At 36.2% G+C, this 288,358-nt stretch overlaps 1 protein-coding gene across 2 annotated transcripts; it reads right to left on the bottom strand.

The window, feature by feature from the left end:
* Nucleotides 1-11,032: 11,032 nt before the first annotated feature.
* LOC121317404 (glutamate receptor ionotropic, kainate 2) lies at nt 11,033-227,832 on the bottom strand. Of its 2 annotated transcripts, XM_041253299.1 has the most exons (17): nt 227,775-227,832; nt 223,912-224,276; nt 165,279-165,446; nt 162,560-162,817; nt 158,031-158,212; nt 154,280-154,333; nt 148,166-148,339; nt 95,340-95,483; nt 92,946-93,053; nt 91,478-91,591; nt 79,646-79,855; nt 77,128-77,351; nt 61,394-61,512; nt 57,741-57,958; nt 32,223-32,448; nt 20,808-21,058; nt 11,033-12,365 (listed from the first exon to the last, which is right to left on the bottom strand). In XM_041253299.1, the coding sequence occupies exons 2-17, from the start codon at nt 224,012-224,014 to the stop codon at nt 12,201-12,203; spliced, it is 2,718 nt and encodes a 905-aa protein (XP_041109233.1). In that variant the 5' UTR covers nt 224,015-224,276; nt 227,775-227,832; the 3' UTR covers nt 11,033-12,200. The 2 variants fall into 2 exon arrangements, with proteins under 2 accessions (XP_041109233.1, XP_041109234.1); XM_041253300.1 differs by lacking the exon at nt 227,775-227,832 and having other exon boundaries at nt 223,912-224,374.
* Between the last annotated feature and the right edge of the window lie 60,526 nt (nt 227,833-288,358).

The raw sequence follows: 288,358 nt of genomic DNA on the forward strand, positions 1-288,358 counted from the left end.
TTGTTGAAAATGTAAGGGACAGTATTTTGCACCGTGAACTTATGCGAATAATAAGGCAGGATTCAGCCATCAGTTTTCTGAAGTTACGAGCAGAATCCATTCAGTGGGCAGAAGAAAGAGAGAGGGAGAATGCTACTGAGAGGGCTTTTCTGAGTCTTGCAGTATAAAGATTGCAATGCAGTAGCGGTAAATAATAGGAGTGACTCTGTGTTAGTTGAGTTGCTGGAGACTGTAAAAGCAAATGGTCCCAGCTTCTAGTTATCAAGCGGGGAAAGGTATGGAATATTCTGCTTTAGTAGAACCCTTGCGGTCTGGGGAACGGTACCTCCCTCCACATGCAATGGTGCCTAGTGTTTATAAATTGATCAGAGAGGGGCAGTTATATATCACTGTTTTAAATTTGGATGAGAGTGATGCATGGCTTAACACTAGCACTGCCATAGCCGCTTTTTGAATGGCTTTTGCACTTGAAATTTAAATATCTCTGCTTATGTGAATATCTCGTGCATGTCCGTTCTTAAGTGTTACTAAATATTTGAATTAAATACCCATACGGTGTTTCAACTGCAGAATTGCAAAAATTAATAAGCTATAAGCACTTGCTTCTGCAATCACCAGACCTGCAGTTTATGCATCATATTGAAATCAATACAATATAGCCGACAGTTTAGTCTGGGGTTTATAATAAAATCAAAGTCATTGTGAAAGAAAGCACTATATAATCGAGTTCTAAAACATTAGTGAAAGTCATTCTACACATCATATTATTATTATTATTATTATTATTATTATTATTATTATTATTATTATTATTATTAGCAGTTGTCACAAAATATATACATTGACTCACAATACAGTGAGATATAGCTACGGTACTTTTTTCTCATCTACCTATCCTCCAAATAGAGTTACCACCAACAGCTCAAACCGTGCGAGCCCCCCTGCACTCCACTACACTCCTCAGGCAGAACAACTGTGCCACCCTGAGTGTGTACAGGTGTAAAAAAAAAAAAAAAGTGCTTATTCTAAGCTCTGTGCACAAATCAGTGACCATTGGTAGTCAGGACTGATTCTAAGTGAAAGCTAGAGAGTGTTGCATTTTACAATGCAACAAAGTAAGGTGTGTATATACTGGATCAAATGGCACAGCTGTATTCTATCAAAGGTGGTACTCGCAGGTGGCCTGTGGCTGTTTTTTATAATGTTTTGGACCTGGCAACCATCAACGCTTTGGTTTTGTAGAAGAAGTGCACCGGCAATATAATCACTCGGAAGGACTTGTCCAGGCATGTATCAAGATATTGAAAACTGGTGTAAAGAGTGGAGCGATGCTGTGTGGCAAAGGACATTCAACCCAAGGTTAAGAAACTAATGGGCAACTTGCAGGCATCTAAGCCTTTAGCAGTGGTAGCTTTGGACTTTACTGTGCTTGAGCCATCCCAAGATGGAAAAGAAAATATCTTAATCCTCACTGACGTGTTCTCCAAATTTACAGTTGCAGTCCTGCCAGGGACCAGAACGCAGTAACCGTGACAAATGTATTGGTCAAGCAATCAATCAGTACTGAACCGGTATCGAAGTCACTGAAACAGTGTCGATCGGTTCCAAACCAGTACTGACCCACTGGTTATTACCCCAAACTGTGACTGCCGATCTATGACTGCCAACCTCCTCAGCCAGGAGCGGGGCATCTTATGGCAGTCCGACCAGTTGAGCCTGCAGGTCTGGGTCTGTGCCTTTGAACTGCTGCATTTGAGCCATTTGGTACTTTTCAACAGGGTTATTGACACTCTACAGAATGCCATGGCAGCAACCTCATTCCAAATATGGCTACAAATGGGGCCTCTTCTAGATGTGTTTGACCCCACGACTTGTCCCAGGGCTGTTATACTGCAATTTTTGCAGGACCTTTTTGACAAGGGTAAATCCCATTACATGTTAAAGGTCTATCTGGCAGCTATTTCAGCTTGCCATGTCAAGATTGACTGTCTCCCCAGGAGCTCATCTCCTGGTGGGGCACTTTTTTATAGGGGTTCTTCAGCTTTGCCCGCCTATGAAGGACATTATCCCTCGCTGGAGGCTAAACGTGGTTCTTAATGCACTGATGAAAACTACATTTGAATCCCTGCATTCAGCTGAGATGAAATTGCTATCTTTAAAGCGGCTTTCTTGCTTGCTATCACCTCTGCAAATTGGGTGAGTGAGATGCAGGCATTCTCTACCATGAAAGCCTGCTTATTTTTTACAGAGGCCAGGACAAAGGTCACGCTCTGTACCAATCCTCGGCTTTCCATGTCAACCAGTCTGTGAAATTGGAGGCTTCATCCACCTCCTTTCCAGTCTGACAGGGAGCGACATCTCCATATGCTCTTCCCAGTTCAGGCCCTGGCATATTATGTTGACAGGACAAAATGCTGGAGGCAGTTTGAAGAGTTTTTTTCTTTGTCTGCTATGGGGTCAAGCCCTTTTTAAGCAATGGCTGTCCAAGTGGATAGCAGACACGGTCAGGACTCTCTATGAGCTGGCCAACTTGCCCCCTGCAGAAAAGTTTCTTGCCCATTCCACCAGGCTCTAGCAACTTTGTGGGCATTATTCCAGGGTGCAGGGGTGAAGGACATATGAAATGTGGCAGTGTGGGCTACTCCCCATACCTTCAGTAGGTTCTACAGACTAAATGTTATGGATCCTCAAAACCCTGGTTTTGGAACTAGTGTTAAGGGTGGCTTCCCAGTGGACACTTACAACACAGACATAGAGGTGAAATTCTCCCTCAATTTTTCACCCTAGAAACTTGTTACTGGGGTACAGAATGGTGACACACAAGGAAGCTTCTCGGCTTAACCTTGTAGCATTGAGGTCATGCTACAATCATGCCCTTGTGACGACATGGGTATACTTACCCAGGTTATTATCAAAACCTTGGTTCTCTGAACTGAATGTAACCGTTAACCTTCAAGTTCACTGTGCCCGTTATTCACAGCAGGCTTGAAGGAAAAATGACACTGAGATCTGTGACTACAGTGTTTTTGATCTCTCAGGGGCGGGGTCACGACTGCTTAACAGACCCAAAGAGCAGCTTTGGTATAAAGTATTCAGGATCCAGGTCTTTAGGAAGTAAATACCCATTAAGTAATGGCTACATTTCTATCTCAGGGAACCAGGGTTATGATAATAACCTACAGTTTTGTATTATTAATTTAAGATTTATAATGGTGTTGTTTTTTCCATTCAAAAATAAATCATGCTAATGATAACAGAGTGAAAAACACAGAGAAACTTTCCATAGTTTTTAAGGAAGCTTTCTTGAGGTTGATTATCTGTCAGTGTGGTTTGTAATGATTGATAGTAACATGGGTTAGAATTAGTTATGGGCACCAATATCAATATTTTAATATAACATCAATATTGTTCAATATCGATAATAATTTCTGGATACCAATCGAGCACAACGTGGACCAACTATGCCAATCGAATTCCCAGTACATGTAAATGCGTGCCCCCTTGTTTCTTGATTTTAAATGCACATTGGTTGGTAATCACTTCTCTACATTTCTTTCTGAATGCATTCTTTTATCCAAACAATAAGTAGCATCTTTAAATAACAAAAAACACCTTGCCTTCAATGTCTTATATTATAATTTCTCATTGTCTACCTATTTCTCCCTATTTATTACATTACAGAAATACAGGTTACTGCTTTCATAAAAAGGTGAAAAAAATAAGTATATGTTAAATTCTATTCAGTAAACTGCCTTCAAGCAAACACTGAAGGATAAAACCTGATTAGCTTGGACAATAAGATTTAACCTATTGAGACTTTGTTAATAATTTCCATAAAATCTTTTGTTCATGGAGATAAAAGCTTACTGTGGGCTTATATTACGTGATTTGAATGAATTTTCTATAGCTGCTACAATCAACCACAAATACATAGTATTCGGTTCTTTGTATTCTTCTTTCCAAAGTTTATTTATTTATTTATTCTTTTATTTAAATGTATTTATTTTGGTTTGCTTCTTAAGGCTTTTAAAAAGATAAATTCATTGAATGTCTGATATCAGTATGACTCTAAGACAACTCATTGAAAAACCAAATCAGTATTTGGCCATGGAAACAAACACCCAGAAGCAATTCCTGATGACATAAGGGGACAATTATATTGTTTTCCCTATGTATTCATTTACACATCTTTGAAGACAGACGCTGGTCATGGTGCCCTTATACTGGTACCATATTTACAGGACATTGTAAGAGAGGCCAGGTTTTTCAACACACCTCTAAATACCAGATTAATTGATTTTAATCATAGTAAAATTAGTGCTTGTGAATTGCACAAACTGATGCTAAGTTTTTTTTTTTTTTTTTTTTTTTTTTTTTACTAGTAAAGCACACTTCTTACTGGGGAGGGATTACTTCATATGAAGGTTGTTTCAATAAATCAGACATATATGGCTTGCTAATTTGCTTTATTTATTTGATTCAGCAGAACTGTGTGAAGCAGGGAGAAATATTAATAAATAGAAGCTGGACTGCAACGTTAAACTAATAAAGTGCTGGTGATTGCAAAGTTCACTATAATGACAGTAGTGCACTATTTTTATAGATATTGTTTACCATATACAATTTCAAGCATACAATGTTAATTCATGTTTTTATGAGGCTCTCAGTATTGAATCACCACCCCCATCAAATAAACAATTGTATCCATTTAATCATCATTTTACTTGTTGATTAAAATCGAGCATTTGTGGTTTAAAATGATTGACCTGTCATGAAGTGTCCTGTAATTATGGGTACATGTAGCAACTCTACCTCTGTAATCACTGGACGCTAATAAAAGTTGCAGATCTTACTTTTACCTTAATATTGTGAATAGCATTACTTCAACAAGGGGGCTGGCAAGGGTTATCTATCCTGCTCGGCAGTATCCAGTTCTATGTTTTCAAAGGTAAACAGGAGGCTGGAGACACCCACCCAAGGCTTCTAAGAAATTAAAGAGAAAAATACCCCTGGAGTCTGCGAGAGTGGGGCGGAAGATGACTCAATGTTGGATAACACGATTAACGACTTAGGAATGGAAACTCCAGGTTTGTGTTTGTAGCTGGAGCAAGGCAACAACAGTCAAAGGTTTGAAGATTCATCAAGGGAGAATGAAATGTTTGAGGGAGAAGGGACAAGAGCCTCGCATTGATCAGTACTTCTTACAAAGTCAGTCAAGTCAGTCGAATGAAATCCAGCGACAGGAAGCAAACCACAGTTCGCAGGATATCAGCACCCCTGTCATAGATGTGAGGAGGACATGCATGGATACAACTAGTGAGGAACCTAATAATCCTTGCGAACCCGGTCAGACAAACCAGCGTAAGAGAGAAAAGAACCTCAGCAGACACAAGCCTGGAGTTAAATGGCCAAGAGTTTGTGAGAAAACTGCGTGGGACACAGTAAACACGGATCTCTGTTTCACTTTGGAAAGGTTAAGTGGAACAGTTAAAAAGAAGCTGGATAAATTTGGGGACATCATCTACGCATATGGAAGCGAAAGGTTTGGAGTTGAAAAAAGGAAGGAAAAAGTACAAACTATTCCTGGAAAATCTAGACGGCAGCAGGAGATTGAACTCTTAGTTAGAGAAAGGAGGCAGTTGAGGAAGCAATGGAGAAGAGCAGAACAAAGTCAGAAGGAGGAACTCTATCTGTTAAAAAGGGTCATAAAAGATAAGCTTGCAACACTGCGCAGAGCTGAGTGCCTACGGAAACGCTACCAAAAGAAAGAGCGTGCGAGAACTAACTTTTATAAAGATCCATTCAAATTTGTAAATAAGATATTCACCAGTGAGAAAAATGGCACACTAAAGTCATCTAAGTTTGAGCTGGAGAGATATTTGGAGGAAAAACATACAGATTCAAAAAGACAGGAGCCTATGTCAATTCCTTTAAACATCCCACCTATCAATCCACCTGAATGCCAAACGGAGGGCTTATTTTTCCACCTGAGATTGCCACCACTAACCTTTGATCAGACATTGTCTTGTGGTCTGAATCAGCACGTCTTGTTCATATAGTAGAGCTAACAGTGCCATAGGAGGATGCTGTGGATGAAGCATATGAGAGGAAAAAACTTTGGTATGCTCAACTAGCTCCTGAAGCGGAAGCGAGTTTACCCAGTGGAGGTGGGTTGTCGAGGATTTGTGGCGCACTCTACGACCCAGTTTCTCAGAGATGTCGGGTTCAGTAGCCAAGAGTTGCATCGCACAGTGAAGAACCTATCTGAAGCAGCAGAAAGGAGCAGCAACTGGCTGTAGTTGAGACGGAAAGATTCTTGCTGGGGATCTCAGGCACAATAGGAAGAAAGCAACGCTGATGTATGGGTAAGTAAACTGGGCTGAGTTGAGTGGGGGACGAAGGAGGGTGGTGCTGGGACGCCAGAATCACTGTTGAGCCCTCTTGAGGTGTCGTGGGCTAGTCAACAAAACACAGAGGATGGAAGGTGCCCCTTGAAGACCCCAGAGATGTACCCTACTTAGCTCAATCGAGACAGTAGTCTTGCTTATGCGCTAGGAAGACCACACTGGTTGATCTCCAGAGCCAACATCACAGCCACTATGTGTGCTGTGCGCTGGGGAGGCAAAATAAGCTGATTCCTTGAGGCAGCAATACACTTCAGCCATCAACACCAGACAGAAGGATCTCTACATCATCAGATGGAAAGCAACGCAAAGGACGGAGATGAAGATGGATCACATTAGTTTACTGTAAAGCTATGTCTTAGTTGGTGCTTATCTTGGCGAGAGACGAGTTCAAATCAGCATGAAGTTTTTAACATCTACTGTCATGTAATGGAAATCTTAAGTAGTCAAAACATAGAGTTTCTCACAAGTATTAAATATCTGCAAAGGGAAAATAACTCAGACCTCCCAGTGTTCTGAGAAAGAATGAAAACTCGAGCTTTGGAAATACCTTATAATCTATTGCTTTACTACAATTATAGGTAACACAGTAATTATCAGTAAAAATTATTGTTGTAACATATTATGGGGTCTATTTTATTAATGAAGTAAACAGTGACAGAGCCTACATGCGGTATATATTAACTTACAAATTAGACAAATATCTAATTGCTACAGTTTTTGTCCTTCAATTCTATTTTTTTTGTTTGTTTTTTTTTTGCTTTCTCTGCCAGTTTCTTTTGTATTATTTATTGCAAGTGGAAGCAGATTCTTTATGTAAAAGAAACTATGAACATAGTTCATGGTGACACACACTGTAGGTAATACTGTTGCAAATTAAAAACTAAACTAAAATGTAAGGTATGGTAAGGTAAAGTAGTCAAGAGCTGTGCTATTCACGGTATGTGAAAACAGTTAAACTAAAAGAATTACCCACCTCCAGACATTCTCAAAATCATTTGCTATTGCCAAACTTTTAAAAGGCAGTGTTTATTTATTAAAACACTGAACGATCCTCAACATAAACAGACAGTTCTCAACTACCCCCAACTCTCATAGTACAATACCCCTGAAGCCATCCCAGCTCTTCTGTTCATTGAAATGCTCAACTGATTTGTAACACTGATTCTATGGGTCAAAATAATAGTGCCCTTGAGTGTAGAGTCCACAGAGAAATAGTGAAGAAATGTGTGAAAAAGTTTGATATCTGAAAACAATTAATCATAACAAGAGATATGGGTCATTCTACAGTACAGGGTCACAGTTTTTGTGTTCTTGATATACCCTGGGGTCACTGCAAACCTGCATGTTTCTGTATGTGGTAAGGTTAAGTATAAATAGATATAAGAAAAATATATATATGTGCATGTGTTGACATACAATCAGTAAATGGAAAATTCATCAATCTTTTAAAACATTTTCTGGGCAGAACTTTTTAACCAAGATGAGCTTGCATAGTTGACACTTTACTGGAGAGTAGCACATAAGCAAATGCCAAATTTAAAAAAAAAGACAACAAAAAGTATGTGAAAACCTTTTAGAAATATATATATATCCTATATATATAGTATATATCCATATTATAATATATAGATATAATATATATATATATGATATATATATATATAGATATATCAATATACCTACATTGGAGACAATTCTGTTGTTTTCATTATTTAGAAAGTTGTTATATATATGAAGGATAATATATATATATATTATATATATATAATAATTATATATCTATATAATATATATATATATATATATATATAACTAACCTTGTCATGTCTAAGAATAAATACAGTACACTATGCAGACAGTCCTTTGTAATCTTTTGCCATTTTATATTCAAGATCAGTCTTGTCATAACATTTGAGAAGTTGAACAGCAACTTAAATATTTATTTCACCTGTTTCAAGTAGTTCAAAATTGATTTTTTTTGCAGAGAAAAATAATGACTCAGAGCTCATTTGATCAGTCTGACACATGATATGTCACAACAGTGTTATGAAAAATCACTGATACTTTGATGTTTTGGGGGAATGCAATTGTACTTATCTGCATAACACTCAAAGTAAAACAAAGTGTCATTAATATGAAAGGAATATTCTGATGGAATAAAACAAAAGCTATCTGATAATTGTGAGGCGGTCCCTTTTTCCCTTCTGTCACTTAAAGCTCTTCTTATGCTACTAATTTATGGCAACTTTGAAAGCAATTTAATTATAGACCATCAAGCAGAGTACCTCCTTAACTGCCATATGTGAGGTTTTTGTTTCAGGCAGATGTATACTGTCTACTGAGCTGTGTTAAGACCTGTAGCAAATGTCACTCTAATATTCATATACAGTAGCAGTTTAGTCTATCCTTTAAGGAGATACAATGTTATCTGTTAAAAAGATTACACTCTAGTGAAGGAATACACTTTTCCACCATTTTCTTTCCATCTGTAGTTTCTGTACTCTGACAGTTTAAATGTGATAGCAGATACCAGGGCTCATATTATACTGTTTATCTTTCACACTTTCTTATGCATTTTGCAGATTTTGAAATGTATTTTAAAGTCTTGATGCAGCATTTGTCATTATAATTAAGGCTCTAATTCAAGAGGCATTGGTGACAGTACAACGTCCCCGTTTTGCTTATGTGATTGCGTGGCCTGTATTTGATCAAACAATAATTCTACATTTTCACCATTTAAGCTTCTTCCATCACAGATAAGTCTTCTGTTTCACAAATGCATTTTGTATGAAAGTCATTATGTTGAATGATGTGCTATGTATGTGTAGTTAGCTTCTTGGATTAAATTACTGCACCATATGTGTCACCTAATCTAAATAATACATTATTGCTAGTAAGAAGAAACTTTTTAGCAGCAAAAACAATTCCACACACTTAAACAAATGACTATGAGTTATGTGCATTATGCCACCATGTGACAGTGATTCAATTGTAGTTGCTAGTTCAGGCAATGCAGAAAATGTAACTTACAGCCAGTCGCTTGATGCTGTGGCCTTAAGCAAAAAAGTTGCAACTGCACACATGCAAACCAGATAATCTGGACTTGTAACTTTCAGTTATGTTGATCTTATTCGAATTGGTAGTTCAGCATAACCATAGAAATGTTTTTTTTTTTTTTTACATTTAGTAAAGGCTTCGATAAATAAATATATTGTCATAAATTGTTAACATGTAAATAAATAAGAAGTATGAATATTTCACAAACGACTCAAAAGATAACTAGAATTGTTTCTGGAGTGATATAGAAACAAAGTAAGAGAACTAATACTTGATGCACTAGTGGCAGCCCTGCACCAGACACTTTTATGTAGTATCCTGTATTACAAGCAAAGGCAATTCCCTTGAGTCCAGTTTTCATTCAGTAAATCTAGGTAGAGGTTGTCATAGCAAAGATAATATCACCTAAAGCTAGTACAACGATAACCTGAATTAAGCAGGAGTAAAAATAGCAGTGCAGACTAGTGCCTCAACTAAAATGTGGTGGTAAGGTGTGTAAGCATGAAATTTGCATAAATATTCTGAATTCATACTGTATTTTAAAGTAACTGGGTAGTGATGCTATGTTACTTATTGTAAGCATTTTGTTTTGGAACTCTTAGTTCCATGAAGATTGCATTCTGATGTTGTGTCAGGCAATGTTTTGGGATAATCAGACACCAGTAAAGATTTGCCATTTACTGAACAGAGCATCTCTACCAAACACCAAATATTTATTTAGGGTTAAATCAGTAAATGTACGTCTCTGAGCTCACTGTTGCCTTTTGAAGAAGTGTGCGTCATAATCTCACCACATCACTAGAACAACAGTTCAAAACAAACAATTAAGCAACTCATCTGCACAATCAAAAAGTGACAGTCAAACAACAAATTGTGTTATAGATTTTTTTTTTTTTTTAATTAAATTGTTCTTAAAATTTGTGCATCAATTTCAAACAGTAAACTTATGCACTCCATTTATTTTCACGATGTGGTCAAAATTAGTTTTTGTATTTATTTCTGTGTGTGTGTGTGTGTGTGTGTGTACATATGTATATACACACACACACACACACACACACATACATACATATATACATATATATATATATATATATATATATATATATATATATATATATATATATATATATATATATATATATATATATATATATATATACCAGTTTACAGAAAATTGCTCAGCACTTTATACTATCAGCCTATTGGAACCAGGGGTGTAAAATGATAAGCAATGTTGGTAGTGCACCTGGCCCTTTTTTACCTTACGTAAAAATATTTATTTTGAAATAGTATTCCTTTAGCTGATAAAAAATAGGTTTCATCAAACTGGTGGTGCATAAATACTACCTGGCATGCTTGACATCCCACCCCACAAGGACACCCACAAACAAGTAGAGCCCATGTTTAGTTTTGCTGATAAAAATCATTACAAAATGTTTCTCATACAAAAACAATTTTCATAGAAATCTTGCATTTCCACAAATAAATATGAACATTTTGAAAAAGAAGTGAGAGAGAGAGAGAGATAGAGAGAGAGAGAAGAGAGAGAGAGAGAGAGAGAGAGAGAGAGAGAGAGAGAGAGAGAGAGAGTAAAAGAAACATCTTGCATTTTTTGTATTTGGATGTGGTGGTGATTGTATACAGGTGTGATGCAGTCAAAAATTATAAATAGATACATTAACGAACAAGAAAATAAATAAATAAATAGATAGCTCAATAAATAAATACAAGTCTCCAGTTAAAACTAACTTTGAATCATTTTAGGTGAGCAAGTCCTATGTGCACATTCAACCAGAGCTGCAAAGGCTTTAAAAGGTCAGGTTGTCAAATCACTCAGAATGAATTTGCTAGGAGTTGGGCAAATAGCTCTTTGGGTCAAACTCAAAGACTCCTATTGGGCAAAAAAAATCCCCAAAAAAACAAAACCTTGTCTTTCTATTGCAACTAAATGATTGGCAACTCACTTAACCGGAAACTTGAGTGAGCGACACCTTATACACTGGATAGATTTTTTTTTAGAAATTGTTTTTATTATTCTTAAGATGCAATAATATATTTTAGTCCAATCTACACAAACAAGTTTCTGAAATAACTTGTTATTGCCTTAGGCTTGATTATAATTGCATTTGTTTCTTGTCCATTACTGCTGTCCATTCAGTATGATGGACTAATTTGGACTGGTTGTTTTGTGCTACCAAAGCAAGGATCTGTGTTACCAGCTTCATCAGTCATTTCAAACAATAGACAGTATATTTCCACATGTGAAGTGCTTTTTTAGAACTTTATTTCATTTTAATCTGTCAACAGGGGGTTCCCTGTGAAAGTGTGTATTTTGCTTAATAGGTTGGCTTATCCAACAACACTCAGTGATAACTGATCAGGGAACAAATAGTTCAGTTGCCCATGAGAGCACTAGTAAGATTCACATGGAAACATTCAAAAAAAGGACAGGTTAACCCGAGACACATGGCATACCCGCATGCCTACGTTCATCCAAAATGTTTTTTTTCTTTATTAAGATTGATTGTTTAATTCTGAATTCGGGTCCAGTTTCTTTGACCCCCCCCCTCCCCACGTCAGATCCGTCGTCTTCCAGTTTCAGATGCATGAGGTAACTCACTTGGTTTTGCTCAGGTTGCATATTTCCACAGGAAACATTTTCTGGCAAATAGTTTTGAACAATGATGACAGTTTGTGTTCAGAGCAGCTTCCTTTTCTCCCCCCACCCAAGTTCTATGCCATGGTCTCCTTGCCTGGCAATCTTCTGTCATTAAATGTGTGCATGTTGATGACTTCTTCTGTTTTTACCATGACAGGGGCCTGGGGCTTGTGTTTGAGACGACGTTGACACTTCAGAGACACCCTGAGCTCATCCACCATGGCGCTACAGAAGGACTTCTGTGGAAGAAAAGAAAGGTTTGAAAAGAAACCCCTGAAATCAAGCTGTAGCTGCACTGTCAACCATTGCTGGATCCCATTGGCACTGGTTCCTTACCTAGAAGCAAAGACAAATCTGGCATGAGAAAGCTTACAGACTTCCAATGTGCCACTGCCTTGTGAATATGTGATGTATAATAGCCAACACATTTTCCAGTGAATTTCACTTTGTCTCCCAAATCTCTCATCTTCCAAGCAGAGTGGCGTGTTTATTGATGCTTATTACGTTTCCACAGACTCAAATCCCTTGTATGTGCGTTCCTAATTAAGTTAACCAAATCCTGACCAAGACAATGCTCAGCCACCATGTAAGCAGCTATTCTTAGGGTTCACGGCTTTCCAGATTATTCTGATGGACTTGTTTTAAATTTCAGTTCTCTGCATTACATAAAATGTGTTTGTTTGTCAATGTTTTTTGATTAGAGACCAATGTTCCTGCATTGAAGATAATACTTACTTTCACTGATACCACACACTTTGCTTTGGTGCTAATGTCTTCCTATGTAACCTTATTTTGGGAGATTCACTAAATAATATATAATAAATTCAACATAATTTAAAAATAAAACAGCTGCCATTGGGTCTTTCAAATCAGTAACAGAGTGCAAGGGAAAGACAATGGTTATATGCTGGTGTACCTATTTATGAAACTGAAAATGACAGTGACTAAACAAAGAATATTTTTGTTTAGATAAGTGTGATATTTCATACCTGTTTCTTCATCTTTTTTTGCCTTCCTCTCACTCCCTCTTTTTCTTTATCTTGATGTTTATCTCATAGTGCACAAACGCTTTTCAGATATCCAATTTATAGCCTGCTTTCAATGTTCCCCCTTTTTATTATCTAACTTAAATGGTTTATCGCTGGACATGAGTATACTTTGTGAAAAAAAAAGGATTGCAGCACCGACTTCATTACCCACAACCCCTTATGGTACTTGATGGCTTGCTAAAATTGCTTAAACCAGTAATGGCAATAATCCTGCAGCTCATAGCAGATGTCATGGGTCAATTTTCTGCCATCCATTATGACAAATCAATCAAACTTCTTTTAATCTTTTTTGAAGTTCACTCAGAGTGTTTGAAAGGCCCAGCCCTGAGCCTCCTTTCTAATCAGTTTTTGACTCCTTATGCCACTTCCCTGGGGTGTCTGATTGATGTACAGCAAAGAACTGTCAATCCGAGAGCTTAGACCCAGAGCAGGAAAATCACATCTCCAATGACAATACGCCAACATGGGAAATATGTAATCTCAGATGTGAGAATTAAAACAAACAAAAAAAAAAAGATGTTATATAAAAATAGCCCTCAAAAATGTTTTGTTCTTTTATCTGCACAGCAGTCATTCATGTTTTTTTAAAGTGTCTTATTTATGGTATTTTGTTAGTTAATGGAACAGAATGTCAGTTCTCTTTTAATTATTCTAAACATCATGCATATGTTTTTGTGGTTAGCTTATATAAACTTGAACACATGGAAGGATGCAAGTGCATTCTTAAATTGAGGTTGACCCACGAAGAACTTCATCCTAAACAGTGAACAGTATGTGGATTGCCCAAAAGCATAAATTGCAGAGATACTGCAACAATGCTACTGAGACATTGAAAGCAATACTAGAACATGGTAGCTATTTTAAACTGGTTCAAATTCTGTCCCACTGATATTGAGATTTATTTCAAATTTTCCTACAGGTCTGTGTTGCTTTACAATGTTTTTAGAAGTTGGTGGAGTGAAATTTGTTGAAAGGACATATTATCACCCAATTTCTCAATAACCAGAAACCAAAGATATAGCTAAATGGCAAGCCCCATCAGATATGGAAAGTACTTAACAAGGTATGGATTCAATGTAGTTTATTGTATGTAGACCACAATATTTTCATTACTGAAAAATATTTTTGTTTTGTCTACCATTTAACAAAAGCATTTTGGCAAACTACCTTATTTTGACGATGTGCTTTAGTTTTGCTTCAGACAGAGAATGTGAACGTTGTGGGTGAGACTGCAGTGCAGGGGAGTAGGTTTGTCATAGAAATATGTATGAAAACATTTTTATTATACATGATGATTTATAATAAATAAAGATTGTATTCAAATGCATTTTATATGCTACTACTGTACTTCTGAAGAGAAAAAAAAAACAATTAGGCTTGTTGTGGGCTAAGTATATGAAGGAATGTCTTTCTTACACACATCAAACAAAAGGGGAAATGGTGAAAGAAATTGAGAAACTGAGCCTGAAACCATTCAAAATGATTGCAAATATCATAAACAGTTCAGGCAGGGGTAAAAAGAGTATTTAAATGTAATGTGTTGCTCTAGGTCCTTTAAGTTTTTTGAGGAGCTTTGTTGATCTAAATGTATTCCAGTTCAACATCACTGTTTGGTGATCAGTACCAAATGGGGATGATGCTATATAGAATTTGAAAACTATTAGAGCAGAATGGGTGCCACAATCAAATTATATTTTTACAATGCAGTTTTTATGTCGTGGAGATCTGAATATGATCACCCTGTTTAGAAAATCTTCAGAAATAGTCATTATTTTTTAGATAATCACAACTACAACTTTTGAAAGCAAATGAAATGGATTTTACCATGAACAAATTATAAAACATGTATACAGTGCACCTCCAAAGAATGACATTGTTAGTTTTTAATGATGACAGGTGATTACAATACTTTTGGTAAATAATGCATGGGGTTTAGTGTTGTGGTTATCAGTATGTCAAGTCCATCATGCAAGAATATATACATACTGTAGCAACTCAAATTATATTAACAGAACTCAACTTAAAAAATTGGCATGGTAAATGTGTAGTCATCTTGCAGTTTACCATGCTTACTCAGTGCTTATACTATGCAGTTGCCATGTGTTGTCATGCTTCTCAATGAATTACCATGTTTTTCAACGCTCTTCCAAGATATGCATTTATTATGTATTCTGCAGTAAACTTTTATAAGGGTCCGTCGCATTCAAATTGTGTATGGGAAGGTCAAAACAGGGGGTGACAAATCTTGCTTTATTGTCTAATATGTCATAGTACTGTTATCATCGGAAATATTAGGGCTGGACTTTATGGATCAGATCATTGTTTTATTTAAAGCCCAGCACTGTGCTGATTCATGTAACACAATTGATACATTGATTAGTATTTCAATCATGTTATTTGTCTTAACAGTAGTTTGTATTTATACATGTGGATCTTCTGAACAGATATCAGTTTCTTGTTTAAAATTATGATTTAAAAAGGATCACAAAAAATAATTGGGTATTCGTCAAGGTGAGGTAAACATCCATGCATCTTTACCAATTCTTCCAAATATGAGACTGTGCTTCCTCATTGCTGTCACTCACTCACAAATATTGAATATATATTCAATATTCCATAATATCTTTAAGGAAAATTCAGATGATGAGGGATCACTGTAGCTTGAAATGTGTTTTCCAGTGATTTGTCTCACACTGCATCTCATCTTTTAAACACTAGATAAATACTTAGACAAAGGTCAACATTAAAAAAACTGGACCTGGGGGCACCCAAGTGATGCATCCGGTAAAGGCACTTCGCATATATGCCCTATAGCCTGGATGTCGCCACTTCGAGTCCAGGCTATTCCTTGGCCGACCGTGGACAGGAGTTCCCAGGGCGGGGCACAATTGGCCGAGCGCCGGGAAGGGGAGGGTTTAGGTCGGCCAGGGTATCCTCGGCCCACCATGTACCAGTGACCCCTGTAGTCTTGCTGGGTTCCTGCGGGTTTGCCTGCAAGCTACCCAGAGCTGCGTTGTCCTTCGACGCTGTAGCTCTGAGCTGGCTGCATGGTGAGTCTGCAGTATGTAAAGAAGTGCTCTGCTGACGGCACACACATCGGAGGACAGCGTGTGTTTGTCTTCGCCCTCCCGAGTCAGCACAGGGGTGGTAGCGGTGAGCTGAGCCTAAATAATAATTGGAAATTCTAAATTGGGAGAAAATAATTTAAAAAAATAATTAGTGACTACTAAATTATAAAAAAACAAAAAAAAACAAAAACAAACAAAAAAACTGTGGACCTTTAACTGCAAGCTTCAGTTGTAGAAGACACAGTAACAACAAGAAACATGTCTCCCAGAAGAAGTTGGCCAGTATTTTGTTTTATAAATTAGTATTTTAATTGCCTCTGTATACCCAATGGGAACTAAAGAGGGACCATTGCTCACAGGGAATCATTTTTGGTTTAGTAAACAATTTGTCTTTGGGGGTTTATCAATTGTTGTACATTTGCAAAGCCAAATGTCAATTAAAAGAGACACATTTTGTTAAAATATCTGGAAAATATCTGGAAAAGAACAGCCCATACACAGTATAACATACATGTTGTGTAACAATTGCACATCATGGATATTTTGTACAAAATATTGCATTCTTGTACATTTACAGTATGCAAGACACTACTGCATAACCAAGCAGTAAATAACATGTATGGATTAAAGCCAAGCGGGTGCCAACTAAATGTGTGAAAATGTAAACCAACAATCATGATTCAACTGTGCTGTACACCTGCCAACACCACCAATACAGAATGATAAACACTTCTGGGGTTAAATGTGTAGAAGTTGACTTCATCCTTTATTAAAATTGTTAACAAGGCATTTGACGTTATGGTCAAATAGAATTCACTGGTAATACAAATTAGAAAAAAGAAAGATAGAGTAAATAATCTACATTAAATATACGTTTTGTCAACATATAATTAGATCCTTTGAATTTATGAATAAAAAAACATTGCCTGCATGTTGAGGTTTATTGCTCACCACATTATATAAGCAACTGGCTTTTTTATACAAATGTAAGCAATTATAAAATGCAAAAAATGCTGGGTATTTAATATTAAGCATGACAAAGACAACAAAGGACTGCCTAATACCACATCTCTAAAGTTGGTACTTTGAACAAACCAGTGTGAAAATAACCCCCTTTGTTTGAGAGGATTCTAGTAAATGAGAAGCAAACAAGTGAACATATTTTTGTAATACTACAGTATGTGTGAGTATGATCTGTCAAATGGTCGCTATCATTTAGTGGTTTTGAACACATTTTTCAGGTTAAAGGTTTGTTAATGCTTTAAACCTGTGATGCTCAGATGAGATGCTGCTATCACCAAAAAACTTTTTCATTCTTTCTTTTTCTTTTTTTCTTGTTCAATTATAATATGCAACATAGTGTAGGTTACCCTTTATTAAAATCAACAGTTGAAAAGGGAGTTTACTGGAAATGATCACATGAAATCTGTGTTGCAGACTGACAATAATGTCCTATTCTAGAGTAAAGCGCCACAAACTTAAAAAAAAATAAATAAATAAAATTTAAATAAAGAATTAAAAAAATAGCCTCTTGGCAAAAGGAAACACAAAATAACAGGATTAAAAAGACTGATTGAACTGTTTTGACACCTAATTTTCCAGTTTAGAATGACGTAAAAAAAAAAGAAAGCCATCCATATGATGAGAAAATGTAAAACGCAGTAGTCTTATGTGTTTTGAATAGAATAAAAGACCCCACACCCATGACCCTTTACTGTAGAAAGATTCATATGATAATGACTGCATACATTTCACATCTCAAAGGCAGCTATTAATTAGTAGCCCAAATTATTGCTAGCTGCTTTATTTTTAGAGCCTGTTATTTTAGTGTACATAAAGGTAAAAACAGGCTCGCCTTTCACATTAATGTGCAGCACCATTGATCAGCATGTTAACAAACCTGAGACAAACACTAGAGTGATGTTGCTGGCAATTGCATTTCATTAGGAGGTAAGTGCTAGACTGCCCACTTTTGTGGTCTGTAATAGGCAAACTGAAATGTGAAAGTACGCATTGACTAGTTGGCACCTAGTCTACATTTAAAATGATCACAGACAGATTTTCAATTAGAAGATTTACATTTAAATAACAGGAAACAACTTTCTGTTGTTGCTTTTATCAAATAAGACTTGATAGTAGACTGCATCCAAAACAGAAAGTGGCGCATTTCTCTGGAAGACTTTAAAAACAAGTTTCTGGTGTATAACAAGTATCTCACGAATACAGTAATCATCAAGAAATTGACATTCTGTGTAAAAATCAATAATGAAATGAGATTTCTCTCTTGACATGAAGATAAATGTGTTTTGATACAGATTTAACTGCCCACTCTAGGAAAAAATAAAATAAAACTTGGGTTGCTTTAAACTTTAAAATGTTGGCCTTTCGTGTTCTGTTCCAGGGGTGTTCAAACAGTGCGCATAGCAGTGAAAAGTGTTGTTTTCATAAATAAATAAACAATTAAAGGAGAATACCACATTGCCTGAAACAGTCAATCCTATAACATCATCCTGACATGCTTTCTGTCTTCACACAACTAAGGTTTCTATATGAATTCTGAATGTGCATGTAACCACACTGGATGGTGGCCTTTTATAGGTTTGTCCTCACTCTATCAGATCTCAAATCTTATCTTTAAATACAAAGATTCTTTTCCCTTACATTTTAAGATGTCAGATATTTAATACTTAATGCATACCAAATTTGGCACAGATATACTTCAGCTTTGTGTTCTTGAAATGATGTTTGTTTTTCACATACTGTTGCTAATACTAAACATTCCATAGTTTTACCATGATAGCCTTCTTAAATATCTAATAGGGTTTATATTAACCAATTCCATGTGTTCTGAAACAAAATAATGTATGAATTAGACAAACAATGAGTAATTAAGATTCAGGCTATGTGAAAAAGTAAGTGAACCCCTGGTTTTGTCAGCTCAATTAAGGGGATAATTAGAATCAGGTGTTTAAATAACTGGATAGATCTTCAGGGGTACGTTTGGGAGGCCCCACCATATATAAAAATCTGAAACTTTGTGAGTTTGGTCTTCACCTTACAGGTGTGTGGAAACACATCATGCCACGATCAAAATAAATCTCTGAGGACCGCCGAAACACGGTTATTGATGGAGAAAGTTCAAGACCACAGTCACTCTACTCAGGAGCCTTCGTCCTACCAAAATCTCTCCAAGAACAGACCAGAAAATCATCAAGGAAGTCACAAAGAACCCCAGAGTAACATCCAAGAATCTGCAGGCCACTCTCGCCTTGGCTAATGTGAGTCCTCATGACTCAACTATCAGAAAAAGACTGAACAAGAATGGTGTTCATGGAAGGATAGCCAAGAGGAAACCACTGCTCTCTAAAAAAAACATTGCTGCCCGTCTGAAGTTCGCCAAAGAGCACATAGATGATCCACAAGACTTCTGGAACAATGTTCTCTGGACAGACGAGTCAAAGGTAGGACTTTTTGGCCTCAATGAAAAAATTTATGTTTGGTGAAAACCAAACACTGCGTTCAAACAGAAGAACCTCATCCCAACCGTCAAGCATGGTGGTGGGAGTGTGATGGTTTGGGGCTGCTTTGCTTCCTTGGGACCTGGACGGCTTGCCATCATTGACACAACCATGAATTCTGCATTGTATCAAAAGATTCTAGAGGAGAATGTCAGGTCATCCGTCCGTGAGCTGAACCTGAACCGAAAGTCGGTCATGCAGCAAGACAATTATTCTAAACATACAAGCAGATCGACAAAATAGTGGCTGCAGAAGAAGAAATTTCACGTTTTAGAATGGCCTAGTCAAAGTCCGGACCTAAACCCCATCGAAATGTTGTGGCAGGACCTGAAGCGTGCTGTCCATGCAAGGAAGCCCTCAAATGTCACCAAGTTGAAGCAGTTCTGTAAGGAGGAATGTGCCAAAATTCCTCAAAACCGATGTGAGAGACTGACCAACAGTTACAGGAAATGCTTAGTTGAAGTCATTGCTGCTCAAGGGGGTGCCACCAGTTACTGAATCTAAAGGTTCACATGCTTTTTCACACATGGATATTGAATGTTAAATCATTTGTGGATAAATAAATGTTGAAAAACTATTATGTTTTTGTGTTATTTGTTTAATCAGGTTATCTGTATCTATTATTAGGACTTAGATTAATATCTAATAACATTTTAGGTATGAAATATGTGAAAGATGTTAAAATCCTAAGGGGTTCACAAACTTTTTTTTCCTGGCACTGTAACTGTTAATAAAACCAGCTTTTAATGAGGCATGATCAAGTTAGAAATACAGAGAAAATGTTTTGCATTTTACTTTGAAAGCTATTTCACCTTAAGTCATTTGGTGGGATGCTGATAAGGGGTAGATATGTTTTTGACACATTTCCATTAAATGAAAAGTAATACAAGCCAGATCTAGCATTTTATGTTTGTCTCAGGTTACATGCTTATGAAAAACGTAGTATACTGTAATTAATTCTAAATGGAAACTGTTTTGATAAAAAAAAAAGATACATATTTCTTCTGTTTTCAGTGCAACTCAGAGAGTAAAAAATGTTTTTTTACCTTTTCAAGCTGTGCATTTTGTTTAGATTTATACAAGACTTCTCCAACTGCCACAAACACTGATAGGACAAGGCCTGCTGCCAGCACGATAAAGATTCCACCGATGTTCTGCACCCCCAGGGCGCTGGCTTCTTTGCTCTCCTCTTCGGGGCAGCCATTTCCCCTCCACCATTTCTCCTTCATCATGTGGAGCTTCCCTTCCTCCTGCAGCTGGAGAATTGCTATGGTGATCTTATCCCGGTAAGGAGAGCCTGCAGGAAGACAATAAAGATATGATTTTGTGAACTACTGTACTCACAAAAACATTCTTTGAAATGCAGAACAAAATGGCGTGGTTTGAAAGCGAGGTAGGCAAACATACAGAATGTGGAACTGTTTACCTGTACTGGAAAGTGAAAAAAGTACCTGAGGATCTGGAGAGGTACCGATAAGTTATCATGTAGTGTTGAATGCATCCAATTGTTTGCTACTTAATTTTTAACTGCCTCTTAGTAAGCTCATTGGAAACTATGAGATGATTAATTTAGTAGGGGAGTATTATAATGATACACAGATGACAGTACAATACATACTATATCACAACACATGACATTGACCTAATATGCTACTTTGTATGAAGTATGACAGATAACATAATGCAAACGTATTGTGGTTTGTTCTTTTTTTCTGCTATGTATTGTACAGTGCTTTGCGATAGTTTTGTATAAAAAGCACTATATAAATACAGTAAATAAATAAATAAATAATATAAAGCTTGCAAGGTTCAAAGGCAGAAATCTTTAGTATCATATCACACATTATATATGTATATATATATATATATATATAGATATATATTATATATATATATATATATATATATATAATAGATATATTATATAATATATATATATAATCCTCCATCCACACCTTGATTGACCTGGCTATGTGGCATGGAGCATTGTCCTGCTGGAAAAACCAATCCTCAGAGTTGGGGAACATTGTCAGAGCAGAAGGAAGCAAGTTTTCTTCCAGGACAACCTTGTACTTGGCTTGATTCATGCGTCCTTCACAAAGACAAATCTGCCCAATTCCAGCCTTGCTGAAGCACCCCCAGATGAGTCCAATTTTCAGCTTTGCCCAACACCTGGTCGTCTAATGGTTAGACGGAGACCTGGAGAGGCCTACAAGCCACAGTGTCTCGCACCCACTGTGAAATGTGGTGGAGGATCGGTGATGATCTGGGGGTGCTTCAGCAAGGCTGGAATCGGGCAGCTTTGGCATGAATCAAGCCAAGTACAAGGTTGTCCTGGAAGAAAACTTGCTTCCTTCTGCTCTGACAATGTTCCCCAACTCTGAGGATTGTTTTTTTCCAGCAGGACAATGCTCCATGCCACACAGCCAGGTCAATCAAGGTGTGGATGGAGGACCACCAGATCAAGACCCTGTCATGGCCAGCCCAATCTCCAGACCTGAACCCCATTGAAAACCTCTGGAATGTGATCAAGAGGAAGATGGATGGTCACAAGCCATCAAACAAAGCCGAGCTGCTTGAATTTTTGCGCCAGGAGTGGCATAAAGTCACCCAACATCAATGTGAAAGACTGGTGGAGAGCATGCCAAGACGCATGAAAGCTGTGCTTGAAAATCAGGGTTATTCCACCAAATATTGATTTCTGAACTCTTCCTAAGTTAAAACATTAGTATTGTGTTGTTTAAAAATGAATCTGAACTTATTTTCTTTGCATTATTCGAGGTCTGACAACACTGCATCTTTTTTGTTATTTTGACCAGTTGTCATTTTCTGCAAATAAATGCTCTAAATGACAATATTTTTATTTGGAATTTGGGAGAAATGTTGTCAGTAGTTTATAGAATAAAACAAAAATGTTCATTTTACCCAAACACATACCTATAAATAGTAAAACCAGAGAAACTGATAATTTTGCAGTGGTCTCTTAATTTTTTCCAGAGCTGTATATATATATATATATATATATATATATATATATATATATATATATATATATATATATATATATATATATATTTCAAACACCGTCTTGCCGTTTTATCGAATTACTACCTCCTCCCCAACCACCACCACCTCACTCCCAGCCTCGTCCTGAGGGGGGGGTGGGAAGTATTGATGTTCCTCTGCCTAATCATTTATGTTCACCCGGATGAACAAGTCATACAGATTTATAATCCAAGATGCTCCAAGGGACAAGGTTGTGCTCCAGCTATTTTTTATTTTTATTTACTCATTGTTTGGGTTCAATGTTTTTAGAAATCTGTAAGATTTTATATTATAATAAAGGTGGTAATTTAACGCAAGATTGTCCTGACTGAATGAGGTATTATTTTGTTAAAAGACAAAACTCCATGGTGAAACACATACCATGTAGTTGTTTAGTACTACATACTTTATCATGTCACACAACAACTCTATCACAATGTTGTAATATAAGGGTGTATCACAATTCACCAATACAGAATTAAGTTTTAAAAGCTCATAGTAATTATGAATACTATTCTTTAAATATTAAGATAAGGATATACTGCCACAGAAATATAAATACAGAAAGGTGGGTCTGGTATAAAAGGTTGATAATTGATAACTGGAAAAAGAGATGAAGGATGGATTTGAGTACTTTTACAATGTGCACTTTCAGCAAGCTGCAATGCTCTTTCCCTGGATGACCAAGTCAAGAGGAAAATGCCTTTCATTAAGTGTAAATATCATTTTTTTTGTTTTGTTTTTTGTGTACAATGAAATGGAACTATTTTAATAATTCCCAGAATATGGTAACTATGCATTTTCTGACTTGAAAGAATTCCAGAACTTTTTTTTTTGTTTTGTTTTTATAGGTAACTACACATACTTACTATGATTCAATGAATAATTTCTGTTTGGTTTCCACTGAGTGCAGTCTTATATTGCAATGAATTGCATTGACTCACTCACCTTTTTAGGCTTCAATGAATCTTTGGCTGTATTTATAAAACTGTACATTCGGGGGATTGCTCTCAGTAGGACTGGTTCCTCTTATATTTAAATGCTTTTTAACTGGTTTCAGTCTGGATTTCAGGCTCAATTTGCACAGCATCCTACTGTAATGTTGTTTTACACATACACTTTGAAGCGTATTCCTTGTATAAATCACTGTGCTGATCCTTTTTTTTTCTAAACTGGATTCATTTTGCAACATGTATCATGTGCAACCAAGTGAAAAGCATCAGTGATTCCATTGCTGTGAAGTAGAGTGGAACTAGATCTCCACACTTTTATATAGTCTCCCGATCAACTCATGCCAAAAACATTTTTTTTCTTTTTCATTAAATGCTAAGTTTATATAATCTTGTCTCCTGTCTACCATGAAGGATAAAACAGTGATCACACACTAGAAGCTTGTCCATGTACAACAGGGCAAATTTTATTGAATGGTGTCCTGCTAATAAACAACAACCACCCTTGTCAGTAAATGGAGAAGCTACCGAGCAGGGAGAACAAAATCCTTTTGGGTTAGTCAAGCCCTAAAGGACACATTTTTTCGATGACTGACAAAGATAAGGTTCTATACACTTACAATAAGCTCACAGCAAACATCATTAACCTCATACATCATATTATCTCATTAGTTATTTTATCTTGTTTCTAGAACAAACAGCATATATTGGCGGGCAATGAAAACAAGCATTACTTTTAGAGTTTAATATCCTTGCTGTCCTGAATACTAAAATGGCAATCACATTTAGTGATTCCTATCAGTTTAGTCTTTCGCGCACATATGCATGGCCTCTTTTTAACTTATAGGGTGTTCTGATCTGTTATGTTTCAGACAGTCAATGTTATTGGACACTGGCACAGATAACAAAGTAAGTCAGCCAAATTTGTTTCAATGGGTATGTCTTGTTTCTAGATGCTTTCATCTGCTCATATAGTTGCAAAGATTTGACTAACGCTATGCTTGATTAGAGCACACTCTTAAAGCCTCTACACACCGGACATGATGCGAAAAGCAAATGCTTTATACGACACGCCGCACCACAACAAAAAAAAAAATTAAAAGTGTTTTTTTGATACGAGCCATTCACACTGTTTGCAATATGAAGGGCAACACTGAAGCGATGCAAAAAAAAAAAAAAAATGGATCGGTGTCTTTATTATTGCGATTTTGACACACGGCAGCTAGGGAACTGACCAGTGAGGAACAGCTTCCCTTGCGCGCCTTCAGCAAACAATGTTGCAAGAAAAGATCATTCTTGCAGTATCAAAATACCCCGACCTGTACAATAAAGGACACAAATATTATAGAGATGGCAATGAGGGAGAACATCTGGCAGTCCATTTCCAGGGAACTGGATATAGCTAGTGTGTATGATTCATTTACCTTTACTGAAATAAGTGTTCTGAAAAGCTATTATGTGTCCTACATTTTTATTAGCTGTATAACATGACTATCATGTGTGATTTTTTTCCAGCTGATGACACAATCAGAGGACAGTTATATCACATCACTTGTGCCTATCGCCACTGGTGTGAAAGGTAGTGTCACAGCGAAAGTACCAATTTATCGCAGGACAAATCGCATCGTGTCCAGTGTGTGGAGACCTTTACTCTCAAATTCACTCATTATAAAATGAATATTAGAGTCAACATTTGTATGTGTGAGGCTTTGTGGAGGAGCTAATATAGTTCATGATTGTGGATGGATTTATAGACTTTCAAAAGTAAGTTCCAACTCAGGAACAGCAAAACCTACTGATAATGGGGGAGGGGTTAATACAAACTATGGAAACACATACAGTGATTCCAAATAAAACCAATAAAACTTCTATGGATATAATTTATTTTCTTGACTTTAAAAATCATCTTTCTATTTATTGTTCAGCTTTATACAAAATACATTTTAATAAGTAGAGGCTTACTTTACAGTAAGCTCTACAGTCGTACCTATAACCTCCAAACTCCAGCAGCAATATTTGCTTAAATATGTGAAGCGGAAGCAGCACTTGCAGCATCTCTGGTATTCGTTGAATGAAAGTCCTGTGTGAGTATGTAATACACATATGGTCGATGGTTGCAGAATTTGCAATTTTAAATGATGGCACTGTTCCAGTTGTTGGCTGTAAAACAAATCCTCATGAGGGAATAATAATGCCAGTGTGCTGAAATTCCTTTTAATACCACCTGTTGGCTATGTACATTGTTTGTGTCCTGAACAACAATAATAATTAGTTTATCAACCCTGTGCAAATGCATTCTATAACTTTTACTTTATATACATATATAAAAAAAGTTTTTGCTTTCTAAGTTTTATGTTTCTAAAAGAGTTATTTAAGAAATATGTACAAACATGTACCACACACAATACACACTTTTGTGTAATTGTGCTGTTCCTCAGATGACTCATTCATTTGTAATACTAGTGTCATCTATGAAATTCTCATTCTGTTTTCTACGCTCCATCTACATCTTATGCCATACTTTAACGTCCAAGGTCATATCACATCAGCAGTGTTTTTAAAAGAATGCCACTTGCTGCAAAGCATGTCAGTCATTTGGTGAAAAAAGCAGATTGATAAATGACATGGGAGAAGGTGTTCACCCTCATTCTATTCATCATTATGTGTTCAGTTTTGCTGGTCCCACCTGCTGTACTGTACACATAATCACATAAATAGGGGCGTGAGCTCATATTTGGGTATATGTTGTTTTCTGTGAAAGATAGCCCTTTGGTTTCGTATATAAGTGGCCCCATGGAGAAGATGACAGCAAATGCAAGATATAGGAGCAAAAATGCTGCTAAATTCAGTGCCTGAAACCAGCCAAGAAGTGACAATATCTAGCATAACCCATGCTCTCAAGTGCCTTATTGCTTTTATAAAATGGATTTATAAAAGTTTCATAAAAAAAAAGAAAAAGAAATGTACATAATTTCTAAAGATTTAACATTTTGAGGTATAACCTTCCACAACAGAAAATAGTCCTATAATATTCAGGTAAAACATATTCTTTTTTTTTTTTGGTTTTGTTCATGTTTCAGAAAATGCAATAATTATTATTATTATTATTATTATTATTATTATTATTATTATTATTATTATTATTATTTATTATTTATTTATTTATTTTATTTATTTATTTATTTATTTTTTTTAATAAAGACTTTTAATAACTACACAAACCTTGCTTAGATGTGTTTCAGTTCATTTTTCTGACTTTAAATAACTGAATAAAACCTTGCTTAGTTGTCTTTCAATTAATTTGTCTTTACAGACTCTGGCAGGGCAGGGCCCTGTCTGTAAATAATAATATTGTTGTGTGGTGATTTGGTGGGGGTTGGCAGGGATAGGAAATTAACCCCATCCCTACCAACCACCACTAAATCACCACACAGCAATATTATTATTTACAGACAGGGCTCTGCCCTGCCACAAAGACATTAATTTGAATGTTGCCGCTAATTGTAGAATTATTAAAGTAACTGTCAATTGCTGCAGAAGGAGGCAATAAAGTGCAGGTAGAGGTTTTGCTGTCATCTAATCGATGCTGTGGAGTGCTCCCCTGACAAGATGTTGCTCCAGCGCTTTCTATTTTCTAGCGAGGGAGCCCAGTAACTCTGCAGGGAGGTTTCGGATCTGTGATCGCTGATGGACATAATTTCTCTCGCTTCCAATCCAGCGTTGGACAGTTTATGTATTAAAGTATTGTGGATGCTATGATTAGTGTATATCTGTGAAGTGCCTGCCTTCTAAGGTAACATTGTTGCTAGGTAATTCACTCCCATTGGGTCTAGCGTATACCAACAGTTCAAGAGTTTAATGTGTATTGTTTTGCTTTGTTGGGATGAAGATAAAAGGCAGACGAATTTTCTGGAAGTTGTAATAAGTACTTCTCCAGTGAAGCTACTGGGAACAAGAGGTTTCCTTCAGACATGAATCCGCAGTGATATTCTTTGTTCCGTTCGTAGGGATTGTTATGATTTTTTGTACTTTCATTAAAGGTCATGGTGGCATACTTAGCTCTACTTTCATCTGTTTTTATAATAAACTAGAACTTTTAGTTGTCTGTTTCTTTCCTTTAATCTGCACCTGAAATGTAATTGGACATCGAACAAAACTTTACTAACAAGACCAGTAGCTGTGTCAGGGTTTAGGGCATCACAATGTCTAATAATTTGAATGTCTCTTTCCGTTACTGCGAGGTGATTTATCCCTGCCGTCTTGTCTCAGTTTTTTAATTGTACCCACTATCACATTATTTGAAGTTGTGAATTATGTGTCACTCATTAAACTCCAGGATAAAGTTAGCAGGGGGTCATTTATATGTCTGTTCAGAGCAAAACATAGCTGCTTATTCCATATTGCTCGCCTTTACAATTTCTGACTGTGCCATGTAAATCTTTGAGGGTCGAATGCACCAACGTGGTCTAAATAAAAATCAGTTTACTGCTAATTTAGGGTTAGTTCATCTGGAGTTATGTTTTAATCACAGTTACATTGCACCACAACAATTTCATCCAGGATTAGTAAATCTTGGAATAAGCAGGTAATCCTAGATTTCTGATTAGCAATCAGTCATTATTTGTATACTTCATATTTAGCAAATTTAAATGTCAAAGCGAATGTTAACAAAAAAGAGTTCAAGAATAAGAAAACATTACATTCTATTAATTGTACTCATTATATAATATTTCTCTGCTCAGATGTTTTAAATTAATTATCAAAAAGCGACATAGGCCCCACAGCCTGCGGCTTTCCTACAACCGTTAACCCAATCTCTGGTTATGCCGATCGTGTTGTCCTGCATTAATTCTGAATATCAGTTCACTATATGAATACCTTTGTTTTACTTTGCGTAAACTTTTAAATACTTATTTTACTACGAAAGTGTTTATAGGCAAACTAAAATGGCAAATTCTATATTTATTTTATTATCCTTGATTGACTTATAGAAGACGATACATTTGGAAATCTGTACAAGCAGGAGTTAAATCTCTGAACAAAAAGGTACTAATTCTTATAATTAAGGAACGGATAGCGTTTCTTCTATATTCCACTGACTGTGATTTCCAGTAGCTTCTATACATGCGCTTCAAGATCTCATCTGCTTGTGGGTTTCATGCATTGGTGTCGGTAGCTGCATGCTGACCTTTGCCTAGCTCTGTTTTAACATAATCTTCAGGTCTGAACAATGTCAATAACAGGCGCAACAAGTACTAGTTCTTTTGTGTTTCGTTGTTTGGGCTGTGAAAAAAAAAAAAAAAAAACTAGTAATTCTTAAAAAAAACTAGTAATTTTCAAATATATATATATATATATATATATATATATATATATATATATATATAATATAATTGGATCATTGCAAGTAGGTAGCAGGTATTTTGACAGGTGTTTCCTTTGATTTTGTGTGGCACAGTGATATGTGTTTAGCACAGGTACAGTGATTTGCCTTTGTTCCTAAGTAGTTCCTATTCATGACATTGTGCTGGATATTGTAACGGCTTGGAACACTGATGGACAAATCAGCATGCAGCACTCTGTTTTATAAATATCCAGAATCACCTGGTACAAAAATTCAAATATGCAGGAAAACCATTATGTGTACCTATTGAAAAAAAGGATTGTGGTAGGGATTAGAGATTCATATTTATATTTATGGAATGTATGGTGACATTTGGAGTTGACATTTGATGTCATGTTTGAATAACGACTTGAATTACATTATCTTTTTTTCTGAAAATGTATGAATTATAGTACTAACGCATCAATCTGTTAGCACAACTACTTGGATTTAAGGCTATAATTAGTTTTAAAGCATACTGTAGGGGGAGATTAACATTAGGGGTGTTGAAATATGGTGATAAAAAGATAATTGCGATATACATGCTAACGATTATTCTATTGTCAATAGTTTTCATTATTGTGGTAATGTATTTATGTTTATGATTTTGCACACCCAGAGACGCATCACCTGGACAGAATGCAGAAAAAAATATAATAGGAACATCCAGTAGATTGTGATAATGAAACTTTCACTGGGTTTCATATAGCCACAAAAATCAACAGCAGCAGCACACAACAAATATACAGGATAGTGAGAATGGCATAAACAAACTCTTTCCTCCTAAAAAACAGACATAATCAGTTATCTGGGATCATTTTGGTTTTAAAAAATGATGATGGTTAGGTTATTGAAGAGGGAGGGCCAATTTGTAAATTATGTAGAGCTGTTCTTTCAAAGAGCAGCAACACAACAAATATGTTCACACGTTTAGATCACCACCAATCACTTTATAAAGAAGCACCATCGTTAAGGAAAAAACTATTGTGTGTATAATAATAATAATAATAATAATAATAATAATAATAATAATAATAATATTTAAATATGAAGTTTTACAAAATTCATTTAATGATTAAACAAATACTAAAAAAAAAAAATATATTATATATATATATATATATATATATATATATATATATATATATATATATATATATATATATATATATATATATATATATATATTTTTAGCTACATAGCTTAAAGAGGACACACATTTTAACACTATATAAAACAGACACAAGGATATAGTCAGTATGGTGTGTCCTCGAACAGGAACGTCATTGTATTTGGCTAACGTTACTCTGTATATCCTTGCGGCTGTTTTTTATTTATTTATTTTCAACTAAGTGTTTGCATTTTCAAACATTAATTTAATTAATGTTTAACATTTTGTTGATGTACATGTCAGCAGTAAAGTCATAAAAACCCCTGCGCTCTGACTCCTAGCGTCGTTGTTTTTGTGGTCTGAAAATCTGTTGTCTTAACAATCTTAACAGCCTATTTTATATTTTATACCGCGTCACAGTCAAAATAATGTAAAGGATTATGTGGTACATGAATATCTCTGAAAAACCTATTCAGAATTTTGGACATCTGTAATGATGTTTTTTCACCTGGGACTAAGTGGCATTTATTAAATGGGAACCAGCGTTATAGTGCAATTTGGATATAATATTTATGTGTACTGTAAATGGTACGGTATGGCATTTCAATCTCGTCTCCATGTCGCATACATTACATGCACCAAACTAAAGAACATGCTGTCACAACCAACCCATTGAAGAGTATTGAGAGCTGAAGCAAGCATTTTCATCAAACCCATTTCTCACATAAAGGGATAATCAACAATGTTTCACAGGATTAAGCATTCTCAATTTTCTGTAGCCACATACAAATGCCACACAGCAATAATTCAAACTTTTTTTAGGTGCTATCAAATATATAACCATAATCCATGTCGCATGCATTATTTAACCACAACATAAAGAAATATAAGAGGCTAGTTATTGTATGCTGGTTACACAAACTGTTGCCTATGAATTGATCTGAACTGAAGAGTCAAAATAATTGCAGTAACCCTCCCGAATGGATGCACACAGAGGGTACTTTATCTCTATGTTTTTCCTTTAATGACTACCTGCAATTAACAATTATCCAAAACAACCAAAGGCATATTGTATACAGTGGTAAAACACATGTAAAGGTGCCGTAATGAATCAAAACTAAAACATGTGTACATTATTCCTAATATTCATCCAAAGATTAAAAAAAAATAAAAAAAAGGAAAATAATGTTTTAGAACGTCTTGAAACAAACCCTATTGTAGCTGGATTCTTCTGACCCCAAATAAATGGCATGTAGAAACCATTTCCATGTCTGGCTTTGCCTGAGGCTGTGCTGATTTAATCAAGTGCAATGAAAAATAATTAGAAATAAAAAAAAAAAAAAAAAAAAGTTGTAGGGAGTTTAATTGACTGCAGGTATCTACAAATATAAATATAACAATTCCTTTGGCAGTATTAACTACTTCCAGCTGATGTATGTGTTTTAAAACATATTTACATGGGCATATTAATACTTAAAAATAAAGAGGTCTTGTTTAATTTAATTAAAAAAAAAATATATATATATATACTGTATGTACTGTATGTACATACTGTATATAAAAGAAGTAGCATATTCCCAACCCAGACATGAACCCCATTACACACAGTGGAAGTCCAGGACGCTACCCCTGTGCCTTTCAGAGGCTTACAACAATAACAACGCAGCAATCCAAAGCTTATAATTATGTGTAAATACTCCAGGTCACGTGTTTTCCCAGAGCCTTTTTCAGTGTATAAATCGATAGCCTGCAGAATAATGACCTTCTGGGTTGCATTTGAGGCAGGTAATACATGTGGTGGCTTAACTATACAGGACATTCCAAGGTTTGTGATGCAAAATTATGGACTGGTGCATACATGGAATTAAACAGTTAAGTTTCTGTGCAAATAACCAATGGCATGTTGTTGCCAACATTCCTTTTTTATACAGTGATTAATGTAGAAAGTTAAAAAGTCTGACATATGACATACCCATGGGAGTGCCGACTCCATATGCCTTGGAATCTATAAGGCCACCAATCTGTGTGAGGTTACAGTTCCGCTGTGTAACAAACTCAATGGTCGTTGACTCCATTAAGAAGGCATAATCAGAGGTGAGCACACGCTGGATTCCTTCTTCATTGCTCTTCACAAGCACAGAATGTCTTCGGCTGCTCATAAATTCCCACATCTTGTCATATGTTGAGATTTTGGATTTCTGGAAGAAAAAAAACATTATTACAGTTTATTTAAACTAATATGAAGTTGTGTAAAGCCCTCATTTATTGAAAAGTTTAGAGCAACTTCAATCAACAACAAATAGTCATAATACAAAGACATTTGAAAGGTTTGCAAAAAATAAATAATAATGATGATGATGATGATGATAATACTACATTATAGAAATGCTGTAAGTATCAATCTGATGTATTTTTGTAATGACAAATACCAAAGTGAATCAATGGAATTTCTGTTTTGGGAAGATTGTTGACAAAAGGTATCTAATACATATTGCGTTATTCAGGTTTCCTGTTTATGCCATGGACTCAGATCACACATAACTGGGCACTCATTTACTCCACTGGACCATAGCCTGATGACACAATCTTAATTAGCTTCCTTTTTACACTTGGCATACTGCAGTAACTCAGGCATTAGCTCCCTTCATCAGATGACATTATTGCATCCACAACCATTTCAAATATAAACCTTCTCCACCACCATCTTCGTGTAGGTGTGTGTGTGTGTTTTTGAAATTTTATAATATATATATAGATAAATATATATATTATATATATATCCCGTTATATATGCTGATAGTTAGATAGTATCTATCTATCTATCTATCTATCTATATATCTATATATATATATATATATATATATAATATATATATATATATATATATATATATATAAGGCTAGTGCGCCAAGAGTATGAAAATTAAAAAGTCTGTGAACAAGGATGATGATGCAGCGATCAAGAATAACTTGCTTTGTTAATGTATTTTATACATATCATTTTGTTTTAAACCAGTCCCAAAATAGAACACAAAATAGACAGTTTTTACCTTGAAGAATGAATTTCACGGTCCGTATCACGTTTTTTAAGGCTGTGAAATAGGTAGGGCCTTAGTAATGTACTGTACAAGTGTAAGCAAATCCACGTGGGCGAAATGCTTCTCTGAACGCTCCAGTATGTGACGCATTTTTGGTTGCAACGTGGTATGTAGATTGATTAGGCCTATACATGTCTGAAAGAAATATTCTACATATCCATACTTGTCAACATTTGGAAACTGTTCAGTGGGATGCTCTTCTCTGGTGGGGAGGGGGTGTTATATCCATAATACACATGGGAGGAGTCATATCCAAAAAAACACTTATTATCATATAATAGACATATCCCCCCAACGCAACATGACACGACCATCATGGCAGTAAAAATAGATATAATGAAGCGTTCTTACATTTGTATAAGTTAGTGATCAGCAGATGTGTCAGCCACACGAAGAGCACAACGTGTGGTTTTCACTAACTACTGTGCAGAATTAATTTTTTTTCTATTGGTAAATATTGTGACTTTATTCCTATGCATTGGGACGCAGGGCATTTGCTAGGAAATCTGGACTGTCCCGACCATACAGGGACCGTTGGCATGTATGAATATCTTGATTGCGATGTGGGCAGCAAGTCAATTAATAATAAATCCACATACATGTATGAAAGAGATATGCTACATATTCAAGTATGGAGACGCAAAGTAAAATTTAAATTGTTGCTGTTGAAAATTCCATTGCAGGAAAGCGTAGGCTACCTGTACTGTTTGGGAAAATTACGATACAGTTATATTTACTGAAGATAATGCAAATCTAAGTGGCTATGCAAAGCCATGTAAAGTTTTGATTAAAATATCACAGCAAAAAGTGAACTGCATCTGTGTAGCTGCGGCACACTGGAAGGGCCTGCTGCTTTTGCTAGTAGAAGTTGGGCCATGTAATTCATAAATTGTAACCAACAGCAAATTAAAAAAGAATGAGAGAATAATTTAATTATATCCATGTGAATAGGTCATAATGTTAATGTAGTTTTCAAGCCTTGTTTTTTTTGTCTCCTTTGGACAGTGGGGTTAATTTTTTTCTTCTTTTTTTTTCTTAATTTACCGTTATGTGTACACTGGAAATTTGTCAGATTTTACAGAAAACAAGGCAAAGGCTAGTGCGCCAAGAGTATGAAAATTAAAAAGTGGGTTTTTTTAATTACCAATATATTTATCAAATTTGTCTTAAAACACTGGGATTTTTTTTAATGATTTTTTTTATACCATGCTCTATAAAAAGAGGACTTATTGTTCGTTTAACACTAGAACCGCCACGGTAGTCAGTTTTACGTTTTCACTTTTCAAATTTAAATTTCTCGCGGTGTTAAAGATCCATGGTTGCCTGTTCTTGACTTTTACTAAATACATGTATTAAATACCCTGACAGTGTTTGTAAGTCCAAATCGCAAAAAAATAAATAAATAAATAAATAAAGCACTTCTACCTAGAACAGTCAAATTACAATACACGCTTTTATTGTTAATATAACCTACAATACACTATTTTATATGTATATACAAGCCAGTTTGTTCTCTACCTCCACTGAGTTTACAGCAGGATGTATTTTAATAGAATATCGCTCTTGAAGTCTAGATATGTGTTATCCAAAAACAATTTTATGTGTTTTTTGTAAAAGCGGCTGCAATCAGTGGTACAGTGGTAACTTACACAATACCAGGAAAAATGAACAGCAAATAAAAAAGATCATTGCGATGGCCGTGCTCTATCGGATAAAGAAAAAAAAAAGGAAGTTCACTGTGGATCCATGACATCCTCAAGAAAAGAAAAAGGTGTGGCGAATATCATCAGCTGATACAGGAGCTCCGGTTTGAAGGCAGATTTCAAACCTACTTAATGTTGTATTATACAAATCTGAAATCAGATTTATACAAATTATTCCTCGCAAAGGAGCTTCCTACTTTCCCCTGATTGGCTGCTAGTAGTTTACGTCATGGTGTGGCGCGTCGAAAGTTGAAAATATTTGATCTCTTGCATGCTGCTCTTCTGTGCTACTGCACATAACCGCCTTCATTGAGAACAGTTGCTTTCACCACGCTGTGTCCGGTGTGAACGCCCCTTAAAACCGACGGCGTCAAAATAAGACCTTGTCCTATATTTCTGTGCACGTCGGGCGTAAATTTGTCACTCTAACCAGTCACACTCCAATTCTCACCCCCTCATCGGCATGACAACAAACACCAACACGTAGTCCCGACGGTATTTCATTAACACAAACAGCGATCGTCCTAATGAAAATGAGCGATTTATAACAGATATTGCCGAAATGAAGTTTCCTTAAAGACAATGGAAATTAAAATAGACGCAGTAAAGAAAACAAGAACACTTTAGTGGATTTTTAACAGCAACACAAAATGAGACCTGACCTGTTCAAAAAATACCTCCGCCTGACTTAAATGAATACATGTTTATTTTAAGGAACAGTGCTCCATCACCCATGACAGAGTAGTAATTAATAAGTATTAATAAGTATACTATTAAATAATAATAAATTTCGACTTCTTGTGCATCGCACCTTTGCTTTCTGGCGTTCTAATTATTTGAACTTCTTTGGTGTGAAAGCAACTCGACGACGTCAAAATACACTAGATGCTGACGATTTTACAGGACGCTCTCAGTGTGAAAAGACCTTTATTTGGAAATATAACTAACCTGTCAAAGTTGTTTATAGCCTTCTTGTTAAAGACAGAAAAGTAGGACAGTCTCCCATGACTCTTTTTATCAGACATTACTATGTGTCATGGTAAATAAAAGTCTGTTTGAGTTGAACAGATAGATTGAACACATAAACATGAACATATGGATTGCTATTGCCCACCCACCATTATTGTCCTTTCTAATGAGCACACAGAGAGGTTGACGTGAGTCTGTGACCACATTCAGACAGCGTGAGTTTGCTGTCTCAACGTCCAGAACGAAGCAACGGCAATAGTCTGATAAATTTTCACATGTGTGTGGTCAAATTTGAACATAGTTTGTTGGAAAAAATTCTATTGATTTTCAATAGAAAATCAGAGCTCGGTTACCAAAAAAACAGGTGCTTTCCATAGTATATTTCCGTGTTGACAAAACAAGTTAACTGTCATTAAACTCGGATGTCCTGTAATGTACACATGTGTGGATAAAAGTGTCTGGGGTCTGCAAAAAAATTGTAAAAAAACAGGAGGAAGAATGATATCTTTACCTTACTTTGGCAACTTATTTTTCTTACTGTATGACAGGTATTGACTTTTTTCTACATTTCATGTAAGAGTGTTGGGAACTGCAAATTAAAAGTGAAATGGTGCTTTTGGCTGACTTACTTTTGATGTGAAAACACATAAACTATCCTTGCTGTATAGAGAGTTAGGTAGTTCTGGCACGAGGAACACGAGGAACTACTGTTCCTCTCAATAACAATAATGTGTTTGTACACATTACATTATGAAAAAATATAGATCTGTACAATAGGCTTAAATGGTGCAATAGCAAAATCAGATGACTACCTAGCAGACTTTTTGTTTTGTTTTTGTCAGTCCCACAAGTAATATAGTACAATTGTGTATCAATATTCAAACTCAGCATGCATTCTCAAGTGTCAAAAGATAATCATTTCTCAGAAAGCATGCTCTAAAGATTACCTGAGCTTTCACAACATCAACATCACAACATAATAAGAACCTGAACATTATCCTGGACCATTTTTCTAGCTCCACTTGGTGTAATGCAAGGCCTAAAATCCTGCTCTGATCCTGTGCCAACATTAACACAATGCAGCCAATCACTATAACTGTGTGGGAGAAATCAGGAGTCTCTTTTTGAAAATACATTTCTGAAGGCTAAATTGTTCACAATTAAAAAGTTGATGGTTTATATGGTAAATGTTAGTCAAAGCAAAACTGAACCGTATGCTGCTGGGGAAAAACAATTAGTTGTTTGATGTATTTCCACAAAAAGTCATCACCCCAGCTGGTGGCCTGTAAAGCCAAAAATGACCCTGCCCAGTTCATCTTTGTAGCATAAGCACAAAAACTATAAAACTTGCTCACATGGCAGAGCTCTTTCCTTTGTGACAGCAGTTTTCATGGCCCATAGAACGCAATTACAAAACTCAGGAAAGACATTCCTGTCAAGAAAGGGCTGAGCAGAGAGGAAATAGAAATGCATTGATGGGAGTAAAGCATTTATAGTTTTTATTACACACGTGCTTTTGGATCATTATGATTATGTGTAAGACCACATTGGGGTTTATTGAATTAATCACAACTGTGGTGGATCTAAACACTGATGTTGTTTAAAAAGGGAACTGTGAAAAACAACATCTCTAAAATTGTGATTGAGTCTCAAGTGTTTAGAGTAATTCAATAGTCAATTTTAATTTTAACAGTTATTTGCAAACCTAAAAAAAAAAAAACTCTTTCATCTCTCAAATATGTTCTTGAATACAAATGAACCAAAAAAAGACAATGCTCTTGTTGAAGGTACAATTCATAATAATCTGAAACAAATTAATCTCTGGAGCTGAAAGACAGTGCCTCTGTTTGATAATAAACAACGGGCTAGAAAATAAAAATAGTTCAGGCACATCTCTAAAGGAATACATGTTTAATATATTGCGCTATATTGGACAATATGAATTTAAGCAGATTCCATTCTTTTCTAACCATTTTAACTATCGCATCTTGAAACTCTAAGGCAATTCAATATTTATGTTTAATATGTTTGTTTTTGTTCACAAGCATACACATATACATATCTCCTTTATACAGTATAATATGGGAGACAAATAGAAGAAAACTTCATCTGGGCCTAAAAAAACAGCTGCCATATGAAGCACACACTTTTATGTATTGTGGTAGGTAGTTTGTGTTTGCTGATATTTCACTACTAATAGTTTTAATGTTTTCTGCAGATGTCTAACCTCCCTAAAGGCAAAGACAAAACATCTTTTGGTCAATTCATTTTCATAATCACTAAGATTAGTAAATGTAATGCAAACACTATTTTAGTTTAGCTGTAAAAATACAGATTAGAAAGTTGTGGACCAGCATCTTGGGCAATGCCAAAGGGTAGTTGCGTTTTCTGTTTGAAGGGTGAGTACCCCCTCCTCCTTGCTCGATAGATGGGGTGAGACAGTTGTCCAGGTGAGTACAGTAATGCAACAGCAATATGAATGAATGTGATGGATGGGAGATTAAAAGTAGGGGTCTGAGGTCTTGTTACTTTTGCATTTCAGAAATGTACTCTATTGCTGTATTTTCCTGTGTATTTAACACATACTTTTACCTAAGTCTGAGAAAGTCATTATCTATACATGCCACCCATACTTTCAGTATGCTTAAATCTAGTCTAGCTACTGAATGTGGATTATTTATTATGGTCTGAAAAAAACCTTCAGTTTCTGTATATTGGCATTTACGTCAAACTTCTCCAGCTATACACGCCTAATATGTATGTTTGTGCTGTGTGGTGTACAAAATGAGATATCTGTGTAATTATGCACAACAAATTGTCGCAATCCATAGCACAGACACAGTAGATACTGCTTATTAGCAACCTCTCAGTTCCCAGCCAAAAGTTGTTATTAACCTAACGTTGTTATTAAGCAAAAAGCCACATTTTCAAGTGTATGTATATGGAAAAACAATGTATAGGCCTGCTCCATAGTTGTAGAAACAGCACACTGAAATACAGGTCTTCATTCATTAAAAAATAAACACGAAAAACACCAAATAACTGTTTACTGAGACTACACAGATGTGCAAAACAAAAACGTATACCCAGTACTGTATTGTACACATAGTACTACAACAACATACTATCAACAGCCATAGAAATTGTAAGAAAAAGTTGCCATTAAGTGGCAGACAGTTGCTAATAGCTGAAATCCATTAACATTAAAGTCTGTGGGATGGAACTGGCTTCCGTGAAAATGTTGTTAATAACAAAAAGTTGTCTGTATTAGGGTTGCTAATAACCGGCGTCTACTATATTTGAAAAAAAAAAACATCTAACATATACTTCATAATTCTCTTTGATTTATCTGTTTTTTTTCTCTCTGTCTCTTGCTGTTGATTCAAACTGAAGTTATCTCAATATATCTGAACTAAGCAGAGGTCTTAAAAAGTTCTTCAGAAAATTCATTAAAACCTGTCTCCACTGTCTCAAGAACGCAAATCAGATTGTATGACCTTCATGTCTTCCTTTGAAAATGTAATCTGTTTCAAGTACCTAACTTTTTTTTTTGCAATATGAAGAAAACAAAAAAAAGATTCCCATTTGACTCCAGTAGTGTTGCACCCCATCTAAAACCTATCAAGCAAATCCTGTGGGCATTTTTTAAATATATTGCTAAATATCTGCTGTTAACATTGAAAGTGTTCATTTTTAGAAATCGGAACCAACATAACATTATATCTATAAACATATCTCAATAAATTTGTTTCTGTGAGCAAAACCAAAGCATATCCAATAGCAAAGGAAATCGTTTTGTTAACTGTTTTGACACTAATATATATATTATATATATATATATATATATATATATATATATATATATATATATATATATATATATATATTAATTAATATAAATTTCAAGGGACCCACAAAAATTATCTTATCAGTAATTCTTACTACACTGTCAGTTTTTACTGAAGTTACAGTGACACTAAAATCTAATTTCAGTTACAGTACAATGACATGTATTATAGATTTAAAAGTACTGTAAAAATACAGTTGCAAGTAAACTTTTAAACATTGCAATGAACTGGATTTGAAATCTGCATGCCCCGTTCTGATCACTGACATTTTTAAATCACAAAAGCAAGGCGTCTTTAATATCAGGGTATTAAGCAAATTGCTGTTCATAGGAGTGTGTTATGGAATCCAGGATTTTCCGAATGATTGAGAACAGGGGTGACATTTTCAAGAAAAAAGTGCAGGTACTCATATGCATAGCTGGGTGTAAACATTTAAAAAATCTGAGTGACAATGAATAAATACTTTTAAAATATATACATATCAATACAAAATACATTTATGAATATTAAATAAGCCTTAAGTTGCTGATAAAATATAACCAATTCACCATAAACATACCTCTGCATGTATTACTCATGTGCTTTATCACTTAAACCTTAAATGATAAGTATTAAGTAAGCAATAAGGCATGACGGGGTGTGGGATATACTCTAATATCCACATGCCCCAGGAGCGAATGCATCACAAGGCATGGGTCAACTAACTAAATTAAATAAATAAATAAATAAATAAATAAAACTTGTAATCAATATGTTTTAATTAACAAAAAAGTATTTTTTTATTTAATAGCCTTCCGTCTCTGACTTAAAAAATAGTCCCTTAAAACTTAAAAATAAAACAAAAAATGCATTATATTTAATTATTATTATTATTATTATTATTATTATTATTATTATTATTATTATTATTATTATTATTATTATTTATAACATTGAACTGATTAAAAACAAGAAGCACTATTTTTTTAAATGTTCATTCAGCACACGATTTCGAGCAACATGGTGTTTGATTATTGCTGTCCTTGTCTTTGTCTGAGGAAGTGAAGGTTCTACCGCTTGTTATCAATTGAAGACGGTGCCCGGTAATTTTAAAGCTTCCCTCACACTTGTGACCAGTGACAGACATTATTTTCCATGTTTCAAGCCTTGCTTCGCTAAGGACGTCAGGATGCAAATAAAAACTTGGGGCACCGGCTTCAGGGATTTTACCAATATATATTTTCAAACTTAGTAAGGGGCAGAGAGGACTTCCGGGGATGGAGTAAATCAAACCTCTGAGTTTTAATTTATTTGATTCATTATAATTCTTGTGATTCTTGGTTTGTTCATTCAGTTTTAAAGTGAAATATTCTTGGCCGTTTTCATTGTGGCAAAGCACAAACGAGTCTGCTTTTAAATCATACAGGCCTTCTTTGCCACATCTGGCCATATTTAGTTGCACATCAAATCAAACCTTCCTCACAAGACCTGTGGCAGTGTCAGGGGAGTTTTTTATTTATATATATTTTTTTAATCATCCTTTGTGATCAAGGGGTAGTGACAGGAGGTATCTATGCCAGATTTGCAGTACCACTTCACAGTGGCAACAGAGATAATGTTTGCATTTTGAAATACTCAGTCACTTATCAAATTAACTTTGTGGTTTATTGTTGTACTGCTTAAAAAATGGTCAATATAGGCTCGTAGGGTCATATAGCTTGAGATTGAATATTCACGTTCCTCTGAGCTACGGACAGTGGCATAAAACTAAAAACATAAATATTACGTAAAATATATTAGGGTTTTTAGTTATAGGAGAGATTAATTTTATATATTAGGGGGGGGATTATATAGGTTTTTTTTTAGGGGGTTTTATTTTTTAGTATAGTTATTAGATATTAGGGGTTTATTAGATTTTAGAGTATTCTGAATAGGGCGAATTATAAGGGTGTTTAACATATTTTTTTATATTTTTATAGGGTTTAGTTTTAGGATAAATTATTATAAGTTTTTTTATTAGTTAATTTTATAGTTCTTTTTTTCGTAAAAATAAAAAAAAAAAAAAATAATAAAGTTAAAATATGACAATTAGAAGAAGCTTTTGCATGTTTATCCCATTTAAGGATTTTCTTTTTTTTTTTTTCAAAGAATGCAATGCTTGTGTCGTCTTTACTTGGATCACCATTTATTATAGGCAAAATCATAGGCAAATCTCAAAGGGAAATCTGCCACTAGAGTATCAACATTCATTACAGTAACACCCAACAGGGGAATCGATTGTAGCTTCAACCTTTCCTGAAACCAGCAGATTTAAATCCTCACCGACGGCTTCAAAAGTGACTATCTTGTTCCACAGGGCACGATTAACAATCCCACAGCAGGAGGACACTCTAAAAGAGTAAGAATAGAGGTGGAGGCTTGTATATGCAACCTCCCCTGCAGAGAGAGTATGTCAACTCTTGCTCCTACTGTAGATCACATAAACATACAGTATGGTGGAAAGTAAATATCATTTACTCCTCAGATGCTGTTGAAATGGTGGAGCAGAGAGATAGTGAAATTAAACCGAATACCTCCCCTGGCAGTTTGTTCATATCAATTGGCCCTTGTAGGCCACAAGTGACTGACTTCCTGAATATGACAAAGCAAAACTGAGCCTTTTATGGCATACATTTACCCTAAGCACACAACGTATCTTACAGAATGCAAAGGCAGAGACTTGTGTAACTTGTGTAGCTGTTGTCTCTATTAAGTAGTATCCCATGGCATAAGCAGATATGTTGTTCTTGGCATTTTCGTGTTCACAATTCCCTTAATGCTCCTTGATCAGCAGTGGGACAATATCAAACAATATGGCTAGTTGACGTAGAGGGATATATTTTGGTACTAGCATAGAACCAGCCATGGGAAATAAAAATGATAATAAAAAACAAACAAACCAAAAAAAAAATACAAGTGTTTAAATTGAAGGTCTACCAATGTCAAGTGGCAAACATATAGACATGATCTTTGCAGCTGTATGTCATGTTCTCTCTTGCCAGTATAATGTTGTTGGACTGAAAGACAGACTGTTCTATATAGATTTAATTGTGTTTCTTTATTCTCCATGGTATGTGCCAAATTCATCACTGTGTAGAGTTACCCTTTGGGAAGAGAGTCAAATGCATTGTAACAGCTAGTTCTCTCCTAGTCCAGAAAATGCTTCCATTAATGCATCAGATAAAAATTATACATTGTTTTCCTAAATGATTGTATTGGAAATATTACAATTCTGAATCCAAATTCAGGTTCAGGCTATACCAATTGGTCAATCAGAGACTAATTGAACTAATTAATCGGTGCCTGTAATGTTTTAGTCATTGATGCATCAATGCACTTATAAACAAATGAGAAATGCAACACTCCTCTCATGAATGGAAATGCAGGCTAAAGATACCTACCACAGCATCATACTTCATCAGTAGTGCTATAATTGTATTCTTCCTTAAGATCCACAATGCTGTTACTGAGAAATCCAACAGAGTGGGTGTTTTTCCTTACAATGTAAAATGCTTTGAAACAATATTTATTTCTGTGTCAAGTACATGGATTAGGAGTTCACTTGGGTGAGAACATCCTTGCTGTCTATTCCTTTGTTTTTAAGATGGCTTTTACAGTATTTGCGATATTGGCAACACATACTGGTATTTCTACCGTCAATCTAAATATACAAGAAATTACATGACAAACCTCATTTTCACAATGGAAATGAAACATCAACAAATATGGGTTGCCAAGACAATAAAATGACCCACTGCTGATTATAAACTGTACTTCAACGTAAGAACAGTGTCCTAAATCTAACAGTGTTTATTAATTTGACCAAAAAGACAACAACTGGATTGCAAACTTTACAAGTCAATTTTCACCAATGTTTAAAAGGTAAAAAAGTTTTGTTTTTTTTTTATATACAGTTTTCAACATCATTAAGAGTAAGGCATTATACAACACTGCCCCAGTACTGTCTAGTTTTTGCTAGTTTTTTTTCCTATTTTGAGCAAAAAGAAAGCTGAGGGTTTCTACTGTCTCGGATAATTCACCTGCTAAATCACTGAAAAAATTAAACAGTAAAGCAATAGCGGCTGCAGGATTTAATTCCTGGCTGGGCCCCAAATTTTCACGGACGGGCCATTTCTGACTTAATGACGTAAACGTAGTGACATAATTATTAATATGTGTACTGAGGACACTCTACCAGTGGTCGTCAAAGTGGTGCCTGCGGGCAAATTTGTGCCCGCGAAGCCAGGCCATCATGCCCATGGCAGCTGTTCTTGAATTATGGGTCGTGAACACATTTCTGGTGAGTCGTAGCAAGGGAAAATAAAGAAAGCTTTAAACACATTTTCCAACAAAAGCGTCACAGCATTCTGTTGACAGTGCTGCTCGCTTATGCTGTGCTTGTATGTACGCGGCATATTTTTTTATTTCCTGAAGGGCCGCTGTTTTACGATCAACCAATTGAATACCTGCATTTTTTCTGCTGTAGCCCAATCATAAGTTAGCTGGGTGGGACATAAACTGTGTCTGTTTCAGTTGCAGGCACTGACAATAAGTTTTAACCAATAGGAGAGTCAAATTTCTGCCAAGTTTTACGCAGCTGTCCAATCATAAGCACGCAGAGGCTGTTCAAGAAAATTAAAGGAAATTGAGTAGCCAATGGGAAAGAGACAGATCTGACAGCTGTCCAATCATTCGTGAGTAGAGGTGTTAATATGCCGGATAAGCACTGAATTTCACCGACTGTTATTGAGAAAAATAATACATTTCAGTATTTAGAACTTAATTTTCTCTCTATATATTTTTTATTTCACTAGAGAAGGGAAACACCATAGTATATTTAGTTACCAGTCCACTTTCTCTGAATAACTGTACTGGAGATGTGCGATCTTTAAAACAGAGTAGTGCTGACAAATTCACCAAACTGAAACAAAAGCGAGACACTATCTATTTAGTTTATTCATGGTTATCTATGTAAACATGCTATTTAAAAATATTTGCATTGCATATTTTATATAAATTATTTAAAGAATAAGCACAGCACGCACAATTACTAGGAATACTAGGAACCGCATAAACTTAGATGGGCCGAATGGCCTCCTTTCATTCGTCAATTTCCTTTTATTCTTATATGTTCTTATGTTTTTATACACCTCTGGCAATTTATTTATTCATAAAAAAAAAAAAAAATTGCACCTGTTTCAATTTTATGACACTATTACACATCCGTAAAGTAGCAAAAGGGTGAACAACTTACCATTCTCTAAGGCTAAACCCTTCATTTTAATCACCTACATACAGGGACACTGGACAGTTTGGTTAAATATCATCATATAAAAGCTGTATTATTTTAGGCTAAGCTGCCACCAACGCACTGACTCAGGAGAGGTGAAGACGAACACACACGGTCCTCCAAAACAAGTGCAGTCAGTCGAACACTTTTCTTTCACTCTGCAGGCCCGCCATGCAGCCACCTCAGAGCTACAGTCCCTCCGGCAATGTAGTTCTGGGCAGCTTACAAGTAAGCCTGCAGCCGTCCGGCCAATCTACAGGGATCGCTGCTGCACGGTGAGTTGAGAACACCCTGGCCGACCTAAGCCAAATGGCGAGGCTCGGCCAATTTTGCACCACCCCTTGGGAGCTCTCGTCCACGGTGGGCAGTGGAATAGCCTGAACTCGAACTGGCGACCTCCAGGCTATAGCACGAATCCTGCGCTCCATGTGGAGCACCTTTACCAGATGCACCACTCAGGAGCCAAAAGCTGTATTTTTTAATTTAATCTTTTCTCTCCTCCATACCACCTTTGTTAATGCACATTCTCATGTATATTGATGAATACAATGTTTGGAATATTCATGTTGCCATGAGATGACACAAACTGCAACTGCATCTAATAATTAAAAATGACCTATAAACATGTAATTTTTTTAACTCACATGAAAAAAATGTGATCATCTGTATTTCTTTTGCAACTTTGATAACACATTTTGATATTTGTTGTTTAAATGTAATAAACCAACTGGTTCTAAGGCTGCACATAGTTTCTATAATGTTTCTTGTCAAGTGTTATTTAATTTGGAAGACTATTTTGTATTCCTGACCTAACAAATGATATGTTTAGTAATTATTTCATCTTCTTTCTTACAGTGATTTAAGCATGTTCTGGGGGGTTTTCCTTTTTTCTGTGAAGGCAATGAATTAAAGAAAACTGTAAGCAGCTCACTTAAAAAAAAAAAAAAAAAAAATTGAGCCTTAATTAGATGTAATTACATTAGCTGGTACGTGAGACTCAGTAGTAGTGATATGCAGCATTATTATTGTAAGTCTCTATGGACACAATAGAAAAATAAAAGGAAACATAACTCCCAAGTCAGTATTTACATATGGTAATTAGCCATCATGAAGTGTATTTTTCAAAATAAAATTTGTGTCAGTATTTAAATAAATTGCAGAGAGACTTTTCCATGTGTAAACATAGAAATAATATCAGTAGATTCATTAAGCAAAGTTTACAATAGATTTTTAAATGTAAACATAAAAATGTAATTAGTAATTTTGTAATTTATTTATGGACATACTAACTTGTTTAAATTGTCATTTTTGTTGTTGTGGCAAAGTAATAAATCTGGATCAAACATTTCAATGAAACCAATTTTGCTGAGTGAATCAAATACATTGTATGTTTTGGGCACATGGTCATATGGACACAGCTTTAAGGGGTCAATAAACAACATTTAATGTCAATTATTTGGCAGCGATCTACTCTACACACAAAGAACAAATCTTGATAGGCAAAGTCATTTTGCCACTTTGTAATTTTTCAGCACAGTGCTTTCAAACACCACCAAACTCATCAGCACATCACACGCCTACAGAGCCATTGTAACCCCCACAGCTGTAGTGATATTTCAGCATATCACAACACCCTGTCTTACCAGAAATGTTAGCATTTGTGTGAGATTCAGAGGGCGAGAGTTGGGGCTGCTTAATTAATGTCTATCATTATATATCAGTATATCTAAACTTTGTTGCCTCACTCCTTTCACTGCAGGTCACTTCTATGCCAAGATATTATCAATCATTTTCCTACCTGCTCCGGTTATTCTTCTCATCATTCAGCTTCTCTATTTGGACGCAGGAGCGCCAATGTTATTCCTTCCTGCTCCATCCAGTCTCCAGCCAAGCAACAGCACCATTCAAAGCGCAGCTCCATTACTCGACTTTCTCTACATCTTCATTAGAAAAAACTGGCCATCCGCTAAACTTACAAAGCTCCGCCGACAAGACATTGTCTTTCCCTAGTCAGTGGTTGCCTTGCCTTAATTTAAATCTACCACAAAGCTTTGTCTGCTGAATCTCTCTTTACTCCTCACCTGTAATCAGTACCGTCTACAGAGATAAAAACTTCACCGCCAGCAGGCTCAGCCTCAGGATCAGCTATTTTATAAGGATTGGCCACTCACCTAAGTTATAAAAACCCTGCACGACAACAATATCGTCATCCAGGCTGGAAGCGATAGTATGGCATTCTTCAATATTTTATTGTGCCTCTATAACTGCTTCAACATGCTGCCTGTTCCTCAAGAATGCTTCCGCAAACTCTCTCACTCAGCCTCAGGACAGGCCGGCAGCACCACCCCCTTACCAGCAAAACAGGTCCTGCCCTTCAGCTTCATAGACAACATTTTACAAGACATGAAGTCTCTCATTCACCCCATCGCCGTCTCAATCACTTCAATTAATACATTGCTCAATGATATGGACAAACAGGTCACTTCCAACACTGCAGAAATCTTTATCAAGCCCAGTATTCGCCCCTCAAGTCATGGCTTTATTTTCTGAAAGACAACATTTTCAAGTACAGTTCTAATTTAAGACTGCTTGCAAGTACTAAAAGAAATGGCTAAGTCATTGTTTTGTCAAGTTTATTTTCAGAAACAGACTTTACATTGCTATTTGTACTGGACTTTCCCATCCTGTACACTTCCAGTTTTCACTGTTACTGAATTAAAGATGTTATCATAATCTATCATCGCACATTCGCAGTAACTTACACTCGGCAACCTCGGACCCTTCATTTCAATTAAAAAAGGGACTTGCTATCCTTACTGGGCCATTTCAATTACGCAATTCGCTTCATCGCTCAGGGCAGAACCTTCATCTCATCAAGTCAGGAAGCACAGAAAAGTATATCCACGCAATCCATGAAGGTCATCAAAGGTTGCATTTATTAATTCAAGACTGGAACGGGCTCTCTCTGTTCTATGAAGACTACATCTCAGCCCCCGAGTCAGTCCTCTTATCACATTTTCAGCAGTTTGCAAGCCAATGCCTTCTTTCACAGCCCATTCTATCTCCCTCTGCCAAATATAATCAGATACACCATCAGAGCATTTAGTAAAAGAGAGTTCTTAATCACAGTAATCAAATATTCTACCCTGCATCACTTTCTAAAGTCAATGGTTTTATTCTATCAATCAATCAATCAATCTTTATTTTATATAGCGACTTTCATAGTGTACCACCACCATAACCTCCAGATGGCAGTATAACACCTTAAGTTCTATATATTTTAGCGGGTCCTCTTTCACTCGCGGAAGTCATGTATTTTCAAATCAGGACCAATTTACTTCAGAAGTTAAAATTTAATTCAATATGGAAACCATGTCCTACAATTATCAACGTTTCAGTCAAGACACCCGCCTACCCAGCAATGGACAGTATACTCATAGACTGCTCCTGGTCAACTCAATAGGTTTCACAGCAGCCTCAGAGCAATGTATTCTTTATCCTTTCAGGTTCTACAGCGGCCTCAGATCTATGCATTCTTTATCTCTGCCCAAAGGCAGTCCCATCTTCAGCTCAATATAAGCTGCCATAACACTCAAAGACCAATATCACTACCTATGGCAGTCCACTAGTGCTTCAATGATTATTCGAATTCATCATTTAATCGCACATTTTCCGTCTTTATGCAGTTAATGATTTAACATAACAGCATGACCGTTCTGCCTGAACACCTAAGACAGCTCCCCTTCACATTAATAAATAAGCTGAAACGTTAGTAATACTTCCTTATGAAAATAAAAAAAAATGAATTTGTGATTTATGTTCATCTGGTCATTTATTATTATTATTATTATTATTATTATTATTATTATTATTATTATTATTATTATTTAAAAATCAGACTTTGAATCTGCATCACTAAATATAAAAAAGTAAAATGACCAGATGAAAGGAAGGCCAATTATGTAATTTATACATTAAGTTGTGTCAGTTCAGCCAACATTGTGTCAGTTAAAGGCCTGATATTACAAAAATATAAAGTGCATTTCTTACTTATCAGGCTCCCCACTTGTGTTCTGTGCCTCGTTATTTTGAAATGTTTATATAACTATACCGATGTGTCCGTCTCAAAACTCTTGGTGACTCTTGGTGATTTATATTTTTGTAACAAAGCCCTTTCGTTGAATAATAATCATAATAATAATGTAAGGATTATATTTTGTGTATTTCTAATAATACTTATTTAGTGTTTAGCATTCACTGTTGAGTGGTAGAGTTAAAAGAAATGAAACAGAAAGAAATACACAAAATATTATCCTTACGTTATTATAATTATTATTCAACAAAGGGGCTTTGTATCAAATACAACAAGTGTAAAACATTAAGTAAAAATAATCATTTTGATATTTTATAAACTGTACATTTCTCATTTTGATTATATTGCAGCTCTTTTACAAAAGCAAAATAATTATTAAAAGAACCATTAAGATTTGAAAACAAACAGGTTATTTGTTTTAAATACATCCCGCTGTGCAATGTAATAGAAAAGTTAGACCATTTTTGTTTTGTTTTACCAGTAAATTACATTTTTTTTTCATACCACTCCATTGTTAGAAAAACATTTATAAAAAAATCAACAATTAACCCATAGTTGCTTTTTGTCTTATGAAGTGGTCAACTTAAATAAATAATTTCTGCTTGTAAAATTATAAAGTTTGTTTGTGGTATGTTTCAATTGTCTCAATGCATTAGTTAGCTGCTATCATTTGACTTCGGCAGCTTTTATCAGAAGGATACTACGCAGATTATTCCTTATTTAATACTTTATTTTAGATACTTTAGAAATTGTATTTTGTGTTGCTAAAATAGAAAAGCAAGGGAAGAGCAATCATCTCGAGACATTTATATCACATTGGTATATAAAAATCTGAAAAAATGGTTCAACTTGCTAGCTGTTGAGTGATATGTTGGTATCTATCCGAATAATCGATTACATTAATAATCGTTTCATGCAGCACTACAGTCCACCATTCACTATTACAGACAACTGCTTCAGCAGATCTCTGCTCTCTACAGCTGGGCTTCTGCACCCTACTGACAGTACTCCATTGTTTACTTCCTTAGATCTCTGCACTGTTCAGCAGATCCCACTCTGTACTCTTAGTCACTTCTCACTACATCAGATCTCGGCTCCCTCTTCAGATCTGCTTACTGTTGCAGTACAAAGAAGTTGCTTTAGTTTACCATTTCAAATCTGCAATTGCCCTCCTCCAGACCGTCCAATGCTCCAGATTGACTTCCTTAGCAATCTAATCATATGTCTTTACGCTCTTAGTGCCGAGTCCCGGACTAACCCATCTCTCTTTGTTGCAGGTTCCCTGCGGGATGCCTCTCTGCTCCCGGCTTCGGAGGCCTGTGCCTCATCCGAAGGCAGTACCAGATCAGTCAGGGAACCCTTTTTTATCTCTCCTTTCAGGTCCTGATTCCTCAGACTTTCCTTTGCCCCAAGAAGTGCCTCTGCGGAGTCAGAGCCCTTTTATGTGTTTTCAGATCCTCGAGGCTTCAGCCTGGTCCTACATAAAAGCGGCTCATTGGTCAGGGATCTCTTCCTATCCTAACTTCAAGTCCGGGCCCCTCCAAGCCCGCCTCTAAGTCTGGGCCATCGGCTCGCCTTCTATCCTAAGTCCGGGCTCTCTTAGTCCGCTTCTACCCAACTAACAAGCTTGTTTCTGCTTCCTCTATTATATTCTTACAGCCTCAACAGATGCCCTGTGAATTCTTAATTAACAGTGATATTGTACATACTATGGATGGTAAAAGTTATCTGGTAAATCTTAAATTTTACAGGTGACTGTCAACATTTACCAAGGTTGTAAATGTCAGGAATTATATATGAAGAAATATATTGCATTTTGGACACTTACCAGAGCTTATTGGTAGGCACTTGGTTATTCTTGAGATTTACAGGTAAATGTCTGAAGTAAAGCTATTATCATGTTTTTTTTGGACATTTTACCGCTTAACTTGGTAAATGACGACATTTGCTAGTAAATCTTGAGATTTTGCCAATATTTTGATTTTTACTATAACATATACATATTTTACATTTATTGAATAGAAACCTTGGTTTACATTATAAACACTATTCAACTTCAGGATAGTGGCATCTCCACACTGTCTACCAATCTATTTCCTTGCTTCCTCACAATTCCCATTTCTTCCCTTCCCCTAAGTTGGCTTATTGCTGGTTTTCCTAGTACTCCTCTATGTTCATAGCCCTCCTGTCAGTCTTGTAGGCATGCCTGTCGGCACTGTGCCACAGGGATCACTGTGTAGGGAACCATTCAGCTGCTACTTACTATTCTAATGCTAATTCTCTTCCTGTCTATACATTACACATCCTGCCATTATCATAGATAAATCATAAATACTCAATTTGTGCAAGTTGCAAATATACTTGTTATGTATGCACCAACAAGTTACCATGCCACCTGTCGTGAAATGAATACCGGACAAGTCCTGACTGTGTGCCCAGACTGAGAGCAATCAAATGCTTGCAGTTTTCTACCACATACAATATATCTATTAATTGAGTTCCAAGCCTGTTGTATATAACTTTTTTGTGAACATGATTGTGCATCATTCTTTTCCTTAGTGTTTTGTAAGTTTTCTTCCTTAGAAATGTATAATGCTGCATCTCACAAAATATGTATCAAAAACAGCCAATAACATTATATAATGAATGCTAAAAATAAAACTTTATTAAATAATTGGAAAAAAATTATAGCATGGATTGGTAATCGTCATATATTTGAATTTATAAAGTGGAATATTAGGATGCTGCATGCTGATTGGCTGTTGAACTTTTAACTATGCAGATCAATAGCACAATGCATGGAGGAACTTATTTTTGCCTAAGCATGTTCGATTAATAAATTACCACTGCGCAGTATTTTAAAGTGGCAATAAATATACACATTGTTGTGAGAGGTCTTTTAAAGTTTTTCAAATAAGTGACATTCCTTTTGTATTTTTGTTGAAAATTAAAAGATACAAAAAAGAAGGCAAAGACACCGCGGCTCACCACCCACACATTGTTACCGCTGACGAGAATAAACTATTAAACTTTGCAGCTCTTTCCAGCAACACACCTTCTGATCTGGTGCCTGAAGTCTGAGAAGGGCAGTGTCTATTTAAGCCAGACAGCTTTGTTATGAAGATGAAAATGTACTAGAATTCATATCCTTAAATTACAAAGAAGAGTAAAAAAAATCACAAAGCTTTTAAAGAAAGAAAGAAAGCCACAGTGGATGTAGACAGGCTAAAAGAATTGAATCTGTTCAGTCATGAACAAAGAAGACTACGTGGCGACCTAATTCAAGCATTCAAAATTCTAAAAGGTACTGACAGTGTCGACCCAAGGGACTTTTTCAGCCTGAAAAAAGAAACAAGGACCAGGGGTCACAAATGGAGTTTAGACAAAGGGGCATTCAGAACAGAAAATAGGAGACACTTTTTTACACAGAGAATTGTGAGGGTCTGGAATCAACTCCCCAGTAATGTTGTTGAAGCTGACACCCTGGGATCCGTCAAGAAGCTGCTTGATGAGATTTTGGGATCAATAAGCTACTAACAACCAAACGAGCAAGATGGGCCGAATGGCCTCCTCTCGTTTGTAAACTTTCTTATGTTCTTATGTTCTTATATGTGCCATGCCTGGTAATCCCCTTGTGCCCTGTTTTGAGTTTTAAAAAATACATCACTGACAAAGAGCGAATGAATCTGACTCAACAATCTCCCTCTCGAGCTGTGAGAGCACTGTACAGCAGGAATTGCATGCCCCATACTGATTGGTTGGGCAGTTCATTCCGGGGGCAGTTGGAAGCCGGCCATTCTGGAAAGGGATAGCGTCACAGTACCATGAGTCATAGCCCTAGTACGGTGAGCGAAGTTTCATTCATCGGAGGAGACGTGATTGAACTAGCTATCGGAGGGGGCGGGGCTGAGGGTACTTTAGGGGGACGTGACGCCTTGATCGGTTTCTTTGTTCTGGTTGATGGAAGGAAATGAGGACTGTTTCGGGAAACGGAGTTAAGTGTGTGTTTACGTAGGCAGACTGATCAAGCATGGAGCTGGGAGCTGTAGCCTTGGGCCAACGATTCACCCAGGCTTAACCAGCATCACTGTTCCAGCACCTAACTTAAACTAAGAACACTCACTGTCCAGAGACGTGTATGTTTTGTGTAGTGTCTGTTATTTTTATATTTATTATTTCACGACTGTAACCCCTCGTTTTGGCTCTAGTGATACCCATTGTCAGGTAAAGCCAGCTTTATTATTTTGATCAGTGAAAGCAGTTAAGAAGAATTAAAGTAACAAACTTGAACCGTGAATTTTGTGTTTGTCCTTGTTTGGAGAACCTGCATCACCCTTTCAGTACGCACAGTAACCCACACGTTCACAATCACGTAAAATACCCCATAATTCCGGCAGTTTTTTTTCTTTCACCATCACCAAATTCCCTTATGCCACTTAAACGATATACTCTTAAAACCAATGGGAGTAAATCACCTCGCTTCAAATGATGCCTTGTGTATCGCTGGAATAAACACATGGAAACGTTGAAAACCTCTAGTTTAATGTTTACAACAAATAGAACATTGGTGATATATCCTTCAAAGTGGAAGGATATATAATAAAATTGTTAGCTAAAAAAAAAAAAAAAAAAAAACTTAAAAAAAAATAAATGAATAAATTGTGTCCATTTTATAAGCGAGATAACACACTCTAGGGCTTGTGCGTTGTGATGCATACAGCTTTATTCAGCTTCGCTTCGTGCCTCCAACCCAACTACAACCATATGTTAATGCAAAACAACGCATGTCTCATTGTGTTTTATCGTGTTGTATAGGATACTAGTACAGTATCTGTTTGTCAAGCTCAGTTTTGTGCTTTAGGTATTTTGTTATCAGAATATTGCTACGCAGCACATTCTTTACTCTTTTATAGTTCGTCCCAGCAATCAATGCTTTAAATATTTTTGGGGGTATGGTACAATAACCACACAAAACAGATTAGAAATTGGGTATTTCTGTGAAAAAAATAATAAGGGGCATAATAAAAGGGAAATGGCATCACTGAATGTTTGTAAAATGGGTATGTAAAAAAAAAAAAAAAAAGTAGTCGTTGTAGTGGAAGACATTTAAAGTATGCATCATTAATGTTTTCTAACATATGAGAGGAGTGTAGGGAAAATAATTCAACAAATGATTTTTGATCAAAAATACTTTCCATGCATAAAAGAAATACTGTTAATAAACATTGGATACAAGCAAGCAAAGATGCGCAGGTCACAGCATGAACCAATGTATACACTTGCATCACAACACAGACATTATGTGGAGTCAATTCAAGGAAGTGACTGATGAATCAAACAAAAACATTACATTAAGAACTGTGAATATTAGCATTTCCACCCCATTTCTTTCAATGATTATGGATCCACCCTACTATCACACACCTTCAGCACATCTGGTAAAGGGAGGAAACTCGCCCAAATCTATAACATTCTATAGTGCGTCACATTTAAGAACTTTAAAGACTGTCTTAACCTAATCTGTTCTTCGTTTGTGGTGTTCTGTTTTCATACTGTGCCCACAAATCTTGATTACATGTTTTAACCTATATCAACATATGAAAATAACACTTAAGTAAAGAAACTTATAATCAAATACATAATTAATACTTTATGCAGAATGTCATCTCCTACAGGAGGTTAAAACAAATGAGATTGCATCCATAGGGTCTCAATGCTAAAAGTATAGCATAGATTAAGCAGTATTGAATACTGTTTTAGAAGACTCATAACTGCGATCACTGAGTGACGTACCCAGTATTTGGTTAAGGTACAGCTATTAAGCATTACATTACCTTCACATAAATGATGTTACATGACATAATCAGTAAACAAAACCAGTCTATATTTTATTTAATTAAAGAAAAACAGTTTTAGTAAATCTATCATGCAACTTATAATTAGAACACAAGTCCAGAATGCTGACAAACAATACATTTTGAATATGGTTTAGAAGCTTGAGAGAACAATATGATTGATAATGACTCCACCCCTATATTTGGCAATCTATACCATTTATTTTAGTTTACATCTAACCCCAGACTGTTGTTTTTTACAAAGAAAAATCAAGGGTGGATTTGTATGACTAGACATTTCAGAATAGCAGACAAGAGCTGCACTGCTTTATATTGTATAATGCATTACTTATAAAGCTTATAGAAATACACTCTGATATCATCTTAAGTATATTATTAATAGAAGTGTATTTCCAGTAAATTAGTTCATTTAATGATCTATTATAAACAGTTTATATATATTGTGAGATAGCAGGGAGGGGGTTAAAATCCTTCCCTGCTAAAAACCTTGTGAGAATGCACATTTGGGTGTTATGGGGTTTAATTGGGTAATTGTTTTATTGTTTAGTAATCCCCTGCACCTGGTGGTAATTGTAAATTAGAGCCAGGTGCAGGGTATTTAAGAGAGGCAGCCAGTCTGTTCCAGGCTGCTGCTGAGAGAAGAGCCCGACTGTGTGAGTGAGCAGTCGTATTGAGGTATTGTGTAAGGGTGTTTTTGAATGTTTGGGGCAGGTAAACGGTTTAGCCGTCCTGCGTGATAGTTAGGTTCCTGTTTGTTTAGTGAGTGCTCCAAATAGGAGCTAGGTGTTTGTTTTGTGTTTATTTCATTTTGTGTTTATTAAAAGTGAGCGCTGTTTCAGTAGAATCCTGTGTGTGTTGGGTCGTGATTCAGAAGGGAGAAGAACCCGTGAGAGCCTGTGTGGCAAGCAAAAAGGTGACTATATATATATATATATATATATATATATATATATATATATATATATATATATATATATATATATATATAGACAATGTTACTATCAGTAACACCATGTTCTCGCAATACATTGCTTCAATAAACGCATTTGTAGGATACAGTCCATTGACTACCCACAAGATTAGAGTGGCTTTGTGTGCAGTCCATCGTTCTACTTTTAGTAGAGAACCTTTTAGTATTTGTTTGTTTTGCACTGTTTCTCATCATTCTCCCCCTCAGGTATGTTGATAATGGTTCAGAATTGCTTTTACGCCAAGCAATCCAAAACAGAGGTGGGCAGGCTTTTTTTATCCACTCTGAATGTGCTCAATGTCTGGCCAGTAGGGTACACTATTGCATGATAAGGAGGAGGAATTCCTACTGGTTTCCTTTCCCCCACTGCGGGAGCATCAGAGGCAATGTGACGCCCCCTTCGGAGTTTGGTCCCTTTGCACAGTCCGGACGTGAACTGGCGCCGTCTAAGCTGTATAACTCAACCTGCGCACCCAGTGGCAGACCTTTAACTAGATGAGCCACTCGGGGGCCTCTTGATCAGTCATTCTAAGCATGTTTAAAATGGTACCTGTGCTTTCTTGATTTTGATCAGGCTTCTCTGAAAGAAATCAGATGTCTTCCAAATGCACATAGGCTACAACAGGGCGGTGACTTATCACTTTTATAACCTACATGACATTATTGATATGTCATTACAATGTTGTTATAACACATCCCTTGTTAATAATCACCAACACCTTTAATAACACATGTATATTTGCTTTATGTCACAGTGTGGTGTAAAGTGTATTTGTAGAAATAAGAGCCAGTGCCATCCAATGATCTGCTACGTTGGATCAGGATTCCATTAGTTTTTCTGGCAATACACTCCAGTACAAAAGATGATGCTAGTGCTAGAGTCCTGCATCGGGTCGGGTACCCGCAAGGCAGGCTAGGTTCGGGTCGGAATGTGAACTTTTTCACTGTTTGCGGTTCGAGTGCAGGTCAGAAAATGTCATTTGAAAAACATTTTCTGTCCTTTCAACATACCGGTCTGTACACCTTTCCCAGATAACGTATTAGAAGGTAAATGTATTTCCTGCACCAAAGCAGGAGGCGATTATGTAGGAGTCAGCTGACTAAGTAGTGTTCCCGGTTTGTTTTGCCATTTGTTTGATACGTCACAAAATCCTTTATCACGGCTGCTTGGTGAGATTAAAAATGTCTACGGGTGAAGTGAAACAAAAGATAGCGCAGGGTTTATATCATATAGTGAATAATAATTTGAGAGGTAACTCAGAAGTGTGGAATTCTTTTGGAATCATAATGAATGAAAATAACGTACATGACTGGGTCGGTTGCTTGTAAAACCTGTCATCATATTTTTCTGTACGACAGGCATACAACTGGTACATTAGCTCTGCAAAAGCACAAGTTTAGCTTCCTTTCAACTGGCTGCATGAAAGGAAGAAACAGGTATTTTATAGTAAAGTAAGAGAAAGTTAATATGTTCCTATGTTAAAATATAATGGCAATAATAATATAAAAACATTTTTGCTGATCTAACCTACATTACATATTCAAATGGCAGGCAACCAAAACTCAAGAGTAGCTCCTGAACTCATTGTCAGAGCAATTAAATGATTGGTTACCGTTCAAGAAGAGATAAAATAAAGGTCACCTACCTTAAAAAATGTCATTGTGGCACCATCTTCCACTACACCATATTCTATTTTCGTTTGTTTAGCCAAATCATCTGCTGAATCTATGGGCGATTCCATGCGTTCCACTGTTAGAAAGGCGGCTAGGTTAGCAGTGTATGAAGAAATGATGATCAGTGTGAAAAACCACCAGATACCCCCAACAATTCTGGTGGAAAGGGCTTTGGGCATGAGCTCAGAACCTAGCAGAGAAGAGGAAAGGATGTTAACTACAAGGCTTCAAAGTTTTACATGCTCGCATTTGTAGTTGTAGGCCATTTGGTATAATCACATTATAGCAGGAAAGGACCAGACTTTGTAGAAAAACAGCTGACTAGAGTGGACAGATAAGAACCAAACTGGTTCTGGTCTGTGTAGCCCTGCAGAATTTAAAAGGCTGGTCCTTTCAAAGAGGTGAATGGCCTTGGTGCTTCTGCATTATTTTCAATTCAGTATTTGTGTCTTTTAAATTAAGGACATATCAAGTCTAATTGAAGAGTGCCATTGAATTGAAAAATAAATTAAATAAAATTAAATGAAGGTTTATGGGGCCACCATATAGCTATACTTTTTAATTGTTATGATGCCACCATATTTTTAATTTACGTCAAAGTGAAGCCGGCCAATATCATGTCGAGAACGCCATGGAAACATGTGGCTCATTAAATATGTTCTGACTGGATGGTTCCATATAATTTTGAAAACTTTTGTCACAAGACGTTGTTAATGGGTCAGAATGCTATGGATTGCCAGAATGTTCAGTGACAGATGCTTACAGTTTCTATTAAACTGGCATGTCAGTGTATACTGATTTAGCCTATTCCAAATTCAGTCCAGGACCATCTTAGGCCAATCTGGTATGTTACTGTTACCCCGACACAGGGAATGGGCAAATACCAAGTGGAACACATTTGTCATTTAATTAATAATACATGGCAAAGTAGATAAAAGGGGTACATTATATCACGTCAAGACTACAGGCAAGGCTGGCCTTTTTTCTTGGGGAAAAGAAAACATGCATCAACACCCTCCATGAATTGCTTCTCCATAATGTAATTTCCACTGTAGCAGTGAGGTTTAAACCATGCTGGAAAGAGCGATGCTGTGTAATTCGTATTAATTAGACAGTCATCTCTGTCTCCATGTTCAAGGCCTGGTACTCTCCTGCCATCTATCTGAATTAAATTTCTAAATAAAAATGAATTTAAATCACTGTTTTATACCTGACCTCTGAATTGACATTCTTTATTGTCCTACAATGTTTTACATTCTACCCTATGGTAACGTACACTAGTGTAACCTGGTGTAACCTTAATAGCTAATTGTTTGGTTCTGGTATGAGGTGAGTTGGTAAGTACATACCTATTACTTCCACATACCACAGCCCAGTAACAAACACACACACACACACACACACACACACATATATATATATATCATTTTGTAATTATTCGTACTAGACTTCTAGCATTGACATCAGCACACAGAAAACACATTTTACACAAATTACTTCTGTACTTCTCAGTAGTTGCTGGAGTTGCCTGCTGAGAGTTAATCAAACAGTGAGTTCTCCAGTTAATACTACAATCACATTTAAACTACAACCAATTAATAAATGATTTAATTGTTTTAATGTGGGTGACCAGTGAGGAATGATATGGCAAGATTTAGTGTTCCCAAAAATGTAGGAATCTAAACATTGTAAAATAATTATAATGATAAATAACAATAATAATTTTTCAGGATCAGGATTTTAATAAATGTAATTGTGGATATGTAATCTTTAGTTACATGCAGTAAAAAGAAAAGAGTAGTTGCGTCTCTGTTTGTGTGGTCTGGGGCAAATTTAATGGGGTTTCTAGTCAGTTTATGAAAACCAACTTTAAGTTGCATTCTGGTAAATTCATACTTGAAGAAACAGGTAATGTGGAGCATGGGAAAGGCAGAAAACATAGCATTTCTGTACATTTTGATGCAGTCATTTCTGTAAGTTTGGGTCCTGGCATGAATGACTACAATAACAACTTCCCCACGGTCCATATTACCACATGTTGTTCAAGAAGAACACTTGGACATGACAGCCAACTCCAGCTCCAGACGTCTGCCTAGAATGCTGTAAGGAAAAAGAGAAATATACCTTGCTCCTTATGCTCCCTCAGCCCTGTCAGGCACACAGTTAGACATGATAGAACAATAAGAACATTACCCAGGATGCTCAGCAGTTCAGACTGCTCTTAGAAAAACAACACAGTGCAAAACCAGAGACTGGGGAAGAAAGAACAGTGGGAATTTCTGATACCGAGGTCACATTACCACAAGTTCGTATCTTACCCATGTACCTGAGAGATGGTACCACCTACTGTAGGCCACTGAAACAGAGCCTGGTTGGGGCTGACTGTCATGTACCCAAGGTAACGTCATGTCCAACACTACATCCCACAGTTTTCTGGGGGCTAGCAAGCCATGGACAGGGGGGCCTCTCTACTATGTAGTCCTGTGCAATGATAGGGGCATGCCAAAAGAAACAGTATTCTTACTTAGCCAGTCTGTTTTTTTTACAACCACATCTTCTCAACACAATTAAGTTTGCACCCCTACCCGCAAAACTGTCTTTGTCTTTTAGATCCACTAGATCAAAATCTAGTACAATTTAACAAAAACGTACTGCTGATGAATCCATTGCTGATTATTAAAGAATAAGAAATACTGTTTTATTGTTCAAATTGTGTTTAGAAAACTATCTTGAAAATATTGGAAAGAGTTCATTTATCCCCAAGTATAACTCTCCTTTCTACACCTAAGGGTGGTTGCACCTTCAGGATGGTTTGGAGAACCCCCTCCTCAATGTTCCCAGACAAATTAGAGTAATTTCTAATCTGGTCTTGCCCCTTTGTGGCGATAAATGTCACTCTATAGTATGTTGTATGACAATTCTTGTTACCATGCGAAATTGCATCATACGGCATGCATACAAGTGACATAAATCTCTGTTTGCAACCACATACAGAAGAGTAAAATAGCCTAATGAGTCATGAAAGGTAATATGTCTGCAAGTGACTGTTAAATCCTATGTGTGCTCCATGCCATTCAGGGAGTAGCAAGTTAAATGCCACAGTGAACATGCTAAGTTGTCTGTTAATCAAAAAAAGAATTTTATTTTATACAAGGGTGCTCAAACAAATTCAATATGTTGCACTAGGCAGGAGGAAATGCAAATTTTTTTAGCATGCAGGTGAAATATCTGCAGTTTCATCACAGGAGTGTCATTTTATTTAATTATTCGGGACTCAAACTAGCTGAGAAGATGTGATTCCTAATTACAGAAAACTGAAGGCTAAGAAACAGGGTATTGTTCCTTTTGGTTGATAGAATACTCACCTTTACTTCTCAAAAGGAATAGATGACATTGCATGCATGAGTGACAAATGATTACCTACCCTTGACTACAAATACCCTGCATATGATATTGCTTGCATCTAAAGTTCCCTTTATGCAAGAAAAAAAAAACAAAAACAAGAACTGCTACTGGCTACATGCACAGAGGCACCCATGCAAGCATTGTGCGCCTGATAGAGCAGTTACCCCCAGCAAAAAAGTGGGACATGTGCCCAAAGGGAGGAGCAGGCTGAATCGTGTACCTTGCTGCATGAGAGCTCCAACTCCAAACCAGAAACTATTTAGCAAGGTGAAATTGTTTTCCACCACGTCCGAGTCGGGATTGCATGGGTGGGGATTATACCACTCATAGGGGCTAAACCTGTAGTAATTGACAAAGAAGAACAGATTTTAAGCAGATGAAGAAAGTGTGAGAACAAAATCCATTAGCCTGTAGAAACAGAGAAAGACCAACAGGTTAAATGTAAAACAAACAGAATAAACAGAAGCAGTAGTAACAGTAATACTAATAATAATATTAATGATCATCATAATAATAACTATTCAAGTCAAAGAAGTATCTTAAAATTGTGAAAAATAAACATTTCTCTCAATGAGCAATGGCAAGCTATCATTAATATATAAATATATATATATATATATATATATATATATATATATATATATATATATATATATATATATATATATATATATATTTTTTTTTTTTTTTTTAAATTGTGCAAAATGAGATGTACATTCCTTTGTGCATATTTATGTATCATTGTACTTTTGAATATAAAAATATTTTATTAAAAGAAAGAATTGCCAATCCTGGGTTTGCCTGGATCTAATAAATGTATTATTTTGGCTGGGTTTTAGATATACACTGTATAGAAATGCCCACCAGACTTGACATACCAGTACTATTTATCTTAAAATAATGCTTTCCCAAGCAATGGGGAATTAGAGGGAGAAAGCATACAAGTATATGTAAGAAATAATATTACGGGGGCCTGAATCTGGTAAAATTTCGAAAAAAGGAGAGAAAGCACTTTTGGAAAACAATAAACTGTGGTTACAGTGCTACTATATATTCAGTCAATTAGGGATACAATAAATTATTTACAGCAAGACTAAGGGGTGGGGATTGTATTGCCCATTTTTCCTCACTCAGACCCTTTACTGATTAAATAGTACAACTGGGGATGGGGAGTTTATTAAAGGATAACTTCACTCAGACTACCTGCTCACTAAATATCTTGGTATCCCTGAATAGATCATCGTCTGATAAGACGCTGTTGTCCAATACACCATCAAATAAAATAAATATTTATCACATGCATTGTCATTTGTAAAACACAAAATAGTTATGGGAAAAAAAAAAATATTAGTGTGTCATTAGTATATAAATCCCATTAAATATGCCATATATATATATACTTGTATAATGTAATCTAACACTTCCATGCATGCCAATCATTCCAGCTATTAATTATTCAACAAATTTTAACAAAATTATAGTTTTAAAAATACAAATCTGTAAAGAAAACCTCAAATCATTAAAGCCACTCTGTCAAAGAGAATGCAAATCATAGATATGTTTGAATTAAAACGTCTCTGTCACTTCAAGAAAAGTAATCCCAATAATCTTTCCAGCATATTAAAATTCAGTAGATCAAACACTCCATTTTCATCATAATCTTATCACAACATTAGAGTACCCTCCATTCGTTAAAGCATGCCCTTTACGTGCCAAGAGATTTTTCATTTATTTCTCTAAAGTAAAAGTGACATTACATTAGTGAAGGTTGATTGGTTTACAATTAAATATCATGACCTGGTTGCTTTTCTGTTGGAGTGGTAGGATTAGGACATTTTGAAGGTTTCCAGTGCACAGTATTCTACAACAGGTCCTTTTTGCTGTAATAGTACTTTACAGGTTAGCTAATGTAATGCATGAACATAGTGAATTATCTGTTCTTACATTAAGATGACGAATGTGAGTTCCTGTTTACAGTAACCTTGCATGGAAAGTACTCCCCAAGTGCCTTGGAGCTATGTGTTATAAGAGTATTATAATTACAACAGGCAAAGAAATTTTCTGTCTTGCTCCACAGTAGGGAGTCATCATCTTGCCCAGTTTGAGCAGATTTGGGAAACAAGAATGGGGTTATGCATACAAAAAAGATCCCTTCTTATGGTGCATGGTGGACCTATTTTGGATGTAACATGCTGTGCTTAGTTGTCAGTATAATCTGGAAGAAATAACCTTTTTTATCTCGGGTTTTCAGTGTCGCTGAAGCAATAGGCTGTGCAAGGTCAATATCAAGATGACATGTAACATAATCAGTAATCTATCCACCATAGATGAGAACCGACTGCAGAATTTTTAAATCAGGATGGTTCTGCCACAGGACCAGAAGATTATTTTCATGAAACAAAAAAAAAACGTTCCAGCATCATAGGAATTCTGCGTTTTTCCATGTTATAATAGAAAATCAAACTGGTAATGTTAGGCCAGCCCTCGTCACGGATTGGAGGCACTGTGCCGCATCGAAACAGTGTCCTAAATCTAGGCTGGCCCAGGGCTCGCATTTCTTTTTTGGAGCATTCACATATGAGAAAAGGTGGCCCAGAGCCGACAGTGTGAATGGGGTCTTAGACACCTATAAAGCTGATATCAAATACCTTTGCATGAGATTGGATTTAAATGTCTTCTATTAAAGACTACCATACAGCAGATTCCACAGGTAAACACATCTTGAATTCCATGAGTCAATTGTTAATTTCAAAAGCATTCAAAATAGGCTAAAGTGAAACACTTTGCAAAATGTTGAGCAGAAAAAAAGGAATTATGGGTTATAGACATGTTTCTAGTGATATCTAAGATATGTTGGTTAACAACTTTTGAGCTGTATCAATCAATATTTGGGATTGATGAAGCAGCGCAAGTAGTCAAAAGCCCAACATGCAATGTATTTCAATGGAATCCCTCTGCAATTTTAGTAGGACTTAGTTAAAAGAAGGTGTGTTCAGCAAAACAAAAAATGTTTTACATTTTTGAAGCAATAAATATTTTTGCTGCAGCATCGGAGATCTGGTAAACCTCAAGGTACATGTGCAAGTACACAACAGGACTTCAAAAATGTAAAAAAATAAAACAAAATAATGGATAACAATTCGATTAACTGAACACCTTCAGGAAACTTACATTACAGTGATACATTAGCTTAATATGTATCTAGATTCATTGACAATCCTGACTGACAGTGTCAATGGTTTGCAGAACGGTGGAAAAAAAACCAATGTAAATCCAGAGAGAAAACTATTTAATTTCATAGTTAGAATCTGAGAAATATAAAATGTATGTTTTTATTTAATATCCCTGTTGTTTTATTCTAAGAAATACTTTTGGTAAATTTAAGGTAAAATAGTATTTATTAAATTTTTACTTTCGACATCAGCTACTAAAATACTTTGTGAACATTATTGTGCCATACTAAAACATACACTTTACACTTCAATCAGACACTTCGATCCAAACTTTTGAGAACACTGACCTTACTCCCTACACGTTTATGTTTTCAGTCTTAAATCCATTTTAAGCCCTCTTAGCTTTTGTAAGAAGAAAAACTGAAAGAGTCAGCTAAATAATCAATTGCCCACAGATTCTCCTGAGATACAGATAAGCAGCAGATATGGCATCTTCCAGTACAAAGACTAGCCATTTAAACTCCAGTGAGAATACCATATGAAATGAATAACACATCCAGGTTTAAAAAATATCGCTTTTATAAGACTATTTCATAAAAACAAATGATGCACTTAGCTAAATTAATAATTAAATGTGGCAGCTGAACATTACATTAGAAATATAGGAAACATTATGCACATGTCTAATAAAATATGCTGCAGAACAAGAAATTACTATTATAAAATTCTTCCTCCATCAGACCAGTTTGATTCAAACACCAGCTCACAATTAGGAAACACTTTGTCATTGAGAGATAATCTGAAGTCTAATCATACTGTTGTACTGTAATCTCTAAATTAAGATCTGTCTTGGCTGTTTGGAACTCAAAATCATAAGCAAACATATTAAAGACCTAAAACTATGATTAATGTACACAAGGCAGCACAAACGACTTACGCAAAACTGCTCTCAAAGGTTGACTGGGTATTGAGAGCGAGATACTGATGAATAACAACCCTAAGGCTGGTGGGATGTAAGAGGCTGGCTTTGGGAGTGCAGGTCATGAATCAAGTTAATGTAGATGTTTGTGGAAGTGGCATGTGTAATAACAACAACAACAACAACAATAATAGTGCTCCTTTACTATGGGGAACTGTGTGGACCTAGGTGTACAGCACTTGCCTATTGTGCGAAATATAAGGACCAACTGGCAGCCCACGGTCTTTTTGAACCATTAATTACAGAGGCTACATATGTCTGTGTTTAATTATTAAGACTTCTCCTTGTACACTACTCTTACTGTACAGTATGAGAACCAAAGTGGTGTGGATACTGGAGACATCTAAATGTATATGTTATTTTTTATAAAAGCATTAATATTATTTTCCCTGCTAAACCTAGGCTGGAATCTGCATTGAAGGCACTTAACAAGTTTCCCAGTGCAATGTGTTAAAAGTTTGTGGTTGTTCTTTTTAATTAAGGATTTTAAATAAGCCACATTATGTTGAGGTATGCAATTACATGGAAACTTAAGATCAAATCTTTCCAAAGCATTCATTCTGTCTGTAACAGGGGAGATCTGTGCTGACTGTCTGACATATGCATAGTGTTGCAGGAAGAGGGAAGCAACCTCGGAAGATCCTCCTGTCAGTCATGGCAGTGACACAGAGAGGAGGGGAAGAGGGTGTGTTAACTTTCCCTCTCTTTGAGTGGCTGAGAGCCGAGCCTTGGGGGATTGCTGGCCCTATAAAATAACACTTTGTTGTTCCCTCAGATCTGCCCCTATAGGATGTAAACAAGCCTGCGGAAGCTTTGCAGCCAGACAAAGAACCAAAAGGAGACCACCCCCAAATGAAATAAAGCAAAACTAAATAAGAAAAGAAATCTAGCAGTAGCAGGGAAACCTTGAAAGTCTATTTTTTAACCTATCCAGTTGAGGGAACTGGAGAGCGTAGGTCTGAGTCTCAGGCCGTGTGGGTAGTGACGGTCGGAGAAATGCTGCAGAGTGCAACAACTTTATTTTTTAGTTTTATTAACAGTGTTTTATTTTCTATTGCTGCACCAATAATGATTTCCTCCATTAGTGGAACATGCGGCAGTAATGATCACGTGCTGCTTAAAAAGTTTTCAGACAATGTTTCCTGCTAATGTTTCCTAGCAATTTTTAAGAAATGTGTTTCCTCATGGGTTTTTCTACACTGGATGTAATACTTCAGAATCAGATAAATAATGACTGAAATTATATACACTATTATGATACAATGTAAATTACACTGATACCACTGATAACCTGTACATGTCTATAGAATTGTTATTGCTGTTGTTTGATCTCAGGTTTGTAATACTTCAAATGTAAGAAATTCTTCTAGGGTATAGGCATTATTGTAAAAAATAATAAAATGCCTGTTGTGTATTCACAGCACACTCATACATTTTTACTAATACAACCATATTATTTTTACTTTGGACAGATTATATTTTATATATTGGTATACTGTAGGATACATACAGTACATGAAATAGAAATCAAGTGGTAAGGTGTGTAATTTAGGTTGATCTAAACACATTCTTCTCGTTTTATCATTTACAAACAAATGGAGAAGATTATATTTTGTATTATAATAAAAAAATATATTTCCAGAAACCGTGCATCAACTTTTATATAAAACAGAGTGGCTTTAAGACTGAGAGAAAGAGAACAAAGGTTATTCAAAAAAAGAAGAAGAAAAAAAGATTAGTACACAAAGAAACCATCGAGAAGCACTAACATTTACTGTTTGTGTTTGCCCTTGAAACCTTTGTGAAAAGTTTTCCTTTTTATTTGTTAGGTAGTAACTGAAATCCCAGGCATTTAAGCAACACATCTACAGCTTGAGCCTTTGTGATCTGGCAGAAAGAGTTTTGGGGTGACCCTGCTTGTAAAGGATTTAAAAACCAATATGAAAGGAATTAAATGCTCCACTAGAGCTTTACAAATCAATTAGTTTGTGGACTGGCCAGTGTAACAATTACTGCAGAGGTTTTGGGGTTTTTTTGTTGTTTTTTTTTTTTTTACTTTCTGTTGTGATCATCAACTTACAATAATTTTTTAAAAAGTCTCACAAAAACATATTCATATTAATTCTGGGACAAATAACGCTATGCTGTCTCTGCCTGCGTTCAGAGCACTATAATGGCATTTATTACTTTTTGAAAAACAAACGAATATCCGAATGGATATTTAAATTATGAGTGACCATCCGAACACGTGTTCATCCCAGCATTAATATCGATAGATAGACAGATACATAGATATTTGTAACTTGCTGATGGATCTTGATCTGTCCAAATTGACTTGTCTTGTTTATTTGTGTTATTTCTTCAAACAACAAGTTGGGTTCTTAGGACTTTCCTTGGACATATTAGACCCTATTCACCAAGCCTTAACTTAGGAGTGATTTAAAAAAAATAAAAACTTCCTTCAATGTCTGTTTAGATGTATTCATTAAATTATTCTAAACTAATAGTGGCCTATTTATAACAGTCTAGAAGTGTTTACTTTATACTGCATCACACTTTTAAATTGATAAAACATTTTGTGAATGCTATCTTTAAAGAACCGTTATTTTACCCAAAGCACATGGTTGTTCAAATACATTTTATCAACTTATGCCAATCGAATAGAGTTCCACCTATTTCAATTGTCAAATCTATCAAAGCATTTAACACTTAGGGGTATGTGTACTAAGATGAGCATTTCTGTTGGGACACTTAGCAAAGTAAACATTCTGTCGTATGTACAAAGAGAAAATTTGTTCATGAAAATAGCCGCAATATACTATTTTAAATATGTGTTGCATCTTTATTGCGAAAATTGTTCAAATAAATAGCGAGAGTTGAGTTGTGGTTTGCTGCATCAAAGAAGGATAAAGTCTACACATGCAAGGGTGCACGATTCAAACTAATACAGGTGATCCTCTACTTACGACGCCCGGCACTTACGACTCTTTTGCATTATTACCCTACTTTGACTTTACAATATCGATATGGCAAGAACAACACATCGAGAAACGGGTCATGCGTCATGTGCGCATGTTCGGTGTCCGAACAGTAGTACCTGTCGTGGTCGCTCTGACTCAGTCTAGTGTTTTTTTTTTTTAAGAATTTATTTGCCCTTAACAATGTCTTATAAGAGCAATACTCAAAACAAAACCTAAGCTGTGAACTCTGTCACATGATGAGGGGCTTAACTTCAGGCAATCGTTCCGGCTAGAAGTACAGCATACACAGACAATACGTCATTGGAAAGCCCTTAGTCTGTACTTTTAAACAACCCCTACAGGGTAGAGCTTAAGTGCATGTCTGAGTAATATGCGCGTACCCACCGGGCTAAGTGTAGAGTTGTATAAATATTTGCATGAGTACAATTCAACGGGCCTTCAGGAACGTAACCCCAATTTATAACATTGTTCCTATGGGAAAATGTGCTTCGACTTACAACGCAGTTTTCAGGGACCAATTTTGTTGAGGACTGCCTGTATTGCCTTTGTTAAATGTAAATTTCACCCGTACAGTGCATTCGGCTCCATCTTTATTGTAGCTATTTTAATACTGTTAAATGTAGCTATTTTAATACTGTTGTATGTTATATAAATAAAAGGCAGTTTAATCCCACCAGATTCTACAGTGGGGCCCCCACCTTCACCCCAAAATAAAAAATATGTTTCTATCAAAAAGCTTTTCATAATTATACAGTAGCCTCACTAAACTGGACATGTTTGTCTGACATAAGGAGTTGTCAGGTTTAAAAAAAAATACAACAAAATCTCACACAAATACATTTATAGTGCTCGATGTATTTTAAATGTATAAATCATTGAAACAACACTAATGTGTTTTGGGTAGGCTACACATTACATTATGAAAAAAATATAAACCTGTACAGTACACCTATACAGTATGTAGTAAAATCAAATGAACACCTAGCGCACTTTCTTTTCACTTTAGCTGAAAGCTACAGGTATAGCGACACAAAATAAATCATGCTGCTGCATGGTACACATTGATGTACAATGCAAATAAAGTATTATTTTAAATTGAAACTAAATTTTATTATTATTATTATTATTATTATTATTATTATTATTATTATTATTATTATTATTATTATTATTATTATTAACTGTGCAGCCTAGACAACGAACACAAAATAAACCATGGTGCCGAATTGACAAGTTATGATACTTACAGGAGAACAGTGAATTCTCGTTAATACGGATTTTAAAAGGACCAATAACACATTTTGCATTATACAATTAACTCATATTATCATTAGTAGTCTATAAGCCCAATGTATACTGTTTTTATTTTAATTAGTCAAGGGTGCAATGCTAAATTGTGCACGTCTATTGTTCCCAACACATTGGGGAAACAAGAAATGTCATAGCATTTTTTTTTTCAAGGTTTGTAAGTACACAGTGCTTTTAGGGTAAAATAGATATCTGGCTGTTCACCTCAAAAATGCATTAAGCACAACTGGCAACACATGAGAAAAAACAGACTGGGAAATGCCAGCAACATTTGCACTGTTTAAAACATGCTTCTTAACAAATTGATGCAATTGTAAGTGTCACAATTGCCTGCAGCTTTTGTACTTCTCATTAGAACTCTCATGCGCACTATCTCCATCCCCTTTTTGCTAATTTATGTAGGAATGCCCATAATTACATTTTTTATCTACACTTGAACTGCAAACAGACACTGCTGCCTGCAAGCATTCCTTAAAAAGTCACAAATAGCATTGTGCTTGACTAGCACATTTCACCCAAGACTTCCGACTCGTTTGCAATTGGTTTGTGAATATTGTGACAGGCACAACACTTTAGTAAACTTACCCCTAAGACTTTTTTTTTTCCTCTGTAGCAGCAGTGTGATCTGTTTTGTATAATATGTACTGCTTTTCAAATAGGAGAAACAGAGCACAACAGCTTTACGTGGGTAATGCAGCTGGTTGATTATTTTGGAGTGACCCACTGCCTTGTATCCTCAGTGTACTGAACATCAGCTGTTTCTTTATTATAGTCTACAGTATATAAATACAATTATGGGTTACATAACATTATACTTTCTCTATGGAACCCCTAAAGCTTCAAATAGTTGTATTTAAAACCATTTCAACCACACCTGGAAAGTGCTTAGAACGTGTGATTTTACAGCACCATAACATAAAATTTTACATGGTGAACAGTTCAAGAAAAAATTAAGTAACCTTGTTTCTATAGAGAACACCTAGGAACTCATTTTAGTCTGTATGGGGACATTTCTCATGCTTTATCTATATTCTGTTTTGTGTGTTTTCATAGGTTAGAAGACAAACTATTATTAGTTTTTTTTTTTCATAGAACATACAATATCTGCATTTGCACTCATCTGCTACATCACAACATGCATTGCTCAACAGTCTTCCAATGTTAATTAAGATAATTCATGTAATGTAGAATGTTTCATTGCATGCCAGGTTAGACCATTTTATGTGCTTAGCCTCTATTTTATGACAGTTATAAAAAAAGAAAAAAGAAAAAAAAAACAATTGAAGGGGAAATATTCATGAACTTACCCAATTCTTTCTTTAAAAAAGATTTACAAACAGATAGGTGCATATTCTGAACCAACTTAGATGACAGTTGCTGCTTTTCTCTTTGGTATGATCATATCGCCAGTAACATCGGACAAGGCCTTAACTCTAGAACTCTCAGGCTTCAGATGTATTGTTAGGATGGCCTCAAAGTTCCAGGGTTAATAAAATGTTTTTTTTTTTTTTTTTTTTTTTTTTTCACCATGCTTCAAAAGCTAACCAGGGACTATCAGTCCTCTACAACTCCAGGGTGAATTTCACTGCCACACAACAAATCCCTAATTGAATACTATTGGTTAAAGTAACAGGCTGGGATGGGAGTTCAAGAAGCCTCTGTGGAAGTACACAAAACATCTATAGCTAGCTAGCTCTTCCCCCTCCATCATAATTAGGGCTGTATTTTTTCACCTGTAACAATGTGTTTATTTCATTGCATTTCACACTCTAAAAATAGATATCTTAAGATATTTCACAATTAAACATAATGTTACTCAAAGCAAAAAATTTGCATTGTCACATTCAAAATAGTCAATTTTCTCTAGTTCTGAAATATTTTTCCTAAATATTTAAATACCTGAAAAACAGTAAATGCTAAATTGTAGAATATTTATTTGTATATCCACCTTTTAAAGACATTCTAATTTGACCAGAAGTGAATTATTAAATAAAATATCTTCTGCGATTAATGTGTTACTTTTTTGGGATATTAATTTTTTTAACGCATGTTAATCACTCTTCTCTGTCTTAGCATACCATAATTAATTTACTGCTGTGCCATTTTAATACATTTAAGTGCATGCCAGGATTGAATGAGTCTAGTCATTGTTTGCATATACAATTAGTCACGCAACCTCAATATGTAGCAAAGCACTCAAACTGAAGGACTTGTGAATGGGAAGTTTATTTAAAACAAAAAAAACTATCATATTTCATTGGCTAGAAAGAGGGTTACTTGTATCTCCTGTCAAAGTGAGTTCCAGTGTCACAGAAGTACATCTAATCTGTTGTACCAACAGTGCGGTAAACATGCTTTCACTTCTCAAAATACACTTTCTAGTCGTTCTTCTGCTACAGACAACAGCAATACAACAACAAATCCATCAGTTTTGATAGAGTACTCTTAGAAATTCAGGATCTCTGCAAACCCATGAATCAAGCTAAGTAAGACACTATAACCAGAGCTGTTGCAAAGTAGATAGCTACCGACTGCAGACCTGTTAACACTGTAGCTTTGTTTTATTTCAGTATCCACATTTATATGAAATAATATTATTTCCAATTATGGATGGACATAATGTTATTCAGTGAATGTTTGGTTTTATTTAGGCACAGTTCAAGTTATTCATAAAATATTTTAAAATTATTATTATTATTATTATTATTATTATTATTATTATTATTATTATTATTATTTATTATTATTATTATTAAACTGATTAACTGATCCTTTAAAATGCAGTAAGTTGAGTAATAAACTGACTCCATTGTGATTTAGCATTTGGTTCAAACAATTTAACAACAAATGCTGGGTTGTAAATAAATATAAAACTATAAAGGAGGGACCAACAAATAGGATCCAGAATCCATAAATAGGAAAACAAGGTTTTTAAGCTGGGTTGTTCTTTGGATAATAATAATAATAATAATAATAATAATAATAATAATAATAATAATAATAATAATAATAATAATTAGAAGTTGCAAGTAACTTTACAGCTTCCAAGGAGTTATTGTTAAATTTAAGCATTTTGATTGGTTGCCATCCATTGTTCACTCACTTTCCATAGTTTTTTTTTTACAAACTTGACATTAATAGTAACAACACGGTGTAAACTATACGTACAGCAATGACCGTGTTTTCCCTGTGGCACAGCATCCCACTGGCCTCCAATAGTCTTTGAATTTTGAAGACTGTACTATATTCTACCATAGATTAATAGTACAATATATGCTGAAATGTGATTTGCTTGTGGCCTCCATGTTTATTGACGCAGCAGCATTACGTTTAACAAACTTCATAGGTCAAAGGTCAATATAAAGGTATTCTTTGGATAGAGCCCATATGGTTTCCTATATGTGTTTCATAGTCATCATGGCCATATCTGCACTCTCTAAGAATTATAAGTCAGTTTTGCATTTCATCTTAAGGAGAGGTAAAAGGTCACCGTCGAGGACCTTTTTGCATAGCATATATATAGGTTCATATCTATGTTCCATAGTAACCATGACCCTATCTGCACTCTCTAAGTAGTTATAAGCTGGTTTTACACTTGACCTTAAGCAGAGATCAAGGTTTTTTTTTTTTTTTAATAGAGCATACATTAATTCCCATAGGCGTCCACTTCTCTGAAGGTTCATCAGTCTACAACAATCTACCTTAGATAAATACTGCAATAGATGCAAATTGACCATAGCTGAAATTTGATTGGCTTGTGGCGGCCATGTTTATTTTTTATTTAGCTACTTGCTTTGAATAAATTTGATGGACAACCTTGCCAAGGCTATGTAGTGATTGAGATTAAAACCAAGATTAATTGAGATTAATTTTATAATCGCTTGACAGCCCTAATAAAAACATAAATAAATCTAAAAAATAACAACAGAAAACACAACATCTTTAGCAGAAATACAAATATTTAGCAGTGTCTTTTTAATTGAAGACATCTTAAATAAATTGTGCAGTGTAACAGATAGTGTGTTAATCAGGCAATGTTTGGTATTATAAGCAAATGTTATTTTTAAGTGATACAAAATGTGTATATTTATTCTTAATACATGGGAATTTTCACAGAGAACTACATATTACACAGCAATGGGTACATTTCATGAAACCGCAAAATCATTGATAACGGTAAAAAAAAAAATCTAATTTATCCAAGCCATTTTATAATTTTGTTCACTAAACTGAGGGTTAATCCTTAATTTCCATATAACAGATTCTGTAGTACTGCAACTTTATCATAAACAACAGTCTGATTTAAAGTTGTTTATTAAAATTACTTTTTGCCAATACTAAATGCTGAGCTAGAAATACATTTTACAGATGGCATAAATGTCATTGTATTGATCCTTTCTTATAATTGTATATTGTGTTTTAACTATACATACCCAGTTCCAGAACCTAGCTGGCAGTTCCAGACCACATACAAATTTAACCCAACAGACTGGCTTGTTATTATACTTTGAGCAAACACAGAGCAACAGAAAAGGCTTCTTCACCCTGTGACTCACTTAAGCAACACATGGCATAGGTAAATACATTAAATTGTATTGAATTCAAATGTGTATTCTTGTTTGTTCGATATTGGATTTGACTGACAAATTTCAATTAATTCTAGGATGCAATACGGCATCGTTCAAGTATAGCATGCAATAGTGATCATGCATTATTTTAAGTGACACTTTTTTGTTGTGGTTTGTTAACTAATAACAAATAATGCAGTAGCACATTGTATATTTGTTGGTTAATGGTACCCCTGTCCACTGAGCTGCTAGGTTTTTAGACGTAATAAATAAAGCACAGCACTGATGTCCAAACATCCCTGTAAGAGATGCCCAACATTATTCTAATGAAAACAACTTTTTTTGCAGAAAGAAAGAAAGTCAAAACCTTCCAATTTGAATGGCTAAAATTGCTTTTTCACTACAGTCTCTTAAAAAATCATTTTTGCTGTGAATCCCTAACCTGTAATTAGCCAGGCAAAATATTGCACTATTATGAAGAGGGTAATTTATACAAAAGAAGGGAGTTTATCTTTATGGAATCATTGTTAATTTGTAAAAGGTGGAGTGAGGTTTACACAGAAGCTGACATTTAATTTTCACATGACAACAGCCTTCTTGACAGCAGACTAGACTCGCATTGAACATCACAGCGAAACAGTTATCCATTTTAGAGTGCATAATAATTCGTTCTTGCCCTTCAACGTACATTAAATGTCACCCCTTATAGTGATGGGAATTGAAAGATATTTGCGTTAAAAGTCAGAAGCAAAGTTCTAAGTTATTAAAAGGAGAAGTTGATTGTTTAATTTAAGTCAATTTAACTCAAACTGCATATATATATATATATATATCTACATATATATATATGTGATACGTGCATCGTGTGTGTTATGTATATATCTATATATATAGTATATACACACATAGATGATATTATATATATATATATAATTATATATATATATTATATATATATATATATTATTTTATTAACTAAAAAATAGACGACTGTTTAATCACATTATGACTATATTGGTGTACAGTGTAATTAATGTCACTACTTTTATGTACTTATTACTTTTTAAATGTACACAGCGCAGATTTAGTGAATGCATATTTATTTAAGGAAAACTAGATTTTTTTAAAGTTTTATGAGAAATTTTTCAAGAGTTGAACATTTCAAAGAAATGCAATTGAGAAATGTTTATAGGTTTTTGTATCATTTTGAGCAACGTCTGAAAAATAATGGCGAGGGCGATCTGTCTTTCAGAGAAAAATGGAAACATTCAGAACATCAAATCCAGCGGCTTTTGTGTCTGCACTAGCTTAATCTATCAATAGCCCTATTATGCTGTTATTGCCTGTCAACAACTTTTTGTATACTGTACAGTCAGGTAACAATGCTGGTTTTCAGGATGCAAATATGCATGACATTACAATGTGACTTCCACTGCTATCTTGTAATCCCATCAACCACTTCTTTCTCATGAGGAGGGGATAAAAGGTTAACTTCATAGTTACCCCATAACTGCTAGGTTTACCTTGTGTACCCTATTATGTAAGGGGTAAGGGTTAATGTAAGGCACACTGTTAAAAAAAACATGTAACAAATGTTGTCCACTGTGACTTTGTATTTGAAGCAAGGTGAAGAAAAAAAAAAACATTCCTTATACAAATTGGGGAAGGGCAGCCAAGTCACCCTGGCTGTAAATCAGGACATGATAAACTACTTCCTTAGCACAGCTGTGACTGTTTCTATACACAGTCCCTAATATGACTAATTTAATGCTTCTCTTCAGATGTTTTCTGTTACTCCACATTATCTCTTCTAGAGCTGCGTGCGGTGAGACATGCAATGTGTAAAATTTGGTTAACTGCTTCAATATTCTCTGAGAAAAGATTCATCACTTACGTCATGTCAGCCTGCACAGCAGGAAACATTTTGGAAGGAACTCTTTGAGAAACTGTTTTCGTCATCTACGTACTGTTTTTACATCATACTTTACAAACAAATTAAAAAAAAAAAGCCTTTCAGATTTTAAATGTTAGACTTGCATTATGCCTCCTGTCTTTAAGGCAATGTACAGTAAACAGGCTTATTCTACACCACTCTCTTGCACGACTTGACACACGTCCATGGAAAGAATACTGCATTTGCAATTTGTGCAGCTGCATGCAACCATGTTGTTTCTGCCTACTGAGCAGCTACCATATATATATATATATATATATATATATATATATATATATATATATATATATATATATATATATATATATATATAGTTCAGCACATTTTACATGTAAATAAGTAAGTTTGTCTTGACTGACTATATGTAGCATAAATTAATAGCTTGTGCTTATCCTCAATACATACTGCATCTCCTTACTGCTCATGGGGAGATGAGGTCCATTTCTGAGGTACTGTATGTATAACTGGAATTCTGGCAGTTATAAATAAAGGAAAAATATATAAGCAGCTGAAGAAAGGTAAAAGATCAAAGCTAAGATTATCTGTTAGATTTTCAGGGTAACATGAACAGCTTGTCTTAAAAGCTGCTAGCTAGGCTTTGCTTTTTAACTGCTTTCTTATATCAAGCAGGGCAGCAATGATACAGAGGTATTTAAATATGCATTTCTTATTCACCATTATGGTCTTTTGTTCTAAAACCCACAGTTCTCAAGTCACACTCATATTGTTTCAATCTTAAAGATATGAAATACCTACACAAATACTTGCTGTATACTATAATTTTCCCAGTTTATTTCAAGGGAACTAGCAGGCCCCCCTAGGGAATTATTACTGACATCACTAGTACACTTAAGTCCCATTCTAGATAGTGCAGTTTCGATTATTCTATACTAGAGAGAGATACAATTGTTAATCCAGAAAACAACCCAAAAATGGTATGTGTTGATAGTTATTCATTAAACAATTGCTAAAAAATATCACTAAATGTTACCTGGCTATGACAAACAGCACACAACTGACACCCAAGTAAGCCAGCAGAATATACATCCAGATATCAGGAGAGAGTGGATTCAGGAAGGAGAAAACACCAGGGTTTGTACCATTGGGCTTGCGGTACAAAATACTTATTCCCAGCGTCATGAAGGGCTTGGAGAAGTCAATGACTTTCTCCCGGGCATAGGTGATAGCCAGAGGAGCAACTGCAAGATCAGCTTTCTGTCAACAGAAACATAAAGAGAAGACAAATAGGCTTTAAGTCAAGAATGGAATATGGGAAGAGGCAATCAAATTTGTAAAACAGGCCTTTACACATGAGAAGGTCTGTCTTATAACAGTTAAGTGGAAATTCAAAGCCTTTTTTGTGTAAAGCAGTTGATTTACCAGCTTTTGTTTCAGCAGCTCTTTCAGTTGTAATACTTTTAATCATCTGCAAGAAGCCCCTACAGCTAAGCACTATGGGACTGTGAGCACTGGACCAAAAAAAGTGCTTCTTCTAGCAAGATGGATGAATACCAACTCCAAACTAGCATCCTTGCTAAAAATAAATAAATAAATAAATAAAATATGACTTCTAAGTTTGATCCACTTGAGATGTAGCACAGCACTTGACATCTATTATTAGACAGCTAGACTCCCAGCATAGCTGATAGAAAATAGATACAAATAAAACCAAGCATTCTCCCTGGAATAATCAGGTGGTTTTAATAAACACACCATGTGGCTGACATTGTTTCATGCTTTAGGCTTTCATAATTAATTAGAGTTCAGAAGGTATTAGCACACCTTTTTTTTAAATTTGTATATATATATATATTTCCTTACTGTATATCTATTGTACGAAATTGATGTTAATGTAAATAATAAGAATAAGAACAGTTACCATGAAACCTACAGCGATCTAAGCATGATCAATTAATAAAGAAAAAAAAAACTATGCTGTACATATGTATTTTTAATATATATTGTTATGAGACACTAGTGCAGAGTTATTAATACATTATCCATCTTGCTACAAGAATCACATATATATGTCACTATATGTATAAATATAATGGCAGATGTAAGCACTTCCCTATAGCTTTGACTATGTAAAAAAATGGTGAGAAATTGCCCTCTGTAATGTAGCTCAAATCTAACGCTTAATGGCCCAGTAATAGGGAAATTATTGGGTGTTTTCAGAATAAGCACAGATGTGAGAGGCATGTGGCCTTTGAGGTTAAATCTAAGTTGCAGCATTGTGTAAAATATGTAACTGTAACTAACAAATATTTTATGACGATTAGTCAACATATAGACTGTAGTTCCAGAGACAGAGAACAGGTGTAGCGTAAAGTTCTGGGATGAATGAACTCAAAGGCTTATCAATTTTAGACATGTTGTATTTATTTATTTATTTATTTTAGACACTGTTAAAACATAATTTGTTTAAAATGCTCCTGTAATGGTATTGACATACAGTATATTAAATACCAAGACCGCTCTAGTTATGAGCTGAGCTTGTCATTTCTTGCCCTGTTACTAACCAGCAGACTTGCCATTCCGGCATTTTGCATAGGCTATCTATTTTATTTATTTATTTTATTTTACAGTAATGTTACTGTAATAACAGAAACAAGATTTACAAGCACTCATTTAAATTATTAAAATATCAGCCAACTGTGAAATACATCCATATGTTTGTATATTGTGGCAGTAAGAAATAAAACAGAACAGCATTTCACTTTTCATTTTTCCTTGTAAAAGTTTTCTTCTTCTTCTTCTTCTTCTTACATTAAACTGGTCTTGAAAACGTATATCTTAATCAATATTTTGTAAATGTTTATAACATATATTTCGAAGAATGTCTATCATTGCTAGTAATTTTACAAAAAAGCTGACCTGAGTGTCCTCTGACAAATTGGCAGTATTTTAATATCAGTACTTCCATTGCGGTGAGTGGGTAAATCTTGATTATTTTGAAAACAAGTCAGTGTTTTTTTAAGTTGCACTTTGATATCTGGAATTTAATTTCAGGGATATAAATTAAAAATATAGATAGGTAACCGAACAAGGATGCAGGCCTCTCTCCAGTATGGGAAAAACAGAGAACGTGAAAACATAGCATGAAAACTAAGGTAAAATTGTTTATAATTGCATGTACAACACTATGAAGGGTAAAGTATGATACTTGATCTTTAACCCTCTCCACTTGCAACATCCCCTAATTGTATTAGGGTCAGTTTTAGAAACTCCACATTCCTTTCCTGGTAATTTTTGAGAAGTCACTGATAAGTCAAGTTTATTTGCTTGCAATGGAGTTACCCTTATACAAGTTTACCATTGTAAAAGATACAAAGGTGTAATAAAGCATAGTGAATTCTGCAAATGTACCAGCAGAGAGGTTGTAGGGCTTGTGACCCTGCAGAATCCTAGCAATGCCACTGGTGTGAACTTCTGCCTGGCTAGCAAACCCTAGCCTTTAGAGATGAAAGGCTAATTCAACAGCACACAAGCTTCCCTTTGTAACTTACATGGTCCATGAGTTCCTTGACCATGCCGTTCCACTGGCCGTTATTCGTGTCCTCTTGGGCTCCATATTTCCCATCCTCCACCAATCTTATCTCATACGTGAATCCTAGGATATTGGCCAGCTCCCTGAGGAGGTCGATGCAGTATCCTTCAAACCGATCATTTCCATAAAGAGGTTTATCAGACTTCTTAAATATCACATATGGGTCTTCCTGTAGAAATTGATAACAGCAGCAGTTCAGTCATACAGCTTACACACCTATCAAAGACATTTTTTTATTTTTTATTATCTGCCCTTGGCGATCAGATAATGGACCACCAAGGTCTTCAAGAAATCCCTCTTAAGAATAAAAGCAGAACCATATATTAATGTACAAATAGAATACTCTTAATTAAATATAATAAACCTTACAAAATAAAACAAAGTAACACTATTAGTTTAGTTCAATAAATAAATAAATAAATAAATAAATAAGAAATTAAAGAAAAAGAAAATGTCAGTGATACATGATAAATCTGCCCATTATTCTATAGCCAATTGTCTCTTAGACACTATCTTATTGATCACAACACAATAATAAATTATACTTTTTAAAATACTAAAAGTAGACCTACTAAATATACAAAGGTCAAGGGACTGTAACAGAAATGTTCTGATTATGTTTACACTGTTTGTAAAAACCATTGTCACCATCTGTATGTGTATTTAACTACATATTTTATGAAAAGTCAGCAAAAGCTGGAGAGCAAAAAAATAACAAAACCATAAAATATTCATACATTGAAATTAATAAAGACAAATGTCTATATGAAACAGTCTCCAAGCCGGCAGTCTAGTTTATGACTGTCGCATAAACTGTTATTGCACCTCTATAGGTACTTACAGTGACAGCCATGTTTTCAAAATGTTGATAATGCATCCTTGGGATTATCCACAGCAGACTGTAGCAAATCCATCTGGATTACAATATTTTTTATGGTAAACTACATAGTGCTGCATGATTTGCATGTTTGTTGGTTTCCAGTTGTAAAGCATCCAGGCTAGTCTGTTTGGCATATTTGTGACATAGACTTAGTGGAAAGACCATACTCTTCTCTTCATTTGTCTGCTGTTGCTACCTACCATGTTTAATTTCTCATTACAGTGCACAGTCATTCCTTGGCATGAACTGTCAAATGACTTTTGACCAATCCTTTAATTGCTTAAAGGGCAATGAATGTTTCTTTTAGTCTGCTATGGAAGATGAGACTCCTATGAGATGAACAGAGGCGAGGGGATTCACATTTGCCTTTTCTGTTAGGTATAGAGGGCAGAGTATTTCAAAACAGCGCTTGAGATCAGTTAGAATGCACGCAATAGTATACTGTATGTGCAGCTTTAGCTTTATCCAAGTAGTGCAATTTTAAAGAAAATAACTGAACAAAGCCATTTATAAAAACTATCTATTGGGTCATTTTTTTAGCAGGAGGAAATACAGTGCCTATAATACACTTTAAACAATAATTGCATTTAAAAGGAGAAAACAAGGCCATGCAAATGCATGCATAACTGCTGTTCTGTAAACAATGCATGTCAGAACAACCACAAGTGAGTTCAGAGGAATCTGTTAGTCTGATAAGGCAATAATACACATTTGTAAAAGGCAACAAAGTATTACAATACAACCAATACATACATGTGTTTTAGAAGTCTGACACTACATGTATTTTGATTATACACCTTGCCACTGAAGTTCATCTGTCTTTGTTTGTCAACCACTAAGGGTTTAAAGTGATGTACTATGTGTTTGAGGTACTCAATTGATTAAACAGGTGCTATTCCATACAGCAGGACACTAATGAGGAATATTTTTTTTGTATTAAAATAAAATTTGACATCTGGCAGCTAAAGGGTTAACTGAATTAGCAGGCTCTATTGGAGATAACAGTTACTGTAAGACGGTGAACTATATATCTACCTTTTACAAAACAATTCCTTCTGGGCAAGGTTGAAGCACATTGACAACAATGTGAGGAAATTCACACTGCAGCTGCTTGATCTGTATCTTTTGGCTCAGTTTGACATAAATATAGTATGTCACATTAAAAAAAAAAAAAAGTAATTTTCCAACAAAAAATATTTTCTAAAGTCTGTAACCCAAGCGACACAATGTTTTTGTGTTATAATTTTCACCATGACCCAGTTTTTAGAGAAACCTGTAAACCAATAGGGACGAAGAAAAGACAGCAGACCTCCAAGGACAAGTGTGCTTGTCTGCAGTTCCTCAGTGATAAATTTAAAGGGCAAGTAAATTTGTCCTCAGCAGTATAGACTTTAATATAAAACTGGGCAAACTGCAGGCAGTATCCAGTTTGTTTAAGGTGTGTGCATATGTTGGTACTCTTTCTTTTGAATCTTACCAAAAAATGCAGTAGAATGCAATGGTTTGGTATTAAGGGATCGAAAGACTGATACATTGGTATGAGCCATTGATAGCCCACAATTTGTATAATTTGCAAGGATCATGCTAGGATCAAACAAGACAACCAAAACCACTAAATATAAGCATAAAGCAAGACTTATTCAAGGGTCATATATGGATAAGGAAAGATTTTATGCATGCCTTTAACAAAATAATTGCAAATAAAAATAAAAAAAATCAAAGTTCAAATCTTGCAAATTCCTTTTGTATTTCATGCATCATTCAAGCATAACACTTGCATTGTTTGTGCAAACCATGTATGGAATCCTTCCTTATCCTTGTAGCATACTTTTGTAATTCTTTCATTAAACTTGCATTTATGGTCTTGGATGTTTTTCTTGATCCTTATGTTATATCTTATCAAAACCATTGATAGAAATCTAGTGCCTTATCATTGCTACCTTTTCTGCTAATGCTTCTGACACATTTTCTTTTGGGTAACACACTGATGTTTTCCCAACTTTTCTCAAAGTGTACACAATCTGTATCTCCTAGTGATGAAAAATGCACACTATCACTGTGTCGTTATCCCACACTGCAATACGGTAATTGCCGGGGAGTTTATGCTGACACTCAAAATAAAGCCATATGCCGCTCTGGGACAAACTATGAGGAACTCATTTTGTGAATGTACGGTGATTCTACATATTTCCTCTAATGCTCAATTAACCTAACCGTTGCCCTGATCTGTTTTAATCTTCTTATCACACAAGCTCAGCTTGGACAGTCCTTCACTGGCATACGTGTTTGCTTTTAACTACTGTGCAATATATAAAATCATCTGTTCTTCATGCCAGTTGACCTCAAATGTGACATTGTTACAGTATCTAAACCTATGGACTTAAAATGTAAAAAAAAAAAAAATAATAATCTTTAAAATAATTGCAACTAAAAAGAGGTAATACTAAATTTACCCTACTTATTATGGTGTACATACTTCTAGGTCTTCTCATACTTCTAGTACTTCTATGATTGTGTATATACTGTATGTTCAATGCTTAGCCATTTAACTATTTAAGATAATTTAAACTGTATTATGCAAATCCAGCTTGGAGCTGGTCTCAACTTCTAGTTAAGGTAGACAGCAGATTATATTACATAAAAGACACAAAATCTAGCACTTGTGGAAAGAGATTAAGACCACAACTGAAATAAAGGGATGCTACAGTACTGTAGGTATGCAGGTGTACATTGCACCCACACCACACCGATACGCCTTCTATAACTGGATATATTTATGTCATAATAATATAAAACAAATCTAAATATAGATAACTGAAGGATATAGATAGAGGGGTGATTTAAGGTCGTATACTAAATAAATAGCCTTTTTCAGTTGAACAGAATTGCTCAGTGCCAAACAATGGCCTTCAATGGTCTTCAGCTGAGCCCTAAGTACTGTTTAAGTAAAAAAAATAAATAAAAAAAAAAAACAGCCTACATCGATGGAGATCTGAGAGGTATCTATTGTATGTGATCCTTTGCTTGTAGTACCATTTACATACTGTATTTTGGTTTTATGTTACAGTATCTTCCACTCATCTACAAATAATCCTATTTAAATTTTTTTTTAACCAGGTGAGGGTTTTAAATGAAATATAAGATATTTATGGAATGTAAGCTTTCCATTTTGTCATGTTTAACCTTCAGGCTGCAAATTTAGTTTTGTTAAATTGATTGAACTCATCAATCATGTCTAAGACATACACAAGCTGAAGATCAGCAGTGACACAAGCACCAAGACATACCGCATTTGTAATGCCTGAACCTAAACAGTATTGTTGCGTATTTTATTATCCTGGCTTCTTCCTGTCACTGTACCTATTTAGTGTTGTACAACAGTCGGAATCATGCTATTGGTGCTTGTGGCAGATAAAGAATGATTCTTGGTGTTAGATCTCCCTCCTGACCTTGGAGGGTGCTGTGTAAAAGGAACAGAGTACCCTGGACTGGATGGCCCGACAATTCATTCCAGTGTTCGGCAGAAGTTGGCCACCTAGAAAGGGGGCAGAGCTACGGTACACTAAATCATTGATCCGGAATGGAAACGGTGTGGCAACTGTGGACTGGAGAAGCGGTTGCACACGTTAATCAAGGGGTCATGGTTAACGGTATACAATGGGACGCAGTGATGTGATCTGTTCCTTTGTATGGTTATGCTAAACCCGGAAGGACCAGTATAAGAAAAAAAAAAACGTGAATGTTTTGTTTGTTTGTTCAGTCTGTCTAAAAGCTGCTTGTTTGTTTGTTTGAGACTAGATATGGCTAACACGTTCCGGAGCTGTCACTTAGGGTCAGCACCATTGTTTCCTGTAATAAACTGTACTTCACCACAAGCACTGCAGCACCCACTGCAACCCTTTATTATTACTGAACAATATGCATTACTGTGTATTTATTGCTAGCCCTCTATTATTTACTGTTTGGTCAGCAGACCATTGGATTATAAATAAAATACACCATTTCACCCGTACTTTTTGTTGTCGGTCTGTATGATTGGATTACTGCACCTGCGCACTAACTACCACTTTGCCATAGTGCTAAATAATTATTCATTTTGCACAACTAGCCAGTGGGGGAGAATCAATGAGTCACATATTAAAAGGAAATGTGAGTTTTAGAAGGGCAGCTGCTGGGACCTTTCTCCTCAATTCTGCCTTGAGAAAAAAGTTATGCCTGAGTGGATTTTTTATTTATTTATTTTTTTTGAGTCAACACCTCTTTGTCAAGAAGGATTTTACGATAATTATGCAAGTCCGTTCACACCATGTGAAATTATATATATATATATATATATATATATATATATATATATATATATATATATATATATATATATATATATAGCTCTGGAAAACATTAAGAGACCACTGAAAATTTTTCTTAAATCAGCATCTCTACATGTATGGCAGCCATTCCATTCCAGTGTCTGTTGAATTGCAACACAGGCACACCTCATTCTACTGAATGAGGTACTAATTAGGGGATCACCTGAACCAAATGTTATTTAATGGGGAAAAGTATAAAAAACACTCCTGTGGTCATCACTATCCTCTTGCAATAGGATCAGCTGGATGGCAAAACAGTGCTAGTAGTACCTCAAAAGTAATTGGAATCAAAAAATTACTATTGACCATGCCCAAAGAGTTGAAAAGGAAAGTTTTGAGTGAGGAAAAGAAGGGTTCAATTCTGGCTTTACTGGCAGAGGGATACAGTGAGCGTCGGGTTGCTCCATCCTTAACATTTCAAAGACGGCGGTTCATAAAAACAAGGTCAAGCAGCACACATTGGGGACAACAAAGCTACAGACCGGCAGAGGGCGAAAACGACTCTCCACTGACCGGGATGACCGCCAACTCATTCAAATGTCACTCAGCAACCGTAGGATGACATCAAGTGACCTACAAAAAGAATGGCAAAAGGCAGCTGGGGTGAAGTGCACGGCGAGGACAGTTCGAAACAGGCTCCTAGGGGCAGGGCTGAAGTCGTGCAAAGCTAGAAAAAAGCCCTTCATCAATGAGAAGCAAAGAAGAGCCAGGCTGAGGTTTGCAAAAGACTATAAGGATTGGACCGTAGAGGACTAGAGTAAGGTTATCTTCTCTGATGAGTCCAATTTTCAGCTTTGCCCAACACCTGGTCGTCTAATGGTTAGACGGAGACCTGGAGAGGCCTACAAGCCACAGTGTCTCGCACCCACTGTGAAATGTGGTGGAGGATTGGTGATGATCTGGGGGTGCTTCAGCAAGGCTGGAATCGGGCAGATTTGTCTTTGTGAAAGACACATGAATCAAGCCAAGTACAAGGTTGTCCTGGAAGAAAACTTGCTTCCTTCTGCTCTGACAATGTTCCCCAACTCTGAGGATTGGTTTTTCCAGCAGGACAATGCTCCATGCCACACAGCCAGGTCAATCAAGGTGTGGATGGAGGACCACCAGATCAAGACCCTGTCATGGCCAGCCCAATCTCCAGACCTGAACCCCATTGAAAACCTCTGGAATGTGATCAAGAGGAAGATGGATGGTCATCAAACAAAGCCAAGCTGCTTGAATTTTTCATGCATTTAAATGATTTTTTGGAAATTTTTTTCCACTTATCTACTCACCATACTCCATACTGTTAAGGGGAAGAAAGTTTTTATTGAAAAAAAAAAATATATATATATTAAATACAAAACTGAAAGATCATAATTGGATAAGTCTTCACCCCCCTGAGTTAATATTTGGTGGAAGCACCTTTTGGTAGCAATTACAGCTGTGATGATAGGTCTCTACCAAGTTTGCTCACCTAGATTTGGCAATATTTGACCAATCTTCTTTACAAAACTGTTCAAGCTCTGTCAAGATCCTTGGAGAGCATTGATAGACAGCCATCTTCAAGTCATGCAACAAATTTTTGATTTAATTTAGGTCGGGGGTCTGACTGGGCCACTCAAGGACATTTACCTTTTTGTTCCTTAGCCACTCTAATGTATCTCTGGCAGTGTGCTTTGGGCCATTGTCATGCTGAAAGGTGAACTTCCGTCCCAGTTTCAGCTTTCTTGCAGAGGGCAGCAGGTTTTCCTCAAGGACTTCTCTATACTTTGCTCCATTCATTTTCCCTTCTATCCTAACAAGTGCCCCAGTCCCTGCCGATGAGAAACATCCCCATAACATGTTGCTGCCACCACCATGCTTCACAGTAGGAGTGGTGTTCTTTGGCTGATGCGCTATGTTGGGTTTGAGCCAAACATAACGCTTTGCACTTAGGCCAAAAAGTTCCATTTTAGTTTCGTCAGACTACAAACTTTTTGCCACATGGCTACAAAAGTTCCTGAGTGTTTTTTTTTTTGCATTCCTCCAACGGGATTCAAGGTGGGCTTCCTTGAGTAATGGCTTCCTTCTTGCCACCCTACCATACAGGCCGGATTTGTGGAGTGCTTGGGATATTGTTGTCACATGCACACTTTGACCAGTCTTATCCATAAAAGCCTGTAGCTCTTGCAAAGTTGCCATTGGCCTCTTGGTAGCCTCTCTGATCATTCTCCTTCTTGCACGGTCATCCAGTTTGGAGGAACGGCCTGATCTAGGCAGGGTCTTGGTGGTGCTATACACCTTCTACTTCTTAATAATTGCCTTGACCGTGCTCCAAGGGATATTCAAGGCCTTTGATATTTTTATACCTATCCCCTGATCTGTGCCTTTTAACAACTTTGTCCCAGAGTTCTTTTGAAAGCACCTTGGTGCTCATGGTTGAGTCCTTGCTTTGAAATGCACTACCAGCAGAGGGAACCTACAGGAACTGCTGAATGTATCCTGAAATCATGTGTCACTTAACTTGGTATGTGATTTTGAAGGCAATTGTTTACACCTGAGCTAATTTAGGATTGCTATTACAAGGGGGGTGGACACCAAGCTATTTCCGTTTTTATTTTTAATTAATTTACTACAAATGTCTAGAATATTTTTTCTACTTGGAAATTGTGGGGTAGACTGTGTAGATACATTTAGAAAAAACTATTTTAATGCATTTTAATTCCAGGCTATTAGGTAACAAAAGGTGAAAAATTTGAAAGGGCATGTAGACTTTCTATAGGCACTGTATACAAAATAAACACATGAATTGTTTGGAACATTCTTTCTATGTTAAAGAGATCTGCTCTGAGGTAGGTTGTCCGCCAGTGGATTTGACAGATTTTCTTACCTGAGAAGTTTCTTTGAAAATCATAATATCTTTTTTGATATCATCTACATCCCATGGAACAGTGTGATGGAAAAATGTAATTCTCTTTCTGACTGTAGAAAGAGACACTGTTTTTCTATCACTCAGCCAGAATGTGGTTCTTTGTCTACAGTAGTTTTGAAAACTGATTAACTTTCTTTTTATAAATGGACAGATAAAACTACCCCATAAATGAATGTTTATTCGATCTGTGTGTATCTGCTTGTCAGGAATCAGGGAATGGCATAGGAATGAAATCTGTACTTTAATAGATGTTGTTTTTTCGAGTGCGATGTATCATTTTGGGTAGCGGGGTGCACACTGCTGGTAAAGTGAACTTGTATCTTTTAAGTATTCTTTGCTAATGAAAATGCTTCTCCTTAAATGGGTTGTGAGTTTTAAGATTGTTATCGGTTATAGACATGGTGCTTACCATTGGATTTAAGGAGCGCAGGTAATGCACTCCTGCTTGTTCTCTGTGGCAGGCTGTTGACTGTGGGAGGGGGAGCACGCCTGAGGCTTGTACTTGGTATGCACTGTTCTTTTGGGGCCACGCTTACCTTTTCAATAAAGGGGATGTTTAATCTTGCTTAACCCTATTATTTTAATATTGGTAAATTTAATAAGGGTAAGATGGAGTTTATACTAAAATTAATATGAAGTGAAGAATTATTGTTGAGTAAATATAAATAAGAATAATCTGGATTCATGTATTTTAATATTATGGGTATTTGCCCAGTAATGGTTTTGTTGGGGGAGGGATCTACCTGAGATAAGGTATAAATGACGTTGGTATGAGGAAGTTAGTACCTGATGTCTGTGGTAGCCTAGGTATAGAAGGATTGTGTTATCTGGCCAATACTTCTTTCTTTTGATCCAGGATCAGTGTAGATAGTTATTTGTTGACAAATAAATTATTTGTTTCTTTTAACTGTATTTTTGGTTGTGTGTCCTCCCTGTTTAACATCAGACATTTGCTACCTCCTCACAAACTGCTTAGACAACATTATATTATCTGGGGAGTGGGTGGAAATGGACGAAGACAAAACTGTCCGGATTGGGCACTAAAACAGTGTAACATGTCTTGAAAACTATACAACTATATATAAGCTGAAGATTTACCAAAACCAACACAAAAAGAGCTAAGTGAAAAATGTAAAATCGCAGGGTGATCCGTATTAGATGTGCAAACATGTGAAAGTCTTTCTATGGGCATGGTTGAAACAGGCTTCTGCAAATAACAGGTAATGATTTTGTTGAGGCATTGCTGTGTTTAAAGTTTGCTGATAAAGTGTATGTGCAGTGTAACTTTATTGTAAATGTATCTGTATTTCAAAGTGTATCTAAATAATCTTTTACAGTACACCAGTATGATGACATATTTTTCAGTAAAAGCCTTAGCTGGAGTGAAAACTTCAACAGCTTATTTTATTTCTGTGCATAGCCCATCAAAATGTATTTCATCAAGGATACTGACACAATAAAAAATGTAAAGTAAACCCAAATACATCATTTCTGTATTTAGTATTTTGCTCCTTGTATGAAACCTTTGATCCCCAACCAACTGTGAGAGTGTATATGTGTATTGGTTATGTCAGCAAGGTTAAAGTCAGGAGGAGTGGGCCATGGGCTAATCAATGAAACACTAAGTTCCCGGTATTTCATTGTTTCAAAATTGATATCAGTAAATTATTACAACCGTATTGACTCAGATTTAAGTTACGCCTTTGATCAAAATAAAAGTTCACATTTTGGGTGAGTGCCTTGTAATCAGGGTTTTTCAGTTTGGAGACCAATTTACATTTGCACATGTCAATTATTCTGGCGTTTTTGAGCAAGAGCTACTATACAAAACGATGCCCACTACAGTCATCACTCTCGAGTATCAGCACATTAAGATGGCTAGACGGTGAACGTCACACAAATTTTATGACACAGATTTTAAAAGAAGTCATTTAGTTTGCTAATAAAAGGAGAAACTGCAGCAGAACATGTATTTGGGGTATCTGAGATACAAATGACTGAAATAAAGTTTAAGGTAATTTACCCTTTTCCAACTATCGTAAACTACAAGGACTACCGTTCAATACTATAATTACCGTGCTATACATATTTTAATATCCCATTTGTAATACAGCTGTTGACTTTCTCTGATGTTTTAATGTACAGTAATGCAGTTTTGCCTGATGACACCTAGAAATCAAAAGGTAATGTAACTGTTAATTATTGTGTTTTATTCATTAAGAGTTAAATGTGACTTGCATTTATTTGTTTTTGGTCTTTGAATTTGGGGTTGCGACTTGAATTCAGGAGCGACTTAAATTTGAGTAAATACGGTATATCTCTGGGACAGATTTAGAGATTATAGACTAATTCATTTGGGGTTATTCTACATTCTTGTTTCCTTTGGGGTGGAATTTGGAAAATTCCACTGTTTAGTTTCCATAAAGTACCATTCTTATACTCTGAAATTCAGAGGGGTATCTAGAATTGATTCAATGTGAAACAAACTGGCTCTAAGAAGAACTCTAGTGGTTACTGTGGCAGGATGAAAGCCCTAAAATGTAATTAATGTGTGTGGGAATGTAAGGTTGGCAGGGATGGGGTTAATTCTGTCCCTGCCGACAATCACGTGTGTGGCCATTCCCCAATTAGGCAATTGAGTGCTAATTGATGAGTAGCCACATTATAAAGGAAGAGCGAAATCCTTTTTTGAGAATTAGAGGAGTGTTTTTTTTTTTTTTTTTTTTCAAAACTGTAGTCCTGCTCTGAGTTTCCCACTTGTGACAACAAATGTGACAGGATAACGTCATGGCCCAAGATATTACCAGCAGGAAGACAGAGAGAGACAAGAAAGCTGCAGTGAATCGCTTTTGCACATGTGTATTAACAAACAAACACAGGATCAAATCAACTGGCATGAGGGCCAAAATAAACAGTATAAACAAAACAATATACTCTTGCAGGCTGGGCATTCGCCTTCACTACAAACATCCAAGAAAACATACAGATCAAAAACACTCGCTTATCTCCACCGTCTCAAAAAAGATTTTGTTCTTCCTTTATACATGTGGCCACTCCCCAATTAGTACTCAATTACCTAATTGGGAAATGGCTTGTGATTGTTGGCAGGGACCAAATTAACCCCATCTCTGCCAACCTTACTTTCCCACACACATTATTTACATTTTAGGGGTTTCGCCCTACCACAGGTATAATTAGCACTGGTTTAATAATGAAGCTGTAATACTAAACCCTCTGTTTTTGATGATATATACCTGCACAAATTAAGGGTTCCAGAAAAATCCTTACTTTTGTGCAGTGGAGGCCTGCATAATTAGCAGAATAGTCAAGGTCAGTTTAGTACAGTGATCCCCCTTTATAAGGAGGCCTTTTCTACTGCGGAACAGGTTATAATGCGGTAAGGTCATGGCTCCCATTTGCCTCATAATGCTAGTAGACTAGCAAAAGTGTGTCTTGTAACAATGGTTCCCAACTACAGCGCTATAAAAGGGGAGCACTGTACTTTTCTGAATAGCCATTTCTACCACATAATTTTTTAGAGGGGTTTGACACAAGCAACATTAGTCCAATGCATACTCTGTAAACAAAAAAAAAAATATTCAAAGACATAAATAAATATAAATACAACACACTGCAGTTTTTAATATTTACCAAGATGGTGGAAACAACCAAGGATCGGTTGGATAGGGAGTCAGTGATGTTGGTTGTCTTTCCCTTTTGGTTTTCTGTCATGTTCAAGCCACTTGGCGGATCCCAAGTTCCAATCTACAAAACACAAATAACATGATATACAGGAAATCAATGTAGTCAATTATTTAAATGTTCTTAAAGGGATATTTTATATCCACTACATTTCCTTAATGTTCTGCATCTTACCTGTTTAACATCCTAGTATATGCTCTATGAGTCGTTGTTGTTGTCACTGCTTAGATCATTTTTTGTCATGCTTCCTTACTTATTTAAAAGAAAAAAAACTTCCATAAAGACTCCTCAAGAATGATTGAATGGAAGCATATCAGTTTTGCACAGGCTCCAGTGCACAGCTATGAGCTTCAGTGCACACCACACTACTAACATGTTTCCCTACCTCACTATACCACTATTAGACTTGAGGAGTCTTTTCAGAGGCTGAAATAGTTAGCGATCATTGCAAATAATGATCCAAGACAAAATACAAATAAAGAGTGGCACATTTAAGATGATATTAAGTAAGAAATGACAGTAAATAATGTAGCAGATATTACATTCTCAGAAACTGCTAAAGTAGTGATGGGTCTGTATTTAGAAACCAGGTTTAAATTAATAAAATTATCATGTAAGCTAGGTGTTTAATATCTCAATAGAATTACCATATTAATGATGTTTGCAGATAAATTCTGCCGACTGAGTAAAATACTAAAGTAACCGAAATCGTGAATTTAAATACGGCTGACTGACACAACAATAATAATGGTAAGAATAATAATAAAGATTTAATGGATTAAACACTTATTGTGTGATGAAGATATTCTCTTATTTTCAAAATGATGTTTTCTAAATGTGACTTTTTTTTTTATATCCATTAACCATAATGTCTTGATCTCTTTGCTAATTTACATTTTATAATTAAAAGACTATGTTGTATGCCAGTTTTCTATAATTGATCAGGGAGTTGTACACCTGACCTCTCCTTGCTTTACAATAGCTTATTGTAGAGTCACAGTTTGTGTGCTCAGTAGGCTTGCAGCCAAAATAAAAGATATTTGACAAAGAATAAAAGTAACTTCTAATTACAATGCAAATTAATTTATGAATCTTGTCAACACTGGCTACCCGCTTAAATAATTTGCTAGAACTTTGCACAAAATGAAATACTTTAGTTGCCTCTAGGAATGCTTAAACTGTACTTCATAATTGCATGCCAGCTGTTTAAATCAGCAATATTGAGTCTAAAGGGTTCTTGTGGGGTTATTTGTTAATCTTTAAATTATTCATAGAGGGGTAAACACTCACACGTGCTCGATGGGGTCATATTCTGCCACGTAGCATAAAACATCTTAATCTGAGTTGAGAATATTTTCATCACATCACATTTGCTATTAAGTAAACTCTTCAAGCGAGCACCACAGGCTCCAGGTACCTTCTCAAGGCCCTCCTCCTTCAGGCTGATCACATCTAAATCAAAATCAGTCCTCAAGCCATTGGTTTTGTTGAAAGTTATCCGGCCTGTTAATCCTTCCCAGTGGGCCTAAAGTGGAAGAATAAATAGTTTTCATAACTAAGGAGTAGGAAAAGAAAAAAAAAAACTGAACAAATTAATTTCTGGCAAAATGGAAAAATGAATCATTCAATATGATTAAATTATTTACCTCCAAGCTATTGGCTTAACCTTTTTTTTTTCTCTAATCTGCTTGCCTTGGCATTAGTGATGTTATGAGGGTTCAGTTAATTAAACACGCTTTCTATAACCTATTTTTTCCCCCATTAACTTTTCTTTTTAAGCCACTTAGATTATTATTATTTTTTTTAGATTGTGCAATAAGTCATACATTCTTTATTAACCCTATGTCACATACACTACACCCAGGGCTAGTTTTTTTAATAGCTACTCTAATGCTTTTCTGTGTGTTTATTTCTATGTTTCTGGGTTTAACTTCCAGCTTGAAGACATTGATGTCTTCTGCATTCTTTGTAAATGAGTAAAACCTACTGTATGCGTGTGTTTTCTTTTTTTTTTTTTGAGTGTGATTTGAAATTATGCTTAAAATGGTACAAAGTAAGCCTCTACTCACTAATTTGTTATTCATACTTGAAGTAGGCTTAGCAGATGTGCAATGGTGTTTGCAGCCCAAGCTGCAAGGGATTACCAACTGCAGTAGACAATACAAACAAATACACTGAGTGAACAATTAATGTGTTTAAATTAACTATGATATATTCTAAATATACAAAATACAAAAAAATCTATATGCCTGCAGACATAATCATTTACAGTCCAGAACTAAATTTTCTAAGGAACTGATATTGAAGAATACAACGATCAGTTAACTGTTTGATGTCACAATATAGGGCAAAGGCAATTTGTTCCAGTTTGCTATGCATTTTTCCTTCCTTTCATCAAAATAGGGCCCATGAACACTACATCCAGTTGGAAATGGCACTTATAAATGGTTAAATAAACTGTGAGGGAAAACACAAACATGTCATTATCAAGATCAAAGTATATGAGATCAGTGGGAAATGTAAACTGTGAAAATATTTTGTAAACAGAAGAAACATTAAATTAATCTGACATGGGCAGAAATGGGTAAATAAGTAGAAAAACACAGATTCTTATGCAAACATGCATTTGTGAAGGTGGACAATAGAAGTAGTGTATTTCAAACAGACAACCCCTGAAAACAATTGAGCTACAGTAGTTTAAATAGCGTGGTCTGCTGGAATCATTACTTCTTCACAATAGTCACTGCTAGCAGGTGTTGGAGAAGGGCCAAACATTGCTGCAATTTAGAATGCTGAGCATTGTATGCCCAAGTACTAGATCCAGCAGTTTAATCTAAAAATGGCTACATCTCCAAAACCAGAAATATTTCATAATTAGAGTTTCTCGAGTTTCTCCTACTTTTGTTTAAGTACAGTATTCATGTGCGTACTGTGCAAGGAACATGTCATTTTTGTTAAGTTAGTGCTAAGGTGCTTTCACCTGAGTTTAGGTACTTCTCTTTGGTTCTAGTAGCCTTCCATAGATACACAGTGAGCATCATAGTCTAGATCAGTCAAAGTGTCTTTATAGAAAAGACCCAATGCCATCTAGCCTTTTTTCTCATATAAACCACTGCACTGTTCATTATTCACTATCCCGGTTCCACTGCACTATAAAGCCATAGTATTTAACATATTGATTGGGTCTAGGTAAGCATAAATGGTTTTGGTTATGACAGTTCAATAATGAACTGATCAGGCTTCAAGAGTAGTGCTGTAGCCAACTTGCAGTCTCAAAACATCAGTGGTAGAGAGACCCACATTCCAACAAGTGCTGGAAATCAGACCTTTAGAAGTAAGACGAATCAAGATTTAAGATTATTACCTCTGTGGGTATGGTAGCACAATGCACTGAAGCACTGAGCTTTAATGTGTCAAAAGCTTCCGCACTGAAGTGCCCTGAGTTCAAGTCTCAGCAGGGGACTTCAGCTGTGGATATGAATGCTGAGAGATGTCAGATCTTCAACGCACAGTTGTGCTGTTGGAGGGACTGGGGGGGAATACACTGCATAGTGATTTCTGCTAAATAATGAACAAGCATAGACCTATAGCAACTGCAACAATTCTTACCTATTCCAGCAATGCACACTTTAATCTTAATAGGATCATATATATATATATATATATATATATATATATATATATATATATATATATATATATATATATATATATGAGATATATATATAGGCCAATGCCAGTGCCGTGTTTACGGGCCGTGTTAGGCCTGATTATTTTCCAAGTAAATACATTATTATTCCTGACAGTGTACCTCTTTAATGAGACCCATGAACCGGTTCCCGAAGCGCCAGGGCTTGTGCCGGTTGCACTGTAATGAGCTGACAGTTATCTGCTGGGACTGCTGGACAGCCACCGCCACCACATGAACTGCGTCATACATTAAAGCTGCATCAGTCTGAAATTAAAAAGAAATGACCTGAGTACATCCCAAATCACAACCCCATGAGAGTCAGGGTGCACACAACGCTCCTGTGTACAGAAAAAAAAAAAAAAAAAACAACCACACCACACACTGTCAAAAAGAAACCCTGGCAACCAGGATTGGAAGGCACAGCTTGTTCACTTCTAAGATCCGATTAATGTGAATCTAGTCAGTGGTAGTCATTGTGCAAGCTGCTCCCAAGTGTAAAATATCTTGGAGTGCCACAGCAGTCGAGGAAATATATACATGTGTAAAATATATGCAACACTAAGATAATCAACTTGATTGTCTACATTTTTTTATTAGGTATGTCTCAAAACCAAGTTAAGAGAAATGCAATATGAATGATGAAAGGAAAGTATAAAAAGGGATAATTAGAGAAAGTGTCATTCCACAATGTAATATGTTTCCTTACTAAATTAATTAAGAAATGTCTTCTCACTGCAGTACAATGAAAATATGGGGTGGTTTGTATTTTGTTATATTCTGATGCAAATATTAAAAGTTTTTTACCCAGGTAAATAGTCATAGTCTACCAATGTGTTTCTCATTGTTGTTGGTAATCAGGAATACTGAATTACCCTGGACTGTCCCCTTAATAGGTACCATGGTATACAGCACTCAAAGTGAACACAAAGGAAAGAACTGTCCAGATATGGTTTTAGTCTTTAAAATGTAGGCTGGTTGTTAGAAAGAGATTACATGCAGGTGAATGTATTGGTGCATTACATTTACCAGAGTGCTAATGCTACTTGGATACTGGTTGTGATGTTTACAGATCAAACAAATTATATATATATATAACCGGTACCACCTAACAATAACAGGTGTTGCATAAAGGCAATGTCACTTTGCTGGCTCCTTTGAAGAGGAGATAAAAGTGCACATTGATAATGGGGTAGAAAAATATCCTGAGAGAAAAGGGTTTATGCGATTTTAGATTTCAGTACTGTTTCGAGTCACATTCTTTTTAGTGGGTTCCTGCAAAAATCCTTCCCTGCAGATGCTCTTCACTGGGAGAGATAATCCAGTAATGAAAGTCATTAATTACTCCTCCAAACTGAAAGAGCCACTATTACGCTGAAGACTAACAGCTTTGGACACCTTTTCTTTACTACCATCTAGCAACGCACAGCATCAGAATGACAGCATATCGTCAATGAAATTGAAAGCTAGGGCTCAAAATGAATAGTCTACGTAAAAAAAAAAAAAAACATACAGCCAAAGGGAAAATGGCAAGCCATTTAACCTTAAATAGAAAAGAGCAAGCAAACAAAAGAACCATTACATATCAGTTTGGGGATTTTGGGGGAAAGGTGAGTCCACTGTGGAACATTCAGGCACCTTTAACCTGTCTGCATCAGTAAATGTGCTGCGAGCCATGTTTACACAACGTTATCCCTGTCATCATTCCACAGCCCAGGAACAATGCTGTTAATCACTTCTGCAAAACTCTGGCCTGTCATTCTAGTTACATAATTGAAAATGCCAGCCAAAGGCTGGAATGACAGGAGCAGTGTGTTAAAAAAAATGCCTTTGGCAGAAGGTGGTTGCTCATTGGCTATAGCCAGTAAATTGCAAGGAAAAGGAAATCCTATCTACTTACAAACACATTTGCATTCTGTTTAATGTAACAAGCATGAACGGCACAACAGAGCTTAGGAGTCTAAATGATTTTATATCTACTTATTCATTCACAAACCCATATGGATACCCTGATCAGTGATTTTACAGATGAACTTGTACTTTGTGGGAATTACACATAGCAGAAATTGAAGCTTTAGCAAAGATTCCAGAAACTCGGTTGGTATCTGCTGTAACTGGTTGGATTTCACCTGGTAACTAAAACAGATACAGATTTATGACTTATTTCCTCTTTTCTATGGCGCTGCAGGTACTTTGAGTAAAAGCACAAAAATGTGTTACAAATGAGGGCAGCAACAGGTGAACCCAGTACATTTTTAGGCAACAGAGCACATGGGTACAGTAAAAACAAATATATAAACTATTTTTTGACCCATGGTTGCACTCACTCATACGCACAAATGTAAGGGGTGGGCAAGGTAACTATGAAATGTATACTGTAACAATAAATACATCTGAAGTAGCACTGTTTCCAGTACAGCCCAATTAGTTTAACCTTTTAGCATTTAGGGAAATTATAAACACAACATTCTGGATTAGAATTTACACTTCTTTACACTTGAACCCATATATGGCATGCTGTGTTACAATGTACATAGCTTTTCTGTATGCACTCTGTAGTGTGCAAGGTATATTTGTATTTGGACTAGTTTAAACTGTAATAATAAAATACCTTGTTTTGAATTCAAATAATGTAAAACCTGACCCTTATTGAAATAATCAGACTAGACCACGTTTCTACTAAGTATAAAGTAACAGCTTTATTAGAAATAAAACAAAATAAAGGAAAAATTAAAGGTGCAACAACTAAACTAAGATAATACAGAAAGGAAGAATTAACTCAACAGTACAGAAAATAAGGTTCAAACAACAACACCCCCACTCCCGCTGGTTGATTAGCAGAGATTCAACGTAACCTATGGGAGATTCCCTTAAGGTTACAACTGCATTCCTGACAGCTGTTTAAGACGAAGGTTAGTCTTAACAGGGGTATCGTTAGTAACACAAATATTCACTTTCGTTAATATTTGATAATCAAAGCATCGTTAAATCGGTCTCATATATATATATATATATATATATATATATATATATATATATATATATATATATATATATATATATATATAGTTTTGGTTCATTAGGCAATTCTCACTCTTGCAAGGTAAAGAAGCTCTTTGCGTCTAGACAACCTATCAAGAATGACCTATTATCAAGACAGCTAAATTTGGATTCTAGCTTCTAAACGCAGAATGATCATTGCCTTATGAAACTCACATCAATTTGTATAAACCACATACAAACAAATACTATAGTGTTCATTAACTCAAATCATGAACTGAAAGCAATAATACTTTTCTTACATTCCACTTAAAACAAAACATTAATTTTCAAGTTCATAAGAGGATTACAAACACTACTCGTCGAATACTTAACGGATTTGCGCTGCTTCCTCCAGCTGTTCCATGTCTTCAACAATACTGGCTCCCGCCGGCAAGGTCAGGTAGTTTTCCGGGGTCTGCCTTCCTCGCGTCTCGTCAGGGTACGAAATAAATGTCTTTGCAAAGAACTAAGAGTCATTAACTATTTAGATATTCCACTGAAACAGCAATTCCTTCACCAATATGTGCACTCTTGTCCGGTTATGTCTGGGATATTCCACCGCAAACTCCGACACTGCTAGCTCAGTAAATTGAATATACTTCAGTTTATGTCGATTTCAAATATTTATCCAACTCTTTCTCTGATGATCAGTCGGGGCTAAGTTAGACAAGTACTTTAGGATTTTAGACGTCTCACGCAGCGTGCTCCCACACCAAGGCAAACACTACAATAGTTATCTCGTATTAGAGTGTCCGAAAACGGTATCTCTGTCCCAGCTGGTCGCAGGCTGGATCTCCAGGTTATCACAGTTCAAAGACTGGTTTATGTGTTGGAACCTTGGATTTCGTGTCAAGAGCGTCGTTTCAATAATCGCGCTCATACTTTTGTAGGTCTCTCTCTACCCCTGTGATTGGATAGTTAGGTTAATTTGGGCAGTGCCTGAGCCCACGTGAAGTGTTTTTCATTGGTTGTTCTCATCTTGACGCTACTCCTTGTTCTCCATTGGTCCGCTATTCTGCCCCCTGTCGGCTGGATTTATGACATAGACTGGTTCTCACCTTAAGTGTGAAGGCACCTAGAATTGTTTGGCTTGTGGCGCTGAATGGGTCATTCAGGGATCGTAAAGATAAGCCATGTGTCCACAATTTGGTTTACGACTCTTTCTAAAAGCATTCTTTGTCAGTGGGGGAGTTGGTGACCAGAAACCAAGAAGACACAGAGAATGGATTAAGATTCCCCCCTGTATATGCCAATTATGTTACCTTCATGCACAGAATGATATGATGCCCCTCCCCCTTGACACTATAACTAATAGTAGCATAATTCCGTTTATATGTACATCCACCGCTTTGTTGTCCAGTACTGTTAGAGGTAAAGAGAGGGCTGGTAAGAGGATGATGTAGATTGGATGCTCGCTTTTTTTATTTATGTATTTTTTATTATGTCTTCAGACGCTGTATTACATTATGTAAGTTTATTAGAGTTAAGTGGAAGACTCGAACTGACGATGTGTGATCTTGGACTCCAGCTTAATGAATAAACCCAGCTTGACTGCCACAAGCGTTTTTGTGTTTTTACTTCATAAGAACATAAGAAAATTTACAAACGAGAGGAGGCCATTCGGCCCATCTTGCTCGTTTGGTTGTTAGTAGCTTATTGATCCCAAAATCTCATCAAGCAGCTTCTTGAAGAATCCCAGGGTGTCAGCTTCAACAACATTACTGGGGAGTTGATTCCAGACCCTCACAATTCTCTGTGTAAAAAAGTGTCTCCTATTTTCTGTTCTGAATGCCCCTTTTTCTAAACTCCATTTGTGACCCCTGGTCCTTGTTTCTTTTTTCAGGCTGAAAAAGTCCCTTGGGTCGACACTGTCAATACCTTTTAGAATTTTGAATGCTTGAATTAGGTCGCCACGTAGTCTTCTTTGTTCATGACTGAACAGATTCAATTCTTTTAGCCTGTCTGCATATGACATGCCTTTTAAGCCCGGAATAATTCTGGTCGCTCTTCTTTGCACTCTTCTAGAGCAGCCATATCTTTTTTATAGCGAGGTGACCAGAACTGAACACAATATTCAAGATGAGGTCTTACTAGTGCATTGTACAGTTTTAACATTACTTCCCTTGATTTAAATTCAACACTTTTCACAATGTATCCGAGCATCTTGTTAGCCTTTTTTATAGCTTCCCCACATTGTCTAGATGAAGACATTTCTGAGTCAACAAAAACTCCTAGGTCTTTTTCATAGATTCCTTCTCCAATTTCAATATCTCCCATATGATATTTATAATGCACATTTTTATTTCCTGCGTGCAGTACCTTACACTTTTCTCTATTAAATGTCATTTGCCATGTGTCTGCCCAGTTCTGAATCTTGTCTAGATCATTTTGAATGACCTTTGCTGCTGCAACAGTGTTTGCCACTCCTCCTACTTTTGTGTCGTCTGCAAATTTAACAAGTTTGCTTACTATACCAGAATCTAAATCATTAATGTAGATCAGGAATAGCAGAGGACCTAATACTGATCCCTGTGGTACACCGCTGGTTACCACACTCCATTCTGAGGTTTTTCCTCTAATCAGTACTTTCTGTTTTCTACATGTTAACCACTCCCTAATCCATGTACATGTGTTTCCTTGAATCCCAACTGCGTTCAGTTTGAGAATTAATCTTTTGTGCGGGACTTTGTCAAAAGCTTTCTGGAAATCTAAATAAACCATGTCATATGCTTTGCAATTGTCCATTATGGATGTTGCATCCTCAAAAAAATCAAGCAAGTTAGTTAGGCACGATCTCCCTTTCCTAAAACCATGCTGACTGTCTCCCAGTACCCTGTTACCATATAGGTAATTTTCCATTTTGGATCTTATTATAGTTTCCATAAGTTTGCATATAATAGAAGTCAGGCTTACTGGTCTGTAGTTACCTGGTTCAGTTTTGTTTCCCTTTTTGTGGATCGGTATTACGTTTGCAATTTTCCAGTCTGTCGGTACCACCCCTGTGTCAAGAGACTGCTGCATGATCTTTTAACTCCTCACATCAGGGACGTCGCTAGGCCTATTTACGGGGGCTTTAGCCCCTCTAAAATATTTATTAGCCCTCCCCCCCTAAATAAATCAATACATCAGTCGATATATTTTCTCTGTGATTTCTTTTTTTTTTCGTCAACCGTTCCATCGCATCTTAAACGTCCTACCGGGCTGGCACTAGGACCTGGGGGAGGCGCTAGTGACCGTTAGGCCTACTTGTAGCTAACATTTTGGTTAACCTCAGCTACTGTGGCTTGAGACTGCTAGCTAACGGTAAACGGACAGGAAAAGGCTCTGATAGGACGGATTCATGCAGGTAGGCTACGATGTGAATTTGTGGTAAGTTAGAACAGAGAGAGAGAGAGAGAGAGAGAGAGAGAGAGAGAGAGAATATGCACTACTGTAGACTTTGGTCATAATCAAAGCTTTGTTAACCAATACGTTTTTATGTGAGGCTGCCTGTAATTTACAGTGTAACAGACGTTGCGAGCTAGCAAACGGTAACGTTAACGGTGTCTTTTATATTCGACATAAGTTATGTGGCGATTATATCTAATTAACGTTGTATTTAATGAAGTTTTGCTATCTGTGCCAGGCTGTAAATGAGACAGATGACGTGACATCATGCACATATCTTTTCATACTCAATTGCTTTCATTCAGTAGGCCATTGCAAAACAATCAGTAGGTCATGTGTAGTACTTTTGATTTTACACTCGTTGTTACTCTAAAAATACATGATGAAAAAACGTTTGGGGGCTTTAAAAAAAATCCTGGGGGACTATGCCCAGACCCCCCTAAAACAGGCTTATGATCCATGCATCTCTAGTAACGTCCCTGCCTCACATTATGGAACCCAGAACTCCGTATTCTAATCAAACAATGTGTAAATAAGATATTTCATACAAAGGTATTTTACAAGTTACTGCAGTAAGGCAAACGATCAACATATACACATGATTAGACAAGGTGAACATTTCAATAAGAAATATTTCTGAATGTCTTCTGTTATAATAATTTTATTGGAAGTTTCCTTTTAGTACTCAAACAAGTTGAATTTCCTTGCTCATCTCTGCAATTATATCGTTCCTTCTTCAACAAGGAGATCAGGATAAACAAGATGTAGCCTCTTTTTGATTGCTTATTTCTCCGATTCTATCCATAGATAGTAACATTTAGTTCTGCATGTGGTGTTACAGTCTCTACTTTACCCCCGGAGAGTAGTTACTCTGGCCACTTCGCAGGAATATTAAAAGGTATGACTATAATGCAAAATGTGCCTGATATTAAACAATAATAATAGTACAGGTGCAGTCCACTTAAAACTCATCCTGTTAGAATGGAATTCCGTTTACAACGTGTAGAGGAGGCATGTCCCTGTCAAACAACATGGGTTTTAATAGGAAATCACTGGTTAAAACAGACTCGTTTATAACATATATACCGTTTAATACGTAGTTTTCCTGTTCTGTGAACATGACTTTTGTGTTTAATATGTGCAGTTATAATATATACAGTAGTTTGTTTATTAGGTAGTTTGCCTGCTCCACAGGCAGATGTTTTGCATTTATACGTATAGTTTTCATGTTCCACATGAAGGTCCTTTGTGTTTAAACATACAATTTAATACACAGTACCATTTTATTAGGTGCGGTTTTCCTGTTCCACAGGTAGATGTTTCGAGCAAATAAGGTACATCAAGGACAGTGAATGACAGTCACGCCGAGATTTGTGACGTTAGACGTATGTTTTTGTTGGCACAGCCGTTGTACAGTTTAAAACGTATACAATTTTAATTACATTTAGCGAAGATATACATTCGTACGACCCGAAGGAGCGTGTTTTGTATAAATAATAAACTCCCATTCTTTTTCAGTTAAGCTTTCTTGTATTTATATTAAAGGTACTTATGTTCACAGTTACATACAGCATTTTGTATTTTGTATACAACGTACTTTGTTTACAAGGCACTTACTTCCATTGTCCCTTGGAGTCGGTTATAAGTGGAGTGGATCTGTACAATGTAAAGATTAGGTTACTGCTATTGATAATGCTAAAACCTGTTTAAATTCTCCATGTACATCACTGTTAATACTGTGAAGTATTTTAGTGAAGATGCAGTCAGGAATAACAATGGTTCAGTTGTTCGGGACAAACGCCAATTACGAAATGTTTTAGTACAACTATTTACTGTGGAGAATGTGGAATATGCAGTTTTACAGAGAATTATGTTGTATATACGCTATCATTTGGCATAAAACCTAACTTAGTTTGAGGGCTCGCTGCCTGGCCGAATGGACGAGGTAGAGACCCCCATTGATAAAATATATAAATTGTTTTTAAGAAAGGTGGAGATGGGGAGGTGGTGGGTTACGAAACGCAACTGAGAGGAAAATGAAGAGGGTATTTATAGTACTAACAATCTTAATTAGCTTATGTGTAAATTGAATGATTCAATTTGGTGACGCAGAGATTGGTGTCTGACCCTCCTCCCGAACTTTAATTAGAAATATCAACTTGTATGTTGAGCATGAGCAGAAACAGAAATCTGTTTATTGGTGTTCTCAAGTAAAGCCCAGATAAAGAGAATCACATGATCTCTGCTCCCACAAATCAATGTTCTATTTTTATCAAACAGACCTTCTAGCCATAGTGAATAAAGGGATTTAAACACTTAATGGAGATCTTCCATTTCAAACTGTTAACTCCTGACGACTTGGTTTTCATTGTGTGTTTCTAGTGTTTGATAACTTACTTTTACAGATGTAGTACTATATCAAATATCACATTACATTTGATTGTTTCTACTTATATAATTGCTAAGGACTGTCCAGTTTTGGAGACAGGTTTGGCTGTAAATGCCCAGTAGGCAGCACTGGTGTACATGCTTTATTAGTGTCAGTTGAGGCCTAAACCACTGTATGTATGTAATATGGCAAAACCTTATCCCCCCCCCCCCCCCCCCCCCCCCCCCCTACAATATTTAATTAATTCTGAGTCTAGCCCCTTTGAGTTTTTACCACAACATTTGTGATATGATAGCGGCTCACTCTTTCTTAAGAGGTCTCTCAGATATTAATTAGAAAATCAACTAGATTAATATACAATTTTCCAACATGTCAGTTTTTCCCTGTAAACTTCTCATTAAAGACAATTATGTCCCTGAACGAAATTAAAGCAAATGGTTTAAAAGCTGCTTCTTCCCTATGTAGGATAAATACATTATCCTGAAACCATTCTGCCTTAATTCGCAGGCGTTTTCACATCCAACACCCAATTTTGCAAAAAAAAGATTTAATAAATCTCCCTGACTGGGATTACATTTCACTGTTTTATGAACTGTAAAATTGCATTGTGTGCTTATTAAAGTTAGTGTTCTCTTACTTCTAGACAATCAACTCTCGAAAATCAACTCTGGAGTAAAATTAAACAAAGTGTCGGCATTATTTATATCCCAATTCTAAAATACAATCTGACATTCTTTGACATACTTGTTTTGAAATAAGATGTTTTCAGTAGCGTTATTAATATTTCACAAACTCTTGTAAATACTTTAGCTTGCATGGGGGAAGACAGCAGCATGGCTGGTAGGTGATGTAATCACACAGAGACATAAGCCTGATATACGCTCCTTGCAAAGAAGAAGCTCCTTGCTCTAGTGCGAGAGGTCCCGGGTTCTTGCCCGCCCTCCGCCAGTTTATGGATTGCCCTCCACCAGTGTGTGGATTGCCTCGCCTTTTGTGGTGTGCCTACCTGCATTAACAGAGGTTTGCTACATCGGTGTCAGAAGTGGACGCAGATACCCCGACATGCACTCGTCACACTGTAGCTTGGTGAGCAAGTCCAGGACGGACTTGAGGCTGGCAGGGGAGAGTGTGGCATGCACGGGAGAAGACAGCAGCAGGGCTGGTAGGTGACTTAATCCCACACAGAGACATAAGCCCGATATACGTTCCTTGCAAAGGAGCTGGCTCTTTTGTACAGTGGTATCAGCGCTATGCTTTAGTGTGAGAGGTCCCGGGTTTGCGCCCGCCCTCCGCCTGTGTGTGGATTGCCTCGCCCTGTGTGATGGACCTGCTAGTGTTAACCGAGATTGCTACAATACATTAATGCAGATACGTAATAATCAAAAGCAACCAATGAAAACTACTAAAAGAAACCCACAAACCAATTGTGAGTGAGAAGATCCTTATATAATCAGCAGAAAAGATACATGTTTACATACTTTTAACTGTTCATACATACAATACTGTATGCAGTTATGTACATGTTGCACATTTAGAAAAACACGTCTCGCCACCCAAACAAGCACTGTGCTGGTGCTTCCAGCACGTATAGCAATTATTTAGTTTTCGTACTACTTTTGTTTTTCCTTCTCTGTGCTCTCGTTCCTCCAAACACCCACCCCGACCAGCAAAAGCTGCAGGTTTTTATGTATGTGACCATGTCCAGATTACCAATAAATTAATAAAGCTGGAGATGGTCACATTCTACATGACAGTTTTTACTCTGCGTAGCCGACAGCCAATGTATCAATAATTACCAGTTGCTGACAACACATTTTCACGAGATATCTGGCAGAGATGAGCTGCTAACAATCACCCCTGCCAGACCACGTTTAACAACAATAATACCATAACCCGTTCTTAAATACACCAAACAATACATTTAAATCACACAATACACCACATTTATCAGCAGAGCTTTGCTCTGCCCCCTGTTTACACACAGGGCTTTCTTCTGCCTTGCCACAATGACATACAAATATATAAGACGAGGATATTAAAGAGTAAGTAGCAGGTTTTCAAAAAATATAACGTTATGCATCCCCACGTGTTGCTACAACTGTTTAAATAACATACCTATAATTTTTCTTTTCATTGTTAACATCCTGACAACTTTTTACATTTATAACTTTTCAAAGTCTGTTTCAAAGCTCTTTTCAAAATGTCTGCTCTATTGCTCTGATGGTGTAAGGATTATTGCTGACATTGTCAAACACGTAACCCCGCAAAAATGAACCATGATGTGGTATGAAACTGAAAAGCCAGAGCACTTGTTGCAATGTTTTATTTATTTTATTATTATGTATCTATTTTTTTTATTTATTTATTTTTTTAAATCGCTCTTCTTACAGTGACTTAGAGCACAAACATTGCAACAAGTGCTCTGGCTTTTCAGTTCTGTACTACATCATGGATCATTATTGCGGTGTTACGTGTTTGACAATGTGAGCAATAATCCTTACACCATCAGTGCACTAGAGCAGACTTTAAAAAGTTATACATGTAAAAAGATGAATTACAGTTACGTTATTTAAACAGTTGTAGCAACACATGGGGATGCATAAAGCTATATTTTTCATCGCCCCGCTGCAACTTTTTAAATCTTAGTTCTAGGTTTTTATATACGAGTAGGAAATGTTTACATGTAACTGAACCGTTTGTGAATAACTTCTCGTAAAATAAAGTGCCTGTGCACCCCTGAAAATCTAGCAGCAATCTGTCACTGACATAAACACTATGACCTACAAGACCTTCACATTTCAACATGAATATTCTTCTCTAATGAAACATTTGGCAAAAAAAGGAAACCTTAACTCATTCACTTAAAACCCCTGCTGTTAAAGGCAAATTTGGAGCAGCTGCTGGTTGGTTAATGACTGGAAAAAAGCCATTGAAGGGGTGGGAGAATGGCCAAGGAACTGCAACACCATCTGACATCAAGGCTTGCAATCAGATATTTCTCTAATTGGTGTACTACAGGAATATTTATGGAATCGTTTTGTAAAGATGACTACCAAGCAACTTTACAGTAAAAAGATAAAGGGGAGTGGGCAGATGCTAAACTTCCTTTGATCTGATGAGTTTCAGAGGGAGGACTATTTGCAATAAACGATAACTGTTTATCCTATTAATTGCTTTCAACAGAATAAAATGTTACTTGAACAAATTCAGCTGTGTTGGCTAATACAGTTGAGCACCTTCTAATTAGGCAAAAGCTGGCTCAAAGTTAATTCTGTCTTTCCCAGCCTGCTACAGCTAAAGCCCACACACTATTCATTTAGGAGATACTCTTCAATGCTCTGAGTCGCTCTCTTAAAAACTACAAGATCACATATCTCTGTGATCATGACAGTGGTAGTGTCCTGGTACACTTGCCTCAGGAGGCCATGCAGACCACACAAGAGAGTGAGGTAGGGAGGTTGACGTTGTTACGCGGACACAAGCGCACAGATTTAATTAATCAACACAAACAAAAAGTAAACAATAATGTCAAGTGACAGAGGACGATACAAGACTGTACAAACACTAAAAATAAAACACAGTACAACAAACTATAAATCAAAGGTGCCGTCACATGGTTGGGATTTGCACCTGTGACCTTACCATGCAAATGGTTAGTATACAATTTTACTGGGTTGTTTAGCATTTGCATTGCTTTCTTCTGCAGAGCTGGTGATTATCAAACAAATAGATTTTTTTATAAACTCCCTTTTAATCCTGCAGAAGATTCCCCAATGTCAACCCACACAGAACCCCAAGTTCAGGTGGTTTTAAATTAAATTCCAAGTTCTTGTTTCTCATTGGTCTAATATGATAACTTTTATTAGTTATGAGGTATTGATTGTAATCTTAACATTATAACACCTTTAACAATAAGGGATGTTTGTGTTTAATGCAGGTTGGGAAGACTGGAAGGACCAAGGTTGTATTTGGTCAAGACTGAATTGGGTTTTGCTGGTTCTGCTATGTCTTCAATGTAATATAGGTAGGCATTAACATGTTTTGTTGAATGCTGCACTCTCAAAAAGCAGCAATAAACTACATTGTCAGCATATGACTGGTGAATTATTAAAAACCACCAAAATGCTTAACATTTCAACAGTTCAAACCATTACCAGCCACGTGTCTAATTAAAATCCATATTTATGAATGCAGATGTATGCTTTAATGTTAAACAGTCTGTTTTAATTGGCCATTCAAAATGAAACAGTTGCCAGCATTTAGAAATTTGCAGTCCACGAAAAGCTAGGCAGGTGTGGTAACCAGGCTAGCAGATTCTGAACACATTCCTCCTTGCAACAATGATCAGTACACCTTCCTTCTAATTATGCCAAATACACCATCAATCATAAAGTATACACCAGTTTGTTTTCAAGAAATATTTCCTCAGCAGCAAAACTACTGTCCTTCACAAAGCAAATACATGACTTCAGAATATTAATTAATAATACCACGATTTTCAATCACTGCAATATTTTATTACATAACTTATGACATTTTAGAAGTATTGCGGTTGTTTATTTTCTGCAATACGGTAGCCAACCTGTATGTAGCAGTGTGTGTGGCTAACATACTTTGACTACAGTACATTTATCGGTGACAGTTACCAAGAGCCTATTACATGGGAGTTGGAAGTTCAGTGGAGTACTGTATCAGCGAATCAGGAGTGTGTATTAGTTGTTATGGGGCGGGACAATGCTGATGTGGCAGTTAAGTCCAACAGTAGATGTTTTTCTGCACCAAAAAATGAACTCAGGCGATCAGTTTGATTTCTGTAAAACCTACAATATCTCCTACTCGTTTTTTTTTTTTTTTTCTCACTGTAACTTATCTTGTTTGTAATTTCTCTGCAAGAGAAACTGAAACAAAATCTTCTCATAGATAGTAAGCACATTGTTTTTATTTGTATGGGATTGAGTATGGGAATTACAATTGAACTAAAAACAAAACAACACCACCACCTATAAGAACTTCAGAAGGACTGCTGTTCTGTACGTAGTTTATCTTGCATTTTCTTTCAGAACTGTACTACCATAAAATACCTATGTGCTTACTATGACTGAGGCTGCCGTCTCTTCGGGGGCGTTATGTGTACATAGTCAGTGTTGCGCGTTTATTTGTTTACTCTGTGTGTGTTTTTTTAGTAGAGAGAGAAAGAAATACCTTTATGTTTCTTCATTTGTAGCTGAGTTTATTCGAAGATGGCCTCTATTATAAAGCTGCTATATTGCGCGTAAATCTTTAATTCGAGGGCCAAATTGAAGTAATATGGTACTAGACATTGCAATACAGTGTAACTTAAATGGACCTCCGGGGGTGTTCTGACTTTTCAATATGATCGTTGACTAGGTTTCTCTCTTATTCGTATTGATGTTTGCTGTAACAGGCACCATGATCTCTTTTTTAATGTAATACCCAAATACTAATAGTAATCTGCACATAACCTATTTATTATACATCCATGCTTAAGAATGTCAAATAGAGCAGTGTAATTGCTTCAAAATATGTTGTGATAGTGTACACTGGTGGGTGTAACATAACTAGTTTACATAACAGAAGTAATAAAAAGCACAAATCTGGGTCTTGGTATTTGCTTCTTTAGTGTGATTGATCCTTTTTTAAATACAAATAAATAATAACTGAACATACCATGATTAATTTGGTTTAGTTACACACCTACGCAGAACATCATGAAAAAGGTCCATGAGCTGGTTATGTAAATATCTTAACAGAAAAGGGGGCAGAAAAATATTACTTCAAAGAAGAATTTTAGAAAAGTTTCTCTCTTCAGATGCCATTTTGACCAACACGTGTCTAGTGGCAAACTAACATGTGAGGAAGGTACCTGCTATATCCCAGTTAAAATTTAATATCTGGTGTAAAATATCACTTGAAAGAACATTCAACAAACATGAATTTGTGTGATTCTGTAGTTGCAATAAACCGCAAAGAGACCATAAAGATTGTGTGATCCTCACCACCATACAGCTAGTATTCTCCCCCTCCAAAGTCAGTGCACTTATCAGCCAGAAGCGTGGGTTAGTATTATAGTTGAGGCTTGTGAAATTCAATAGATCTATAAGTAACGCAAGTAGACGGCGAATACATAATCGTACAACTCACTAGAGAAATTAAATACTGTAGGTCTGGGGTTCATTGTTCTTAAGTACACCACACAGGGGTGTAAGTGCATTTGTATTATGGAAAAACATAGAAAGAAAAATGTACATAATTGTAAATTGCCTGGACCATTTTCCACTCCCCAAAGTTATGTATTAATGATGTATGTGGATGCAGTAGAACATTTGATTTACAAGCACCCCCAGAGATTATATTACATTAATGTTGCATTATTATTATTTGTTTATTTAGCAGACGCCTTTAACCAAGGTGACTTACAGAGACTAGGGTGTATGAACTATGCATCAGCTGCAAAGTCACTTACAACAACGTCTCATCCAAAAGACGGAGCACAAGGAGGTTAAGTTACTTGCTCAGAGTAACACAGTAAGTCAGTGAGTGAGCCGGGATTTTAAACAGGGACCTCCTGGTTACAAGCCCTTTTCTTCAACCACCGGACCACGCAGTCTCCTGTGTAACAGATTTGATCTCTCCATTGTGTCTGATGTTACCCGCCGATGACATTAACAGTAACACAGATGAAGCAGCAATAGAAGTGACAGGGGATCATGTCATCAGAACAAAGTGAGGCTCTGATTTGCTGTTTCATGCACATAAATCTGCCCAGTATTTATTTTTACAATTTCCCAAATATACATTACACTTTTATGCATGAGAAGCAGGGGTTCAAAATACTGGTTCTGTTGAGCACTTTAATAAATGCAATGTCCTATCTTACATGAAGTATCATTACTGGATAAAAATGTTTTTATTTAGCGGGTCTAATATCATTGTGGAATTCTTGATGCCATAAGGACCAAGGTCATCATATCAGTATGAGTCTAAAAGGAATAATTTGCAATCCTAGATAATAGTTTTTCCTGACAAAAATAAGTTTTTATTTTTTATTTTTTTTATCTGCTTATACTGTAAGTCAAATTTCCCTAATTTCACAACTTGGAAACTCACCTAAAAATGTCATGTTACATTTTCTTAAATTTTTCGGGCAACTTCAAAAGTTAAACAATGAGCATTATGACCACTTTAGTTTGTTTAAGTCCGTAATCTTTTTAAAGAGAAATATTTTGAAATTTCCTTTATTAAGTCCCTAGTTTGTCAGTTTCATCTGGCATCAAATCGCTAACTTGCTTTGGTTTTGCCAACAACTTTCCTATGGACCTCATTACCTGCAGTCAAACATGATGCCTTGGAATAGCAACATCTAAATGCGCAACATCTATTTAAATTTGGCTAATTAATGTATGATTTACCAGGTTATTTGCAGACACATATCTTTAAAATCTTTACTGTAGGCATCAATTGAACAAACTGACCAATACAGTATATGCAGATGAATCTGTTCATATATCACTGTGGCAGAGCAAAGCTCTGCCCTTTTTAAACTGTCAGGGATGGGGTTAATTTCCCCTACCTGCCTGGGTTTATTATGTTCAGATGGCTGGGGTTGATTAGTTGATTAGGTTAATTAATGCTCAATCAGCACCCAGCCACCTGACATAAAAGGAGGCCTCTGCTTCTCATTTGAGAGGAGGGAGCTGAGGAAGCAGGTTGGTGTTTGTTTATTTGGTGTAACCTTTATTTTTGTGAGTTTTGTTGTTTTTTCTTTATTTGTGCTGGAATACCGTTATTTTTGGCCTTGTGCACTTTATTTTTGTGTTTATTTATAATAAAATCAGGATTTTTTTGAACTGCAGTCTGTCTCTGGGCCTCTATCCACTCACCAGCCTGCCACAATCACATTTGTAAATAGTGCATGCATTTTACTATTTCAAAGAATCACAATAAAAAGTCAACACATAGCCATGCATGAAACCCCCTAATGTTTAGCCACTCAGTCATCTTGCACAAATAAATGTGTTACATGTATTTTATAAGTGACTAGTTATCATATGCATGTTTGCCAATAGAAATGTAGCCATAGACATCATATTGATTACATTTTCTTATTTGTGAATTTGAGGGGAAATGCCACTGGCTGCAAGATTGGAGACCGGTGTCTTGAGAGCTTCCCTTTTGCCGTTTTACTAGCACATCTCATTCACGAACTGAATACCTATCTTATTAATTATTGGGCTTCTCGGACAGTTATGTCACGTTGTGGTGTGGACTACATTGTTTTTAACTCAAGCAGTCGTACATATATACTACTTTTCTTTGTAAACCGCTAAAGAAGGGCTTTTGCCCGAAACGTCCTGAAAATAAGATTGTTTAATCTTTTAAACTTTTTGTGTACATTTCTTAATTTTCTTTCATATGCCTTCAATTTTTTACACTGCAGTTTTATATGGTGTGCATATCTTTCTCAAGGGTTTGGAGGTATTTATAGGTACAACTACTAGTTATTGTTTATATTCAATTCCATGATCTATTCTTACATGATGCAATGGTGTTCTACATATTGTGACATCATTTTTACTTATATGTTTAAATCTATATTAATTCTAATTAAAATTATTTTATATACACTTATAATTATAATGCAACTTTTGAATTAATTTAATTTATTTATTTAAATGTTGTATATTTATTGTAGTTAATTACTTCATTATTTTCTGTTGAGTCCTGCTCGCATAATCGTGTTCAGTCTATTTATCCATTTACTTTCTTTTATTCTTATAATGTTACTGTGGCAAAGTGGGTAGTGAGTAGGGAACAGGTGATGCGGTGCAGGAGTGAAAGGCAGACAATCGTAATCCTTTGAAAAAGTGCTTTATTTGTATTCCAGGTCTTGTGACCGTTTAAATAATAAATCCCCGGCAATACACAAGCATGTGTAAAGCACGGGGATAACAAAACGGCACATTCCCGAACAAAAACGAACACACGGTCACCAGTCCTGGGTGAGTGCAGATGTGCTTGTGGTGAGTGACGACACGGGTATTTCGTGATGGTTTTGTGCAGTGCTGATCCAGATCGTGCTGACCCTCGGCGACAGCTACGGATTTATGGGTTAGCTGTCTAGTGGTGCCTTTACGCAAACGAAGGAAAAGATCAGCGTTACCCTGGCCCCTATATGCAATCCCGCATGACATCTTGGTAAACGGTTGCAGCTGCCTTATTGCTTGCAGCTGCCCCTCGTTTACCTTTCAGGTCAATATGGTCTTACAGCAGAGTCTCACTTCTTTCCAGACTGACCGACTTCCCGGCCCCAGAAATGAACTGTCAGGCCAGCCCTTACAGACACTTCTCCTCCCGTTTGTTAGCGCCCTCACGGGTCGGGAGGGAGATTTACCACCAGAACTCATTATCTTTCTGTCACGGTCGCATTGTCTAATTTTAGCTGTTCTAATACTACAAACTTTACATCATTTATCTCAAGGGTCGGCAACCTCAACGTAACCAGGGGCCGCCGTAGTGGCCCACAAAACGGCTTGTGAGCCGCCGCCAACAAAACTGAACTATTTTTTAACTCAATTTTCAGGTTATAATACCTACACAATACCAAGGTACTTACAGAAACACATTGGACAAATAATAGAGTACAATTATACTGTATTTATTTTAAAAAATTAAAATCTTTGAACTAAGACATTACTGCTATACCGCTGCTATCATCTTTTCAGTAAACAATCATAAACCACATAGAATTCAAACAGTGCTTATCTGTGCAACAGAAAAGATAAATAACTATTTAAATGGGTTTCATTTACATTTACTAGCTGCCCTTTACTTCTGTGTTTATTAAATTGAACATTTTGCTCCCAGCAAGGGGAAAAAAAATAAAACATTTCTGTTAAATTAAAACAATTTATTTAATTTGTCCAACTTCACCTCTGTCGTTCCGCTGGCTCAGCACTTCGCGTACAGTTACTGCATAAGCATTGATTACGTACTTCCACGTGACGTTGGCTGCGTGCCTTGGAACTGTTGCCTAACAACCACTGACAGACTGCGTGCGGTATGAGAAAATCACTCCAGCAACAACAACACAGACGCTGGCTGCGCAAGTGCCAATGCGGCGTATCTAATTAAATGTTTATTTTTAAAATGTAATATGTTGATAAAGAAACTCAGAGGTGAACTAAAATATCGCCTAAATTAGCTTCTCTTTTGAGTGCTACAACTGGGGCCTTAAGAAATACGTTTTAAAATCTTTCAGAATTATGTAGAATCTGCAAGTGTTTACAAACTATCTTAGAAATATTAGGCAGAAGTTTAGAGTAAGTCATTACTAATGGGACTCTTATGACCTTTTTCACCTCTATTTTTTATAATCTCGTATATCATCTCTTTTTAGTTTATCCACTTAACTCTGTCTCTGTAGTTCTTTCTTTGTATCCTCTTTTTTAAGATTTGTTTGTTTTACATAGTCACTTTCTTTTGAGCATATTCTTTGTATCCTTATTCCTAGATCCTTTGGGGTTGGCTATGTAGAGGACATGTGTAAATACTGGTCAGTCTCAGTTGAACCTTCTTCAAATTATACTATGGTATCAAAAAATGTCTTTCTTTTCTTGTCCATCTAGGGTCCACCTTAATATTACTGTGTATTAAATTTGCCATTTTATGAAACTGGAAAAGAGATTCTTCTCCATGTGTCCAAATCCCAAAAATATAATCTACAAACTGAATGTATTCTAAAGGTTCTCTTTCTGATTTTCAAAGTAATTGTTCTACCCATTTCCCCATGTATGTACTGGCAAAATGCATTCATAATTTAGATCATATTGCTGTACCATCATTTTGTTTGTAATTCTTACTAACAAATGTAAAAAGCTATTTTCTAAAACTATGTTGATCATATTCAGCACCTCTGCTGTTGGTATTGATTTATCTAGTCTATCATCGAATGCTTTTTGACAAGCTTCTAAAGTTTCAATACGAGGGACACTTGGGGATAAAGATTTTTCATCCATGCAATATAAAATTGTATTCTGTAAAAGGTTGTGCTTTAGTGATTCAGGTCTTTAAAAATTGTGTTGTATCCCTAACATAGCTTGGTAATTTCTCAACGTGTGACCTAAGTTGTTTTTCTGCTATTTCAGCTATTATGTGTGATTATCAATCATGCTGACTATCATTCACATAGGGTGATTCTCTTTGTGCATTTTAGGATTTCCTCTTGCTAGGCCTGTTCTTGCATTATGTGGCTGCATGTATTTTTTTAATTATTTTGATATAATGCTTTTATTGTATAATCTCTGCAATTTCCTTAACCTCTTTTACCGATTTATTGATCTTACTGCTTTTAACTTCTTCATATATATCTGTATTATTTAATTCACATTCTACAGATTTCATGTAGTCATCTGTGTTCATTATAACTATTCACAAACCTTTATTTGCTGGTCTTATACTTATATCATCATTCAACTCAGTCATATCTTGTTCTTCAAAATTGGTTAAATTAAGATTACATTTGTTCTTCAGTCCTAGTATAATTTCTTGTTTAACTAATTCAATATACATATCTAACCATTTATCTTGCTTGCTTGCTTGTACTATTAACCTTAATCCCATGCTCATAATTACCTTGTAAATCCGAGATATTTTCATTGAAAAAATATTCTGCTAATCTCATGCGTCTCTCCCACTCCTTTAATTTGGTGGCCTTTATCAATGTATTTTTTAGTCGGTATAAACTTAAGTTCTTTACTCAATACTGCATTTTGGGATGTGGTTAAAGTTTTGCTTCATAAATTAAATACAATGTCTTTTGTCTTATCTTTAGTGTATTTTCCATTATGGAAAAAAATAATATATATATATATATATATATATATATATATATATATATATATATATATATATATATATATGGTGCCTTGCAAAAGTATTCAGACCCCTGACCAATTCTCTCATATTACTGAATTACAAATGGTACATTGCAATTTTGTTCTGTTCGATATTTTATTTTAAAACACTGAAAGTCAAAATCAATTATTGTAAGGTGACATTGGTTTTATGTTGGGAAATATTTTTAAGAAAAATAAAAAACTGAAATATCTTGCTTGCGTAAGTATTCAACCCCCACACATTAATATTTTTTAGAGCCACCTTTCACTGCAATAACAGCTTTAAGTCTTTTGGGGTAAGTATGTACCAGCTTTGCACACAGTGTCGGAGTGATTTTGGCCCATTCTTCTTGGCAGATTTGCTCCGGGTTGTTCAGGTTGTTTGGACGACGCTTGTGGACCGTAATTTTCAAATAGTGCCACAGATTCTCAATGGGATTGCGATCAGGACTTTGACTAGGCCACTGTAGGATAGTCACCTTTTTGTTCTTGAGCCACTCCAATGTTGCTTTGGCCTTATGCTTGGGATCATTGTCCTGCTGAAAGGTGAATTTCCTCCCAAGCTTCAGTTTTTTAGCAGACTGAAGCAGATGCTCTTGCAGTATTTTCCTGTATTTTGCTAGATCCATTCTTCCTTCAATTGTAACAAGATGCCCAGTCACTGCTGATGAGAAGCATCCCCACAGCATGATGCTGCCACCACCATACGTCACTGTAGGGGTGGTGTGTCTTGAGGCATGGGCAATGTTAGGTTTGCGCCACACATAGCGGTTTGAGTTTTGGCCAAAAAATGGTTCACAAGTGGAGACCAATGGTAAGGTAATTGTGTCCTCGTTAGGGCAATTTCTTTCATCGGTGCAAACTGGGAGCTTCCACAGCACAGGGGTTGAATACTTACGCAAGCACGATATTTCAGTTTTTTATTTTTCTTAAAAATATTTCCCAACATAAAACCAATGCAACCTTACAATAATTGATTCTGAGTTTGTGTTTAAAAATAAAATATCAAACAGAATGAAATTTCAATGTACCATTTGTAATTTGGTAATATGAGAGAATTGGTCAGGGGTCTGAATACTTTTGCAAGGCACCGTGTGTGTATATATATATATATATATATATATATATATATGTGTCTGTAATCCATATATATAAACAGAACGTAAAGAAACGGGTAACGCACAGAGGACACGTACAGTGGCGCTCAAAATTATTCACCCCCTTGGATTTTTCTACATTTTTGCCACTGATCAGCACAAAAGTCCATAATGTCAAAGTGAAAAATATAATCTACAAATTGGTCTAAATTAATTACAAATAGAAAACAGAAAATAATTGATTGCATAAGTATTCACCCCCTTGAGTCAATATTTGGTAGAGGCACCTTTGGCAGCAATTACAGCCATGAGTTTATTTGGATAAGTCTCTACCAGCTTTGCACATCTGGACACTGCAATTTTTGTCCATTCTTTTTTGCAAAATTACTCAAGCTTGGTCAAGTTGGATGGGTACCTTTGGTGAACAGCAATTTTAAACTCTTTCCACATATTCTCAATTGGATTGAGGTCCGGGCTTTGACTGGGTCACTCCAGGACATTGACCTTTTTGTTTTTAAGCCACTCCTGTGTGGCTTTGGCTATATGTTTGGGGTCATTAACTCCTTTAGAGTTGCCATAGGCTTCTTGGTGGCCTCCCAGACTAGTGCCCTTTTGGCCGGGTACTCAGTTTTTGAGGACGGCCTGTTTTAGACAGATTCACAGTTGTGCCATATTCTCTCCATTTCTTAATAATATACTTTACTGTGCTCCAGGGGATATTCAATGCCTTGGAAATGTTCATATATCCTACCCCTAATTGGTGCTTTTGAAGAACCTTATTCCGGATTTGCTTTGAATGTTCCTTCGTTTTCATGATGTAGTTTTTGTTAGGAAATGTACTAACCAACTGTGGGACCTCCCAGAGACAGTTGTATTTAACCTGAAATCATGTGAAACACCTTAATTGCACACATGTGGACTCCATTCAACTAATTATGTGACTTCTAAAGACAATTGGTTGCACCAGAGCTTATTTAGGTGTGTCATAGCAAAGGGGGTGAATACTTATGCAATCAATAATGTTCTGTTTTATATTTGTAATTAATTTAGAACAATTTGTAGATTTTATTTTTCACTTTGACATTATGGACTTTTTTGTGTTGATCAGTGGCAAAAACTCCTAATTAAATCCAGTTTGATTCCATGTTGTAACACAATAAAATGTGGACAAGTCCAAGAGGGGTGAATACCTTTGACAGCCACTGTACAAGACAGGCAGGCAGCAAGTTTCAATCGAGTGCCGGTCTGTAAACAATCATTTTATCCAAAATAACAACTCCAAAAAGCACACAAAACAAACCCGTTTCCACATATAAATTACACCAACACTAATTCCCCCTGTGATATGTTTAAAAGAAAACAGTAAAGAAATGAAAAAGGAAATTAATGCAGTAATTATATGTCCTTTCTCTTGAAAAAACTATCCAGCATAGATTGCTCCTCACATCCATTGCGTGGTTGCAGTTTGTGTGAAGATGACTGACAGACAATGATTGCCTTCGTCATGCATGATTCGTACTACAATAGGTCATCTTTGAATTAACGTTATCTTTGAATTAGTCAACCATGGTCTTTGTTTTCACTGAGAGAATAATACACTTGACACTGGAGAAAGTTCAATGTCAGTCAGTACTGAGATCGCTGTATCCAGGAAAAATTGGTTCTTGCTGTTGGGATTGTTAAAAATGGGTGTACGTTATAAGAAGGCTTTGTTATAATGAAGTTAGCATATATATGTGTGTTCTTTTGATCGTTGTCATGCTGAAAGGTGAACTTATGTCCAAGTTTCGGCTTTCTTGCAGAGGGCAGAAGGTTTTCCTCAAGGACTTCTCTGTACTTTGCTCCATTCATTTTCCCTTCTATCCTGACAAGTGCCCCAGTCCCTGCCGTTGAGAAACATCCCCATAACATGATGCTGCCACCACCATGCTTCACAGTAGGAATGGTGTTCTTTGGGTGATGTGCTGTGTTGGGTTTGTGTCAAACATAACGCTTTGCATTTAGGCCAAAAAATTCCATTTTAGTTTCGTCAGACTACAACACTTTTTGCCACATGGCTACAGAATCTCCTGAACGTTTTTTTTTTGCATACTTCAAAACAGGATTCAAGGTGGGTTTTCTTGAGTAATGGCTTCCTTCTTGCGACCCTACCATACAGGCCAGATTTGTGGAGTGCTTGGGATATTGTTATCACATGCACACTTTGACCAGTCTTGGCCATAAAAGTCTGTAGCTCTTGCAAAGTTGCCATTGGCCTCTTTTTAGCCTCTCTGATCAGTCTCTTTCTTGCTCGGTCATCCAGTTTGGAGTCTTAGTGGTGCCATACACCTTCCACTTATTAATAATCATCTTGACTGTGCTCCAATGGATATTCAAGGCCTTTGATATTTTTTATACCATCACCTGATCTGTGCCTTTGAACAACTTTGTCCCGGAGTTCTTTTGAAAGCGCCTTGGTGCTCATGGTTGAGTCTTTACTTTTGAAATGCACTGCCCGGCAGAGGGAACCTATAGGAACTGCTGAATTTATCCTGAAATCATTATTGTTGATGTGTGAACACGGGCTCCCATCTCAGACACAGAACTCTGCAGATCTCTCAAGGTCATTGTTGGCTTCAGAGTGACATCCCGAACCAGTTTCCTGCTTGCCTAGCTGCTCAGTTTGGGAGGGTAACCTGATCTGGGTAGTGTCTGGGTGGTATGATGCATCTTGTACTTCTTAATGATGGACTTCACTGTGCTGACAGGGATAGATAATCAGCGCCTTTTAAATTTTCTTGTACCCTTCTCCTGCTCTGTGCCTTTCTATCACGTTATCCCTGACTTGGTTGCTTTGTTGGATCACTATATGAGTTCGAGCTTGAAAGTCTTTATCTACCTGAAGGAAATTATCTACTAGTTAAACCACTTTGAGTACACACAGGCTGAAACCATTTCACTAATTTTGTGACCTTTCAAACAACTAATTTGCACCTGAGCTGATTTAGGGCTGCAGTAGCAAAGGGGTTGAGTACTTATGCAACTGAGATTACTCTGTTTTTCTCTGTAAATCTTACTTATTTATATTCTATATGAAGTAAAATTTTGAGAAAGAGCAGTCTACAAATCCTAAAACCTCAGCTTGAATCAGTGACAGCAAACTTAATGTATTGGCATATCTCAAGAAACGTATGCCTTAGGGAAATTAAACAATGAAAATAAAAATAAAAAAAAACAAAAAAAAACAACATTAAACATTATATATTAAGTTTCCAGAAAACCAATCAATAGTTTTATTTTTTGTATTTTGATTTTTCCAAGTTGATTTCATCAATTGAGTTTTGAGAACATTGATCATTAAGCTGAATTTTGCAGCTGTGTGTGTGTGTGTGTGTGTGTGTGTGTTTAAGGTGGTATGCGTATCTTAGTTGTTTTTTCTACAACAGAGATGTTTTAATTAATTCAATTTACATGAAAAAAGCGAGTGGTACTGATCTGTGGTGTGCCAGATTTGAGGTGAACAATGAGGTCAGTTACAATGAAAAAAAGTGAACAGTCATTATTGCAAACCAGAAAGTTAATATTCAGCCTCATCTTTGTAAATACATTTAGGGGTAAGTATACTAAGGTGGGCCAGTCACAGCGCAAACATACCGCAATTAGCAAAGTAAACATTTTGTCGTACAAAGAGAAAATATGTAAGAGAGCTGCAATGTAATAATTTAATTATCTGTGGCTCTTTTTAGCAAGATCTCTAGCATTGTACATTGTGATAGTCGTGTGACATTGTTCAAATAAATAGCAGGAGTTGACTGAAGGATAACGTCTATACATGCAAGGGTGCAAGAATCAAAATAACATTGTTTTTGTTAAATGTAAACATCATCTATACAATGCATTCTGTTCCATTTTCATTTTACCTGTTTTAATACTGTTATGAAAGACAGTTTCAGTTTCTGTAGTGGTGCCCCCACCTTCACCCCCAAAAAGCTTCATAATTACAGCCCTGTGTTTTTGAAATAGCATGAAATGCAACATATATAACTATAGAATTACATTTTTTAATTGGGAGGTTTATACAAAAAATACTTTAAATAAATACTTGCAATCGTAGTTGTCAAGGCTTAGCCGTTACCATAGACACGATCTGAAGGGAAACAGAAGCTCTGACTAGCACTTGCGCATATATATATATATATATATATATATATATATATATATATATATATATATATAGTATTACTAATAATGTACTTTTATAGAGGGCAAATGTTTAATAACAAAAATGTATGTAGGTTAAACATGATGTGTATACTTTACTATTATTGATATACATCTATTTCAGTTGTTTTACTGATGTGTATCTGTAATAAAGAAATGTGTGAAATACAGTAGCCCCTTGCTAAACTGGACATGTTTGTCCGACGTAAGGAGGTATCGGGTTTAAAAACAATACAATAAAACCACACAAACATACATCTACAGTGCTCAATGCATTTTAAATGTAAATCATTGCGCTGAAATAACACTAATGTGTTTTGGGTAGGCTACACATTATGTTATGTAAAAATGTATATGTACAGAAGGCCCATACAGTACAGTAGTAAAATGAAATTAATACCTAGCACCCTTTCTTTTTACTTTAACCTACTGTAACACAAAATAAATCGTGCTGTTGCATTGTACACATTTATGTACAATGTGAATAAAATATTATTTTAAATTGAAACTAAAAGAGTTTTTGGATTATTATTATTTTTTACTTGGCATACTTAGTAGCCTAGCCAATTGACACAAAATAGATCATGGTCCGATGCTCAGAATGAGCTGGAGGGGTTTTGTGGCACATGTGTGCAGTCTGTTGCTCCCAACATGTTGGGGAAACCAGAAATGTCTTTTCAAGGCTTGTAAGTATACCCTGCCTTTCATGAAAATTAGGTACTTGGGTCTTTGCCTGAAAAATGCATTGAGCACAAATGGCAGAAAAAAGTGGACTGGGAAATGCCAGCAACAATTGTGACTGTTTAAAACATGCTTTCAAAGGTTCTTAACAAATTGATGCAATTATAAGTGTCACGATTTCCGGCAGCTTTCGCACATAGCAATATAATATTTGAGAAACCTCATTTCCACTATCTCCGCCCCCTTTTTGCGAATGTATGTAGGAGTGCCCATAAATGTTCTAAGGTTGAACCGCAAAGAAACTGCTGATGCAAATCATTCCCTAAAAATTCACAAAATAGCATTGTACTTGTTTAGTACATTTCACCCAAGACTTCCGACTCATTTGTGACTATTGCAACCTGTGAATGTTGTGCATTCATATACTCTTAAAGAAACCATAAGAGCAACTCAATTAAGGCTTCCTTATAAAAAGTATACAATAAAAGCTGTGTATACAATAAAAGCTGTAGGCACATAGGGCTAGATATTCAAAGCGTTTTACTGTAGATCATAAACATTATTTTGGTCTGATGGGGGAAAAAACACTATACTAAAATGAATAAGAAACAACTCAAGACTACTCACAAGCTCCAATATGTCTGAGTTGTTTTTTTCTTTTGGTTTGGTAACTTTATTAGGTGTGTTTTTACAGTGGCTCTCAAAAGTATTCACCCCTCTTGGACTTGTCCACATTTTATTGTGTTACAACATGGAATCAAACTGGATTTAATTAGGAGTTTTTGCCACTGATCAACACAAAAAAGTCCATAATGTCAAAGTGAAAAATAAAATCTTCAAATTGTTCTAAATTAATTACAAATATAAAACAGAAACTAATTGTTTGCATAAGTATTCACCCCTTTGCTATGACACACCTAAATAAGCTCTGGTGCAACCAATTGTCTTTAGAAGTCAAATAATTAGTTGAATGGAGTCCACCTGTGTGCAATTAAGGTGTTTCACATGACTTCAGGTTAAATACACCTGTCTCTGGAAGGTCCCACAGTTGGTTAGAAATGGAGAGAATATGGCACAGCTGTGACTCTGTCTAGAACAGACCGTCCTCAAAAACTGAGTATCCTGGCGAGAAGGGCACTAGTTAGGAAGGCTACCAAGAAGCCTATGGCAACTCTAAAGGAGTTACAGTCTTCCACGGCTGAGCTGGGAGATACTGTGCATACGGCAACAATAGCCCAGGTGCTTCACAAAACTGGCCTCTATGGGAGAGTGGTAAAAAGAAAGCAATTGTCGATAAAAACCCACATCAAATCTCAGCTAGAGTTTGCCAGAAGGCTTGTGGGAGACTCTGAGACCAAGTGGAAGAAGAGTCGTCTATGGTCTGATGAGACCAGAATAGAGCGTTTGACAAGCCTCAATGCTAAGCACTTTGTTTGGCGCAAGCCTAACACTGCACATCATCCTGAGAACAACATCCCTACCGTGAAGCACGGTGGTGGCAGCATCATGCTATCGGGATGCTTCTCTGCGTCAGGGCCTGGACAGCTTGTGAAGATAGAGGGCAAACTGGATGCAGCAAAGTACAGAGAAATCCTGAAGGAAAACCTGCTGAAGTCTGCAAGAGACCTGGGACTTGGGAGAAGATTCATCTTCCAGCAGAACAATGACCCCAAACATACAGCCAAAGCCACACTGGAGTGGCTTAGAACAAAAAGGTCAATGTCCTGGAGTGGCCCAGTCAAAGCCTGGACCTCAATCCAATTGAGAATATGTGGAAAGAGTTGAAAATTGGTGTTCACCAAAGGTCCCCATCCAACTTGACGGAGCTTTAGCAATTTTGCCAAAAAGAATGGGCAAAAATTGCAGTGTCCAGATGTACAAAGCTGGTAGAGACTTATCCAAATAGACTCATGGCTGTAAATGCTGCCAAAGGTGCCTCTACCAAATATTGACTCAAGGGGGTGAATACTTATGCAGTCAATTATTTTCTGTTTTCTACTTGTAATTAATTTAGACCAATTTGTAGATTTTATTTTTCACTTTGACATTATGAACTTTTTCTGTGTTGATCAGTGGCAACAAATCCTAATTAAATCCAGCTTGATTCCATGTTGTAACACAATAAAATGTGGAAAAGTCCAAGGGGGGGGGGGGGGGGGTACTTTTGAGAGCCACTGTACTTTGCGAAAATATCATACTAATTAAATTTTGGAGTAAATATCTTTGAGAATCTTGCCTATACTGTAGTAAAATCTATGTTATATTATATCAGTTCACATACTTGAATCACATGAGGTCATCTTTATTTATCTTTATTAATTGTGCCTTCTGATAACATTATTCTAGAAGTTTCCTGTTTCTGCCATGCAGTTATGCTGGCAAAAGACTACAGCTATGGTCAAAAGATTAGCATCACCCTATAGAATTAATACATTTTGCTTCATAAAATCAAATGCAACCTGCTGAATAATGTTACGTTAACATATTGAATTAGATATCGCTTTTTTGTTTTCCATATACTTAACAAAACGTGACAAAAATTAAAATTTTCCTCGAAAAGGAACAACTATAAATACTATTGTAGAAATCGACCATTTATTTTGTCTTTACATCTGTTTAAATCATCAAGGATTACATCAATGAAAACATTAAACATTTAAAATAGTGGAAATGTCTTTAATTTGTAGAAAATAAAGGATTTCTGCCAGGCTGGTCGTTTTAGGTCAGCGGTAATGATAATGAAAAGAAAAAGAATGCTGACAATAATCACCATATCTAGTTCTACTATTAAATCAATTTATCTGAGAAAAAAAAAAATTTGAAAATGGTCTCCAAGGCCCACACATTCTTAGAGAGATTGTTTTAGAAATGAAGTGAAAACTAAACTGGTTCACAATGGAAGTTTCTTTTTTTTTTTTTTTTTGTTAAGCTCATACAATATGTCAGCACAGATGTCCGAACCAAAATATTGTACATATACAGTTGGGGTACATTAACTTTCACAATTTGTATATATATATATATATATATATATATATATATATATATATATATATACTACTACATTTTTTTAGTGCCTCCTAACTTGACCAGGATAGCACTCTCCTGATGAGTATGGTTACGGGCATGGCAGCTCCTGTCTTCACTGTTATCAAAAGCTTGTCCTGTCATTATTACCAAGATCACATGTTTTCACTTTCCACTTGCATCTCAACAAACAGCACGTGTGCGAGTTACGTTCCACAAGTCCACTTTGTGTTAAACCAGTATTGAAATATACACACGCAGACTTGCTAATGATAAAACACAAGTCCAGAGGTGAAGGTAAAATAAGCAGCAAAAATATGCAAATGTTTGTGAAATCCAAACACTGTAACTTTGCAAATTTCACATGGAGATTAATTTGACCTACTTCAACACAGAAGTATTGACAGCTTGAGATTTCAAAAACTCAGTTACCAGACTATATACTTTTAATGGCTTAACTCTAAATAACAATTCACTTTTTCTACTGTTAGTCAAACATGAAAATGAACAATATATATATATATATATATATATAGTAAAGAAAATTCTTGATCATGACTAAATATCCATTCGGTGTAACTATCCATATTTATGATTTTGTATGATCTTCTTTGGATATCTTATATGGATTATGGACTAAGGCTTGTGAAATTCAAAATCAACATGTATTGCTACACAAGGGAATTATATTGTAATTATTAGAGGGTGTCAAAACTTACTGTACAGGCACCAGTGCACCACTGTATGCATATCTTAGCTGTGATGTTACGCAATAATATTTAACATTGAAGAGATAGGAACAACTGGGCTATGTATGGATTCAAACTTTTTTAAAAAAACCTAAAGACCTCAAACAACTAACTTATAACAGGCACTAAAAACATAGCTGGGGCTCAGTCCAAATGGCATTAAACCTCAATGTAACCTTTTTCCAAAAGGCACCAGTGAAAGGAAATAAACAGCATGAGTTTGAGTGTGAATGAAAATAAAGAGCATTTTCTATCACTGTGGCGGCATGATGACTAGAACAAAAGGCAATTAACTATTAAATAGGAACTCATCTGTTTTCAGATTTACTTTAATACTATTACTTTTCTCCAGTGGGCCGTTATCTAGTACGGGTTCTTAATCTACTTATTTTGTGGTGGAACATTTCGATGTGTTTAGAAAAGCTCTTCATATCATAATGTGCAATCATCCCCTCACAAGAAATTCCAGCAGCGAGAATGTTTCCCAGCGTGGTTCCTCCGTTAGCACTGCTAACTGCACAATGAACTTCAGATGCTTAATGTTCCATTTCATTTTACTGTAGGTCTTGTTTAATTATGAGTGCAGTGCAGCTTACAATCGGAGGGCTTAAAAACAGAAATCAAAGCCCAGAGGTTGCATTTAAGTTAGAGGCCCTTTGTAACTTTGGCAATAAACTGTCCCAATAAGTATACCATATACACATTTGTCAACAACAACAGTGCATTAAATTGGATTTTGGGCAAATAATCTAGAATACATATACTGCACATATGTTGATTTAATTATAGTGGAGTACATGCTACAGGGTGGCCGTGAACCAGTGTCCATTACACCAAAAGGGGTGGACTCATTTGTACAAGCAGTTCCCTTTCAATTCAAAAACGACCAACAGCCAATACTTTTGAGATATGCCTGCCACAGGTCAGGTATTCACTGAGCATTTTATATCAAAGCTGCTGATAGGCCCCTCCGGGGAGTGACATCCTCAGTCCCACCTACCGAGGAAATAAGTAGTCACTCCAAGGAGCTCAAATCCTATTTTGCCTCTCTCAACCAGCTAGTAAGGTATGTATAACTAACCTCTTTCCAATTGTGTGACTTTTTTTAAGAGAGAGATTTTTCTGCAGTTTCCCTGCCACTTTCCTGGAATCAGAAACTCGACAGCTGAAGCCTGAGCTTAAACACTGCACAAGATAAGAGTAATCCTCCAGTGAGACCCAGCTCTGTTGAGGACTTTGGGCTAGCTCAGCACGCCCACTCCCTGCTTGCATCCCCTGCAGCTTGTTGTATACCTAATACTGCCTTCGCAGTTAAAAAATAAATAAATTAAAAAAAACCCTGCCCCCAGCTTTGCTGTTGAGTGGCTGTGGGTGTTACTGCTTTGCAGTTTATAAAAAAAAATAAAAAATATAACCGTGTGCTTCCTCCATTATGCCTGGTTCTACCTTGCCCTACTCTAGAGTAGAGTCTTTTTTGTCACTTGTCTCTTTTTTGTCTCTCTTTTTCCATGTCTGTAGGCTGTGCCACCCCACTGCAACCTACGCACTGTACTGGTTGTGTACCGCACAAGATCCACACGGCACCATCTGAGGATTGCTCCACTCCGTTGTAAGCTTTGCACTGCACCGGTTGTGTGACTGCACACAGACCAGACTGCAACTGTCTGTAAGCTATGCACCACACTGTAGGCAAGCTACGTGCTATTCTTGGTTGTGTGACTGCAAACAGCCCAGACTAGACACACAGCTCAGTATCCTTGGTGCTTGAAGCCCTTGGTGCTTGGTGCTCTCGGTGCTTCTGCGCCCCAGTATCTCGGTCTCGACAGAGCCCCGGTGCCTTGAGGCCTTGTCTCTTTGACGCCTTTGGCACTTTTACGTGCCTCTGTGCTCCATAGCCTCGACGCCTCTGCGATTCTGCACCTTCGGTGCTCACACGCTGTGTGCCTCGGTGCTTCGACACCTGCGGGGCTTTAAACACTCCCTGCAACTATTGCATTGGTGCACTTGGAGCACTCTGTGCCTCGGTGCGCTAGAGCCTCGGTGCCGAAGTGAGCCAGTGCTCCCACGCCCTCGATATCCAGCCGTTTGTCACTTGGTGCCTCGACCATCGTCACGCCTGTAATGTCGGGTTTTCACCCTTTCACGTCCGGTGCTTGGGCAGGCAGCATGCCTCCGCCTTGGAGGATAGGACGTTCTGCCCGATCTGCGCCAACTCCAGGGAGAGAACCCTGTGCAGGAGATTAGGAGAGTTCACTGGAGAGATCTCTAGGGTCAGTTCAGATGAACTGCCTGAGGCCTCCTCCTCTAACTGCCTTCGAGCACTTCAAAGAGCATATCATGCAAGCTCGGTGCTTCTCAAGCTCTCCTCCAAGGACCAGTAAGCTTTTGAAGAAGTATAAGCAGGCCAAGGACATTTCAGACTTAAAGAGCCAGATGGCTCAGGTCCTGGAGTACCTGGTTAGGCAGCAGGCCATTGACCCTGCTCTTGCCCCAGCTCCACCTCTTGCACTTGCCCCTGAACCGACCCTGCCTTCACTGGCGGTCGCCCCAGTCGTCTCAAAACGAGATGAGGCCATGATTATGGAAGAAAATGATGCAATCTCCATCAAGACGTTCTGGGATGGGGACTCGATAAGGCTTCTAGAGCCAGAGGGTCCAGGAGATGACCGAGGAGGCGTTCCTCAGCTCTGAGGAACGAGACTGACATTGACCCTCCCTCGAACTCAGTTCAGGCACTCATGGAGCGAGCCTCTAGGTTCCCTGGAAGGCAACGCCTGAACAATGCCAAACTGTGTTCAGACCAGTCTCGGTCTCGATGCTGAGTGTCTCCAAGAGCGCAGCCCCACTGCACTCCTTGGAAGGTGCAGGGATGCTGGGGCTAGCACAGTTTCCGCCGATGGATTCCACCATAGCAGGGGCCCTGAAGGCTTGCTGCTCAAGGGATCGGGGTGTTGAACTATCTGGATGACTGGTTGACCTGCTCACAGTCACAGGAAGGAGCAATGGTCCAGATGGTGAAAGTGACACAGCAACTGGTGTGACTAGGTCTAACCCTCAGCGATGCCAAAAGCCAATTAATACCAATTAATTCTGGTCTACTTGGGTCTCTGGCTGGATTCCCTTATGATGCGAGCATACCTGTACAACGCCATTCACAACTGTCTAGTACTATTTCAGCAGGGGTCCACACTACAAATTGGTGTTGTGTCACAAACTATTGGGTGTGATGGCCGCAGCTTCATCAGCCATCCAACTGGGCTTACTCCACATGTGCCCGATCCAAGCGTGGCTCAATGCCTTTTGGGTACACCTCAAACACGACAGACACCGTGTCTCGCTCATGCTAGGAAACCCTACACTGGTGGAGTTAAGCCTCTCACCTGCGCAAAAGGCATAAGGATGGGAATGCTCCACAACCAGGTGGTGACGACAGACGCATCCAACTTGGGTTGGGGTGCGATCTGGGCAGGCAGAGCAGTCCACGGGCCCCGGTCGGGTCGATGGACATCCCTGCATATAAATGCACTGGAGCTGCAAGTGGTCCACCTCGCTCTCTTGAATTTTGTTCCTGAGCTCCAGAACAGACATGTCCTTGTCTACACAGACAGTATGTCAGTATTAACGTACGTGAACCACCAGGGAGGGCTTTGGTCCCCGGAGTTACAACACAAAGCTTTTCAATGAATACCTGACCTGTGGCATGCATATCCCAAAAGTATTGGTTGGTGGTCATTTTCTCTTTCAGGGAACCAGGGTTACATCTGTAACCTAAAGTTATAGAATCCATCATGAGCATGCATCACTCAACACTACCCACTGAAGATACTGTTTTTTCCACTATATAAGTCAGACTAAAGACTAGAGAGAGATTTTAACACGTTATATGTAAAAGGTTTCAAGCTTATTTATAAACATGCAACAGTATATGGTAATGTTTTGCACTCACAGGGTTGAATGTCACAACAAGTTGACCAGTGGGTAATTAAATTCCCTGCCTTAACATCAAAGCTGACACTCAGGAGTACTGTAGAACAGACCCTGTCTCCTCTTTGTAGTACAAATGGCTTCAGATTGTTAGCATGTGAAATAGCCTGCAGCTTTAAAGGTCCTTTTCATGTCAACAAAATATTGACAGTAAATCAAAAATAAGTTTTTGAGCAGCAATGTATATACATAATATAATACCAAATCTAGTGTTCGTGTGTCATTGTATGTGATATTAATTACCAATTCATCATTTTTTTTAATGGATTACAACTCCAGTATTCTCTGGCCTTTTTATATACTCCTAACAAGGATGTGCATAGCAATGTATTAAGCTGTTCAACCATCTATGAACACAGCAAACAATCATGGGAGGTTGTTACAGGGGTGTACTGTTACTATGTGGGTATCCACTGAGAAACGAGAGAGACACAGCGTTTGACTTTGAAACGCCACTCAAGCATCTAGGTTTTATTTGTTTTACACACCATTGCAGGCAGGTGCAGTGTTGGTGGCTGTCATTAGAGTACCAGCAATGGCAGCCCTAGTGCGGGCCCTCCCAATAGGTTAGTTACAATGCATGTACCTTTTTTTGGAAAAAAACAAGTATAAACACTGTATACTATATATATATATATATATATATATATATATATATATATATATATATATATATATATATATATATATATATATATATATAAAGGTGGTCAAGTGATCAAGCTAAGGCCAAGCACTACTCCCACTGAAAGGTAGGCCCTGCATCAGGAACCTTCTTCCTGCATAGACAAAATAGACTTTGGTAGGATTAGTAAATCCCCTAAGTTCTAACAATTATCCTGGTTCCACATGCGTTGATAATACTTAGCTCACCCTGGTTCCACACTCAGGCGTGAGTGTTCTCTTCTTTCACCTCCAGGCTTTAAGAAAACAAAAGCACAGCACCAACCAACAAACAAAGAAGAAACTAGAAACTGGCTTTTCAGTTGCTTTAAAAAAGTATGTAACCAGGGTTAATTGATTGTCAATTATTCAATTGTCACCTGGCCACCTGCTGCACATTCATTTCAATTAGGCAAGGAGGGAAGTTTAACCTCCCGGCCCTGCAATCCAAAATTAAGCAAAATTACAGACATTACACATTTTTATTTAGAAACCAAACCAAACTGTATTTCATTTTATAAACCAGACACCAATATCTTATTTACAGGGGCAGGCCTCCACCCTGCACAGAGGTATACAAGTATTGTGGTTAGCACAGACAAAACCATTTCTAATGCATGTCCACAACACAAGAATTGTGCCATGAATGTGTTATTGACTGTCCCCAGTTCTTTATCCACAAATAGCCCCATTCTAATAAATTGTATTATTATTATTATTATTATTATTATTATTATTATTATTATTATTATTATTAGTAGTAGTAGTAGCAGTAGTATTATTAGTATTATTATTAGTAGTCGTAGTAGTATTATAATTATTTTAATTGTTTATCTAGTAAAAAAACTATTTTGCTTTTTCTACCAACTCCATCATTCAGCACAGTTTGTTCATCTGGTACAGTTAACAGTGCCATGGGAAGATACTGTGGATGAGGCATACGAGAGGAAGAAACTTCAGTATGCTCAACTAGCTGCCGAAGCAGAACAGTGAGGATGGAGATTCTGAGTTTACCCAGTGGAGGTGGGTTGTTGAGGATTTGTGGCACACTCTACAACCCGGTTTCACAGAGACGTCGGGTTCAGTGGCCAAGAGTTGCGTCGCACAGTGAAGAACTTATCTGAAGCAACAGAAAGGAGCGGCAACTGGCTGTAGTTGAGACGGAAAGATTCTGGCTGGGGATCTCAAGCACAATAGAAGCAAAGCAACGCTGATGTACAGGTAAGTAAGCTGGGCTGAGCTGAGTGGGGGATGGAGGGGGGTGATGCTGGGACGCCAGAATCACTGTTGAGCCCTCTTGAGGTGGCGTGGGCTAGTCAATGAAACACTGAGGATGGAAGGTGCCCACTTGAAGACTCCAGAGATGTACCCTACTTAGCTGGTGAGACCGCACTGGGTTGATCCCCGGAGCCAGCATCGCAGCCGTTGTGTGTGCTGATGCGCTGGGGAGGCAAAATGAGCTGATCACTGGACCCAGCATTACACTTCAGCAATCAACACCAGACAGAAGGATCTTTACATCATCAGATGGAAAGCAACGCAAAGAATGGAGATGCAGATGGATCACATTAGTTTACTGTAAAGCTATGTCTTAGTTGGTGCTTATCTTGGCGAGAGCCGAGTTCACATCAGCATGAAGTTTTAACATCTACTCTCATATAATGGAAATCATTATATGCTACTGTGTGCACCTTTGACATATATCACAAAATTGTAAGATTTTGAACTGTAATTTCTATTCATGATGCTTGGAACAATGCTGTGTATGGGTAAGGCAGTCAATGTTATGCACAATGTAGGGTCTACTGTATTTAAATGATAAATAAATAAATAAATTGGACAGCCAGGAGGTACTAAAATAGTTGAGTTATCAAACAGTTTAGTTTTGCTACAATTCTATAAAACCCAAATGGAAATAAAAAGACATCCAGCAGAGTATTTAAATATTAACCAAAAGGAAACACTTATCTTTAGGAGATGAGCTCCCTGTGTCTATGTTTCCATTGATCCATTACTACTTTCATGGTCATCAAGTAGATAAAAAATATACCCCTGCTTTTAATTTAAATAAAACCATAACGCAGAAAAAGGAAACTCCAGGGGAGGATTATCATGAGCCTAGTTACTCACTATGCCCAATGTATGGGGTTATCGCATGATAACACATCCCTTATCATGCTTTAATGCTTACTGAAACATATCCCTTATGTCTAAAGCTTCTGTTTGTTATGTTGTGAGCCTAAAGACAAGTTCACTATGGATGCTTTAGCTCAGTTCTACACAAATCCAGTCCCCAAGGTCCAGAGTCCACCAAATAGTTTAAATATTCATATTTGGTTTAAATAAGTAATTTTGGATAAACTGGAACACAGAGGACAGGAATTGTACACTCTTCCAGTCGTCGCCCCTCCCCCCATCATCCTGGAAAAGTTTAATCATGGAGAAAATGTTCTATATGCAAAGTAGAGTCATTTAAATAACTTATGGATATATGATGGGGGACTAGGCAGATTGCTTTTATGGAAATACAAAATAATCCACAGAGACTGTAAAGAATGCTTCCTTACAGCATGTACTACTTTGTAACTGAATTGTTACTGTTTAAAACAAATGAACCATATAAAATGCATTTTTTTTAAACTGTATTTGATATGTCATATGTTTTACATAGCAAAAATATTTTCTGCCTTTATGTTGTTGCCTACCAGTATACATCAGCATGTTTTTTGGCATCCTGGGAGCAGTGCTTAGCCAACAAACTATACGGTATAATGACATAGTTTAGTTTCAGTCCTTGAATGCATGTTTCAAGGGAGCGAACTACGTACTAAAGTGCTGACACTATGGTGGTGTTCAAAAAACAGGACGTTTTTTCGGTTGTTCCCGCTCCGGTTGTTGCTGTCTTTAATTTTTTTGTTCTCCGTCCGAAATTTTTTCACAGCACTGCACCAGTGTTCTGTGAAATCCATGCTTGGCAAGAACTCTGACTATATTTTTTTCATATACACTGATATTTTGTACCGCACCCATTAGCTGCTTCTGTATGTCAACTTCAGTCCATGCTGCTAATAAAACCTTAATTTCTTCATGATCCCACACAACACCTGACATTCTATCTTCCGACATAGCTGATGTGTGTTTCTATTTCCTGTCGGTCCTCAAATTCAAGCACATGCCTCCAAAGCTGAAAATGACATGTTTCCTTTGTGGACAGGTTGGCCGGGTCTAGTAGCAAATAGCAAAGCGAGCAGATAAACTGGACGCATTCGATCGAGCCGTCAGTGGAAGCACCCAATTTTAAGGGCCAGGCTGGCTGCAGCCGCCAGTGGAAATGAAGCATATGATTGCCATTATTTAAATATGCCCTTTTTTAAAGAACACATTTTTGGATACTACATTTTACACACCATCCTTCTCGAATCTGTAAGATATAGCTAAGGGAACATAACATTAACTGTCACAGCAAATCCAAGAGGAATGAGGCATGACTGCCTTCAGATATGCAGCTTCCACCAAGTCGCTAAAATATAGCCTTAAGACAGTTCACTGTCTGAGACACAGACAGCACCATGCAGAAAGCGCTGGTTACTCATATCCTTGAAGCTTCCAGAGTCAAGGATGAATAAAGACTAACTAGTGTAATACCAAAACAGTTCAAATGAATAGCTTTTTAAAAAAGCAGTAAAAGAGTCTATTTACAAAAAAAAAAAAAAAAAAAAAAAAACTTCCAAAAAAACAAACATCGTAGGACAGATCTGCTTTTCATGATTGGGGCAAATACAGATAATGTATTTTTTATATAAAGTTATTTTAGGACAATACTTATATAGCTGGGGTAGGGAGAGCTTCCAGTTCACATTTTATAATCTGCGACTACATTGAAAACGAATGAAGATTCCCTATTCCTGTAAGGTTCGTTCTTTATTTGACATGGTATGGAAACGCTCTTTTAAATTTACACTTTGGCAAGACTCATTAATCAGGCAGGTTTTACCAGCCAGGTACACCAGATAATCCAGATAGTGCAAGGTCTGTGAAAATGCTCATCGCTTTCATTAAAACTCAGAAAAATGCAACTGTGCACAGATTTAGAGGAAAAAAGGGCATCAATGTGCTTTATAAGAAGCTCAAATGTGTAAGAAAGGTACATTTTCAGAGATTAAAAAAGTGTTTGTGTCATATGTGTCTACGGGTTACATTTTTAAAAATCTAATTCAATTAAAAATGTCTTGAGAGTTTTTTGAAAATGTGGTGTTTTTGTGATGAAACCGCCCGGCAGCACTGCCAGATTGTTAAGAGCTTCCTACTTATCTGCATGCCATTTAAAAAATAAAAAAATAAAAAAATTGATATCCCTGTTTAAGTAATAAAAATAGCATTAATGGAAGTAAATTAGAGATTACCTGGTGTCAAATGTCCTTTCTTTCTTTTCTAGGTAATGTTTTAAAATATGTTAAATAGTTTAAACTATAAATATGCTAAGTCCAATGACGAACTTTCCAATTAAAACTGTACTCCATCAAGCACACACATTCAAGAGATTAAAATTGTCTACAGAGGCATTTAGAGTTTATTTCACCACCCTGTGACTCAAATGGCACATTTTAATAGCGCTTAACTAGCAAAACCTGCAACCATAAGTAAGATCGATGCTGAGAAAGACTAATAGTCTTAAAATAACAACAGAACCAGCTGATTTCAAAAACCTTGAAAAGAAACTTCTTGCAGAACACAAAACTTGCAGTAATGCACACTAACAAGCATAGGTCTCGGCAGAACAAATAGCTATATCCAAGGTAAATGCTAAAACCTTTTAAATATTTAATATCTGGTCGAAAAAAATTAATAAATTTACTTTGAGATAGCATTGGATAATAGAAAACATTCAAATTTGCCAAAAACTAACGATTATCTACACTTAGGTATAAAAAACACATTAAAAAAATAAATAAATAAAAATAAACCATTCTCAGAACTGTAGGTATAGATCAAATTTGTACAAAAGCCTCCACAATTCAAGAGAATTATGGACTACCTTGGGCTAGAAACCCTCATTGATATAAGTATGCGCATTGTATATGAGTTGCCCACTTATTTCAGTAGACAAGTTTTCAGACTGTCACTAACTTGATTTCTCCTGATACTGTTCAACAGCTTTACATTTAAATCAATACAGGCCTCTGGGTGCAGCTTCAAATTGTACTGCTTGGCATTGCAGTGTGGATTTTCTCCAAGATAAATGGGTCTACAGAAAGTTAAGCATATAATATAAAATCATAAACCAGTTACTGCCAAGAATAGATTTAAAAAAAACAACACACATTTTCTTTTTTTTATCAAAGCATTTTTGCATTGCGTTGTCTTTTAATATCAATATATAATGCATTATCAATAATACACAATCACTCAGATAGGGGCTACTGATGACACAGACTGACCATAGTTTGCAGATAGAGATCATGTCGAGTCTAACTAAAATACTAGTAATTAATCAAGAATCTGTAAAAAGGATCAATTTGAAATGTTAATTACAGAAAAGACAATGCACCAGCTTTGGTGTTGTTTTCAAGGTAAAGGCACAGCTTAATAACCTCTTCCCTTGGAGGTTTCAAATTGACATTGGTGAAATAACCTTGGGTTGTACTGTTCCATATAAATTCATTATATAATCTCAAGAGCAGGTATCAGAGGAAGCAAAACTGATGATAGTAAAAAAAATCTTACATATCTTTAAAACATAAAGAAAACATAACAGCTTCTGTTTTATAACCCCAATCAGCTACTGGTAGGTTTACTTTATAATAAGCATAAGATGTATTCTTTTTTTCTGTTCTTAATTAGCTTTAAAGATAATTGTGCTAACATTTAGCTTACATGTTCTTGGTATTTAGGACTGCAGTATGTTCTCCATGATCTTTGCTTTATTGTTTTTTTTTGAAGATAATTAATGCACATACTCCTGCTTAACTCACAAGCAGTTCCATATAGAATATAAAACAAAGCGTTTTAAAAGAAAGACTTTTAGCCATGCATCTGTAAATTTACCATTGAACACAGAAGAAAAACATAGATCATTCTACAAATCTGATATAGTACATGTGTGTATTTTCAGGGATGACTACATCAGCAGTCAGTTTGTTGGTTGATTAGGTCGGACATGTCATATAATGTTGCTGCCTAATTCTTTGGTAACAGGTTATGGACTGTCAATTGGCCTTTCCTTCTGTTCTAAGCATTGTTTTAAAATAATTTAAAATAGTTTCAACTATAAATATGTTAAGTCTAAAGACAAACTATCCGATTCAAACTGTACTCCATCAGGCATACACATTGAAGAGATGTAAATAGTCTACGGAGGCGTTTTGAGTGTATTTCATCAGGCAGTGACCCGAATGGCACATTTTTGTCAATGAGTCATTCTTCTCATATGAAAACAAGAGCTGAATGCCATGGTTTCCAGGACTGGTATATTTCCTATTAGCACCATTTTATTTCAGGATTCCTTTGGTATTGTAATCATTTGTTATCCAGGTTTGTGAAATACAAGCTCGTAACACCATTTTAAAAATACACGAGGAGTTCACACTTGATAGTGTAGTACTTATTGTAAAATCATTTGTAGAATGGAATTCATCCATCATTTCAGTCATTCTAGGAAACACCCATACATCATATTGAATATCATATCTTCTCAGGAATTCCATTTCACAGTAAAACTACATTACCATATAGAAAACTAAATGATTCATGCAATGACTTCTAGATTTTTATGGAACATTTTACAGCACCAGGAATTTAACTTGGATTGCAAAAGACCCCTATCTATGATCATCCAGAGATTACCTCTTCAGATGCAAATTTAAATCAACCTGGAAATCAAGTCAAATGTAAAAATAAAAGAAAAAAAAGAAAAGGCAATATACAGAACAACTAGACTGAGATGAATTAAAACTTAATACTGCAACTAAAATATACAAGATGACCTAAAAATAACATAACTGATTTGCACATGCATTCCACCAAATCCAGTTGGCCCTTATATGGAAAGGCCTTGGTACTGTAGATAGGGATTTGCCTCCAAATACAGTCAATACAAAATCAAAACTGTAAAATGAACCACAAATTAAACATTAATCTCAATGCATTTTGGCCTTTAGATGCCTTCAATATAATAATCTATTCATGCTATGTATATATTTAAATTGTCTACTGTATAAATGTAATATCATAATGCTGAGATCAAATCTAAATTGGGTATACATGCACTTATAACAGTTGCTTGGTAGAATTATTACAGAATACAACGTCAAGTAAGGTTTTCAAAAGATAATAAGGTAGTGCAATTTTAAAGAGCCAGTATCACATTAAAACAGTACTGTAAGATGTGTTGGACCTTGCTATGCTTTTTCTGTTCTTCCCTGACCCCTTGAAATAACCTGGCAATGCCGATCTATCCCAAAGTTTGGTGGTACAGTTAACATCTTTGTCTGCAGTCCTGGAATTAGTGTCTTAATTCTTTTTGAGGTATGTTGAAAGATGTTTGTGCTTCTTTATTAAGAATATATACCGGACTGTTTAGTATATTAATTAACATGCTACTAATTAAATCTTATTTAATTAAGCAATGTTTCTGGCAGGGAACTCACTTTAACAGATCAAATCACGTAAATATCAAGCATATATTAGGTGTATCCAATACCAGACTAAATCATCAATCAAATAGCTAGTTCTTATTCATCCCTCGATAAACAAAATGCCCAGTCATCAGCATGGAAAAGATTTATATCTTCCCTCAATCAACTGTCCCCGCTACGTGGCAGAGTGATCAACTCAGGGAATGATTTAACTCAGAGGGGGTGCCACTGCAAATGCTGCCTAGAGTGCTAGTTAACCTAGTGCCAGCCCTGATCACATGCAGCAGTTCAATGTGTTGATGTATAGATGCGGTATTCACTCACAGATCTCAGTGTCATTTTTTACTCAAACCTGCAACAATCATGGACACAGCAACCTTGAAGGTTAATGGTTACATTTCTATTTCAGTGAACCAAGGCTAGGAATGAAAGGAACAACATCCAGGACCCTATTAACAATGGTGGCCAGACAGCAAAAAGAAGGGAGGTCATGATTGTTGGGAACTCCATATTGAGAAACACAGCAAGTTCAGTTTGCAGTTTGGACCCCCTTACTAGAACAGTGTGCTGCCTTCCAGGAGCCTTTGTCACGCACATCACCGAGAACGTGGACAGGATCCTAGAACTAACAGGAGACAACCCGGTAGTAGTTGTCCACATTGGTACAAACAACATTGGAAGAGACGGACCAAAATCCCTGCAAAACAAATTCATAGACCTAGGAAGAAAATGTTAGAACTTGAAGCTACTGCACTAACAAGTAACTATGATGTGATAGGTGTTAAAGAAACTTGGTTGCCTGAGAGTGATGGAGACAAATATAATATTTGTGGGTATGCACTGTATAGGAAAGACCCCTGTGGACCCCTTGAGAGGATATCCGCCACTCAGTTTGTCACCTCGGGCAAATGCATTGCCCGCAGTGAGAGGAGGTGGTTCTCGTGCGCCCACAGCAAAAGCTTGTGGGTACACGATGGAGTCTGGGGGAACAGAGGCCACGCTGGTGGTTGATGTAGGCCACCACTATTGTGCTGTCTGTACAGACAAGTACATATCTGCCAAAAATTCTGCAAGGCCAGGTAAACTGCCTGCAGCTCTAAAACATTGATATGGAGACCTTACCATGAGGGGTTCCACACACCTTGCACACCCCAGAAATTCCACACAGTGTCCCAGCCCAGGCTAGACTCGTCCGTGGTAACAACCTCCTTTCTGGCGAAACTGCCCAGCACTACGCCTAGGTGTAGATGGGCCAGCTGTTTCCACCAAGAGAGTGCTTTTAGACAGTGGTGGGACACTGTCCATAGCCGGCCTCCGTTCAGCGAGGGCTGAAAAACACTGCTGTTTCTCAACAAAAAAAAAGTATTTAAACAATTACATAAATAATATAAAATGTCTTGTATAGTGCTAAATAGCAAAAACGAGAAATAAAATAAGCTCCAGCTGGAGCTACACACCCTAGGGGGTGAGCACAAAGTCAGCTGGCACAAGGCCGCAGTGGGACATAACTAGCAACAGGCTGTAGTGCCCACAATATGTGTAATAGAAAATTACTACAGCGATTAGTTTAAATATCACATATAAATTTGTGCAAAACATAAAAAATACTAAATATATACAGATAGAAGCAACACAGTATTTATCCGAACAAGCCTTTTAGATCAGGTCAGTCATGGAAGGAAAAATGGCACAGAGATCTGTGAGCACAGTCCTTTTGAAACCTCGAGGGAGGAGTAATGACTGCATCACAGGCTCGGTGAGCAGCTTTGGTATAAAATTTTTAGGATTCGGGTAAATACCCATTCAGTAATGGTTGTAGTTTGTACTTGAAAGTTATCGGAAGTTTATTAGAGACACCATTATTTTTTATACTTTCTGAATAAAATGGCCACAATGGAGTACAGTACTTGGTGTCATATGTAACACCCTGCACACTATTCTGGCCAATAGAGCTTGCTTGATACTTGCATTTACTATGGATGGGCAGACACACCATCACTATAAGTGGACACTGCTAATCCAGAAGTGCCTTATAATGTGTTTCTGGCACTGATTTCCATTCAGGCAGTGATCAGACTGCTTTCGTATTATCTTCTGAGGCATTTACCATTCTCAGAAAGCCAATTTAGTAACAGCAAACTGCTCTAGCTCTTATACTGCATTTTATGTGGTTTAGAGGCCAAGCAGCACTTCGCTGGCAATGTCCAAAGGACCTACATGGTAGATGTTGCCTTTATTGTAATTCCACAGGAAATAATGTGCTAAAATAACTGCTCCTTTTTTCTCCACTGAATTTAGTTCAGATTAGTAGCTAAACTAAGCAAATCTAAACAAAGCCTACCCATGGCAGATCAAATTAGATGTATGTACTGCATGTACTCATGCATATTCTGTAGGTATCAAGCCACTACAGGATGTGAGATTACATGAAATCCTGACTTGCTACTCTGGATACCCAGGGAACCTAAGCTAAGAACTCTAGCTGACAATGACAAAGATGAGATAAAATTGGCAGGACAGGTTATAGGTATCTGCCCGTTTCCTCTCCCCAGGGACAGTCTATGCCAGACAGAATAAGTATCATAAAAAATCAGCTATCAATCAAAAGCGAAATACAACAAATATAAATGGCTTTTCCATTTTCCAAAAGCCTCCCTGTATTTATACCACAATGAAGTAAGAGGCATACTGTATATTTTATTGAACCACAGATCCATTAACAAATATATAATTATAGTGTGCTTTCTATTAATTACCTTTAACATGCTGTAGATGTTACAATCCCTTATAATAAAGAGCAAAGATTTCCTGGTGTTACATAAAAGACAATATCCTTTACAAAGTACTTGCTCCTAAATTTGCCACCCAGTGCTGGAATGAACGCCTTCAGCATTTGTAGTGTGAAAAACATGCATCTGAAGTTAATTTATATGTACAGATAAAATGACTAGGGCAGAAGAACTGCCCAATTCTAAATGCATGATTACACTTCAGAAATTAATACACTTTAGCACTTTAGCACCACAAAGCACTTTCCTTATTATTACTGACCTTGAATACTAAGAAAATGCTTCACTGTTCATGTTTTAACTAACTGCTAAAATAAGTACTAAACACAGATTTAGGGCTCAAAACAGTCAAGATGGAGCATAATCTGCTAAAGATTAAAGTGTTGAAATTAATCTGAAGGTGAAGCAATCAGAAAGAAAATAAATTATGTTAATGACGCTGCAGAGCTTGTTAGGTTATTTTCATTATATATGTTAAGCTTTGGCGTGGGGCAGAATATTCCAAGGAAGATTAAGATGCACAAGGGCAAAGGTGAAAATGAAACTAAATGATTAATAAGGAAACCAAACTACCAGTTTCTATGGATTTTAATTGTCATTGTGACAGTATGCTAGAAAGACTATACTGTACTTGCATCCTTGCAAATGTGTACTGTATATCAGTATTTTTTTTTTTGTTCAACCCCAAATATATACAATTCGTTATATACTTTAGTAAAAAAAAAAATGTCATAGCCCCCTACCAGTTTGGATTAAAGCCCAGTTTATCGCTTCAGGGACAAGTGGATCCAGTTCTTATTTTACAAAGTAACTGTCTGATGGCTTTATGTGCACCATGAAAGAGTCTGTAAAACACAATTTCATCTTGTTCTGTCGGTTTCATCTGCAGTCTACAATCTACAATACAATCTGAAATCAGACATTTCACAAAGGTCAATGTAAATGAACAAATCTGATTCAAGTTTCAGGTCAGTCCCAGTGGCAGATGAAAACATGGCTTTAGTAGCTAATATCTTCTTGGCCTGCTACTAACATTTCTTAATTAGCAGAGGTAACATTGTTACTTAGAGCATATACAATTAATTCCTACATACGAGTTTATTTATACTGCATAAAATAGTTTCCAATGAATCCCATTTAAGCCTCTGCCCTTGCAATCTGACTGAGTTGCTTTGGTAATTTTAATTGAAATCTTCTTAAATGTTGCAGCTTCAACTCCTTTGACTTGGACGGCTGTGAAAATTAAGTAGAAGTCGTCATAAAAAATAATCCAGGTGATCTCTATAAAATATTTCTTTCTCTCAGGCTGTCAGATACTGAGTCTCAAATACCTTGCAGGTCATCAAACAATATACAGTCGATTAGAAGATAAAATGATTATACAGAATATATTTTAAATTCAGAAATGCAGTCCATAACTGAAATACTCCAGTTCTGAGATCTTGGTAATACAATAAATAAATAAATAAATATTAAAAAGAAAAGTAATATAGGAGAGAAATACATTACTTGTTTGGAGTGATTTTGAAAAGGCAAGGGCTCCTCCCTTTGACATTTTTAAATGAATGTGTCACAATGATTTACATTAAAAATGCATCCATCCATTTCTCTTGTAGCACTTGTGGCGATGCGTAAATACTTTAAATGACAAGGTAAATCAGCACTATGTAATTTTTTTTAAACATGTCTGCACCATATAGCTGCACCATGTGGTGCTTTAATGGAGAAATACATGTCTATATTTTGATTTGCACTGTGTAATCTTTATGTGATCTCACAATTAAAATACATGTATTATAAACACCAGTGTATTCAATACCCTTGTATGTCCACCTGAAAACAGTAAGTTAGAATTTGTTTGCATTTTAAGGAAATCTTTCTAGGTATTTACTAAGTGTGTCTAAAATGTGTATTATATAGGCTTATAGGTTTTAGCAGTGCATTTCTTGAAAAGGTTATGCAAAAATGTACATTTTTGAAAATTATCAATTATTTACATTGAAAAATCAAATTTATGAAATAACAGTATGAAATACAAATTGTTACTAGAAATGTCCAAATGAAACTCCAGAATCAAGCCTCTATAGTTTATTAATCTCGCTGAAGTTCAGCAGTAGTATGTCATTTGTGCAACATATACAATTGTTTTGCCAGATCCTGATTTGGATTTATTTATGTATTCATAATTTTTTTGTACTGCGCTTTTGTACACATGTAAAGAAAGTCTATTGGTAAAATAATGAAGTGCATTTTGGGAATTGAAGCCAGCAAGGTACTGGGGGACGAGAGTTGTTTCTCTCTTTGAAAATGGCTTCTCTCTGGTATGTAGTGCTTCTTTTCATAAGAAAATAAGAACATAAGAAAGTTTACAAACGAGAGGAGGTTCATTTGGCCCATCTTGCTCGTTTGGTTGTTAGTAGCTTATTGATCCCAGAATCTCATCAAGCAGCTTCTTGAAGGATCCCAGGGTGTCAGCTTCAACAACATTACTGGGGAGTTGATTCCAGACCCTCACAATTCTCTGTGTAAAAAGTACCTCCTATTTTCTGTTCTGAATGCCCCTTTGTCTAATCTCCATTTGTGACCCCTGGTCCTTGTTTCTTTTTTCAGGTCGAAAAAGTCCCTTGGGTCAACACTGTCAATACCTTTTAAAATTTGTAATGCTTGAATTAGGTTGCCGCGTAGTCTTCTTTGTTCAAGACTGAAGAGTAACAATTCTTTTAGCCTGTCTGCATATGACATGCCTTTTAAACTCGTAATAATTCTGGTAGCTCTTCTTTGCACTCTTTCTAGAGCAGCAATATCCTTTTTGTAGCGAGGTGACCAGAACTGAGCACAATATTCAAGATGAGATCTTACTAATGCAATGTACAGTTTTAACATTACTTCCCTTGATTTAAATTCAACACTTTTCACAATGTATCCAAGCATCTTGTTGGCCTTTTTTATTGCTTCCCCACATTGTCTAGATGAAGACATTTCTAAGTCAACAAAAACTCCTAGGTCTATTTCATAGAGTCCTTCTTTAATTTCAGTATCTCCCATATGATATTTGTAATGCACATGTTTATTTCCTGCCTGCAGTACCTTACACTTTTCTCTATTAAATGTCATTTGCCATGTGTTTGCCCAGTTCTGAATTTTGTCTAGATCATTTTGAATGACCTTTGCTGCTGCAACAGTGTTTGCCACTCCTATTTTTGTGTCATCTGTGAGTTTAACAAGTGTGCTTATTATACCAGAATAAATCATTAATGTAGATTAGGAATAGCAGAGGACCTAATACTGATCCCTGTGGTACTCCACTGGTTACCACACTCCATTCTGAGGTTTCTCCTCTAATCAGTACTTTCTGTTTTCTACATGTTAACCACTCCCTAATCCATGTACGTGTGTTTCCATGAATCCCTACTGCGTTCAGTTTGAGAATTATTCATTTATGTGGGACTTTGTCAAAATCTTTCTGGAAATCGAAATAAATCATGTCATATGCGTTGCAATTAACCATTATCGATGTTGCATCCTCAAAAAAATCAAGCAGGTTAGTTAGACATGATCTCCCTTTTCTAAAACCATGTTGACTGTCTCCCAGGACACTTTTACCATATAGGTAATTTTCCATTTTGGATCTTATTATAGTTTCCATAAGTTTGCAGTCAGGAGTAGATAGAAGTAGAAGTCAGGCTTATTGGTCTGTAGTTACCTGGTTCAGTTTTTTTTCCCTTTTTGTGGATCGTATTACGCTTGCAATTTTCCAGTCTGTCGGTACAACGCCTGTGTCAAAAGACTGTTGTGTGATCTTGGTTAGTGGTTTGTAAATAACTTCTTTCATTTCTTTCAGTACTATTGGATGGATCTCATCTGGCCCAGGGGATTTGTTTATTTTAAGAGCTCCTAGTCCCTTTAGCACTTCTATGATTTTGCCATTTGTATCTCTTAGACATTTAACCTCCTCTTTGAATGTTCTCTTGTTGTTGTAATATTGGAAAAACATTTTGGAATTGGTTTTAGCGCCCTTAGCAATGTTCATTTCTATTTCTCTCTTGGCCTTTCTGACTTCCTTTTTGACTTGCGTTTGCAGTTCCGTGTACTCCTTCTGTGTACTTTGTTTTTGGTCCCTTTTTAACGCTCTGTAAAGTGCCTTTTTTTGCTGAATATATTTTTTAATTGATCTATTAAACCACTTTGGCAATTTAGTTTTTCTGTTCTTATCAATTTATTTTGTTTTAATAAATCTGACTGGTTATAATCCTGTGATTTTTACTATGTTACAAAATTTAGCTACTATCTTCATCCCGAAAACCAGTTAAATTTTTACCAATGACACCTTAGAATTTCTCATGCGGCCCATTGTGTCACCCGCTGTTTTTCTCAATACAAGAATAACACAAATTTATAAGAAAAAGATTTCTGAGCCCATAGACAATGTTAATTGTACAAGCTTTTCTGTGCTCTTACCGGTGATATTCAAAAGCGCATAATCGTGTGTAGTGACATTGAATTAACCGAGAATGAGCCCAAATCGTTTACCTGTTCGTCAGAAATCCTTAGATCAACTGGGCAATCATTCAAGATGCAGAAGAGAACCGGAACAGATCATTGTAACTAGAAATTCCGTGTACTCCTTCTGTGTACTTTGTTTTTGGTCCCTATTAAACACTCTGTAAAGTGCCTTTTTTTGCTGAATATATTTTTTAATTGATCTATTATAAACCACTTTGGCAATTTAGTTTTTTCTGTTGATATATGTTAAAATTATTTTAGTACTATAAAAATGAAATGTTTTTTGACTGGTTATATTAAGAATATTTTTGCTGGGGTTTGTGTGAATTTTTATATTACAGTCAGCACTCACTTATCCGACCCTCTAAAATCTTGACTTCAGTGACGGTTAAACATGTGCGACGAATATCTGATTGTTTCATTGTGTCCAACCCTCTGTTTTTCTGGGAAACAAAAAAGATATCAAAAATACATAATTGAAAAGACTGTGTGTCCAACTTTTTATGTTACCAATAACCTGTACAAAATAATGCTCTTACCGGGTTTTAGCATGGATAAGCAGTTATCTGAATCTAGTGATCCTTTAGTATTTCAAGATTCAATCATTCACAAATTTGTCACATTGATTAATCTCTATATAGTACCCCCCCCCCCCCCCCCCCCCCCCCCCCCCCCCCCCCCCCCCCCCCCCCCCCCCCCCCCCCCCCCCCCCCCCCCCCCCCCCCCCCCCCCCCCCCCCCCCCATTGCAGGAGATGATGTGCAACAAGGGATGATTCTTGATAGGCCAAATGGCCTTTTCTCATTCTCTCGTGTTCTTATGAATTGTATTACAAAACAGTATATTAGAATACTGCACACTGATTGGTTAATCAGCGTTCAAAGCCATGAAAATATCCAGCACAATGTCACGATTGGGAACTACTTAGGAACAACAGCAAATCCCTTTACCTGTGATAAACACTTATCACTGCACCACACAACATCAAAGAAAACCCCTGTCAAAAAAAAAAAATGCTTTGCTGTCATGGATAATACAGAAGACATCACTTCTATAAAAGAAACTCTCCCGAAACTAAAGAAAATAAAATATTAACTCGTCATGTTGAGGCACAAAAATGTAACATTGACACTCTAGAAAAAAAAAAAAACTTGAAAGGAACGAATACCATTAAACAAACCACTTGGGCAGTTCAAATCTTTAACGACTGGCTTTCTGAAAAAAAAAATAAATAAAAAAAAATAACTTGACTTAATTACAAACAGAGTTGAATGATATCCTTAGAGATTTCTATGGAAATACGGAACAAGCAGCAGTGTGGGGCTCTTTACTGGAATAAACAGACTCTTATGAAAACTTGTGTAAATTTCATCTGCCTTTTATCTTTATCCCAACAAAGCAAAATAAAGTACCTTAAACTCTTGAGCTATATGGTAGAGCCAATGGGAGTGAATTACCTGGCAACAATGTTACCCAGAATATGCAGGAACGCAGGCATCTCAGAAACATACCCTAACCATAGCATCAGCAGTGCCTTAATATAGAAGCAGTCCAACGCTGGATTCCAAGCAAGACAAATGATGTCCGTCAGTGGTCACTGATCTGAGACCTACCTGCAGAGTTACTGGGCTCCCTCGCTAGAAAATAGAAAGCGCTGGAGCAACATCTTGTGAGGGGCCACGCCATTGCCAAATAAACAAACAAGGTTGGATTACAGTAAAACCTCTGCAGCAATTGACAGTTGCTACAATAAGAGTTCAGTTGGCAACAACACGTTCATCTCTATAAAAAATGAACTGAAATACAACTAAGCAAAGTTTTTATGGTTATTTTCAAGTCTTTATTTTTAAAAACAATTGCATATATTGAAATAAAAAATGCAAATGTTTTATCTGAATATTATTTATGTTAGTTAATGGGGAATATTTTCAAAATGTTAATACATCTTTAGAAACTATATACACTTACTCCTTTAAAAAAAACAAAAAAACATTTATAAATCAATTTTATTAAAACAATATGGTACTTGAGGGCAGGTTTGTGCTGGATAGTGTAATTGTTTTGTTGGTTGTAATGCACCAAGAAGCGACAATGTCCAGCACAACCCATGCCTTCTTCATGCAAGCTGTTCCTATTTTTTTTTTTTTTTTTACGGTTAACAATATATTTTTATGGACAGTTCCACAATATACCACTGGTAATCAATGGATAACAATTGGTTTCAGAAGCTTGCAAATGACTGAGATCATTGGCTCACTTTAGAGCATGCAAAGCAAGATCATTGCCTGCCAAACTCAAACTGGAATCAGACCAGTGCAGTGAAAAGCAATTTTATCAACTACACAGTTGTTTTGGCAGGTGGCCTAAAATGGGATGATAATTTTAGCCTTCGTTTGAATACTAACTAGTTCATATTTGGCTGCATTCTCAGTGAAAGTGAGCCTTAAATGAATGGTCCGCTATTACTGCCCACATTTCCACCAGAGAACATTTAAACACAAAAGTCCACTCTTGTTAAGAATTCCTCCTCCAGCAAACTGTTGCCATTGTCAGTGTTTGAACCCTTAGTTTCATCCAGTTATAAAATAAACACATAAATAAGCAAACCTGCCACAGATGCACCTCAATCAAAACAGCAATCCCTTGCATTCAACATACTTTATTATTGGACTATTCTAACAACAATGAAGTATCTCTCTCATGTGTTTACATAGCCACATTTTTTTGTACTTTTTGTAATTTTGTAACCAGCCATGCATTAATGAGACACAAAGTTCCCTGTGTTAGTATATATGTGTGTAATACTGTGTATATTGCTTAATATAAAGCAGCATCAATTAAAAAAACAGAAGCAAATACATGCAGTGGTTTTCCAAGTCTGTACTCATACCGTCATAAATCCATCCAGCAAACCTGAGTCTGGTTTGGGAGGCGCTTGGAGCCGCTCCATCGACCACTTCTCAATTATTGAAGCTACTTGGGTGTTTTCTGTGTTTAAGATTCGGAATCCTGTCATGTTAACACCACTGTAGCGGTAAGGCTCCACATCAAGGGCAAAGAGGTCCTGCAAGAGATTTGCTGGTGTAAAGGAAAGTTGTGTGTGTTGATTCTTAATTAAGTGCTGGAAATACCCTGGGGACACAATTGAAACTCAAGAAACTATATCTGAAATGCTGCAAATAAGTATTAGCTGATGGCAGATAAACATTTCAGTGCTACATTATCCTTTCATTAGTCTTTAATGTGACATTTCCTAATGCCAGTCTGCCCATTATATAAAGAGATAATCCATGCACTCAAGGATGATACTGTTCACAGCTTTCAGGGATATATATATATATATATATATATATATATATATATATATATATATATATATATATATATATATATATATATAGAATAGACTCTTCAGTGAGTTACAGGAAAATTATTTCATCTAGGGTTTCTGTGACGTCAAAAATCAAGAGACCGAAGGTTGAGTAGAGTAATTTATAAACTGTCACAGAAACCGAGATGGAATTGTTTTCTGGTAACTCACTGAAGAGTGCCATCTATTATTTTTTATAATACATGGCTACCCTTGTGATGCTAATATTAAAGAAGATGAGGTTCAGCAACATATTTTTTTTAATGTATTCTCATTGCATTGATCGTTAATGAATATTTCTGTACTGTGGGTGTTGTCTAGTGACTGAAAACGAGACATTTTGTGTTTGAATTGAAAGTGATGGTCTCGAGGAGTTGAATGGTTCAAAGTTCAAGGATATTTTCATCTAGAGGAGTTACCAGATTATATATATACACTGAGTGTACAAAACATTAGGAACACCGGCTCTTTCCATGAAATAGACTGACGAGGTGAGTCCAGGTGAAAGCTATGATCCCTTATTGATGTAACCTATTAAATCCACTTGAAGGGGAGAGTGGTTAAAGAAGGATTTTTAAGCCTTGACACAATTGAGACATGGACTGTTTCTGTGTGGCATTCAGAGGGTAAATGGGCAAGACAAAAGATGTAAGTGCCTTTGAACAAGGTATTGCAGTAGGTGCCAGGTGCGCCGGTTTGAGTGTGTCAAGAACTGCAATGCTGCTGGGTTTTTCACGCTCAGCAGTTTCCCGTGTGTATCAAGGATGGTCCCCACCACCCAAAGGACATCTAGCCAACGGCAGGCCAGTGGTCAAAAACGGTTCATTGATGAAAAAGGCTGACACGAATTGTGCAGAGCAACAGACGGGCTACAGTTAGTCAACTGACAGTCCAGTACAACATTGGTGCCGAAAGACCCATAAAAGAATGCACAACTCGTTGTACCTTGACACGAATGTGGTATGGCAGCCGACGACCTAGCAGAGTTCCACTTCTTTCAGCAAAACACAAGAAACTGCAGTTGCAGTGGGCTAAGGAACGAAAACACTGGACACTGGAGGATTGGAAAAACATTGCCTAGTCTGATGAATCCCGGTTCCTGCTGTTTCATGCTGATGGGAGGACTAGGGTATGGAGAAAACCACATGAGTACATGCATCCATCGTGCCGCATGTCAACATTGCAGGCTGGTGGTGATTGTGTGATGGTGTGGGGTGTGTTTTCATGACACACACTGGGCACCTTGATAAAAGTGGAGCAACATTTAAAAGCCACTGGATATCTGAATATCATTGCCAATCAGGTGCAGCCCTTCATGGCAGTAAGTATGGTGGTAAGTTTACCACATCAACGCACCATATCTCATGTGGTAAACTTACTTTATAATCATATACACCATCTCAGTCACTGAACTCTGTAGCTCTTTTAAAGTTGTTGTTGGCCTCACAGTGGCATCCCTCACCAGTTTCCTCCTTGCTCGGCTGCTCAATTTGGAGGGATGGTCTGATCTAGGCAGTGTCTGGGTGGTACAATGCACCTTTTATTTCTTGATGATTGAGTAGACTGTGCTCACAGGGATATTCAGAGTCTGCGATATTTTTTTGTACTCTTCTCCTGATCTGTGCTTTTCAATGACTTTATCCTGACTTGTTTTGAAAGCTCCTTGGTCTTCATGGTTTAGTCTTTGCTTGAAATTCACTATCTGACCAAGGAACCTCAGAGAGACAGGTGTTTTTTTTACTTTTTATTCTTTATCATAAGAACCACTAATATTGCACACAGACAAAGGCCATTAAACTAATTGTGTGGCTTGTTAAGGCCATTTTGTGCACATTAATTAATTTAGGTTTGCCACAGCAAAGGGTTTGAATACTTATGCAATCATGACTTTTCCATTTTTATTTCATATTAATTATCTATTTACTTCTTTCTTTTTGTTTTTGCTTTGAATGTGTGGAGTATGTTGTAACACATATTAATTCTTACTTCAAAGTGTCATGACTGCAAGCTTTAAAGCAACAAAATGTAAAAACAGGGTCTGAATACTTTTGCAAGGCACTGTGTGTGTGTGTGTGTGTGTGTGTGTGTGTGTGTGTGTGTGTGTGTGTGTGTGTATATGTATATATATATATATATATATATATATATATATTATATATATATATATATATATATGGCGAGGTCCATTATAAACTCCTATCTGATATTAACCACAGTACTAGAAGTAGCACGTGATTTGAGTACATGTTTTTATTGGAAGAGTCCAGAGAGTTTTTTGTTTTCACCAGACAAGCCTCTATTACAATCTTGCATGCTATAGCCACACACAGTACAGTGCTAACAATAGCTGATGATGTAGTCTGATCCCTGGTTTTAACTGGAGGAGCAAATCAAACCCCCTGCCCCCTACTGAAGCACGGGAGTTGTAGTTTTCCTCTGCATTTCTGCTGATTGGAAACACCTTTCAGCGTATACCAGATAAACTACTATTCCCAGAAGACACTGTTTACCTGAATACCCATATTTTCCAGCTCGCAGGCAAACTCATTCACTCTTTTTCGCCTATACGGCCGGCATATAATTATTTTGTTGGTCATTTATTTAGATTTAGCAAATTAAGTCGATAGGATGTGCTTGATTTTTTGTCTGCCTTAACAACTTTGTTTGGAAAATATTGTGTGCAAAGTATGTTAGTGAGGTGATCTTAAAATCGAAATGCTATATTACAGAGCATTTTTAAAAATATGTTGGCAGTGTCTAACATTTAAGTTTATTAGAATAAACTATAATGGCTAGTGGAGAAAATGCATTTAACAGCTGAACTGGGGTAAAACCTTTTTAGACTGCAAATGGAGAAAGTTTGGGACAGTACTGAATCTTCCCAGGAGTGGCTGTCCTGCCAAAATCTCTCCAAGAGCAAGGCGTAAAATCGTCCAGGAAGTCACAAAGAACCCTGGAACAACATCCAGGGATCTGCAGGCCTCTCTCGCCTCGGCTAAGGTCAGTGTTCATGACACCACCATCAGAAAGACACTGGGCAAAAATGGGATTCATGGCAGAGTAGCAAGGCGGAAACCACTGCTCACTAAGAAGAACATGAATGCTCGTCTCAAGTTTGCCAAAAAGCACATGGATGGTCCTGAAGAATTCTGGAACAATGTTGTATGGACAGATGAGTCAAAAGTGGAACTTTTTGGACAACATCAGCCCTGTTATGCCTGGCGAAAACCACGCTGCAGTAATAACCTCATACCAGTGGTCAAGCATGGTGGTGGTAGTGTCATGATTAGGGGATGCTTTGCTGCATCAGGACCTGGACTACTTGCCGTCATTGAAGGAACCATGAATTCTGTTCTGCATCAGAGAATTCTACAGGAGAATGTCAGGCCATCCGTCCGTGAGCTGAAGCTGAAGCGCAGCTGGGTCATGCAGCAAGATGCAACAAGTGATCCGAAACACATAAGCAAGTCTACATCAGAATGGTTGTAGAACAAGAAATTTAAAGTTTTGGAATGGCTTAGTCAAAGTCCAGACCTAAACCCCATTGAGATGTTGTGGCAGGACCTGAAACAAGCAGTTTATGCTCGAAAACCCACAAATGTCATTGAGTTGAAGCAGTTCTGCATGAAGGAGTGGGCCAAAATTCCTCCACGACGCTGTGAGAGACTGATCAATAACTACAGGAAGCGTTTGGTTGCAGTTATTGCTGCTAAATGTGGTGTAACCAGTTATTGAGTCTAAGGGGGCGATTACTTTTTCACACGGGGGCATTGGGTGTTGCATAACTTTCTTTAATAAATAAATAAGTATCAAAATGTTGTGCTATTTGTTCACTCGGCCCCTTTTATCTAATATTAGATTTTGGTTGACGATCTGATAACATTCAGTGTCAAAAATATGCAAAAGTGCAGAAAATCAGATGGGGCAAATATTTTTCATGGCACTGTAAATAAACCTCATTTTTTAAAAAACAAATATCACTCAACAATACAATATGTTGAAATAATGTATACTATATTGTAAATATTTATGAAGTGTATTGTGCTTTACAGAAAATTGGAAAGAAATGAAGATTAGAATAATTAGGTTCATAGTTTGCAATTATAAATATAACCACTATTTGGACAATCATTCCATCAGTCTTCCATCATTTGAAAAATAAAACATGTATTTCTAGGATTGGATTGTTCATTGGAGCTTGACACTCACCCCAATGCGCTGGCCGAACCTTGATGTAAATGTATATTGATGTAAATGTATATTGATTGAATGATAGCTAATGCCAGTGGGCAGGACAAGTGGCACTCTGGGTCATCTTCCCCCTAGACAAGGCATGCTGAAAGTAGGAGGCAGAGGAGGAGACGGACCAAACAAAGAAATGGCAAGGAGGTGTAGACGAGAGGGCTATTTAAAGGAGCAGTTTGATTACATATGCAATTAGTGGGTGGATTTCCGTTTCAGAAACACAACACAGTTTCCAAGGTAACAGGAATTCAAGAACGAAGAGGCATTTCATTTAAAAATAATTTTCACTCCTATTTCACTTTAAAATGTGTGAAATATAATTTGTCTCACCTATCTTGTATTTCTTAGAGGAGAAGACAACACCCTGTAAAGAGTTTGTAACAAAATGGAACCTGTTAGCAGAAGAGGTTTTACACCATAGTATCAGTTTGTTTCCTTTATATATTTGTAGTGAGTGCTGGCTGCAGAGAATAACAAAAAATAGGGATAGTTGTAATAGTTGCTTTTCTTTTTTTTAAAAAAAAAGAGCTGTCTAAAAGAGTTAGACATAAAAGTCTCTTTGGTAAGGTGGTTATGACAGCATCTCACAATATGGGGACTAATTGACGTTCCACTGTACACTCACATACTGCATATGTCAACTGTCATATGACAGCTGAGATCATCTTGTGTTTTATCCACATTTTCTAACTGCACCACATATCTACAGTTATTACACAAGTCTCAAAAGGTTTATTTTGATGGTTTAGGGAAGCTAGTGGAATGATATTTTGGAGTCAAAAGCGGTCTGTAAATCATTTTGTGAAGGTTGTTTTTTCAGATAAGAATGTGGTTAAATTACATAATGCTATTCTTAATACATATTTTATCCATTCGTTTATGCTCTATCTGTCTAGTATACTTGTTATCAATAGTTAATTATTCTACATGGAAGAACACAAGGCCCCACAGTGTACAATGGGTTTGTGTTCACTTAATAAAGCAAATATTTCATGCTGCAATTTTAACAGAACTAAAATCAAGAACCGGGGGGGGGAGGGGCATGTTGAAATATTGGTTGTTCCCAGTTTAGTGCGTTGAAGTACACTACTCACTCACAGCACTGACTATATGTGAAGGAGAAATAGGGAGCTAGTGCAGGAATAAGCCATATGATGCTCCTTGCAGTTTGTTAGTAACCTAATGAAAATCAAATGAAAGTGTTTTCATGATTATGGCATTGACATGCCATAATATTGACAATTGGAACCCAGCATCATTTTTTTTAGGTTCATGCCGTACAGCATGAAACTTTTTTTTGTTTATAAACAGAAGAGGAATAGTTTCAGTCAAAGATTAACTTCATCAATTTATGGAAATCTAAGTAATATCATTTTATAAATCACTTACCAGTGTGGTGAAAATATAATGGTAATATTCTGTCATCATTCCCATAGCTAATGCCTAAGATAAATAAAAGAAAAAAGATAGACCGATAAGCTTTTAGCAATTTATCTCAACCCCACATAACACCTAACAAAGGAAAGCACAGCAGAACAGTAATAAGGCAATGGCATTAAGATGAGTCTCAAATGAATCAGAATAAATTAAATTACAGCAGTTTAAATTGCATTGAATTTTATGAGTCAGATACAAGGATGTGTTTGGCAAGAACGTTCATTCTTATATGTTTAAATGCATTGAAGCTTCGTGGCTACAAATATATACTATACAGTCCATGGAGCAACCCACAGTACCTGAAAACCTACACAAAATGCCATCATCAGCAAAGTCAAATGTAGAAAAAACTTTGTACATGCTCTAGTTAACCGGAAAGCTAACACTAATGTTATTAATGTCTAAACAAATATATTTAAAAAGCATTTTGAGAAGTTCTTGGCTCCAAGATTTCTATCTGCTCTCTTCAGTGTTTTCTAACGCTTTTATCATTTCCCAAAGCATTACTCGGTGAAACAGTGATAATGCCACAAAGCTCCAAGCAACCTCACCATGGTTCAAACCCAAACATATCTGAATCAGTTCTAAAAATCAAAATATGTTAAAAAAAAATTTAAAAAGTTACATATTATAGCTTTTCCATTCATATTTTTGTACATTCAATGTTTTAGGATTTGTTGATACTTACCTTTTTTTTTGTTACAATATATAAATTATCATTAACCTGCGAGGAGGTCAATTTTCTCACCGACATACTAACGAACTGTTGCCGGACGATATTAACATTAACTGTTCACTAGCTAAAATGGATATTAATAAACAAGGCATTCTAACTCTATGTACCTTCTAGTCTGCTCCAATATTTTTAAAATACTGTTTCCTTAAAAAAAAAAAAAAAAGATAGAAACCACTGTAAAATGTCTTGTTTTCCCAGGTTTCTCACTCTGTTTACAACAATCTGTAATGGTCTTCTGAGTTAGTTTACCTTCCTGTCCAAGCTGACAATCCACACTCATTTATCTATAGACCGCGAGCCAAGGGATTTTATTATTACATCAACGGCCAAGGCCATCAATCTCAATACCATCTAGTGTAAAAACAGTTTGGTAAAACTATCATTTCTACGAGGAACAGTCCAAATGATTAAAAATAGATATTTTAAATTAAATTATTTAATTTTCTATAACCAAACACAAAATACAGGAACAGATTAGTTATACATGAGAAAGGAATGTTTATTTGAAGATTGAGTTAATGTTGAGAAAAAGTCAAACCTGACTGGCAAATAAAACCTTCCTTAAAAAAGCTGACAGTGACTCATCTATTGCCTGAACGCTAAAATCTCATCTTTAATTCTGAGCAGAAAGTCGGGTTCTGCCTTTGAATAATAATAATACACTGAACCCTTTGGTTATTTCATTTTATTTGAAGAAATGTGAATCCTACTATCAAATACTTTTTGGATGTTGAGTTTCAATTAGGCCGAAAAAAAAAAAAAAAACTGATATTGTATTTTACAATGTTTAATTAAATTAATTAATTTTAATTTACTTAATTAAAAGCATTCACATTTCCTGCCCAAAGGCATGTTTAAATATTAAAAATAACATGATTCAACCAAGCAGTTATGTGTCTTTCATCAACTGCAAAAAAGCAAGTTAAATAATGAAGGTCACCTATCATCAATGGCTAGCTGAATACTTTTCCTAATAGAACTTCATAAAAAAGACAGTGTAATCCATTGTAGTACGAAGGTGCATATGTACCTTATTTCTTTGCTTTTAAGATGCCCTCAAATTTAAGACGCAGCTCTGCTCAATGTTGCAAGCTTATCTTTTATGACCCTTTGTAATAGATTGACTGCCTTCTTCTGACTTTGTTCTGCTCTCCTCCATTGCTTCTTCAGGTGCCATCTTTCCCTAACTAAGCGTTCAGTCTCCTGCTGCGACTAGACTTTGCCGGATTAGTTTGTACTTTTCTCATTTCTTTTAAAACTCCAAACATCTCACTTCCTTATGCGTAGATGGTATCCCCAAATTTATCCAGCTTCATTTTGACTGTTCCACCTACTCTTTTCAAGTGGAAAACACAGATCCGTGTTTACTGTGTCCCACTCTGTTTTCTCAGAAGCTCTTGGCCATTTAACACCAGCTTTGTGCCTGTTGAGGTTATTGTCTCTCTTACACTGGTTCTTCTGACCTGGTTCACAAGGATCATTAGGTTCATCACTAGTTGTGTGTACGCAAGTCCTCCTCTCATCTATGGGGATGTTGATATCCTGCGAACTGCCTGTTTGCTTCCTGTTGCTGGATTTCATTTGACTGACTTGACTGACTTTGTAAAATGTACTGATCAATGCAAGGTCCTTGTCCCTTCTACCTCAAGTATTTCATTCTCCCTTGATGAATCTTCAAACCCTTAAGTATTGTCACTTTGCTCCAGCCACAGACACAAATCTGGGGCTCCATATCTTTGCTAACTGCAGATCTTGAGCTAATCCTTTGCAAAGTATTGTCTGTTCTCGTATCCTTTTCCTTACCTAAGTCATTAACCATGTTGTCAAACTTTGAAAGTACTGCAAGGTATTGACATGTGGAATTAGGGAAGATATGGATTTAGAGAAGAAAATTACTGTAACCCTAAAGTTATCAGTTGATAGTTTTAACCTGTGATTGAATAAAGAATGAACTTACTTGCCACCTATGTCTCTCTGTGATTTCTATCTCCAAGTTCTGACCCTGGATAAAGAAGGTACTGTATGATGTAATACCTCTAGATTCCCCTAAATAGAAGCAGCAGGACTATAGGCCAGTTCTTACAAGAACATATATTATTATAAAATAGCATGATAATACCTGGGTAATTACCAGTGTTTTCTTACATGGTAAACACTTGTGGAATAAGGGTATAATTACATATTAATTACATGTACAATGCTGATACTGTGTAATTACAACAGATAACAACATGTTTCTCTTTTCCATATACTTGCACAAATGTTATCAGGTAAAAGCAGGTAATTACCCTGTCATTATTTCTATCAATGTATTCCTAATCAGATTGTGTGGTGCGTTTATTTCTAACCAATGGGAAGGAAGCAGTAAATTGTTAATAGTCATATCTGCACAAATAATGTTTGCTACCAAAATAACCAGCAAAAGTTTTTTTTTTTTTTTTTTTTTTTTTTTTTTTTTTTTTTTTTTTATCTGAAGTACAGACAAATTACAAGTATGGAAGCTTCTGCTTGAAAGGGAGATGAGAGCTGTAAAAAATGCTCTGACTGACCACAATGAATAGAAATACATTTTTCATGTTTTATATCGTTTTGAACTGAAGATTACAAATTTAACCTCACCTTTTTTTCTGGAAATAAATGTGAACTTTATACCTGATGAAGAAATCTCAAATGCTTCTTAAATCCCACTTTAAGGTATAATATCAGATGCGTTTCGTTTTCAGCAAAGCAAAAATAAAACTTTTTTACGTATATATATATATATATATATATATATATATATATATATATATATATATATGTATATATAATATATATATACATATGCCAATGGTCCAGAACGTGTCATCTAAGGATTAAGTCAGGTAGCTTTTGTTCACATCCAAATCTAATGAAGGTTTTATTCCAAAGCAATAAGCATAAAAGTAAAAATAAACAAACATCATAAACACAATATCAGATAATCACCTGCTTTAATATACCAGCTGCCATTTCATGACCACAATCAAATATTACATGGAATTCTTTTCCTCTTTTCATTTCCTTCAGCAAAGGCTTGGCATCCTTTGTGTCCATTGGTAACTGCCGAATTTTCAATCGAATGTTGTAACGCGAAGGGGCCTTGATGAGCTCTTGCAATCGAATGAGACCTTGTGAGATTAAAAAAAGAAAGATAAGCAAATGTAAAAAAACAAAAAAAAAAATATATATATATAATATATATATATATATATATATATATATATTATATAATATGATACATAGCTCCCTGTACCTTCAGAGCTGTGGTGACAATTTGCAGTCTCTAAGGAAGGTGGAGTTTTCTGCCAGTTTACACAGCCATGGTTGGGGTTCAACCCTCAATTTCTCACAACCATCTCTAAAAACCTACAGGACTTTTGTTTTTCTTAAATCATTTCATGTGATTCCATTTGAATAATAAAGCTATGAATACACAATTAGATTATTTGAAAAATAAGCCATTGATTTGAATGCCTTGATTAGAAATTGGTGCGAATTAGCATTAGAACTGGTAATAATATTACTCGTTTAATCTTGTGCTTTTCACTAGTACATATAAACAAGTTTTAATAATGTTTGTTGTTATTATAGGGACACATCTACTCAACCCTGTCTAACTAATGTATCCAATTAGCCAATGACAGTGTTATTCCATTTTTAGATGTTTGAGAATCATTCCTTTATCTCTGTATTATTCCTGCTGGTGTATTCTTCCCAGGAGTGATTAATGACATCATTGACATCACTACAATAAAAATAAGGTGAAAATAGGTCTTTATTAACCTATTTAAAGCGATTGTAGCTAACTTAATAATTACATACATCTAGCCTGTTGTGCACTTCAATTAATTATACAGTTACATATTTATAGATGACTTACAATCATGTCACTTTTACTTGTAATCCTGCCTCCAAAGGACATTAATTATATGTAAGAATTGTTTATGATGAAAAGACCCCCAAGGAATAGATTGAAGTAAAGTAATAGCAAATTACCTACATATGTAGCTCTAGCAGCTCACTAATAAACAGTACACTATGAATACAAAAGTTGGTGAAGAGAGCTTTTATAGAATCTAAGTGGGTGTCTGTTCCCAGTGTGCAGTTATACGTTTTAAACGCAATTGCAGTATGAGAAACATAATTGTCAGCTCAGTGAGTCATGCATCTTTTATTTTGTAATCTAAAAAATTGTCACACCGATTCAAAACCTTTTTCTGTTTAGCCATGTGGATAATGATATGCAAAAGCATCTGAAACACGCTCACAAAATTTGGTACGCTCAACTCACAGAAAAAAATATGACTTACAACCTATAGTAGATTCACTGAACAGGAGTAGTGTCTGTGGTGGAATAGATTGGTTTACATTTTTGGCTGGGGACTCCACTCTGGCTCGCTGGGAACAGTCCTTGCAGAGGTGAGGCCAGCGCTGCCAGGCCTTCAAGGCTGGGAAGCTTGTTTTCCCTGCCACCCAGAGGGAGATGTAGTTACAGAGGTGGCAGAGGGGAGGATGGAGGAGCAAAACTTGAACTAGTGTATAACTAGCAAGCTGATTGCCTGGCCCCTGAACCATCCACTTTGTTTCAATAAAAGCAACCAGCTGTAACATGATTCCACTCACAAATCACCTTAAAGTGCAAACATATACTGTCTTTCAATGCACATTCTGTTTTTATTTGGCATGTTAAATGGAGGGAGTCAAAAAATAATCCTGGGGGGGGGGACGGACGGACGGACGGACACTGATCTGTAGTTTCAACTTTTTACTGCCATCTTACCTATTTTAATGATATTTGCAATCTCTCAGAGAGATTCTTGTTGCAATTTTTCAAATTCTGTGTTTTAACAAACATATGTGTTACGTCTAGCCTATGTTAAGTTGCGTTTACCTGAGTTTAGGAGTTGCTCTTCAACAACAATTGTTATCAACTGTGTAAGGTTAATTAAATAACAGTCAAATGACTGTAGGTACTAAAGGGTTAAGACTGTTAGTTCAAAGTATGGACTGTGAAGTTACTGTATAGTGGTGTTTTGTTGTTCTGTATAGTAGTGTTCTGTTCTGTTCTCCTCTCAAAGGCAACTGAGCTTATGAATAGCACAATGCAATACAGAAAAAGCTCAGACTGCACAAGTGTGACCTGGATTTAAAAAAAAAAAAAGAAAAAAAAGATAAACTGCGGCTTTATGTAATGGACCATAATAGCTTACAGGTGGCACAATCCTAGCAGGAATCAATCATTCCTGGAACAAACCCTTATGGTTTGGGAGACATTGAGAATGAGTATAGAAATGCTAGTTTTTGCATGTCCAAGATATCCACTGTTTTACACTAAGTAACATTGAAAACATTTCATTCACTGTTTTCAGTTTGATGTGACTGAAGACATTTAAGAGTGTACAATCATATCCAATTGTTGCATGTTTTGCAGCATGGTAAGATTACTTTGTTTTAGTAAACTTACAAACTACTGAATTAATTTCTATTCAATTTTGGCAGCAGACAGAAAGTTGTCTCTGTTGACTAATACAGCATCTGCTAAAAATAGCTAAATAAATGAATACAATTAAAAAAAAAAGAAATTTATATTACTTGCAGTTTCTATATAAAAAAAAAAGTGTGTACAATTCTTCAGCTGTCTGGGTGCTGAGTGAATGCCAGGCAACTGAAAGCAAATTATAGTGTTTCTTCTCTCCGACTTAAACATCACATTAGCCAAAATTACTGATATGCTTTTGAGATGCAGTTTGCTAGATAATATAGTATAATGTAAAGTCAAAATACTGATTAAGATATTAGCTTAAACATTTGTCTACTTTACAAAGTAAAAGTTCTGCAGTAACTGGAGTTCTAGATGATAACTATAGCAACATTGTTCAGTAGTGTATGATGTCAGATGCAAAATAGTGACTTGAAAACACACACACACTATATATATATATATTTTCAATGCCTTGCAAAAGTATTCAAAGTATAACAGCTTTAAGTCTTTTGGGGTAAGTATGTACCAGCTTTGCACATAGTGTCTGAGTAATTTTGGTCCATTCTTCTTGGCAGATTTGCTCCAGGTTGTTTAAGTTGGTTGGATGACGCTTGTGGACCGCAATTTTCAAATAATGCCACAGATTCTCAATGGGATTGAGATCAGGACTTTGACTGGGCCACTGTAGGACATTCACCTTTTTGTTCTTGAGCCACTCCAATGTTGCTCTGGCTTTGTGCTTGGGATCATTGTCCTGCTGAAAGGGAAATTTCCTCCCAAGCTTCAGTTTTTTAGCGGACTGAAGCAGATTCTCTTGCAGTATTTTCTTGTATTTTGCTCCATCCATTCTTCCTTCAATTGTAACAAGATGCCCAATCCCTGCTGATGAGAAGCATCTGCCACCACCATACTTCACTGTAGCGATGGTATGTCTTGAGGCATGGGTAATGTTAGGTTTGCGCCACACACAGCGATTTGAGTTTTGGTCAAAAAGCTCTATCTTGGTCTCATCTGACCACAAAACCTTTTCCCACATCGCAGCTGGGTCACTCTAATGCTTTCTGGCAAACTCCAGATGTGCTTTCAGATGGTACTTTTTGAGTAACGGCTTCTTTCTTGCCACCCTCCTATACAGGCCAGTGTTATGCAGAGCACTTGATATAGTTGACTGGTGCACCATTACTCCACTCCCAGCTATTGAACTCTGTAGCTCCTTCAAAGTGATTGTTGACCTCTCTGTGGCTTCTATCACAAGTCTCCTTCTTGTTTGAGCACTGAGTTTTGAGGGACAGCCTTTTCTTGGCAGTGCCTGGGTGGTGTGATGCAGCTTCCACTTCCTGATTATTGATCCAACTGTGCTCACTGGGATATCCAAACACTTGGATATTATTTTGTACCCTTTCTCTAATCTATGCATTTGTATTACTTTATCTCTAACTTCTGTAGAATGCTCTTTGGTCTTCATTTTCCTTCAGATTCACAGCCTTACCAATGATCCTTCAACAGTGGGGTTTTTATCCAGAAAATGTGACAGCAACTTTAATGGTTCACAGGTGGAGGCCAATGGTAAGGTAGTTGTGTCCTTGTTAGGGCAATTTCTTTCATTGGTGCAAACTGGGAGCTTCCACAGCACAGGGGTTGAATACTTATGCAAGCAAGATATTTCAGTTTTTTTATTTTTCTTAAAAATATTTCCCAACATAAAACCAATGTCACCTTACAATAATTGATTTTGAGTTTAAGTGTTTTAAAATAAAATATCAAACAGAACGAAATTTCAATGTACCATTTGGAATTCAGTAATATGAGAGAATTGGTCAGGGGTCTGAATACTTTTGCAAGGACGTACATAATATATTATAGATCTATTTGTAATAATCATTATGAGAAGATATCTATATATATATATATATATATATATATATTTCTAGGATGTGATCATCCTTTAAAACATCTAGCCCTGATATATTTGATAGTTTGAAAAGTTTTTTACCTGTGCTGTCATCGTATACAACCGTGACAGTTTTCCATTTGAAGAAGTGGACCAAGTCCAGTATTGCTCGACTGAGTGAAGAGAAATCGGGATAAAGACTGACATAGAAAGAGTCCCTGTTGTCCGAGACTTGGTGCTTCCATTTTGTCTGTATGTGAGGAACTCCCAGTGCATTGCAGATGGACTGTACAGCATTGGCTGAAGAACTGTGTGAAGGACCAAAGATGGCTGCCACCCCCAGAGAGAGCTGATCACAGGCTGAAGAGGAGATAGAAGTCTGTCAATGATGAGAGAAGAGAAAGCAAATGTGCTAGCAGGTACTATTCAGAACAATTACCTCAATTGCCTGTATTTCTGTTTACCTTCTGGACACTTTTAGGAAACGGTGTTCCTTTAGAAAAGATCATTCCTAGGCATTATATATATATAAATCTATATACCCTTGTTGTGTTTAGGTTCATTGTAAAACAGAATCTTTCAAATAAAGGGTTCTAAATAGAACCATACGATCCCATACAATCACAATTTGGGGTTCCAAAATTGGATACTTCATAAATAAATCTTTAGATACTTCATGGCAAAAACCTTTTTATATAGTTGTAAACACAAGGGTGTCTAATGAAAGACCAACGAAATGTATGAACTGTATGGTTGATCTGGGCTTTCTCTAGGACACACAGTAAAATGGTTCTATAGAGTGGTTTCAGTGCTTTATATTTGTCTGAATACTTTACACAATCCCTATGTTGTTGAGATTATACAAGCAATACCGAATACCATTTCTGCTGTATCTCTAAATCCATACAACACATGTTCTAAAAACATTAGAACATTTGAAATTCATTCTATAAACACATTTAAAAAAACAGTCCACATCATATCCTTGTTTGTTAATAGGGCACAGTGTTCAAACAATATTGGATGAAATGTATCTTTCTGCTAGAGAACTGTACCCTTACCAGATAAGCAAGATAACTGAAAGTACATTCACAAAAACGCAGTAATGCTTTTCACAGTTGACCTTGGAGACGTGAATAAAAAAACGGGTATGGTGGCCCTACACTATTTATCAATTTGCTTTTAATAATAATCATTAAGTATCTGTAACTTATTCACTGCTTCAATTGCATTTTTTTCCCCACTTACTGACAACTTATTGATATTTAAATGTGTAATTATGCCAGAATTCATTTAAAAGGTACTATAGCCCATAGTGACGGAGTAATTATCTGTAATTGACATGTAAATGCATAATTATTTCAGAATTGTAACCATCAGGTAACCAACACATCATACCTCCATTTTTACCCAGAATGCCTTTTCCAGACACACCCTTAGCTTTAATGATAACATTGTATCAGTTAATACCTCTTTCTGAAATGTAGCAAATGCGATTGCAAGAAACAAATAAATCATAATGTAACTAATAAAAATGTGACCGTATGGCTTTGGAATATCTGTAGCCAACTAGAATACAGGACATTCCCAGGCCATTTTATAATTATTGTATCATAGTAGTATTCAGATATTCACTGAAAAAAATGACTGCCAGCAGAATGTGATCTGTCTACATTGACCATCACTTAGCACATGCATTAATTTAACAAAACATTAGAAAGACACTGTCAAAAGGGTGTAGGGTCATAATTGGCAGCCAGTACTGAACTGACGTAATTAGTGTGCAAGGTGGTTAAATTGAGGGGTTCCTAAATGTAACCCTTCGCAAGTCTATTCTTCTTGAAACATGAGCAATTTGTACAGGATACAAAAGTACCGGACAATTTAGAACTTACTCTTCGTCCTCTATTAAAGTCTATGTATAGGTGTAAAAACAACAAAAGACGTTAAGCTGGTTTCAACAAGTAAACTCTGGGCATTGAAATTCAATTCATGAAAATAGAAGTAAATGAAATAAAAATAAAATCTACACATATTGGATTCAACAGTAAAACAAACAGTACATTCAGCAATCAGGAAAGAGGTTTTACAGAGTTACTAAAACATTAGTTTAGTGCTATGTTAAAAGTGGTTGTACTGTAAAATATATAACTTTTTATTAGAATGGCATTCCACTTTTGAATATTTTTATTTTACTATAACATATTAAAATAATGTTATAATAGAGGGGTAGGTGTTCCAACCCTCTTCTCAGTGTCTTACGTGAATGAATTAAGCCTCCACCTAGATCCTAATGCAGGTTATTATTATTTAATTTGACCAGTTACACCTGGACTGGAATGACTCGAAGGACTGTGATTGGACTTCCCTGTTATAATATACATTATTACATGATGTATATGCTATATATTGTCATGTATTGTCAAGTTTCACCATTATTTGGAAGTAGATATGTAACAAATATGTTTAAGTGCTTCTTTAAAATACCAGTCATAATCAAGTTAAATACAAGTATGGTATGTACTGTATAAGAACATAGTAGATGGCAATAATACCTTTTGAACTGTCTTACTGCCATACCACTTTAATCTATCAAATAATTCTCAGATACAATGCCAAACTATGTAACAGTGCAGCATACAAGTATGCAACAATAATAACAAAAGCTGAAAGCACTTGCTTTGTCATTCTTAAAATATATAATTACTCTTGGCATGACAACTTTCTAAATTGTGTTTGATGTTTATATTAGCAGAAAAAAATAGATTGGAGAGTGCAGTGAGTTTTGGCAGTGAGTATACATACAAATGAAACATTATACCTTTTCTAGAAGCTTCAAAACTGTCATAGATGTTTATCCTTTGGATGTCATATGTTAGCGTTGTGTTTGGCAGGAGTGTCCTGTTTCTGTTGATTGTATTTAAAGCAAATTTGAAGGCTAATTCCTCTGCTCCTGAAGGACCAGATTCTACAGATTCAAAAATCCCCCCTGAAAAAAAAAAAACAGAAATGGAAAAATGTTAGTTGGACCATCTACTTCAGCTAGCAATATAAACATACTTTGAAACATGTTGTCTTGAAGGAATAATTAAAATAAAGTAAATAAGAAAGTACTTTTTATTTATTATTTAGTAGTTTCTTGCACTATAATTTTATAGTTTTTACATATTTTTTTCCATGGCAACACTATGTATTTTCCAGAGATTGCTATGATTTTTACAAAGCTTAAGCATATATCTCTGTTGGAAATAAACACATGACCCCTCCCATGCATTCCTATTGGACATACTAGAGATGGGCTGGCCCATTACAAAACAACTCCATTGTAAAATAAATGTTGGACTTGTAAAATCTGTAGATCAGAGTTATTGAACATCCCTATATATCCAACAGTTTAATTGCAATTCTATATTACTAGTAATTGTACAGTTGTACTCATAGTATTTTGTTTTCTTTTCTTCATGGTACCAGTCGTAGTAGTCTGATTTGAAGCCCAGTACATCTCCAGCTGTCAGTCGTATCCTTACTTATCACTCAACATTTACATGGCATTGACTTAGTAATCTGAATAGTATGGTCTCCAATGTAGCACTATCCCTATTACAAGTTTAACATACAGGTTGGAGCTACTGCTAGCTAGAAAAAAGGCTCAGACACAGCAACACTGAGCCATGGCAAATCAACATCACCACTGGAACTGAGTGAGCCTATAAGCCATGAGTTAATTGAGGTGCTGTGAATTCAATCTGTCTGAATCATACATCAAACTAGTTTGTGCATACATTGTCTTTTTGGTCATTGGTGCATCACATGTGCAAGGCAAATTGTAATAGCTATTCTGAATACCCTAATCCTGTAACATGATGCAATATATATCTAGGTTTTCCTTTTTGAAAAAGTATTTGGAATGCAAAATGGATATTTTTGTTACGTTTTTATTTTAAACGTTACATATAATGGTATGAACATGTTCCTGTTGGCATAAATGTATCACGGCTACAGTGTAAAGTTCACACAGCACATACATATGATGTTATTTTAAATGCAGTGACTGGCAGGAGCCTGTTGTGGGTTAACCAAGAGAATGATCCATGCCCCACTTCCACAGCAGGGATCACTAAGACACAGCATTTAAGGAAACTTAAAATAGTGAAGGGTGAAATGCAGGGAAAACTACACCCAACTAACAAAAAACAAAACATTCAGTATACAAACAAACAAACAAAATAGCTGAAATAAATAATTCTAGACTTCTGCAGCTGTTGCTTTTGCAGCTGTTGCTAGCCAGTCATGAAACAGCTTCCAGGAGCATGGCATCGGCAAAGTTTGAATGTGTGAACTGAAATAAAATAATGTATATAGCAAGTGTTAAAAGAAGTAATCCAGACTTGGGTAACATCTAAATTAGAAAGGTATTTTAACGTTCTGATGAATATAAAGACATACTAAATGTTAAGCACAACAACGCAGTGACTAATAAGAAAAGGCAAGATAGGAGTTGGAAAGGAGTTATTTTTTTAACTCTGGACTGCAGTTCAATGTAAAACATCTACTGTTGACTTTCTGTGAATGGATGGAGTAACGTCAACATTTGCACTGACCATTAAAAGTACAACCAAGTATCCTTGTTTTGAATTATTTACAGGTTATTGAATAAACAAAGTAACTTGACTTCAATTCATTTGATGTCAGTACTTCATGGTTAGTTGTAATTAGTAATGTTAAACTATTGTAATGTTGGAATGTATTTTCCATTGTTTTGGCCAGGTTACAATATTTATGCTATTAATATTATTTTAAAAATATTATTTGTTAGCATTAAACAGATGTAGAATATTTAGGTTAGTATATGATAGGTGTTACTTTATTCTGAATACACTACAGCAAAAAATTATTATTTGGTGGTTTGCACAATGTTATGTTACTGTTGCGTTAATTGGAAGAGATACGCACTGTGAGGTTTCCGCTCATTGAGTTCTGTATTTTATATAAATTCAGTAAACAAAAGGAAAAACTTGTGCCTAAGCAAATAGGGTATTTAATGAAGAAATCTCATCATGGATATTGTTTGTACACTTTGTGAACCCGGCTGAACTTTACTGGCTTACACTGTTATGCTGTCTGCTTGTGCACACGCATTTGCCTTTTATTCTTGGTAGCGTAAGGGACCATAACACAGAAAAATGTTGGACTCTGTGTATTCAAATAGGAAACTATTCAAAATACCCATCCCTAATCCTAATAATAAACACTATTAAAACAATATTCATAATACAAAATAATAACAATCCTTCTCAGAGCATTGTCGCTTGTGTAGCCTCTCAAGTCAGCGCCAATCTTGCTGAGTGATACCAGCGAGTCCTGGAAAGATTGTGAATGGCATTTTAGACCTAAACACATCGGATCCAAATAAAAAATTTAGGCAATTCAATCACGTATCTGGGTATCCACTGGGACACCTTACTGTGAGACTGGATATGACGTAAACGAAATGTTGAATTCACAACAAATAAAGTTGCTGCTTTATCTGCAAGTCTGGGAAACTGATGCCAAACAAGGCAGAACATTACCTTTTTGTCACTGTCATAATGAAGCCTCCACTCTAAATATTTGTCTTCATGTTTTAGCATAATTACTTGCTTTATGATTTATTGATTTCAGCGCTTTCTTTTTGTCTTATTAGCTGCTTAGTTTTAGAAAACCTGATTTGTAAAAGATGTGCCATGTCGCGGGAATGAGTACCACCAACATAGAACTTCGATACGCAGTCTCAGATTCTGACTGTACAACAAATATGACGTGGGGTGGGAAAGATAGGATTAGTTTGTATTTATGTTTTTAAAAAATGGTTTGTGAATTAATGTTCAGCTTTTTGCCACACTGGCCCATTATCCTGGATTCATGAAATGGAACCAAGTGCACTATATACACTGAGTGTACAAAACATTAGGAACACCTGCTCTTTCCATGAAATAGATTGACAAGGAGAATCCAGGTGAAAGCTATGATCCCTTGTTGATGTAACCTGTTAGATCCACTTCAATCAGTGTAGATGAAGGGGAGACAGGTTAAAGCAGGACTTTTAAGCCTTGACACAATTGAGACATGGATTATGTATGTATGCCATTCAGAGTGTAAATGGGCAAGACAAAAGATGATTGAAAATGGCTCATTGATGAAAGAGGCCAAAGAAGACTGACACGAATTGTGCAGAGCAACAGACGGGCTACAGTTAGTCAACTGACAGTCCAGTACAACATTGGTGCCGAAAGACCTTTACACAAATGGGGTATGGCAGCCGACAACCTAACAGAGTTCCACTTTCAGCAAAACACAAGAAACTGCAGTTGCAGTGGGCTAAGGAACTAAAACACTGGACACTGGAGGATTGGAAAAACATTGCCTGGTCTGATGAATCCCAGTTCCTGCTGTTTCACGCAGATGGGAGGACTAGGGTATGGAGAAAACCACATGAGTACATGCATCCATCATGCTGCGTGTCACCATTGCAGGCTGGTGGTGGTTGTGGTGTGATGGTGTGGATGGTGTGTTTTTATGGCACACATTGGGCTCCTTGATAAAAGTGGAGCAACGTTTGAATGCTACAGGATATCTGAACATCATTGCCAATCAGGTTCATCCATTCATGGCAACAGTGTATCCATCTGCTAACAGATGTTTTCAGCAGGATAATGCCCTATGCCACAAGGCTAGGATTGTCCAGGAATGGTTCCACGAACATGACAGTGAATTCAGCTTACTGCAGTGGCCTGTCCAGTCACCAGATCTCAATCCAATTGAGCATCTGTGGGATGAGATGGAACGAGCTATTCGGAGTAGCGATCCACTACCAGCCAACTTGACACAACTGTGGGAAGCATTGGAGTCAACATGGGCCAGCATCCCTGTGGAACGCTTTCGACACCTTGTAGTCCATGCCCCGACTAATTGAGGCTGTACTGAGGGCAAAAGGGGGTGCAACTCAATATTAGGAAGTTGTTCCTAATATTTTGTACACTCAGTGTATATTATACTAGTTAAATGTAACCAGCCCAGTCGAGCCTGTGGTGCTTCATAACTACCGGCCCAACTGCGATCTCTACCGGCCCCGGGCCGCGTGGCCATTGGTTAATGTCAAACATTGGAAATGAAGGCGAGGGGGAGAGGGGTCAGATTTAAATTAGCCATGCTAATGTCCCACTTAGATTCTCGTGCTGTTTACCGTGAAAGTCCCCAAAATACATGAGCAGAGAAGTTTCACAAGAGAGAATCCATATCATTTTGTTTGACGTAAATGGTTATAAAGATCTGATTTGCTGATGGATTATGCCTGCTTTTTTATTACTATGTTTTAGTGTTGTACCCACACAGCTTTTCACACATCATCTGTGTGACACCACCATTCCCGACCACACACCCACAACTGTTCACCCCGATCCCCCAGTCCTGACTCCCGTCCGGAAAGAAAAACTTTTACGTGTGTAAATGACTGAAGTTACTACTTCCACGAACGAACGTTTTCAAAACAAAACCCTGGACTTGTTTGAAACACTTCTGACACAAACTTGTTTGTTTGGCTGTGCAACCGGTTTTATTTACAACAAAGTGGTTTCACCAAACCCAGTATCGTGTTTGTCATAGCACACACACAGGAGAGCGTGCTCATCTTTTAAACAATAGAAAATTGAAAATTTATAGAGGAGAGGTGTAGGCAAGAGGATGTGAATGCTTGATGACTGAAAACATTTGCTGCTTTTATGCAGCTGTACCGAGACTCGATTACCAAACAGTCATTCAACTGGAGTCTCGGTACAACTGCACGTGAATTAAGTACAATTTTCCGTGCTCACATATTATTATATTTTACCTGCACGTGAAGTGCTGTGCAATCCTTGTGCCTAAATGCAAATATACATTTAAAATCTCTCATGTTACACAGACCCATTTTTATCCTGTGTACCAATGACGATACATAAACACCAACATTAACACACTACATTTAACATAAAACACTAATAAACACAAAGGGGTGGGACACTCCGCCACAGTGTGTGTGTGTGTGTGTGTGTGTGCCTGTGCATGTGTAACCCGATGGTGTACTTTTATTTTGTATCACATTTTTGTTTCATTAGCTTGTTTTGTATCTCTACACCAAATATAGCATTTGCGCTGAACATGTACGACTGCTTCTGCTTAAAAATGAATTTGAATATTGAGTAGTATTGTTGATTTCCAAGAAATAAGTTGCGAAAATTCCATGCCACACTTTATTTTGAGAGTGGATTAAACAATGTTTGTGTTGTGCATTGCATCAAGCTGCCTCATCATATCCTCTTCCCTTATAGATATTAACACCAGAGTCCCTTCATCTCTCCAATGGACGTAAGTGGAGGATGGACACAGGTTTTACTCAGACATAAGCAACTAGGATAAATTGCATTGGAGTACAGTTATACACATTTAAACATAGTTCTTAGTAGTACTTTACAATAAAGACGTTTTGACAGTTGTTTAAAGCTATTTGCAAATGTATTCTGAAGTACTGTACAGTAGCTGTAACCACCTGAATTCACAAGCTCACGATGCATTTTATCAAACATTTTTAGTAATAGTTTTAGAAACTTGGTAAATACAATCTGTATTATACTTTACAAACATATTTAGGTCCGTGTATGATTACCATTATGCAATGTTCTAGGGAAGCTGGAGAAAAAAGTGGGGTTATCTGCAACATCAATCTGATCAAGAAAATACTGCAAACAAAACATTCATTTTCCTGCTACCATCTTTGGACCACGGGAACTTACATATTCCCATGTGACTTTTATAGCAGCTAGGAAAGGGCTTGAATGAGCTAATTAACATTTTCACGAGAAACTTGCATTTACATGTGTAAGTGGGCGTTGATTTCACAAGCTTTTCCTGGAATCTCACAAGAAATTGACACTTTCACGGTAAAATACCGAGACCGTTTTTTGGGACACGTTCACAAGCTTTCCCTGCCAAGTTTCATGTGTATTGTCGATTCACATGAAATAATCACACATGTAAACTGGCCTATCGATGGATTTAAAGAGGACGACCTACAATAGCACATTCAGTAGACAACTGTAGTTAACTCTCCTTTTGTATTAGGTGCCAGCCATGTTGATCGATACTCAAAATGAGAGTGTAAGAACTAACTTGTATTCTGCATCAGTTTCAGAAAAAAGCAAGAAAGGAAGCCTACTGTCATTGCCTTCAATTGAAAAATAGAATTGTCACTATTTAAACAGCCATCCTTTGAAAAAAAAAAATATGCTGGTTAATTATAGTGAAAACTAACATAACGGTTTGGATGGTAAAAAAAGAATTCCACAGCTGGCATTTCTTTATTTCTTATTTGTCTGCTAACCTAGCTTGTTAAGGCCGGAACCCTTAAACACAAATAAATGAGTCAGATGCTTCCCGGGGCAATTACTATCTCTGCAAACATATTGTTCTGCAAAAATCAGCCCTGACTGTTCCTTTTCGCAAAATACAATGAGAACAAAGACCCAGCTGAATTTTGTTTACGTCTCTAAATAAGGGTAACCAACTTGTTCAAGTTGGAAAGAAAAAGTAAGAGTTCTGAAAAAAAAAAACTGGACATGACAGCTGCTTGAATGCACCAAAATAAAACCTCAATGTAAGATCAAGCTATCAATGGTAGTGAAACAAAGCTAAAGTGACCTAACTTTATAAACAGAGAAGATGCAGACATTAATCAAAATTGTCTATTTGTCGAGTTACATTTGTATCGTAAAAGTCACTGTACAAGTGAACAAGTTTGAACAGTGTCTAACTTCTGTGTTTATTAGATAAATAAATCTGTGCATCCTATTTTTCCAGTAATTTGTGAATTACCATTTACCGAATTACGTTTCTTAAAGAGTTTAAGCAGACAAATAAACTAAAATTGACTCTTTTTTTAAGCTATAAAAAATTTACATAATGTGCAGTTCTCTAGTATGCTAATTGATTTTTTTTTTATTTTTTTTTTATTTTTTTTTTTTAATGGTGTAACTGGTGCTGACATTAACAAATGATAAAACCATCCAGTTGGGTGCAAAAAAAATTTCTTTGTCTCTCAGTGGGAGACAATTAATTTCAAACCTTGTTTTGTGTCAGCTTGTTTTTTAATAAGCTATTAACGGTAATGTTTAATTTCACTTAAGAATAATATATTAATTCCACTGATAGCAGTCTGTGTCAAAGATGTATTCCTGTTTAATTACTGTAATTAAAACTGAAAGTGTAGGTTGACTCATGTCTTGGGGAATAAACGTTTACGGTATATCATACAGTACATCACATTCTATTCACATAGCATACAGATTACATTAGACTGTGACTTGAGACTTTTTATGTTGTTTGGGTAGTAGAATATAACCAGGCTAAATTTGCATTAACATATATTGATGTGTAGCACCTCCTGGTGCACAGTAGGCCAAAGGTTTAGGAATATCATAGCCCTTACATGTTAGCCCTGTCTGCCAAACATTATCGCTTTCCATGGTACTGTTATCAACTGTATTTAATCATCAAAAGACCATTTAGCTGATCCAAAAGACTTACACAAAGTCCTGATCCAACATCTCAAGTCACTCCACCTCTGATTGTTATAGCTAATATCCTACAAAGAGACCTTTTCGAATTATAATGAAATCTTGGTGACACAATCAATTTGTAACCATGTTTTGATAATCCTTATTTTTCATTGAAAACAAAGTGTTTCCCAACAATGTATCGGTGCTTGAAATGGGCCTGTACTCATCAGTACTCAGTACCACCACCTAACTGTTACAAGGACACTACAGACACTTTTTTGGACAAAAATACATTTGTTTCAACCCAGGTATAATTATGCTGTGCCCTGTGCTTAGCACAATGCTTTTGAGAGTTCAATTTTCAACTGTAGTACTACATTGCAGTCCATTTATTTTTCACTGGTAATCTGTGGGACTACACCACACTAAAGCATCTAGTTCATTGCATACAGAAGTCGTCACTGTCATGTTTCCATGGAAACATCTTTGTTTCAAAGGTACTGTGTGTGTGTGACTAGCAAAATAGATTAAAAGCGAGGGGATTTGGGTTTCCCACTTTGAGAAATGTATAAAATATGATAAATAATTTGTAATAATATTTTAGAAATGCTTGGAAGCTATCTACTAATTTGCCCTACAATAGTTACATGTTTGTAAAATAAACTTTTAACAAAGTGTTTGTTTTGCAGGGTGGCTAATGCTAAATAGTAAGCATTGTAAATAAACATTTTGACAAAACGTCTTTAGTATATCCATCCCTCAGATAAAGGTAGCACTTATCTATGTTGTATGTTGTGTAGTCTCTCCATACCTTACATGGAGTTAATAATCTTTATACACTGACTGTAACACAGAAACAGAATGCTGCCTTATTTCTGTGTCAAAATGCATAACAATACACAATTTTGTTTTCCTAAAACCATGAAAGGACCCGAGACTCCTGGTTATTTGCCAGTTTCATCAATTCAATTGCCTACCGTTTACCCCTATGTTCACTAGTGTATGTAAGCACACTTATTTATATTATATTCTTCTAAGTTGTCATACTTGTATACAATGGCAGCACCAAATGTTTAAAATGTCACTGTTACATGACCCTATAGATCCAAGGCTATCAAAGCAGCAGACAAAGACAAGAGTTTTTTTTTTTTAATTTGTTGTTGCATGTCAGTATCTGCAACAATGTCTGCATAATGTATGCCTTGAAACACTGAAGGTGATTAAAACGCATGGCTGCCAAGAACCAATTACCATGGAAACAGTGGCAGTTCCAAAATACATTTTAAAGTTGTTTATGGTGTAATTACTATTTTGAATGTGGTTTAAGTGTTTAATATCTACTGAGATTAATCTAAAACCTTGTGTGTTTGCTAAAGCCTAAAGCTACAATATGCTATATATAGTAGGGAACCAAACAAGCTCACTCTTGAAATATCGATGACAGATAATGACTGGTGTTACAGTACATCACAGTTAAACTGTGATGTACTTTCTTTTAGTGACTGCTTTATGGTCATCAATCACTATTAGTATATAAACATACGCTTGTTGTCATAGGGTAAATGTTTAAAGAGAATGCTGTTAAACTCGGTAGCAATATTTTTTACTAGACGGTTTATTTCTTGGTTAATAACTATGTGAAGGAAGAAAAGACGTTTGTGTAAAAACATGCTTTATCTATTTAAAAATGTAATTTTTTTTTTTTTTTTTTTTTTTTATTGTTTGTTAAGGAGTGTACCCAGGGTCCGACTGGTTACTGTCATCACATCTAGCACTATAAATCATAAATTTATTCTTAATTAAACAGCAGATTTACATTTTAAATTGGTCTCTAGATTGTGCTTCTCTGTGAATGTGTCTAAATCAAGAGCACACAATACAGTTTAGTTTACTGTAGTTAAACATGGAAACCCTAGGCATAAATTAGTTGATATAATATGATGCCATTTGGCACTTCAGTATACAATACACAAATTACACAAATTCTAACAGTACTTTCATGTCAGTATTTCGGAGAGGGAGGGTACTGTGGTATTGCTTTCTAGCAAATACAATGCAGGACCAAGATTTGTTTTTAACTCATTAGTTGTTTACATTTTTTTGCAGCTGGTTTCATTGAGTCAGATTAACACTAGGCTTGGACTACCTTCCCTAAGGTCACATTAGGTAATCCAGGATTAGTGCTAATCGGGGACTGTGAAACCAACCACATATCAGTGAAATAAAGCTTGATATTCCTTCACCTGTTCTATTCTATTGTTTTTTTCTTACCAAAAGACTGGAAAAGCATAATGCATATAACATGGTATTATTAGATCAGGGCAATGTTTTAATAATTTGCAAGTAAAAGCATTTTGATGTCCAAATTTAAATGGGTACCCTTTCTGAGTGACTTGGGAAAGCCTGGTAAAATTTAGCCCAAAGACCAAACAAATTATTATACCAATTATGGTCTATGTCCTTTTAGGTAAAGCTCACATAAAAAAGTTTACATGTTACAAAGAGTTAAAATAAAATAAAATAAAACTTAAGCTTTAGCTTTTAGTTATGTATTTATTTTTGTTACCTGGGTGTCTCTTTCCAAATTTAAGCAAAACAAGTATATAAATGTATATGTTTATTATAGACGCAATCATTATCTTTTTCCAAATACCCTTAACAAGAGTGCATAATTAGTAGGTGCTATGATAATACAGCTTTTTACAGGAAAAGTGCTCTTGAGTACCATTCCATTGCCTCCACACATACTGTAATAGTTAACAATTACAGTAGCTCAGTTATTGATAAACAGGTGTTTTTGTTTTTTTAATCCATCTGTTGATTAGTACAATTAGTTGGCATAATTTTCTATTTTTTGAAGTGCATAAATGCATAACATTGTATATACTTATATAAAAAAAAAATCAGTTTATTAGAATGATATGCTCTATGCACTGCATATTAATCATGTTGCAACAACATTTAATCACTGTTAAAGAATGTTTCCTGTACCGTTTAATATCAACTCTGTCAATCTATGGAACATTATTGATAGCGAGAGGATTTATGGTATAAATATATAATTTAAAGTATATTCCAATTCGCTGCTTTGCCTGGGACCCAGTCATTGCTTAAACTGGTCAATAACTGAATGATAAAAGGCTGGACTCTTAAAGGACTGGCCTGGACACACATGGCAGTGTGTGCTTTGTTCTGGGAACATATAATTCATAACTTTCCTCTCCTTTCTGTGATGCCAACTGCAACTCCATTTTTAAGCTTTCAAAACCTTCCCAACACTGATTGTTTTCAGTGTTGCCACAGGATTGTTTCTACGCCTCTGCATGTTAAATAACCCACAGAGGCATTATTGTAATGTGTTACTAGTGGTCGAGGTGGTCACCGTGTTGTTTTGGCTCTTGTGTTATGGTTGGTTATGGTCATGCAGTAAGAATGATCTCCAGTCACTTGCTTATGCAGTTAAGTTCAGAATTAATGAAAGCACAGCTTGCTCTCTCGCTCTCTCTCTCGCTCTCTCTCTCTCTCTCTCTCTCTCTCTCTCTCTCTCTCTCTCTCTCTCTCTCATCTCTCAAAATTTCTCTCCCTCTCTCTTCCTCTCCGTCACTTCTCCATCTCTCTCTCTCCTCAAAATTTTTCCTAATACTTTCATTCTTACTAGATTCTGAAACCCCATACTAAGTACAGTGTCCGAATGCCACGCTTTTTGTGGGAAACCCAATTCAAGCGTCTTCGAAATGTACACTTCCACAATCCCCTCATAAAAAAAAACAAATCCAGATTTGACAAACCTTCACCTTCCCACAGAGTTAATTGGAACTTTTAAGTAAGGGGAAAAACGACAACCATTATGTCCTTTATATAATATCGCTCTCTCGCTCGCTACAATAACAGTTTGTTCAAAAAATACGGGTCAGGTTTTTACTCATCAACTCCCAACGGAACATTTTCTAACAGCATCCCCACTGTAGATTTTTCACTCAGTCCCCACCTAAACCACCAGTTGCAACCCAATTTAAAATACAATTATTTCTCCACGGACTATTGGTGCAAAACCGAACCTAAAGCAAACCCCGCCACCCCACCTGCAAAATTTGGTTTTTATGCCACCAACACTATCCAATTCATCCTATCCTTTTTTTCTTTTTTATCAAACATAACCAAAACTCGCCCATGGGCAAATAGCAGTTTCCACCAGAGTAGGAAAAATCAAGGACCCCGTTTTTTTTTTCCGAATACTTAATTATACCACACACAATTCCAATGCAAGTCATTGCTCTCAATCCTTCAACAAACCATTTTGTTTTTTTTGGATTTTTTCTCAGATAGGTAGGGTCATTCTTTGTAAATTTATTTCTTTAATTTTATATTTATTAATTATTAGCACATTCACTCACTTCCACTGTCGTCTTCGAAACCCAAAGCAAAATTGGAAAAACGTTTGTCTCTCCTGCTCTCTCTCTCATTCTCTCTCTTTAATAGAATAAGGGTGTTTTCTTAATTTTTTTGTTATTCTTAGGCTGAATCGTAATACCCACAACAAAAATGCGTGGCTTCCCTTTTTTACTGAATGTGGGCTTTGGTTTTTTTCTTAAATGCTTGAGATTTGGGGCTTTTTAAAGTCGTTTAAAAACATTCAACTTTTTTATTAGTATCTAAGTTTTTTTTGTTTTAACATTTGTCGCCAAGCCTTGAGTTTGATCGATTCTCATGTTAATGAGGCCCGCTTGGTGCCTTTTAAGAAATTAAATCCCCCAAGTTTGGAACCATAGGTAGGTTTGAAGTAAAATAACAAAGTGCGAACTTATTCCAAAACTTAAAAATAAAATGGTACCTTTGAGCTTCACTACAAAGATAATCAAATAAAAGAACATTCACTAAAAGGCTTTAATATCAGCCGAAAAAGACCCACCGCCTCCCAACCACAAGCCTTGTGTGAACAGTCAAAAAGACTGTATTTCGTTTTTTTTGTATGTTAAATTAAAAGAAATTTAATCCAGATTGCCTTTGTTATTAACATTTTAACCTCCCGCAACTGGTGGTGCCCGAAAAAAAAAGGCGAAGACAGTAAAATAGGGGGGGGTCACGGTCGTGTCACGACACACAACACAAAATATTTATATAATGGCAAAATACAGATTTATTTTAAATAAATTTCACAATTCCTCAGAAAATAAAACAAATACAGATGATAAACTCACCCTTGACAGATAATTGGAACTTTAAAGTAGGGGAAAAGAAAAACAACATATGTCTTTATATATAAAAAACAAGTTACATACAGTATAGGGTCAGTTTACAATCACAACTCACTGACAATTCTACAGCGAGCCCTGAGCTGTAGAATTGAAGAACAGATGTCACCTTATCAAACAAGTTGCAACTCAATTGAAAATACAATATTACTCCAAGACTATGTGCCGGACTAAATCAAACCCTGATCGCTCTTGCAAAATAGTGTTTATGCAATAATATCACTATATATAATAATATCCATATCACATTTTCTTTATCATGAAACCAAAACTAGCCATGGGCAGAGAGCAGTTTCACAGGAGTAGGAATCAGGACCAGTTCCGATACATATTATACAATAAGAAGTGGAATGAAATTCTATCCAGTGCTGTAAAAAAATAAAAAAATTTACTTGAATTTATATGTGCTTTTTAATTACTGCCCAAATGCTTTTCCCAGTCCAAGTGCTTAACGTTTGAGTATTTGGGTCCCGCCCCCTAATGTTTTGTTTAGGCAAGCATGTGGCTCCAAATTCAACTACAAAAGATTCACAAAATTTTTTGTATTTTTTCCCATCTGGTTTTTGTAGTTATTTTTATTATTATTATTATTATATTATTATTATTATTTATTATATATTAATGAAGACAGCTTTTAGCCAATGGTGAGCAAATTGAAAAACTTGATGCTTCTGAGTTGACAGTTAGGCTACCATTATAGGTGTTACTTAATGTTGTTATCTACATGCTGATGCAGTATACCAAAACAAAATGCGTGCTCCCTTGTACTGGAATGGTGGGCTTGTTCTTAAATGCTGAGAATTTGGGCTTTAAAGTGGTTAAAACATTCATACGTTATTTATTAGTATTCTAGTTTGTTTACATTTGCAAGCCTTGAGTTTGATCGAAGTTCAATGTAATGGAGCGCTGTGCCTTTAAGAAATTAATCATTTGAACAGAGGTAGGTGAAGTAGATCACATGCGACTATATCCACAAACTTAAAAATAAAAATGTACCGTAGTTGTAGCTCACTACAAAGATAATAAATAAAAGAAAATATATCTAAAAAGCTTTACGATCACCGAAAGAGACACCGCTCCACGCAAAGCTCTGTGTGAGCAGAAAAGACTGTATTGTTTGTATGTATTAAAGAAATAATACAGATTGCTTTATTAAACATTTAACTCGAACTGGTGCCAAAAAAAAAAAGGCGGCTAAAAAAACAAACGTGTTTCGTTTAAGGGTGCAACAAACACAACACATATTATGATAATAATAGGCAAAATACATATAATTATATTCGATACTGTAAATTCTTTTTTTTATTATTATTCAGTGTTGTGTGCAAGTGTTGGATGCAGAGGTCAGTTGAGCATCTTCAGGCATGTACTGTTTTAGTGTTGTTTTTTTTTTTTTTTTTTTTTTTAGCAAATATCAGGATGTTTACTATTTATTTTATTTTATTTTTTCTATTTGCTTAATACTGGATAGGTTTCGACAAGTTCAAAGTTGACTATAAAATCCGGTCCTGCGAAAGTCTTGCAATGTGATTTATAGCTGGAATTGAGTAGATTTGGTCGAGAGATAGCAAACCACTCCCCCTTCTCAACCCCCTTGTAGTCAACAAACGATAGCTGCTTTTTGAAAGACTAAATGGCTTGTTTTGGTTCCGCGAGATTTTACTTGAAATTTATATTGTGCTTTATTACTGCAAATGCTTTCAAGTCCAAAGTGCTAACTTTGATTTGGTCCGGCCCTATGTTAAGGAAGCATGGTGCTCCAAATACAACTACAGTAGGTCGATTTGAGATAAGTCACATGTTTTATTTTTTTTTATTACATTCATCTAGGAATCCATAAAAAAAAAAAAAATGAAAAAAAAAAATTAGTTAAGGGTAATCCTGGGATAACCAAAAATAGGTGATTTGTGCAATCCAAGGTAATTCCCAAGTTCTGTAAAATCACCCTCTACCACTTTTAAGGGGTAAAATGTGTTAATGAAAAAATACCCCATTTATAAAATAACATGTAAATCATTTGACGGCTTTGCATATTTGTTTTGCTTTTTTTGATAATTACAGATAAAAATACAGTATTTATCATTCTAATGAGACGTGTGTGCAAATAAGGAAGGATTAATGTTTAGAAAAAGTTGTGAATTGAATATCATTTCAGAATAAGAGCAAACTGATTAGCTGGAGTTGTTTTGTAGAGATGCTGCTATCAAGCTCATAGTTGTTCACCACAAGACCTACAATACTGAATTAGCTATGAAGTTTATTTAGCAATTAGACACCACGTCCCTTAAGGGAGTTTTTGTGTCAGTAATGTTTAGGATATTTAAAGAGCACATTACACGAAGGAAGGGCTATTTAGACACGTACTTACATTTTAACCTACGCCCACATCACGGCAATTGTGGTTGATTTAATTGGCTACCCCAGCTGAATTAGTGTAAAGTCCTGGCAGTGCACTGAAAGTAATGACTACTCTGTCTGCATTTCCGCAAGGTCTGGACCATTTGGGACCAATGGCAATTACAGTATCTACCCTATAAAGAGAATCAGGCAAGAAGGCCTATAAATGTCTTCAGACATCCACAGAGTTGTGTTTACTGATGGTATGTTTGGTGATTTATTACCATTTTAGGTTTCATCCTTATATCCATTCTTTATTTAAATAAACAAATAAAAAAATCATCCTAGGACTACTGAAATAAAACTACAAAATTAAATAACCAAGTTGTTTACTATATTTCGGCTGCATTTATTTATTCATTTATTTTTCATTCATTTTGATCTCTTTTATGCCAGCTTTTAGAGACAAGACCCAGCGGGGCTGGTCTTCAATTGCCTCAAGTGCAATAGGGTGAACTATCCCTAACCTATTTCCCTTCCAGATCACAATTTCATGACTGAAATTTCATGCTTTTACAAGCTGATCCACTGCTGAACCCTGTGTTTTTTAATTTCTGAATGAAAAACTTCATACATTTTGTGTAAAATGCAATGCAAGCACCAAATTAGTCAATTACAATATGTTTTCTGTATAAGTTCAGTTTTTCACATTAGAAAGCAATCATATATTAGGTGGTATCTGCATGCAGTTGCTTTGCAATAATAAATGATCTCTTGGGGGCAAGGGATTTAGTGTTCTGTGAGCAATCCTTTAATTTGTTTGGCAAGGAATTACAGTAATTACAAAAGACACGGTTTGGGTTACAGCACTTAAAATAGTACAGTAATAAAGGTTAAGGGAAAGATGTTAAATTATGGCACAGTGTAAGGTTTGTGTGGCAGGGCAGCAGTGCTGTCCCTGTAAATGTGCGTTTGGGAATGTAAGGTTGGCAGGAATGGGGTACAATTTGTCCCTGCCAGCAATCACAGGTGTGACCATTCCCCAGTTAGGTAATTGGTGCTAATTGGGGAGTGGCCACATGTATAAAAGGAGCCAGAAATCCTTTTTTTTTGTTGGAGGGAGTCTAGAGTCTAGAGTCATGCCCCATGCCCCATGCCCCATGCCCCATGCCCCATGCCCAGCTGACAGGCACAGATTGGATTGGATTGTTTAAACTTTTATTTAGGCCTTTGTCTGTTTTTTTTTTTTCTGTTTTTGTTTTATTTTGTAATTAAATGTACGCAACAGAGCTTCACTGCAGCTTTTCTGTCTCTTTCTTCCTGCCGGTAACAGCTTGGGCCATGACGTTTTCTGTCATAGTTCTATATAAATTTTATATATTTACATATGCCTTTTTAAAAAGTAAGAAATGAGAGATCACTGAATCTCTTAGACAAAGCTTGTATATAGGTAGTTCTAATCAGCATGAATTCAGCACATGCCCTGGAATGTATCACAGGTCATAAAATTGGGTTGTGTGTATAAAAAGGAGCGGGGGGGGGGGGGGGGGGGATGTGTTTGAATTATATGATACTAGGCTCATAAAGGAGAAAAAGTGTGGAGACATGGGAGATCAAAGTGAAGCAATTCAAATGTGTTTCTTTTTGAGAGAGCTGAGGTTGGAGAAAATGGGGATTTATGGTTTTGGTTGTAACTGTTATGTGATTTTCTGCACGTAGTTGAAACGTGATTGTTAAGCTGGTACATATATGTTCTGTATGTTGCTGCAACTCTGTGCTCAGAAGAGAAACATCTACACTGATTCTGGCTCAGACATACCATCTCTGATGCCATAGGAGTGCTCAGAAATGAAATATCTACTCTGAAACCACAAAAGAGACTCTACTTAGTTTTGACAATCTTTGTCCAGACTATTTTATTGTAAACACAATGAACCTTCCAACAGTATTCCTTGATACAGGAGATTAAGTGTATTTCAGTTTCTAGCTAAATTGATACACCAGGTATGGGTTATGGCCATGAAATGTTGGTACTATATAAGCTTTTCATTGATTACATAGATTTTCTGGATATATTAACTGCCCCAATAGGTCATGCAAGGGTGAATAAAGCTTCAACACATTTCTAAGTGACCACTCTTAAGACCATTGAGAGATTCACAATATTTGAATTGATTTAAGCAGTGGCAAATCTAATGTAAATGCATTTCTGGTCTGTTTTCTATATGGAAAAATGTAGAACACCAGTTTTAACTACTTAAACTATGGCATAATTTAGATCTGCCATATCTTTAATATTAATTGAATAAGCCCCATTACGTGTCTAACTTATCTAGTCTATTGCTTGTTGTGACAGGATAGCTTTGTGGTGACGTCAGGCCAGAATGCAGGAAGAAGACACAGGCACTGCAAATAAGGCTCAATGGCGCTTTCGCCGTTTTATTTTTAAATAACAAAAATAAACTAAATATTTAAACAAAAAAGACACTGCTCACAGTGCGAAAATAAAGGTTTTAAAATAAAACAAATCTCGAACACAAAAACTCACAGGTCCAACTGGACCGATAGCTTTTCACTGATCCTGTTTTGTATTTTTAGTTTAGTTTTCGTTTCTCTCCTCTCGCTCACCCATACTCTTCTCTGTACACCTACCAGAAGTGCAGAGAGCTGCAGGTTTTTATGCAGGTGACCATCTCCCGAATAGCAACAAATGAATCACTTAATTAATTCTGGAGATGGCCACCATCTGCACAAGTTTTTAATTACCCCTGGCAGAGGACGAGCTGCCTAATCTTGCCTCTGCCAGAAACAAAACAACAACAAACAAAAACACAGCTAAGGCATCATAAATACAAGAAATAAATCATAATACAAACACAAATATGACACAGGGACATAGGGGGAAACCCTGTTTTAAATTTAAATGAATACATGTACAGGGCTCTTCGTCCTGTTACATATCCCCCCCAGCAGGAATCAGCAGGTACTCTCCCTTTGCTGGTGGAGGTGGGAATAGCAGGTAATCTCCCTCTGCTGGGCTTCCCCTTCTTGTGTGGTGGACTCTCGGCCTTTCCCCTGTTGGGCTGTGGACGCACCGACTCACCCCTCGAGCTGTGGATGCACCGACTCCCCCCTCTTGGGCTGTGGACTCTCCACCCTTCTGCGTGCTGGACGCTCAGGCTCCCCCTTCTGGGCATAAGATGTTTGGGCTCCTGCCACTTTGGCATAAGACATTCAGTCTCCTCCCACTTGGGAGTAGGACACTCAGGCTCCACCCATTTAGGGGTAGGGCATTCGGGCCCCTCTCACTTCAGGTCTGTGTCTTCTCTCTTCCACTCCTCGTAGACCCAGCCCACGATCTGGTCACCCTCACCAAGGCTTCCATTAGCCCTGGATATCCTCTTGCGATTGCATTCTATTGGACTTCTGGCTTCAGACTGATGAAGTCCAAGAGGATATCCAGGGTGCTGTCCCCCAGCAGATGTCTCCCCTCTGTACTTAGCCACATGGGGGTCCCTCAGCTAGCTTTTGTGCCTCTCCATTCCTTTTTGGAGAGGTGGCCCTTTCTTTCCACTCAGGACACCGCCTTCTCCCTTGTAGTGCTTCACTGTGGTGAAGTGCAGGCACCACACACTTTCTTCCACTATCTTTCTTCCTCACTCCACAAGTAATAATAAAAACCAAAAAAAAAAAACTGCAGTACCCTTTCCACCCTAAGTCAAGGAGGCACTGGTGATCCCACAACTACCACCACGTGTGACAGGATAGCTTTGTGGTGACTGCAGGAAGAAGACACAGGCACTGCAAAAAACGGTGCAATGGCGCTTTCACCATTTTATTTTTAAATAACAAAAATAAAATAAATATTTAAATAAAGATATTGCTCAGAGTGAAAATAAAGGTTTTAAAATAAAACAAATTTCGAACACAAAAACACACAGGTCAGGCTGGGCAGATCGCTTTCACTGATCCTGTTTTGTATTTTTAATTTTGTTTTCATTTCTCTTATCTCACTCTCCTGTACACCCACCCGGAGTGCAGAAGGCTGCAGGTTTTTAGGTGACCATCTCCAGGTGAGCAACAAATGGGTCACTTATTAAAACGCACGGCTACACCGTCATAATTACAATAAATAAATCATAATAAACACAAATACGACACAGGAGCGGAGGGGGAGACCCCGTTCTAAAAATAAATGACTAAATGTATAGGGCTGCTCGTCCTGTTTCAAATGTGTACACAAAGTTTAATTAGGTAGCTTGACATTTGATTGAATACTGAAATGCCTGCCACAGGAGAGAGACACTGAGCAAATTAATGTTTGGCTCAATTGCTTAAGTCAGTGCCAATAACAAGGCACCAACAAGAGAAAAAAAAAAAAAAGTGGTGAACAACATTCAGATATGTCGACGTCTTTACAAGAAATGAACAATGAAGGTATTATTATTATTATTATTATTATTATTATTATTATTATTATTATTATTATTATAAATTAAATTATTTCAATGTTTCCAGATCTGAAAGGACTACATCTATGTATATTATATAGCATTTAAATATTTATCATGCACTTTAAACATTAAAATATGTGATTTTTAAAAAAAATAGTACCCAAAAAAGATCCGGGTACCTACCCGAGTATTTTTCATGGTGGGTACCGCATTCAAAATTGAACATTTTCTCTAGTTATTATGCAACAAATATAAATATTGAAAAGCTTACCTGAAACAAAATAAACACTTAATTGTAGACTTTTTAAATTTTTTTTTTTTTATGTCCACCTTTTAAAGACATGCTGGTATATGTTCCACATTCAAAGCGTCTATGCTTGTTTATTGAGGGCATAGTGAGCATATGTCTGCAGGTATTAAATATTGTATCCATTAAATCAAGATGATATATTTCAGAGAAACTTCAGACAAAATGAACACAAGCAGCGTCCTATATCCCGAAGGGGAAATGACATCTGTTATGAAAACTAAACCAAATCTTGCCTTTATTATTGGATGAATCAAGAATCTCCTTGAGCATCGTATTCCGAGCAGTCATTTACTTCTATGCACAAGACCTAATACATTCCATTAAAAAAAAAAAAAATCTGAAATGTTAAACAAATTGTTTAATTTACTTTGAAGAAACCTTTAAGGGACATTCATGTTAAATAAATGACTCCCACCACTGTCATCCTGGCTTCCTTTAAATAAGTTATCTGCTTTTAAATTGTGTTGCTCAAGCTCTGTAAGTTACCCAATAGCTACAAGGCACAGTTAACCCTAGTTTTAGCATATTGCTACCTTATTAAATCAATACAGTTCCAGGAAATGTATCAACTGGTATAGTATAACGTGAATCATATTATATGCCTGTATTGAATACCAGTAATATATACAAATACAGCAATTCTGCATTTGTCTACAAAGATATGGCTGGTAGTTTTTTCAAAATAGTCATATGAAAGCATTGTTTCTGGTGTTATTGTTGTTGTTGTTGCTGGTGTATTGTTGTTGTTGTTGTTGTTGTATTTTTTATACCTGAGCATTACTGTTATTGATCTAGATAGCCCAGAGCCAGACATATACACATTAATAAATTTAAAAAAAAAAAAAAAAAAAAAAAAAAAAAACATTAATTGGTTCTGTATATTCTTCTGGATAACAGTGTTAAAACTATTTAAGATCATTTTATTTTGAGCATCCTTTGCATGCAGTTTATTCAAATACCTAGTTTCGTTAAAGCAGAGAACAATAATGTGTATGAACATATTCTATTATAACAATCATGTTATTTTTTTTACCTTAAAAACAGAATACTGCAAACTGCTTAAAAAAAAGGAAGCAGCAAACTCATGATAAATTGAGGCAACATAGCTGTAAGTCCAGTATAAATAAACCTAGTAGAAGTTCAATGTTCAGAGAAATGCACCCATTGTATGCTAATATTTATTTATTTGTTTATTGTATATAAGTTCATAACTTTGTAATTACTATTACTTTGTACATGCGTACGTTTTCCATTTGCTTAGTTGAGAAAACATTCCCTCACTTACATTAATGCCTTAACTTTAAATAGGTAATACATTTTTCAAAACAAATACATAAACATTAAATACAATAATAAACTGACTAGGCTGACAATTGGCAATTACCTAATCTGAAATCACATATAAATTAGTTGATTCTGTAACAAATGTTTCCTTGATTAAAGTATAACCAATCAAAGATATCAAACTGCTAGACCATACTTTATCAGACAGTAAATTTAAGCAGGAGTATAGATTTTTCATAAAAGTGAGAACTTAATTTTGATTAATAAAAAACTGTCCCTCTTTAGATATGTTACCCTATTGTGCTAAAATCAATTATACATTCCAAATTATTTTAATTTACACAATTACAGCCTTTGACTGCAGGATAAGTAATGAATTGTATATACTTGAAAATAATCAATACATGACTATGCTATAATATTTATGTGTTGATCATTTACAAGAAGTTATGTACATTAATAGAATATTAAGTAACAGTAATCCTAGCTTCCTAAATTTGAACACTGGACCAGGCTTTTTAGCTCGAGGTGAACTATCAGATAGTCATCAAAATAACTGATCAAATTAAGGGCTGTATTAAAAAAAAAAAAAAAGGCCTTGTTATATGGTGCCTACATATTGAATAAACTCCCTGGGAATCACACAGATGAAATGTGTGTATGCACGTTTATTATGCTTCCTTGATATAGTTCGGTAACAGCTAATTAGGCTTCGCAGATCCTCTAAATGTGCAATCAACTTCTAACTTTATTATCAGCTGCTACAGAAACAGTTCTCACCCTTACTCATTTCTGACACCTTTTAAATCTTCTCTACTAAGGCACTGCCATCTGGTGAACTATAGATAGCAGTAGTTGAACAGGGAGCTCACATTCTTTAGGAAATATGAATACTGGTGCACTGCTATGTCCATTAATAAAAGTCCAGACAGTATGAATGTGTGTTTCCAGTAAGATATCCAAATCTGTTTTTAGACTATGGGTGGTATTCACAGAACTTTAATTCCCCAGACTTTATTTAAATAAAGATGCTTTCATCTTTTTTGAATAAGGGTTAACATAAACATTTTGTTTAAAAAGGGCTTGGAGGGCTCCTGAGTGGCTTGGAGGTGGCTGCATGTTGAGTCTGCAGTGTGAAAAGAAGCAGTTGGCTGACGGCACACGCTTTGGAGGACAACGTGTGTTCGTCTTGTCCTCCCATGTCAGCACGGGGGTGGTAGCGGTGAGGTGAGCCTAAAAATAATTGGATATTCTAAATTGGGACAAAATAATAATAAAAAAAATTGCCGACATCTAAATTAAAAAAAAAAAAAAGGGCTTGGAGTTCATTCCAGTATTTTAAAAAGCTTTAAAATCTTAAAAGGAATTGGCATGCTTAACCCGAACCAATACTTTAAGCTCAGTACAGAAACAAATACCAGAGGATACAGGGACTAGTGGTGAGGGTATGTCACAAAGACAGCTGCAGTGGGTGACGTCAAACCAGAAACAGGAACCAACACAAAATAAACAGAGTTGGAGTTTGATGAAGCTGAGCGATTGCTTTCGCTCAGCATTTAATAATGAGCAAACACAAAATAAAAGGTTGCCCAGACAAACAAAAACACAGGATACGGCACTTTCGCCAGAATAAAGAGACAAACAAAACAGACTACACAGACAAACACGGTGAGCTGATATTTTAACTATTATTATTATTATAATTACCTCTGTTTCCAATCCCATTCTCCACTCACCAAACACATAACCCAGAGTGAATAAAAAGATGCTGCTTTTATGCAGCTCTACCGAGACTCGATTGCTAATCAATCATTCATTTGGAGTCTTGGTACAACTGCATGTGAATTAAAAAAAGTGCAATTCCCTGTGCTCACATATTACATTTTACCTGCACGTGAAGTGCTGTGCAATCCTTGTGCTTAAATACAAATATACATTTTAAACCACTTGTGTTACACAGACCCATTTATATTCCATGTACCAATGACTATACACCAACATTAACACACTACTCGTAACATACAACACAAATAAATAGCCCAGGGGCGGGGCACTTTGTCACAGGGTATTATTAATATTGCCTGTTGTTTGTTGAATTGTACATTATTCAAACACACATTCATTTTCTGGTAATATGACAAAGTCATAGCCACAATGGTGCAGAAATATTTCAAACACAGTATTCTTCCAAACACATTTAAAGCAAATTGGATTGTGAAATAGTTTAATGCACACATCAAATACAAGATATGGGGAATATCAGTTGATTACTTTGATTCCAGTGATTTAACCTTTAAAGTAATTTAATAAAAAAAAACAAAACAAAACAAAACAAAAAAAACTTAGGACTCCTGTAGGTTTACTATGTGGGTCTTTTATTAACATGTGTATGTCACCAAGAGTGTATTAAAGTACTATTTCAAATATAAAAGTGTACTATAAAGTACAGGTGCTAAATTTAAATGAGCGTGTTTCAGTTTTAATATCCACAACTAACAGCTAGTTTCAAAGACCCCAGTTAGCCCTAATTTTGGACTACTCAATGTTAGTTTAAGTAAGGTAATCCACTATTAGTTCTGAGCAGGGTCTGTGAAACTAGTCATAAATGTTAATTGTTTCATTATTTAGGCTATAGTTGACAGCCATCACGTTATGAGTTAATAAACATCTGCCACACACAAATCATTTAACTTTTTTTTTTTTTTTTTTAATGTTTAATTACAAGGGAAACAGAGTGGTTGCTGTCAGTTGTCATTTCATGCAATTAATAAATGTTTAAAATTTAAATGGTATAATTTAGTTTAGACAAATAAGTATCAATGGGAGACCATCTATTTAAATGGAGTATTCCTACGGGGTGTTAGAGCAGCAAAGTAATCCTGTATGATACTATTGTTATTTATTTACCGGTATTTAAAAATGCTTTTTTATTGAGGCCCAAACCTGTGATGCAGGAACAAATTCTGTAAAAGTGTTTGAAAATGCATAAAAATAAAATAAATAAAAAAATACACTAAAACAGTATTCTATATTTTTTCTAGGTCTTCTCTTTTTATTAATTTCATTTTTATGTGCTTATTTTTGCTATTTGAGTTGTATGTAAATATTTTTTTGGGGGGCTTTCTCCTTTTATATACTGTATGAAATTATTGTTTTTGGCTACCTTAATTTTTTTTTTTTTTCTGTCACAATATGTATAGTGACTCGACAGTACTTGCACACTTCAGTTGTACCTTCTTTCCTTTGATCTCTTCCACAAAGATAACAGGCATATTATTATGGGTTTTTTGTGTATTTAGGCATTTGTGTACATTTTGCAATTGTGTATCATCTGAATCACTACAATTTAACACAGATGGAGACCACTTAACTTGGTGTGTGATTTTTGAAGGCTCTTGGTTACACCTGAGCTGATTTAGGATTGCTATTACAAGGGGGTGGACACTTATCCAACCAAGCTATTTCAGTTTTTATTTTTAATTAATGTTCTACAAAATTCTAGAATATTTTTTTCACTTGGAAGTTATAAATAAATAAATAAATAAATAAATAAATAAATAATGCATTTTAATTCCAGGCTATAAGCCAACAAAAGGTGAACATTTTGAAAGGGGGTGTAGACTTTCTACAGGCACTGTGTGTGTGTGTGTGTGTTTGTGTGTGTGTGTGTATATATATATATATATATATATATATATATATATATATATATATATATATATATATATATATATACACACACACACACACTACCAGTCAAAAGTTTTAGAACACCTCCATTTTATCAGGTTTTATTGAAATTTAAGCAGTTCAAGTCCAGTGAATAATCTGAAATGGTACAAAGGTAAGCGAAAACTGCCAGAGGTTAAAAAAAAAAGTTTAGGTTACCAAAAACTGAAAAATAATGTACATTTCAGAGTTATACAAAAAGGCCTTTTTCAGGGAACAAGTAATGGGTTAACAACTTACAGCTGTTCTGCAGCAATGGAAGTAAATTAAGCCTTGAAAGTTAACAAGATGCTAACAATTCCTACAAGTGTCCCAACTTCTGTTGATTACTTACAAACCCTCTGTCTGTATAAAAGCAGTGTTGGAACAGACTGTGTTACTACACCCTCTTAAGCATTATTTGGACAGTATTGTACTGCAGGAAGTAGTATATTGCTATCGTAATGGCGAGAAAAAGGCAATTAACAAAGGAAGACAGACAGACCATTATAACCTTTAAAAGTGTAGGTCTTTCCTTTAGAGAAATTGCAAAGAAAGCCAAAGTGTCAGTGAGTATAGTTTCCTACACCATCAAAAGGCACTTGGAAACTGGAGAAAACTCTGACAGGAAGAGGTCTGGCAGACCCAAAGCCACAACAGAATCAGACGACAAGTTTCTGAGAGTAAACAGGTTGCGTGATAGGCGGCTCACAGGACAACAACTTCAAGCACAGCTTAACACTGGTCGAAGTAAGCAAGTCTCAGTTTCAACTGTGAAGAGTAGACTTCGAGCTGCAGGTTTGACAGGTCGAGTGGCAGTAAGAAAGCCATTGCTAAGATGGCAAAATATGAAAAAGAGGCTTGCCTGGGCCATGACGCACTCCCAGTGGACTACTGAAGACTGGAAGAAGGTCTTATGGACCGAAGAATCAAAATTTGAAATCTTTGGTTCATCGAGCAGGGTTTTTGTACGCTGTCGAGTAAGCGAAAGGATGGTTCCTTGGTGTGTGACACCAACTGTCAAACATGGAGGACGAAGCATGATGGTCTGGGGCTCTTTTGCTGGATCCAAAGTCGGCGACTTGCACAGAGTGAGAGGCACCCTGAACCAAAACGGCTACCACAGCATTTTGCAGCGCCAGGCAATACCCTATGGTATATGCCTAGTTGGTCAGGGGTTCATCCTACAGCAAGATAATGACCCAAAACATACCTCCAGGCTATGTCAGAACTACCTTAGAAGAAAAGAACGAGACGATAGGCTTCAAATCATGGAATGGCCAGCACAGACTCCAGACTTAAACCCCATCGAGCTGGTTTGGGATGAACTGGACAGAAGGGTGAAAGCAAAGCAACCTACAAGTGCAACACATTTGTGGGAACTTCTTCAACCAGTGTTGGAAAGAACTTTCCGAACAATATTTGATTTCCATTGTAGAAAGACTGCCACAAGTGTGTTCGGCTGTTATATCTGCAAAAAGGTGAGTCTACTTTTGATTGTTTATTTGAGTCAGAGTACATTGAGAGATTAAATGTAAATTTCAAAAAAACTGGAAAAATGGAAACTAAAACTTTTGGCCAGTAGTGTGTGTGTGTGTGTGTGTGTGTGTGTGTGTGTGTGTGTGTGTGTGTGTGTGTGTGTATATATATATATATACAGCTCTGGAAAAAATTAAGAGACCACTGCAAAATTATCAGTTTCTCTGGTTTTACTATTTATAGGTATGTGTTTGGGTAAAATGAACATTTTTGTTTTATTCTATAAACTACTGACAACATTTCTCCCAAATTCCAAATAAAAATATTGTCAATTAGAGCATTGGCTTGATTCATGCGTCCTTCACAAAGACAAATCTGCCCGATTCCAGCCTTGCTGAAGCACCCCCAGATGAGTCCAATTTTCAGCTTTGCCCAACACCTGGTCGTCTAATGGTTAGACGGAGACCTGGCGAGGCCTACAAGCCACAGTGTCTCGCACCCACTGTTAAATGTGGTGGAGGATCGGTGATGATCTGGGGGTGCTTCAGCAAGGCTGGAATCGGGCAGCTTTGGCATGAATTAAACCAAGTACGAGGTTGTCCTGGAAGAAAACTTGCTTCCTTCTGCTCTGACAATGTTCCCCAACTCTGAGGATTGTTTTTTCCAGCAGGACAATGCTCCATGCCACACAGCCAGGTCAATCAAGGTGTGGATGGAGGACCACCAGATCAAGACCCTGTCATGGCCAGCCCAATCTCCAGACCTGAACCCCATTGAAAACCTCTGGAATGTGATCAAGAGGAAGATGGATGGTCACTAGCCATCAAACAAAGCCAAGCTGCTTGAATTTTTGTGCCAGGAGTGGCATAAAGTCACTCTACATCAATGTGAAAGATTGAGGGAGAGCATGCCAAGACACATGAAAGCTGTGCTTGAAAATCAGGGTTATTCCACCAAATATTGATTTCTGAACTCTTCCTAAGTTAAAACATTAGTATTGTGTTGTTTAAAAATGAATATGAACTTATTTTCTTTGCATTATTCAAGGTCTGACAACACTGCATCTTTTTTGTTATTTTGACCAGTTGTCATTTTCTGCAAATAAATGCTATAAATGACAATATTTTTATTTGGAATTTGCGAGAAATGTTGTCAGTAGTTTATAGAATAAAACAAAAATGTTAATTTTACCCAAACACATACCTATAAATAGTAAAACCAGAGAAACTGATAATTTTGCAGTGGTCTCTTAATTTTTTCCAGAGCTGTATATATATATATATATATATATATATATATATATATATATATATATATATATATATATATATATATATATATATAAATCACCTATTTTTATCTCAAGTATATTTTCTACTACATACCCTTCCACCTTTGTTTTATCTGTCTATCCAACTGACTTTTTACTTCACTTTGAAAGAAAGCCAGAGAGGTAGAAACCGAGACTATCTAATTGCTTCCAGAGGGATGTATTCATTGCAAGTAGTAAAGGCCGTTGCTCAAAAGGTATGAAGACACAAGTGGGTGATGAAAGGTCTTTCTCTGAGAAGAATAAAATTGAATATCCTGCTAAAGGCCAAAAGAGCCATACAGTAAGTAGAATCTTGTGGGTTCTTTCCATTTTGAAGGTTCCATGAGGAAGTTCAATTCCATCTTAATATCAGTGAAAATAAATTCACAAATCCCCCTGTTGGAAAACATGGATTGAGAATTGATTAGCAGTTTGCTACGCATGTGGACTGCCTGCATATTTCAATAAACCTGGCAACTGATTGAAGAAAAGGACTCTATGCATTTTCTTGAATCTACTTACTCACCATCTATTTTTTTTTAAGTTACTTCACCCCCCATACTGTACAATCCATCCCATAAAAAAAAAATGGAAATGGTTCTCTCTACAATATTTTTTCTGCCAATATTATAAAAAAAATATATATATATATTTTTATATACAGTAACATGCCACATGGGTCCATCATCTGTTCAACTTTCAAGACCTTCTAGCAAACTCTCATGCATTAATGAAAAACTAACTTTTGTAAAAATTGTTCTTATTTTTTTAAATAATGTCTACAGGGTGACAAATGTAATAACAGGGTATAACAGTGACATCAACCCCATGCTAAATTACACATCAGCATGTGTATTATAATCTGTAATGATGCTTGTAAAATGTAATTAAATTCCAGGTGAGCCTCCATCTATAGCCTACATTAGTATAATGTGTAATAACATCGAGCATCACGGTTAAAAACAAGGACATGGTGGTCAGTATTTACTCAAAGTCATAGTGATTCTAAATGCTCCTGGGTGGTGAAATAGGCTCCAGTGTTTTGAAAAAAAACTTTCAGTTTGTTTCAATGTCATGTTAATGTGTTTTATTAATCTAATGTCCTACATTACAGCTCGTCTTTGTAATTCTACTTAGAACCTAAACAAGTAAATACAGTGCATGCATAAATGATAGCATTTAAAACTGGACGGTAGGTATAAATTCATCCTTTCAACTTGTGTAAGTACCAAGTAACTAAAATACTGCATTGGATCTAGCAATTATGCTTCCAACATTAATAACTGCTCATCTGGGTTACACTGAGCGGTAAAGGTTCACTTTTAAGTGCACTTAAGGACATTTGTGCTCATGGGAACTTTCAGAACTGGCTTTTGAATTAGAATTGTGATTTTGATATGACATGTTTGCATATAGTATGTAGTGTATCAATATGGAACTCTTCAGAATAAGGTACCTGGAATTCCCATTCCAGTTGCTGTATACATACATACCACGTTTATTAAGTTACGCAAAGATGCACTTATTGTAAATATTACTGAATACTTTATTTTAATTTCTAGCCATTTCTGTCTTTTAAATTTTTCACTAAAAACCTTACGCACCAGCTATTACAACTACAGTATACACAACATCTTCTACATTGAGGCTTTCAACAATTAGTTTTGTATTAATATGATTGTTGAAAATGTCTCAATATAACTGGCATTTCACATACTTTAAAATGAGGCACACATTGAGAAGGTTTTTTTTTTGTACAAATTGCCTTTTTTAGATTTGCATGACAGAAATATTTATATCAGATGCTGATACTGCTGCTAGTTCTGTTGAAGGAACACACAGGAACAGGAACTACACTGTGTCCCAGTGAATGCTTTATTGAGGGTCAAGCACAGTCTGTTCTTTTTGCCTTGATGTACATAGTCTGCTGGTGAGATGCATCACAAATACTTAAATACTTTACTGGCTTTCAGTGAGTGAAATAGCGATACAAACACCAACAGTTGCTCAATCACTACCAACAAAACTATCAATATTCATGAACCAAGCTACTATCTATCCTTCTCTTTACCTCCTAAGGGCCTTTTCAATCTAGTAGTGATCTGCACAGAAATGTTTACATCGCTTGTTGGATCGAGAGACTAAATCAGTATGCTTGAGAGTGCTGGGAAACATGTACCCTGACCTAAATCATCTTAATACAATCCATGTATCTGATACTTGATAATTGTAGTACCAGCACAAAGGGGCAGTGAAGGATAACAAAAAAGTCACATGTTTCTGTAAACGAGGTACCTTATTCAGGACCCTGAGAAAATGTGAACACGGCAGATGACATAAAGCTTTTCCATGTCACACTGTGGAACATTCATGTAGAAGTGTTTTAAAACACAAAACTGTGTGTGGGTTTCTAAGACATTTAATTCCATTGTGTTCAATTTACATATAGGATAATTGATGGCCTGTAATCTATTACCTTATTAAAAGTATACAAAAGCTTGGGGGAGGGGGAGGGGGGTCTGTGACATTATATTGATATATTGGGTCACAGCATAATCAGAGCACAGTTTTCTGACTGAATGGCAGTGTAAGGCTGCTCTAGTTTTGTTAATATAATGAGGTTGTTGTGATGCTTCACAACACAAAAAACCCTAATTCCTACTCCTGTCACTCAAAGGGTAAACACCTCCTTGAAACAATGAGACAGCTGTGGCATTTGTGAACATAAACAAAACACAACAGTATAAAAAAAAAACAGTTTTCACAAATATAAAAACACGGCAACACATTTTGAAGGTGGTAAAATTTAAAATGCATAGACTTCCAATATTATCTATGTACATTTGAAATGCTAATCATTGCTATGTGTCGGGTCTTGGAATCAATTAGCAGGGTTTACAAAAAGAAAAAAAAAGTCGCATAACACAGAACTTACTGTTTTGCTCTTTTGACTATTGCTCATCTGAAACTGACGTTTCGAATTAACAGATAGTGACCTTATCCCAACGCTTTTTCGAAAAGGATTTTTATTAAGCTTAAACAAGTGAAAAGTGCTGCTAATTTCCTGCTGTAAAAAGAATGGAAATGAGCCGGTCTAACATCCCAAAGAGCCCAGCCACACCATATGGAATCAATGCACCCATCCAAAGCAGTGCATCAATGGCACTGGTGTTGTGAAATATCCTCCATCAGTGGTGGAGTAATAGCAGGTGCAGCAGGAGACAATTTCTACAAATGTTTGTGCAGAATTGTGAATTCTGTGATCGCAGAATTGGGGAATCCTGGTAGGATTATTGATTTAATAACTTGTTCGTTTATGATTAAAAAATAATGTATGGATGTAAAGAAAAGCCAGCCTCAATGGAGTACTACTATATAAGGCTGCGGCTGGCATGTTTTTATTGTTGGATGCAGGTGTGTAAAATGCATTGCTTCAAAACAGTCTTTATATAGATAAGCACGGTGAAATGACCTTGGGAAAATACGTTCTTCAGGGGTCTGCTGTGCTGTTTTGCCTGTTCTTTGGTTCCTCCGTTCTTTTTTTTCTGGGGGGGATGCCAGATATTATTTTATGTTATTTATCCTGCGGTTGACTTTGATCATTTTTTCTGTGCTTACTACTTTTTATATGATACAGAATACATGACTGTAAACTTGTAACACTACTAAAAGGATTCTTTCAAATAAACATGTTATGATTTTGAATGTGTGGTCACTGTTTGCGCCCTGGCACCTCTCTCTGTAGAAATTAAGCATTGCCAATTTTCATACATTAAAATGAAATTATAGCTTTGCAGGACAAATTAAATTTTAAGCACACCTATTGTAAAACAAAAGTATAAGAAGATATTTGTATTGAAAATGTAAACAAGGCCCAGATGCATTTTGTCATACAGAATTATCACTGAAATGGTGGTTTCTACAACAGAAAAAAATTGCCATATCTTGTTAGTCCCTATATTACAATAGATAACATTACTATCATTGAAAAAAACTACCAATTTCATTTAAAAAAAAAGTTATATTAATGCAGTATTTCTAAGGATAAATTAATGTAATATAACAACTAGGTCAAATATTGAAGCAGGTTATGTATTTATAATCTACTGGTTATTTAAAGTTTACAACAACACTACTACAGCTACAGCTACTACGGCGGAGTCTGCTGGCGACATGGCATCATTTGTCGACCAGTGGACTCTAGGGGGCGTGCTCTGTACCACCTCCCCATTTTGTTTGAACTTTTAATTTACAGCCCTTTTTTGACCGGTTTTCTTTAAATTAGTTATACGCCCATTCCTTTTAGCATCCTCAAATTGAGGATGCTAATGAGAATGTTTTTCTCCAGCCATCAAATGACGGCTGGAGATGTCCTGTACATTGGACGGTCCCATTTAATGGGCTTTAAATAGGACTACGGCTACTACAACTAATAATAATGAGCTTGTTATCTAAATGTTGGGTCGTGAGTTGTATCCCACAAACATCCTTTAATTGACTTCAAAACAAACAAAAAAGAAAATTACCCTGTACAGCATTTACATTACTAAATAATGTATTTATAAAGAATATTAACAGCTGTCTACAAAGTATTTGTTTTGCTTCAATCGCCTACCTAAGACTAGCTATTTAAGTTCTACAGTTATTTACTGCTTTGGACACAAATTGCATGCAATGGTAATAAATGTTTCAACACATTTCAACAGTGAACAATCTTCTAAGTGTTACAAGATAACCAACGTAGAAACATTCACTATCATACCCAAAGTCAGCTTTTCTGTGCTCATATGTTTTCCAGCATTCACGGTGTTAGTTCTGTCTTTGTGTATGCTTATCAAAGCCACTGCGTTTAAAGCTGTCAGTGTTTATGTTTGGCTCCTGCATTTATCACTGCCTTATCACCTTATAAAGCGATCACTTTTCCATTTTTTAATTATCCAAGTTCTCTATTTCCCATTTTAATTATTTCTCGCTCTGAAAAAAAAAAAAACATCATCTCACTGCAAAGTATCTGCCACTGAACTGGGTGACTTATCCGACTTTCAGAGGATTATTGCAGTCATGATTTGACACATTTTTACACCTGAAGAAACTTTATTTTGGGGGTTTATAGATGCCGTAGCACCAGTTGTTCCTGCACCTATGACTGCAACTCAACAGTGTATGCTATATAAGCTCCCGCCCGTCATGCACATGTTTCTTTTGCCATGCCCCGCCCCCCCCCAGCTCCAGCGCCCCTAACGTGAGATGCAATACATTGAAATACATTGAGACCTCAGGGACTCAATACCCCATCTTGGAATTATTCACACTTTTTACCTTAAATATATTTGCAGGTTTAAACCAAGGTTTAAGCCACATATGCATCCTATTGTTTTCTACTGAACAAACAAAGGTGAGCTGGGTCCGTCTTTATTATCTTTGCAATGAAGTTTGCCAGGATTTTCACGGTAGAAACAAACGTACAAGGCAACATTAACTGAGACCTTGAAAATAATGAAACTCTGCTTCCTTTTTTCTTCCTGATTTTCTTTCTTGTGCGCTGTCGGATTACACATCCTCATTCCTCAGGGGTTTTGTCTGTAACTCTCGAGTGAAATAATGTTATCCTAAACACATATCAACATCCAAATGTTCTGTTATCAGTCATCTGAGACAGTTGGGGGGAGGGGGAAAGGTAGATTATGGTTACTTTAAGATCCCTTTTCTTAAAAAATGTCCTAAAAAAAATAATTTTTCTATGACAGGGGTAAAGGTTATTTGCTATGATTGTCAGGAAAAAAAAGTGCCAGTAGAATGGTACAGTGGAACAATTGTTACATAGAAGTGTAACAATGAATACTTGGGTACTGATTACAAAGATGATGGGAGACACTCTTTGAAAGAAATCACTTAGGTGGCAGTAACATCTAACTGAGCAACTACCAAGCTGTCTAACTCTGTAGTGCGAATTAAAGATATAAATGAAAAGGTTAGGCTGTTAATGAGAAGGAAGTACTTGACTATTCAGATATCACATTTATAAGCACAGCTCGAGAAGTATGTCACAAAGATATTCAAAACTAGAATCACTGCGTTCTTTGACAGATTAGGCAAAATGTTCAACAAAGCTTTTTTTTTCATCATGAAAAATAAAATGTCACTGTAAATGATAGATGCACAGGTAAGCATTAATTAGTTTTTGAAAGGTCATAATGTGAACAAAATCCATTATGAGTTGTTGCTGTGGGAGAAGATGGGAGCAGAATGCAGCTTGGGTTTGTGTGATAATTACCCAGGAAGCCAAGGGTATCACATTGTAGAAATGATGAATTGTTAGAAAAATTGAAGGATGATGCTCTGACATGGCATGTCCGGGGGCTGATTCTATACTCTGAGAAGGAGAATCTACATCTAAGTTCCACTGACATGACACCTTATCTAGTACATCAGGTTATTTATATCTTGAAGTTTAATACTCATTTATCACATAGAAGGCTTTAGATTTTATATATTTCCCAAAATAGTAGCTGTCTGAAGCCTAGCAGATTCTATTAAATACAAAATAAAGCTAGAAGCAATCCCAAGATTATTACACTTTCTTGAACTCGTCCTTAAATCAACCAATCAATCATAATATGTAAGTAAAACTAACTAGACATGTAAGTAACTGTAACAGGGTGAGATGTTACTTGTGTGGGTAGTCACTGGAAAATACTGACAGACACAGCATTGGTGTTGATACGTCGCTCAGGCGTACAGATTTAATTTTAACACAGAGCTGACAGTAGGGTACCAGCAATGGTAGACCTAGTGTCACATTTAATAAAGAAATAAAAACAAAAACAAAAGCTAAAAATAAATGTTTGCCACACAAAATGACAAGTGCTAGTCCCACTGAGCTCTGCTCAGCATCCCCAGGCACACCCTCAGCCAATCGAGGCCTCCCGATCATCTGAGGTCAGGACGAGCCTCCCGCTCAGCTGGTTGCTTAGTAACGTGTCTCTGGCTGAAAAACGGTTTATGTAACAAAACTAATGAGAAACAACTTGAGGCAGTTTAAATGTAACAAGGGGTGGATGTACTAAGATGTGCCAGTCACTTTTTCGTTGTGAAAAAATGTATACTTTGCAGACTGTCGTATGTACTAATTGAAAATATGTTAATGAAAAGAGCCGCAATATATTAATTTAAATATTTGTTGCAGATTCTTAGCTAGATCTCTAACATTTGTGGTTTGCTGCAGCAGAGGGTGACCGAAGGATTATTTATACATGCAAGGGTGCAACAATCAAAATAATATTGTTTTTGTTAAATGTTCTATACTGGAGCCCACACCTTCACCCCCCAAAAGCTTTTCATAATCATACAGTAGCCCCACGCTAAACCGGACATGTTTGTCCGACATAAGGAGCCTTCGGGTTTAAAAACAATATAATAAAATCTCACACACATACGTTTATATTGCTCAATGTATTAATTGTAAATCATTGAACTGAAATAACACTAATGTGTTTTGTGCACACTTTTTTATCTTCATTATTATTTTTAACTTGGCCTACTTAGTAGCCTAGTCAATTAACACACAATAGATCATGGTCCTGTACAGATGCTCAGAATGAGCTGGAGGAGTTAGTGGCACCTGTGTGCAGTCTACTGCTCCCAAACACATTGGAGAAACCAGAAATGTCAAAGAAATTTATTTTCAAGGCTTGTAAGTACACCCTGATTTTAGTGAAAGCTAGGTACTTGGGTATTCGCCTCAAATGCATTGAGCACAAATGATAAAATTCTTATTGATGCAAATTGATGCAATTGTAAGTGTCGCAATTGCCAGCAGCGTCAGTGCATATCATTATAATATTTGAGAAAACTATCTCCACCCCATTTTTGTTCATTTATGCAGTAACGCCCATAATTATATATTCATCTAAAGTTGAACCGCAAAGAAAAACTGCTGCGGCAAGGCATTCCCTAAAAAGTTGCTTTTAACATTGCTCATGTTCAGTGCATTTCACCCTAGATTTCTTTCTCGTTTACAACTGGTTTGAGACTATTGCCACAGGCACAACACTTGAGTACATCTGGGTCTATGACAATTTATCAGCAATAATTCATTACGAACAGTTCATCACCAGGTACAGTTCATCACCAGTGATAATTCATCACGGGGGGTACATTATCATATCACAGCTGTTTAAAACGCTACAGGTGAAAATGACCGGAGCGGCGCTTGTAGGTAGTTCGAAATTTCGGCATTTCTAATGTTAAAATAAAGGTTTGAAAAGCAAACTTGTTATTTTTCTTTTGTTTTTTTGCTTGTTTGTTTGTTAGTTGGGTGGTCATGAACTAGTACAAGTTAGTACATTATGGGTTTTATTTATGTAATTTGTAAGTGAATATGTACTGTATCATTTATTTATGATTTATTATAGCTCTAATTGTTTTTAGCACAGCTTTTATGATATGTTGTGGCCTTAATCGGTGAGTTATTGTTTGTGATGAATTGTTGCTAGTGATGAATTATTGGTGATGAAAAGTGTGTGATGAGAAGTTTGTGATGAATTGTCGCTGGTGATGAATTATTAGTGATAAAAGTGTGTGACAAATTGACGGAATACCTGTACATCTACCCCAAAGTATTTTATTTCTAGTTTCACAGCATTACATTGTATTTACTTCCACGTACATTTAGATGTTTTGTACATCGTAACTAGTGGTGCATAGAGAATATCCTGAAATTGACACAAGTATTTCATATACCTAGGTGCTGACAGATCTCTGTCCAGGGAGCAGACAAAAGCCTGTCATATATGACATTAGAGACTCATACAGACAGGGAATGAACAGTAGCTCACTGTACAGGGTCTGAGAAATCGACTTATACTAAAATAACTACAAAGCACTAAATAAACTAGAGTGCTGTTCATAGATATACATAGTGGGTGCAGTTACCATGGAATCACAATCCTATAAGTACCTCCACTGTTTGTCTTCAAACACACTTTATATATGTTTTAAAACAAACAGTGGACGTACTTATAGCAGCTTGTCATAATAAATGCAGCGTAAGGATCTGATCTGTGTTAACTGTTTATCTCGGGTGGCTTCCCTTTAGCTTGTATCACCTGTTTCATACATTTTAGAATCATATGTAATCCTGTACAAGTTCTACTGTATTGCAATGAGCTAACATGTCAGAATCCCACCCACTTTGAGGCTAGTTTTTAAAATGGTCTGGGATTCTGTATTTATTCCACACACTTATGACCTTCAATCACCCTCTGTCAAGTTTTACTGTACTTTTATTGGCTAACATGATATGTATAATCGCTTTTGAAGCTAGCCTCCACCACTGTTTAATTAGTCTTAATCTTGACACGTCTGTTACTAGGCTGTGTGTATGGATCACATGTGGCTACTGTCTTTCCAAAGCCATATGCATTGCAGTACACTAGATGTTGCATACTTTTTCAGTGAGCAATGAGTGATGGTAAAAACATTCATATATATATATATATATATATATATATATATATATATATATCTATATATATATATATATATATAAATCCAGGTTTGGCAATGGAACATGAAACAAGGTTCCAGCTGTCTGCATACAGGATGGATAGGGACAGTTGGAGCCATGTCACATATTCGAAATCACTGCGCTGCCACAGAATTTAAAGTACAATAAAACTTAGTGGCCAATTACCAGATAAACAATCCCAAAAGTAGTAGGTAAACATGCCGATTTGGATGAAAAACAATTAAATGAACTGTAAGATAGCAAAAAAAAAAATAATTAAAAAAAACGTCTTTCAGAACCAGCTGATACAGAAAACACTATGTCTAAACTGTGGAAAATGCAGTTCTTAAAGAACATCTATAAAACACAAAGCGGTTTTTATAGAAATGTAGGAAATGCCCAGAGATCAAAATCTTCCAAAACACAGAAAAAATATAATAATACAATTTCAGTATGAAACATATATACAGTGCCTATAGAAAGTTTACAACCCCTTGAACTTTTTTCACTTTTTGTTGTGTCAGTGCCTCAGAGTTTCATGCATTTAAATGAGGATTTTTTTTCGACTTATCTACACACCATACTCCACACTGTTAAGGGGAAAAAAAAGTTTTTATTGAGAAAAAAATTATATATTAAAAATATAAAACTGAAATATCATAATTGGATAAGTCACCACCCCCCTGAGTTAATACTTGGTGGAAGCACCTTTGGCAGCAATTACAGCTGTGAGTAGTCTGTTACTACTCGTTCATATGTATGATGGAGCACTGTCCCTTAAAATAAAAACCTAAAAAGCCATAGTTAAAATAAATAAGTAAAAGAGCACAGCACACGGAAGACAAACATATCAGATTATTATTCATAATAAATAATTATAATAATAATAATAATTACCCTACTGCTGATGTGCTGATGTTTCTTTACCTTTTCATTTCCAAATGCTGCTCCAAAACTGCATTTGCAGCCTGTATTTTCATGGTTTTATTAATATATTATTATATTACTGCCGACCCACTCTTTGTTTTTTTATCCTTTTTTTCGAGAAAACTGGTCCCGCAAGCTCATCCATCGGTTTTTAACTACATCTGAGGTGCAAAATAAGTAAAACAAGCAACAGTATAGTACTTTATTTGTGGTTCGCGAAAGCACTTAAACCAGAACAGAACCATTAATGTTTTGCATGTTTTAACATGTAGGCTGTGGTTGAGTTCTTACTCTTAAACTAAACTTTATACAACTGTTCAGTTTAAAGCTACAGTTTGTGTTTGAAACACAGGTCTTTGTACTCATGCTGTTCTCCACAACTAAGTACAGTAGTAGGCACTTTGGTGACATGACATTTATGTATTTACTGTCTGTCCTAAAATTAAATCATGTAAAATATACCTAAACATGAATATTATATACATTACACTTATACACATATTCATTTAATTCAGATGGAGGTATTTTAACCGGTCAGGTCTCATTTTGTGTTGCTGTTAAAAATTCTTGAAAGAGTTTTCTTCTTTTTTTTTTTAATGTAGCTATATTTGCTTCCATTATCTTCGAGGAAACTTTTCATTTAGGCAATACCTGCTGTATAAAATCTCATTTTCATTAGGCCGATATCTCTGCTTGTGGTAATGAAATACAGTAGGGGCTACCTGTTGATGTTTGTTGTCATGCCGACGAGGGGGCGAGAGTTGGAGTGTGATTGGTTAGAGAGACAAATTTATGCCCAATGCGTACAGAAATATCTATTTTTGACGGCGTCAGTTTTACGTGACACGTCCATAGGATGTACAGTATTCTCAAAAAAATTAAGTTTACGTAGGACTTTGACGCTCTGACGCGACGCGTTCGATGTGAAAATACCTTCACTTGCACAGACATAGGAGTACAACAGGTTGCAGTTTACACACACACACACACACACAAAAACTCAGACAAACAGAAACAGCTTAAGAAAGAAGGTAAGAAACATAGAATACTACATATACAATAATAATATTGGTGAAAATATATTGCCACAAAAATGTGTTGGTTTCGTCATGTCAGTAAAAAAAAAAAAAAAAAAATGGGGATGACTTTAGCAAGGTCTCCGTTTGCTACAACAGCACGTCGTAGTTTACACAAACAAAACGAAACTAGAAGGTAAGAAACATAGAATATACAATATGAATCCCAATCCTTCTTAAGAGTAAACAAACTGGTTGCAAATTAAGCCATTTAAATAAAACCCTGGTAGAATATACATTCTTAATTAACCTGGTGCTATGCAAAATGCAGAAAGAAGTTCCTCGAGTGCTGACTGCTAATACACAAAAGGACGTCTCACACAATTTTGTATCCCCTAATCTCACACTTCCACGTTAGCAACCTGTTTGTATGTTTCATTTTTGTTTGAAGTCAGGCATGAATAAGATGAGTCCAAGACCAGAACACAGAGGAGGACATAGATGTGAAAATCGAATACATTAAGGATGTATATTTATCCACAGTACCGCCAAATGTCCTAAGGTATTGATTTTACCTTCAACAGTCAAAGTCTTTTCTATTAAGTTCCATTTTCATGATGAAATTAGATAGGCGCCCTAAACATATGACAACAAATGTGCTACTGAAATGCGTCAGGGGCCAGATGGCCTTTTAAAAGTGTCACTTTAATAAGAGAGACTGCAACCAACAAAGACTAAACTGTTTAAGGGTCAGTGTTTTTTAATACATAGGAACACTACAGCGAAACTACCTAAATCCATTTTTTACTAATAAACCAGTTGAGGGTATTTCTGTCCTGACATGCAGTTGGCATATCAGTTTCTCAAAACTGTTTTTCAAAGGTCACTGCCAACTGGCTTTAGTCTTAAAATTACCCTTTTTAAATTAAGCTGGGGATTTTAATTCCCACTGAACAAAGTAACTGATTCTTTATAAAAAAAAAAAAAAAAAAAAGTAACATGATTCTATATTTAGTTCTTGTAGTGCCTCCACATTATTATTTTTTTAAATAAGAGCAGCTCTATTAACTCTGTTTATCAAATATATTACAGCTTTTGTATATAACAGGTTGGTTAAATAATGTATTTTTGTTTTGTTTAGTTTCTTACCAGGTATTGTATATGACTCCCTTCTTTGTACAATTGCCATTTATTATTAGTATAGTTCTGCTTCTTTGGCAATACAGGTTTTGGTGGTCTTCCAACCTGAGAAGGTCTTATGTATGGGTATCTTGTTTGGAAGTTGTTGTGTGAGCAACTATCCCAGACAGGTAATCTGTCAGAGAGGGTACAACATGAACTTTGTGTTCTACTTATTACTGTATTCAACTCGGACAGGTCTAGCAAACCAAACAAAAAATATTATGTTTCTTGTGACCACTTTTCCTAATACAACTTTTTTTGTATTCAGTGCTACTGAGTGGGTATTTTCTTTACCTGCTTCATTAAATGATATTTGCTTAATTTATGAATACATCTTGTATTCTTTCAAATCCAGTGACAGAAGTACCAGGCGAAAAGCATTCCTCCAAATTAATTGGGGTTTAAACATGGTTTCATTAATTGAGTGCAGTGGTCACTCATGAGGATGGTCATAAGCAACCCATATTTGGCCATCCCAATTGGAGGAATAACGGAGATGCTCTGGATTACTGCATCTTCTATTGCTTATTGTGCTGCAGAAAGTGGGAAGCAAGAACATACACATTTCTTCTTCTGTGCATCCACAAAACAGTCAAGGGGTGTTTTGTTGATGCATTCCACAGCTGTAAATCAGTCATTATTCAGTTCTGATCACAAACTTGAATTATGAGCCAGAACTGTGAATTATGACTTGTATAAAGTATTGAGCAATTTACTATCAACACAGCCTTACCTTAAATTATTGTGTAATAAGGTGTTTGTTTGCATGTGTTACTTCTATTTCAGTATCTAACAAATGGAATATTGCTGTAAACTGTTTCTTCGGCTTTAATTTGATAATTTAAATTGGGATTTAGCTAATTGAATATTGTTGTGAACTACTTTCCAGTCCTTCGCAGATTGGGCTACTATACTCTGATATAGCTCAATAAGCATATATAGAACATACTGCCTTGCACTGGCTGCTAGTTGATTATTGCTGTTCTGTTATTCTAAATAGCAGATTTTTGTTTTCTTTCCTTTTAATATATATATATATATATATATATATATATATATATATATATATATATATATATATATATATATATATATATATTCTTGTGGTGTGCTCTGTTGGGTCCCTGAGCTTCTCATCACAGATTAAAATTCTTATCAGAGGAATTCTCATCTCCTATACCATCAAAAAAAGAGAATGAAAAGTCAAAATCAGTCTTCAGTATTATAAGTGCCTTACAAATTCTAGTTAAAATGCAATATATTTTATTTTAATGTGAACTATACTCTGCAAAAGAAGGACATTGTACACATTCAATTCCTCATGGGTCTTTTGCAGTTTTGCATTTCAGCATCCCAGCGTCGCTCATAAAGGAAAATGGAACAAGAAAACATACATTTTAGTCTTGCAAAATGCTCTCACCAGATAACTGAGGAAGTCTTATTCTTAATTTGAAATGCCACTTCATACCACAGTATTGGTTTTTATAGAGCCGAGTACTTGGGAATATTGATTCAAGTGACTCAAGTGATTCAAGTTACAGTTTGTATGGGATAGTCATACTGAATACACTGTCTGAACAATAAAGTTAGTGATGCTGCCTGCCCTCTATTTGTTGTTATCAAATGGTTTATGGCTCCCTGTGAGTGCTTCATAGGAAACAGAACTCCAGCCACATATTTCTGTTTTTTGGACAAGCGTGTTCATGAAATTAATTTGTTAGGACCAACACTCAATACATACATTCACAGTTTGGGCATGCTCTGGAATCAGCAAATCCACTTTTAACTTCACTTCAGATATTAGAGATGAAAAATAACCGAACTAACATAAGTTAAACATTAAATGCGCTGCTTGAATCCAACATAAAATGGCCATTAAAAGAATTATATAAACAGAGAATATCGATGTTGAATGTTGTTAAACTGCATATTGCTTCGTGGTGCTGTTCTATTTATATTATGCACAATGAACCTACAAAAAACATTTGAATACCTTCTGTGGTTGCATAATATTAAATTTCATACCTGTTTAATTTTTTTTTTTTTTTTTTTTTGTTATTCTGTGGAGTAAACATGCTGTATTTTACTTTAAATGTATGTTTTATACTGAAATTTAAGTTTGTATAAGTTGAGCCACATTTGTCTTTACGAAAGAAAACTTTTAGTCTGACGTGCAACTCTTCTCAGAGCAAACATTGTGTTATCAATTGTAAAGTGATAGTTGTGTGGCCTTACACAGACTCATTGGTCAAAGAGGCTATTTAACCAATGTGTTACTTCTGACATGTTGCAGACTCTGAGATCCAAAGAATGTGTCCTGTTGGTAACCTTTATGTTATAACTGGCTTATTTTGGTATGATAATCAATTTCAGTTATTAGAAAGGGGGAGACAAGGATGAGTGATTACTTCTCTATATCATCTGGGTGGATAATCTTTAATTGGTTGATTCCAACAATGACACACTTTTGCAATGGTGTTTAAGAAGTGCTGTTTGAAGCATCTCACTTCTGTCCCCCTCTCTCTCACTTCATCGTCACCTTGTTCATCTCAACTAGAGGCCCTGTGGATCAAGGCCAGCCTTTAGGACTGCACATGCTTCATTTTGACTTTCCTTATGACAAAGCTAGACCAGGAGAAGCAGCACCCAATGTCAGCAGCTAAATGCGACAAGCAAAGGATTTTCTACAAGTAAGCTGGAACCACAGAACTCTTCCGTACTTTAAAGAACAGAAAGAAAAGATGTCAATAATATTCTGTGAATGCAACTTAAATTAACTAAATCTTAAAAATGCATTGTTATCTGAAGGCCTGTATATAATTGTGTTATATTGAACATAACTGTGAATTTTAGATGTAAATATCTATGTATGTTAAACCGTTGAATACCATAGAGCCTTGTTAATAAACTAATTGGTTCTTTAAATCCATTCCTTGAATCTGCCAATCCTCATTAATTCATTTGATTAAACCTTAATATTGAGCTGAGACAATGATGATCAATATTACTTAGATTGTTTTATAAACCAATATTTTTTCATAGCAAGCAGCCATTTGTTCGGCATATGAGTGGATAATTATATTAGGTTCATTAAATATTTGAAAGTCAACAAAGCTTCACACATCTTGGATAATAATCCTTTACGAGACCCCACATCTTGAGGCATAACCCACAGGACAAAAATATCCTTAAATAGTTCTGACAATTCTCTATTGCCAAGATCACTATTTGCCAGGTTTGCTAACATAACACATATTAAGATATTGAATGGGTAAAGAGTGTAATATTACATAAATGTAGGCCATGTAAAGTTCCTTTTATCCCAAGACGACTGGAATGGATTAACTGCTTTATTCATTTTGTAAAGTACCCTCAAACTAGTACTTTTTGCAGTTGTTAGCACTCATCTGTCAATCAGATACCTCAGGCAAATGGGTCAAGCACTTCAGTATATTTTAAAGTTTCCACAGTAAGCCTATCTATGGGTGTTTAATCAACATGCTGATGTGAACGGTGCAACTGAGTGCACAATTAAATCATTACCAATGGCAGAGAGTGAGCAGTTCATCATAACAGATATAAAGATGATCATTCTTGTGGCTTTTCAATATCAGCAAGTGTAAGGGATACCAGCGAATTCCACATAATCCACATTCTTTTTCTTGAGATAATTTTATGTTTCGTGTTCTACATTTCAATATTGACAAGGTGACTTATTTTCAAATATATATATATATATATATATATATATATATATATATATATATATATATATATATATATATATATATATATATATTGCTGAATTTTCATAGTTAACAAATGTTTTGTGTTACTTGAAATATAAAATATGGTGGCAGGTGGATCACTCATGCTTCATTTTTCAGTATTTTGTTTGAGGTTCTAAAAATAAGACTAGTTTAATGTGTGGACCCTTTTACAACGGGGCAGGGAAAAGTGTTTCTTTTCATCCCTCACACAAACATTATTCACAAAACTAATTACACCAAACAGATTTTTCAGCCAGAATTTAAAACAGAAAGCTCATCTGCTTCAGGGATGCTAAAGCTCCCACAGTGCTTGTCAAAGAAGAATGGAAGAGTTGGCCTGTGTGTCCTGGAGATTCCCACAAGAAGCCTCCATTTCCCAGTACAGTAGGGTCTCTTTATAAACGAGAATGCAAGGTGAAAGGGCCAACCTACAACAGTATTTGCAAAAATCTTTGAAGTATCACAGCTGATTGCAGCAACATCTGGTGAGTTGGTGACTAAGCAGCAAAGTTGTATTACCCTGATGGCCTATTTAAACGAGCACAACCAGCTCTGGCTAGGTTCAAAACAGTGCTGTCTATAGCTTCTATCACATAGTTTAAATAATCATGTTGTAGTGTTTTAGTTTTAATTTACATCAAACCAAACCTTTTTCTGCCATTAGTTTATTCAATGCACTTTTAAATTAATATGAAAAGAACGATTTAGCATTACTAAAAAAATTATGATTGAGTACTTGAAGTTATAGATGCATTAAAAGGGACTGATGTACAGTTTGATTCTTACATATTTTTGGAACATAAAAAAACAGGTATTACAGGAAATTCTACTTTAAGGCTGCAATATGAAATAGCAATATAGACTACGCGATAGCTAGACACTACAAAGTTATGACTTGCCTCTGCCTCAAGTCTAAAATGTAAAGGACTTGAAAAGGTCTCTGAGAAAGGTGACAATATCATTAAGCAACTGAAGAGGAGAGAGTCATTTAAAGACTTAAAGACATACTTTAAAGACTATGGAACCATATGGCCTTAATGAAACCTTAGATCATATCTCTAAAAGACTAGATGATTAATCGTTACATGCCAATTTAAATCTTTCATCTTTTTTCTGATTAAGTGGAATGAGAGTAAATAATTGTTTTACATAATGTTTGACACATTTGTATTGCTTCTCATATGATCTGTAACAGTATATATTTTAAGTATTATATAGTGATGTTACTTGGTGTAATGATTGAACCCAGAACCCAGTCCCAACTCCACAAATATCAACAATTAAAAACTATAGTACCCCAGAGAATGAGACTAGTTTACAGATCTCCATCCTCTTAAGTAAGTGGATCACTTTCTGACGTGATGAGCCGCTTCTCTTTAGCGGCAGGGGAAATTAATGCATTCCCTTCTTCGCAGGCAGCCTCAAAGCTTGAAGCATCTTCTGGCTGTTTATGCACCAGAATCTATGTTTGGAATCATTGAACAGTAATGCACGAGATGTTACTCTGGATAATCTAATCTGAAAGGACAGATTAGAACCCTATATTTTAAAGAGCATAGAAAAAATCAGTTGTTGGGGGGGGGGGGGGGGGGTCATTTACGAATATTATTATAAATGAAACAACAATAATCTCAATTCTGTGATTATACGATGAAAGGGATAAACTGGTGTATACTTTAATACATTGCTTATGGCTTCTACAATATAAGAGGTGTTGTTTACTCGTAAACCATGTGTTAAATTTTCTGCAGCAATGTCTTTTTTATATATGACCTGGCATAGTTTGAGAGGAGCTTCTATGGTACAATTTCCCCAGTGCCTTCCAACAGCCACAGCACCTCATTAACTAACACAAAGGCACTGTAGCACAAAAGCTTTTTTATGTTTGATGACAGCTTAAAAAAGCACAAATAGAAACTGATGGTACAAGTCTTACTTTAACAGTATTTCAGACTATAGACTTGAATAGCGGCATGCTCAAAGTTCCATGGAGGTGTCAAATTAAAATTTTTAAAAAGGCTTTCCTACTTTCAAACATTATCTTGTTTCTTACTAACGGTTATCTAAAAAAATAAATACATTACATACAACGACCTTAAATACACGTTTGACAAAAAGAAAAAAAAAAAAAAGAAAAACATGGCATGTCACTTTCTGAATGAATCTTTTTGGTAGTGATGGTAGCATTAGATTTAAATCATTTTTCCATGTACTGAGCTCCCCAAATGTGTTCTTGGCAGGCTGCTCAGCCTCGATAGTGATGATGGGGTTGGTAAAGCTAGAGAGAGACTGCAGCTCTTTTGCTTCTGCCCACATGGATGCCCAATAAGGACTAGCAGGCAGTAGCTGCAGAATAATTTACCCCCTGCCCTTTACTTTAAAATAATTTAATAACAAGCAGAAAGAAATATAAGGCAAAGCATATTTCAGAAGGCTGTACTTTCAAATAAAGCTACTATCGAAAAACATGTAGATATATTTAGTGGTAGGCTGATGTTCTAGCAGTAGCTGTAGTAGTACAATATTTCTTAGTACTGTTGCTATTGTTGTTGCTGTACAAGGCAGACTTCTGTGCATTCCCATAGATGTCACATTCCCTTGCTGAAAGTCTGAAACTGAACTTTCTCCTTGTGGCTGTCTTCTGTGACAAGTACAGTAGAATCACTCATGTCCTACAAGCAGGCACGTCATTGATTTAATGTCTCGGTTCAAAGAAGTGCACCAGTCTGCAACCTTTTACACTGGGGGTGTTCAGGTGCTGTGCAGGTTTTTTACAAGGTTTCTTCTTTCTAGTCCCAAGACAAGCATGGTGCTTTCAAAGGCACATACATCAACAATATTTTTAGGTTTATAATTATTTATTGTTAAAGTAACATTTTAGGTGCTTAATTAATTAGCCTTATAGAAAAATAAAAGACTGTTCTAGATTCCTCGTTAAAGAGCAAGTAGCTTTTGTAAATTGCATTCCCTTATTTTTTTAATCGTCCAGCGATTTTATATCATTTCTCTCTAAGTTTATCTGGCTGACTTTGGTGGACAGTCCTAACTGTCAGACACTGACTTCCTGATTTTATTCAAATCATGTGATATTATTTTAACTCTGCTTTCCAGGCCTTCTTTACATACAGCATAACAGGTAGGGAAACATTAAAATGAGCTTAATGTCACTATCTCCTTCAATGACACTGCAGTAAATTCTGACAAAAACCAGATAATGACCTTGAAGGATTAAAATAAATCCTGTGTGTATTCATTACAGAAAGTTTTAAGCTTTATGCTATTTGACTAAGGTTGAATACCTGTTTTACTATCATAACTTTTGCAGAAAAAAGTAGTCTTACATCATGAAACACACACAGTCATGTAACAAGAAAGGTGAGTGCATTGTGCTGCCTTGTACTGGCCCTACTGTATGAGATTCACAGGTGCATTAACTCTGTTAAGAGTAGTATGGTTGTTAGTGTGTTGGGTTCAGTAAGGGTCATACTCTTTTTTTTTTCAGACAGCGTAAGTAAAATTGTTTTTGGCATTTAACTGGTTTGCAAGTCATAAATAGTTTCACATTTCTATAAACCATGCTACAAGTGAAAACATGAATATTTGAAGCAGCTTAGAAATGATTTGAATATACTTGCTCTGAATATTCTGGCAACAGTCCAAGACACACTGTAATACCCAAAAAGCTGGCAGTCCTAAACTCAATTTAAGAAAGCTGATAATGCAGACTGGTAGCACTAAAGCAAATAAAGTCAATTAGCAGAAAAAAAAATTAATTCGTTTTTTTCACAGTCTTAAAATTGTAAAGGGTGGACAAAGCTTTGCATTCAATTATAGAAATGGGTGGGAAATAAAACTTGGTAGAAGGAAAAAAATGCAAATATCAGGCAAATGTAGAACAGATCTAGAAGCTTCCTATGGATTCTAACAGTGATAGCAATGGCATGGTAATTACTCATACATTACCTACACATGCAAGCTTACGAAGAACTGGTGTTCAATGTAGTAGAATAATTTGGTCTATGTTCAATAAAATGTTGTATAATTCCATGAAGTGGGGTTAGATGCTGCTATTTTATAAATGCACCACCCACTCGATATATCGCAGGTGTCGGGGTCCAATATAAATCCGTGATATAGCGAGAGACCCATAGAAAAACAAACAGGCTACAAATACTGTACAACCACTCCCTCGTTTCATCGGGGGCATCAGGGCCCAGTATAAATCTTTTACGCAACCTGCTTTTTCTCATTTTTTATATAAAAAGCAGCATACCGTTTTATTTCATACAGCAGTCGATAATTGCTTCTCATCAACTTCAGTCTCCAATGCATTTCATGAGTCTTCCTCTCCTTTCTCAAATGCACAAACCCATTACATTGAAATAATCCATTCCAATATAGGAAGCTTGTTGCTAGGGAGCTGACGTCAATGCCTTATGACTTTTGCTAGTGCATTGCTGCCACACCTGAACACCTCGCTGTCTAAAATAAAAACCGCTTCAGCAAGTAGATATTTAATTAGCTTTGTGTTATTTTGCAATATGTGTGTACATGATAACAGTGTGATATTAATGCTTTGTTTTAAATTATTTTCTATATTGTTGTTTGTGATGTGCAGTATGAAATAAAACCATCAGTAATTCCTATGTATATAGGAATTAAATAATGCCTATGTATACTGCAGCTAAGGCATACACAATTAGACAGTAAAAATAGGGAGCCAACTCCAGGACCGCGATATATCCGAATTCGCAGTACAGCAAGGGGCATGTAACGAGGGGTGGGTGTAAATGTGAGCACTCTACAGACCTTAGGCCATACATTTCTTCACGAAAATGGTAGTTATTCCAAGAACAAAACATGGAGATTTTGCTTTCCATTAATTCTTCATGGCAGCTGTACTTTTATTTTTTAGCTCGTGAACATTAGTTTAGCACAAGATAAGCAAAATGTTGTATTACTGTGGTGAACTATTAAGGGATATTTTGAGGTTGAATGAACACAAAGTAACTCATTTAAAGCTGCACTGTCACTGCTACTGTGGTGAACTATTAAGGGATATTTTGAGGTTGAATGAACACAAAGTAACTCATTTAAAGCTGCACTGTCACTGCTTCTATTAGTTAAGATAGTGCTAGTACATATTAGGGCAAAAAACAGGAAATAATACAATAACCAACTGTGTTTAAGCTAACCAGTTGGATGTCTACATTTGAACAAAACTGAACATGTGTGATTAGACTGGAGAGCTATAGGTACTATTAATACTGACTGATTGTTATTACCAGTAGCAAATCAGATGTTTTAAAACATCTTTAAAATTGAAGTTAATGCCAAATACTTTTTAAAACCGTGTTCATTGTTTTAAACACACCTGTGCCAACCTACACCTACCTAGCATACTGATAAGGTTGATATCAAAAAGGACAAATTGGTTGTGAATACTTCATTAGTTTGTTAATATATTGGAAAACAATACATAAAGCTATCATTGATTATTATTTTACATAAAGCAATTATTTGAGAATTAGACGTCCTTGGAGAATAAAAAGGTAACTGAGTTAATCAGAGGGATGATGGCGGTGAGGAGCGCAACTCATCGCAAGTGTATGCAGTTTTGTTGCTGTAACTCGACATGTGTGTTTGGACCTAGTTCTCCCCTCTGATCAATACAGTTTCCTTTTGTACTCCAAGCCCTGCCCCATCAATCCTTCATGCCCAATCGCTTATTGATTGTCTCCATGAAAAACAACGGCTTTGACTGATGTGGAACTTGAAACACCAATGTGATTGTCCAAGATGGACGCCACATGCTGACTCTATACTTAAGGAATGTTCCATCTTGGTGTGGACCTACAGGATGAGAGCTCTAGTGTCAACACCTGTGAGGATGACCAAATTTTACCTTCACCCAGCTAGTCCTCATTTACATTCCTAACATTTGTAAGTAAAGTTCATGAATTTTTTAATTTAAAAGGATATTCAATCCTTTTCACTACAATATGTGCTCACAAATATAATGTCATTGTGCATTGTAAAAAGGTATTACATATTTTCCTACAAATATAGTGGGGCTTTAGAATGTATGTATGCTTAGTAGCCCATTAGAATATTTTATATATTGAAGGGCACATTTTAGGTGACAGGTGACTATTTGAAACATGCGCTGAGGAAATTAAAAATTAAACATTAAAAATATATTTATTTATAAAAAATTGGAATTAAACAGTAGTGAGTAAAGCTTTATAGCATGCATGGACACACCACCTGTAAAAATCTAACATAGTTTGGAGTATGAAGGCAGCCTACTGTATATCATTGGAATTGTTTTTTATAATGCACCACCAAGTCAGAATGTATTAAACCACCAAAGTTGTTTCAGACCACATGCTCTTAACATATGAAGCAAAATTATACCACCCAGGTAAATTTCCAATTTAAAATAAATTGCTCCTTTTAAAAGCTTACCGGGTTATAGCATGTTAAAAGCAAAGTGTAACAAAGCATTGCATGGTGAAAAAAAAAAACTCTGTAAAGCAAAGTAAATGCATATCATATGCAAGTATTAAACACAAAATAGTGCGGAATTTAGAAATACTAAAATAAACTTAATTAATTCAAGGACACTCATCTGGGTTCAATGTTTTCGAAATACGTCAAGTCGAAATGTTTGCCATTTAACTTAAGTTTCTTTTAGTATTTCTAAATAATATATACAAGGCAAACTGGAAATACTGTGCAAATGTATCATTGTTAACATTCGTAAAGGGCCTCTACTAATAATGGGCTTTATTTTGAAGAAATGTATTTTCTCTTTGTATTTGTATTCAATGAACAGTATCCTCCACATGGAAATGCAATGTACTATAATATTGTCTGGGGAATGCTATGTCAGTTTAGACCAATATTTGTTAATGTAAAGGAAAGGATGATCTTCATGTTTCTATCTAGAATTATAAAATCTGAACACCCACAAGTCTTTAATGTCAGTAAAGGAAAAAAAGGAGAGGTATGTCATTTGTGTGACCTTAGCTATTGATTTATGTATGTACTGAGCAAAATCCATTGTGGAAACATGGCTGGTACCTTTCCAGTATTGCTAGTGAAAATGCATTAGTTCGTTTTACAGTAACCAATAACACTGTCATTTAGAAGCTTTATTGCATTTATTTGATGATAATTAAAGATTAGGAAGTTTGTTCAACACAGCTTGTTTAGGGCCCTGATATAGGTCTTTAATAGAAGACTGTGTTGAATTGTCCTTTTGTCCTTATCACACGCTTTTACATTAATGGCACTTAATACAATAACTAAATCTAATAATAGACTGGCAATTTGTGGGATTTTTCATTGTTGAACCGCAATACAGTACAGTTGCAATCTCTGTGTAAGAGAATCAAACATGTTTGGCACTAGATAGTGGTGATACAACAGGTCGATCCCAGAAGCACATTGTGAAATGCATTGTAAAGATGAGGTGCAAAAAAACAACAACACTCACTTTGTCTTAGAACACAGTTCTGATTATGAACAAGCTAGTGTAGCTAAGAAATAAAATCCATGTCAATTCATCTTGGCTGAAAATGGATAACTGTTATGACCGTGTTTGTTGCTTGAAAGCTCCAAAAAGAATGACATGGTGAAAGAACAAATACGTGAAATAAATGACCCTACAAAATATAAGTTCTGCTTGTCTAAAATATTTCTTACACATTCAACTACAGTACATACTGTTTCAAGACATACTCTGTAGGCTAAGGATCTGGTAACACATTACTAGTTTACTTTTTCAGGGTTATTACTTAATTAGTAATTAAAACTAATTACTAATTAGCCAACTAAATAAATAAAATGAGCAGATAATATTGCATTTTTCTGATGTGGGCATATTTTCAAGACATGTAATTAACAAAATATATATGGTTAATAACACAAAGACATAAAGTACATACCCCCCAAGAAAAATACAAATGAAGTATTGCAAATATGAGTGAACCTGAATGATTTTCTCCTGTTGCTACTGACAGCCTGTGTGACAGCAGTCAATGATTTCTGGTTTATTTTCCCAAACTCTGAGATTTAGATGAAATGCTGTCCGTCCATTAATATTACACCTGTCCACTAATATAACAGAAAGAAGCTGATAGATAAACGAGATTGACATGAAAAAATACTGTGACCAAAGTAGATCATTATTAATTTAAGTTGGTGCAATAGTATCTGAAAACACATGACTGTACGGCGTAATCAATTTTTTTTTTTAAACATGACCTAAATCAGGGGTGTCAAACTCCAGTCCTTGAGGGCCATAGGGTCTTCTGGTTTTCATTCCAACTTAAGCTTTCAATTAACTTAACTTACTTGTTTCAAGGTCTTTGAAAGTTGATGATTTAAAAAAAAAAAAATGCACTCGATTTAAAGGTACACTCCCTGTAAAACATTTTGAGTCCTAAAAAAAAGTGTTAAAATTGCAAACTAATCAAATAATTAGACCAACTAAGTAATTGAGAGCTCAGGTGGAATGAAAGCCAGAAAACACTGCAGCCCTCCAGGAAGAGTTTGACATCCCTGACCTAGATTCTGATGCCCTCAAGAATTTGTGAAAAATGTACACACCAAGCTTGATCACAGTTGCATGACAACTTCTCTTCATATTTAATACTATAAGAATTAAATATGTATATACACTGTCACTGGGGACATGCACCTCCCCCCATAGAGATAATGATTAACATTCTCACCAGTCAATATTGCATGCCCACTAGGTTACACGTCATGCTCATTCTTCAGTGTACTGTAGTATGGTAGTCGCAAGGTAATACCTGGAGGAACCAGATGCAAAGATGTGCACTCAACATGCAGTATCCATTTAGAAGATTAGATTTCTTTAAGTTCCATTTTTTAATGTCTTACTTCAACAGAAATGCAGAATGAGTTAAAAGTTTTGGTGAAATACATGCATGGTGTTCGCTGGTGATCCCAGGATATTACCCAGAAAGAGGGGAATAGAGGAGAGGGTGAGGGTTAGAGTGAAAGCTGGGTAGATAGACTAGTCTGCTCTGATTGGGGTTTTCACTCAACATAAAAGCAGGGGTCCACTCTATTCTGGGAAGGTATTCCAAAAATCTGGATTTATTTTGAAATTCAAACCTTTGTTGTATTTTAAACAAAGTCAGGCATAATTGTGCTTTGTTCTGTTACATGACAAATACAGCAACAATTGTTATATTGATATTGAAGAACTCATCTACCAATTACAAACGGTTTTAGACCGTAACTCTCCACTAAACAGTGAAAAGATCTACAAAGTTATTATGGGCTTTCATTTATTTATTTTTTTAAAACTTTTGAAGATAATTATGCTCAACATCATTTTCGGATTAAACTGTCAGGCACCAGGAACTTGCATCAGTTCATTACTAAAATGAAAATATGAATAAAGAGATGGCATGCGATTGTTAAGGAAGGCCAGGAGACCGCTATTGTAAAAGCAAAGCTTGGTAACTGAACATTACAAAATCAACCAGCACATTAAACACAGGATGTGACTGATGGCAGCAACTACCTACATACAGAATCTCTATCCTCACTGCTAGGCGATATAGAGAGCTCAGTAGCCAGATTAGTTCCTGATACTGCTGGCAGTACCCATTTCATCTAAAGTGAGATCTGTGAGACTACCTCTAGTCTTCATGGAGCTATAGCTTAGCCAAGCAGGATTAATGTGCAGCACCTATTATATGGTCGACAGGCAATCTGCCCCCAACAAAAATGTATTTTAGACTAAGTGAGAAAACCTAGACAGACAACAGGAAGTTCAACATACCCACACCACACCAAATACTAAAGTGAGAACCCCAGAATTTACTCTTAGAAAATAAGGTTGCTGGCCATTCTGTATAGAACAATACACTGGTAACCTGATATTCACCTCTGTTTAAATATAACCAACCACTTTGCTCTGTCATAGCATACACTTAACTCAACAGGATTATATGCTTAGCATATGATAATTCTATAGGGATCAGATCTGACAGGACCTGAAGAAGCGTATATTAATTATTAACCTCAATGAAGTCATTGTTCCACCTGCATTAACAATTTGTATTTAGAGATCTGGAAAAGGGGATACTATTCTACTCTGCAGAATATTTGAATTCATTGTACAACTTTTTTTTAGTAAAGGGTTACATTATAATACAATACAGAATCCATTTATAAATATATAAATGATGATCAATATATTTAATAACATGCACACAATGTGTAATAATAGACCCTTCAACTGAAGTCCACTAAAAACCCATGTTGCACTTTGTTTATTCAATTGATTTGATTGCTGTCAGCCCCTTGAATTTATCATTCTCAAGCATTACCATTCTATTCCTATGGGCCACTAGGTACATATAGCACTAACCTTCTAGCAAGTGCAGTAGGGCATTACACAATTTTCTTCTAAATCTAATTCTTGAAATAAATGTTGATTAGTTGGCAAACTGTCTGTTTTTAAATGCTTTATACAGAATGTTACTGCTGTCAATAGTCAAACAACTCAACATCATAAGTTCAATAGTTACATATCATTACTACAACCACAGAAGACAACAATACCACTAAAATGTTGATTGCACAATGTATGCATGGTTAACCAAGGTTTTTCTGCTGCTCAAATGGTGTAAGGAGCAATAATCCAAGGTTATGGAAATAGGTTTTAGAGCAAGAAGTGTGGATTCATTTGTGATGTTCTGAAAATGGATTAAAAAAAACAACAAAAACAAGGACTAATTAGTTTTAAAAAAATGTAATCACCACTTATAGTTACTACGTTTAATTATGTGTTCGTTTATTTGTTTTGTTTTACATCCTGCATGGTTAGATAATAAAAAGGCTTGGCGTTACGAGTAAGAATCCAATTTTAAAACATGCATTTTATTTTCCCATACTTAGCAATAAAGGAAGTTAATTTATGTTGCCCTTTTTAATTAAATTTGTCCTGGACATTCTATTTAGTCAGCGACAATACTGTGTCGTTAAGATTCTTGTTCCGTGAGAGAGACGTGCGTGCTGTATTGTTGTTTTCAAATTCTATTAAATCCAAACGGTCGTTATCGCCCTATAACCATGGTGACTTCAGACAGCCAATTAATACCATTATAGGAAGGGTTGTGACGTTATCAAATTGAAATCTTACTCTCCCTGCTTAATCTCAACCAATCAATAGCAATTTTTTTTTTTTTTTTTTTTTTTTAAATCTCCCTCCACCCTTGACAAGGGCTATCTTTAGCTCGAACGGATTCCATAACACTTAGCGTTAGGTGAATATACATATATTAATTGAAAATTATTATAAGTCCACATAACATCTCTTTTACATTATGGCATGGAATTGAACATTTACCTATAAAATGGTCCCCCTTCACATAACACTTGATAGCCTTACATTTCTTATGTAGAACTACTCACTCTATCTTTCTAATAACCATCTCTGTAAAAAGGTAGCCTACCATGAACATAAACAGTGTATAATGCTGTTGTTGTTTCTGCATGTGTGTTTGTTCTGTATACTGATGATAAATGATGACTTTTAATAAGATGTAGGGTCCGTGAATGGTTCAACAAAAAATAAAACGGTTGTATATGTTTTAACTATAGGTGTTAAACAAGGTACTGTAGTGTTGTATCTCGCTCACAATACACTTATATGCAAAACAAAACGAGTGTGATAGTGTCCCCGTGCATTCTAATAAAACGATCAAGAGCTTTCTTAAACTAGATGCGGATTTTAATGCTTTGAAATATACGTTCAAAGTATAAAACACTCACACTCACAAGTATAAAGTTAGCCAAAATAAATACTACCGTTATACTTATACTAAAATGCGTTTAAAGGTATGTTGATTTGCATGTATATAGTCACTATCGGCTGTCAAACATTTTAAACACTATTTTGGATCAAATAATGCACATTGTTAAAATGCATGTGTAAAATAAATCAGTCTCTTACACTGCTGTACTTTTATATTGGTCCTCCATTTAACAGCTTGATAGCAGTTGCATGACAACTTCTCTTGTGATAAAGTGATACACAAAGCTATACTTGTGTGCGACTTCAGTGGTGCAAGAGAGAATATTAATTTACAATATGTTCCTTCTTCGATTTTGTGATTCTGTAATGCATTGCATTGTCTCTTGCATAAAAAACAAACAAACAAACAAAACCATATTAGAGATTTCGTTGTATCACGAGGTTGTTTTCTCTACTATGTTTTCATATATTCGTGCTTCGAGGCTTTAGAACTGCTAATGTTGAATTGGATCGGGATATCCAATTAGTTCTGTATTTCAGCCAACCCCCGCCCCACCCCCTTGTGTCCCGCTGAGGTGACACACCGGGAAGCAGAAACTTGAAAGGGGAATATTGAAAGCACAAAGGAAGTGAAAGGCAGGATCGACGAGGAAACGGAAAGCAGAGGCAAACAAACCAAGAACGTTAACAGGTTGAGAGATAATAATAATACAGAACTTGGAATATTTGCTGTAAATGGTAAAACAAATAAATACGTACATAAATAAATAAATACATAAATAAAAAGACAAAAAGAAGACAATTTAGGAATTTAGGCTGATGATAAATGTACAAGACACTTTACCTAAATGGGAACTTGAAGGTTGTCATGTGCTCAAATCGCAATTAAGCTATATTATATAACCCAGTATATTATTTCCAAGTTTGTCATGTTTGAAATCCAATGTTTGTTTGAACTTTGACTTGTGTGGTGGTTTTTTACCTTGTAAGTCTACGTATGTATTGGTATTCCTAAAAACTAGTTGAAAAAGAACACTATATAACCTTTTAATTTTGCAAGCAATAGACTCTGCTTTGAGAATTAATTCCAGCGAAAGGTTCAAACCCCAGCTTGTTACCACAGTGGCAGCTATCGGGGATACAGTCTCTCTTTAAGCAGGGCCTACAAGATCTATGTATGACTGCCAGTATATGTAGATTACACATGCAAGGTAGAAGCAATCTAAGTATTACATATGTAACAGTCTAATAACCATGGTACAATTAGGTATATGAGACGCCCTTGAGATTATATATATATATATATATATATATATATATTATATATATATATATATATATATATATATATATAATATCATATAAAGCTTATTTTTCGAACATAAATGTGTACATATGTTCACTTATGGGTGTTTTGTTTTGTTTTTTTGCAGAACAATGCATTCCCCGGGTTGGTTGCTACTAGCAACGTGAGGAAGGCAGCACCTCAATAAGCCAATCATGATTGAAACATCTAACAGTCCCGTACTATAAAATAAAATACCCTGACTCATAATCTATCTACAGGACTTCTTTGCTTTACATGAAATGCTCAGTATATACTCAATTCGGTGCATTTAAGACTTGCAAAACGTTTCAAACAATGCAGGTTTACCAATTAGACTAGACGGTAAATTTGCGAGTATATTGATGTCATTTGTAAGCAACACAATGCAAAATATATATAAAGTTACATAGAATGTACTCCATATTCTCAAAAAACGCCACGCATACAGCATTATTGTTTGTATTTTACACATTGTATATATTTGTATGACGACAATATATACGCTATAAACAAACAAAAACAAATCAGATAGTTTTGTTTTCTTGATACTAAATTGTAATCTGTATTTCGAATGTTTAATTGATAATGGTCAGGTTTGCTTCCAACACGCTGCATTACATTGTGTTCCCAAACTGAAGTCGAAGCATTCCACATTCCCTTTTGTATTTAAAGAGTTATGAAATTCATCTTAAGAATTCCAATCTGGCTTATTTTCCGTTGACAGTAACATTAATTAAGTTATCTGCCACCTCGGTGTGCGTAAACGTCATTTCTAGCCAGACAACAGTTGTTTACCTCATCAACTTATTGTATCTGCTCATATACAGCACACTGCCAATCAAAACACATTCATGGCCAGACCTATCGAAAATATTTCCATATAGCAATGGATGCTAAAAGGGCAACTTCTATATTCTAGATGTATTTCCATAACATTACATTAGCAGAACTAGTTGGTGTTTACTTCGCCGCCGTGCTATCTCTCCTTGTACACTGTTGCCGGCCAGGCACATCTTTAGGTTTCAGCAGTATGAAATGTTCAGAAGACAAGCTGCAACACAGCTTATTTTGATGACAAATGTGAAAGGGCATCAACGGGGTCAATAGTTATATGTAAACTGGAGAGGAATTGAAGTATAGCACAAAACAAAAGATATTCAAGAAAGCAAGGCATGCATGTAAATACATAGATATATTTAAAAAAGAAATCTTACCAAATCGTAAAACGTGCGGCATCCCACGAGAATATCCCACACATAGTAATATCAGAAGAAGCCTGAAGATCAGATTAGTTAGTATTGGGGAGGTAATCTTCATGTTGTTCGTATAATGCACAGTATTTATTCCCCTATGTTGTTAGATTCCCCAGAATAGTTATATTGACGTTAAGCAGGGTAATGGCCCTCAGTGAGGATCACGGCATGGTCACTTAGAGTACAGAACATATGCTTCCCAAATCCATTAGCAATCACTGCATGTTCTTCATTCACTGCGCCAAGACAAAATCTTCCGATGCAAGGAATGGCGGGACACCCATGTTAGGCTGTGCAAATCCTGAAGCAATCCATTCACAAGTAGCCTGCAAGAAACACAAAGAGGAGCGCTAGATATCCAAGCAGGAGAATCTTAGGAATGCAAATTGCATTAGCTACCTATAGGCAGTGGTTGACTATGCTACCATTCTACTGCACTGCTGCACAGCTTCTGACGTGCAGCCAAGATTCGTGAGAGAGAGAGAAAAAAAAAAAGCTTATTCAATGCTGACCAGAAATGTCTCCCGATTTCTATCGCCATGCAAATTATATTACACCTTTCCTCCTTCTTGCAAGGGGACCGGAGATTGCATTACTTTAAGTATTAATGTCCTTTGTTTCTGTAGACGTTCCCTACCAGTGAAAATATAGTGTGCCGCTCTGGAAAAATCAATGCATGCATTTTAATAGGTGGCTCGCTCGGTCGAAATCATTTAGCCTTCGAGTTGTTCAGCGACGTCTGCCAAAACAGGGATCAGGATTTTAATGACTAAATGGCAAAATTCGCTTTGTACTTTGCCCATAATAAGAAAGCTGTGTCAATATTAAGCTAATTTCCTTTCCTTTTTTCTTTTTTCTTTATGTACTTCCTCATAACGCTATGTGAACATTCTATTTTAAACTAATGCTGCAGGTCATGGATTTAGGAGAAGAAATGCTGTATTGTAATCGCAAGTGTACTAACAGAACAACAAGACGTCCGCGTTGTTCAATTTACTTCAAATGAATACTGGACAGACTATGGACTGGACAGAATATTTGGACAGTGAGAAAATTAATATCAGGAGATAGTCACAGTTTAGTAGAGTATACATGGATTTATATTTCTACCTTGCTTTGTTACTATATCAGCTCACCCAGAGTAGTTCCCATTACCAAAATTTACGCAAATTATTGTTTTCGTGTCCTTCGAAATGTGTTTTTATTAAGAATCCTGCACACTGGAATTACGTGCATTGTGTGTGTCATATTGTGCGTCATGTATATTTTAAACAAAGCTCTGCACGCTCGATAAAATTACAGGACTTTGTTGTGACGATATGTTACGTTTTAAGGATTTTAGTGGATATACTACTACTACGACTACTACTATGACTACTACTACTACTACTACTACTACTACTACTACTACTAATAATAATAATAATAATAATAATAATAATAATAATAATAATAATAATAATAATAATAGTAAAAGGGTGGATGTTGCAACAGGTCTCCTTGCTAAGGGGAGAGAGACCGTGATCCCCTGCTAAAGCCCTTCATAAAGGCTGACGTGTTGAAAAACAGATGCCTAGCAACTGCTTCAGTTACGATGTACTATTTGGTCCCCAATTGTGTACCATATTTTTTTTCTTTGAAAACTATTTTATGATCATATTACTTAATTAGTGTGTGTGTGTGTGTGTGTGTGTGTGTGTGTGTGTGTGTGTGTGTGTGTGTGTGTGTTGTGTACATATGTAAACATTTTTGTTCACTTTTTGACTATATATATATATAATATATGATATATATAATATATATATATATATATATATATATATATATATATATAGTGCCAACGCCAGATATTCTGCAGTTTGCCAACTGATCCATTAATAAGTACAGTAAAATCTGATTTCAGCACCACGAACAGCGACACGATGATCATTATTTAATTTGCAGAACTGTAGTCAGTAACACCACCACTAATTGCCGTTTATTGACCAGGAATCTTTGTCAAGACCAGGAGTGCACATTTCTTCGTTTTCACTCTTAAAATCGACCCCCCCTTTACACCCCCTTTAAACCAGCTCCTGTTTGCATGTATATTTGATGACAGAAAGAGGTAATCAGAAGACTATCGACATAATTGTGTGTTATGCGTTTAAACGGATGAGTAAGAGAGCTTGATAGTGTAATTTTATTTTAGTCAACATTGTAATGTACTTCAAAGGGCTTGACTACTTTGAGAGGCTTAGCTGTCAAAAATATTTCATTCAATTTAGATCGCTTCCCAGCAGCAAACTGTATCAGCATGTCTATCCTCCAATTAATATCTCAAAGTAAACATTTCCCTTTTCCAGTGAATAATGTATACATCGTCATTCTCATCGATAAGATGTCTTTATACTTTTTTTTTACTTTGTAAAGATGTCATATGTCATACTACAAACACCCCCTTTAACTTCGATTTAAAATATGAAATCAGAATTTTCTTATCAACATTAAAGGTGTATGTAACAACACATATTTTATTACGTAATGATTGTCAGTAACCTTTAAATAAAATATCAAATTAAGATTAAGATAAATTATCCTTAAGGGGGGGGGGGGGGGTGTGTGTGTCTGTAATTCTCATTAATATATGAATAATCTATTTTGCAAGATAATCCCTTATACTGATAAACTCGATAAACTGATAATTAAGGAAATTCTGTTCATACATGTTTCAAAAGCCCACCCTTACACAATGTAAACCTAAACACCAAAATCCAGATTTTTAGATTATTGGTCTTTCCTTACATTTTTGAGCAATAGAAATACGATGAGTCCGTTAGGCTGTGCTTTATAAATGATTAATGATAGTAGTATAAGATGGTCATTCATTTTTGTTGCTGTGAAGACACATGTATTCTAAATAAAGAAGTGTAATCGTTTTGTCTAGTCAAAACATTCTTTCAAGATTACGGGTCGTTGTTGAATCTCTTGTGCCGGTGAAATCATCAAATACGTTCTAATGATGGTAACTTTACATTCCCCAGCACTTTAAACCAAACGTTTCTATACAACGTGCATCGAATGTAGTGCACTTTAAAGAAGATTAATCGAATGCAAACATATTCCGGTATTTTACACACACACAAATACAAACACACACACACACACACACACACACACACACACACACACACACACACACACACACACACACACGTATTGCTCTATGTTATGTAATGTTGGTAATAAAAATAAATAAATAAATAAATAACAAGACCGGGAAGTTTCTATGAAAAGAAATGGTTTTTGCCTGTAAATTGTTATTTATATACAGTAACAAAGAGACAGAGTAAAGTTAACGTATTTGTATTGCAGATATTCAGTGATTCCTAAAATCTCCCCAACCTCGCAAAGCAATCAGAAAAGAAAAGACGTGCATTTTAAATAAGTGTCAATCGAACATGCATGAGGTCATATCTGAACACGCTTTATTAACCAACAGCTCATAACCTTTCAGACATTGACACTGGAATTCATGCCCAACAAATTTGCGCACTGTCAAAAAGCACATTTGAGATGAAAGAGCAATTACTTCTTCAACATGCAATACACATTTTACAATTTGTAGCTCTCCATATTTTATATTAAACGCCAAAAAATAACACTACGGACACGAATAATAAAGATTTTAGCATATTAATCAACACCACATAACCAACAACATGTCTATTAAATTATTGTCAAAGATCTCCAAATAATAATAATAAAACTGTCTAAAATTGCAGGATCAGGAAACAATGAATCAGATAAAATATGAAATATTAAGTGACTGAAAAAACTCTTACCTTTATATGTGAAATGGCAGAAAGAGCTGTGAAGTATTATATATAAGAACCAGAGAAATTCTTCTTCAAAGTAACCACGTTAATCGAGTCGGTTTGGTTAGGGTCCAAACCATAGCAAGACACGAACCTCTTGCGGAAGAAGACGTGCCTCCTACCGGACGATATATATATATATATTATATATATATATATATATATATATATATATATTATATAATATTTCTTAAATATGTACACTTAAAGAAACAACATTCATTAAGTGTATAAGGTTTCTATCAGTTTAATCAAGAAACTTGACTGCCATGTTTCTTTTAAATCTGAAACGAAAACACATTGGAAATGTGAAAAAACTCCAAGTTGTCAAAATGCCCAGCCATTTAAAGTGAAGATATCAAAAACACAAGCCAAGTTTCAAGAACCCATTGGGGCAACCTTGCACAGCACAAAGCAAATAGGCACAGCTGTAAAACTGAAGGGAGTTAAGGTTGCCCCAAATGTTTCTTCTAACATGTATCAAAAACAAAAGTTAAGTTAGAAGAAACAACTGGGGCAACCTTGGCCAGCACCAAGCAATTAGGCTTGTGTTTTTGATATAAGTTTGATCCACTTTTAATGTGCCTGAAAATGTGTTATACAGAAATAAAATACATTACTTTTTTTAAAGTTAACAATATAAACCATGTGTGGGAATCGAACACAAGATATGCTTCCAATGGAGCTTGCAATGCAGACACCCTAGCTTTCACACTACAAAGTTTGTACTCCCATTTCACAACATTTACAAGTAGTATAGCAGTAAAGTTACACTTTTTAATAAGTAATGAGATGATGAAGATTTTTAATTAATGATTATGTATTATCCTAGTTGTATTGAAAGCTTTCATCTGATTTTGCAAACTATAATAAGCTTGATCAGTTCATTTAGTATATTGTAACATTTTCATATTTAGGAAGTAGTACTCAGGGAGACTTTGTTGAATTCGCAAAATGTTTGTTTTATTTGAAAAAAAAAAACTACAGAGAATTCCTGTCAGGGGCCGGAATTCACTGCACCAAAATAATAACTCTACATTTTAGTCTTGGCACTTTCACTGCATATTCTCTCCAGTCGCACCCACAGTTTCTCATTCAGTCCTCAGGCTCATGCAGCCCCTTATTATATAACCTCCCGTCATTTTCCATCGCTGTCCGGCTCATCAAATAGTCACATCCATGCTCTGCAACCCCCCTGAAAATGGCACTACACATTCTCCCCACTCATTCACTCACTCCCTCTTCCCATGCTAAGTAACGGCCATTTCCCTTATAATAAATGTTACATATACTCTTTCATTCTCTGGTTAATTTCCATGGCTGTTACTAACTCTTTCATTGTCTGTTTAATTTCCATGGCTGTTAATGTGCCCAATGATGCTCCGGATCTGCCGCTGCTCTTCAACCTGGCCAGGTAAGTTGATAGTCCATGGTAACAGTCCATATTTAAAAACAGTCAGTGAGTCAATAAAAGTTTGATGACCGGGCCTAAGCAAAGGCCTAGTAACATTCTCTGTCACACTACCCTGCCCTTCTGGAAAGCAGAAACCGTGGCATTAACTTTGCATCCACTCCATCCTGTATCTACAATACGCATGGATTCCGCAACAGGAAGTCCGTGGCTACGTTCTTTGTCCTTGGTATATGGGAGATGGTGGAGGAGAATGGTTGTAGTCCAATGTACCACCACGTCAGCCGATGTTTGGCCTCCTGCATGTTACTCAGAGGGAAGGCTTCTGGGTAACATGTAGCACAATTACTAATCACTAAAATGAATCAATTACTCCCACTACTCCTTTCAATGGGCCCCACACTATCCATTGCTATACGTGTAAATGGTACTTCGATAAAAGGCAGAGGTTGTAGAGGTCCCCTCTCTGACTTCCTCACCAGCGCTGTTTACTGACACTCAGGACAACTTTTACAAAAATTCCCTAAATCTGAGTATAGCCTTGGCCAATAAAAGCGCCTAGCTGTCCTCGCTAAGGTTATTTCTTTGCCTAAGTGTCCAGACATAGGGATAGAGTGCCCTATTGCCAAACCATTCTCATTCAAAGCCATTGGTACTACTAGTGCACACTCCTCCCCATCTTTATACAGCAAATCATCAGCAATGACATATTTTTCCCAATTTACACCTTTGCTTTTGCCCTGTGCTCTGTCAAATAACCCCTTCAAACTGTTATCGCTTCTCTGCATTTTAACAAAATCATTCTTAGGTACAGCTAATTCTGAGTTAACTCCAAAATCCCCAGTCAGTCTCTCCACACCACCTGCATATTTTTCTCTCCTCCTTTGTCTGTTGGTCTTACGTAATTTTCCTAGCTTCACACACAACTCAGTGTCAGCAAACAGCATCTCGCGTAAGCCCGCCTCCTTTTCTTCCTGTGCAGCGCTAGCCTGCTGCCTTGTCACCGCACAAGACATCACCTTCTTTGGAAACGCCACATTTATGAGACATTCCAAATCAGGAAAGTCCAGACCTAAAATTACTTTGTAGCTCAAACCCTGAACTACCCCCACATCCATCCAGAACTGTTGCCTGTTTCTCATTAAAAAATACTTTCACTGTTTGGTATTCCTGCTCATCCCCATGCACACAGAGCAATCTAACCTTTGCGTCTGTTACCTCAGTATCGCTCACTAAGTCCCCCTGAATTAGTGTCTGGCAACTGCCGGTGTCAGTCAGTGCATAGCAAGTATTCCCATTTAGCTGTATTTCACAGATTGATTCATATAACTGTACTGATGGTAAGCTCTCCCTAGGCACATAACAAAAATTACTATTTAGTTTTCTATTATAACACTGTGTAGCTTTGTATCCTTTCTTTCCACACTGAAAACAAACAATCCTTGTCTCAAAGTGTGTGTCATTTCAACTTTCTCTTTTTACATGTACATTTTTACCAACATTGTGCTGCTGAGGCATATAGGGCATGCGTGACTTTTCAAAGCCCCTTCCCAGTCCAACATACTTTCCGAATGGTGATCTGAGTCTGTCCAGACTGCGAGTAGCAAAAACCCTCCTCCTATCCTCCCTCTTCGAAACAAAGGTCTCCGTCCACCGACAAGCCTCTCTGGTTGTTGTAGGGGCATATCCTTTCACCCATACACACACTTCAGAGCTCAAAATTTTGAAAAATTGTTCAATGATGAGCTGATCCAGCAATTCTTCCATAGTTTTGCCTCCTGGCTGTAGCCATTTCCAGCACAGTTCTCTCAATTTCGTGTAGACTTCTTTCGACGTTTCTCCCATCTGTACTACTGACTCCCAAAATCGCTGCTTATAAGCATCGGCATTGATCTCGTATTATTCAAGTATTGCAATTTTAACTTTTTCAAAGTCCTGAAAATCCTCCACGCTCATATGGATTATCACTCCCGCCAGTCGTACTGCCCACTGTTCTTTTAGCCATTTGCATGCCAATGCCATCCATTCAAATGTCACAATAAAATGTTCAATGTTGTCTGTGTCTGTTAATCGAGCTAAGTTTGGCCCCGTCCACTGAGTCTGTAGAACAGGCTGCGGTCCCAGAATCGCTGTTACTGCCGGTGCTACTAGCATGGGTGCTGCCACTGCAAGTGCTTCCTCCTGATCCTACATGCTCTGCTCTTTAACTCCTGTTTCTTCAGGCAGCATATTGACATGACTCTCCAGGGCTGCCCAATGCTGTGTTTGCTCTGATATCAGCTTATCCAGCTCCCGGTCCAGTCTTTGCTACTGTGCAAATTGTTTTTGCTGTTCGCTTATTGCCTTTCATTGAAACTCCATCAGGGAATTCACCAGCATCATCATGTCATCCGTTGGCTGAGCTTTACTTGCTCCTGATGTTGCTTTTGCAGTTTGCTGCTGCTGAATTGGAGTTCTTCCTGCTGCTCCTCCGAAAGCGCATTGTCATGTTGCTCCCGGAGCGTACGCCGTGTGTCCATTGCAGTGCCCTGCAGGTATTCTCTGTAGGTCAAATCCACAGCTTCCTTTTATGATCTCCTGACCTTTGCCATTAATTTTTCTAATCCCACTTCCTAACACCAACTGTGACAGCCAAACCAAAGTTCCTGAGGTATTTTTGTCAAGGATGACACAGACAATTCGGCATACGGTGAAAAGCAACCAGTGCAATTTATTTACAGTAAGGAAACTGTCTTTTTTATATTCCAGGTGCAAGGTGCAAGATGAAGGAGCTGAAAGTAAAAATATATGAAAGCATGATAACCTTTATGTACAAAAATCTTCACTAATATACAGTTGAACAAGAACTGTTGAGTATTTATTTGTTTCATACAGTATTAAATGGCAGTGTTTATATGATAGTGAAAAAAAGTATTGATTTATGTATCCATTTATTTCAATATTTATTAATGTTTTTATTTATTAATGTTTTACATTTACCAGATATTTAGGCTATCCTCCAGAATAGCTAATTCTCAGAAATGAATGTTCCTTTTTGCCAGTGGGGATCACAAATAGTGTTACTTTCAGCAATCGTTATCAAGAGGAGCCATACTTCCTTGCGCCAATAGGGAACACAATGAGTGTTACACTGACAAGAAACCAACAATTTCAGAGATCAAGATCAGAATCTCAGAATGATGATGATGATATAAGATGAATGACTTGAAAAATCTATAAAATATGAGTCCAGAGAATTCTCAGCTGGATGTCTTCATCTTTCAAAATACTACTTGTGTCAACTAATCATGAAGAAATAATGACAGTAACACAACATGCTTGCAAACTTAAGGTTATAGTTTCAAATCCCACGCATGTCAGACCTTTTTTATAGTTATAGATTTTTTAACTGTTTAATATAAATGTTACAGACGTCCCAATAAATGTGTTCCATAGTATATTTCCATGTTGACAAAAAAATTAATTGTCATTAAACTCAGATGTCCTGTAATATACCTGTGTGGATAAAAGTGCCCGGGGTCTGTAAAAATCTGCCAAAAATGTTAAAAGAGGAAGATGATGATGATGATGATGATTTTTACCTTTGGTGACTTATTTCTATTACTGTATGACAGGTATTTACTTTTTTTTCAACAATACACCAAAGAGTGTAGGTAACTACAAATTAAAAGTGAAATGGTGCTTTTGGCTGATTTACTTTTGCTGTGCCAATACCCTGAAAACATGTAAACTATCCTTGCTGTATAGAGAGTCTGGCAGTTCTCGCACTTCAATGATAATAACTTGGCGCAAGGAACTACCGTTCCTCTCAATTAATTTTTGTTTCAGGTTTATTTATTTATTAAATTTGTCAGAGTCCAGCATTTAATTATGACAAATCAGACAGTCAAGGAAGTTAGTTATGTAGGAAAATGTAAATGAGAAATGAACAATCCGAAGCAAACGGTCTTTGCTGCTACTTGTTGTTCGAGAAAGCCTGAGCGATTTCTTTCCTACTGTTTGTTTGTAAAAGTGTTATGCTGGCAGCATCGATCAATTTTTACATTTAAATGTATTTTAATAAAAAATATATCTCATCTACCATATGCATTACCCAAGAACACATTATGCAAATTATGTTTAACAATTTAGCTTGCTTAAAAGTACAGTTTACAATTATTATTAATGTATATGTGCACATGCACATAAATAAATAAATAAATAAATAAATAAATAAATAAATACACAGCCCTGCCTAATGTTGTGAGCTAGTTTATTCTGACCTAGGCTACCAAATGGTACAGCTGGCCTGCTAGGTTCAAGGAACACCCACCAGCTTAGTGCATCACCAAAACATTGTCAATGTTTTGACTATTGTTGCCATGATTACCAGTATTATTTTACATAATTTAAATTGTAATATTGTATGTGCTATATAACTTTTATTGCTATCTAAAAACTGAACCAGGTAACTACAGACCAGTAAGCCTGACTTCTGTTATATGCAAACTTATGGAAACTATAATAAGATCCAAAATGGAAAATTACCTATATGGTAACAGGGTCCTGGGAGACAGTCAACGTGGTTTTAGGAAAGAGAGATCGTGTCTAACTAACTTGCTTGATTTTTTTGAGGATGCAACATCAATAATGGATAATTGCAAAGCATATGACATGGTTTATTTAGATTTCCAGAAAGCTTTTGACAAAGTCCCGCACAAAAGATTAATTCTCAAACTGAACGCAGTTGGGATTCAAGGAAACACATGTACATGGATTAGGGAGTGGTTAACATGTAGAAAACAGAAAGTACTGATTAGAGGAGAAACCTCAGAATGGAGTGTGGTAACCAGTGGTGTACCAGAGGGATCAGTATTAGGTCCTCTGCTATTCCTAATCTACATTAATGATTTAGATTCTGGTATAGTAAGCAAACTTTTTAAATTTGCAGATGACACAAAAGTAGGAGGAGTGGCAAACACTGTTGCAGCAGCAAAGGTCATTCAAAATGATGTAGACAAGATTCAGAACTGGGCAGACACATGGCAAATGGCATTTAATAGAGAAAAGTGTAAGGTACTGCACGCAGGAAATAAAAATGTACATTATAAATATCATATGGGAGATACTGAAATTGGAGAAGGAATCTATGAAAAATACCTTGGAGTTTTTGTTGACTCAGAAATGTCTTCATCTAGACAATGTGGGGAAGCTATAAAAAAGGCTAACAAGATGCTCGGATACATTGTGAAAAGTGTTGAATTTAAATAAAGGGAAGTAATGTTAAAACTGTACAATGCACTAGTAAGACCTCATCTTGAATATTGTGTGCAGTTCTGGTCACCTCGCTATAAAAAAGATATTGCTGCTCTAGAAAGAGTGCAAAGAAGAGCAACCAGAATTATTCCGGGCTTAAAAGGCATGTCATATGCAGACAGGCTAAAAGAATTGAATCTGTTCAGTCTTGAACAAAGAAGACTACGTGGCAACCTAATTCAAGCATTCAAAATTCTAAAAGGTATTGACAGTGTCGACCCAAGGGACTTTTTCAGCCTGAAAAAAGAAACAAGGACCAGGGGTCACAAATGGAGATTAGACAAAGGTGCATTCAGAACAGAAAATAGGAGGCACTTTTTTACACAGAGAATTGTGAGGGTCTGGAATCAACTCCCCAGTAATGTTGTTGAAGCTGACACCCTGGGATCCTTCAAGAAGCTGCTTGATGAGATTTTGGGATCAATAAGCTACTAACAACCAAACGAGCAAGATGGGTCGAATGGCCTCCTCTCGTTTGTAAACTTTCTTATGTTCTTATGTTCTTATTGTTTTAAAGATTTGTTTTCCTAGGCTACTTTTTTAATGGATTTCGTGTATGTATATAGTGGCTGTCCTTACATACAAACTTCAAAATGATCAGGTAACATTTATAATGCACTCAAAAGAATAGTGATTAATTTGATTAATTGTTTCTTTAAAATGAAATTTGCTGTTCAGATGGTAAGCCTATGAGCTTTTACCTCAAAACTTTAAGAGTGTGGATTGAACCCAGCATTTAACAACTGTGATAGATCATAAACAATTGCTAAAAATCCTTTTAAAAATCCTTTTTTCTTTTTCGTTGCTGCTTCAAGAAGTGGTTCTTTGATATGTACCCTGGTTGTGAAGAGTAAATAAATAGCCAATGAGTCCACTCTTAACAAGAAACAAGGTGTATATATGTGCTACTGAGTCCCTTCAAATGTTGGTGTGACTTGTAGCTCAATTGGCACACACTTCATTATTTCATTAAAGGCAGTCTTCCATGTCCAAAGGAAAATGAATTATTCACCTAATCTGCCTGTGGAAGTTATACCCATAACTTGCAAAATACAAACAAAATGTTGCATAAAATCATATTTATTGCCAGGAGACAGAGGTAGAGAATAGACAAATCTACATTAGAGCATATACAGCTAAGGTCAAGTGTTTTGCATTACCCGATATAATTAATTAATCTTGCTTGATAAAGTTGAATAAAATTTGCTTAATAATATTACGTTAACATATTGAGTTACATACCGCTTTGAAGTTTTCCATATACTCCCGACTGGGCTTGACACATGATGATTATACCGAATGGCTACTAATACGGCTTCCGATAAACTTTTGCTACATCATTTTGTAGTTTTCTTTGATTACAATATATATATATATATATATATATATATATATATATATATATATATATATAATTTAAAATTGTGTCTCTGACGTTAAACTTTTGGACATAGCTGTATATTACCCTTAGTAAATGGTTTTAAAAATCGTTAAAAAAAATAATTTTTTATTAAGTAAGTAATTCTTATTACTGGTGCCCATGTTATTGTTCTGGGAATCTTTTGGTTTAGCACTGTCATTACATTATTTCAGGATATGCATTAATTCAATGCAATTGGTGAACTGCTGCATCCTAGTACTTTTGCTGTAGGTCACCTGGTCTAATTGTAGTGTGATTAGTTCCCAGGCAGTAGCAGCAGTAGCATCTTTTCATCCCGCATTGTCTTTGAAGGATAGTGAAGGATAAAACACACTACAGGCAAAGAAATATATAACTACTGTCAATACTGCTAGTGCTAATAGGAATTAAGAACATGGATTTAAACATTGATTAGCTGTCCTTCAATGTGAACTGAAAGATAGAGTTTATATGACAGTAGAAAACACAACAATAACACTTCTTTATTTGTAGGTCTCTGTTACACTTGCATTTCCAAGGTCGTTCACCTGGAGAGTAAAATTCTCTCCCTGTCATTAACCAAGGACCCAGTAAAAAATATGAGATAATTTGGCATGCAAAATTAGTCTTTAATCTAGTATACTGTCAGAAATGTTTAAAATAAAAACACATTTAGTGTAACACATGCCACTTAACGTGCTAATTATATGCTTATTAAAGCATAGCCTTCATATGTAGGTCATTTTGTGTATTAGGTGGCTTAGTGGTTTCAATTAAATAAATTCAGATACCAAGGCTGCACCAATAAGTGCCTTCAAATGCAAGGCAAAACAACAAACCATGTTAAGTATTATTTCATACCTGTGTCCTGTTAAGCAAGCTATTTTCTTGTTTGTATGTTTGTTTTTTCTTCTGTAGCAGCCAGACTATGACAGAGTGGTTTGGTTAGATTGTTAAAGAATATGTGGCAGGGGAATGAAGCAGGCCAAGTTACAGATTTTTATAACAAATAGACACCCTGTTATACAAGTAGTAAACAAAGTGTAGACACTGGCACGAGCAGTAAATTAAACTATTAGATATATTATTTAGAAGTTTGTAAACTGTAGAGGAAAGGAGCAATATGTTCTAGTTAAGACTTAATTTGGTAATTTGATAAATTGGTGAAGGAAATACAGTATATTTAGTCCTAATCAAAGATGGTACGCTAAAAAAATTAAGATTACTAAGCCAAATTAAGAATGTGATTATATGATAATGTCATAATTTATAAAGCAATTAATCTGAATGTGTTTCAATGTCTTTCTATTAGTAGTATATTGTTCTATATTTAAATATTCAATCAATATTCAACAGAATAACCTTTAAAAAAAGAGTAAAATTAGTTACACATGTTAGGGAAAGTGCTTAGCATACAATACTACACACACCTAAACAGAAACCATTAGATACATATTATTCAAAGAGGGAAACCATCTTATTATGCTATGATTTTTGCTACACATGCATTATAATATTTTTCCAAACCTTACAATTATTAGTTTACTGTAAAAACATTCATGGATAAATACCTACCTAGAAATACTATCTGTATCCCCAATAGGGTTTGTCGTATTCACCTAGAGATACATTTGGATGCTGTTATAGAAAGTGCATCATGGAGCTACACGACAGTTATTTCACACAGGACATTATTTATTATATACATAGATATACACACATTATATATATATATATATATATATATATATATATATATATATATATACACACACACACACACACACACACACACACACACACACACACACACACACACACACTGAGTGTACAAAACATTAGGAACACCTGCTCTTTCCATGAAATAGACTGACAAGGTGAATCCAGGTGAAAGCTATGTAACCTGTTAAATCCACTTCAATCAGTGTAGATGAAGGGGAGACAGGTTAAAACAGGTTTTTAAGCCTTGACACAGTTGAGACATGTATTGTGTATGTGTGCCATTCAGAGGGTAAATGGGCAAGACAAAAGATTTAAGTGCCTTTGAACGGGGTATGGTAATAGGTGTCAGGCACGCCGGTTTGAGTTCAAGGATGGTCCACCACCCAAAGGACATCCAGCCAACCTGCAGGCCAGTGGTCGAGAATGGCTCATTGATGAAAGAGGCCAAAGGAGGCTGACACGAATTGTGCAGAGCAACAGATGGACTACACTTAGTCAACTGACAGTCCAGTACAACATTGTTGCCGACCCATAAAAGAATGCACAACTCGTTGTACCTTGACACGAATAAAATGCAGTTGCAGTGGGTTAAGAACAAAAACACTGGACACTGGAAGATTGGAAAAACATTGCCTGGTCTGATGAATCCCGGTTCCTGCTGTTTCACGCTGATGGGAGGACTAGGGTATGGAGAAAACCACATGTGTACATGTATCCATCATGCCGCGTGTCAACATTGCAGGCTGGTGGTGGTGGTGTGATGGTGCGGGGTGTGTTTTTATGGCACACATAGGGCCCATTGATAAAAGTGGAGCAAATTTTGAATGCCACAGGATATCTGAACATTATTGCCAATCAGGTACATCCCTTCATGGCAGCAGTGTTCCAATCTGCTAATGGATTTTTTCAGCAGGCTAATGCATCATGCCACAAGGCTAGAATTGTCCAGGAATGGTTCCATGAACATGACAGTGAATTCAGCTTACTGCAGTGGCCTGTCCAGTCACTAGATCTCAATCCAATTGAGCATCTGTGGGATGAGATGGAACGATCTATCTGAAGTAGAGATCCACTAGCAGCCAACTTGACACAACTTTCAGAAGCATTGGAGTCAACATGGGCCAGCATCCCTGTGGAACGCTTACAACACCTTATAGAGTCCATGCCCCGACAAATTGAGGCTGTTTTGAGGGCAACAGGGGGTGCAACTCAATATTAGAAAGGTGTTCCTAATGTTTTGTACACTCAGTGTGTGTGTGTATATAACCACTAACAATGTGTGCAACGCTTTTCCAATCTCTGTGCCTCAGTAAAGTGGTAGAAAATACTACTTAAAAAATCAAATACTACAAATACTTTCCCATGAAGTGTGATTTTTTCTGTCATCATAAATTTTAGAAAAAAATAAGAAAACAGCTTTCAAGGTAATATTTTCTTAATTAAAAAAAAAAAGTATATATTTTTTTTGTTCATAAAGATTACATAGCTAATTCCCTAGGATCTTTGTTCAAATTAAATTGTCACAGTTGTAAAGGTCTGAAAAGAAAGACACTGAAACAGCATAATAAAATCAGGCTACCTGGCCTGATACTTTCTCAATTACTTTAATGGTTTTGTGACTCTTTGAGCAACACACATGCATACAGTTCATACAAGCTGCCAACTTACCCTCACTTACGACAGTCTTGGCAAGAACGGTCTAAGCATATAAAGCAACTTGAGCATACATTGTAGAAATACAGTATATTGAAATTTAGCTAATTTTAGGATTTTTAATTTTGGGCGGTGGGGGATACAATTTTTTTTTTCTCTCAATATAATTCACAAATTCTGTGACACACATGTACATTATTGATGAATTTTAGCTAACACACAAATGTTGTACATTTCCATATTAATGAAGCAAACAAAGACAACCTTTTTTTAATAAAATACAACATAAATTATTTGCTTGGAAGGTTCAACGCAAATAGTGCTTTCATGACATCTCCATGTTTTTCTGGAGAAGTTGGAGCTGCTCAGAAAGGATAAGTTGAGTCTTTAGTTTAGTTACTCATGTTATATTTCTGTCAAAGTTATAACTGGTATCACAATGGTAAGTATTGTTTATACAGTGGCCCTAAGTGCCGGAATATCTGGGGGTGTGGCCTCCATCGTGATGCATTGAAATGACTTCCATTGTGTTGTGGGCTTTTGTATTTGTGTTTTCTGTTTTTGCTCTTGTCTTTTTTATTTTGCATTTCCTGCTTTTGTTTTTTGTTTTCTGTTTTTTGCATTTGTGGTTTTCAGTTTGTATTTGTGTTTCTCTTTTTGATTCTGTGTTTTTTGATTTATATATACAAAATAAAGGGACCACCGGTTAACTTTCATTTGTAGTTGGTGCCTTGGAGACTAGTTGAGATAGCTGTAATATTTATAACAGAATAACCACGATCTGCCTCCTCAAATGCTGCCTAGACTGCCAGTTAACCTAGCACTGGCCCTGCTTATATAAATTATATGTTGGTACATTTCAACAGATTCTTTGACCAAACTCTCATCAACATGCACAGGTAAAAAATGGGTTGCTTACAAATAAACAGAAAGCAGTCTGTATGGAATTTATTTCCCTAGATAAGGTGCATGTATGTGGAGGGAAATTCTGCTGGAAGCCTCAAGAGCCGTGACCTCCAACAACAAAGAATCCAAATCAGCCTTTAATTGACAAACTAGAAATACCAAAGAGTAGAGCAAGATCATCACAGTTCTAAGTTGCAGTTTATAGTGTTTGTGGATGTTCCTGGAAGCCCTGAAGGTGTTATTTCATTTATTTGCTCTTTTTAACGATTTCATTAACAAATCACTATATTGTGGATAAATGAAATACACGTATTATATGTTCTTTGTTGCAACTGTCCACAAGAAAAAAATATTGGGCAGTCTTACAAATTGATGGGATAATGTCCCAGATACATGTACACCATTGGGGTATAGACAAACTGATACACAGTTTTAATAATAAATAAAATATTTAAAAAAAAAAAAAAAAAAAAACATGGCAAAACGGCACGATGGCCAAAACAAAACAGACAAAACAGGTGTAAAACCAGTATGGGTAGCAGTCGTTATTTGGATTTTAGCTTTTCTTTTTATCTCATGACTCACATCTTGTTCCACCTCTGTACACACTGATCCCCATTCAGCAAAAGCTGCTTGTTTTTATACTGTGGCTGAGGGATTAACTGGCTGTCAATTACCTAGTTTATCCCTCAACCACATTCACGTTTTCTCATATGTGTGGTCAACAGCCAGTTTGTCAATAATCACTTGCTATTGACCATGCATTCTGACGATTTTATCTGAATGGGCCATTTTAACTCCACCTAGGATGTAAACAATAATAACAATAAGCGTGTTTTTAGCACACCAAACAACACAGTAAAACAATAATACTACAAAATACACATGGGCAGGGTGTACCCAGTCACAGATGAGCACTGAGATCGAATTGCTTTGTTTCCCCTATGCTGTGTTGTGATAGTTACATGTAGTATTTCAGACAAAATAAAACAGTTTGTTCCTTAATTTTTTTAATGACATTAAAGATGTTTACATATTTTTAAATGACCTTAGTTTACATGACCTTAGTTTATCGAAAAATAGTGTATGAACAAGCAGGCTACAGCCAACTAGTTATTGGTTTTACACATCCAAATAGTCATAGAAATGGAGATGAGATTTTTTTCCATTCAAAACACCACCAATTTACATTTATACAACCCACTGACGGAGGTATGTGAAGAAGAGTTGAACAGAAATTGTGCCACTGTCTAAGGATGCATACTTTTGTACAATTAGACTGTTTTCCAGACTGGTAACTGGCAAACGATAACACAAAGAAAAAACACACTGTTTAATAGATGAAAATGTTTTATTTGAATAGACTGAATACTTGCATTGGACATTAGAAAGCAAGTATTGTCTTTCTTTTTTCTTTGATGACTATCTGGAACAATTACATATTTGATCAATTATGCATATTTTAAAGTAAGTGATGGTAAACTCACAATCCTAGAAAGTAATTTCACAGCCACCATTTGCCTCTTAAAAGTCTCATGCATTGTCTTGACCCAAAGGCACAAAAATGGCTACAAGTTCCTGCATTTTAATAGAACTGACTAAAGACTGATGTTAGTGCAAAAAAAATCCAAGAGTAAGGTGTTTTTAATAATGGTTTTCCTAAGACTGCAAAATATCTCATGCAGCCCCCTTCGTGAATATGATAATAATTTTCGGAAATATGTGTAGGCCTCAAGCACCACCTGACCACTTTATTAGGACCCGTCAACCTGACTGTATTTGGCATTGCCCTGGTGTGGGGCATGTTCTCCAGGGATACCCTTGATTACTCTCATATACTCTTGATTATACTGGAAGGCCAAACAAATGGCATACCATATAACGAGTAATTTTGGAGGGAAATTTATTTTGGCTTTATTGGTGGTTTTAATTGGATTGCCAGTAATTCTTCCACCAGTCAGAGTGTGGCATACAGTGAGCTATCCCGGCCTCTGTCAGACTGGTATGCAGCACAGATTAAAGAAGCACTGGGCAAAGGAAAGGAAATAATATGTCAGATGTCAAAGTGAATACGAGAATATGAGAATGGCAGTGTGATGAAGCCAACTTACTTGAAAAAAATGTAAAGCCGACTGGACATTTAAATCAATGAATTTAGAAAATCTGGAATTTATGATGCGATCAGGAACATAGGCAACGTAAACTGCTCATGATACTGCGGTACCTGTACGACTGTTCTTTTTTATGTTAAGTAGTTTTGTATTCTTTTTTTTACAAGGGGTTAAGTACTGTAACAACCAAAATTAGTTTATTCCAGACTTCTTAGAAAATCTGTAACAAAGTCAAATTTGCTTTGGATTGCTATTTGTTGAGTTGTTGTAGATACGACTGCTAAGACGCCCTTGAGGCAGGTATCGCAACATCCCTAAACAATATGTTAAAATAAATTAGTTGATTTTGCCAGTGCTTGCTAGCCTATTAACTAGTTTTAAATTTAAAGCATTTTTGTTTCTGCTTTATTGTTAAAGTTTTCACACGCGACAATACAGTCCTACAATTATTAAATGATACTGTGATCATTCCACTGTGTTATGTTAGTAAACATAGTTTTCAAATGGAGAGTTAGCAAATGCTTATCGTTAAAGTGTACTGCAGCTACTATTCCTTTCCAGTTACTGAGATCTTAAAATTAAGGACTATACAATGATAATTCTGCAACTCATTTTAGAAGGTCTTCTTTGTTCTTATCCAAGTTGCTGCAGTGACACTGATGTTATAACGAGTTACTATAAATGTGATACTGTTTTAGAAGACAGATTTCATTAAGTAAACATTTATTTGATTTTTTTTTTTTTAATAAAAGTAGAATACAAAACTTTGGCATTTTTCTTTGTGAACGTGCTAAGTGAAAAACGACCAAGGTAGCAAATCCGCCAAATTTAATACCAGCCAAAATGTCCTGTTATACGGTAATTTACTTAATCATAGTCACAGCAAAAAATCCATCCAAAAATGTTGCACTTGTACACTGTTGGCAATAGATACATCAAACACGATAATGCACCCATCCACTATGCCAGAGTAGATCAGTACTATATGGTATGAAGTATTTGACAGACTTCTGGCATTTTCCCTAGCCACCACCAGCCACTGGCTCACTGTAATGCAGGAAGTTAGTTGTCCCTGATCTAATTGTGAGATAGAACCTATTAACTTGTTTGAAATAATTTCCCTCTGTAGGTAGTCCTTTAGGGTCTCCTTAAGATTAATGAAAAAAAAGTCCCATAGTGGTGTTGAGAGAAAAATATATTTGGGAAGAAAAAAAAAACAACTTTAAATCTGAGAATAAAAGGGCTTAAAGAATTAAGACAGACTAGATACAGCCTGACAAGGAAAGACAAATTCAAAAACCAAGATGGCGTTCATAGATATTACTATGCTGTGGTTGGCACAAAAGGGAACTGAAGGAAGTCATTTGTAATTGAAAAAAAAATAGTCAATATGAGAAATTATGTGATGGACAGGAGAAAATAAAGAAATATCCCTTGATATAGGAAATGTAAAACTACAAGGATCAAAACCCAATGCTGTACCTGTCAAAAGAGGAATTACTGAATTGTACTCTTGAATTCTGTATGGCGTTGTGTGAGAAACTCAATTGCCTCATAAAACAAATCTTACACATTTGGTTTAGCAATATGAACCTGGGTACTCAAAAGCCCAATAGAGAAGTAAAACAAGTAAGCTGTTTTTTATGATTATGATTATTTAGATTTTATTTATGCATTTAATTTTAAATGTGGATACAAAACAGAACCCAGCCTTACAAAAACAACTGCCGTATTGTGTGCATACATAATAACTCCATCAGCAACATATAATAATAATATTTATGTTTGTGCATGCACAGTGTTGTTGTAATTAATCACTGTACATTTGTGGTGTATTTGATCTGTTATAGAGGATGAAAGGTTAATAGTAAAGTGGCTGTCATCCTAATTACTATTGGGATTAATCATCAGTGTGTTCAAATAAAAGCATATACCTTTCTGTAACTATGGCAGCCATTAGGGTTTATTGTTGCCTACGAAACAGGACAAGTAATGGCCTTATTCACCATAATGAGCTCCAGGATACCCACTTCTTGCATATGCAAAAATAATCAGAGGCAAGAAAATGATTCTCCTGGAGGTATGAAATTCCCACTTTAGGTTGTGAGATCAAGTAAGATAAGGCTTATGCTTTATTGGATGGTTAATCCAATATCATTCCAGCTAATAACATTAACAGGGCTCCCCGCAGCAAGGACATCAAGGGGATTGCAAAGATAAAATATCAACAAAAAAATCACCATCATTGAATTGACAATGCCAAAGAATTAGACCCTCCACCACAGACCTTGTAACCAAGGTTACAAACACTAGGCTTGAGAAAATAAAGACAGAAATCAAAGACAACAACAAAAAAAAAAAATGAAAGACCCCCAACAGTAAATAAAAAGGCAGATACGTTAAAATAGGTGGAGATAGGTATGTCCCAGAATAATGAAATGACCATATCTCAAAAGCAAATAACAAATTAGAAATGCTCAGAGAGTACAATCTTATCAAATAAGGCAGAGACTGTGATGTCATTTCAGATTGCAAAATCCATAAGGCTGAAGGAGTCAAAAGTGGAATAAAGAAAGCACCGGCTCTCATAAGTAAAGCAGGTAAAAAATAAAAAAAATCTAAAACAGATTTCAAAATAAACCAAAGAAGTTTTTTTTTTTTTTTTTTTAATTTAAATAAAAGAAGTAAGCTTCTATTCTGAAGTGGATCTAAGTACAACGCTGCTGCCAACACATCTAAACCACATAGTGGAATTAGGAGAATTGAAACAGATTATCATGTGTGGAAGTTCAGTGGACAAACCAGTTAGGACCATTTTGTATTATTGAGAGTTCCAAAATAAAAATTGCAGTAAGCTGGTGGCCAAAACATTTCCCTTGTAACAAATCGTCAAAGCCAACCTTTTGTTTAAGAACATAAGAACATAAGAAAGTTTACAAACGAGAGGAGGCCATTCGGCCCATCTTGCTCGTTTGGTTGTTAGTAGCTTATTGATCCCAAAGTCTCATCAAGCAGCTTCTTGAAGGATCCCAGGGTGTCAGCTTCAACAACATTACTGGGGAGTTGATTCCAGACCCTCACAATTCTCTGTGTAAAAAAGTTCCTCCTATTTTCTGTTCTGAATGCCCCTTTGTCTAATCTCCATTTGTGACCCCTGGTCCTTGTTTCTCTTTTCAGGCTGAAAAAGTCCCTTGGGTCGACACTGTCAATACCTTTTAGAATTTTGAATGCTTGAATTAGGTCGCCACGTAGTCTTCTTTGTTCAAGACTGAACAGATTCAATTCTTTTAGCCTGTCTGCATATGACATGCCTTTTAAGCCCGGAATAATTCTGGTCGCTCTTCTTTGCACTCTTTCTAGAGCAGCAATATCTTTTTTATAGCAAGGTGACCAGACCTGCACACAATATTCAAGATGAGGTCTTACTAGTGCATTGTACAGTTTTAACATTACTTCCCTTGATTTAAATTCAACACTTTTCACTGTATCCAAGCATCTTGTTAGCCTTTTTTATAGCTTCCCCACATTGTCTAGATGAAGACATTTCTGAGTTAGCTAGTATAAACACAGGAAAGTTATTTTTAAAACTCTATTATGACAGAAAAAATGGACTAGATAAACTTCTGCAGTGGGAGTTGTGTATTATTAATGGAAATACTACATTAATAAAAATAGGCTGTGTTGAGTTGCTTCTAATTGCTAAACATCCTTTTTTCCCCACCCATGCATTATTTTTTGCAACAGCGCACACCTGACATTTTATTAAATTGCTAAATCTATTGCAGGGGTGGCTCTTTGTATAGGTATTTATTATGTTTGAAATTATTCCTAAATTTCTACTAACTATGATCATTGTAAATTAACTCTAAATTGGGTGGAATGTTTCCAATGCTTTTGAAGCAGGCTATTATTTTATTATTATTTTTTTCTTTTTACAAGTCTCAGCAGGTCAGTTTGTATTTTTATCCACAATAGCTAATAATTCAATCTTGGTCTATGTCCACAAGTTATTTTTATCCTTGATTTCATCCTAAAGCCGTTAAATGCATTACTGAGACATAATTCATCCAAATCCAGCAATTTAACCACTGGATACAATCAAATCCTCAACACCCGTGATAGTACCATCCCTAATCTTGACTAAAATCCAATGTTATGGCCATGGGGGTTTTGACAAGGTATACTAACATTGCTTATTAAAGTGATTACAAAAAACCAAATGAACTCACTGTGAAGATTCAACCCTACCTAAACCTTTGATGTTGTTGTTGTTCTAATTAAAGAGAAAAAAAAAAAAGCATTACAGTACATACCAGCTGAATATTATGTTTTTTAGGATGCTGTTGGCATAAATGACTGCTGTAGGACAGCAATTCATTTGCAAGTCTTTAAACATACCATTTACTTTAGAAATACACAAGGAAACAAATGTCAAACCCTATGGCACAAGTTTATTTTAGTATTTGTATATGTACCTCTTGTGGCAATGCGGAAGCCCTGAATGTGTTAATAGGGTGTGTTTGTTTTCTGTTTAAATAAAGAATAGTTATTTTGAATTGAAGTTTAGCAGGGATGGGGTTAATTCCATCCCTGCCGAATACATGTGTGGAATGTGGCTGGGTCGTGATTGAATAACTGATTGTCAATCCAGTCCCAGCCACATGGTGTAAAGAGGATGCCACATGGGATAATATACATTGTACATACACATTTTTAAATGATTAAAGTTAAATATTTTGTATACAATATATACAGTAAAAGGTTAGACAAGGAGGGATGATGATAAAACAGGAAAGCAGTGATTCAATCACTAATGATTTACTGTACATTAAAAGGGTTGTAGCGGTTGAGGACAGAAATGATTAAACCACAGCTGAATAAATCACAACATGATTTAACACTGGTGGCTTCATTTGCAAAATGATTTGGGGAAAATTGACGTCATGCATTTTTCTGGAGTCTAATATTTTCATCTAAACTTAAAATCCCTATTTGTTTTTATTAAACTGACATTTTATTCAATAGATTATTTGCCACATCAGAGATATTTTGTTTGCAGCAGTTGATGGATGCAAGGTTAAATGTACACATTCAAAATAAAAACATACAATGGTGTAATCCCAGAAGCAAAAAAGTACTTCAGTAAAAAAAAAAATCTCAATGACCTCTGAATCTATAGAGTTCATTTTCTTACAAGATTAGTTTAGTTATAGAAACTTCTCAAACAAGCTATCTGTCGTTTTGTAGAACACACCTGTCAAACAAGGGGTTCTATTCAAGATACTTTCTGGTCCCTAAAAAGGATGGCAGCTTTCATGCCATCCTAGAACTGCGACACATCAATGGGTTCTTGAAGGAGAGGAGGTGGACTTGAAAGACGCGTACTTTCACATTCCTGTCTGTCCAGCAAACAGAAAATATCTCCGCTTTGCCTTCCAGGGGAGCGTATTCGGGTTTTCAGTGCTGCCATTTGACCTCTTCTTAGTCCCCTGCATCTTTTCGAAGTGCATGGATGCAATCCTAGCTGCCTTGCGGCTGCAAGGGATCAGGGTGTTGAACTACCTGGATGACTGGTTGATCTGTTCCCAGTCACAGAAAGGAGCATTGGCCCACATGGTGACAGTTACAATCCATCTAGCAAGACTGAGTCTCACTCTCAACGACACCAAGGGTCAATTAATAACGGTGCAGTGTACAGTCTTCTTGGATGGATTCCCTCACCATGCAAGCCTTTCTGTCGGATGATAGAGTACAGGCTATTCAAAACTGTCTGGCCCTGGGTATGATGGCCACAGCTCATACGATGTACGCATCGACAGCATGTTAGTAGTGGCATATGTGAACCTGCAGGGTGGGCTTCGGTCTCTGGAGTTACAGTGCGTAGCCTTTTGACTGCTGATCTGGGCACAGAAGCATTTATTATCCCTCCGGGCTGTTTACCTTCCCTGAGTGGTGAACTGAGTGGCGGACCTCCTCTCAAGGGGCGGTCCTCACCCATCAGAATGGCAACTCCACACTCAGGTGGTGCAGTGCATTTGGGATCGCTTTGGGGAAACCCAGGTAGATCTCGTTGCCTTTGCAGTCTCCCTTCACAGTTGTGGAGGTCCACTAGGCATTGACGCCCTAGCCAACGAATGGCCCAAAGCGCTTTTATACACTTTCCAGCCGATACCAGCCCTGGGAGATCCCGTTGGCACCCAGAACTGGGCAGACTCCAGCTGTGGGTCTAGTCCCTGAACGGGGCCGTTTGTACGCCTCAGAGCTATCAGAAGTGGTAGTTAGAACACTGCAGAATGCTAGGACGTCCTCCATAAGAGCCTTATATGCTTATAAATGGAGGTATTTTCAGAAGTGGTGCATGACCAGAGACCATGACTCTATTTACTGCCCCATAGTTATTATTTTATAGTTTCTGTAAGATCTGCTAGAGGTGGGCAGGTTCCCCTCCACACTGAAAGTGTACTTGGCATCTATATCAACATGCCTCGTCAATATAGACTCAGTTTCCCCAGAAGCCCATTTTCTGGTGATCTGGTTTCTAAAGGGTGCTCGGCGACTGCATCCTCCTAGAAGGGATGCCTTCCCAGAGTGGAGTTTAGACATGGTACTGGAGGCTCTTACTTAGGTCCCATTTGAGCTTATACATTCCTTAGAGCTAAAATATCTCTCTATGAAGTCAGTGTTTTTATTGGCCGTCACCTCCGTTAAGTGGACCAGTGAGTTGCATGCTCTGTCTGTGCACAGTTCCTGTATACACGTCTGGGATGCTGGAAACAGGCATCGTTACGCACGAACCCTGCACAAGGTGATTATGGGTTTCCACTTGAACCAGTCAGTGGAATTAGAGGCTTTCCTTCCACATCCCTTTGATTCAGAGGAGGATAGGAAACTGAATTCTCTCTGCCCAGTGAGGGCAATGAGAGAGTATTTGGATAGGACGAAGGTGCTGTGTCAGTCTGACCAGCTCTTCGTTTGCTATAGTGAAGGGAACCTAGGGCAAGCCCTCTCTTAACAGCGACTGGCCCGCTGGATTTTGGACACAGTATCCGGAGGGTAGCTGTGCATTCTACTAGAGGGGTGGCCATGTCATGGCTGCTCTTTCGAGGTGCATCATTGACTGACATTTGTACTGCGGCAAACATTCACCAGGTTCTATCAAATCAATGTGGTAGATCCCTTTATGCCTTCATTAGGCACAAGGATCCTTGAGAGTGCACACCTGCACCACCAACACTAGTTGGCAGTAGCGAGACATCTCTCGTATGCTGTCTGCTCATGCTCCCTTGCGACGGCTCCGGTATACTTTCCCAAAAGTATTGGTTGGTGGTCATCTTCGAATTGAAAGGGATCGTTAGGTTACTTACAATAACCCTAGTTCCCTGAAAGAGAAGAAGACCACCAAACTTTGTGAGGTCACATCACTCACATTCACAGGTTCGATGTAAAAGAGGAAATAAACTCCACGGAACGACTACTTATTCCCTCGGCAGGCGAGACTGAGGACGTCATTCTATGGAGTGGCCTATCAGCAGTACAATATTATCTTTCTACAATGTGCACTCAATCACATTGTGAGATGTCAGAGCCCTCCCAAATCCACCAATACTGTGCCATTAAAGGGAATGCTGTCTAAAGCTCAATATAGTCACTGCATTGTTCTCTGCAGTTGTACCTTCAATGGATCCTTCACAGTTGCTTTCTAGTTTGTATTGAGATATTGTGCTGGATCTTCCACTTTCATATATTAACTTGTGTGCAAAATTCCCAACATTTAAAGTACAAATCCCAATATAAACAATTATTAATATCTTGCAAGTAAGAGCATGCACAACATTATAAGATTAGCAGTGAAGACTTGGGAGGGAGTTTTTCTGTGATGCTTTTACAGTTTTGAAAAGGGATTTTGGCTCGTAGTTACACCTCCCAACAGCAGAGGGTTAGGCCCAGCTTAAAAGTACCCTTCACGTGAGTGAGACAGAAGTCTCTATTGAGGGCAGTCCCATCCTGAGAAAGGGCAACAGTTTGTGTGTGCAGGGTGCGGCCACTTGGGTCATAGGGGAATTATAAACACATGCAAGTTAGCGATTGGTGTTTCCATGACTCCAGGGGCGGGGCCACAGGTACAAGAGGGATCAGGTTGTTGTCCTTGGGGGTTGGTGCTTAGAACGGGAGACAATATGAGAGGAGGAGGAGGAGGAGGAGGAGGAGGAGCAGGAGCAAAATCCAGAATATAGGTGAATAATGAGACTGTGCTTCTTTAAAATAACTTCTGTCTTTCTTTCTTTGATTTCTCAATCCTCGTGGATGTAAACTTTTACATGGCACAGAGATTGGATTTTTATTGTTTTGATTTCAGTTTTGTTTTGTTTAAAAATAAACCATCTGTTGTTTACAACTGCAATGCAACTGTGTACATTGTCTCTTTATCGTGACCATCCTGTCACAGGTCCCTTTAAGAGATTGATCTGCTTCCATATGTTTGCAATATTATTTAGGCTACAATTTTCAACAAGTTTGCACTGTCAGTCTTTTCTCACTAATGTTTTTGATTACTTTTTGTTTTGTATTTGGTAATAACAAGCTTGGGCTAGTTTTGGTTTAATTTTAGGTAGTTTTGGGCTAAAACTCTGGCAACCCTGGTTGTAGCGTCATTAGAGAGATTGATGGGCTGGTCGACTGTCCAGAAACCTTGTTGCTGAGCAGCCAGGGTCAGGAGAGACTGTTTTGTAGAGAGCGAATGAGCGAGCAAGTGCATGGAAGGCCAGGTCAAAAACAGGTTATTTAGTACATGTTTTAGCTATGTAGTACATGTTCTAATTTGACTTTAGTACTTGTTGTAATTCTAGATTATTACACATACTAATTTGGACAATCACATCACTGAAAATGAAATGAGAACCAATGAATTTAAAGAAAATAGTATGTGTAATGAATTATCCAATTAAAAGTCTCCTTACATCTGCCATTCCCACCGAATTCGTATATGGACTTGGCACTGGGTAAAGTCTAACGAAAGATGGACCCTCAGACAAACATCATTTGGCAGTTTCAAGCCTTAGAAATTGCTTTAATTCAGTGCTAACCCCACTGTAACTAATATGTAATTTTTAAAAAAAAACTGTTGAAAGATCGGACGCTGAATCTAATATGAGCTATGGTAACTCAATATATTTTTGTACAATGTAATTAGAAAATAAAAAAATGACTCTGTACATTGTTAATACAAACTGAATCGTCTCATGGTCAACACTGTCTCAAGTTGGCAGCACTCTGCAAATATATATTTGTACCATAGAAGAAAATCTCTTGCTGACATGATTTGCAATTTTCCTTATTCTTGATTTTTTTTTTTTAACCACAATTCATGTCTGAAATTAAAAAGGTGTTATCCCGAAAGTGATTGACTACTCTTGTAATTAAGCTGCATGACTGTAAAATGAGCAGCCCCTACATAGAAAATCCGTAGTTAATTTACATGTATTTAGAACACGTAGCATTTATGTATTCTGATCGGTCCAAATCAATATGTGCACTAAATATTGTGTACTAAATAAGTGCTATCTCACTGTTCAGATGATAAAGTGCCTGTGAATCAAAAACTAACATTCAGAACTGTGGCATGAGAAACTGCCCTCCTTACATTATGTACTGGTATCAGCACATCATACATCCTTTAAAAATGGAAGGCTTGTTTTTATTATTATTTAATATGTATTGAGTTCTTATTTGAATGTGTTAATTGTGTTGTGAATGTAGATAAGTTGTATCTGTATAACAGTATATGTGTATATTTAGGTGCTGTTAGTAGTTAGAGGTCGCTTATTAGTAGTATTTAAATAACATTAAATATATATATATAATATATATATATATATATATATTATATTATATAGATAATATATTTAGTTAATATAGAATTCTAATTAGTCTGCAACACTGTTTTAATTGCACTGATTTAACTGTTACTAGATTAACTTAATGATATAACATTCTCATTAGTTCCATATTATACCATAAGTAACTAATTTCCCTATCTGTACAGGCAAGTATTAATCCAATAGTTTGTCGTTTGTGTTTTTCTCTTGTTTTTAATATTGCTTTACCAGTTGAGTATGTTATTTGTCTGGAACCAAAACTGACTGACATACTAGTATACTACATATAATTGTACGAGTCCTGCTCAGGACAAGTGTGTGTATATATATATATATATATATATATATATAATATATATATATATATATATATATATATATATTATAAGCTCTGTGTACTTTTCTCCTTAATATATTTAATTAAATTCTCTAAGCTTCTTTTGCATTTTAGAAAATAAAGATTGCTAATTGTATTACGTCTGTTTTTAATCATTTATTGTGGTGGTGTATGTTTGGCACTGGAATTCAAACCTCTTGTCCAATTTTATTGAATTTATGTTATATACTTAAAACTGGTTCTTTAGGCTGAACTCCTGGAGTGAGGTGGTGACTGCACACGTCAATAACATTACCATCTCCTGTAATCTGGAGTACTGTGGGTGTCAGTCTCCCACAGTGCCGGTGTCAGGTGGGGGAAAGGGATGCGACTGCACCCGGGCCCAGCCTCTGCTGGGGCCCATACCAAAGTACCCATACCATACCAACAATCCTTTTGTTTTTATTTTCGAAGTCCATTATCAAAAAACAAAAAACTGTTCTCCCAGTGGTTCAAAAATATATCGTGGTAAAGTTGCACTGTCAGTCAAAACACACATTAGCAAATCAGAGCTACATAGGCGGGACTCAGCGTGAAACTTTATTATAGGTCAATGTCGATTAAAAAATAACAGAGTGTTTAATTTAAGGGGGGGGGGGGGGGTTGCATTTCTTTCACAACTGCTGTCTATAACGATTATAACAAAGAGTTTACTAACAAGGTATAAAATCATAAATACTTCTGAAAAAATAAACACATAGGCCTATCAATCAACTTTAATGCTCTGTGCGAACTCATATATTACACCCCAATTTTACATAATAGACTTGCCTGGTAAAAAGAAAAAACACATCTAATATGCCATCAAAACATAAGTTGGGTTGTTCAAAGCGAAAACAGCAGAAAAGACATCTAGAAAATTCCCCAGAAGAAGCAGCCAATGCTAAAAGAAAACGTACAGTAAATGGTTTAGAAGTGGTCCAACAACAGCAAATAGAAGTAGTGCGGCAGCAGAGCTGCCAACCTCCTCACACGAAAAATAAACAACAGTTGAGCAGAGGAAAGACGTGAATCAGAGACATCGGATTTCACACTCTTGTACCAGGGCCCAGTAAATACTAGCAGCAACTAACAACACAGTTAGTGTTTTACATTACCTTACATGAAAATGTTTTCATCCTGTGTTTTACCGTTCTCTTGTTTGTCTGTTTTGGAGAGACCTGTCACATGCCGGGATATGCGACAAATTCTTTGTTAGTGTATTTTAGATTTAAGGAACCAGAAATAAAATTCCAGCCATCAAAGTGTAACTTGAAAAAATGCTGCCTTGTTTTTAAAAGACTGCTGCAATCAAGATTGGCCTGCTCAATAGAAATAATCTGTCATTCAAATAGCGCCACCTTATTGCTGTAGGAGAACAAAACTTTGTTTGGTTTTCTTTTTAAATTTTTTTTTACAAGTTTCTTTCTCACGACACACTAAGTAAAGAATGTAAAAAAAATGGAGATCTGTGACAGGGCTGAAGACCTGCATATGGGATATATGTAGTTTATTGTATATTTTTGTGTTAACTGTTGTAAATAGATTGCTTGAAATAATTGTTTAGCTGCTGTGGCGCTCCGCCGGGGTCAATTACCTGCCTGCATGGAGCAGCAGCTAAAACTAATCAGCTGTTCTTATTTTTTCAATGTCTTGGTTAATGCAGACAGGCACTTCACACAGGCAAGGAATCCACAGACAGAACGGGGGAGGGGGGGTATGTGTGAACCCGGGACCTCTCGCACTTAATCATAACGTCGATACCGTTGTACAAAAGAGCCAACTCCGTTGCAAGGAACACCTACCAGCTCTGCTGCTGCTGTCCACTGTGCATTATACACACTCCCCTTCCAGCCTCAAGTCCGATGAGTTCGTGCCAATTGAACTTGTGTCCACTTCTAATATAGGGAGTAGGGAGGGGGAGGGTGCAAGGGCCTGCCTCATAAGCACAGGGAATCACCACACAGAGACAAAGTTTCAGCCCTAAGCTCTCCGGAAGGATTAGTAGTGTAATTTATGTAGCCTTGTCTGCTGACTAAACCCTGTGATGGACATAATCCTAAACCAATCACATCCACACCTAGATAACCATCGCCATGCTCAGTCTAACGTGACAATAAAGCAACCCAATAACCAGACATAAACAGGGACTAATTTAGCAAGGAATCCCTCTAATTTATTAATGAAACAGTACGCTCACATGCCGTTGATGTATCCCTAAACCACACGAGCCTGACAGTCTACTAGTCCCTTGTTGAGAACTAGCAACATCTACACTGCTCAAATGCACAACTGTAGCACTATCGGGAGTATATATTTTATACTATAAAATGGAATTTGATGTAAGTTTAATTTCCATTTACCACTGTGGCAGAGTGAATGCTCTCTCCAGCTGATGTATGTGTTTGTGTTGGGAATATTGGGTTGGCAGGGAGGGGGTTAAATTTCTTCCCGTCAAAATATGTGAGAATGTGGCTAAAGCCGAAAATTGAATAAGTGATTAAGTGATTAATTAGGGTCAAAAATAGGTGATTAATTAGGCTCAAAAATAGGTGTTAATGGGTGGTTATTGAGAATTAATGTTGGTGATAGGTGGAGGTCCATGGCCTGTGGTCCATGTTGTGCTGTCCCAGCTTGTGTTTCTATTTGTGTGGGTTTTTTTTACCCTTTTGTTTTGGCCCTTGTGCTGTTTAATTTGCAAATGTGTTTTGTCTAGTGTGTTGTCCCTTATTTGTGTTAATAAACTGCACATTAGCACATTAAGCTTGCAGCTTTCTGTGTCTTTCTCTCTCTCTGCAAATACCATCTGGGCTGTGATGTGACCACTTATCAAATAGTCTGAATAATCAGAGCCTTAAAAACACCTCTATAGAAACAGTGTATATGCAAGTGCAGTGGCACTGAAACAATTTTTAAAGTGGGGGTGCTAAATGCTGCCGCACCTCCAGCACCCCTAGTTCCAGCGCCCCTGTACAAGTGACATCCTTCTGACTGTTCTACCTTTATAAAAAAGCACTTTAGCTTGTCAACCTACTGTGCTTCTTTTAAAATATAAAATGTCAAATTCTTAAGAATTGTCTATTGAAGTGCTTGACTATATATACAGTACACTGGAAATGACATACTGGTTTTCAGAACAAAGACCATGACCTTTCCCAGAAGAAATAAAATAAAACAATTAAAAACAGTTCATAAATAGTGGGCTGTCCAAATGAAAGTACAGCATTTTATGAAAGGATATTATTGAATATATATATATATATATATATATATATATATATATATATATATATATATATATATATATATATATATATATTTCTATTTGTACTTTCGTACTTTATACCCAAAGCTTCCCTTTATTTTGAAAAATGACCCCATCAGTGCCATTCCATTGTTTTGTTTTTTTCATTGTAGAGTGTCATTGTGGTATGGGAGTAAACAAGTCAATCAAGGTAAGTATTCAATAACAACTAGAGCTTTATTGTTTCCTTGTCCATCAGACGCTCCATAGACCTTGACGTTACTTAGTCCTTCCAACTAACAAGAGATCTTCATGCCATCTTTCTCGATGTGAAAACCGGCAACAGCTTTCTGCACCGTGACAGCTCTGCATCAATTTCCGTACTGTTTTCACACTTATTGGGACAGCACCTCTGACGTCCTCCCGGTTCATCAACCCTGCTTGAAATGAACAGAAAGCTTTTATATACAGTTTAAGTGCTGGGCAGCCAATTTACACCTCACATTCTTGGGGTTTTCATGTGGCTGCCAGCCTTTTAGGTAGTGAGGCAGCCTGTAGCGCTGCCTCCCTGTCACATGGAGAAATCAATTGAATTAGTGTTATAAAACTAATGATCTATTTATTATTCACAGTGTGCACTTTATTTTTTTTATTTGGAAAACTATCCTGACTGGAACCAGTGAAGATTTGTGCAAAGTCATTTTGTTCACCATGAGTGTGACAGACAGACTGACAGATACTCTACACTTTATAGAACACTAAATCAATCTACGTAACAATATAAATGTAGATGCACTATATTCACAGGCATGTTAGAAATGACAATCAAATGAGCCTTAGCTATATTTTGCTGTTTTTTTTTTTCATTTGGGAAGTAGTCTGCTATGTGCATGACCTATACAATAAACAGTAGGGTATACTGTAGACCCCTAGGTAACTGGAATAACTTCTGATTGCTCTCTATGTGTTGTACATGCGCATTAGATGGAATCAGAGTAAAGTGATGATACATTGTTATTGGATTGCTTCAGGAGGCTAGAAGTGTATGATCAAAGTTTGGTGGACTGGTACAAAACCAAGGCAGTTATTGTGTGTGGTATGACAGCTGGACACAAGCAGGATATAAGGGTCCCCATTTTGTGAAGGAAGACCTTATACTTTGATTGCTGGTTCACAAGACGAAGCTTCTATTACTCTGAATAACATTGTGCTAATAACTGTTCTTGGTTGCTCTGCACTATTTTACTTTATCAGCTCTCTATCTAAACAGAACAGGTATGTCTAGGTAAAGATCAAATATGTATATTCTATTGTAAACCTCAAGAAATATAAGTGGTTTAGGCAGTATAGTTATACATCACAGTCTCTATGTGTTCTCATTTTGGCTAATCAGTTCATTGTACCTGTTTCTGTACGTGTGGGATGTGTTGTTCACTTTGTTCAGATCGTTCTAATTTAATTTCTCTTAGAAAGGAAAGCCTTTTAATCAAATATGTTTTCCCCTTGGTCATTCTTCTTTATTATCTCTTCATCTACTTTCATGAAAAAACATTACTGTAGCTACAGTATACATTATTGTATTATCCTTACAATCACTAACTTGTTAGAATATGTTAATATGTCAAATATTTTAGTCTGTGGAGACTGCTGATTGATTCCTTTATAACTTGTCAAATCCTCATTTAGGCATGTTTTAATCACCCTCTTTTTATCTCTGCTACAAATCCCTTGAGTATATTTACAATATCTCCAGAGTTCTATTTTAAAGTGACTTGTGCATTCCAAATCGAAGAACAGACAGGAAAACACCGCCCATGTAGACTGAGATAAGAACTCTTCTTAAAAGTTTTGGTATAGAAATCTGTACCTGAAATTGGTTGGTGAATTTTGCACTAACAATAAAGTAATACTGTTGCAGATTATGTGCATTCATGTTGCTTTACCTGTGTACAAATATAATGGATATGTATAAAATGACTTGAGGAAACCGTCAGTGAAACCGATTCTTGGAAAATGATTAACTGATTCTAATATGTACAGTTGTCGCAGTACATTGTGTAACACTCGTCAAAAAAAAAAAAAAAAGGTGTTTTATTTATTTTGTGTTTTTTTTTTTTTTACTCGCACTGTATTTTATTTCTTTGCACCTGACATGCTGTGCAGTTTTGCAGGAGAACTTGTCAATAATAATTAGTTCTGCTATTAATGGGTTGCTGCTTAAAGGACATTTACTCCAGTTGAAATGATACATTGTTTACTTTTATTTTAATATGTTAGAAAGTAAAATGGCAGTGCCCTGTTTCAACATGTGACTGAGTTCTGTCTGGTAACTGATTATGTCAATATATGTATTTGTCCAATGTACAATTTGTTTTTTGCATATGTTATTTTTCCACCAATGGGATTATTTTATACATTACTTGTGGGAGGGGTCATTTTAATTTAAGTTCGAGGGATGGTAGAAAAGAGGGAAGACACTAAAAGGATGGGCTAACTATGAAGAATATGCAAGCTAGCGAGAACTCTGCAAATCTCAAATTTGTTTTTGAGCCCAGAGAAATCTTCTTAAATTAGTCAAAATAGGATGCTTCCTTGGAATCTCCAAACAGGTTCTGTGTGAATACCTTGTGTTTAAAGTAATGGACTCCGGCTCTAAAGTATAGATTTGTAGTGCTTATTCAAATTTAAGCCTGCAGAAAAAAGAACCCAGCTAAGACTACTTGCTTTAAAACAAGACTTTGGGAGGACATATAGGATAGTTGAAGAGGATTTTACTGTTTCCATTGCCATGGAAAACTACACCCAGTTTCACATGGAAACCCACATTTCACGTGAAAATGGAAATCAGCTTGTTTGACATCACTATAAATATTGAAAGGGAACAGGGCAGTTGTTACAGTGGGTTTCAAGATGACAAAAAGTAAGAGGCTGTTGGGCAATTTTATGGTTAGCAGTGGTATATTTCACCAAAATGATAATGAAGGCAGCTCTTTTATTATTATATGCTGCTGTGTGCATGTCCTGCTGTATATTTCAAGTGGGTTTACAGTTCTGTTACAACACTTAAAAATGTACCATGAACTGCCTCTTCCCACCAGCAAGATGGACAAGTATGTGTCCAAACCATCCTTTTGCTAATGATTGGCATTAGATAATAAGGCATAGAGATTTACTAGTAGAGAACATTTTACTCCAGCAAATGTCTTGAGCTAAAAAAACACGCAGGGAAATTCCATTAATGTTATTGCTTACATAGACCTATATACTGTAGCGGGTACTACCTCACAGGACTTTATAAAAGACAGTCAATTATAGATAATGAGTTCAAACAGATTGTTAACATGAATTAAGATGAATATTAATTCATACATTTTAGTATTGTTCTATAATGCTTCCTAAAATAATGAAAACATTTTGGATAATGGGGGGGGGGGGGCTTATCGATCGAGCTCACTTTAAAATTACATGTACTATTTATTTAATTTTTTTTTTTACATTTAAAAAAAAAAAAACATTTCAAATGCAACTAACTTTTCAAGAAACATATGCCACTATCAGCATGACTTTTAAAAGGGGCAAAATAAGAACTAGGTTGCAACATGTTTAAGCCTGATTAATGTAACCACATCACTTGATTTATATATATTTTTAAGCGGCAACAAGTGAATACACAACTCATTTCATCGAAACCCTTTGAAAACTATGTACCTAGTGACCCAAATCAGTTTTAATCTGGGTTGTTTCACTTCTGAGGTGAAGTGGTTCAAGTAAAATGGCTGTATTCAGATAGAACATTCATGTTCATGTTTGCATTCATTCACTCATTTGTACATGCACACATACATATAAATTATTCTTGAACCTTTTAAAAGGGTATTCTCTTTTTGTGAAAGAAAAATAAAATGTTTTATGGCATCTCTGATTCTTCTTTGTATGCATCAATAAAATAAAGTAGAAACAAATACTTCGCAATTTTCCACACATTTTGTCAAATATCCCTGCAATTTTTGGGCAAATATTTTGTAATGTTCAAATGTCCCTGTCAATAACAAAGCACTTGTATAACCAGGGCTGTAGCTAGCCATGAAATATTACCTAGGCAATTAATTATGGGGTGCTAAAAATGAACATCAAGTAAAATACAAATTTTAATAAAATATTTATTAAAATCAGTAAATTATATTTATGAGATACATGTCATTGATTCATTATTTATGTATTTATTATTTATGAAGGAAGTTAACCCATTGAGATCGTGGCCTTATTCGGAGGATAGTGACCTCAGACATTAAACTTCAAGTGAGTTTGAAATAACATTAATGTTTTCACCTTGTTATTTAATAAATACAGTTGAGGAAAAAAATGAACACAGATAAAATTGATTGCTTTATTCATATTATAAGATCAAAGCAAAAGGTCAAGCCACATTTGTCTAAACACTATTTAAGTGAAAGAAAGAAAGAAAAGTAAGCTCAAACGTTTAATGTTCTCATAAATCATAGGAAGGGATGAGCTACCACTTTATAGAAAAGAGGTTTTGCAGACCCTGATCAGCACCAGAATGCCGCACCTTCAGACTTCTTTTTGACAACAAGAAAACAATCTTAAATGTTTTTATTTTTGATGATGGCAACTTTGATAAAAAATAACATTTTCAAAAGTAACCATATCGCAAGCTCCACTGAGATACTGAGCCTCATTTAAAACACTGTTTTGATTGTTAGAGAATAAGTCAGGTAAAATTAAAGTAGTTCAATCAAATTAGATACATATAAAGAAATCATAATGAGAGCTCATTTAAAACAATCACAATTTGTTTTTGCAGCAGACCGAAGACCAAAGAAGCTGTCTCTTCTTCTTTGTTTCTGTCTCATTCTTTGCTTGTTTGGTTATTTACATTTTGAAATTTGCAAAGTAGAAGTACAAAGGAGGATATGGACAACATATTCAAATGTCAACCTGTTCCTATCCAGTTTTAAATAACTTTAGCATAACCGAGGCAGAAGTGTTAAAGGGAATAAACAAATCCCCTGGGCCGGATGAGATTCTCCCAATAGTACTCAAAGAAATGAAAGAAGTTATTTACAAACCACTAACCAAGATTATGCAACAGATTCTTGACACAGGGGTTGTACCGACAGACTGGAAAATTGCAAACATAATACCAATCCACAAAAAGGGAAACAAGACCGAACTAGGTAACTACAGACCCATAAGCCTGGCTTCTATTATATGTAAAGTTATGGAAACTATAATAAGATCCAAAATGGAAAATGACCTATATGGTTACAGTATCCTGGGAGACACTCAACATAGTTTTAGGAAAGGGAGATTGTGTCTAACTAACCTGCTTGATTTTTTTGAGGATGCAACATCGATAATGGATAATTGCAGAGCATATGACATGGTTTATTTATATTTCCAGAAAACTTTTGACAAAGTCCTGCATAGAAGATTAATTCTCAAACTGAATGCAGTAGGGAGTCAAGGAAATGCATGTACATGTATTAGGGAGTGGTTAATATGTAGAAAACAGAAAGTACTGATTAGAGGAGAAACCTCAAAATGGAGCAAAGACAACCACTAGGGTACCACAGGGAGCAATATGAAGTCATCTGCTATTCTTAATCTACATTAATGACTTAGATTCTGGTATAGTAAGCAAACCTGTTAAATTTGCAGATGACACAAAAATAGGAGGAGTGACAAACACTGTTTTAGCAGCAAAGGTTGTTCAAAATGATCTAGACAAGATTCAGAACTGGGCAGACACATGGCAAATGACATTTAATAGAGAAAAGTGTAAGGTACTGCACGCAAGCAATAAAAATGTGCATTATAAATATCAAATGGAAGATACTGAAATTGAAGAAGGAATCTATAAAAAAGACCTAGGAGTTTAAGTTGACTCAGAAATGTGTTCTTCTAGACAATGTGGGGAAGGTATAAATAGGCTAACAAGATGCTCAGATATATTGTGAAAAGTGCTGAATTTAAATCAAGGGAAGTAATGTTAAAACTATACAATGCATTAGTAAGACCTCACCTTGAATATTGTGTTCAGTTCTGTTCACCTCGCTACAAAAAGGATATTGCTTCAGAAAGAATGCAAAGAAAAGCGTCCAGAATTATTCCTGGTTTAAAATGCATTTCATATGCAGACAGACTAAAAGAATTTAATCTATTCAGTCTTGAACAAAGAGGACTATGTGGTGCTCTGATTTAAGCACTCAAAATTCTAAAAGGTATTGACAGTCAACCCACGGGACTCTTTCGACCTGAAAAAAGAAACAAGGACTAGTAATCACAAATGGAGATTAGACAAAGGGGCATTCAGAACAGAAAATAGGAGGCACTTTTTTACACAGAGAATTGTGAGGCTCTGGAACCAACTCCCCAGTAATGTTGTTGAAGCTGACACCCTGTGATCCTACTTGTTTGATGAGATTCTGGGATCAATAAGCTTCTAACAACCAAACAAGCAAGATGGGCTGAATGGCCTCCTCTCCTTTGTAAATTTTCTTATATTCTTACAACACAGTGAACAAGTATGGCTATAAACCAGCATAAGTAGCAATTGCTTACTTATTTTTAGATGTCTTTTCACTTGCATTCCTCCTCTGAACAAAACCAAACCTAGACAGAGGTTCCTACCTCTTTTATGCAGCTGTGTTAATCATTCAGTCGGGCTCAGGCACATTCTGCACTTGATGTGATTTGGCAGGGAAGGTAGTTAACCCTCCCTTGCTGATCTAAGTCAACAGAGCAAAATAACATACATTTAAATAATAATAATACAACACAAATACACAATAAACAAAATACGCACAGGGGTGGGGTGTTTGCACATGGGTGAGGTTTACCAGTAACTTGCCGTTATTGCAAAGTTCACGTAACTGTCCTTGTAAATAAAACTAATTCAATAGCCATAGAATTAACTGCAGTGTGAATGAAAAAAAAGTGTCAGCATCCTTTCTGAATTTGGTGAATAGTCATTTTTCAAGTAGGACATATTACTTCTTAACAATCTCTTAAGTGTTGCTCAAGAAAAACAATCTTTTTAGTCAACAACAATCTTTTTAGTCAACATAGTATTATACCCAGTGCGTGAATCTACCAAGATTTGTTTTGTAGCTTTGCAGCCTCTTTCTTATATTGGCTTTATAGAGATTAAGCGATACTGCTCACCGGTCTAAAGTCCTTCACTTTTAAATCCTCTTTGATAATCAGAGGTGCTGTTAGTTTCATTGTTCCTGACAGGTTTAGCTGTTTTTTTTTTTTTCCCCCCTCACTGCAGAGAACATGCTATTGTTGACCTGGTGAGCTTAAAAACTACAAATATCGAACTCCATAAAATCTTATCTAATATGTATTGCCATTAATTTGTTGTTCACATAATTTCCTGCTTAAAAGACAATGTAAATTTCATTCTTTAACGCTGGAAGCCCCACAGCGGTCATTTTGGGGGTTTTTCCTTTTAAAATGTAATTTTCTCCAGTCATGTAATACATATGGCACTGCACATTCTTGTACCTTTCTGTCCTTCTGTCCGTATGTATTAAATATTCTCACAAAGCACAAAACGCAGGAGTGCAGAAATAAAGGAGATATTACATTATACCTAAAAGCCCAAGGAGCAGTCATATTGACAGCCACACAGAAAACTATTGTATTTTGATTATACAGAACGGTATTCTACTTTATTATTTTTATTTACCAGTCAGCAATGTGTTTAGCTATAATCAGATTTGTCTCTACTCTCTGCCTGAGTGAATGACTATTGTTTTAAATCAGCCTTTTGAAGGCTAGCTCCTGCTTGCCAGCTGTTCTGCTTTGGTCAGTCGATTATCATAAACCGATTGTTGAAAATATATAATATTGTTCAGATGCTTTTGCCATTGTGGAAGGGCAGTGGATAATTCATTGACACACAGGAGACAGACAGGTGTAATTGAAACACCGCACAGGTGCCCAGTTTTATTTCTTTCCCGACTCTTGTCAGTGATTTGTTTTAGCCAGCAGATGGTGCTGTTGTCCATGGCCTGATTGTCAACAATGACAGACAGGACCATAGAACTACCAATCCTGGTACTTAAGCCAGTTGCAGGCACACTCTCTGGTGCTCAAAGAATAAATAGAAAAACAAAAAGAGAAAAAAAAAGGGAAAATAAAACACTGTAATAAAACTACAAACAAAAGGTGCTGCTAACCGCACGACCCTGGTCACAGTCCTACACTCCCCACTCCATCAGCCTTCTACACTCACAGTACTTCGGGGTCCTGCCCAATGTTTCCTCGCTACCAGTATGACTCTCTTGTTCCTCCTGGGTTGGTTTCTCCTGGCCGATCGTAGTCCTGGAACAGCTCTTCCGTGCACACAGCACGTCTAAAAGGGCAGACCTGAGGGAACAGCAGAGTTATTTTGTAGGGCTAACAATTCACCCAACACCTGCCTTTTGGCCACAGAGAGAAGGAAAGCCACACACCCTCTCTCCCACCTCTCCGTGTCACTGCCGTGACTGTGGGGCGGGTGTTGGACAACCGCTGCCCTCTTCCTGTAGCACTATGAACATGCCAGCAGAGTCAGCACAGATCTCCCTGTTACAGACGTAATAAATAAAAAAAATGAATTCTATCCAACTGTTTCTCCTTTTGTTAAACTATTTACAGTGTTTTGAATACAGCTGTCAGAAAGACTGCTGCGGGACTTCTAAGTATGAATATATCTCTAGTCCTTCTACTGTTAACGGTATAGTGGTTATTGAGACCTATTAGCTCAACTTTAATGATTGTTTAGGACTTTTTTGAATGGACTTCTCAATTAAAACAGCTGAAAAAATATGAATTGACACAAAATTGTATATGATTAATAAAAATAAGTTTTAAAGTTTTGTGATGGGGCCCCAATGTTGCACTCTTTGTACATTTTTTATAATATGTGAGTTACTTAACATTATAGCAATACCTATAAGATAAGATTTAATGTAATGATTTTGTTAGCTCTCTCTTATCTACTAAGACCACAGCTGTGACAGGTATTTGCGTTGATGTTATGTTCACTCCAACTTTCTACCCAAAGCTTTATGACATGATAAATGGATGTTCCGGAAGGTACACTTTGCAAAAAGGATATGTTCTTGTACAGAAATACATCTGTATATAATTTGCCAAGGAGGTCATTAATTCATTTTTGAAGTAACACTGAGCTGGTTGTTCCACCTAATTAAACTGTATTTCTCTGCTGTATGCAGATGAAATTGCTGCTCATTTTATGTGACTTAAAGGTGTAATGCCACAAAATATTTTAGTAGTCGGAACAGCAGACACAGGAGACAGAGTTACAGTTAAGCATGGTCTAACATACGCTTACAAAAACAAAACAATCTTTACCCAAGGCAATGCTGTCCAGGTAAAAATGACCGTAAGTATAAGCACATGGAGTCCTGGTCTTAATTAAGCTCCTTCTTTTATATGTGGCCAAACTAAATTGGCTATTAATTGACCAATTTAGCTTGACCACAATCGAATATGTTTTTTTTAAGTGCCCCTCCAATAAGGGGGAACTCACAATGCTGGCTTGCTTGCCTGTTGGAGATAATGCAAGGATTAAAAGTAAAAATCCCTACCCTAAAACAATGTACAGGGGGTCTGCCTGTCACATTTCTGTACACTAGGAAAAGCCCAGAGATGAAGACTTTATTTTGGTAGCACTTTATTTAAGGTTATAAACAGTCTATAATGCATCTGTAACTGCAAACAAAAACAAAAAAAAAAGTTTCATGTTGGGGTAAGTGAGGAACCAGAATGGATCGGATCAATCTATCATCCCTGGTTAAATAAGTGGATTGATTCAATCCAAGGGGATTCCCAAATACTCTAATGTAAGCCAGCTGTGGTTTATCTTTGTTTGGTATTAACTGATCAGACCAGCCACATTCCAATACCAATAACTGTGTATTCTGCTGCATGTGGATGTTCATGACTCCTTTAATAATGTCTATTCTCCTTTAATAACTCATAGAATTGAATATACAGTCTACTAATCAATACAGTACAACCAAGTCTGTATGTCATGTGTACTTTCAGATTTAAATAAATAAATAATAATTGTGTAAAAAGATTTCATTTGGAAAAAAGGAATGATGTGTGGTAGAGTGTAACATTTTTATAGAACTGAGGTATAGTAGTTAAGAAAGCTTGTGTACTTTGTATAACTGTTAACTAGATCTACTTTGTAATGAAGTAAGTTGCACAAAGAAGGACAATTTGTCATAACTAATGTGTTATGATTTGCAATAACATAGGCTTGGTTTACATGCAGTTTAGAAACTCTAAATGTTCTCTCTGTTGTGAGAATGTAATGTAGCAACACATATGCACATCCCTCATGCTATAGGAAGTTTGCAGCCAAATTCTGGTATGGCTCATTAGGGTAACCATGTGCTAAAAAGACGTGTAAACTGACCAAAAATTAAGGATTTTTTCGCATAGCAACAACCCATATAATACGTTCATGATACTTCAGCAGCAAAGATCCCATTTTTGTATGTAATGCATGCAACTTGATACTACAACTAAAGGCCATACCAAGCAATTATTTATTAACAACTGAGATCTGCTGAAAATAGCCCTGCCAAGCTTTTTTTTTTATTATTACCAAATTGAAATAATAATAATTAATATTATAAAAACATTATATAGTAAAAAATGTGGACAAGTAGGGTAGCCTATTGTAGATTCACTACCAGTATTTTGAAAATGTATTCCACTTAACATTTGAACTGGATTCTTTTTTTTTTTTTTTTTTTTTTTAATATCATTAACCTAAAGTGTTGGATTTCAACCCAGTTCATAGACTACCACAGGATCAGACTTGCTGCAGCTACACTTACACTAGTAAGAAACTATAATCTATATATATATATAGTTATTGTATGCATACTGTATGCAGTCATAATATGTTTAATAAATAATGCATGGACAGTGCAAAGTGCTATCTTATGGAATGATGGTACATTTTTGGTATCCGTGTAACAATACATCTGGGTTTTTGTTTTATTTCCTTTGCTTTATTTATTTATTTAGAATTGGCCAAATAAGGCAGTTTGCACTTGCTGCACTTTTATGCAAACAAAAAAAATAGTGCCGTTTTGGAAATTAAAACATTAAAATGTAGGGCTTATTTTGGGAAATAAACGTATTAAAAGGAAAATAGCTATTTACAAAGTAAGATGGTATGAAACACATGGCACTGCAGAACGTGTAACAATTAATTAATTTTTCAGCTAAAATGTAGAATATTTTAGGACATACCTGAAAGATCAGCGGCTTGTTTATTAATAGTAAATCTTACCCTATTGACAGTACATAATGTATGATCAAGTTTTAAAAAACATTATTGTAAATGAAGTGCATGGGTGTGACTTTGTTTCAATCTATGTTGATGGTGCCTTATTTAGGTAAAAAAAAAATATAGGCTATTCTAGTGTTTACACCCAGAATTAAACATTTTTAAGTTGCAGGTACTTTGCAGATACATAAGCATTGATGTCCAGTGCAACAGTCATTAGCTGAATTAAAAGTGAATCTAAACAAGGAATATACGTGTTCTAGCCAGCTATTTACCTCCAGTGTTTTTGTGGCAAGAGCATTAAAAAAATAAGTCACCTAATTCAATCTAAAATCATAAGTAAATGGTTAATTGCGTGTGGGGTAAACAGAAAACAAAGGTTCTGAGTGGGTAACGCACAAATAATGAGTTTGAGTAACATATCACTCATTTGATATTTGCGTTATCCACAGAGAAGCGTTGTATATCAAATATGTAAACATTCCATAAAATTACAAAACAATGCCGCATTTCAACATATAAATATTTACATATCAGTATATTTCTTTCAGTTTACAGGAATAATATTGTAAACTTGCTTACAAAACTTAAATAATGTTAAACTTACATAATGTTCAAAGTAAAAAATAAATTAAAAAAGACGTTTTTACAAGTGTGTGTGTGTAACTTACCTATAGATGTAACAGCTGTTTTGGCCATCTTTGCTGGTGGTGTTCATATATTTTACTGCCTGCTTTTTACAAGATTTTTTTTCTCTCTATTCCATTTTTCATTTAATCAACCACTGATCAACCTTTTACATATCATAAGTGAAGGATTTACATTACATGATCTAACCTTCATTTACAAACTGTGACTGAAGTTACAATACTTGTATATTTCTTCCTGATCATCTCAAGTTCCACCTGTCAAAAACATGCAATTGTCTCATTAGCACTGCCTTGAGTTGCTGGACCTTAAAATTACAAACAGTGGCAAGAATATAAATTAATTTATGAAGAAAATGTTATATTTCACATTCTCCAAGTTAATATATCTCTTAAATTGTCACAGCAAATTTTAATTTCCTGGATATTGGTTTGCAATCATGTTTAGCTGGGATGATACTGCTATGGGGAAACAAATCATTATTAGTGTTCCACCAGTACGTTCGTGTTATTAAACAAATGCATTTTTAATCTCTTTGGACTAATATCTATCATTTGGGGTTTTATCCCACTGGTTACTTTCAAGTATTTAAACTGGTATATTTTAAAGCTTTACTTCTACACAACATAACTGAGAAAGAGGCCCTGAATTATTGTATATGACTTCATTCTCCAGTATTAGTTTTGTAAAATTACCAGGTGTTTTTTTGCCTTTCAAAGATAGTACTTTATTTAAGACAAGAAGAAACACAAAATGTCCTTTTACCACTGTAAAAAAATTAACGATTTGACATTCCCTTCAAAAGTATATGGGCAGTTGATCATTTTAAACAACCCCGAACATAGATAGACAAGGGCCTGTGCCACTGAGAACAGCGATACACAGAGGTAGATAGAGACTTCCTATTCAGAGATACATGCATGTGTTGGATTGTCCTTTGGGTTTGGACTGGTATAGCCGCATCCATGCTTTCAAGGCAAATGGAAGGACCCTGACTATGAGCATTATTTTTCTTTTTTAGTGTTTCTAGAGTTCGATGTTGGAACCAAACCAGCTTGGTTCATTCAGTGATGCTCAGGAAATTTGGATTATTTATATTTTTTATAAAGAAATACATCTATTTACCTTGTACTTTTTTGTACATAACATTGTTATTATGCACAATGTTGCATAAGTAACAAGATTGTCCCATGAGATGGTATGTAACATGAAAAGCTTTAAAATAGCAAATAATACTTTTTCCTTAGTTAGCAAACCTTGAGTAATGCAACATTCAATACCAAAACTTTGTAAAAAAAAAAGCCTTTGAAAACTCACCATTGGAAAATACAAAAATTACTAAAAAGGATATTTACCGTGATCATTAACCCAGCTGTGTTCTGCAACTTTGGGGCCTGTTTCATGAAGGGGGCAGGGTATTTGCCTGTAATTTTGCGGCCTTCTTCTGGAGGCAAGGGTAATACATTTGGTATCAATATTTTGTGAACAATTAGAGCTTTCAAACGAAAGCTCTTTAAGGTTTCTTATTTGCTTTTGGTTTGGGGACTGTGGTAATACATTTAACACATTTTGTCAACTAATGTAGCTTATGTAATATTTGGTCAAGACACATGCGTTGGAAATGAAACAATCGCACATGGTAGCATGCCTCATTACGCTCTTTTTTTTTTAAAAAACAAACCCTATCAAGCCTAGGTTATTTTAAACTATTTTATATTTAAATGTAATGTTTTGGCCAAATCTGTGTACAAATTTGGACTGGCTTTTTTTTTTTTTTTTTTTTTTTGCTTTAACTCAGCTTTTAGAAGACTTAACATTGGGTTTGCAAAATAACAGGTCAGACTAAATCACTTTGACCAAATATACTGCTTTCACTCAGTTATCTAAGTCTACACCATTTTAAAATGCAGTTTTTGGGAACTGGGATGCAGTTTCCAAAACAAAGTCTGTCGAGGGACCCATTTTGGATTTCTTTACTGAAATGCTATAGAATACATTATCCAGCATATCTGTCACACTTGTTAAAAAAAAAAATATTGTTCAAACCTGAAGTTCATACAAGAGTATATACCGTACCATGGGTTTAATATAACAACCAGATTAGATTAAACCACAATGTACTATGAGTTATGGTGACTCATGATATTGTCACACCCCTCACTGCATTATATTTAGCCCGTAACTTACATTAAAGGGATACTTTATTTTACTTAATATTTATGTTTAATATGATATGTGTTCTATATGCCAATCTCTGTTTTAAATGTCCATCTATCTATCTATCTATCTATCTATCTATCTATCTCTCTCTCTATCTCATGGCTTGGAAAAATAACAACCTCTGAATGGTTAAACAGCATTACATGACCATTTTATTTGTTATTAGTTACAAAACCACTATCAAAAATGAATGATATCATTATAACTATTTCCTTTAACATATTTGGAGATGAAAACAAATAACTGGTACAACACCAACTTTGAGTGAAGACAGCAGTCTACCCGAAATAAATAAATAAATAAAATAAGTGCACCAGCAGCTGTCAAGAGTAGACACATATCAGTAGACGAGGAATAAATTAAATGAAATAAAATTAAAATGTGGGACTATAGTACACTGCGGATGTATACACAATGTGTTTCTGGTTTTGTCTTAATTTAAAATGTGTTTTAATTATTTAAATTATTTAAATTCCCGCTAATGACAGGTAGCGTTATAAACCATTTTGGGCCATGTGGTTCCGGTGATATATACCACTTATGTGGTGTGTGTGTGTGTGTGTGTGTGTGTGTGTGTGTGTGTGTGTGTGTGTGTGTGTGTGTGTGTGTGTATATATACACACACACACACACACACACACACACACACACACCGTATTACTTCAATTTGGCAGATTTTTTAATTGATCAAAATGACTGCAGCCCTTAAACTAGGGCGGCAATTATATGAGGCCAGCCTTTAATAATACTGAGCTTTACAAATGCTGCAATATTTTATTATATGATTTAAGGCATTTTAGAAGCAGCATTGTGAGAGGTTGTGATCTGCAGCACTATACTCGTTTTTGGGGCTTGAATAGAGTACATTTATTGACAGTTAACGAGACCCTATTAGGTGGCAGTTGGGAGGTCAGGGGAGTAATGTATCAGTGAATCAGGAGTGTGTATTTGTTGCTATGGGGTGGGACAAGATGAGGAGAGAGAATGGTAGTTGAGTGTGATGCAGCCGTTTTACATAACAAAAAACATTACCTCTGAATATCGGTTTGATTTCTGTTAAAAACAACTAAAGCCTGTACAAGACGATATCTTCAGCCAGCTTCTGGATAGTGGTTAGATTGACAGGCAAAGCTCTAAGTTCCGCTGAGTTTAAGTTTTCACCATCTAACCTAGGACGAGGTAAGCAGACAGCCATTGTTTTATCCCCCGCTGTGTTGGCACTGGAAAAAAAAAAAAAAAAAGACATGAAGTTCATCGTGGGTTGTCTGTCGGGACTGTACCATAAAATAAAATTTACTTACTAAGGTGTGTATACATTAGTTTGTATTACATAGTAGATTGAGGCTGCAGTATCGTCAGGGGTGCCACATGTACATGCCAGAGTTGCGCCTTTCTTTTCATTTTCTGAGCAGGGGCAGAAAAAAAATACCTTTATGTTTATTTATTGAGAGCGGCATTTATTCGAGGGTGGCACCTATTAAAAAGCTGATATCCGAGAGACTTTAATTTGAGGGTGGCATTAATTTGAAGTAATACTGTATGTTTAAAGTTGCATATCAGCTAAAATATTGCAGTTTAGTTTGACAGTCTGTTTTGAACTTTTCTTCAGAGATGAAACTGACCTGCAGAAGTTATATTCAGTTTTGGATAGCTTTTTATCCCCAGACAAAACAAACACAGTGTCTCCTTTTCCCAGATTGTGTTGGAAATTCATTTTACATCCTGTGGATCATTGAGTGAGGGATCAATGGCTCAACCTTGTCTTACTGTTGCTCTAGCTCCTTTTCAAATGTAAGCAGGATAGATGATTACACAGAAGAACTGATTTAAAAGGTGAATTTTCTAAAGTGAAATTTGAGGTGGAAAAAAAAAAAAAAAACATTTAGCAAATACCTTACCATTTCAGGGCATAACTTAACACTCCAGATGCATTCAAGTTTGAGCCAATCCAGTGTCTGTTTAATTACACTCCATAGATATGCAAGTTTTCTTTTGCTGAAAACTTACTATTATTTCTCCACTGGCTTTTACCATGGTAATGGAAGTAATTATTAGGGCGTCAGAATGGGTAGTGGGAGGAGAGCGCTTGACTTTTGGAATGTGACTGCCACCAATTAGAGCATACATGGATGACATGATAATCATAACTACAACAGTTGTCTGCACTAATCAGTTATTGGGCAAACTTATCAATAATATTCAATGGGCACAAATGCAATTCAAGCCCACGAAGTCAAGGAGCATCTTTATAATTAAAGGAAGTGTAGTGGAGGTTCAACATTAACTGTGAGCAATACCAAGTGTCTGAGAAGCCTGTGAAAAGTGTTGGGAGATGGTATGATGGGAACCTAAAGGACACAGTTCGTGTGGGAGAAGTGAGCCAACAAGCAGTGCAAGGGCTGAAAGCATAGACAGCAGCGCTTTACCAGGCAAACTTAAACTTAAACATTGGCAGTTACATTAAGACCCATTTTGACAGGATGTAAGGTGGGTCTTAACCAAGGACAGTTTACTTGCCGACATGACCAGGTGCTGCGATGTTTGGCCTTAGCATTGGAAGACAAGCACAGCATGACCAACAGGTTGCCACCAATATGACCCATGAAGAATAACATTCCTACATCCAGGGGAACAGCCTCCAAGAAATGGTGTTAAAACCAAAACTCATCTAGGACAACTGGAAGCTACAATAGACTGGAAAATGCTGGCAGATGTTGGACAATGCGTTATTTTCCCACCTGAGATTGCAACCACTAACCTTCGACCTGATATTGTCTTGTGGGGGACAGACCGGAGTGATGCTGGGATGCCAGAAACACTGTCAAGCCATTTTAAGGTGTCATGGGCTAGTTAACGAAACAGCAAGGATGGAAGGTGCCCACTTGAAGACCCCAGAAAAATACCCTACTCAACTGCGGCTGTCATGCCGATAGGAAGGCTACACTGTGGTTGATCCCTGGAGCCAGCATTGCAGCCGTTGGGTGTGCTGTAGTGCCTGGGAGACAAAATATTCTGAGCCCTGGAGCCAGCATTACACTTCAGCCTACAACACCAGGCAGAAGGATATCTACATCAGATGGAATGAAATGCAGATAGATCACATTAGTTTACACTAAAATAAGCTATGACTTAGTTTGTGCTTATCTTGGCGAGAGCAGAGTCCAGTATCAGCATTTAACACCTACTCGCATCTACTGGAAATAATGTATTGCTCACAGGAAAACCTGAAATGAGTCAAACTGATATGACATTGGAGGCTTAAGTTATGCAGAGCAGATTTTAGTTTTAAATATCCATGGTATTGTAGTTACTTTAATGCACCTGGCATAGTAAATCCTGAAGTAGAAAATAAGGTTCAGCCACCAGGGCCACTTACATCTGAATTATGTATGTGTCTGTTAGAAGTCATAATTAAAAAGAGCTTGTAACAAATTACAGTCATAATAGAAAAAAAATGTGTTAACTGCTACACTGCCCAATTAAATTAAAATGGTTTATTATCAAGAACTGATCAAGCAATTTTTTTAATTTTTAAACAGTTCGATCCTAGGGAGAATTTGAATGGCCTTGAACAGCATAGCTGCTCTCAGTTTTCTACCAACTTATTTTTTTTACACACTTTGCATAGTACTGGATGCATAATAGTGAATGCTGGGAAGTACATTAAATCTGAATCGCCAGGAACAAAATGAAACGGAAGTCAGGGAAAACTTTTAAAAGTTAACATATTAGGCTAGTTACAGAGGGTACTGTAAGACCTCAAGAGTGCATCGAGTACATTTCAAGAACACAGGCAGAACATTGAGTGAAACAGCTAATACTGGTAAGATCACTGAAAATGAATAAGCTTAAAGTCCAAGGACTGACATGCCTTCCCTCTATCAGGAGTGCTTAGTGATAACAGTAATATTTACAATTATTTAGTAGATAGGAATACAGAAAACAATGAGTACTGTTGTGAAATACTCTAACATTGCAAAGTATTATCTTATCTTGTATTAGGAATTGGGGAAATATCGGAATGAGTACTGAAATTAGTATAACTACCATCCTAAAATGATTAAACCTTTTCACATTCACTTCAACCATTCCATTTGTGTTATTAGTAATGTTAATTCATTACTGTTCATGCTTACCCTTACACTACTGGCCTTTCTTGAAAAATATAATTTTGCAGTTCCTTATCAAAAGTCCTTATATATATATATAATATTGCATTTGTACAGTATAATATTCAGTTATCTTCTGCTTTAGTAACAATGTTATCTATACCTTTAGATATTTTTAAACTGCATGGCCTCTTACCTTGCCTCTTTTTGTGTGTTTGATTAATTTGTTCTCATTAATTTCAAATCCTGGTTAATCCTCAAATACTGTTCATCAGTTAAATTATTAATCTAAATGGTCTTCCTGATTAAGCCCTGTTTGTTTCAGACTAATACTGTAGGTTCAGTAGTTATGATGTCTAGGATTTACATTGTACTTGGCTCTCTCACCAGCTTCCTTGTAATTGCAGTGCTTCTGTTTTCTACAGAGATTCTTTCCACCTTAGTGACATTAAGAAAATCCATACTCCTTATCTCTTATGCGTTACTATTCTCACAAGCAACATAAAAAGTAAAAACATGGTCAGGTCTGCATATAAACTCATTCTATATTTCCCTCAAGCGGTCCTCCTCTCCTTCCTTGACACTGACAAGCTTCTAAGCCACATTTGGAAATACCAAGTACCGTGTGTTATTACAGTAGATACTGAACTATAGACCCCCCCCCTTTGTAAACAATAATTCCTTTTTGCTCTTGTTTGGTATTAAAAAAAAGTTGCTCATTGACTTAATCTTGCCCTGTCTTTTAGAACAAACACAGACTTCAAATAATACAAATATAATTGTTATTTGGTTTGTGCACACGTGCCCCATACTTGTATCACCCCTCTTCTGTAGAGTGATTCACTAATTTAAGGGAATATCTTAGAGCTCTGAATTTGTTAAGTTAAAGATCTATTTTATTAGTGATACAATTTTAACAAAAGTTACACTATTAAAACCCAATACATAATGTAAAAGGAGTATTTACTGTTATGAGGTGGCAAGAGGGGTATGTTACTGACATACCTTATTATATGTATTCGCATTTTGAGTGCTATTTGGTTAGACTTGCTCGTAGCTCTTGCATCGCTTGAAGCCCTTTTAAACTAGTCTATTTGTCTATGTATTATTTATTTATTTATTAGCAGGCGCCCTTATCCAGGGTGACTTACAATTGTTACAAGTTATCACAGTACAAAGTATCACATTATAAACACATTACAGGTTATCATATTATAAAATATCACATTACAGAATATCATAATACAGATAAGAGCAGATAACAAAGTACATTAAAATCAAATTTAGCAACAGCAAACTAAAGCATATGGTGACTTATAAGTAAGAGCTAATTTGACTAAGAGCAGTTAGTGCCATATAGTCCTGCATGGCTGAGAGTTTAGTGTTTACTGATGCTATCTGAACAGGTGTCTTGAAGGTGCCAGAAGGTGAAAGGTGATGATGTATCATGGATCTAGGAACATATGCATTTCTCTTTAAAATATACTTCATATTTTCTCTTATTTCTAGTCTAAAAGGTTAGAGACACAAGAACAGTTTTCCAAAGTAGGCCTTACATGGAAGAAGATTGTCCAATTTGTCAGAGAACATCTAGACAAGAAGGAACAACAGGCTGAGAATGAAGACTTGAAAGCTGCGTCAAAGGCAGCACAACAGATTGGTAATTGCCTTATTTCCTTAAAAGCAAAATGACAGGCATCATGTTTGTATTGCCCAATTTTGTAAAGTAAATGAGGTTTATAAGTACATAAAGGTTTATCAGGGACTTTACACACAAGCGCTCCAGAACATCAAAAATAGAAAAAAAACTTTAAAAAAGTGCCTGAAAATAAATTGTACATTTTGAGACACATGACTATGTAGCTTAGGGATTTTCCATGTGATGTGATGCATGCAAACATAGCTACTGGTTGTTCACTGCAGAACAGAGTGAAAATGTTTTATTATACCTGGAGATCAATATGCTGGCTATAAACAGGTCTTTGTTGGGCAATACAAATAACATCAACATGCTCACTCTGGTTTCATTAGTGCTTGTTAATGACACTTCAGTTTAATCAGGCATTTATAATCTATCTTAAGGAGCCATCATGTCCATCTGTAATTAAATGGTTTTCACATTGTTATAGTGTATTTAAATACATCATTTATCTTATTCCTATAGTCTGTCTACAATTTACTTACCACTGTGGTGGTTAACAACATTTGCTGTACAATCAATCATACATTTGGCATTATGTTATTTTAGAATATCATCATTTGTTTTTAAAGTTACTATGACAATACCAGTTTATAATGAAGATTTGGTGGATTTACATCTAGACCATATAAATGTGTGTTTTAAACAGTGTGAATCATTTTTTTGTGTTAAATACACACCACACATTACTCACAAATTACAACCTAGGATCTGAGACATGTCAGCTAAAGTAATCTTGATGTAACTATTGCCTCACTATCCAAAACTGCTTAACAGAGAACTGTGACTAATATGATTGTAGATCATTAGAATTCAACAATCCCTGGTTAAATATTATGGGCCCTTGTGACAGGCTGGCAAGTGGATAGAGGCCCTGAGACAGACTGCAGTTCAAAAAAATAACTTATTATAAACACAAAAATAAAAGTGCACAAAGGCAAATAAAGATATTTAAACAAATAAAGCAAAAAACAAAACTTACAAAAATAAAGGTTTCCAGGCTGGGCAATGCCGTCACTGGATTTAGAAAATTTCAAAACCCCACCCACAAACACCAACCTACTTCCTCAGCTCCCTCCACCTAATGGGAAGCAGAGGCCTCCTTTTATATCAGGTGGCTGGGCACTGATTGATCATTAATTAAGCTAATCATCTAATCAACTAATCAACCCCAGCCACCTGGACACAATGAACCCAGGCAGGTAGGGGAATTTAACCCCATCCCTGCCAATTTCTAAAGGGCAGACCTGTGCTCTGCCACAGCCCTATTTAGCAACGTTCGCAAACACAACACTTTTGCGGACAGTTAGTGCACCAAAATCAGGTGCACGTGTGAGCAAACAGACTTTGCCCACCTATGTGATTTAGCCATTGTATTTTAGTGCCCACCCAGCAAGTTAGCGTTAGCAATGGACATAAGCTGAACTTTAGGGGAGTGTCTTCATTTACATACAAATGTAACGATTTAGCCAACCATCAACAGTGTTAGCATTTCTGTTTCAATTGGCATGTGAAAACCATGTTTAAACTGTGCACAAATTACATGGTCGACTATAAATACATTTAATAACTTTTAAACTTTATGCATACCCGACAGCATGATAATCTGACACTCTGAACATTTAAAAAAAAGTCAAATGCGAATTTGGGGGTGGTACTGTGAAACTTTACCCAAAAAATAGATGATTGGTTAGTGGTATGTGTCAGGAAAACATACCTCTTTGAATTAATAACCTATCCAGTGGGGTTTTCGAGATATGTGGGTTGGATTAAGTGACGGGCATCAGGATTTTACAAGCGTCAAAATTCTCTCCCGCTGAGACAATAGCAACAGATGCTGCTGTGAGGGTTTGAAGGTGCCAAACAGTGGTATGGGGAAGCAGCATTCCTTTTTGTGCAGAATTAGTCATGCCACCATTAACAAATGGGGTGATGCATGAGATCTATCCATTTGGGAGAAGAAGTAACAAGACAGAATGCTCTGCAAGCCTTGCAGTTAATAACATCTTAAACCATAACTTCAGTCTTGGTATTAGAAATGTGCAGCATGAACAGTATTTCAAATGCGCTATATGAACATATAGAAATAACATGATCAGTGCAGGTAGAAACGCGAATACATTTAAAAGGCACGTTTGCAAGCTGACGAGTGATTGACAGCAGTGAAGATGGCGTGACTGTCACAGAGCAGCTCAGATAGTTCAAATACTCACAGGGCTAGTAGCATCGGTACAATTCACGGTGGATCTGATTCTGCAAATGTGCTAGACCGCTTAAATACATTGATTTGTAATATAGAAAGGAAGTTAAAACATGTGGAAGACATGACTTTGCAATGCACAGGTTTAGTTTAAATTGTATTACATTTTTAACATTAAAAAAATGCCACATATTAGTGATTTATATAGATATTCACATTACCTGCTTTTTCAGTGGCAAATGCACTGTTGTATAATAACATTCTTTACAAAATGTTGTTATTATGACTTTTTGACCCCTAAGAATTACTACAAAAAAATATTGCATAATGGGTATAATTATAATTTTGTAAGACAAATAAAGGCCCTTTAAAATGTGCTATAACATGTTACATTTCTGTATATTATAAGCTGCACAAAAGAGCAGTCTCCTTTCCAAGGAGTGTATATCGGGATTATGTCTTTGTGTGTGATTACGTCACTTACCACAAAGACATATACACATAAAATTGATGACCTTCATGTACAGAAATCTTCACTAATATGAAAAGTTTTAATAGTTTAGTGACAAATCTTTTTTTTTTTTAATTCTAAAACTTAAATTTGGCCCAATTTGTTTATGCTTTTCAGTATATTCCTGTGGTAAACATGGCTTAAGTAGCATTGGTGATGACATCAGCGTCCAGGAAACAGCACACAAACAAATGGGGATATAAGGTTGAAGCGGCCGCAGCCATATATTTATTAAATAATAAATAAAATACTTTATACAAACAAAACAAAAGGGCATGCAGGCCAAAACAAAAAGGTTCACAAAACTAAATACAAAAAGATCAAACGAGTACCTTTGTAACAACTTCACACAAATAGTAGCAATCTTCTGTTTGGCACCCTGTCTCACCGAGTCTCTTTCCTTCTCCAGCCAACCCCCTAATGAGCCCAGAGTAGGTTATTATACTGTTACACTTTTATACTGTGGCTGACAATAAGCCTGAATTCTGTTATATGTAAACTTATGGAAACTATAATAAGATCCAAAATGGAAAAGAACCTATATGGTAACAGTATCCTGGGAGACAGTCAGCATGGTTTTAGGAAAGGGAGATCGTTTCCAACTAGCCTGCTTTTTTGAGGATGCAACAACGACAATGGATCATTGCAAAGCAGATGACAAGGTTTATTTAGATTTCCAGAAAGCTTTTGACAAAGTCCCGATAAAAGATTAATTCTCAAACTGAACGCAGTAGGGATTCAAGTAAATACATGTACGTGGATTAGGGAGTGGTTAACTGGTAGAAAACAGAAAGTACTGATTAGAGGAGAAACCTCAAAATGGAGCAAGGTAACCAGTGGTAAACTACAGGGATCAGTATTAAGTCATCTGCTATTCCTAATCTACATTAATGACATAGATTCTAGTATAGTAAGCAAACTTGTTAAATTTGCAGATGACACAAAAATAGGAGGAGTGGCAAACACTGTTGCAGCAGCCAAGGTCATTCAAAATAATCTAGACAAGATTCAGAACTAGGCAGACACATGGCAAATGACATTTACTAGAGAAAGGGGGCTGCATATAAAAAAAAAAAAAAAAGTGTATGGTACTACACACAGGCAATAAACATGTGCATTATAAATATCATATGGGAGATACTGAAATTGAAGAATGAATCTATGAAAAAACCTATGTGGGGAAGTTATAAAAAAATGACAACAAGATGCTCGGATATATTGTGAAAAGTATTGAATTTAAATCAAGGGAAGTAATGTTAAAACTGTACAATGCATTAGTAAGACCTTCTGTTTAAAAGGCATGTCATATGCAGACAGGCTAAAATAATTGAATCTATTCAATCTTGAACAAAGAAGACTACATGGCAACCTGATTCAAGCATTCAAAATTCTAAAAGGTATTGACCATTTCGACCCAAGGGACTTTTTTGACCTGAAGAAAGAAACAAGGACCAGGGGTCACAGATGGAGATTAGACAAAGGGGCATTCAGAACAGAAATAGGAGGCACTTTTTTTTACACAGAGAATCGCAAGGGTCTGGAATCAACTCCCCAGTAATGTTGTTGAAGCTGACACCCTGGGATCCTTCAAGAAGCTGCTTGATGAGATTCTGGCATCAATAAGCTACTAACAACCAAACGAGCAAGATGGGCCGAATGGCCTCCTCTTGTTTGTAAACTTTTTTATTTTCTTAAATAATTTTAGCATTTTTCATCAGTAGAACCACATGTCCAGTTGTGATGAAACCTGCTAAGAACCTTTAATACCTCAACACACTCTTCCTTTACTGATGAAACTGGCTAAGGAGATTCTTTAGCACATGTTAAGAGTATAAGAATACGGGGGTATATGGAGGTACTCTGTTATATGATCTACAGCAAAAGTACTAGGAAACAGCAGTTTAACTAAACTATATATATATATATATATATATATATATATATATATATATATATATATATATATATATATATATATATATATATATACACACACACACTGAGTGTACAAAACATAAGGAACACTTCTTAATATTGAATTACACCCCCTTTTTCCCTCAGAACAGTCGCAATTCATTGGGGCATTGACTCTACAGGGTGTCGAAAGCGTTCCACAGTTATGCTGGCCCATGTTGACTTCAATGCTTCCCACAGTTGTCAAGTTGGCTGGTAGTGGATCTCTACTCCGAATAGCTTGTTCCATCTCATCTCACAGATGCTCAATCAGATTGAGATCTGGTGACTGAGCAGGCCTCTGCAGTAAGCTGAATTCACTGTCATGTTTGTGAAACCATTCCTGGACAATCCTAGCCTTGTGGCATGGGCCATTATCCTGTTGAAAAAATCCATTAGCAGATGGATACACTGCTGCCATGAAGGGATGCACCTGATTGGCAATGATGTTCAGATATCCTGTGGCATTCAACCGTTGCTCCACTTTTATCAAGGGGCCCAATGTGTGCCATGAAAACACACCCCGCACCATCACACCACCACCACCAGCCTGCAATGTTGACACGCGGCATGATGGATACATGTACTCATGTGGTTTTCTCCATACCCTAGTCCTCCCATCAGCGTGAAACAGCAGGAACTGGGATTCATCAGACCAGGCAATGTTTTTCCAATCCTCCAGTGTCCAGTGTTTTTGTTCCTTAACCCACTGCAACCACATTTTCTTGTGTTTTGCTGAAAGAAGTGGAACTCTGTTAGGTCGTCAGCTTTCATACCCCATTCGTGTCAAGGTATGAAGAGTTGTGCATTCTTTTATGGGTTTTCGGCAACAATGTTGTACTGGGCTGTCAGTTGACTAACTATAGCCCATCTATTGCTCTCCGCAATTCATTTCATTGGCCTCTTTCATCAATGAGCTGTTTTCTACCACTGGCCTGCCGTTGGCTGGATGTCCTTTGGGTGATGGACCATCCTTGATACACATGGGAAACTGTTAAGCATGAAAAACCCAGCAGTGTTGCAGTTCTTGACACACTCAAACCGGCGCGCCTGGCACCTACTACCATACGCCGTTCAAAGGCACTAAAATCTTTTGTCTTGCCCATTTACCCTCTGAATGGCACACATACACAATACATGTCTCAATTGTGTTGAGGCTTAAAAATCCTTCTTTAACCTGTCTCCTCTTCATCTACACTGATTGAAGTGGATAACAGCATGTAGGATTCGCTAGTATCGAAAGTAAGACTTAAGTGTGTCAGTCATATAAGTACCTTTCTCGAGGCCACACACGCCGGTGTTTACAAAGAGCATGTGACTCATGGCCAGTACAAGTATATATATGATATTATATATATATATATATATATATATATATATATATATACGGTGCCTTTTTCAGACTACACCCTTGAACATATATTCATAGCAGAAAGGCAATTTACAGTGCACTTAAAAAGGACCAAGTACAACGTACACAGAAAGCATACTTTAAACTGCAAGCACAAGTCAAAAAGGAAGTTAGAAATGCCAAGAGAGAGATAGAAATTAAAATTGTCAAGGGGGTTAAAACCAATTCCATAAAGTTTTTTTCCAATATTATAACAGTAAATTAACATTCAAGGAGTAAGTCAAATGTAAGATACAAATGGCAACATCATAGATGAAAAGAAACAAATATAAATATATTAAATGATTACTTTTCAAAAGTTTTGTATAAAGGTGGATTCAGATAATATGCCCCACATGTCGACCTGTTCCTATTAAGTTTTAAATAACTTTAGCATAACAGAGGCAGAAGTGTTAAAGGGACTAGGAGCTCTTAAAATGAACAAATCCTCTCTTTCTTTCTCTCTCTCTCTCTCTCTCTCTCTCTCTCTCTCTCTCTCTCTCTATATATATATATATATATATATATATATATATATATATATATATTGCATTTATATAGCACTTTGTATACAAAGGTATCGCAAAGCACTGTACAGTACATAACAGAAAAAAAAGAATAAACCACAATACATTTGTATGGCATGTCATACATCTGCCACAGTCAGCCCATTTAAATAACAGTATACACATAATACAAAAGCAGCAATTTTAGAGTTCCATTAAAACCCACTAAGATAAGAAAGCCATTTTATAAAAGTGCATTTTTAATCTTTACCTGAAATTAACAAGAATTATTCTACATTCAAAAGGCCTACATCCATGTTGTTTTGTTGACCCTAGGAATAACTAGCAGCCCTGCATCCTGTGATCTCAAAGTTTGGTTTGGAAAATATGGGGACAGTAACTCCAGCAATTAACTAGGTGCTAATCCATTCAGGACCTTGTAAGTTAACAGCAAAATCATAAAATCAATTCTGTACTGCACAGGGAGCCAATGTAAAGAGGCCAAAAAAGGGGTAATATGTTCCCTTATCCTGGTTTTAGTCAGAATTCTAGCAGCAGTATTCTGAACAAGCTGCAAGCGGGATTCCACATGTTTTGGGACACCAGAAAAAAAAGTACATTACAATAATCAATTCTAGATGAAACAAAGACATGCATTAGTCTCTCTGCATGAGATATGGAAATAATGGGTCTATGTTTGGCTGTATTTCTCAAATGGTAAAAAGATACTTTAGTAACTTCCCTAATATTAGTCTCAAATGATAGATCAGGATGAAAGATGATCCCCTAAACTCTTCATTTCTAGTTTCAGTTTTGATGAGACTGCAAGGGTTGAGCTCACGTAAATCCACATTTCCTTTCAGTTGGTTCTATGATCTCACTAGAATAACCTCTGTTCTATCTGAATTCAACATTAGAAAATTCTTTGACATCCAGTGCTTGATCTCTCTAAGGCAAGTAGCTAATAATAACCCTGCAGAAGAAATTCCTGGCTTTAGGGACAAAAATAGCTGGGTATCCTCAGCATAGAAATAGAAGTTCACTCTGTGTCTGTGGATAATGTCACCTAACATTAGCATAGATAATGAAAACAACAAGGGACCTAGAATAGAGCAAAATTATTTATTTTTATGAAAATGTATAATGTGTTAAAACAACCTTTGCTTCAAGTTAAAATAAACCTCAACAGAATTCACAAAAAGGGTCTAAAAATGAGATAGTTGGGCTCTTGGAATTATGCATAATCAATTTACTTTGACATCACTCACTAGAGTTCAAATAATTAAAATTCCCCATCCATTTTGTATATAACACACAGAGGAGTTATATGACAAAAGCAAAGCTTTGGAAAATTTACAAATGTAATAAGGCAGTCCCCTACTGTGTTCTCTTGTCTTTCATTAATGGTAAATGATAATGAAATGCAGAATAATCAACAGCTCCACATATTAGACTGAAATATTACACAAGATCTTTCCAAAGAGACTTCTGTTGTTTTATCTCATTCTTTAAACTTGTCTTTCATCTTTAGAAAACTTGAAAGTCTTGGGGATTCCTAATTATCACTTCCTGCTGCGCTTGACAGATTGAAGGGTTTGGGTGTAAGGCTGTATTACTACATCTACATTAACCTTATTTTATAATAAAACTGAAGTGTAATGAGTAAATCTGTCTTCTGTTGATTGATACAGTTTGTCTTAAACAGCTGTATTCCTATATATTGGCAGGCTAGTAAGATGCACAACCAAGCCCCCTGTGCTACCAATATTATTGTGTAACCTTTGCATTTCAAAGGTAGTTTGCATTGAAACCCATTTTCATTAACTGCTCACAGTAAGCATGTTCTTATTGTTTTATAAATAACACAAGTGTTTTGACACTAGATTTTTTTTTTAACAGTTGGGGGAGAGTTTGGGCAGGATATGTTTGAAAGTACAACGCCACAGCATATCAATAACACCTGTACTCGGTACACTGATTCTTTGGTGCACCAGTACTGTATTCTGCCTCACTCAGTGTCCTCGGTGATTCTGTACCTTTGGTGCCTGAGTGCTGCAATACACAGGTCTACACCTTCCGGTGTTTAAACAATGACTTTGGGGCCATACAGACATCAAGCATGGCTAAATTCCACACTTGCGCATCCTGCACAAGGTCCCCTGAAAGCTCTATAAGCTCTATATAGATAGCTCTATAATGCCAGCCCCATACACTCCATAGAGTTGAAGTATCTGTCTAAGAAAACAGCCTTCCCCTTGGCTACCACCTCCACAAAGCAGGTCGGTGAGCTACAGGCGCTGTCGGTACACAGCTCCTGCATGCATATTTGGGAAGATGGAAGCAGGGTGTCCTATGCACAAAACCTGCTTTCCTCCCTAAGGTGATCACAGCCTTCCACATGAATCAGTCTGTGGAACTGGAGTCTTTATTATTATTATTATTATTATTATTATTATTATTATTATTATTATTATTATTATTATTATTAATTAATTTTAATTTATTTATTTCATAGCAGGCGCCCTTACCCAGGGCAAGTCTTTCCATCCACCTCCGTTTGATTCGGATGAGGATAGGAGATTTAACTTTCTCTGCCCAGTGCGAGCACTGAGGTGTTACATGGACAGGACAAGAGCTCTGCATCATTCTGACCAGCTCTTTGTCTGTCACGGTATACAGACCCTAGGACAGCTCCTCTAGAAGCACTGACTGCTGCACTGGATTATGGACACAATCTCGACTGCGTATGATAGTGCTAGCTTGGCCCCACGTGGAAGGGTAGCCGGGCATTCTACCTGAGGGTTGGCTACATCTTGAGCCCTCTTCAGAGAGGCTTTGCTGTCCGATATCTGTATTGAGGCTAGATGGGCTACAACGCATACTTTCTCTAGGTTCTATTTCCTCAATGTGATAGATCCTTCCTTGCCTTCAATATCACAAGGGTCCTTGAGGTTGCACGCTCACACAGCTAAACTTGAGTTCTGACACATACCTCATATGCTGCCATTCTGTCTCCCTCGCGACTGCTCTGATATACTTTCCCATAAGTATGTTGTTGGGCATCTTCAAATTGAAAGGGAACGTTAGGTTACTTACCGTAACCCTGGTTCCCTGAAAGAGAAGATGACCAACAAACCTTGCGAGGTCACATCGGTCGCCCTTATGGGTTCGATGCAAAAAGAGAAATGGCTTCCATGGGATGACTATTTTGATCCCTAGGTAGGTGGGACCAAGGAAGGGGCCTATTGGCAGCTCTGATATAAAGAGCTCAGTAAATACTTACCAATAGGCAAGGATATCCCATAAGTATGTTGTTGGTCATCTTCTCTTTCAGGAAACCAGGGTTACGGTAAGTTTTGTTATTAGGTGAAAAAAACCAAAACAGAAACACTTCGGGGTAGGTATGCTAAAGTGTTGCTCGTGTCTCAGTAATCTCAAACCAGGTACCAAACCAAGGTACTAAACAGGAGCAATGCTATTTGCAACTTTTTAGGGAATGCTTTGCGGCAGTTTTTCTTTGCAGTTCAACCTCAGATGGATATGCAGTTATGGGTGTTCCTGCTTAAATTTATGTGTGTGCGATTTTTTTTAAACCCGACACCTCCTAATAATGTAAGACAAACATACAGTTTAGCACCGGGCTACTGCTGTATGATTATGAAAATCTTTTTGATAGAAACTATTTATTTGGGGGTGAAGGTGGGGGACCCACTATAGCATCCTGATGGGATTAACGGAAATAAAATAAATTATTATTTATATATATATATATATATATATATATATATATATATATATATATATATATAACAATACAATCTGTGGTTCCCGCAGGCAGGGGCTTCTCACAGGCGGTGGTGGGATGTGAACCTGTGATCATTACATTGGTGTCAGAGTAGAATTTTTACTTTGTTAAGTGCCCCAACGAAAATACAAATTGTGGTATGTTTGCTCTGCGACTGGCCCATCTTAGTACACCTACCCCTTTGTCTCTTTGTGGCAATACACTGTCAGGAGAGGACACATAGAGTAAATATGTTACACTTATAATTATAATGACTGCCATATAAATAAATTTTGTGTTCCTGCTGTGCCACAGTAAAAAAAAAAAGCACTTTTAAATTGTTGTAATCCAATTTTTGTTAAAACTTTTTACAAAAACCCAGCAAACGCATTAGATAAGATAAAAAACACGCTGCAGTCATAACTTATAAGTTTGGACACGACATAAAAAACAAAAAAAGCACTTTTATTGCAGTGCATTTTTTCATATTTTTTTGCAATTTGCCCTATTTATTATTTGGACTTTACTTTTAAAACAACTTTTTTTTTAATTAAAAGAAAAACAAAAAACTGAACTGAACGTTGGATCAAAAGGGCTTTTTACTCCCCAGCCTCTAATCTTTTAGCATCCCCTCCTTGCTGTTTAGCTTAGTAAACTGTGTGTTTACAGCATACAGTGGAGTGTTTCTTTCATGACCCTGAATTCCCAGTTTACTAAAAGAAAGAAAGAAAGAAAATGACAAGCTATTAAAATAGATTAATCTATATGGACATTAGTTTATAAGCTGATGAAACTGCAGAACTGAGCAGACTAAAGAGTTACTGTCGTTCAAACAAAAGATCTTTGTCTTTCATTGCCCACTGCTTTTGGGCTATTACTGTAATTAATTCAGCAAAATACACTAACTGTACTCGGCAATGGGTAATTTAAAGTGACTGCAACTTTTTACTTGTCAGGATCCATGACGACTGTGACCCCTGGCTGCTGACAAGATTTGTCATTGGAAGATACTTGTAGTAAGACATGGCCAGAAATTGTAAATAAATGGTCCTTTTTGCACACTGTAATAAATGCACTCTGTTTTTGGTACATTATTGGCTCGTGTTGGTTGAAAGGGATGTTAGGCGTGCATTGTTGTACATGAGTCTGAATAATAATATACACAATGTACAGTAGATGTTTATAGGGGTTTCTTTTTTGTACCCTACTGACTATGTGAAGACCCTCCACACAGTGAAAACAGAACAAAACAAAAAGTTTTTTGGGGAAGTCTTTGGTGGCCCTGGCAGAAAGGTTGTCCCCACTCCTGACATATTAGCAATGGATTGATGGGGTGAGGATATTTCGGATGATGAAGAACAAATATAAGCTTCAACTGCTGTTGAGGTCCAGCATCCCATATTTTTGATCAAATGCTGGTTGATATTTGCTTTTGCAGCTGATGTAGCTGCCCCTATAAGGAAGACCTGGTCTGTACACCACATCATTGATATAACAGACCGGCTTGAATTGATGAACAAAGGGTCAGAGGACGAAATGGACTTTTGTTTTTATGAAAATGCAATGTACTTCAGCATGGAAGTGTAGGGCACAGAGGAGAGTTGATTTTTGAAAGATGAATACATTGTCCTTGCCACAGCTGATCTGTTTTTGAAATGCAGAGGATTAGGATGAAATGGGAATCTGAGATGAGCTTGAGGTCACTGCAGCGGATACCTAGAGTAGGAAAGCTGGAAATAGAAGGAACTGTATATTCTGAGTATCCTCCAAAAATGTGGATAGGCATCTGGTTTCCATGGTTAAATCACTGAATGGAGAGAAGCACCCTTGACAGATAATTGAAATCAAGTTGCTGAGAATGTCTATAGAGATAGACAGGTAAGCGGGAGATGGAGCCGGAGAGCACTTGGAAATTCTTCGCAAGAGATGAACAGCTGGGATTGATAGTATAGTTGGAGAAGTGATGGACATCAAGTGAAATTGGTGTTGAATTCTTGATAAATACGATTTGATTGTATTTATTGTGAACTATAAAAACCATGATCCAGTCCTGGTTAAATGGAGTAGGATTAATCCTGCTTTGGGAGCAGAAAGTTACATAAAACCATGTAATCTTGAGCTGAATTAAGTAGTTTATTGATAGTTGGATAGTTCAGTTGAAAATCAGTTGATTGAACTGTGGAGTTGCTGCTGGAACTGGCAGAGCTGTA

Source organism: Polyodon spathula, chromosome 6, assembly GCF_017654505.1.
Source record: "Polyodon spathula isolate WHYD16114869_AA chromosome 6, ASM1765450v1, whole genome shotgun sequence".
Taxonomy (NCBI): Eukaryota; Metazoa; Chordata; class Actinopteri; order Acipenseriformes; family Polyodontidae; genus Polyodon; species Polyodon spathula.

Bases quoted from the DNA above. Each gene is read 5' to 3' on its own strand.
- LOC121317404 (XM_041253299.1), bottom strand. From the start codon at position 224,014: ATGAAGATTACCTCCCCAATACTAACTAATCTGATCTTCAGGCTTCTT. The intron at 158,213-162,559 runs GTAAAAAACTTT...TAATCTCACAAG, and splicing joins TGTATACGATGACAGCACAG to GTCTCATTCGATTGCAAGAG. The intron at 154,334-158,030 runs GTGATTATCTGA...TATTTATCTTAG, and splicing joins CAGCTGGTATATTAAAGCAG to GCATTAGCTATGGGAATGAT.